General features: G+C 43.7%; 4 protein-coding genes across 15 annotated transcripts; 1 reads left to right on the top strand and 3 right to left on the bottom strand.

The window, feature by feature from the left end:
• Window positions 1-22,272: 22,272 nt before the first annotated feature.
• TWNK (twinkle mtDNA helicase) lies at window positions 22,273-28,777 on the bottom strand. Of its 2 annotated transcripts, none has more exons than XM_035133608.3 (5): window positions 26,982-28,777; window positions 26,129-26,369; window positions 25,808-25,915; window positions 25,073-25,214; window positions 22,273-23,998 (listed from the first exon to the last, which is right to left on the bottom strand). In XM_035133608.3, the coding sequence occupies exons 1-5, from the start codon at window positions 28,186-28,188 to the stop codon at window positions 23,654-23,656; spliced, it is 2,043 nt and encodes a 680-aa protein (XP_034989499.1). In that variant the 5' UTR covers window positions 28,189-28,777; the 3' UTR covers window positions 22,273-23,653. The 2 variants fall into 2 exon arrangements, with proteins under 2 accessions (XP_034989499.1, XP_060130680.1); XM_060274697.2 differs by having other exon boundaries at window positions 22,273-24,104; window positions 26,982-28,772.
• Window positions 28,778-29,078: 301 nt separating this feature from the next.
• Window positions 29,079-32,008, top strand: MRPL43 (mitochondrial ribosomal protein L43). Its single transcript, XM_035133619.3, has 3 exons — window positions 29,079-29,259; window positions 30,741-30,847; window positions 31,360-32,008. Exons 1-3 carry the CDS (start codon window positions 29,129-29,131, stop codon window positions 31,587-31,589), a joined length of 468 nt encoding a protein of 155 aa, XP_034989510.2. The 5' UTR covers window positions 29,079-29,128; the 3' UTR covers window positions 31,590-32,008.
• A 3,622-nt stretch (window positions 32,009-35,630) lies between these two features.
• SEMA4G (semaphorin 4G) lies at window positions 35,631-142,481 on the bottom strand. Of its 9 annotated transcripts, none has more exons than XM_088670647.1 (18): window positions 142,338-142,474; window positions 127,971-128,076; window positions 127,673-127,735; window positions 95,856-95,918; window positions 94,405-94,651; window positions 60,761-60,909; window positions 59,561-59,623; window positions 59,332-59,430; window positions 53,017-53,110; window positions 52,287-52,400; window positions 51,769-51,935; window positions 47,396-47,565; window positions 43,312-43,456; window positions 42,301-42,523; window positions 41,264-41,379; window positions 38,848-39,002; window positions 37,452-37,513; window positions 35,631-36,781 (listed from the first exon to the last, which is right to left on the bottom strand). In XM_088670647.1, exons 5-18 carry the CDS (start codon window positions 94,523-94,525, stop codon window positions 35,928-35,930), a joined length of 2,532 nt encoding a protein of 843 aa, XP_088526773.1. In that variant the 5' UTR covers window positions 94,526-94,651; window positions 95,856-95,918; window positions 127,673-127,735; window positions 127,971-128,076; window positions 142,338-142,474; the 3' UTR covers window positions 35,631-35,927. The 9 variants fall into 9 exon arrangements, with proteins under 9 accessions (XP_088526773.1, XP_034989501.2, XP_034989500.2 ...); XM_035133610.3 differs by lacking the exon at window positions 95,856-95,918 and adding an exon at window positions 140,863-140,951 and having other exon boundaries at window positions 142,338-142,397; XM_035133609.3 differs by lacking the exon at window positions 95,856-95,918.
• Window positions 142,482-177,055: 34,574 nt separating this feature from the next.
• SLF2 (SMC5/6 complex localization factor 2) lies at window positions 177,056-217,509 on the bottom strand. 3 transcript variants are annotated; one of them, XM_035133422.3, is made up of 20 exons: window positions 217,119-217,509; window positions 208,379-208,422; window positions 205,886-206,520; window positions 202,475-202,532; window positions 200,892-201,850; window positions 199,421-199,500; window positions 197,127-197,231; window positions 196,183-196,350; window positions 194,896-194,998; window positions 190,959-191,034; window positions 189,729-189,870; window positions 189,294-189,399; window positions 188,498-188,674; window positions 187,597-187,694; window positions 187,408-187,492; window positions 186,412-186,537; window positions 184,840-184,917; window positions 182,787-182,873; window positions 182,118-182,186; window positions 177,056-178,858 (listed from the first exon to the last, which is right to left on the bottom strand). In XM_035133422.3, exons 1-20 carry the CDS (start codon window positions 217,208-217,210, stop codon window positions 178,814-178,816), a joined length of 3,333 nt encoding a protein of 1,110 aa, XP_034989313.2. In that variant the 5' UTR covers window positions 217,211-217,509; the 3' UTR covers window positions 177,056-178,813. The 3 variants fall into 3 exon arrangements, with proteins under 3 accessions (XP_034989313.2, XP_034989314.2, XP_088526769.1); XM_035133423.3 differs by having other exon boundaries at window positions 217,159-217,284; XM_088670643.1 differs by lacking the exon at window positions 217,119-217,509 and adding an exon at window positions 210,110-210,222.
• Between the last annotated feature and the right edge of the window lie 211 nt (window positions 217,510-217,720).

Here is a 217,720-nt window from a genome sequence, read left to right as displayed (position 1 = left end):
ACCTGAAAGTTGTTGTATGACGAGTGTATGATCTTCCCAACACCTCCTGCACTCCATTTTAAGACCCAAATTGTGGACTGCGAGGCTCCAACATTTTGTCTTCTTTCCCTCCCCTCCCCTCCCCTTTGTTTTGCTCAACATTCAGAGCTCTGAAGAACCCCAAAGCTTGCTCACTACTTTGCTCTAGTTACTCCTCTTCATAAGGGTATTACCATATGGTAACATTTGGGGTTGTTTTCTTCAAGTGGGTCAAGAGAATTAAAAAAATTCCTTCAGTAGCACCTTAAAGACCAACTAAGTTTTTATTTTGGTATGAGCTTTCGTGTGCATCACCCATCCCCCCCCCTCTGTATATACACAAGGGTCTGACACTTCTGTTTCTAGTGTATCTGAAGAAGTGTGCATGCACACGAAAGCTCATACCAAAATAAAAACTTAGTTGGTCTTTAAGGTGCTACTGAAGGATTTTTTTATTTTGCTTCGACTCAGACCAACACGACTACCTACCTGTAACTGGGTCAAGAGAGTTAGTTACCTACATTTTTTTTTTTTACTCCTGTGCACTTCACACATTTTATACACTGGAACTCATTCAATATTTTTCATTATGAGGAAGATCACGTTTATTGAAGCATTGCATATGCTCTGTCTGTTTTATTCTTTTCCGTTCTCACAGTGCAAGCCATACATTCAAATCACATAGCTTCCCCCCAAAGAACTATGGGGACTGTAGTTTTCCCCTCACAGAGCTACAATGCCCAGCACCCTTAACAAACTGCAGTTCATAGGATTATTTGGAGGGAAACATGTACGGTGTGCATGTGACTTGAGTGTCTGGGCCAAAGTGAAGCTGAGCAGCTGTGTATTCTGGTAAAGACTGCAGGAGCAAAATAGTTCTATGGTGGGCGTTATGTACTAAAAAAGCCAAGGGACGGAGGCGTTTCAATAGAGTCATAGCCTAAAATGCCACTGCTAATATTTCTCTGTTTGCCACTTTGCTTTTGTAATAGTAAGATTGTGCTTCCTTTGATAGCATTATGGGAACAGGTTTTATCACTTGCTGTTTACTGTGTACAGTATGTGTAATTTTATGGCTTTAATCATTTGCATTGCATACCGCCCGGAGAACTTCTGCTATTGGACAGTGCAGAAAATCAACTAGTAAAACAAAAAAAGTAAAGCAAGTGCTTGAAGGGAGTGGGGAATGGCATAAGAGAAACTCTAGAGTTGTTGATGATGTTCTTTAGAGTTCTGCCAAGCTACTACAACCTGGAAAAAGGAGACTATCACACTGTAACATCTTAGAAAAAGAAGGGACATCTGGCAAAATGCATGCTGGAACAAGCAAATAAACAAACCTCTGCAAAGCGGGAGACACATGAGTGATCGAACTCAATTAAGTTCCTTGAAAAAGAAAGGCTGGCATAAAAAGACTGTGTGTAGTTAATTAACCATAATTTCCAATGGAATTATCACGTAGGGTTGTCACAGAGCATGCATTATTTGACATTAGCTATGCAGGGATCTCAAGGCAAGTGACTTTTCCTATGTTGCCTGCAAGACAGGAGTTAACTTCCTGTGCTTTTAAGGGCAGGGAGCAGAAGCAGCCTGTTTTTCCACTCCATTACATTCCTTTTAACCACCATGTATCTCCAGTGAATAAAGCATTTGTTCACCTTTTGCAGAAGATGCCTGGAGCCCCTCCCCCCCAACCCCAAAAAAGCAGGGAGTAGAGCACAGACCCCTATTTCCAAACTATAGAAGCACAAAATAATAGGGTGGGAGGGATACAAGGTTCAGAGCAATTTCTACATCGAGGTGGGAACTCCTCCTGAGCTCCTAGGGCCAGAATACCCTGGCAGAGGGGCTGAGAACCCTGATGTACCTTCATATTCATGCAACAAGCACATAAACAGAGGATCTCAGAGGCAGCACTGGAGTAATGGAGTCAGGGAGATGTTTTGTACAGCACATGGACAAACCTCTTCCTGTTTTGCTGACGAAGCTGGGAGTGTTTTGTTTTGTGTGCATGTGTGTGGTCTTTTTTTAGCATCAGGCTGCGACGTACTAAAAGCATTATTCTTTTTTACACCAAGCAGCATCTGTCCGCCTACTCCAAGAAATGTCTCCACCCAAATACGTCAAACGCATCCCTCCGCCCCCGCGCAATATACACACATAGTAGTTTCCATAACCGTGTTATCGATTTTTTTCTTTTCGCTCACATCATTTTTAGCTCAGATAATTAGCCAAGCCAGTACCGAGCGTCGACTTGCTAGGCGCTCACTGTGTTTCATTCCTTACATAAATCACACAGCATTTGGGAGACACTTTGGGCATGAAACATTAAAGATTAAAAAAAAAAACTTGATTAGTACCGTAGCTTATGAAACGTTAAAGAAAAAAGAGTCAGTGTTGCCATTAACTGATGCTCCAAGATTTGCATAACTGCCTTGAGCCCCTGGCATAAGAGCCCTGCTGTTGCAAGGCTTCCAGTGACTGTGTGTGTGTGTGTGTGCCCTTGTATGATGCAGCATTTTGCAATTGTTTCCTGAATCAATGTGTTATACAAGGATTGGGCTCTTAGTCAGGCCAGGGGACAGCAAACTTTTTCAGCAAGGGGCTGGTCCACTGTCCCTCAGACCTTGTAGGGGGCCGGACTATATTTTGAAGGGGGGAAAAATGAACGAATTCCTATGCCCCACAAATAACCCAGAGATGCATTTTAAATAAAAGGACACATTCTACTCATGTAAAAACACGCTGATTCTTGGACTGTACATGGGCCAGATTTAGAAGGTGGTTGGGCCGGATTCAGGCCCCGGGCCTTAGTTTGCCTACCCATGGTCTTAGTTATGTAAGCAGGCAAACACACACACACACACACACACACACACACACACACACACACATGATTGCTGTCAACTCTCTCTACAGGGGCTAATGGAGACTGCTGGAGATTTTCTTTGAAAAGTCAGTGAGCATTAAGCACAGACTACACATTAACAAGCAAACATATGGAGATGAAACCATGTCTAAGTCACATGCAGCCAGGGTGGAAGATCACACACATTTTCCCTGTCCACCTCCATCTCCTCTGACCACTAGTCCCTGTGCATGGTTAGTGTCCCTACTGCTTTTCCGAGACCTTTCCCAGAAGATGCTAGGGATTGAAACTGAGATGTTCTGTATGGGTGGCATGCAACCTACCATCAAGCTGCAACCTCTCCTCCAGAAATGTGTGCTGGTAAGTAATGCTTATACAGAGATAGATAATACTTTAAACAAAAGGATTTGTTTGTTTGTATATACCAGGCATACGGTAGGCAAACTCAGCCCTCCCGATGTTTTGGGACTACAACTCCCATCATCCCTGACCACTGGTCCTGTTAGCTAGGGATGATGGGAGTTGTAGTCCCAAAACATCGGGAGGGCCAAGTTTGCCTATGCCTGGTATATACACACAAGGTAGGTGGGCAGGGAATGCCATGCCTCTTCCAGATAATTGATTTTAAGAATTTGAAATTGCAATGGGGGGTTGGGTTACATGGCTATTTTGTAGGTTCAACTTCAACATTTTTTATTGGGACTCAACAAGATGTCACAAAAGGTGGCAAGCTTTTGACTGCTTCAGAAGTCTTCATCAGACAAGATGTTACACAAAACAGGAGGCAAGAAGAACAAGGAGTAAACAAAACGCAAAAAGTACAAAAATTAGGCTTAAAGTTCATTTGAAGTTTGGGACCAATATGGATAAAAAGGTTCCTCATCCTAGAATCCAAGGAATGGTATCTAACTTAGTACTAATCAAAGTAGACCCACTGAAATTAATGGACCAACTGAAATTACTCATAAACCAACATTGGCTATAACTCTAGGAGTGTAACCCATATGGGGGGGGTGGGGTGTCCTGTCTCTAATGAGCCTGCAAGCTGATCTCATGGAAACAACATTAGCCAAATTTCTGTACTTCTCATGTTTTATTTGTCTTTGTCTCCTTCGTCTTCTGTTTCGTGAAACATCTTGCATAATTACTAGTTCTAGGGAACTCAAAAGTCCCCCCCCCTTGTGGCATTCTGGTTGATCCCAATAAAAGTATTCCTCAATTGTGGATTTCAGAGTTCTTTCTTAGGAACCAACATGGCTGCCTTTTTAGGTGCTTGCCGTTTGTGAAGCGAGACCCTGTCCTTTCCCTAATATTGGAGAAAGATTCAACTACCAGTCTAGTTGGCTTCTGTGCATCTTGTCCTTTACCTCAAGCAGCAAAATGTCTTGAAGAGGCCCTGGTGGCTATGATCAAAGTGGAGCTCAGCACACCACAGGTCTATTGCCATCAACGCAATTAATGTCTCCTAATCAGTCGCAGTTGCCTAATACTGCAGGTACGATGAAAGCATTGTATGCCACTAAGAACAGCAACAATCAGGCTTGACCAAGTAGCACCAGTGTATTCAGTTACACCCGTGTTATTTGGTTGTATATACAGGCCCATGGAGAGCTGCCAATGAAAAGTACAATTTTCATGCTAGAGATAATGATCTTTGTGTGATAATGAAAACCACACAGATTTGAAATTGGAGAACATACTGCAAATGTTGCTTGCTGCAAGAACATGTGGATTAAAAAAAAATACATTCCGAAATTTCATCAGCAAGTTATAGCAAAGCTGTATGCAGAAAGTAGTTACATTTTTAATAAGATATTTTTTCCTCAGACCAACCCTGTCACTGCAAAACTTTTAACTTAATATATCAGGTTTTTTTATTATTATTCTGAAGAGTTCAAACTTCTCAAAACCATGAAGAAACAGATACTTGACTTATTCAGAGGATTAGAACATTTTTCTCTCTCCACAGTTTTGGAGGGGGGGGGTGTTTGTGCTTTGCCAAAATGAAAATACACATTATGCTGTTCAGGGAAGTTCCCCCAGGAAAGGAAACAGAAAAGGGTTTTTTCTATAGTCAATCTGTTTTAGTTTATTGTGATTTAAGAAGACGGGAGTACAATAAAGGCAAGCAAACAAAACAGCTCTGAAGTATATCAAATCCAGGCATACAGAATTGCAGAGAGCAAAAAGATCCACAGGCAACCATTTCCCATTATTTGCTCCCATTCAGACACAGACTTAGGAACTGATGCTACGACAATTGTCTCCTCCTGGGTGTCCAGACAGAATGAACAATTGAGACAGTGGTCAAGTGACGTCAGATAATCAGAAAGAAACAATTAAGAGACCCCAGGAAAACATTTGGTCCAACTCCCAAACTGATCATGTTGGAAATCTGGCATACGCCTGTCAGCTAGCGCAGCAACCAAAACAATCAGCCCATGAGTCAGCAAGTTTGCTCTTTGAGGGTTTATTATTATTATTATGGGAGCATTTCAGGTTACAAAAAGGGCTTTGTGTGTATAAAATTCAACATACACATGAAAGGGGGGAGCAAAAGTGAGAAAAACTATTATTTGAGGTTAAAAGCTTGCACAGAAAAAACAAATTTTTGTCTGGGGAACTCAAAGGCACAGGGTGCAAATAAATAAATCAGGATGAATTTAACCAAGAATGGGACATTTGTACAAGTAAATGGTGTTTTATTTATTAGGCAGGTTAGGATTTGGCTCCACATACAGTGGTACCTCGGTTTAAGTACACAATTGGTTCTGGAAGTCTGTACTTAACCTGAAGCGTACTTAACCTGAAGCGAACTTTCCCATTGAAAGTAATGGAAAGTGGATTAATCCGTTCCAGACGGGTTTGCGGAGTACTTAAACTGAAAGTACTTAAACCGAAGTGTACTTAAAACGAGGTATGACTGTACAAGTTTAAAATATATTGGTCACAAAGTTGTGGGGGTTCAGGCAACACCGAGCCAAAACTTCTTATTGTTTATAGCCACTGGGAGAAGAACAGAGAAATGGATGTACTAAATGCAAAGGAATGGCTTTTCTCCAGTAACAAAATATTGCTGCTGTGAGGACAATGTTGCATTAAACAACATTATGCTGAGCTACTTGCAGGAGATTACTGAAACAAGTAATGTGGTATTTTATTTTTAAAAAATTAGAACATAATAAAAATCCCTTGGATCAGACCAAAGGTCCATCTAGGCCAGAGTCCTGTTCTTATAGTGACCAATCTATGGGAAGCCTGCAAGAAGCAATTCCCAGCAACTGGCATGCTGGTTCTGACAATGGAGGTAGTACATAGCCAACAAGGCTACTAGCCTTTGGTAGCCTTATCATCTGCTGGTGGTCAACAAAAGAGGTTTAAATACTGTCTCAAGGCAAATCTTTAAAAATGTAGTATAAACACTGACAACCTAGAAACACTGGCCTGCGAGCGCTCCAGTTGGAGAACAGCCTTTACCAAAGGTGTCATGGGCTTTGAAGAAACTCGATCTCAGGACGCAAGGGAGAAACGTGCTAAGAGGAAGGCACGCTTGGCAAATCCACACCATGATCAACTCCCGCCTGGAAACCAATGTCCCCACTGTGGAAGGACGTGTGGATCCAGAATTGGCCTCCACAGTCACTTACGGACCCATTGTTAAAACCGTGTTTATGGAAGACAATCTTACTCGGCTACGAGTGATCGCCAAAGAAGAAGAAGACGACATCCATGAATTTGTTCAGAGATCTGAGTTTTAGAACAGATACCCTACACTTAAACAAAAACCAAACCTGTCTACAAAAGTGAAGACTGCTTAAAAAAAACCCTGACAACACACCCTGAAATTCTAAACACCATTTTAAGTGTGTTTTTTATACCAGGCAAATACCATTTTATTCACCCAGACAGTTTCAAATAATTTGCCATCTTGAAATCTGGGCTTGTAATATTGGTATATGACTGGTTTTCTCTCTTTGTGTTGTTGAGAAGGTTTCGTGATGCTATTTATTCTGTTCTCAAATTTTCAATATTATGTTGCATTATTTTATTTCTTCTGAGCCACCTAAATAATATATTTATTGGGTGGCCTGCATAATAAGTATGGTCTGCTCCCACACCAGCAACAATAGTGAGGGGAAACCACCTATGGCCGGGCTTATATGGGTTTCTGAAGGGCTTCCAGATTATCAAAACACGTATTTTCTGCTGCACAAGATTCAGCACTGCTGTTGGGAGAGGGCATGACCTTCATAGGAAGTTGCCTTAGACTAGGACAGACTATTTGTCTGTCATGCCCAGTATGATGTGCTCCGATTAGCAGTGGCTTTCTAGGACAAAGGTGGCTAATCTCTGACCCTCCATATGTTGCTTGCTTTCAATTCCCAGGAGTGCCACACAGCAGGGAAGACATGGTCAGGGAAGACCAAAGTTACAGGTCAGCAACATCTGGAGGCCACATATCCCACATCCATGCTTTAAGATCGCAAACAGATGCCTTTCACATCATCTGTTATCTGATCTTTTGGAGTGGCGAAAGAATTGAATGTGGGGCCTTCCTATGCAAAACGTGTTCTCCGCCATTGAGCTATATATGGTGAGTGTTTGCTACCTTCAAGAGCTGAAAGAGGACATCTATGTTTGAGTTGTACAAGAGGGGACAACACAACATCCCAGTAAACATTTTTTAAAAGAATTAAAATTAACCAGCAGGGGCGGGAGGAGCTTACAGCAATCTGAAGCTGGGATGGGAAGCAGGACAAGAACAATCATGAAGCAGAATGAGACAAGTGCCTCAGGGGATGAAGAAGGTGTCAAACTGCTTCCCTGTCCACTTAATCTTGCTGCTGAATCTGCCACCATCCACATAAGGCAGGGCCCAAGCATAGCTGCCAAGTCTCCCGTATTCCCCGGGAAATCCCCGTTTTTCTAGCTGTTCCTAGCTGGAAAAAACAGATTTTTTTTGTTTCCCCCCGGTTTATTCTGGCATGGCGGCCATTTTGGAACTGGGCAGAGCATGCTCAGAAGCGACTTTTGATGCTGCTCTGCCCAGTTCCAAAATGGCTGCAGTGCGGCTTCTGGCACAGCGGCCATTTTGGAACTGGGCAAAGCAGCATCAAAAGTCACTTCTGAGCGTGCTCCGCCCAGTTCCAAAATGGCGGCAGCACTACTTCCGGTCTGCTACTTCTGCCCGGTCCCTTATTTCTCCGACAGCAACTTGGCAGGTATGGGCCCAAGGTTCTCCTCTTCCCCCCGCCTTGCTCAGAGAAAGGGCCAAATGGTCCTTCCTCAGATAGAGGCCTTCTAGGAAAGATAGCCAGAGGATAGCACCTGTGGCATGGCAGCTAGGAGACCTTTTTAAACTAAGTGTCACATGCCAAGAGCTTCCCCCAGGGGCTAGGGTCCCAGTTACCAAATCTATAAGCCTTCACTAAAAAGTACTCACCAATGGAGGGCAGAGTTTGCGGATGCAGTCCGAACATACTAAGAGGAAGCACAAATAATCAGTCTTAAGTCCAAGCATGATTCAGAGATGAATCATGGAACAACACTCCAAGGTCAACATCACAAAGAGTTCAGGCAAGGTGCAACCCAGCAATGCAGGGAGACTGAAGAAGCTATGAGCTCAAGAGGGATGCCTCATATACTCTGCCCTTCTACGCCACACCTAACCTCAGCTGCTATCAGTGAAGGAGTGCCTAGGATTGTTTACTCATGAGCAGACTCCTTACTCACAAGTTAACCAATGACTGTGGGGCTGCAGACACATGCTGCTGCTGCTGCTGCTGCTCTTGCTACTCTTTGGTCTGAACCTGAAGCTTTTGGCACCAGTGCTCTTGGGTCCCAGGAGATGGCTCCACTTCTTCTGACAGCTCCAGGGGTTCTTCATCAACTTTTAACATGGAGGGCCCCTCAGGGAGATCCTCAGCGTTGGATTCAGATTGCTCTGCTTGCTCCTCGAGGTCCTTGACCTGTGGGGTGCCTGGTTTGTCCTCTAAGGAGACCATGTTTGCTACCAGGTTGGGGCTAGGCATTAAAACATAAAGGACTCCATTGGTCCTGTCACAAAGCAAAAGAGGATAGTTGTTAGAAAGAAAGAAAGAAAGAAAGAAAGAAAGAAAGAAAGAAAGGAAGGAAGGAAGGAAGGAAGGAAGGAAGGAAGGAAGGAAGGAAGGAAGGAAGGAAGAAAGAAAGAAAGAAGAAATAATTATTCATAGTCACAAAATAATCCCCAAAGAGCAAAAGAAATAAACCAGAAATACACCCAGCCAGACCTATCTAAACTGCTTCTCACTTACTAAAATTCAAGCCCTTTCTTCTCCCTCCTGCACATAGCTGCCAAGTTATCCCTTTTTTAAGGGATTTTCCCTTATGCTGAATAGGCTTCCTCGCGAGAAAAGGGAAAACTTGGCAGCTATGCTCCTGCACCAAGCTTGAGTTCTTCAATCAATCTGATCCACCTGATCCCTTGATCTCCACAAGCAACACCCTATTTCAGGCACGTCCAACAGGTAGATTGTGATCTACCAGTAGATCACTGGATTTCTGTGGTAGATCACTGCTAGATCACTGGCACCCCTAAAAAAAGCTCACCCAAAATTTTCCTCCTCCCTAAAAAAAAGCTGAACTATGACCTGAAGCCCTAAACAAAAATGGGCCTCCCTCCCTCCTAAAAGAAGCTTGACCTAAACCCCCCAAAGCAGGGCTTCCCTTCCTTAAAAAAAACTCAACAGCTTTGACTTGAACCGCCCCAAAAGGGGGTAGATCACTCCCAGTTTTTAACTCTGTGAGTAGATCAGAGTCTCTTGGGAGTTGGCCACCCCTGCCCTATTTATATCCCTGAACCACCTTTTCCTTTTTTTCACAGTATCAATTGTCCTGTTTTCACTGGGTAGCTGAGTAACCAAAGGATTTGTCAGCAGCAACACCAAAGGTGAGCAGCAACCAAAGCAACATCCAGTGGCAGGTCGGTTGGAGACCAGGCAAGCAAGCGATGAAGGGTTAGGCGAGAAGCAAAGTCAGAGCAATCCAAGCAGTGCCTGATTGGGGGGGGGGGCAAAGGGGTGTATGTGCCCTGGGCAGTAGGGTTTTTTTGGGGGGAGCAGCAAAAATACCAGCTTGCTTTGGAGAAAATCCATTTAAGTATGTTAAGCACTTATTTTAGCTGTTTTTATTGATAATGTTTCTTGTAAACCACTTAGAGTTTTTATTACAATCAAGGGATATATAATTTTTGTTAAATAAATAAAGAAGTGTTTACCTGCTGGACAAGGTTGGCTAGAGGGAGCAAATTAACCCCATAATTCTCAATCCAAACTTGTTATTTTTTATTTTTATAAAGAGTCCAATTCCTTCACATGCCCTGTGTTTATATTTAAATTGTAAGTTCCTTGAAACAGTGTCCTCTTTCTCCTTTGTAAAGTAGCATAACAATTACATAAATCATACAGAGAAGAAAGGCCATCTAGTTCAATGTCCTGTTCTTAGGCAAAAATTCCTATAACTGCTCTGACAAGTATATGCAGATCCTCTTTCTTTGAAACTCCCAAAGAACAAGATACCAGTCTCCGGAGGCAATTTGGGCCACAGCTGAACTGTCCTTGCACTGAGGGAATAAGAACAGTTTGGTAACAGAACAAGCTGGATAGTTAAACAAGCTGAATTTTGCAAAAGGTCAGCTACAAGTCACTTAAGATTACAAAAAAGAGCTGAACAATAGACAAACTTAGTTGGTCTCTAAGGTGCTACTGGAAGGAATTTTTTTTTATTTTGAATAGACCTTTAGTGTGTGTTTCTTAACTGAGCTCTGGTCAACAAATGTGGGTCATGGGGCAAGGGTAATGTGAGGTAAAACCAAGTTTCAAATTCCAACTCATCAAAAAAAAAGTCTGAGTGTCAAGCCACTTATCTCTCAGCTTACTTAACCTACGTTACAGGGCTGTTGTGTGAAAGTGAAATAATTCATGCATGTTCTCCAGAGCTGCTAAGAGAAACGGTGGGGGACAAATGCAACAAAACATCAGCATCGAGGAACAAATCTAAATATTATCTCCTTAGTAAGAAAAAAAGTTGACAAGTATGTTGTGCACTCATCCACCACCCTAACTTTTTTCTTCCTACCTTTTTATTAGTTTTAAATAACAACCTTATCTGTAAGGCAACAGATTAACTCGCTTATGGTTTAACCAAAGTGTAATTACAAGTTTTACGTATACAGAAAATGTGTCACCTTTGGGGTGGAATATGCTGCTTGCTGGTCTCTCACTAGAACATGTAATGACTATGTCATCATGACTTTAGGATATGAACAAAAGCATCTGGAGAAGGCAGCAGGACAAGGTAAGGAGGCAGCCTATAATAACCTGGAATTTGGCAGTTCTACAAAGGTGGAAATCTAGGCACACTGGCTCTTCAGCGAACCACAAATTAGGCCGCCCTGTTCCATCAACCAGCCTTGACAGATCCAACATCAAGCAACACCCTCCAGAGTCAGATGATTAAATCATGACCACCTTTTCTTGTATCTTTTATTGCTGTGGGGAAAGGCCTGAAAATACAGAATAAAAGCCAGAAGGCAAAACCAAGAGATTCATAAGGACTTATATGCATATGCGCACACACACACACACACACACACACACACCACAAATGCTTGACTACGTGAGATCTTTTAAAAAACAAAAACAAGAAATAGCTATAGGGAAGAAGCTGTTTTTGAGCACTAAAGAAGAGTATGTAAAATGTGTGTTTCTCCCCCAGGACCTGGTAACCACAAGAGGTCTCCAGACCTCTGGACTTTACCAACATCTGAGTCAGGCATCTCATGTAAACAATTTTCACCTGAGACCCAAATCTGAGACATTGCCCCTTCAGTACTGCACTGCAAAATAAGAAAATATGCCACTGAATCTTTTGCTATTGCTCAGAGGATGGCAGAGTGTGCCTATTAAACTTCTTTCTTTCTCTTTCTTTCTTTCTTTCTTTCTTTCTTTCTTTCTTTCTTTCTTTCTTTCTTTCTTTCTTTCTTTCCTCTCTCTCTCTCTCTCTCTCTCTCTCTCTCTCTCTCTCTCTCTCTCTCTCTCTCTCTCTCTCTCTCTCTCTCAGTGGTCACATGAATTGGTGCTTGTCCAAGTGTGCAAGAAGGATAGGCCTTCTGCTTCTAGACTGAGAACATTCAACCTTCCTCCAAGTACTTCAGAACTGCTTTCCTGCCCCTCAGCTAGCCTTCCATATGGGGGACTAAGCCCCTGTGTGTCAAGTTAGTTTGAGCAGAGCCAGACAGTTCCATCAAGAAGACACCGTCTGGCGCAATGCCCTGTCTCCACTTTCGCTGTGTCCAGCCTCCCACTGTGGAAGAAGAGTCAGAATGTTTAATATTTCAACCTAGATGTTGAATATTTAAACAGTGCACTGCTTTTTTGGGAATGCTGAGGCAGCATCAAAGCAGAGAGGGACATGTGTTGTTAGGTTCCCTCCAATGCCTCTGTCACTTCCCTCAGTGACTCCAAAACACAAAACCCACTTTATGCAGGGCCTGATCAATCACAAAGCAAGCAAGGGAGTTGGGCCTAAGACACTATATGGCTGTATCCCCCTACTCTGGACGAGACTCCATCCCGAGAACTCTTTTTTCATTTCTCGCTGCCTTCTGGCATGAGCACAAAAACATCATTGACTAGAATGCACATTCAGTTTTCAACTGGCTGGCTGCCAGCTTCTGCTTTATTTCTGTCACTTTTGTATCTTGCTCTTCTTCTTAGGAACTCAGGATTGCATACACGAGGTTACTCCAGCAGTTCCCAAACGTTTTTCTCTCCATGGACCACTTGAAAAATTGCTGAGGGTCTTGGCGGATGATATAATGATTTTACTTCATGTTGTAGCAATTGCAATGCACTGTGCTAGGCGCTGTATGGTTTTTAATTGTAGGTTTATTGTTCAGTTCATTTCATAGATATTGTATGTTACCATATTGCAGTTTGAATTCCATACAATTAAAATGGGAATGTGTACAATATAAGAAAGAAAAGAGGCAATACAAATACAATTAAAAATCACATGTTTAATGTGATGGAAGTGCTGTCTCCTGTCTTAAAACCACAAATCCATAGATATGCTACATACCATCTGTGTCAAAATCAGCCCATGGACCAGAGTTTGAGGAACCCCTGGGTTATTCCATTTTATTTGTGCCACAATTCTGTGGAGAAAGCCAAGCTGAGACCCACAGCTACTAAAGTGGTTTTCATGGCTGAGTGGTCATTCCCACCCCACCCCCATACTTAAAAAACTGAAGCAATTGTACAATTGTGCTGAGGTGTAAAGGGGACTTTAGACAGACCACTGGATTAAGCCATCAAGTCCAGCATCCCGTTTTCATAATGGTCAGTCAGATGCCTATGGGATGTGCAAGCCCTATTCCTGAACAGGATAAGCTCTTACTTGGAAACTGAAACCAGCTGAGCCAGCTCTTCGTGTGTGGTACGATATCTTCCTTCTTTTATTAAAGGCATTACTTCTTAGTGGTTGACTGATTGATTCAAGCCCACAGTTTGATGCAGGGCAACACAACAAAAACTAGCACCTTCACAGGAATGTAGGAAGCTGCTCTATCCAGTAGCCAACCATCTTGCTTAGTATTGTCTACTACAGGCATCCCCAAACTGCGGCCCTCCAGATGTTTTGGCCTACAACTCCCATGATCCCTAGCTAACAGGACCAGTGGTCGGGGAAGATGGGAATTGTAGGCCAAAACATCTGGAGGGCCGAAGTTTGGGGATGCCTGGTCTACTAGATTGCAGCATCTCTCAATGGTTTGGTTTAAGTCATGAGTGTTTCCAAGCCCTCCCTGGTGTTTGTACACAGGACCCTTTGCAGGCAGCACATGAGCTGTAGCTCTTCCCTTCCCTTAAAGGGAGCAATAATCCAGAGAGGATTAAACCAATGTATGGGAATTCTTAAATATCATGACTAAGCAGCCTTGTCAGAATATTTAAGAAATTCAGAAATTTATACCAGCCTGTTATATGTAATTAAAATAACAAGCAATAAAACTGCCCACCTCAGCGACAATATTCTGGCACAGACACACAGGTCTCCAGAGTTAAGAGCAATGTTCTTTTGTCCCTTGATCATGAGAGATCACTGACACCATGGCTTCCATTAGAACGAGAAAGACACCAGTGGGAGAAAAATGAAAGTTATAATTAATTTCCCAAAGTATTAATAATTTAGCATAATGAGAAGAAGTAATCATAGTTAATTAGGGTAATGAATTAGGATGTCTGGTCTGCACCCAGCTGGAGGTGTAGAATGGGATTCAGAGTTTACAAAGACTTTCATTTCTTCTTTTTTGTGGACTGACTAGCATCCTTTTTTGTTTTGTTTCCAGCTCCAGTTAACACATTCAGGATAATTATTTTGCTTGGTATGCAATATGTTTCTATTTTAAAACACAAAAGGGTAAATCACTCAGGCTCGTGCGTGTTTGCATATTCTAAATACGGCCCCAAATTCCAAACCATAACAGTGAGGCTTGATTAATGCAACAAAATTGGTATGCTGGGAATGTGGATCAGGCAGCTCTTTGCAGAATTCATCACATGCTAAAACAGACATCTTAACATAACATATTTTAATCCTTTATTTCCTCCAAGGTGCTCAGCTCAATGAACACCCTTCACAGTGTCTGCCCACCACAGGGCCAGAGCAACAGTGCTGCAGTCTTCAATACGTTTCTGCCACACACAAGCTGCTTATTTAACAAAAGCGAAATGCCAGAGACACTACAGTGCTTAGCCAGGGGCTCAACTATGTGGCACCTGGGGCAGCTCGAGTGATCAAGGCTTCCAGGTGTCAGTTTGCAATGCAACCTCGCGCTCCCTCCAAAGCAGAGCAGGTGGGAGGCAGGGTAGCAGGAATGTGTGAATATGGTGGGATCTTTGGGGTGCTTAACTGAATGGGTTCTGGTGGGTGTTAGAGGTCTGGGTGGCAATTTACCCAACTGGATGTGCTGGGAGAGAGCAAGGTGGGGAAACTGATGCCTCAGCTGCTCCTTTGTCACTGACTGGCCTTTCTCACACTTGGCAGTTAGACTTTGCTGGCACCGTTCTGTGCCTAGAACAGTGAACAGACTCTATCCAGTTGCCTGCACCACCCATTCATTCACACAGCGCCTTCCTCAATTGCTAAGCACTCTTCCCCTACTTCCACCGACCAGTACATGGGCTTGGCAGGAGAAACTTCTCAATGGCTTTGGAGGGGGGGGGGAGCAGAGAAGGAAGGGTAGCAAGCTGTCCTTTAAGTCAACCCTTCCCTAATAAACCTTTCAATGAGTGATTAAAGAAAGGATGGAGATGAGGGGGGAGGGATAGTGTTTGGAGTGTGGGAATTAGGGATGAGAAGAGGAAAAGTGGCAAGGAGAAAGCCAGGCCCAGCTGCTGGGAATATGATCCCTGTTCCTAAGCCTCCCACCCGCCCACTCTCCTCTTCTTCCACCCGCCTGGAGATGAACTGCTTGGAACTCAGCTGCCAGTTTTCTGTGAGAAAGGTCCCCATCTCTGTGGCTTCGACAACTGGGCAAAGACACAGCTGCTGGTTTTCCCCTGCCCAGCATCTCAGCGTCTCCCTTTCCCTTCTTTTAACCCTCCCTGCAGAGTTTTCTCAGGAAGGAGGGGGACGCAGCAAGCCAAGGATTCTTCCTTTGCCAGAGTAATCACCCAATCTCTTGGGAGGTAAGGGGGGGGGGGGGAAACTCCGGCATCAAATGGTTCTGCCCTGATTATCTCAGAAGTCCATTTCTGAACCAAAACCATGGTGCTATTTCTTTATATGTTGCCATCTGCCTTGGGCAGACCACACCTGGAGTACTGTGTCCAGTTCTGGGAACAGCAATTTAAGAAATATATTGACGAGCTGGAACATGTGCAGGTGACCAAGATGACCAAGGGTCCGGAAACAAAGCCTTATGAGAAAGAGTTGAGGGAATTGGGTCTATTTAGCCTGAAAAAGAGGAGAGTGAGAGGAAATATGGTAGCCATCTTCAATATCTGATGAAGGGCTATCGCATGGGAGATGGAGCAAGCTTGTTTTCGCCTGCTCCAAAGGGTAGGACCCGAACCAATGGCTTCGAGTTACAAGAAAGGAGATTCCAACTAAACATCTGGAAGCACTTTCTGATGGTGTTTACAGCGGAACAGACTCCCTCAGAAGGTGGCGAACTCTCCTTCCTTGGAGGTTTTTAAGCAAAGGTTGGTTGGCTATCTGGCATGAATACTTTAGATGAGATTCCTGCATTGCAGAGGATTGGACCAGATGACCCTTGGGGTCTTTTCCAACTCTATGATTCTGTGATTCTATTATTCAATCCTAAATTCCCAGTAGCCTGACTGCCAAGCATCTAGGCACATGGAAATTCTAAAACTCTAAGGCTGGCAACCATGCACACTTCAGTGGTCAAATTAAGAAACTTCATACAGTATAAAGGGAAAGAGAGAATAGGCAAAAGGTCAAAACAGAATACAAAATAAACCTGAGCACAGTCTGAACTAATCATAGCCTAAAAACAACCCTTCTTTCAACTTTACTCACAATGAATCAGCAAGGCTGGTCAACTTCTTATAAAGATTCTGTCTTGGAACCCTAAAGCTGAAAAGGGAGTGGGATTCTCTGGTGTTGAGGAGAACAAGTTGCAAGAAGCAGCCCAGCTTTTTGAAGGTTTTTCTTTGGTCAGATAGGCCTCTTAAGTACCTTTTTTGCATATGAAAAAGCATAACAGGAGACACCTGACAATTGTTTAGGAAAATGGTGGGCAGCTCAGGCCTTTCTTCACCTTCTCACATACATATTTTATTAAGAACTGGAATTCTACATACATGAGATAATCCGCCCCACATAACTCAGTACTGTTTAAGACTGGACTGCACATTGAGCCATAGGCTTTATAATACTTCAGTTCAAGTTTACATACTAATCAGAACCAAGTCACATCTGGTATCTTGCAAAATTGGTATTGCTTAATAAACGCCTTTAGTAAGGAATTCTGGCTTGATCTAATGCTCGGCTCTTGCAATATCTTGTTTTAAATGCAAAAACAAACAAACCCATGGCTGGGTCAGAATTCTAGAAATGCCTCAACTGGGTAGGTAGCTGTGCTTTACTGAAACAAACCACCTCATTAACAAGCTGGTTAGTGGGGACATTTAACTGTAATCTCCTTGGGATCAAAGGGACTCAAGTACCGGTAGCATTAATGCAAGGACACAAGTTTAACTGGTTTGCAGATTAAGCTGCTAGTAGCTATGTGGCAGATGTGTTTTGGTGTGCTCTTGCTCGTTGTACAGAAATCTTTGCTGAGTTTCTGGAGTCCTTCCCACATATCTCCCTAAAGACAAGATCAAGGGCGTACCCACCACGGGGCAAGTTAGGGCAGCTGCCCTACTCTAGAAGCCAGCTGCCCCCCCCACAAGGGCATACCCACCGCGGGGCAAGTGGGGGCCGCAGGCTGCCCCTCCCTAGAAGCAGGGCTGGTGGGCAGAGGCGGAGCACAGCCCGGCGGAGCGCGAGTTCGCCATTCCCGCCGCGCCGCGCCGCACCCTCCCTCCAGCTCCCCGTCGCGCCCTCAGGCAAGGCCAAGCGCGGCGGGGAACCAGAGAGCGCGGCGCGGCGGGCGGGAACGCCAAACTCGCGCTCCGCTGGGCTGGGCTGGGCTCTGTCTCCAACCACCAGCCCTGCTTCTAGGGAGGGGCACAGCCCAGCGGAGCGCGAGTTCGCCATTCCCGCCCGTCGCGCCGCGCTCTCCCTCCAGCTCCCCGTCACACCCTCAGGCAAAGCCATGCACGGCGGGGAACCAGGGAGCGCGGCAGGGGGGCCTTCCTGCCCTGGCGAACTCCTGCCTTGCTGCCCCCTTTCCTGGTGCAGCGGCGGCTGCACTATTGCCGGCGCCTCCCCAGCTTTCCTCTCTGTGACAAAGGTGCCCGCCTTTGGCCAGGGTCTTTTCGATTGGGCCACCGTGAGGCAGCGGGAGGAGCTTGGCTCCGTCATCTGCCCGCATGCAAAACCATGCAGGGGTCGGCAGTTGCTGAGAACAGGGTCGCAAGGAGAGAGGGGCGTCTGCGCGGTTCCAGATCTCACTTTCTCTCTCTCTCTCTCAATCTCTCACTCAATCTCCCAGCTGGAGGGAGGTCGCGCCACGGTGCGCTCTGTCGGGCTGTTCTCCGCCTCTGCCCATCAGCCCGGCGCCTCTGACTGCACTTTCCCCGCCCACTTTGTGGCCCCTCCCCTTCCGTGCCTTGGCCCCTCCCCTTGCCCCCCTAGTTTTGATCCTGGGTACGCCCATGGACAAGATCTACGAAATACAAACATTGCATCATCTCATCAACCCATTTTGCACACCTTTAACAACCATCATGTTCTGTGACCAGGATAACACCTTTCCTTTCCCCACCATTCTGTGTTCCCAGCAGTTTCTACTGAAGTTAGGTGTTGATAGCCACTGGTGCCTGATCTAAACAGCATGCCTTAAGCTCAGAAGTTGGACTGGAATGAGGTACTTGGGGTGTGTCCACACTTCTGTTTACTGCAGCTCCAGTGCTGGCTTTTTAACTCAAGTTCACACCAGAATGTGTTGTGATCCTGGACTTCTTCATGGAATCCTTCCATTTGATGCATTGCTTCTCAAAGCAGCTTCATGCTGGCTTTCCTCCTCAGCATGTGCCTGATCTGTTTCCTTTAAGGGCATGAACACCTCTGCAAAAGACTAAACCTCAGCCAGGCATCATGCCTAGATGGCACCAAACCAATAAACACACCTGTTTATGGATGAGGTAAGGAATCACACACACTTCCCAATTCGCAGAAATGAATTAGGCACTGACCAGTGGTGGTGTGAACAGACAGCGAGGGAATGTGTTGCGAAAAAGAACCAAAAAAAAAACATTCACTGCGCTTTAAGGTGTGAATGTGAAGATAGGGTTCAAATCCCCACTGAGGCATATAAGCCAAGCCCTGGGTGACCTTGGGTTCTCTCAGCCAAATAAACCTCATAAGGGTACATGGGGAGGGGCTCTTTGAAGGGTGTGAAAAACATGTTGTAATACAGATGGTCCAATGTTGCACAAATCACTTATTTCCTGACAGATGCAAATGTCTGGTCTGCCCACAGCTTTGGGTTAGGGAGGGTGGAAGCCTGTGATTGAATCATGCTTCAAGAGCAGCTAGCCATAGCAAAGGAAATAGCTTCCAGGCACAGCTCAGCTTCCAATGAGCCCCGTTTGAATTCCAGGCTCCAGCCTTGGTTTCAACTCAAACCACAAATCAAGAGGCAGAAGAGTTTTGAAACACGCTTAGAGTCTGGTGTGCCGCTCTGTCCAGACTGTTGCAATGTGTGATGTTTGGATTCAAAATATCCCTTGCTGCCAAGTTGAAGGCTAACTGGGAACCGGGCTATTGGGTCATCCTCTCAGAGGAACAGGCCCTGCCCATGGCTCAGTGTTCAGACCCCATTCTCAGCCAACCCTGGGCCCTTGTTCCTCTGCCTCCTTCCAGTTCCCACCATTCAGTGGCCAAGTTCTTTTCATCCTGCCCTGGTGCTGCCAGAAGCTAATTCTTAAAAGCGGCAGTTGCCCAGGTCCTTTTCCATCCCTCTGACAGAACAGAGGGGAATGCTCTGACTAGAACTAGGTTGGGGTATGTAGTAAAGAGTCCTTCCAGGATCAGCCACTCTCTGCTGTGGGATAAACCTTTGGAGCCTGCAATTGTACAGTGTACTTCACTTCACCAAGATGGCCCCCACCATACATTTTGGCTTACAATTCCCATCAGGCCCGGGCAGCCTCATGTTGGCTGGGGCTGATGGGAGTTGTTGTTAAAAACTGCTGTCAGGTACTAAGTTGATAAAGGCCAGTACCGTGTATGGAGGAAGGGAACAAAACCAGCGCTTAAAGATACAGGGAGGAAGCTGGAACAGTCTCATAATAAAATCCACAAGCCCCCTTCTCCCTGCTGGCCTGTTTTAGACAACCATGTCCTCCCTGTAGCCTTTCTAAGCAGGGGCCATCGCAAAAGATATGGGGCTGGTTCCGTCCTGCAATTCAAACATTGGCATGGAGGGGAAAGGATTGCTGCTAAGCGGAGTGGAGTGGGGGAGAGGAACAGTCTCTAAAATAACCTAGCCACAGAGAAAAACCTATTACTAGAGAAAGGTTTCACCTTCTGCCTTCACCTCACCCTGACCTGATCATACCCCACAGGCATGTAGCTTTCTGACACAAATGAGGGCAAGTGTGAGAAAACAGAGGTCTGTGTCAGACCATGAAAACAGACCCGACACAGCTGTTTGGCAGGGTTTTTGTGCCACCAGACCCTCGCAGAGAGCCCTGAAGGAAGTTAACTTTCCTCTCATAGCAGTTAGGCCTCGTGCCAGACGGTGCTGATAGGGAGAGGTGCAGGACTGTCCGGCTCCAGCAACACTTTCCAGGCTTGGCAAAGCAGAGCAACAAACGGCACAAGAGGCCTTGGGCGCCAGAGACATTCAACAAAACGCCAAGACTTCCTCTCCGGACCCCATGTAGCTCTACACAAGAAGCGACTGCACCCTTCTATATTTCAGCAACCAGATTGACAGGGATGCCGATTAATTCAGAAACTCTTCAGTTTAGTCGGTTTATACTGTAGTTCTCTTTGGGCTTATGCTTCAAGCAGGGGGGTTCACTGCCACTCATGATAGCCCTGGGATGGGAAAATGCATGGCTCTCCTGCTGCTCTTGGACCACAACTTCGACCATCCCTGACCACTGACCAGGCTTGCTAGGGCTGATGGGAGCTGGAGTCCAACATCACCTGGAAGACCACAGGTTAACTGTCCTTTCTGCAGCCTCTTGAGTCTTCTGCTTGACTAGGCTGCCTGCTCCCTTGAGCAAGCAAGTAGTGAGAGGAGCAAGGGGAAAGAACAATGATTTGCACCCTTCTTGTTCTTTCCCTCTGGGTAAAGGTAAAGGTAAAGGGGCCCCTGACCATCAGGTCCAGTCGGGTCCGACTCTGAGGTTGCGGCGCTCATCTCGCTCTATAGGCCAAGGGAGTCGGCGTTTGTCCGCAGACAGCTTCTGGGTCATGTGGCCAGCATGACAAAGCTGCTTCTGGCGAACCAGAGCAGCGCACGGAAACGCCATTTACCTTCCTGCCGGAGCAGTCCCTATTTATGTACTTGCACTTTGATGTGCTTTCGAACTGCTAGGTGGGCAGGAGCTGGGACCGAACAACGGGAGCTCACCCCGTTGCAGGGATTCGAACCGCCGACCTTCTGATCAGCAACTCTGTAGTTTAACCCGAGGCGGTACCAATTGGACCCAAGGGGAAGGGCAAGCAAATAGGCAGTGGCAACCATGCTCATGAATGAGGCACACTGACAGCACTTCGTCCAGGCCAACTCAGCTAGAATTGGCACTGCTTTGACCAATGAGACAGAACTGAGAGGAAGGAGTAGATATCACACATTGCATGCAGAAGGTCTCAGCTTCAGTCCCTGGGCTCTGCAGGGAGGGCTGGGAAATATTCCTGTCTGGAGAGCTGCTGTCAGTCTGTGCAGCAGATCTCTGTTCTCCAGTGAGCTGGGCCCCAGAGGTTGTTGGACTACATCAAAGCCAGTGGTCAGCAATGGTGGGAGTTGTAGTCGAACGCAACATCTGGGGAACTGAAGATTGTAGACCGTACTGAATTATATAGGCTGGAGGTCTGATGCAGTGTAAGGCGGATTCCTAATGTTCCTACAAAGCGCAGGATGGCACTCTTAATTTAACCATGTATTTTGCCAAAATGATGTCCAACTCGGAGTAGGCAAAAGAGATTAAAGATACAACACAGCCACGTTCCTGCGAAAGGAAGTGTACTTTTAAAAGATGATGTCATCCCATTAGTGGGTAATTATGTGTCCAGCATTATAACAAACTGTGTGTGGACCTGCTGCTCTTTTCTATTGGCAATGGCATAAATCATCACCTTCAACTAACCCTTGATTCAACTGGTGTCCTCCAGACATTTTGGGCTACAATTCACATCAGCCACAGTTAGCATAGCCAATGATCAAGGAGTGGTTATAGCCTACAAATTAAGCCCTGAAACCCGAAGATCAGATGAAAAAGGTTGCTCTTGCCACATTGTTGTCTCACAAAAACTATTACTCCCAAACATCTCCTGCATCACTTCTGCTGGTCCTTCTATGCTTTCCAAGGTCTGCTCTTATTCAGTGATTGCGAGATTTCAGAGCTCAAAGAAGCATGCCAGTGCTTGGCACGTGATGGAGGTACTGTGGGTTAGCATGGGAATATCATGTAAATCTTCCATTTGAACAGACTGACCTCTTGTGGACAGTATAAGGAACAGCACACATTAAATACAAACTGTACTGTTTTTAATTTAAATAAATGACACAACATCCAACACAATGTCAATTAACCCGTAATTTCTAGAATGCATAGATAATTTCAAATACCGTTAAAAGACAGAGAGTCCTCCTCCCAGTGTGTGCATGGCCACACCAAATCAGAGTCAGAATTAGTTTGGATTCCTGCCCCTCCGCCCCGCAAGAGTCGTTCAGTTTATTAAAGTCGTAAAGGTTGAGGAAGTAAAACACACTTTTACTTCCATAAGCATTTCAGTTTATGCATTGATCAGAGTCAGTTGTGAGATAGGTATTAAAAAAGCAGCCATTTCTACATGTTTATATCCTAAACAGAGGTATCTCTGGTGCTAAAACTGAAGAGGACAAAACCAAAACCCATCTCCAGCCTCAAAACCAGGAAGATCGATCCAAAAGTTTGATAGAACCATGAATGCTTTAGAAAAGTCTTTTTCAATAAAGTTGCTACTTTTCTTAATGGCAGCATTTCAACAGCCCCCTTTGGAATACATTAATAGTGTGGTTTTTCCTTCAAGTAATCTCCTCTCCTGAACTCACATTAGGCTAGAACAGTAAAGCCCAGAGCCAGTAGGGAACAGGCATATAAGAAATAATTTGAAGGAAGGAAGGGCATTTCAGACTGATTTACCTTTGTGCCAACCGTTTACTCAACCTCCACAGCTAAGTGCTTTGTCAATCCCCTTTGCCGAACCCATGGCTCATTTAAATCTCAGGATTTGCTGACTCCTCCTTGGCTCAATTTAACCATTCTCTCTTTAATTCAAGCCCTGAGATTAGGAGAGAAAGCACAGCTCCTGTTGCAACATTTGCAATTTTAACCAGTGATTTTTGCAATGCATATGGATACAGCAAGTCCCCCCTGATCCCATGCCAGGGATCTAACACTTTACTAGACTGCAGCATACCATTTTTCTGTATACATACTAGTGCAAGAAATACATAACACAACTTGAAGTACTTTCAATGTTCCTTTTGATATAGTCTTCACTCTTTGCAGCTACTGAGTCCAGGCCAAGGCTAAGCCGAAGATGGCAAAACAAAGCCACTTCCTTGCACCAACAGCACAATCTCCTTTGTGTTGCATGAATGGAGCCACCCAATAGTTGCCTCTTGGTTGGAATGAGGCAGATATTAAAGTTTCCTCTCCAGATTATTGCTTGATTAGTAAAAGGATACTGGAAATCCTGTGGAAACCCCACAAATTTGTCATGCAAATTTCCAGCACATTATCCCAACAGAAAACAGGCAACCAAGCAGGAAAGATCCCGCCAGTGCCTTTCTTTGCAGTCCAATGATTATTCCTATGATCAGATGTGAGGCAGTGATTTTGCTGGCTTCCAACCCTTTTCCAAGTCCTACACTCCTCCTCCTCGTCCTCCTGGTTTGATAGGCTCATCAGGAGAGGTCCCTGGGCCAGGGGTTGTGCTGCTGGGGGACTGAGACCTCTGCTTCTTCGAAGCTCCACCGGCACTTGCTGGAGGTTTCTTGGCAGGCGCACCATTGTCATCCTTTACCTTCTTCAGCTTGGCTTTGCCTTTGATGGGGGTAGAAAAGGTGAGAGATGCTTTGCTGAACTCCAGGGGAAAGACTCCCACATCCCCATCAAAGCGATTCTTGGAGACCTGTAGATAGCGCTTTCCTGGGCCTGTCACCAGCTTCCTGTCCTGCAGGATCAGCACGTTGTCAGCTTCCTGGCTGGCCTGCGCAAGAGACGCAGAAGGAAAGTTACTGTTTGAGGGGAGAAGGAGCGGCCATTGTGTACAGCATGGAATGTAGCACAGCAGTATGAGGAGGAGGAGCCTGCAGCTAAAAAAAAGCAGATTTAGAGTACACGCAATATGAATACAATTGTACTGAATATGGTGTGTCTTAGGCCAGACAGGTGATCTTGCTGCAGTTTCCCCAGGTGATCTGCAGTTTCCCCCTCAAGAAACAATTCGCAAGAAGTTGAGACATGCAGTACTTTTCTCAGCGCTTCCAGCCGTCTAAGGATCAAGAACCACAATGTAGGTATCTTCAACGGACCAAAAATAATGGCACTTCTCTTTAAAAGTGAGAACGATACAATCTGATAAACAAGTAAGCACTTTCGTCCCACTGACTGTAACGGGAGGAAATTAAGCACAAGTACATCAAAGGGTGCCAACTGAAGCAGTCCTACTTCTGTCACTAGGAGTTGCTAGGCAGAAGGTTTTTAAGCAAAGGTTGGTTGGCTATCTGGCATGAATACTTTAGATGAGATTCCTGCATTGCAGAGGATTGGACCAGATGACCCTTGGGGTCTTTTCCAACTCTATGATTCTGTGATTCTATTATTCAATCCTAAATTCCCAGTAGCCTGACTGCCAAGCATCTAGGCACATGGGTTATTTAGTTAGACCACCCCAAATATGCAGGGGGGGGAAATGGATTCTTATGGGCCAGACATAGGGAACCTGTGGCTCTCAAGATGTTGTTGGCCGCCAACTCCTATCAGCCCCAACCAGGATAACCAGGGGTGATGGAAGTGGTAGCCCAACAACAACTGAAGGTCCACATGTTATCCATACCCACTATAGCCAGAAGGGATCAAAGGGACAGAGGTCTGCATACCAGACTTAGCAATTCCAGCAATTCCAGCAGCCACTATGTTAGGGATACAGTGGTGCGATGAACTCTTGATTGTTATGTACACACACTTTGAGCTAAGCTGGAAATATAAGCTCTCCAAAGACGAAATTTGCCCACTTCCACACACACACACACACACACACACAACACACACACTCACTCACCTTTGCAGACCCAAAAATCGAGGCCGTCTGCAACTCCCTCTCTTCATCTTCTTTCCGGGGGTGAATGACCACAGTCACGTGGCAGCTGTTTTCTGTGGCAAACTTTCGGAAGGCACCCACAATGTAGTCTTGCACAGCAAGCCTAGAATGGCAACATGGTGGAATAAATATACCTTGTAGCAAAAGTAATTACATTAGACACATGAATAGTGAAGTACAAAGAACACAATTTGAAAAGAAAGGTTAATGTTTACCTGCTAGAGAGGGGTAAAGAATGTTAGCAGAGGATGAAAAGAATTGCAAGACTGACCTCCATTCTCACAGTGAGAGACACTCTATTTTCCTCTTGAACATGTTCCTATTTGTTTCTTATGTTCACTGCTTTTTTATAAAAAGTATCAAGGTGACTTACACGACACTTAAAACACAGTACTGTACAGTACAACTTTTAAAATCCAAATACCATGAAATGACCACAAAAAATAAAACGTAAAAATGACTAGAAGACCTAACTGTGGTTACTTTCACTACCAAAATAAAGCTTATCTATGGTTAAGGAGGAAATTCACACTCAGTCAGGACTACAGTTTGCACTGGCATGATTACAATTATTTTCAGGTCACTGTAAATAAGTGATACACTGAGTCATTTTTTTAAAAAAAAGGTAGAGGAGAAATGCAGTGTTGTAAAAAAAAGAGTCTAGGCCAAATGATGAATGCATGGGGAAGAGCTTACCTGTCCACATTGAGCTGTTCCTGGCCCATCATGAACTGGAGATTGTCAATGATCACATGACTGATATCATACATGTACACAGCATGCAGCATGGTGTCTATCACTGTCCTGCATGGAAGAGACCATCACAATTACACACACATATTTCATCATCAATCCTGAAAAAGCAGGGATTGAAATAAGGGTCACACATGGAAATATGAACAGGAATACCGCCTTAGTATCTCAGCAAATAAAACATCGTTTCATGCCCACCACTGCATCACATCAAGAACATTAACCCATGAAATGCAGGAGGGAAGCTGCCACCCTGAACCTTACTTGATATTCTGATGCCCGTGGAAAGTCATGAAGTAGAGCGGAAGATCCTCAAACTTGTCTGCCCATTCGTCATACTTTTCCAGCTGCTCTTCCAGCCTCCCCATGGCAAACTGGGTAAGCATGATCTTGGCCAAGCGCACATTGTTGATCTCAAAGCTGCCCCACAATGTGTTCACTCCCTGTGTGCAGAGGTCCAGGGCATATTCACTGATGAAGGTTGTCTTCCCACTGCCCGTTGGGCCTGTTCCACAGACAGGATAAAATTAATACGAGGACAGGTTGTTGCAACCTACAGAACAGATGGTTTTCACCTTGAGTTTTCATGTGTAGATCAACATGCCCTTTCTTCTGAAAGACCACCCACTTCAGATGTAAACAAAAAAACCAGTTATTTAGTGGGAGTAACGGCAATCAGAATTCATGGCAAGTAGTGACATGAAGATTGGCCCAAGGCAGAAAATAGCAAAATATAGGTTAGATTCCTTACATTCCTGAAGAAAAAAATGGACAGCTCAAGAGCCACCAGACTGAGGTAGCGCAACTCTGCAACAAGTCATTGAGCTGGCAAGCAGGCAGTACAACAAAAAAGCCAAGAACCACACAGTACTAAAGCATACCGCACCAGTTTCTAATTGAAGGCTCAATAAGCCTTGGTTTGTAAATGACTTGTGAATGTAAAGTCAGTAAGCTACTGGCAGTATCCTTTGGAAAGACCCCAGGGAAGACATCCAGCTGAGATTTACAAGTGAACACACACTCTCTCTCTCTCAAACACACATACACACACACAGAGAGAGTGAATGAATGAATGGAGAATGAGAGTTAAAGTGCCACAAACCACATAGCTACTCACCTGTGAATACAGTGAGCTCCCCATTTCGATGGCCCTTGAGGAGTTTGTTTAGTTCTGGGAAACGAGCCCACTTGACTCCTGCCACCTGCTCCACATTGGCCAGCTCCCCAAACACCTCTTCCCGCAGCTGGCGAAATGAAATGATGGACTTGTGGCCAGCTGGTAGAGCAGAGCGCAGAATCTTGGTGAGGTTCATGCCCTGGGTGAAAGCTTCCAGGGGCTGTAGTTGTTGGTCACTTGGCCGCACCAAAGAACAACGCTTAGGGTTCAGCTTGCGGGCAAAGAGTTTGGCAGCTTCCCAGGAGCGGAGGTCCTCCCCTAACCACAGGGTGATCCGCTTGAACTGCTCTAAGTAGGGGAGAAGGGCTGGCGGGAGGCAGGAAATCCCCCGGGGCAGGGCCAAAGTGGGTAGCCCAGTCACCTGGTGCAGCACCAATGTATCCAGCTCACGGCCAGTCAGTACGACTTCTGTATCTCGTCGGCTGATCAGAGGCAGTCCAAAAAGGTTGTGATAGGCCGCAGGGCGAGGCAGGGTGTTCTCCACGTAGTGCACCATTTCCCCTTGGTGCTCAACTCCCAAAAGCTTTAACCCCTTCAGGCTGGTGCCACGGGGGCTGAACCAAGGGAAGACCAAGGCCCGTGCTGTCCGCAAGTAACGTACCCCAAACCGTTTGAGTGTGGCATTTGAGATATTGGAAATGCCGAACATAGCCTTGGCCTCCTGCGTCTCCTGCTCATCCAGCAGTTCCCAGAGAGGCAGGGCTCGTTCCCATATATGCATGGCATCTTTCCCATCTTGGTCTCTTTGCCCACTGGCCTCTTCCAGGCCACCCACAGCCATCCCTTTATGTCGCAACTCTACACTGGCCTGGAAGTCTTGCCAGTTACCTTCAGCCAATGAGGCTGTGCACACAAACCGGCCAGTGGTCTTGTCGATAAAGAGGCTGTAGCTATGGCGGACCTGCTGCTGCTCCTCCACAAAAATACTGGGCACGTGAAGACAGCTATAGCCATCATGAAAGGGGATGCCCTGCGCCCTCAGATACTGGCGGATCTCTGTGACTGAAACAGGGGGGATTGGCCCTTCTGGAGACGGAAGCGTCTCTTTCTTGTAATATCTGCAGGATTTGCTCCCTGTAAGGATCCACCTGCCCCTAAGGGGCCAGTGGTTTGAAAGACTGCACAAGGAGCGGGTGAAGAACCACATTTTTTCTGTACAGGTGGCAGAAAGATGCCTGCCAAGAGCATCCTCTCAAGATACTAACCTTCCAGAGTGGCACACTAAACATCTCTACTGGGAAACCTTCCCCCAAGAGCAACCCTTCCCATATCGAGACTGCCTTATTTCACCTTGCTATAATACCTCTCCCTCCTAATCACACGAGCGCGCACACCGCCTTCATCAGAGAAGCAACCCCGTCCTCAACCATCCCCTCCTCTGCCTCGCCGCTTCCCTCCCGGCCACGCCAACCACCTCGCAGAGACTCGCCCTCCCACCGCTTCCTCGCTCGCGGCGCAAGTCCCGCCGCATAACCCCCTTTGCCCTGCGATGGGCAAAGAGACGGCAGCCCCAGATTTCAGCCCTCGGCAACCGGCCGCTTTGAATGAAGCCCTGATCCGCGGCAACAAGCAGCACCTGCCCCCAAACTCGACCTCCCCGTCCGCCCTCCCGCCGTCCTGTCACCGCGCGATCGGAGAGCTTCGCGCTTGCCTAGGATCTAGCATCATCCTTCCCCCACGTGCGGCTGCGGGGAGCGCGCGATCGCCGCGCCCCGGAACAACAACACAACGCGGAAACGTCACTTCCGCGCGGGGATCCTGGCCTCAAATGTCGAGCCGGGCATATAGAGATAGGAAAGTATAAAGGCGTCATTCCCATGTTAGCACTTGGCGATTGTATAATAGGGCGGCCGTGGCGCGTTAGGCGCTCCTAAGTGCACAGACTAGCACTGACCTTTGCTATTTCTACCGGGTAGGTAAAGAAAAGACGGGCGTAAAAAGTGTTCGTCAGAGCCTTCGTAGGATTTTCCCGACAGTGTAGCTCTACGGCGCTAGCGCCCTCCGTGCGTCACTTCCTCTGCTGCTTCTTTTTCCGGTGAGGAGGGGAGGGAGGAGGCCAACCTGCTCCCATCCAGCTTTCATCTGCCATGACCGGCCGAGGCACCCCGAGCCGCTTCCTGGCCAGCGTCTTGAGGAACGGGGTGGGCCGCTACGTGGGGCAGCTCCAGCGCCTCACCTTGACGGTCAGCCGGGATGCGCAGAGCTCGCGGGGCGCCAGGTAGGCTGCTTTCCTCCTGCAAAGAGGTGCCGGGGCCCTTTGCTAGTCTCCTCCATAGAAGGACTTCGAGCGGGGCTTGACTCTTCGGCTCTGGGCAACGCGGACGCTGCAGCCTCTCCTTGCAGTCGTGAGATGTTTTCACCGTGCCCTTCACGAGAGGCTCCCAAAAACGTTTTTTTCCTGGGGTGACGTAGGGGCACGCATACCCCTAAATATTTTGTGAATTTTTGTACAGTACTTTTGTCCATTTACTGTATCTATTTTTCCCGATGTGAACTATAAAATGGTGGTTTTCTTGAGTCAAAATGAGAGTACCCCTAAACATTTTTTAAAGAAAAAAAACACTGTGAAGCACTATTGATTTCTTATTGACTGGCTGATAAGTAAAACTTTATATTGCTCATTTATGATAAAGTAAGTTCGGTTCAGTTTAAAAAGAGACAGTCCCTGCCCCCCCCCCAAAAAAAAATCCAAGGGGGCCACTGAATTCTTGCTTTTTAGGGCCTTGAAATTCAGTTTGAAGTTTCCAGATTAGGATGTGTGTGTGTGGAGTTGCAGGATCTTGTTCAGGAGTCACATGTGGTATTGTACAAGAATACATGTCTTGTGTTCAGGTTTGTAATTATAGTAGAGCAGCCACTTGGCTAGGCAGTAGAGAAAGCTAATATTCCATGTATGGGAGCTTTAGCTTTATAGCTCAGAATCAAAATAGGTTCTCAAGGCATATGAGAAAATTGTGTGTTTTGTGGAAGAGGATCATTGTACCCTAGGTGGCTGGTATTCAGGTAGAAATATTACTGACTCATATTAATAAAGTAATGTACAAGGCTTTGGATATTTTTTTCATTCTTTTTGTTTGTGATTCACTTGCTTATTGAGAGCATGTATTTATGAAACTTAAGTCTCTGGCCTTCATGCATCTCTAGAAAGTGCCCCACTTGCTTTCTATTTCTGGCATATTACAATCTGGTCGTTTTCATCTGTTTAGAAAAATGTTTAAACTGCTTAATGAAAAAACAACAACCCTCTAAGCCATGCACATAAAACCATTATCAGTAAAACACAGATAAAATTAGCAAACATTAAAATCACATATCCCAACTGTGTGTTGGGGAAAAGCCTGTTGAAATAATATATTTTTAGCATCCACTTAAAACATTATAACTAGGGTGCCTGCCTAGTACCATATGTTTATGCTACTAATATTTTGAATACTTGAGCTGTTTTAGGTGTGTAGGTGGCTGCCAAAAGGGAATTGCATGTCCTTTCTGTTGTTCTGAATAATTTTGTATAGACTCACAGAAGAAATATTTACCTGGCCTGCAGTTTATATGTAGATTGCAATGCTGCCCACTGGGAAATACTGCAGTTGAAATCCCCCAATTGCAGATGGTGGTGGCAGCTTTTCCTGAGCTCTCCTTCAGTTGTTCATAAGAACAGTTATTTAAATACCTCAGTGACTCTTTTCTTTTTTGTTCTAGACAATACATTGAAGAAAAGGTGGTGGACTTTGCCAGGCAGAACCCTGGGATTGTGTTCTATGTTACTCCAAAGCAGTGCAGGGTCCCTACGTTGACTGCTGAATACTGTAAGTATCGAAAATGCAGCTTTGCATTAGAGCAGGCATCCCCAAACTGCGGCCCTCCAGATGTTTTGGCCTACAACTCCCATGATCCTTAGCTAACAGGCCCAGTGGTCAGGGATGATGGGAATTGTAGTCCAAAACATCTGGAGGGCCGAAGTTTGAGGATGCCTGCATGTTAGAGCCATGTTAACGAGAGATTGGCATTGGCTGTTATTGGCATTTCCTGTGAAACTTGCTCCTAAAAATCAGCGGGGAGGGTGCACCCTGTCTCAACAAGGCTTACAAGGCAACCCTCAGCAGCAATTGATGTGTGCTACCTGCTGAAAGAATTACACACCAAGGAGCTGTAAACCAGGCCTTAGTTTGTAACATTCAGGAGTAAGAGGGTGGATGTGTGGAATTATTGAGGTTCATCAATGGAAAATCCTTGGGGGTTGGGTATAAGTGCCCAGGGAATCTTATCTCTCCAAACATAAAAAGAATTGGTCCACATTTTATCCTAATTTTCTTTCTAGTGAATGGAACCGTAAAGGTAGAGTGTTTAACCAGCAAGACAGTGGATGAGATTGCAAAGATCATCCAGAAGCTGGCAGGCCAGTCTGGCCTGGAGATCATCCGTATCCGAAAGCCTTTCCATACAGATAACCCCAGTATCCAAGGCCAGTGGCACCCATTCACAAATAAGCCCAGCAAGCTCAATGTGGAAGCTGTGGGTCAGCAGCTTCTTCAGCTCCCAGAAAACTAAATCTACAATGGTGCAAACCACTCGGGGCTTTTGTGAGTGGGAATTTCTTGTATCCATGCCAAGATTATAAAGCTACGTTGATATTCATCTGGAGGAAGAATATCATCCCTCTCCTGAAGAAAATGGGATTTGAAAGGATTCCAAACTACTATATGTTGACATGGGACAATTTCCTACCTGTTTTGTTGTGTTTTATCAGCTAAGTCACAGGCCAACCCAGGTCAATGATGAACAAGGCCTAGAACTGGATGGGACTGGTTCCTCCTCCTAAAGAGAGTAGCAGAGACTTTAGAGGAGACTGTACTCTACACCACCAGCTACTTGTTGTTCTGGTAGCTTTTCTTATCCATGTTTTGTGCTGAATGTTACCCTCAGCTAATGCTACTCTTGCTGGAATTGGAAATAAATGGATGGACCTACCTGTAAGGTTCTCTGAGGGCTTTCTTGCTAATGAACATGCTTTGAGTTGCAAATGCTGAAGTCAGTAGAGGACTAATTGTGAATACCTGCCTTCACTGGAAGCTGCGAAGCCAGTGATCATTGTTTCCTAAGCTCTGTTCTAGTGTTCAACTCAAGCATAGGAGGGCTAAATGTTTGTAGAGGGCCAAGCCTGCATGTGGCACCTTAACCCATGGTGTGCCCTGCATGTCAGGCACTCACTCTCCTTCCTCCCCCTGGCTTTTGCATGTTTAGTACAAAGGTCTGGAGAGGGCTTCTGATCCGAGTTATAGAAGATTTTACACAAACAGGGACCCCTGCCTTGTTAGGATTTTTGATCTTGGGGAGGCTTCTAGCTATACTCAGCTGAACATGCCTAGAAGTCCTCTTGAGGTTTTTGAGCTCAGTAAGTGAAGGTCTGAAGGGGTCTTTGAAGGTGGCACTTGCATTTGTTCAACCTTCCCTCCTGCCTCTACATACTCATGAAAATGCCTGTAGAGGATGGTGCTAAGTTGCTCAGCAAGTCTGAGTACCTTGCCCTTGGCTGCTCCAGATAGAAAAAGGCAAGATGATAAAGGTGTTGATTCCCTACTCTGCCAGCTTTCCATGGTGCAACATAGTAAGGTCTGGCTCTTCATGCCTTCAGAGGTAGCATCTACACAACTTTTAAAGGAAAGTCATGTACTGGAAAGAGTCAGTGTTTCCTGTGCATACTGTATAGAAAGGATTCATTTGCACTGAAATAGTGTTACCTTTGACATTCAGCCTGTGGGAACACTACCAAACTTCATTGGCCAGCACAGAAAAAAGCAATGAGGTATCCACCCTTCCTTTGAATTAGCAAATGTATAAAAATCTCCCTATTCACTGGAATTTCATAAGAGTCTGGGCTAGAGGTCTTTTTTGTCGTTGTTCAGATGTAGTGCCAGGTATCATCTTATTTGGAGATGCTAGAAATCAAACATCATTTAGCACTCAGCTGCAGTTTGGCTCGGATATTGGAGTTGGAACTCTCATACATGGTTTCCAAACCATTCCAAACAAACACACACACACACACACAGAGAGAGAGAGAGAGAGAGAGAGAGAGAGAGAGAGAGAGAGAGAGAGAGAGAGAGAGAGAGAGAAAAAATTCAGGCAAGTAGAAATCAGCTGGAACTTTTCTCTAAACAAGTCTACACACCATTGTCTACATTCAGTGGCTGCTTTCCATTGCCTTTATACAAGTTGCCCCATCTCTCCTCCCTTCTATTAAATATAAATTAAAGAGGACTCTTCCTCCTTGTAAAACCCCTGCCATCTCTTAATGGAATGCACTGGGGAATCTGAATCAATTAATTAGCAATATTGGCAGGAAAAGAAAAAAGGCATCCAGCAGCTTGGCAGAAGCAAGTTCTCATCTGGTTCCTTTCAGAGATTTTGTCATATATTATCAACATGCGCAAGATTCTTGGCAGAAGGAACTACATACGTGAAATGGGATTTTTTTACCTTGGTAGAAGGGTCAGAATATGAAGCTGCCTTAAACTGAGTTGGGTCCTTGCTCTGTCTAGCTGAGTTCTGCCTATTGCGATTGCCAGAGGCTTTTGAGAATCCCAGGCAGATATATTTTCTGGCCCCTTCTACCCCAGATCTAGCTGGAGGTGATCAGGATTGAACTCGAGCTTCCCTGCACACAAAGCATTTGATTTGTCGCAGAGCTATGACCTGGCTTCCATAAAGGCCATACCACTATGATAGATGATGACAGTGACAAGAACGTCCTTAAGTGTACCACAAATATATCCTTACAAGACTAAACTGTGTGGTATGTAGACTAGTGGCTTCTTTAGCCTGTATTGCAGGTGGATTGGGCTGACAGATTCTACTCCTGCTTCCCTGTCATTTCTCACCCACAGGTTGCTCAGACACCAGTCCTTGCCCATGGCAGCGCACAGACATTGCTGGTTCTTTTGATTAGTCCTTAGGGCAGTGTTTCTCAACCTTTTTTGGGCCACGGCACACTTGTTCCGTGAAAAAAATCACGAGGCACACCACCATTAAAAAAGTTTAAAAATTTAACTCTGTGCCGCCCTATATTATAATTATGACTGTAAGAAACACTTGCCAAATATTGCTTTCCGGCGGGTAAGTGCTGTGTATTGGCGGCCGCCAGGCTCGTTTGCACTGAGCTTTGGGAAAGAGGAGAAATATTGCTTTCCGGCGGGTTAGTGACAATGCAAATCGCCCTCGCCGCCGCACGTCGCGGCACACCAGCCAGCGTCTCGCGGCACACTAGTGTGCCGCGGAACAGTGGTTGAGAAACGCTGCCTTAGGGTACCATTATGAGCTCTATGAAAGAGATTTCTCTAGTCAGCCATTAGGGATGGTGCTGCCTTACACAACTGTGAATACAGTGGTACCTCGGGTTTTTAATGTAATCCATTCCAGAAGACCGTTTGACCTCAGAAATGTTTGAAAATCAAGGCGTGGTTTCTGACAGCTAGGCCTCCAGATCTTGCACTCAGCGGAAGCCGTGTGGCATGTTCGACTTCTGAGGAGTGTTCAAAAAACGAAGCTTTAATTCCGGGTTTATGGTGTTCGTAAACTGAAATGTTCGTCAACGGAGACGTTTGAAAACTGAGGTACCACTGTATTGGGGGGTGTCACTCTTACCCCTTACCCCAGTTTGACAAAGCAATAATAATTTCAGATGGGAGAAACCATGACCTAGATGTAGCAAGAGACTCGTGCTAGTTTAGACCAGGAGCAAAACAACTATTCTTGTACATTGGAGATGGCAAGACTAAACTTTCTAAAGATTATTAAGGTTGTACTGAAACCTATACCCTCACCCACTACTCTTGCAGAAGGCCCGTTGCCAGACAGGTGAAATGACAGTGAGACAAACACTTTGCTCTCGGGGCAACAGGAGATAGTTTGGACAAATTGTAATTCAACTTCAGCAGAGGGCACTCTTTTCCTGCAGGTTCACATAAGCAAACAGCAAAGTTTGGATGAAACAGCTCAGTTGTTTTGCACCAGCAAGGTGTCATTCAAAAGTTCATGGGCTGTAAGCCATAGTTTAATTAGTTTTTAAAGAAGCTATTGGGCATTAGTTGTGATATACTAAGGTTTCTCCATTCAGCTGCTTAGCCCCTCTAATACCATAGCAGAGAGACCATTTGCTATGGGCCAACCCTGACAAGTTGTGGACTCTGATTGTGCCCCAAAAAAACCCCAAAGGAACTGAAAGCATCTCCTAATGTCATCTAAGGAAAACCCAACCTCTGAAGGATTAACCAGTAGCCATCATTTATATCTGATGCTCAGAAAAAAATACCCCTAGTTCTATTTATATAGATGTATTTGAAATGTGATTTGAATTTGACGTACCGTAATTTGGATGTAACACAGAAGTTTTGTTACCTACCTCTTGAAATGGCAGCTGCACGTCCTGTCCCCTCATTGTGACTGCTGATGCCCTTCTGGCCGTTGCAACTATTGGTAGGAAACCACCCTCTGAACACCCCAATGTCCAGCCCAACAGCATCATTCCCCACACAAGCCAAGGGCACATTCTGATAATACCCCACCCAGACAAACCCAACAGATCGCTGTGGCTCCTGTTTATCGATCATTGTTTTTATATATAAATATAATTCCATTTAAATAAGATTTTTTTTTACAGCAATTGGAAAACAAACCATCAACGCCAACTAAAAAAACAACAACCAAAAAGAGAGAGAGAGAAGGAGGAGGAAATGAGCATGGAGCCTGTGGCTGCTCCGGAGGGCTGGCCGGAGGTAGTTGCTGAGTCGTAACACTGTTTCTCTGCTGGGCTGGGGAGGAGGAATCACAGAGGGCAGTTAGGGGGTTTAGTTCACAGCAAAGTGGGCTCCCTGTGCCCTCCAACCTGCCCTACACGGAGCTCTCGTCCAGCTTTTCTACCAGCTGCGTGTGTTTCCGCTTCTCCAGGATCTTGCTCAGCTCCTCCGTGAAGGAGTTGTAGAGCGGAGAGGTGCACGGCTCCTCATTCTGCCGCAGGAGCATGTAGCTGTTCCCGTTCATCTTGCGCAGCATGCTGGGCAAAGTGGTGATGCCGTTGGTGAACTCGGCAGGGAGCGGAGGAGGGGGCGGTGGTGGGATGGGGAGCGTTTCCTTCGAGGGCGACGGCACGGTGGGGGCTTCCCCAGGGATGATTTGCAGGCAGCCGTCCAGGTAGGTGCCCGGGTCGTCCTCGTCATCCTCCTCCCCTCCTTTGCCCAGGCAATTGGAAGAGACCGTCTGCAGCTCCACGCTGGGCGCCTGGGGGACCCCCAGGCTGTACTTGCCCTTGCGCTTCTGCAGGCAGGAGACATAGAGCAGCACAATGCTAAGCACCAGGCACAGCCCCCCCAGCAGCGTGATGACAGCAATGTAGATGAACCTCACGTCCCCGTAAGTGGCGCTGGCGGCGTGCCAGTACGGGGGCGGCACGGTGGGTGCCTGCTGTGGCGCTCGCTGCTCAGGGAGTACATTCAGGGCGTAAGCAGCCACCAGGGCCTGGAGGCCGTTCTCCTCCGCGTAGCAGCGGTACTCCCCGCTGTGCTCTGGCTGAGTGTCCGTCACCAGCAGCCCGTCCACCCCGAGGCGGAAGCGGCCCTGTCCGTCCTCCGCCAGCACTTTGGTGCCGTTCACCAGCCAGGTCGCCCGGGCCAGGTTGGACATCTGCTCGCAAGGCAAGAGTACGTCATCGCCACACAGCACTGTCCGGTTCTTCTGCATGGGTGTGGCTGCAGGAGACACAAACACACGTAGTAAGCACCGACGTGCTGCCCTACCTGAGCCACAACAATTCAGGTGTCAGACTGGAGTGCCAGTTAATACTCTGGAAGAAGCACTCTGAGCTCTCCAGCTGAAGGGGATGGGACACCCAAAGGGTTTGGGCGGTTGTTTTATTTTTAAAAGCAAAAGCACTCTTTAAAAGTACAGATAATAAAGGGAATCTGAGGGCAGCTCTAGAAAGCTTAGATCCCTTAGATGGGATAGGCACAGCCCCTATAGTGAGTGGTTAGTATTCAAAACATCCGTCATTCATGACTCTCTTCCCCCATTCCCATACTCCACGCTATTGCAAAAACAATGAGTGAAAGAATAATTTTGATAAAAGAAAAACCCACAATGCAAAGAAGTGTATGTTGTCCTACTTAATTTGCACTACTTTGTGTCCATAATCTTGTGGGGGGGGGGTTGTTGTTTTACATAGCCCTGTGCTGGAAATATTCAATTAATTAAGGACAAACTTTGAGTCTGGATGGGAAGAAGGGAAGCAAAGGTTGGAAACAGATGAACAATTACCCTTAGGAAGGAATCATTATCCATTCTCTCAACCCAGAGCACCAGACCAAGGAAGCAGAGGCAAGGCTCCGTTGGCTTCCAGAAGGGGCAGTATCAGAATCTTACCCTGGGCAGAGTCGTTCGAGCAGCCCACATTGCCATGCACAATGTCCTGGATCAGTAGACTCCTAAGCCAATATAAGCAAAACCTTGATCAGCAGGGAAAAGGCAGCAGCGCAAAGATACTCAATCTCACCAGCATGCAGCACACACCTGATGAAATCTGTGGGTATTAATACTCTTGTGGGCAGAATCTTACATACTCCAGCAGGCACCCCTCCCCAGCATAAGCACCCCAATATGCACAGCTGCACAATATCCAATACACAAACTGCAGGCTTTGCTGACACCTGCTGGTTCACCTGCATATGTCACCTCACACAAGGGCACGTGCACAGCCAGCAGACAATTCCAGCGACAAAATACAGAGCTCTTCAGCGTGACCCCTTTAATTAGAGTATGGAGCTATGGCTGCTCAGCTGTAGTCGAGGTCTTAAAGAGAAAGCATTACTAAGGAAGACCCAATCTGAGTCCAAGCTTGCAGGGTTGTTGTTGTTGTTTGGGGGGGGGGAGAACACAATGTAAAGCATGTTTATTTAATTAGGCTTTCAGTGAGTTCCTATGGGATTTAGCAACCTATAGGATTTAGCTACCTGCCCTATCTATACATTCTTGTAATGGATTTATATTTTAGTGTGCACACACTCAAAACTTTCATTGTTGTAAAGCATTTAATTTTCTGGAATATATTCTTATTCCTGTCCACTGACTACAACTTCTTTGATATCCTGCAAAATCAGAATCTACTAAACCTAACCTGATTTGTATGAGATGGAGAGATGCCCTGAGATGTTTAAAGCCAAATAACAGGGGTGTCTTGTCAGATGCCCACTTTCAATAGGGAGGAATAGAGTGAAGGAATGTTAAGTCTCAAACAAGCACAAACTAATACTCCAATAAACCTCAATCTAGGATAGGTCTCAATGCAGAAGCGCATTAGTGGTGCCTTAACAGAGCCATGGCCTCACCAAGGGATGGAGAACATTGGTCTTGGATGCAAACTGTATGCATGCATTACTGATATGTAGGACATGCCTGAGTACAGACCAGAGTGGGGAGCACATGTTTAACCCAGATCAAGTCATCTTTTCTTTAATAGCTGCATTGAGCATGGTCAATGTATGAGTTCCTCCTTGCATGCAGGGCATCTGCCTGACTGGGACATCCAGGCAACTTGGTGTCCCAGTCATGTGGAGTGCCAGCAGGAGCTCACACATTGGCCTTCTTAGTCAGACAAACACACCCAATGGGCAGTTGTTTAAATACAACAACCAAATATCCAAATGGGGGATGAGCAGGGTAGGGCCCTGCTCCAGTTTGTGCACAAGTATACTCCACATGCGAGTAACACGTGCACAGTGTTATATACACTTCCAGGTCTTTGTAGTCAGTTTTCAATTACCTGTCCAGCATCTCGGCTACTTCTCTGCAGGTCTCGCCATCCCAGCCACAGTATGGGTCTCGGGCCAGGATGCAATCGAAGCAGGAAACGTAGCGCTTGCAGGAGGAAAATGGTAACTGCAGGATTCCACTCTGAGCCCCCACATACAGACTCCTCTGCAAAGAGAGAAAAGAGAGGACATGCACTCAGCAGAGATGCAAAGGCAGGGAACGGAAACATCCAATTAACTGTTGAAAGGCAATGTAAGGTGCAATGCTTCAAGGCCCAGGTTAATTACCATATTTTTCCGTGTATAAGACTAGGGTTTTTTTAAACCAAAAATGAGGTTTAAAATTGGGGCTCGTCTTATACATGGGTAGTGCTGAGGCGTGTTTTCTTAATCTGGAGTTCCCAAAAACGTCTTATACATGGAAAAACACAGTAATGTTTTTCTTACATTCATATCTTCCCTTTCTTCTGCCATGGAACCTAAGGTGGCAAATACATTGTTCCCAGGTAGCCACTCTTCCAGGTGCTGACTGGGCCTGCTTCACTTCAGCAAGGTGGTGGCTTTCAGACCATACCTTGGAATGACTTAAAAGGCAGAACTGCAAAAACGGAGCCAAGATTTTTATAGAAGCTGGGTTCAGCGGTAACGTACACACAATATCATGTGTTGGTGACAGGTAGCTTCAGCACCAGTGTTTGACCAGCAGAGGGAAGCAGGGAACCAGAGTAAGTCATGGGGTCACCCTGCAGCCATTTATCCTTCCCAGCTCAAGGCCACCCTGCTGCTGTATGTGTTCATCACCTGGTGCGTAGATTTGCTGCGTCTGCAAAGCCACCCTAACATCAAAAAAAGTCTGAGGGCAGAGTTGCATTCCCTGCTGACCACTCAGAGGGAAATGCTTGAAATGAGAGAGAAAGAACAAAGGCCAGGAAAAGTCCCTCCTTGAGTCCCATTTCCCTTTAACAGCAGCATGACACGCAGGCGTTTGCCTGCCTAACCTTTCCCCACCCTTTTTATCTCCAAGCCAGGAAAAACACAACCAACTAAATATTTGCATGTGTGGCTGATGGTTAATGCAAGGTACAGGGGCAGGGCCAGTAAAAAACAAAAAGTGGCAGCCCTAGAAAAAGAGCCCAAAGAGAAAGCAGGAAGGGTGTTAGCCCCTGTGGTACCCTCCATATGTAGCTGAACTGCAACTCCTATTACCCCCAGCCCACGGTCAGTGGTCAAGGATCATGGGAATTGTAGTCTTAACAAGATCCGGAGGAGCCTGCAGAACCACACATGACAGCACATATTTTAGTACTAAAATATCATCCCACCTGCAGTACATCTCACAAGTTCCCCTGACAGCTGTACCAGGGAGGCATAAACCTTCACTGTCACACTGAGAAAGGAACTAGGGACTGAGCTGCAAATAGGGCTGTTACTGTTTTGCCTGATGGGAACTGAAGAATTCAACAGATGCAGCATTTGCTAGGATGGAGGTTCTTATCTAGTGATTCCCCCCCCCCCTCCTGCCTGTCATAGAGGCACAACACATCTTGGCTGGAAGACCTGCTCCCTGCCTTGCAAGCCTTTTCTCACCTGGCCTGTGAGGGTGGGGTATGGATTGACTCCAGCTACAAAAGCTGAGGCTGCTGAACAGACTCTTGGGCTGGGGTGTTTTGTTGCTATGGGGGGGGGGTGTTGTTGCTGTTGGTTTTTGTGTATCTTTATTTTAGACCTTGTGATTTATGTGAAAATTGTTCAGTTTGGTTGCGTATTTTTTGATGTTTTGTTTATTTATGACTCCTTTTGTTATGCTGAATTTATGTCGCAAGCCGCCTTGAGCATGGTTTCGACGGTGAAAAGGCGGCATGCAAATTATGCATGCAGAATTGAATCTGTTAAGTCACAAAAAAAACGGCAGTCCTTCCTGGGAGCTGGAAAGGGAAGCTTTTAAACTTGGGCAGCTTTGCAAGGAATGTGGAGGAACAAGCTCCAGACTGCTGAGCAAAGGTCTCCAACGAGGTAGGACAGCGCATGACAGGGCCTTTGGACACCCTCGAGGCACAGTTTTATTGAGGGCTGCCTATTGGCAGAGAGAGCACAGAGTCAGAATACATAAGAAAAACACCGCCCATGCTCCACAAGCTTATGATTTTTTTCCCTTCCAAGGCGAAAGGTGCAAAGGGGAACCACACCTTGACAGAGCGTTTGCTAATATGGATAGTTCTTTCCTGTTATAGTGGTGTAAAGAAAAGGGGCCTATCTTACATATTTGGTAGAGGAAAAGAAGTGGCAGGACATAGGTTAGCAATGAAGTCCAGATTATCCTGAATTGATTCTCCAGCTGACCTGTTTCCTACATTTGTTTACTGCACCCTTGTTGGGCATGTGTGCCTTCACCAAAAGCATTTTGGTGGGGTCCAAAGCCACATGTACCTGCTTTTTAGAGATGACAAGGTTCTCCACAGGCTGGGGGACTTTGAAGACCTGGATCTCCTCGATGATGTGGACCATGGAACCAATGACCACAGCCTTGTGAATCCAGCCATTACCTGTTAAACGGGAGTAAACATTTAAAAAAGGCAATTTCCCACACAGTCTCATTCTTGACATCAGTCATGCAGGCAAAATTCAAGGGTCTGGTTGGCAAGTGACAGGATCTGTCTACTTCCAGATTTACAAGAAGCAGAAGTGTGCCTGAACACTGTAGAGCCAGTCTATGCTGCAGGACAACAGTTTTGCCACTTCTTTTCCTGCTCTTTTCCTCTCCTCAGAATAATGGGATTTGTAGTTCTGAGAGGAGTTCAACTGAATTCTAAACAGGCACAAAGTTGCAACTGCCAAAGTTCCATAGTGGAACTTCACCGGCAATCATGAAGCTACCTCTCCCTTTCTCAGAGCAATTTTCCAGAACTGATTTGATGCTGGGGTTTTGTCATCAAAAAAGCATCCCTTGGAGTAGAACTTAGAGGAATATAACCTTTTATGTTTGAGAGAGGCAAAAACCCACAAAGTGAAGTGATGGGAAAGGGGCAAAGAAGAAGAGATAATCAACCTTTGATTCTCTGTGTCCTTTGAAGAGCAAAAGCCAGAAAAAGCAAGGCTCACCTTGAGGGGGGGAGGAAGCAACCATACCTGTTTACAGGTATGCCTGTTTGCAGCTTAGTAGTGTTAAGCACAGCATAGTAGCTGTCAATCGAAATTTAGTGGCACTGAAACAACTTAGGGAAAGGGAGGATCTGTAGCATACAGGAACCCCAACTGTTTCTCCTTTTAAAAAAACACAGATTCATATACACAGGTTTGGAAGGCTTAGAGAGCATAATAGGGTTGCACTCTTTGTCTCCTCTACATTCCGATAAAAGGTTGAGAGGGGTGAGGACAACGAGTAACCTCCCTAGATGTGTGTTCTGTCCTAACAGTTGAGGACACACAGACACTTAGATATGCATGGGGAATGCAAACACACCTACCTGTTCCCAAGAAGAGCATGTCGTACACTCGCCCATCCAGGGCTCGGACTCTGTCTACAGCTATTTGGGTATAAACCGCATTTTTCTTCACCAATAGGGGGACTCCATCTGCAGGCTTCACCTCTTCATACATCAGTGGATGGAGCTTGACAAAATCCAGCACACCGTTGGGCAGGTCCTGGGAGGTGTTGTAGCCATTCTTGCGAGCCCGATTGGTGATGCACTGCAGAGGAGAAATGGGCGTTATTTGCACACCAAACTTCAAGATGCTTCTGGTCTTCAGCTCCTATTATCCCTGACCTTTGGCCATGCTAGCTGAGGCTGATGGAAGCTGGGGTCCAACAACAGCTGCAGGACCACAGGTTCTCCACCCCTGCTCTAACAGCTAAAGCATACAAACACATACCCCTTCTGATACACCAGTTGACAGGCTTGTTGTATTTCACTCTGCAGGTAGGAGACTGAACACAACCTTACATGCAATATACCCTGTTCACTCAAACCTAGAATGCCTGTGAAAAGTCTAATTGGAGCATCTTCTACTTTTCTGCTGGTATGGATTATTTTGGGTAGGGGAGCCCTCAGCCTTCACCCACAGTATGAAATGCTGCATATTAGGGATTCTACTTGTATGTTTTAGTTATGAGCACTCTTGTGTTGCTTGGGAGGAAGAGAGTGCCTCCCGCCTCCTTTATCTGAGACGAGGCAAAATAAGACGTTAGTTATTTATGCTATTCTGTGCATGAGTCACCTAATAAAAAACTGTTCTCTAGGTGACATGCACCCAGACAAATAGATAAAATTAAAATGAACAGTAAAATCATAAATCAGAAAAAACCAACACAGCAGTAGATAAAATCCAGCCATAAAGTCTGACACAGATTAAAACCTACAGCACTAATCCAACAAAACTCAGGTTCAAAAACTAAAAGCCAGCCATTATTCCGAACTGACTTAAATAGAATATTATCAGTGATGTTTAAGGACTATTAAGTTGGGTGTGTAACTTACTGATCCTGGCCGGGGCACTGGCACCTCCCCAGTGTACTGGGACCACTTGCGGGAGGAGTCCTGGTATTCCATGTAAGTCCCTTCGAAGGCTGCCCGCACTTCAGAGATGTTGTATCGGCAGATGGCAGACACCTCCATGCTCCTCCTGAAAGACACGGTGACATGGTCATAGCACAGGACAAGAGCGTTCCACTTCTAGCCAATTCCTCTGGGTCCACAGAAACCAGGCATGGGGAAACCTGTGATGCTCCAGATATTGCTGTGCTCTTTTAACTCCCATCAGCCCCAAGCAGCATGGCCAGTGCGCAGAGAGGATGGGAGTTATAGTCTGGAGAGCCACAGGCTCTGCACCCTCGACATAAAACGATCCTTGTAGCACTATAGGGCTGCAAGGAATCTGAAGATCATCTGGTCTGACCAACAGGGAACAGGTTTCACGAACTAAACCCAGATGCTGCATGTTGGAGGAGAATGTGATAAATCCTGGGTATCATCACCAGCCCACTTGACTTACAGAAAAATTATTCTCCCGTTCCAGATAAACAGATTAGATAGAGCCCAAGATTGGATAAAACCTGGCTCATGAATGAAGCACCCCTGCCCTTCTCTGCAGGAAACATTTCTTGTTTCAGGGATAGACAGTAGCCTTAAAAAAAGAGAAAAGGCCACAAGATCAGCTGCAAAATCTATATTGGCTGTGGAGAGTCATGACTACAGGGTTCTTAAGTCTAGCAGTTTGCAGCAGTTGTTTCTACCAGAAAGGCAGCATTCTAGCAACCTTTTTCTCAAGCAGTTGGCTGCCCAGGCACTGCCCCATTAAAGGGATTATACCTGGAACTCTCTAATGTTTTGGCAGAATGTGGGTAGAGCCAGACACATTTATATTGTGTAATTGAACAAGTTATTTTAGAAAGCAGGAGCAGCTGCTGGTACAAATAGTTCTTATATACCTCACTATAGATCTGGAGTGCCCAGGTGCACAAAAGGATGGAGCTCCTGTAAGTTTAATGGTTGTATGGAAGAGGGAGTTTTAGCAGCCACACCTCCTGAATTTCCCTCTTCTACTCAACAGTTAAAAGCGCAGTTGTTCTGTCCTCCTGTGATCTGGCCAGCTGATATGCAAGGCACTGTCATCAGCTACCCAAGACTCCACTTGCCTCTAAGAACCTTTGCTTGAGGCTGCGAAAACTCATTGAGAAGCTCTGGTGCCATAAACTCTGCAAAAGTCTGAGTGACAGGGCAACACCTTTAATCCCTTTCACTCTCTGCTGCCAGGTGGAGCTTGGAAGAGTAATCAGTCCCTGCACCAAGATGAAATGGCTCACTTGAGTTCCCTATGCAGAAGGCTTGTGCAGCTGCTGGAGTGCCAGCAGAATTTTCCACAGCTATGCTTATACCTCCCACCCCTTCGTTGGGAGGCTGGATCTGAGCCGCTATTTGAATTTTTCTACAATGCCCCCCAGTGCAGTACTGCTCTGAATCATTATGGGCCAGCTGCTCAGCACTGCATTGCAGTGGTGCTGCCTGGTACTTGCTACCCCATTGCCACTGCTGGGTAGGTCTGCTGGGGCCTGCCAGCTGGCACTCTGGCCTTTAAAACATGGAGCCAGTCCTGGTATTCTGCCTAATTCTGCATCTGAACAAGACACTCTCTCAGGGTCCTTGCCCTCTCTCTACAGCTGTATCCCTGGCATTGTTTTACTCTCTCTCTCTCTCTCTCTCTCTCTCTCTCTCTCTCTCTCTCTCTCTCTCTCTCTCTAACCCACTTTGAGTATTTTTTAAACAATCTAGTGATGTACAGTATACATTTTATGAAATAAATAAATAACAAATAATTCACACCTGTCCTTGCTACCACTTACTGGCTATCATTGCCTCTGTCTTCCTGCTATCCCTCCATGAACTTCCAGCCAATCTTTGGATTGCACCTGCGTGGCCTTTCTGCACAAGAGATACTGGACTTGGGGAGTCTGGATTCACCATTAGACAGGAGAAGTCCACCTGCCCCAGGCAACAACAGCAAATTGCTGTCACAGTGACACCATTTATATATTCATTCTCAAACACAAAAATATTTTGGGCCCTCTCCAACTGGACTCCTTTATCCCTGTAGTGCTAATTCATGCTGATGCTTGCAAATGTTTGCTTCTCCTGCTGGACTTTGTGCTGCATGGTGAGTTCTTAGTTTTGCACTCCTCCCTGGATTTGGCAGTGGTCTCCTTTATGCACCCTGCTCTCTGAAATTCTTCTCAGTGCAAAGCCAGATCAAGAGAATAGGTTCCGAATAAGTGGTAGCTTTTGCTTATCTGACAAATGAGTCAAAATGACTTTCTGTCAGGAGCAGGATATTCCTGTGTAATCCTGGAGGTTTCCTCATTTCTTGTCATTCTGTGGGGAAGACTGTCAGCCCTACAAAGCCCCCTGGTTTTCCTTCATCGTCACATAATTATAACAACCAGCTGGCACTTCTGCCCCAGTTCTGTCTCTTTAACCATTCCCCTGACATCCCCGAAAAGGCCATGTGCAAAATACCCTGTGTGTTCTCAATAGCCTTTGAGATGCAACGGCCAGTGCTCATTAATAAATGCCTCTGATGTTGTTCAGCTCCCCTCTCATGAGGACGGTAGCTCAGTGGGTGCCATCTTGCTGCCAGTGTCAACTTTCCACCTTGATTAATGTTACAAGCACAAAGCTACTAATTAGCCAAGGACAACTTGTTAAAATTCATACTACCATTAAAAACTAACAGGAAATGCAAAAGGCTGGCTATGACTTCAGACTGGGCTCAGTCTACAAACAGTGAAGTCGCACAGCAGCTATTGCTGTGGTTAAAATCCATATGGCGAACACTTTGGCCCTTGCTCCCAATTAAGCCAAAATGAGCCCTTCCAGAATGCTAAGCTTTCCATCCCATCCCACACCATCTCCTGCATATGCAGCTATTATTAATCTATTCTACTGATGCTCACCCATAGGACTTTTGTCTCACAAAGTGCTCATAGTGTCCCATCTGTTCCTTGCCCTCAGCAAGAAAGACTCAGGCAAACTGAATCAGTCACAAGTGCCAAAATACTTACAAGGGCAAGGAGGATTTTACTGGCAACCAAACTGAAAGCCTCCATCCACCATCACACCACTGACTAAAGCTCAGGTGGGATGAAAGCATCAGTGGACCCCATCCAGCTTAAAAGCACAGGCAGGCCAGCCTTAGAAACAGAGGGGCAAGCCTCCTGCCTCACTCAGAAGCAGAGGGCAAAAGTATCTGAGAATATAGCAGGTGGTACTGGCAGAGCCAGCGCAGTCTAAGCAGCTGAAAGCCTCTTTACTCTGAGGACCAACTGACAATGGCATTCTTTCCATTCAACGCAAGTTACTTTCTTTTGGTGTCTTTAATGAAGCTTTGAACAGTGTGGCATACATCTGGATTGTGCCACAACAGGCACTGAAAACCTTTCAGGTGTGGGGTGAATCCATACCTGTTGCCTTGGAATACAGAGACTGAACCAATTTGCCCAAGTGAATGCAGATGCTCCCTGGAATGCTTTGTCTGTGTCCTGTACCATACTGCAAGTCAAGTTCTGCAATGCAGCAGGCAGGAGATTGAGAACCACATTTGGTACTCAAGGGTACCGTGACACGTCCTGCGCTCTGTTCTGTACCATTACCTAATAATCCCTAGTACAGTGGTGCCTCGCTTAACGAATGCCCTGCTTAACGAAATTTCCGCTTAACGAAAGGATTTTTCGAGCGGAGGTTGCCTCGCTAGACGAATGCGTTTTCGTCTAGCGAATCGCGGTTTCCCATAGGAATGCATTGAAATTCAATTAATGCGTTCCTATGGGCAAAAAACAATTCAAAAAATTCAATGCATTCCTATGGGACTCGCTAGACGAATTTTTTCATTATAAGAAAAGACCTGTGGAACGAATTAAATTCGTCTAGCGAGGCACCACTGTATTTCATTTGTTTTTGCTGGTGGCAGCACATGGCACTTGTGTAATTCAACAGACTCCATGTACAGTATCTTTTCAGAACAGTTACAGTTATTTGAGTACCCAACACACAGCTAGCATGCTTGGCTTACCACTGTGCTGATAAAGTGAATGTTGCATAGAAAACGGTGCTCCTCCAGTCGCCACCATCCAGACTGAAAACATCCTTCAGTACCTCATAGTAAGGAACATAGCAGGCCAACCTTGCTTTCATGAAGGATGTCCATTTCCTCTGGAGAATCTTCTTGCCACCAATATCATTCTGGAATGCAGAAAAAGAAAGAGAGGCAGAGGCTAAAGCCAAGTTCCAATTCAGTTGATATCTGTTAGGCAAAGCCAAGCACAAGGCCAACTCTGATTCCAACAAAGTGGAAAGGTCCCATTTGAACAGTTTCACCGCATGAAAAGCCCAAGGACAGTGGGGGAGGGGAGAACAAATGAGCAATCAATAGCTTTGTGGCTCCTTGAAGACCAACTATTTTATTATGCCACAAGTTTTCATAAACTACGTTCCGCTTCATATATTTTATGAAGCGGACTGTAAGTCCACAAAAGCTTATGTCATAATAAATGTGTTTGACTTTGATGTGCCTCAAGGCTCTTTGTTGGTTTTGCTGCAAGAGGTCTACCCCTGTGGAAACTGTGACCATAAACAAGGGGCATTCTACTGGTATATGTGAAGAGAACGTTCTGCACTAATGTTGGTTTGGTCCAAGCTGGGACCAAGGTCTTCTAGGATGGCTCCAACTCATCTCCAGTTGGAGCTTTACTGAAACAGATCAGCAGCTTCTAAACATTTAAATCAAAATCATTTAAATGCACATCATTTGGGAAACTACATGGGTCTGCGCTCATGGCGTCTGAAAATAACTGCCTATTAACAAACCAGGATTAACAACTTAGTTCACTCTAGGAAAGGCTCAATACTTTTTCAAAATTACTGTAAAATGAGCCCCCTGAACAACTCTCAGTGCTACAATAGGGTAACTAATCTGGACTGAAAGCAAGTGTTTCTGCCTCCCTGTGAGTCAAACGCAGCAAGACCAGTGTTTGGAGGAGGATTGAGAGAGGCTTGATCGCCCCTCCCCCCTGTAGTGACAAAACCCAGCGATCAGAGCACAATGCCAAGGGGGAACTTGTGTATTCCGGATAAGACCGTTCTTGTTCCAAGATGCAACTGAAACCTCAGGCCCTGGAGAAAACAAGCAACACCTGATGCCAAAGACACAGGGCTCTGGGTGTAATGGCGCACATCCCTTTCACAAACGGTTGGCGCTAATCTCCCTTGTTGCTTTGTTTCTGTTCGTAAGAACCTGGTTTCCAATTTGATTGTACATAGCTTTAACATCCTGCTGCCAACTCTTGTTTCTCCCTCCCTCCCAGCGCTTTCTCCCTGGGAACATACTTATGTGCAGTAATCAAATAGCCTCTTAACCTTGTGATCAGGCACACATCTCAAGCTCCTTAAATCTCTCGTGGCCAAGCTCACTCTCCCATTCCTCTCTCTCTCTCTCTCTCTCTCCCTGCCTGCTCCAATTTGCTGCTGCTGCTGCCCTGGTTACAAGGACTGAGGTACTGTATAACCAGCCAAGGTGACTGATGCATAAATTCAGAGCCACAAGCAGAGTCCTGGATGCTCCCGGGGCCCAGAACCATCTGTCAGAACAGCTGAAAGATGGATCCCATGCAGCCTTGTTGACTCTGCCCTGCCCTCACTTAGATGCACTTGGAATACTCTGGCTCTCAAGCCACGGAGGCTTGCATTCGTAAGAGGTTGGGAGTGGGCAGCATAGCCTCTTTGGGAATGTGGGTTTCACTGCAATGCCCTGAGCAGAGCTGGCAGCACCTGGAGCAGACCCAGTGGAAGGACTTCTGCTTTGACAAGCCTCCCTTCTCGAAAACCTCGTGAGCACCAACTCCAGTGCTAACTGCCGCAGTCACTGGAGTGATAGGGCTCATTCTGGGGCCAAGGGCACCTTGCCATGAGCACAGACAGAAGCCTGTATCACCTCCATCTGAGCTAATTGTGCTCTGGCATCACAGGCAGAAGAGATTCAGTGCCCGTACTTGCAGTATACTGCAGTTGGTTTGGTTAGCCCTTTTCATTTATCACATTTGCATCCTCCCCTCAGCCTGCCACCACCCTCAAGGCAAGGGCAAAACTAGGCTTTCTTTCACCCGGGTGTAAGACCCAGTTTGGCACTCCCCACATGCATTTGCATACAGAGGGGGGGGGGCTGAGATCCTCAATGGTGCCCCTCTGGAGACTTCACCCGGGACAAAAAAAATCTAGCTAGCCTCCCCCACACTGGAACTACAGCTCAAGGAGTGCCAAAGGGATCATTTGACATTATCCTTGCAATAGCCCTGTGAGATAGGCCAGGTTCAGATTTAGGATCTCTAGAATTTTCTGGCTGAGCAGGAAACCTAGGTTTTCTATCCCAAGCACATGTGTTTCCTCCTAAGTCCCACTGAACTTGGTGAGACTTATTTCTGGGTTATGATGTTGGGGTTGCCGTATTTTGAAGGGGGGGGGAGGAGGAAACATTTGCCAACTTCTGCTTTTAACTACAGATCACTATGACCACTACGCATGAAAAAGAGGACGTAAGAGGACATATGGCAACCACAGTTAGGATCATACTGCAAATCTCCCTGGTTCAAACTCAGCCTCTTCCTTTTATTTTGGATGCTTTATGGCACCTAAGCACCAGTAGCTAGTTTTGCTATAGCAGTGAACAACACAAAGGGGCTGTAAAGGGGTTTTAGCCATGGACACTACCCATCTCAAGAGACGCAACAGGGTAATCAGGATAGAACAGTAATAGGCTAACAGGGATAATCATGGTTATATTTGCCAGAGATAAAACTTGTGAATAAGGCTTTGCAATCTAGAACTTGAGCAACAAAGGGCTTGGCAGCGTGCAAATGGAATATACAGGTGGCTGAAGCAAAGTACCAGGTCCATGCAGGGCTAAAGCTGAGGCTCAAGCCTCCACAGCTGCATGCTGGGCTGCATGGCTGACCAAACTGCACTTCGGCCTGCACCTCTCAGGCTGCTTTGCGCACTGCACCCCATCACAACCTGCACCCCATCAGGATCTTGCTTAAGAAGTGGCCCTGCTCCCTTCAGTCAAATATTCAACTCTAGTTTTAACTGAAGATACACACCAGGCCTGAGCATCACCTGCCAGCACATGCAGCATTCAGGTGAAAAAGCAAGCTGCATGTTGAGTCGTGGGAAAGATGGATGAAGACACAGCTCTTAAAACAACCAGCTCTTTATTTCAGCTCTGAGTCCTGGACTGCACAATATCTTAGCCGGCTGGCTTATACAGTACTCAGTAACTTGCAACAGTAACAAACTTCCCCTAGTTACCCAATCCGCGAACAGCAGTCTCAATCCTTCATTTGCATGTTGTAGACCTGAGTAAGAACTGCAGCCACTATGGGCAGGGTAAGAACTGCAGCCATGGTGGCCAGAATGAGTACTGCAGTCAAACTAAATACATAATACATAACACTGCACCTGCTGAATTTCTCTCTTGCGCACAACTATTAAAGATGCAGGAGCCATCTGGTCACCCTACCAGGAAAAAGGGCCTTTAGGTCTTCATTCATTCATTCATTCATTCATTCATTCATTCATAACTTGGATGAGTTACTACTTCTCCCTATAGCCTTTCTTGGGGTGAGTTATTCATATATATGAGTTGCCTGAGCCTCTTTATACATAATGTCAGAGATAGGGGTGTGTGTGTAATTCAGACTCTTAAGTATTTAACATTTGAGGTAGTCTGTCCCATGCAAAGGTTGGCTCTATGCTCAAGATTCTCAGGTGCCATCATCCAATGTTTGGGCACTTGGGCAGCCAAGCACCTGGGATTTTTCTAGTGTTTCTTGATGATACTTATCTGCATAGCCTAGTTCTTTTTCTTTGAATGTAGAAAGTCAGCCATGTGTCTCCAAAGGTCGAGTGTACAAACACCACTTCAAGAGTAATGTTTTTGTTTGACCTTTTCTGAACTGTTATTTTTTTAAAAGACTGGAAATGACTTTATTTTTTTAAAAAATAGATTTCTATATTGCCAATTCATGCGGGAGAAGAAGAAGAAACGACAGAGGGGGAAGGAACCAACATATACTTTTGCAAGGGATAAAGCTATCAAAATAGAACAGGAAGAAACAGCTGGGAAAAACCCTTGCCTAGGACTATATCCTTGATGCAAAGCTTACCCCCACAATTCCTTTTAACCCAAGATATCAGGATGGCCTGCAAGAGATCTTCCATGACACATCTCATTTGATTCCAAGCTCCCTTTTAAATTAATGACTCTGTAACTGTATGGCTTAGAGGGGCATTTTTAAATGACTACCACCAAGCACTCCTAGATAAAATTCTGAATTAATCCTCCTGATGCCCTTCAGCACACTCAAGCTTTTTCCAACACACCAATCTCTTTACCTTGCACACTCGAGCCACCCTGGCTACTCTGGGCACTTGTGCCTTGTCAAATACAGAAGTGCTCTCCTCTCCTGCTCTCTCAGTGAAGAAGTAGTAGATCTTGTCATCATCACCCACAGGGTTGCGCACACTCTCCCTGACCAGCACGGATGCCACAAACTCAGCATCTGAAAACACCAAAGAGAGAGGGAAAGGGTTGGCACAATATTTTGAGGACAGCTACCCAAGGAGGCACTAGATGGGGTTCACACAGCAACTCTAAATGATCTCAAGCCTGGGTGTCATGGCTATGGGATAGGCAACAGAGAGGGAAACCAGGAACAAACTGGGTTCAGATCTGTCCAGGAGTCAGTTAGGCTCCTTTCTGCAGTGGAACGGGACATGCTCTGGCTTCAGAGTTGGGAAATGTACCACCACTACCAGTACTAGGGCCTTACAAAAACAAGACTCCCGCCACCTCCAGTGTGGGAAGAGACAAGAGATCCCAGAGGTACTGCTCTGGGATTAGTGGGGCTTACCATTCAACCAGTGCAAGGGGGATTCTTCGGTCTTCAGAATCCGCTGGTGCCTGTTGCGTCGGATGTCTGGCAGGCTGCGGAATTCGTAGCGCGTCGCCGTATATAAACTGCCATCTGCGAGACAATGGAGCAAAAGTAGTAAGGAAAGGCCAGTTTTCGGAGTGTCTGATCAATATCACTCTAACAAAGCTTGGCCCGAAAGGCTTCTTTCCTTGTTAAGCTAACCCTTCTGCACCTGCTCTAAGCAGGAAAAGCACACCCTTGATAACAACCACACACCCGCTCCCGAGATTTATTGACTTTGTGTGTGCCGGTGCATAATAACTCCCTTACAGAGCTAGGCACCAAGAGAGCATTCGAGGAATAACCAGAGCATCACCTACCCATAACTTCCCTGTCATTTTGTCATGCAGCAGCACCTGGTTGGTTTATGACTCCGGCCACATTTAGAGTGGAAGAGAAGCAGCCGCACCATGTGGCTAGCGAGGCCGAGGTGCTGCACAGGCAGGGAGGTTACAGCTGCTCTGACATTAAAAAGAGCAAGGAAACATAAGTGCTGGAAGGGATGGGGGAGATAGAGATGCAGTGGGCCCTCGGGTGATGGATGACGAGCGAGCATGGCCTTCCTCTGGAGCACCACACACCCACGGCATGGAGGCACTGCCTGCTCTTCCCACTCCAGCTGGATTCCAAGCAGAACTGTTATATGGAGGAGAAAGCATGTACATACCCACAATGAGACCTGTGTAGCCCCGGGCTGGGTCGTAAGGGCATTTTTCCTTCCCTTCCTCAAAGTGAGAGGGCAGTGTGAACTTGTTGGTATCCTGCAGAACACAAAGAGAAGAAACAGATCAACCTCTGGGCAGGGGGTCACAGGGTTTGCTTGCATCCGTTAAAGTAATCAATCCTTCTGATGATCCTGAAGACCAAAGGCCACGGGTTGGAAAGAAACAAGTAGGACAGTTCTTTCAGAGGGGAGAGAAGAGACAGGTCTTCAGGGCCCGTTAGATCCTGAGCTCTCCAAAGGTAACAATGGGATGCTTTTTGTGGCAAAGACTCTCATTCCTTCACAACCCTCACTGCCCAAGAGTCCCCCACTGAGCTAAAGTTCCAGTAGCGCTGATTGCTAGGTCTAGGGCCACACCCACACCGTACATTTAAAAGCACAGTTGTTTTATCTCAGCACTTAGTTGACGATTCTGCAGTAATCTTCAGCAGCTTGTCATATAGGTTGGTGGTATTATACCCAATGTTCAGACGAGAGGTCAAGGTTCAGAGAACAACGGCTTAGCTCAGATGAGCCAACAAACTCAAGGATGAGCTGAGATGTGAATCAGGGACTAACAGCTCGTAACTCATGCTTTGGGCATTACAACTTGTTGCCATTTTTATATCATTATCTTCACAACAATCTCTTGAGATCACCCACTGGGCTGCCACAGGCATGGAAGTTCAAGGCTTAGCACAGATCTAAAACCGACATCTGCCACTTCCAAAACTTAACACTGTGCTCTGCATCACACTGATTTAGAAACCTGCATGAGTACCACCACAATGTACGCAACAGAATCTGGAGGTTTGGTGAAATATTTATTTATATGCCACCTTTCCACAGTGAGCTGTGTCCAAAGTGGCTTACCACAAATACACACTTATCTTAATACAAAACATTGGGGCGGTGATAAACTGTGTCCAGTTACTTCAGTTTCTATTTTGGGCAATTAAACCATCCAATTCTCCACTGAGACTACAAACAGTCCTTTGTTTTATGTGTGCGTATTTCATGTTTGATTCCTCCCTCCACCCCATCCCATTTAAGCTGGTGTCAGTGAAGGAAGTGTGTTTACACTGAAACGCAAACACTGATGGGAATGCATCATAGCTTTATTTCAACTTGATGGAAATGTTTTCACTGATCTCTGCCTTTCCTAACTTTCCTAAAATAACTTCAGTAACTCCCTCTGATTATAACAGGAATCCAAATACCAAGGGCCAAAGAAGAAGCCTGATCCTATGTATGGTTGCTCAGATTTAAAGTCTGAGCAAGTTAAGTGTGCATGCCAGACAACTCCAATTACTGCATCACCAACTGGCTCCCAGGCACAATTCAAGGCGCTGGTTTTGACCATAAAGCCCTAAATAGATGGGACCAAGATAACCTAAGCACTGTCGCCTCCCACCTGAACCTGCTCAATTTCACCAGTCTTTGGAGGAGATTCTGCTCTAATTTTCAATTAGTAGGGTAGCCCTCTGTTGTACAAAACAAGCCATGGATCGGGTCCAAATCTCCTTATTTCATGTTTTAGTGATTCAGGAGCTTCAGCCGGTTGGATCTGAACTTTTAGCTAAAAGAAGCAGGCCCATTTCTTGGATAGGATTCTGATTAAACCATAATTCTTGGCTCTGGGTGTGGTGTGCAGTTCAAAGTACAAACTAGCCTGGGAGTGCAGTTTGTACAAACATGGATCCCAATATATAGATGCTGAACTCTGAGCCTCAGCTTAGTGCTGACCCAAGATAAGGCAGGTGAGCACATAGAACTTCCTGCCTTTCACCAGTCCATGAAGACCTCCAGGTTTTGGCAGACTGTGTTTGTGTGTGTGTTTTAGCATCAGTCTGAATCTAATGTTACTGGGTTTTCTTTCTTTTTGGTCTTCCCACTGGCTTTACATTGTGCTGCTGTTTTGGTTTTCTCTTACGTTGCCGATACCTATTTACTTGTTAGAGTTAATCTTTATTTTATTTTTGCTTCTCTGTTGGTCACCATTTGATTTTTTTTTTTTGAAAAGCAAGGTAGATAGCAAAAGATAAAGAGGATTGCAGTTGATTGTAGCATTCCAACAGCAGAGGAGTAGCAGAACCTGCTGCTGGCTAACAAATGGCACCTTTTCCTGCTGTTCAGAAAATCCATAGATCAGTCAAAAGCAACTTATTTCCAGCAGGAGACTAATGCATTGGAGGGTGCTCAGATGAGAGCACCAGGCACTTGTGGAAGGTTTGTTTGTAAAGAAAAGAGCAGGAATGCAGGGAATTCTTTAACAGCTTTGAGAACAGGTATTATAAAGAAAACCCATCCGGGGAGGGGCAGGGGAAATTTTTAAACCCTCAGTGATGTATGGTAGTGATGGCTTTTTAAAAAAGTGAACAACTCTACTGGCAAAGCAAAGAACAAGAAAGAAGAGGTGGATGAAGGGGCTGCTAAACAGCAAAGTATGTGAGGGTAGCTATCCTTCAGGAGCCTCTTATGACCCAATCAGTATCATAACAGGTAGGCTTGGGGTGTGATTCAGAGATAATGGATATAAAAAGGAGGCAGCCTGTGTGGAAAATGTCTTGGCCAGAGCAGATTTTCAACCCTAACTGATGGATTTAAGCCTTTAGTTAGGCAGAGATGAGGCCAATGCTATCAATGTATTCTCTTCCGAAGGTCCTTGGCTGCCCGGCTTGCCTTGGAAAGGAGATCTCTGGGACAAGCTTCACAAAGCCCAGCTACTTTAAAGAAGCTATTCAAAGGTCACACGTGTATCACAGTTTAAGCTGAGGCTGGGGTAGCGGCATTGTACTGGTTCTAACCAAGTGTATTTTCCACAGAAATGCAAGAAGAGAGGCATACGGGCAGGGAAGCTAAAAATGGCATGCAGAAATGTGGCAAGGCACAAAAATGAACACAAGATAGATGAGACTGTCCAGGGCAAGCTCTGGATTATAGAAAATGTTATTAAAATAGAAGATGATCCATCTAAATGACTGTTTGAACAGGTGGCAGGTATCTAGAGGCTGCAAATTGAGGGGGGAGGGGGAACAGCATCTTTGTTAGCCAATATAGACAATTAGTTCAATGAAAGATGTTACCTCCTTGCTTCTATGACTGCTGGGACTCTGGGGAGCAACATGTTTCAAAGAATGAGGGCTGGTGGGACTCTGACATCCTGCATAAACATGCTGAGGAACTAGTACAGAGAGGTTCTACAGCCAATGTGATCAATCTAAAGGTGGAATGCTCTCTGTAGAACAGCCAAATTAGACTACAGAATCAATCACAATGCTCTTTGTCCAGCATGACCAATAGTTGATGCAAACATAGGAAGAGCTTTTGTCCTAAATGGGATTACTTTATCCCCAAAGCCATTGGTTTTATAATGTCTCTTTCCTGAAAATATGGCCACTCTTTAACTCTGTAAGAGCTAACACTTTATTTTCCAGAGAGATGTTCTTATCATTTGACAAATTTGACAAAGTATCTGGAAAATTCACATTGAAGCTACCTGGATCTCAGCTCTTCCATTATCTGAGTACATTTAAAACACGGGAAGGGAGGCTTTATGAAAACTTGTTTATCCCATGCATGTAGTACATGCATCTAAAATATCATGTACTGGTGTCAGTGACAGAAGACTACATACCTGCTTTCTGATCTTTGACCCTAACACTCAAAACATCCCAATAATAGCTACCTGCTGCATTATTGGAATTCTAAGGTTGCATCCTTAAATAAATTTACTTAGGAGTGAGCAGCATTGATCTGTATGAGACTTTGTTCTGAGTAAACTTACAAAGGATTGCATTGTTAAGTGTGGGATGTGAATCAATAATTAAATAAAAAATAAACTTTGGGTGAAAAACAATCATTGGCAAAGCCAAACCTGGACATTCTCCTATTGGTGGTCCAGCCCTGGAAAGTGAAATTGCACTAGGTTGGCTCCAACAATTAGTTTTGGAACAAAATAGTAAGCCTTAGCTTTTTGAATCTGCTGCTTTAAGCACGATGCAGGAAACACTACTGGGTGGTAGAGGAAAGTTCAAATAAGTCACTTGTAGTATTGACAACAGAGCAGAGGTATGAGTTCTCGATCATCAGAATAAAGTGTTCTGGTGAGTTGCCTAAACTGACAAGGTTCTCCCCACACACATCACTAGTAGGGCAATGTGCCTCAGGTAGGAGGCATTGCCATCACTGAAAGGGTACAGTTTGCCCCTCTGTTCTTTTTTATTGCTCTCCTTTTACTAATGTCTGTCTTCATAATAATAAAACGAGAGGCAAATGCTTGTACACAAATTAACAAACTGCATACACGTTTTACTAAGGTCCCCTCTTGCCCCAAATAAATAAATAAAAAGCGAGGCAGGAGGAGGGGGTCCATCATACAGCTCCAAAGCTGTGTGTGTGTTTGGGTCTGAATGTACATAAAGAACCATTTAAAAAGGTAAAGGACTCCTGACAGTTAAGTCCAGTCACAAACAACTCTGGGTTTGCGGCACTCATCTCGCTTTACAGGCCGAGGGAGCCAGCATTTGTCCGCTCCGCAGACAGTTTTTCTGGGTCATGTGGCCAGCATGACTAAGCTGCTTCTGGCATAATGGAACACTGACACTAGAGCGGCGCATGGAAACGCCATTTACCTTCACGCTGGAACAGTAGCTATTTATCTACTTGCACTTTTGGCGTGCTTTCGAACTGCTAGGTTGGCAGGAGCTGGGACTGAGCAAGGGGAACTCACCGCGTTGCAGGGATTCGAACCACCAACCTTTTAATCTGCAAGCCCAAGGCTCAGTAGTTTAGACCACAGTGCCACCTGCATCCCTAAAGAACCATTACTCTGCAGCAAAAACAAATGCTTCAGGAAATTGGGTTCTGCTAACTGAGAAACAGCTTCATAATAACACCTCCATTATCACCCCAAATTGCCTGCAAAGCTCTTTAAATGGCTTGTTTATCAAAGCTCCTTTGTGTATCCAGCCGCTAGCTTACACTGATGATGATTTTCTATTATATCTCTAGTATGCATGTGTATCTAGTGCAAGTGTGTATTCTTATCCTCCCACCAAGGAGCTCAGGATGGTGTATACAAGGAGCCCAGGGTGACCTTTAACCCCTCACACAAATGCCATGAGGTAGGCCATCTGAGAAAGAGTGACTTCCCAAGATCATTCATGAACCACATGGCTGAGTAGGGATTTTAACCCTGGGGCAGGAGTCACCAAACCAGCACTATTAAGTGGAAGCCCTGCACAAGGACTTCTGCTTGCACAACAGGGCTTTCTCCTCCACCTCCCTCCATGTGCCCCCCCCAATTGACTCTGGGTCTGGAGAACCCCCATAGCAGCACGTGGGGGGCGGGGCAGTTGTCATTGGCAATGCTTGCACAGATGGAACAACTGGAAGAGTGCAATGCAGAATTCCACCCCTGATTTCCCAGGTTCCAGTCCAATATTCTATCCACTATGCCAAACAGCGGGAAAGCGTCCCAAAGTTAACACATTGAATGTGAATTTAAAGGAATGAAAGAAAGGCATGCTTATGCTTCTCAGGGTCTGCCTATGATGGAAAACAAGTTGTCACCACCACCCCCTTCCCATGTAGAGAAGCCAAGTCAAATGACAGTTGAATCTTATTTCTAGACTGGCACAGGGCACACACAGTTCTTCTGTCCTCCAGCAGAGGGGAACACGGGGAAGGGGCTGTTGTCATAAAAATTTGTATGATTATATATTAAAAACTAATATAGAAATTTAATAAATAAATAAATAATCAGTGCCCAGGCCACCTGAGATGGTTGTCTCATTGCCTAATGGTAGGGTTGGCCTTTTCCTTTAGTTCTTTATGCAGACAGTATGTTAGCAAACCCATGGGCAAGGCACCTTAAAGCATCAGTCCAGGTTCTTAGGCTTCCCAGAAATCAGCAGCCAGCCTTGGAGAACAAAACACTTGGAAGGGAGAGCCTCCCCACAGACCTCCCTCCTTCTGGCAGGCAGTAAAAATTAGTTCTGGTCTTCATGACCTTTCCGTTCCTTGGCAGGAATTACTGACGCAGGAGCCAGGATTTGGGGTTGGTTTATTGTCCTGGATACCTGCCTATAGAGTTCATCTGCAACCAGTTCCATGTGCAGAAAAGTTAATCTGAGTGATTTTCAGTTGGTATCTGACTGGCTAATAATATTGCGCTGCTTCTGGAACCAAAGGGCATGGCTGACATCTGCCTGTCAGTCAGTTTCAGTGCAAAGACAGCAAGACAGTGGAGTAGATTCTTTTGCTTCTTTTACTCACAATGTATGTGCAGAGCGGGTGGAAGGCATACGTGCCACAGGCATACAGGTGGGTTGTGTTCAGCCGTTGCAAAAGCTTGACATGGTTGTAACACTCTGTCTGCAAAAGAGGAAGGGAGGGTGTCATTTGCACAAGAGTCCTGACAATGGCCTGTTCATCAGTTACAGGCACAAACAGGTCAGAAGCACAGGCAGAGAGGCAAAAAGGCAGAGACTTGTGGAGCACATACCTTGTTGTTTTTGCCCTTTTTCAGGCAGTCTCCCCGCTTCTCAGGAGGGGCTTCCCAATCAATCTGCAGAGTTAAACACAAAGCAGGATCATTATTCACTGGGGCCTCCCAGCCCAGGAAATAGTGGTAGAGCGTGACATTAAGAAGCAAGCCCCGTGAAAATCACAAGAGCTCTTCAAAGTTCACACTTCGCCTTCCCCCAGAATAAGTGGATTTATTCAAGTGCAAAGCGGGGGAGCGCTGCAGATTTTTGTAGCCCATTTGCTTTTAAAGGTCCTTGACTGAAATGAGAACCAGGCTGTTACAAATACCATAAGGAAGCAGCAGGGAGAAAGGGAGAGGGAAGGAGGCCAAAAAAGCAAGTGGTTTTCAGCAGAGGGTGGCTGCTGTTTTCATTTTTACCTGGCTCAAGAGCTCCCTTCCCATTTTGCATAAAAAATAAGGGTCCAGAAAAGAAACCGTACTGAGATAAAGGGTCTCAAAGGAGAGTGAACAAATGTTATACCTGGTAAGAAGCACCAGAGACTTCCAGGTACTTTAAAGGACCTTTGTGTACTTCAGCAAGGGGAGCCAATATGGTGCCCTCAAGGCGTTGTTAGACTCTAACTCCCAGCAGCCCCAGCCAATATGACCAATGGTCAAGGATGGTGGGAGTTGTAGTTCAGGAACCCATTGGCTACCAGTGAGGATTGGCCCCAGCCCATTTCACAAACATGGGAGGTGGACAAAAGGGTCCATATCTGTCTATATCTGTTGTGGAAACAAGATTTGATGACAGATGCATCCATTTTTAATGAGGAGGCATTTATCATTTTTTTCAGAGCAGATTGTTTTCAGGGTATCTCTTGGTGACTCTAATGTAACAAAGGCTGCATGCAGGCATACATTATTCCAGCAGTGAGTCTGCTATGGAAATGCACTCATCACATATTTTGCACATAGGCAATCAGATTCAGGGTGAAATCTAGTCTTCTACTTTGGAGCAGAAATTTGATATGCACAGCCCTGATTGGCCATTTGCTGACTCAGTCATGAAGCCATGATCCCTCCCCAATCAAAGCAGAGTCTAAAGTTTAAATAAAGAGGAAGCTGTACTCGTTCTTCCTTGAAGGTACAAATGTAGCTCTAAATGGGTTTGGAAACCAAACTTTGCAAAGGGAATTAACTGTGAACATGCCAGTGGGATAAATATGCACTTACTGTCCGATGGGAGCCATCAGAAACGTTGCTGGAATTTAAGGAGAATATGGCCCCCCTGGCCCCAACATAAAGAATTCCCTTCTCATCCTCTAGCAGGAGGGTAGTGTAGTTCTGGGCATGGCTGCTAAAACGTCTTGCAGTGGTCAAATCTGGGGAAAGAAACACAGGCTGTTTAAAAAGCAATACCACAGAGGTTTCTTGGGCACTCCAGATACCCTGGATGAGGCAGCTGAACTGAAGGCTTACTACTGTGCTGTTTGACATTTGAAAGATGGGAACAGAAAAATGCAAAAGTACTGTAAACCAAAATGTGAATCAGGACAGAGTGTGGAAGTTGATCACTTTCAAGGACCTCCAAAAATGATTTTCAAATATCCTATATAATAATGTCCATGTTGTCCCTGCGTCCAGATGTCCCGTGTGTCCCTGGGTCACTGCGCATGTCCCCCAGGGACACAGGGATTGGACGGAGAGACAACCAGGGACACAGGGATTGGACGCGCGCGCTCTCCCCCCCCTCCCGACCTACCTGAGGCCGCCAACCGCAGCTCCCTGTGCGAGCGCGTGCTCTGTCTCCACGCAGGCGCACATGCTTCAAAGCAGCAGCGTGAGGAGGATCAGGTTGCCAGATAGCCCCGTGCGAGCGCGCGCTCTGTCTCCACGCAGGCGCACACGCTTCAAATCAGCAGCTTGAGGAGGATGAGGCTGCAAGATAGCCCCGTGCGAGCGCGCGCTCTGTCTCCACGCAGGCGCACACGCTTCAAAACAGCAGCTTGAGGAGGATGAGGCTGCAAGATAGCCCCGTGCGAGCGCGCGCTCTGTCTCCACGCAGGCGCACTCGCTTCAAAGCACGAGCTCTCCTCACCCCCACCCCTCTGCCTAACGTTTCCGTGCGAGCGCGCGCTCTGTTTCCACGCAGGCGCTCTCCTCACCCCCACCCCTCTGCCTAACGTCTCCTTACACGAGGAGAAGGAGGCTGCTTCTTTTCGCTTCTCCGCACCCCCACCCCTCTGCTAACGTTTCCTTACGGGAGGAGAAGGAGGCTGCTTTTGTTAGGCGACCAGCAGCAAGCGGCACACGTGCGAGCTCTCCCCACACCCACCCATCTGCCTAACATATCCTTACTTTCTCAAAGCAGCTCTGCTTGCCTCCCCCACCACTACCTACTTACAGATTGGGAAATCTTTTCTCCGTCTGAAATACATGTAAATCTCCTGATCAGTATTGGTTTCTGAAGCAAGGGACTGTTGGTAAACTGACACTCATTACGGATCTGGTTGCAACTCAAGCCTGTTCTGAAACTTTTATTGTCCCCATTTACTGTGAGTGGACCAAAAGCTAATCTGAATAAACTGTGCCTCACAAAGGTCAGTACTCTGCACTCCTCTGAAGTCTACACCCTAGGCATGTTAAATGTAAAAAAAGAGAGAAAAAATCTGACTCCTGAAGAACTAAAATCTTTACGACAACTGCAGTACTAAGTGATCCATTCCACTCATTCACTTCAAAACTCTTTCCTATAAGGGCTGTGGGGGGAAGCCTGTCCCAAATCCAAAGTCCTGTCAGTCTGTGTTAGGTAAATACTATATGTGTACATCAAACCAGTCATATGAAAAACCTATAAAAACCCAAGTGAAGCGTCAGTTTAATTGAAAACAACCTGCACAAATATCACTACTATGCACTCCTCTGAGGTATACACCCTAAGCATGTTAAATGTAAAACAAAGAGGGGAAAATCTGACTCCTGAAGAACTACAATCTTTACGACAACAAAAAGCAGAAAGTGAAAGACAAAAACCAGCACAAAAAACAAAAAAAGGAGACGAAAATGAGCTAAATAAAAACACAGAAAGACGCAGAGCTAAGAGAGCAAGTCAAACCCCAGATGAACAACTAAGAATACGTCAACAAAACAGCAAAAGGGAAAGAAAAAGACGAGTAAATAGATCAATTGAAGAAAAGGTAAAAAATCAAAAGAAAGACACTGAAAGAAAAAGATCTAAAAGAGCAACTTTAACTCATAATGACCGACAACCTCTAAATCAGAAACAAAACACAAACAAGAATGACAGTATAACAGATAAAAGACATTTACATGAAGATGCAAAGACACTAACTCGCAGAAAAAACAAAACATTTTATATAGAGAAAAATAGAAATGCTAAAAAAGAAATTCAAAAACGACAGCAAGATGCTGAAAGACAAAAAGCAAGGAGAGCAAATAGAACTCCAGAGGAACGAAAAATACAATGTAAACGACATGCCACACTAGAAAGAGAAAGGTTAACACATCTGCCTCCAGATGAACGCCAATTACGGAAACAACAATTAACACAGAGGAAAAGAGAATTACGACAAAGGAAAAACATAGAGAGAGAAACAATACAAAACCAAGACTCAAGGCCTGCAAAACTAACAATGACACTTATGAATGAATTGGAAAACTTCAATGAGGACATCATTAAAACACACACGTGTGGACATTTAGATCAGATATGCCAGTTTTGTAGTGCTAAACATTTTGAAGCTGAAAGACCTTCTGATCGAAAATTTTCACAATGTTGTTCAAAAGGAAAAGTAAATCTTCCCTCAATCAGTACAAATCCATTAATCCAACAGCTCATGACTGGACAACATTACTACAGCAAAAATTTCTTCAACAATATTAGATCTATAAATAGTGCATTAGCATTTGCCTCCATGGGAGCAAACATTACTCCACCACCTGGCAATGGCCCATATTGTTTCCGGATCCACGGATCAATTTGTCACAGAGCAGGCACACTGCACCCAGAACAGGGACAAAACAGACAGTTTGCTCAATTATATATTTTAGATCCTTCTGAAGCAGCAGAGCAAAGAATGCAAAATTCCGCAAATACTGGAATAAATCCAGAAATTATAAAAAAACTAAGCACACTCATTGCTCAAACAAATCCATTTGCAGAGGCCTGCAAAATGTTGTACCAAGTTGAAAAAGAATATGAGGAGGATGCTGCAACAACTGGAAACATTATTAAGGAAGTGACCATGACAATAGTGCAAGATCGAAGAAATGACCAAAGACGCTATAATGCACCAAAACATAATGAGGTTGCATTCATTTTTCAAAATGATGATGGCGAACCACCACTAGAAAGAGATCTTCTAATACACTGCAAAGCAAGTACAGATGATATAAATAAAAGAACAACACAAAGGATTAGTGTCCTTGACCCCAATCTGGAACCCATGGTTTATCCATTACTCTTCCCTTATGGTGATCAAAGCTGGGGAATTGATATACCTTTGCAACACAGACCTCAAGCGTTACAAAATTTAACAAATCAAACACGAAATCCTAGAATTCGAGTTACACAAATGCAATACTATGGGTATCGTCTTTCCATCAGAGACAACTTTAACCCCTTCTTAAATGCTGGCCGCCTTACACAACAGTATATAGTTGATGCATATGTAAAAACTGAATCCAACAGACTCAACTATGTACGACAAAATCAGCAAAAATTGAGAGTTGAAAAATACTCAGGATTGATGGACCACTTAATTAATGAATCCAATCAGAAAGGCCTGATTCCTGGAAAAACATACATATTACCATCCTCATTTGCAGGTAGCCCAAGAAACATGCTCCAAAATTATCAAGATGCAATGGCAATTGTTAGGAAATATGGCAAACCTGATCTTTTCATCACAATGACGTGCAACCCCAAATGGCAAGAGATTGTTGAAAACCTACAACATGGCCAAACTACTGATGCTCGACCTGATTTAGTTGCAAGAGTATTTCATCTAAAACTGAAAGCTTTAATTGAAGATCTCTGTAAAAAACATATTTTTGGAGTACCAAAAGCAATGGTCTACGTAATAGAATTTCAGAAGAGGGGTTTACCTCATGCTCACATACTACTTATTCTTAAAGATGACTGCAAACCCAAAACCGAAGAACTGATAGACAAAATAGTATCTGCTGAAATTCCAAATATAACCAACACTCCACGCTTACATGCAATTGTTACAAAACATATGATCCATGGACCATGCGGACCACTCAACCCTAATTCACCATGTATGTCAAATGACAAATGCACTAAGGAATTTCCAAAACCATTCCAGGAAAAAACATCAGCAAATACAAATGGTTATCCAAAATATAGAAGACGAAACACAAACCAAACTTCAATTGTGAATGGCAGGACAATAGATAACCATTGGGTTGTACCATATAATCCACATCTTGCCCTAAATTACAATTGCCACATTAATGTTGAAGTCTGCGCATCCATAAAAAGTGTCAAATACCTTTTTAAATATGTGTACAAAGGTCATGATTGTGCAAATGTTGTGATTCAAGAACAAGGCACTTTAAATCATGATGAAATTAAGACCTTCATGGATTCCAGATATGTCAGCGCTCCAGAAGCAGCATGGCGTTTAAATGGGTTTGAAATGCATTACCAATCACATACCATCCATAGGTTAGCAGTGCATCTGCCTGATGAACAATCTGTATTTTTCAATCCGAATGACATCAATACAGCAGCCCAGAGAGCTTCAACAAGAAATACTCAATTGACGGCTTGGTTTAAATTAAATCAAGAGCAAGAGCAAGCAAGGAAAATTTTATATTCAGACATTCCAATACACTATGTATTTGACTCTGAAACCAATACATGGAAATTACGACAGCGGGGTGCAGACAAAATCATTGGACGAATGTATTCTGTCAATTTATCATCAGATCCAGAACGCTACTGCATGCGTCTCCTATTGCTACATGTTCCCGGTGCAATATCATTTGAAGATCTGAGAACTGTCAATGGAAATATCTATCCCAGTTTCCAAGATGCTGCAAAAGAAAGAGGCCTCATCAATGATGATCAAGTGTGGGAGAACACTTTAGAAGATGCTATCCAATACAGCATGCCAAAACAACTAAGAGAGTTATTTGCGTACATTTGTGTATTTGCCTCCCTACAGAACATGAATGATCTTTTTGTAAAATATGAACAGTACCTCACCGAAGATATCGTTCAAAAACATATCCATCACAACGATGAATGCACAATATGCCGTTATATCGCGTTACAGGAAATATGTAACATTCTACAACTCCATGGGAAAAAATGTGAAGATTTTGGGTTACCACCTATACTACCAAATTCAAACTTACTTACTGATAACTACAACCAAGTTTTCAAAAAACAAAAAGCAGAAGAAATGACAATTACATTAAACAAAGAACAAAAAACAGCTTTACAAACAATATTGCAAGCAACTGAAAATGACAACCTTAGTAACCACTGTTTTTTCATAGATGGCCCAGGAGGTAGTGGTAAAACATATCTTTACAAGACCCTGCTCAGCACATTTCGTGGACAAGGAAATATTGCACTACCTGTAGCCTCCACAGGTATAGCAGCCAATCTTCTTGAGGGTGGAAGAACATACCACTCCCAATTCAAGTTACCTGTGCCTATAGTTGAGAATACAACATCAAATATACGACTCAATTCTGTTGATGCTGAACGTTTACGAAATTCAAAAATAATAATTTGGGATGAATGTACTATGGCCCCCTCTGTAGCTCTTGCAGTGGTTAGCAGACTGCTCCAAGAAATAATGGACAACAACAAACCGTTTGGAGGAAAAGTAATCTTACTTGGAGGAGATTTCAGGCAAACACTTCCCGTAGTACCTCACGGTGACCGTACAAAAATTGTTGAGGCCTGTGTTAAGAATAATAGTCTGTGGAGTATTTTCCAAGTCCTTAAACTTAAAAAGAATATACGCTCAGTAGACACTGAATTCAGCAATTGGCTGATCAAAGTGGGCAGTGGTGATACACCACACATTGACGGTTTGCCTGAAGATGTAATTGAAATACCTTCCAAAATTTTATGCACAGGAGATATTATAAAAAACTTTTTTGGAGACAAAAATCCTGTTACAGATGTCCCTAACTTAGCAAAAAAATCTATTCTTTGCCCAAAGAACTGTGATGTAAACTCCATAAATGAAGAGGTACTTAACATTTTAGAAGGAGAGACCGTGACATACCTCAGTTCAAACTCAATTGATGACTCAAGTGAGGAAGATATTCAAAACTATCCAATTGAGTTCCTCAATGAAATAACTCCAACAGGTATGCCTAAGCATAAACTCAACCTTAAAAAGGCCGCTATAATTATGCTCCTTAGAAACCTAAACACTAAAAAAGGATTGTGCAACGGCACCCGTCTCATCGTCAAACAACTTAAGAAAAACATCATAATTGCTCAAGTAATAACAGGTTCAGCGGAAGGAAACATAGTCTTTATTCCCCGTATGGATTTGGCTCCAACAACAACTGATTTACCGTTTATCTTACGAAGAAGACAATTTCCAGTAACATTAGCTTTTGCAATGACAATTAACAAATCTCAGGGGCAAACCTTGGAAAAAGTTGGAATTTACTTGCCGGAACCAGTATTCAGCCATGGTCAGTTATATGTTGCATTATCAAGAGTAAGGAGTTTTAATGATGTCATGGTGAAAGTCATAGAAGGTCCTAACCAAGGCAAACTGTTGGAAAACTGTGACAAAATATTCACAAGGAATGTTGTCTATAAAGAAATTTTATAGAAATTCAACATAACCTACCAAAAACACAAAATCAAAAATTAAAAAACCCCACTAATTTTGCTTATTTACAATTGTTTGACAAGGTTTGCACTTAAGAAACATTTACCATACCTAAATTGTTTTGGTTTATAACATCAAAAAAAGAAAAGAAAAAGAAATTCTTCAAATTATTCTTCTTTAACAATTCTAAAAAAATAAATACAATAAAATACAAATCAACTGCATGGTTGTCCACTTTTTTATTATGCACTATAACCAGTCTGTTCTTACAAATGTTTCACCACATATGTTCTAGCGCCCGTTTATTTAACGGGCTTAATGATACTAGTTCTCCAATATATGCAGCAACTTTGGAAGGGGGGAGAAAGCCTTTAAAGTTTAAACCCTTCCATGGATCAACATTTAACCCAGAGATTCAAAGGATACAGAGCCTGATCTTCAGCTCAATTAAATCAGAGCACTTGGATCTTAAAATGAAGTGCAGACAGACCCTACTGCATGCTTAATTGGTGGAAAGTCTCACTGCATACACTGGGGCTTATTCCCTAGTAATAATGCGAAGGTTTGTAGCCTTAATCCCACTACTGACGTCGAGAGGGATATGTAGACATGGGATCAACCCATGTCTTCTAACTTAACTTGTTTGTGCACCAGGTTGATAATGTTCTTCACTGGGCCAGAAAGGAAAATATATTGTGAAGCCTCTTGTTATGCTGGCAATTCAATTGAAAGCATGGGTGGGGAACACATAATTATTTGAAATAGTGAAGCTCTGTTTGATATGGCTCTGAACTGTTGCTTTAGGAGGACGTAGACCTGCAAGGCACCCCAATAAGCAGTACACTTTAAAAAAAAATCTCTCTAGACAGAATACAGAACCAATCCCCTATTAGCATTGCAAGCTCCCCCAGGAGTTCCTTGTCAGATAAGGCAGTTCTCAGTTTTCCCACAGATCCTGAGGTTGCCATAAGAACATAAGAAAAGCTTGCTGGATCAGGCCAATGGCCCATCTCTAGTACAACATCCCAGTCTCACAGTGGCTGATCAGATGCCTGAAGCATCAGCATTCCACCCTTGGTTTCTAGCAACTGGTATTCAGAAGAATATTGGAAGATAAGGGAGGCATGATCTGCTACTCAGTGTTTCCTCTCCTCTTCATAGAGGGTGAATTTTGTTAGCAGAATGTCACATTTCTCAAACCCAAATAAGCCAAACAGAACTTTTATAATGCAACAGTGAAATTTTAAATGGATTATTACAAAGAATATATATATATTACAAAGAATATATATATATATATACATGATTATGACAAAGGGATATTGTGGGGCCCCCAAAATCTTAAAGTAACATTTAAAGAAACAAACATAACTACCAAAAAGACGTCAGGTTTGAGGTGTTTTTACAGACTTAACAGCTCATTCCTACGCATGTTGACTCAGAAGTCCCATTGTGTTTAATGGTACTTACTCCCCTGGGAGTGTGTTTAGGGTTGAAGCCTTGAGCTTACTTGGGAGTCAGTCCTAATCAATTCCATGAGCCTTACATTAGGATAAGCTTGACTAGGATCATGCCATTAACCACAAAAACAAATTAAACAGAGGTTCTAGCTAGCTGCTTAATATAAATCCCTAATAAGTTTCAAGTTGTAAATCAAGCTGTCCAAAACTGCACAGCTCTATGCGGTAGTCATTCCTTTGGCTGGGTCAAAAATTACTATTCCCTGGATCAACATTATAAATTAATGGATAAAACTACAAATTGGGCAGTAAATATTTTAAGTACGAGTTCACCTTGCTTAAATTGGGAGTATTCCTAACTGGCCCAAACCAATTTACTAGGTTTCTTCTTTAAAAAATAATATTTTTAAAGCTTTTTCATAACACAGTAAGGTAGAAAAAACTAAAGAAAACAAAAACAGAGAAAGAAGGAGAAAGAGAAAAGAAAATGCAGAGTCCTCTCTCAAAGGTAGTTCTTAATCCTTGTCTCACCCAGGAATTGGTGGACCTTCTCACATCTCACCTGGGAGCTTGCCTTTCTTCTCCCAGTCTTTCACCTGAGGAAGTCTTCCCTTCCCTGCCTCTCACTAAGTGCCCTTCCATCAACCATCTACCGTGTGTGTGTGTGTGTGTGTGTGTGCAAAATCTTTGGACACCAATAACAGCCCAGAGCAGAGGACACCGAAGGGGGGGGGAAGGGGGGAAGAAGTTGCACCTTGTAAGTATAGGGACCTTTGCTCAAAAACTAAACTCTAATTTTCTTCCATGTTGATTATGGGCATCCTTACTAGACCTCAATGCCTTTAACATGAATCTTTTTTAAAAAAAAAACAAAACAAACCCACTGCTGGCTTTTTGTCATCATTGATCCAGTATCTGCTGCATCTCAAATTCCCATTAAACCTGTTTTACTGTGAGTGTGATGACATCTGAAACTGCTTTTCATTTGAAAGATTGATTATGCTTATACAGCCAGTTCTTATGAACAGCTTCTACTGGTTTCCCATACGAGGGACTGTAACAATTCTGCAGCCTCAGGTGTTCCCAGGCCACTCACTGGGCCCCTGAAGCTGCTCCCTTTTGCATAAGCTTGTTTTCTCTTAGACTACAAATTCTAAGATCAATCTTGAGAAGTCTCTCTCTAGCCTTCACAACCAAAGTAACCCACAAAATAGCAGCACAGCTATCCCTAAGTGGCGGCATAATCCTATGCCTATCTACACAGAAGTTAAGTCCAATTGAGTTCCGTGGGATTTACTTCCAGGTAAGTAGGTACAGCATTGCAGCCTAGATGTCTTAGCCAACACTATCTGGTCCCTTACTTTAGACCCCAGAAAGCACAGGCATCAAGCTATCTTGTTTGGAATCCCGGGAGCTGGCTGTCCACCCAAATACCCCAAGTGTAGTCTAAAGCAGGCAAGAACCAAAGATAGGGTTGCCATATTTCAAAAAGAGGAAATCCAGAGAGAAACGTCGTTGACATATGGCAACCTTACCAAAGAAGCAACTATATAGTCCAGGTAAGAGAGAGTCTTTACACTAGAGTCAAGTGGCTTAAACTAAGGAGTTAGTTCTGAGGCTAGAGTATTAAAAGATCTAGTGCTCTAAGACTGACCCATAGAGTCAGCTGACTGGATGGCTAGATTAGTGCTGCAGCCTTGAAATCCAGAGTCTGCCAGGCTCATTAAAGGAATTGAGCAATGGGGAGCAGGAGGTAAGCTGGAAACCCTGGTTTGAGACACACACACACACACAACCCTGGACTTCAGCCTTAATGCTTGCACACCATGACCTGTTCTGGTTTTTTGTTTCTCTCTCTGGCTACCTCATGTCCCAAACTCTTCTGTTGTGGATATCAAGAGTTTGAACAGGGCATGCAGAAGAAATGCAGTCCGAAGTTATGCTCTGTGGAACAGTGAAAACTGATTATGGAAGATTCCTTCCAACTTAACAAAGCCCATATTTTTCAAGGGGAATTTCAAGTATACCATGGAAATGCATGTTTTCAGGAGCCGACGTGTGTGGGCGAGTGAATGAAAGGGAAGGTGGATAAACTAAATCAGTATCTGACTGCTTGAGAATGCGAGTCCTCATTCCCTATGGGAGCACTGAAGGAAGCAGAAAACCATAAATAAATATACTGAGGCAAACCGTAATACGCCCAGAGGAATTTAACCCTAGCCTTGTCCAAGCTGCAATGAAAAACCAATTGAATTTCCTCCAGTTGTTATTAGAGCACCACGTTTTCATAGCAAAAGCACCCCTTTCGGACAAGTGCCTAAACTCCTACCGGAAACTGATCAATATTGTGTGACAACCCTTCATATATAGCCTGCTATTAAGTGAAAATGAGAAAGGGGCACACCCACACCATACATTGACAGCACATGGCTCCCCCAAAGCCATCTTGGGAATTTTAGTTTACACCTCACAGAGCTCCAGCCCCCTGCAATACAGTTCTCAGGGAGTCTTTGGAGGAAGCCATGAGCTGTAAATGTCTGGTGTGGACGCAAGCAGAAACTGTGAGCAAATAGTGTTATATACTTTGCCTCATAACAGGGCCGGCCCTACGTGCAGGCTGGGTGGCTCGCGGCACCACCCCGCCAGGAGGGCGCCGCCAGCTGCGCCCCCCCCCCGCTGGCCGGCCGGCCCGCCGCGCTGCGTCTACCCGCCAGCCGCGCTGCTTGCAGCGCCCACCCGCCCACCGCGCTGGGAAACGGGGTGGGAGGGCGCCGGAAGGATCCGGCGCACCACGGCGCCAGGGGCGCTTAAGACGGCACTGCCTCATAACATGTAAGAAAATGCTTCCATACATTCATACAGCCATATCCAGTCATGTCTTCTTCCACACAATCACACTGAGCTAAGGGAGGTAAGACTTGCTTTCCAAACCACAGTCCCTTGAGGGAAGTCAGGGACAAACCAACAATCTTGATTGGGACACAAATGCCTGAGGCAGACAGCTGCCTCGATAGTAAGTGCTATTTATATCCCTTACCTAGGACTGCTCAGGCTGAGTCACCAGAAGGCCAGTTCTGAGCAGGGATGGCAGGCTGGGAGACAGTTTGAGGTCAGGCAGCGAGTCCTGAGCCCTCCCGCTTTCAAAACCATCATTTCCCCTCCCCACTCCTGATCATTTAAATGCCTGTGGCAGAAGAAGGTGAAAGGCACTTCTGGTTTATCAGTGTTTTCTCTCCCTTGCAAAATACCAGTGTTTGCTCCTGATTACTAACTAGGCTGCTGTAAAAAGAAGTCACGGCTGTTTGGAGGTTAGAAGGTACCATGTCAAAATAAGAATAATACCACTCAAAATTCAGCTCAGTTGGAGAGGTGCAGCTGGAAAACTGTTTATTGTTGTTTATAATGCGTGTGTAGTAAAAATCTGAGAGGGATCACAGGAGCGTGACAATGACAATGCTGTTAGAATGCAAGATGTGCGAGAAGTGACAGAAATTGAGCATTTTTTAAAAAAGAAAGAAACCCAATTAACATGTGATAACAAGGAGCCAAAGAATCTTATTTGCTGGTTCACATCTGCATAGACATAATTTAATTCTTTTCCATCACTTGATGTCTTGCAACCAAATATGTGAACTGATTCCCTTTGAAAACTTCCATATTGAAGTACTATCTGGGGTGGCTCATTCACATAGCTTCATCAACAAATGACACATGTACACATGTGAACTGGCCCTTTGATATTGGTTGGTTTATTACACAAACTTTACTTTTTGCGTGATCTGATTCATAACCTAGGAGAAAACAATGTCTTCCAAAAAGTCATCTTCATGCAAAGCATGGGCTTTTGAGCTCCACTTCTTAGCATCATTCTTCTATTTGCCAATATGTTAACAAAGGGCATGCCCCACTCCGCTCCAATACATTTTGCTGAACTATTTCAGCATTGGTAGAAAAAATCCTTAGTATATGCTGGAAACTGAAAGCAACAGGAGGAGAGGATGAGTATTTGAGCAAAAAATAGCAAATTGTAATAGATACCACTGCAATATTTGCATTTTCATTCTATAGACTATATTCTAGTTTCTTCTGTTAGTCAGCAAACTTTGTCAATCTGTGTCTGCAACTATTATCTGGAACCTCTTACTTGAACCCACCCCACCCTTTGGCTTTGGAAGCCTTATCAGAAGCTGCTGCAGGAGAGGGACTGTGAGCAACATTACGAGAGGAGTGCTTCTAGGACTAAGGTGAACCTGTGAAACACCCTTCTTACTTTTTCTATTGGATGCAGCATGTTGTTTAAACAAGCTTGTTATATTTATAGTATTGAAATGTGGTGTTTTGTATGTTTTTGTTTTTGCCATGTTATTCCATCCCATTCCAGGGGTGGAGCTCACTGACCCGCCAGATGTTGTTAGATCTCAACTCCCAACAGCCCCGGTCAGCATGGCCAATAAGCAGGAATGATGGGAGCTGTAGTCCAGCAACAGGTTTGCCACCCCCGGTGTGGACTGAAATGCAACAATGCGTCCAGCTATATTCAAACTGTGTGATGTTTCTGCCATGTAATCCTAAAGCAGTTCAAGGCCATGTAACTGCAGCTGACCCCACTCTTATCTGATGAGTCAGGTGTTTACCACAAAAGGGATTCACAATAGATAAGATTGCACCAGTGTCTTAGTAGTGTTGGTGTGACTCTGGCTTATGTACAGATTTGTACAATTGTGCACTTCCATACTTTTCTCTGTGTATAACTGTACCACCTGAAATTTAGCATTTCACAAATACAAAACAGGGGCTATTGGGAAAGGAAAACATGGCCATAGTTCATCAGATACAGCAGCTTTGAACACTTATTGTTATCAGCATGGGAAGGGCTCAGGGGCAAGATTTATTTATTTATTTTTCTATATTGCCATTCATCTGATGATAATAGGGCAGTTTATAATATAAAAACACAAAAATATATAGCACAACAAAAAATACACCCCTCCAGTTTAAATGACCATACAGACAACCCCCCATTTTTGAGTTCAATATGTGTGTGACTGTGCACACCCACATCGTGCCAAATCCAGAAACGACCCAAAAATTCAGAAAAAGGGGCAGGGTGTTTGCAGGCTTTCTTAATGGTGTTTCAAGTATACATGATTTCACTGACACACACGATGCCTCAGAAGGTAGCCCACACCTGTAATTTATTTAAACCATATAGATCAGGATTGCAAAACCTATGGTTCTGTAGATGTTGTTGGTTGAACTACATCTTCCATGATCACAGATTATGCTGGCTGCGGCTGATGGGAGTTGGAATCCAATAACATCTGGAGGACCACAGATCCCAATTGATAGCTTAGCGCTGCATCATAAACCATACACTGACACTATTTCCCTTATTACAAGTAATACTCAGTAGATGAAGGGATGAATGTGTGTGCAATGTTGACGTGGCCAGCTTGACACGAATCATATACACAGCAAGCAATGACCTCAACTATACAGCAAGTGCAGGCATAACCTAAACTGTTGTAGAAAGTATATTTATAAATACCGTACTTCATCTCTTCTTGGAAAAAGATGATTTTGCAGAAAGAAAAATGGAGCTTGAGATGTATTGACATGTTTCTAGTTTGTCCCCTCAACAGAATGGGCAATTTTTCAAAAAGGTATATGATTGAGGGGGTGGGGAGAGAGATTGGGAACACTCTGAGCTCATCCTGGAACTTTATGCAAACAATCATTTTATTCAAATGGTATACAACTTATGAAAACACCAGCTCTGTTGATGTGCATGAACAATGGCAGTGATATTGTACATGAATGAGGCACAAGACAGGGAAGGCAGACCAATCACTTCAAATTGTAAGGTGTTTGCAGAGTTATAAGCCTTAATGACTAAACCTGCCTACGTAGAGCAAACAAATTCCCTGAGCAAAGCTTAAATGTTGGAGTCACCTTCTTGGTGCTGCAGCAGCCCTACCTTGAGGGGGATCGGATTGGTGACAGATGGCAGGTATCTGCCTTTGAAGTGTCATTGCTGTGCCAAAATGCAGAACTGCAGGGTGAGCCTCAGTGGGGGGAGCCACAGCCTCCCAACCTCTGAGAGAGAGTTAGCTCCAGCTTTGAGGGAGAATGTGATATCCCCACCCCCCCTCCGCCACCTGTGCTGCCATGAGGAAAGGTGACACTCAAATCGCTTTGCAAGTGGGAAGCGTTCTGCTGGATGCCCTTTCCAGCCTGTTTCTCAGTCATTTCACACAGTTCTCCTTTCCAAGGTTGCCTGAACTGATCAAATCTGTAGCTCCGGATCATCACTTCTAGGCCTCTGCAACACACTCAGGTTGTTAATATTCTTTGAAGGACTTCGTATGCACATAAAGAAGCCCCTCGCAAGAATAGCAGGGTTTTCTAGGAAAATAATCTCCCACTTCTAGGGAGGAGAACAGAAAACTGCACAGACTGCATGGGGTCAGTGCCGATTAGAGTTCACACCTGAATGTCAGGATCTGCCCCACAATGAGCATTTGACAGGCAACATTTGTATAGGCATCAGAAAATCTGTACAGAATATACATGCCTGGAAGCATAATGAATAACACTACGCATGTACACAGAGAGAATTGCATTTGCTTTGATAACCTTGATCAATTTGTGGGATTTTGCATATTAGTATCTTTGCTACAGAGAACCAGCAACAGCCACACTGTTGCTGCAACTGCAATATTATGAATGAATAAAGATTTAAATTGCTAATATGAAATTATTTATGAACAGCAGAAGAGCTATGTGTCTTTCTGAAATGTCACTACAGAAGCACTCTTAAAAGATCCAGCTTTATTTTAAGGAGAGAGAAAGAATGAGGAAAGGTAAAGGGTCACATGAAAAGTGGTGGTTTTCCTGTCTCCTGAAGTATCTCCCCAAAAGCTGAACAAACTGGGTTTTTTTTATGTACCCAGTTTTAGGAAAAACTGATCCAATAGCTTTGCCCTGATTCTGAAAGGGCTTTTTTTTTTTTACAAAGGGTCCAGGCTCACACATAAATGACATTACATAACAAAGGACATTGGTAGAGACTTCATGGTGCATCCCAAGTTCAGTTAATTTGGTGTCGTGCCAAAGGTTGAAACATAGGAGACAGAGGGATATCTCTGCCAATACAGATATTTATGGCAAGGTGCTCTCATCCTTGCTGAAATGGGACTTCTAAGGAAAGGCAAAAAAGACATTAGATGTATTGGACTGGATTTTGGAATTAATTGGGTCACAGTGTAACCTCCTCCCTGTTTATACCTCCAGTTTATACCAGCACAGCCTCACACAATAGTGGCTTCCTGTGATGATCACATGGTATTCTCTCATTACTATGTTAGAAATATGCAAAACCATATACACAATTCTGGACATGTGCAGAGCTCCAGTTGAACCAACCTCCTCTGTGAGAAAGGACAGGCAGAAGCAGTAAAGTATGAGAAGTGGCTGGTTGAATCCGTAATTCAGCTGAACGGTCCACTTATCCTAATCAATGTTTATTCCACACTGCACAGCTAACCTATTCATCAGTATGAGGATAGGAAAGGGTGAAACTAATCCAAATGTCAAGCGGATGAGATCTCCTTAAACAGACAAATGCTGGTAAAATTTATGAGCAGAGTGCTCTGTTCTCAGTACTGGCATCAAAACACAAAGGGGAGTCTTGCCTACCATAGACTCTCTCTTTCCCATGCCCTGAATGCAAGCTTACTTTATTCTGCTGCCCAAGATGGCATGGAAGTGGCATGGAATAAGCCAGACCGGTAGTGGGAGTAGCCCTCTAAACAAATGGCTCTCATCCACCTCCTTGGTTCTGGGTGAGATTTGGTGGGGGGGGGGGGGGAGATGGCCGCTAGCAGCTGTAGACTGAAAAAATGCAACAGTGTGTAACAAAACAACACCAAAGCATGCAAGCAGTCCAGTTGTCAGTAAAAGTAAATGTGTATAGGCAAGAGACGTTGAGAAGGGAACCTGTGAATTTTGTGGATTTACAAATGAAAGTATGGCAGGTAAGCACAACATCTCCACTATTCCAAAAAAGGCTACCTCCCTGCCCCCAACCTCTGCATTGTGCTGTTCAAATGATGTCACTCTTGCCAATTTGAGAACTGCTTCAACTCAAATAGGGCTGAGGCCTCTTTTGCATGCATACAGATACAGAGGTATGCCTAGGGGTTGGATAGGTTGGCCGCCACCAAGGGCACAGACCCAGAGGGATGCAAAAATCACACCTCTCCACTCTGGCTCGGAGCGGTTAGGAGACCTCCACCCGCTTGCACACACCAGAGGCCACTTCTCTGCTGTTCTGGGCAGCCAGGTGAGGCACACAGGCTCTTCCGGGCACCTTGGCAGAGGAATCTGGTCACCGGCATGGGTCCTGCAGGGCCCCCTTCACTGTTGACTGGTGGTGCTATTAGAAGTGTGAGTGATGCACCCAGCAGGGCTCAGAGGGAAGAAAGAGGGAGAGAGCAGGCATGAGTTGCAGGAGGAGGAAAAAAAGAAGGAAGGAAGAAGCCAGAAGGGAAAGCAATGAGCCGAGGGAGGCAGGCAAGCAGATGGACGGACGGACGAATGGAGGAAGAGAGGAAGAGCAGAGCAGACCTGATCCCGATGGCTGCAGAGGAAGTCATTGGCAGAGCACGAAAGGCAACAATATTTTTTTCCCCTTTAGTTTCTGGTACATGGTCTCTCCTGGTTCAGAGGTGCTGATACATTTTCTTGCCAAGGGGCAAATTGGAGAGGGGGGAGCCTAGGTACACCTCTGTACAGATAACAAGTAACATGCATCAGATAATGTGTAAATATCAGGAAAACAAGTGCTACCTGTCCTCATATGTGCATATGGACCACGAGAAACAGTTCTTTGCTATTAAAAAGTCGTATTGGTGCAAAAAGCATTCAGCCTGGAGCAGAAGTGAAATCCCAGTTGCTATCCATTTGCGAATAACCTTGAGCAGGCCCAACTTGGTTTTCTCAAGTGTAAACAGGAAAAATGAACTACTACTACTTCATAAGGCAACTTTGCAAATGTGTGGAATAAATATGAAATGTTATTTGTTTCAGGTTCAGTGCTAGGGTTGAACCTTAAAATATTAACTCTGCGAAGCCAAAATTCTGATGTGGGAGTAAGCTCCAAACAGATTTAACTTCCACAGACCACATAAAGTATTTAGCACCATAGTGTAACTATTTGATCAATGAATATTTTTTGGTATTATCTGTCTGATCCAAGAAATCAGATGCTCTGGAAACACAGGGATGGATGGAAAGACACACACACAGAGAGAGAGAGAGAGAGAGAGAGAGAGAGAGAGAGAGAGAGAGAGAGAGAGAGAGAGAGAGAGAGAGAGAGGACCTTCTCTCTGAGGCTCAGTTAAAACTTGCAAAAGAGCAAAATGCTCTGCCCTCTGCCTGCAGCAAAGGAGGAAGATGGCTGCAGGGCAAGTTAAAAGCTCCTGCCATACTGGGGAGCAAGAACAAAGTGAATCAGAAATTACTGAGGATGATGCAGTGCTGTTGGAAAAGGAAGCTTTTAAGAGAACAATCCCAGAATTTGAAAGGAGGTTAAGAGAGCTGCTTTCTCCAGTACAGTAGAACAGAGACTTACCCCTTGATTTAACTGTTTGAACAAAAAATATCACTTATGGAAGTGAGATGCTGAAGCTAAAGCCAGGTTTGATGCAATATTTAAAAAGGTAAAGGGACCCCTGACTATTAGGTCCAGTCATGTCTGACTCTGGTGTAGTGCCGCTCATCTCGCATTATTGGCTGAGGGAGCCGGCGTACTAAGCTGCTTCTGGCGAACCAGAGGAGCACATGGAAATGCCATTTACCTTCCCGCTGTAGCATTCGTGCTTTCGAACTGCTAGGTTGGCAGGAGCTGGGACCGAGCAACGGGAGCTCACCCTGTCGCGGGGATTTGACCCGCCGGCCTTCTGATTGGCAAGCCCTAGGCTCTGTGGTTTAACCCACAGCGCCACCTGGGTCCCTGCAATATTAAGCACCTACAAAATGGCTTGGAGAATGAATCCTATAGGTACATTAATTAATGCAAAGTATTTGTTAGATTTGTGCACATGCACAAGTTGCTGGTAAATAATCCTATGTATTAGAACTATCCACATATCCAACCTCAGCTCATGAGATAACCCAGATGCATGCTGTGTCACTTGGGCAGAATATTTTTTTTACATGCCTGCACACATGGGGTGAGTTTCTGAAGCTTATTGGTAAAGCTGAAATGTCACAGTGGAACTGGCTCAAAGAAAACAGCTTGAAGGCTTTCTTGAAATTTAAATAAGCCCATCAATACCCTTCTGGAATAGAAACTGTATTTTTTAGATACACAGCCAGAGTTATGAGTGGGATCCTGTTACATGTAAGTCACATTGGGTGTAGAGCCCTGCAGAGAGCAGGACTGAACCCCAACTAGATGAACCCCCCCTCTCCCCACTCAATGGATTAACTCTGAGAGATGAGTGATCCTACCTACCTGTCAGTCATCTGATCAGCAAGAGTGACCCTGCCCACCTGCAAACATTGGCCCATGCAGTGGAGGGAAATTAAGTTCTGGTCCTCCAGACCAAAGGGAATCCCTACCCCACATTTACCACAAACATTTTAGCACTGGCACCTATCAAATTTGTTCTGTCTAGATCAGAAATGGGGAACCTTTCTCAGTCCAAAGGCTGCACTAATTCAGGGGCCACCTGCCAGTGACGGGTGGAGCCCAAAACAAAAGTGGGAGGAGCACCAGATCAGACTTTTACCCATGTACAACAAGCACCTTCCATGCTACACTCCCTCTGCCCTCCATCCAGGTAAGTGAGAGAGATTCCATATGGGAACCAGTGACTAAGAGGTGCAGCCTGAATTGTGAATATGACCCAGCTGTGCCAGCGGGATAAGATTCTATTATCAATACTTATCATTGTCCATTTCTGATCCACTGCAGGGTTGCCATATGTCTGGAATTTCCAGGACATACCCGGAATACTGCAGCCAGAAGCAAATCCTGGGCGGAAATCAGTGAAATGTCCAGGAAATTCCCGATGTATGGCAACCAATGTTGGCAGTGTCCAAAAGTTCAACAACTCTTTTGGCAAGGATAATGGGACTTGTAGTCCAGCAACATCCAGAGAACCACCCTCTACTAAATACTTTCCACTATGGAGCCATGTCCAACACTGCATGTTTTTGAGCCAAAATATTTCTAGTACTTCCTCATTTTTGTGTGATTAGAGGAAAGAGCGATTACCCACAGCAATCTCCAGTCAAACTGGTTTCATGGCCTCTCGGCTTCTACAATCACAACAGTAGAGATTGAAAGAAAAATCCGCCTTCTCTGCCAAGAGCTTTCTCCATTGGCAACCTTCAGCTTCAAAGCACCATCCTTGCACCAAATGGGAATCTCACAATGTGTTTTACACATTTTAATGTGAGGAAGTATTCTGATGTGACAGCAATTCTATACACTACGTTCCAGCAGTTCATCTTGGACCAGTTTTTCAATTTATCCTTCTCAGCCTTTGCCTCTCTCCTTGTGAAATAAGATCAGCCTTATATGTGCGTAAGGTCAAAGGTGTCGAACATTTGGCCAATAGAAATTCTCCTGTGCTACACAGTAGAAGAGAACAGCATTTGGATATTATTCTTAGCCACACTGGGTTCTAGCCTCCGTAGACCAGAGAATACCCTTCTGCTCTGGGTTGGTGGGTACAGTTGTTTTGTTTTGCTGTTTGCACAGCTCCATTGCCTTCAGCTCCACTCTCTGTCTCCTTTGGGTTGTGCTGCCTTCCTCCACCCCTTGCCATTTCCAGGAAATACGTGCTACTGAGCCCTCAGGGTGTCAGCTTCTACTTAGCATTTCAGACAATTGTGTGAATCTGTACAAGTTAAAATGCTCAGTGAAGCTAGTGGAAGTCTGCATCTGTAAGAACATGCACTTTGGAGTCCTGTGTGCTTACCTCCATTTGCCAAGTATGTATGTCCCATTGATTTCCACAAACCTTAGAGGCTAGTTTATGCTCTAATAATACAATTACAGTCAGCACCCCTTGTACTACACAAAATAGGAAACTAGAGTGTGGATGACAGACTAGATTCCAGAGCCTTATAAGCCTAGTGTCTACTTCGAAGCAGCTCTGAATGTTGTTTGCTTGCACAGCCTCCTGATGCTTTCATTTCAAGGGAAACAGTTTGGTGTCCAACGAAGGCTGCTTTGAAAGACAGCATAAAAAGATAAATGATTGTGCAATGGAGTAAGTCCCAGCAAAGACCAACTGTTTTTGTTTGTTTTGCAGGGGAAAAAGACTGGGTGCTTTCAAAAGGGAGAAAGTGGCTCTATTTTCTTGAAAAACAATGACAGAGGATGCTTAGGTCCCAAAGAGAGACAATTCCCTTCCTTTTATGGGGATGAGATCAACATTTAGGAGCCAGAAACAACTGCTTCACACTGCTGGACAGTTCTCCCCAATTTGGATTTTATGCACTAGGTTCACTTGGCTTTGGTTTTTATTTGAAGTGCTAAAACAAAATTAGAACAAAAAAATCTACATGTCATTGCAAACCTGCCAGCATGTTTTAGTCCACTACTTATACGTTGTACACAACACCTGCTCTTCTTCTAGATTAAAACCTGTCTATAGATATGGGCATGTTCACACACTCCAGGGGCAAGTGCCAAATACATCATCCCATAGCGGGGTGCATCCATAGCATCTGGGGATTCAAGGCCTTAGGTCAGCCTAGATACATGGACACCAGAGAGACAATGGAACAACAGAACCAGAAGCTCCATTGAGGTATGTCAGAATAAATACACGCACAGAAAGCAGCCTGTCAGCCACTCTTCCTGCTTCTATTTCCCACAGAGATCAAACAACAAAAGATTATGGCAGAATTCACCCTCTGTACTTCTGAGCCAGCTACTTATCTTCCATTCACTGTTTATGTTTATAGGAACATCCCTTTGACAAATGGAAGAGGGATGCATTGAAAAGCGTGGCCTGTGGAGAGATTTTCCTGTTGCCGCTTCTTTAGAAAGAGCATGAAAAAATGTACTCCCTGAAGGAGGAACATCTCAGCACTAATGGTTCAAAACTCACACACTATAACAAGGCTCCCCATCAGCCTTGCTGGCTGTGTTATTTTTATTTATTTATTTCATGAAATTTATACACCGCTTGATTATTTAAAAACCACAAATCAGTTTACAAAAACAAAGCAAAAAAACAGGAGAGGGACTTTTTTGGGCTTGTTTACAATGCTATCATAACTGTTTCCAAAAAGTTCACAAAGAAACCAAAAGAAATCAAGGTCTGCCCTGTACAATGCTCTGTACAATGCTAAATGCTCTGTACAATGACAGCTGTTTCTCAGTTTATCCTCAGCAAGGATGCCGCATTCATCCATCACTCCTGTCGAAAAATGAAACGTTATTTACTAGGTCTGGAGGATGCCTCCGTAGCTATGCCCGGTAATCATGCTGACGAGATTTAAAGCAGCGCAGTATTATATAATATAGGGTTGCAGGGATACATACTTCATGCAAACACTACTCAAGTCACTGAGAGGGAACAAGATTGTATTAACAGCTGCCTCTCCTTACCAGACCACTCAGTAGCACCAACGTGGATTGCCGTAGCTCTCTTAGATGCCCCTTAAGTAATTAAGTCTTATGACCACAAATTCCTCCTCAAATTTCAGCCACACTAGGATAATGTGGTGAGAAGTTTTCTCAGATGTTATTAAGATAAGGCAACCCATTATGGACTGAACTGATATATACGTATCATTCTGTAAAATATGCATGATATCACAGTTTTTAGATGAGCATGCCCCCAGCTGTTTCATCTTTGTTCCAGTGTATGGGTAGACAACATGGTGCCCTCCAAATGTTGTGATCTACAGCTCCTATGATCCTTGCCCATTGGCCATGCTGGCCAGAGGTTAATGGGAGTTGTAGACCACAACATCTGGAGAGCACTATGGCAACTACCTTGATCTGATGCATATCCCAGTTTTCACTGCCAACTGACACTCCCGGGGCAGCTTGTAAAAGCATTAAATCACATTGTACACAAACATCTAAAATGTCAATAATAGTACAACATAGAACTTCACTCACACAGCTTCCTATAAGGCTCAGACTATGCCTTCCATCTCTGGTGTTACAATTCACGGCTCCCTTGAGCAAGCAAAAGCCCCATTGCTCTCAATAATAAAAGAATCAGTTTGCCCGAGACTGAGTGGAAGATAGTTTCTAGAATCCAGAGCAACAGAACTCAATCTCATACCACAATGCAGGGTTGTTTACCACTGAAATCCCACCTGCCAGGGAATAGAGTCCTTGCTGCCTAGTCAAATTGAGCACATATTCACAGATCATTTTCACAAGCTGATGTTAAAGCAAGTTGATTTTTCCAATATATTTGCACATCTTTTGAATGGTTCAACATATGGTCGGAGTCATGTGCTGTTTTTCATCTTTTAATTTTTGTCTGATCCTATCATTGTTTTCTCTGTTTTATATAAATTATAACATGGTATAATAATAATAGTAATAGTAATTTTTTGTTGTTGTTGTTTAGTTGTGTCCGACTCTTCGTGACCCCATGGACTAGAGCACGCCAGGCACTCCAATAAACTTTACCAAAAAATCCAGATGCTCAGACATAAAGTAGCATATCTGAATTCAGCCCATTTAAAAAAAACTTTTCCAGACATAAGACGATGCACTGCAGTGATTTGGCCTTAGGCACTCAGTTATGGAGACTAGGTGGAAGTTTACTTCTGCCAATCTCACAGAAGTGCTGAACTTCTGCTTTTTCCTTTCCTTTCCTTTCTTTTCTTTCTTTCCTTTCTTTCTTTCTTTCTTTTTTTTGAGAAACAAAAACTGTGGGTAAAGGGCAGAATACTGTATAAATGTAATAAAACCTGTCACTATTTGGATTATGTTGAGTCATTAACTAGAGCGATTCAACACGTGTAAATCCACTGCAAGTCTCTCCTCACGAATTAGAATTATTATTTTGAGTAATCAGAGCTGTTTTCTCCTTTGCACCACCATGGTCCTAATCCCTCTTCTGCTGCTGCAGTTTGATTCTCTAGAAACTTAATTTGCAGGTTCTGGGAGATTGAAAAGCAAAACTACCACATTTAAGCTCTGTAATGGGAGGATGTCCTTCAAAGAAAAACATCTCTCATCTCTCTCTCTCTCTCTCTCTCTCTCTCTCTCTCTCTCTCTCTCTCTCTCTCTCTCTCTCTCTCTCCAAAGTAGCAGGGTGGGGGGAAAGGGTGATAAACTCTGGGTTAAGAAACCATAAAACAGGTTGTTTCAGTACATTTTAAAAGCTCCATTAGAAAGATAAGCTCCAGGCAAGAGCTGCCTGCCACAAAGAATTTCTTGAGAGCCCTCCTTCTCTTTACAAGAATGACTGCAATCACTCCAACATGTTTCTACAATTACCTTTTCAGACTGTTCTTATGGCATGGTTACGTACATCACCCAAGGACACGTAATGTTTACAAGCACCTCCCTTCTTCTAGCAAATATCCGGAAGACTTGCCCCTCTGCACATGCCTCTAGTGAATACCTCGTATGCTAAAGGCAATTTGATATTTAAGCCATCATTTTTCTTGATATTGTATTTAATGCTTGTTTTGAATAGAAAATGGATGTGTGCAGATCTGGATGAGCCAAGCAGTGAGTCCTCTGGTAAAGTACATTTATTTTGTCTTCCAATGCTTTCCTCCCAGTCACATACCAACAGACATGCACTACTCAGAGGTGTTACCCCACATATTGCATGCCTGCCGATACCACTGTGAAACAATAACAAAGGCTTTCTGCTGTGGTGACATGCTGTAGCAGATCCGATTGTAATTGCTGCCTGCATTATGAGTTTAACTGAAAGGCCTAAGGAGTTCAATTCAAACAATATTAATTTTCAATCGCTCCTTCTAGCTCTCAGGGGAGTCTGCATCGTGTCTATTTCATGGATGGTTGCAGTTCCAGCTGCTAAAATTCATCATTCAGTGGCCAGCTACAGCCATTTATCCTCCTACGAGATCTGAAAGGCAAAGACCCACAAAGGAGCTGTCAAACCACATCAGACTTGGAAGGGGAACAGGCTCAACTATCCATTGGTTCCAAAAACTCAAATGAAGAGAGCAGCCCTCTTGCCACAGTGGATGTGTAGTCAAAAATAGCAAAACAACAACAACAACAACAACAACAACAACAACAACAACAACAACAACAACAACTGGAAGCAACAAGCTTTGTCAGTATGAGAAGTAAGAAGTCAGAAATCAAAAGTACTACAGCCCTTTCAGGTAATAACTGGAAGAAAAATCATGAAAATCTGGAATAGTATATTGTGATTTGTAGATATACTAATGTTCAATAAGCGACTCCACTGAAATATAACTTACAAATATAGATGCAAGAGGCAACTCTCCCTCACCATCAAGTCCTTAAAAGTTCATGATCTACTATTACCTCAGGAAAATTTTACCTGAATTCATCAAAGCCTCTCTGCACACTCACCATTTATTTTATTTTATTTTATTTTAATCTAAACGCTTCTGAGAACTGAAGTCACTTTAAAATGCCTGAATTCACAGTTGCAAAATGTAGGTTTTGGTGGCCAAAGGAATTTCAGCAACACTGAAATTCAAACATGATGCAATTTATAATTCTTTATAAATCCCAACAAGTACATTGTGAAGTAATTAGCACAGAAAGCTACAGCATGTGCTCCATAAAGCAAGAATTTGAGACTGGGCCTCCACACATCTAAAGCTAACACATCATCCACTGCACCAAACTTTTACAAATCAAGCTGGACCTGAAAAAGGCAAATATTTGAATGCAAGCCCCTACATGAAACATTAATGGGACGCGGGTGGCGCTGTGGGTTAAACCACAGAGACTAGGGCTTGCCGTTCAGAAGGTTGGCAGTTCGAATCCCCGCAATGGGGTGAGCTCCTGTTGCTCGGTCCCTGCTCCTGCCAACCTAGCAGTTCGAAAGCACGTCAAAGTGCAAGTAGATAAATAGGTACCGCTCCAAGCGGGAAGGTAAACAGTGTTTCCGTGCACTGCACTGGTTCTTTAGAAGCGGCTTTGTCATGCTGGCCACATGACCTGGAAGCTGTATGCTGGCTCCCTCAGCCAATAATGCAAGATGAGTGCCGCAACCCCAGAGTCGGTCACGACATGAACCTAATGGTCAGGGGTCCTTTTACCTTTACCTTTACATGAAACATTTAACCTATAGCAGTGTCCACCCCTGTTGGAAGTCAGTCCTTTAGAAAAGGGCTCTTTTCTTTTTGGAGTGGCCATCAGAAACTAGTTAGTTAGATAACAGATGTAAATATCAGCTAACATGAAGTAAGAAAACGGTATACACATACAATCCAAAGTAAAAACACAACTAACTACTGAACAATAGTATTTGCCATGGTCAGTAATCTGTCACACTTCAGGGAATGTCCAAGTGAACAAAAAAAGTTTTGAGCACGTGTTTAAAAGTTGGCATTGTAAATGCTTGCCTCAATAAAATAAGTTTTTGCCAGGGGGCAGGGAGTAAATGCTTGCCTGATACTAATCAGGAGAAAGTTCTACCAAGCAGGTGCTACAGTGCTATACACCCTGCTCCTAACAACTGTGAAGAGTCGCCACCAAGAGTATATCTCCCAATGATCAGAGTGTTCAGGAAGGGACATAAGGAGCAAGACAGTCCTTAACTGGTCCAGAGTCTTTTAGGGCTAAATAAATAAAATAAAATAAAATATAGCATTATCAACTCATACACCCATGTCAACACTGGTGTAAAAAAAAGACACAAACGGCACCATTATGTTACATCATTTCACTTTTTCCCCATTATATTTCTGCCACTTCTAAAGTATGCTAACCCCAAGGCTAACTTCATTACTTGTTCTGCAGTGAGCTGATTTCAGGAACAGCTCTACTCTTTGCTTCTCTAAAGCTCAGCTATGAGGCATTCATATTTTTCGGTGCTGAGCACTTCCAAAATCCCCAGCTCATATGTGCAGATACTGAATTATCAGCTGCAATCCTACCCACACTTACTTGAGAGTAAGCCTCACTCAGAAGACCTGCTTCTGAATATACGCACATAGAATTGTGTCAACAGAAATGCAAAGAGCTGACAGTTTACACAGTGAAGTGAGTGGCAGACTGAAGAACCAAAGCCAAATCTCCAAAGTGATACTTCATTGCTCCATCCGTTATTCTTGACACTGCAAGTAACAAAATCCAGCTCTTTATGCAAATTGGTAACGTATGCAAAGACCCTAATCAGGCTACTTACTGAAAATGTTGTCCAGGCCATCAAAATGTGTTAGAACACTGAAAATTACAGTCTTCAGCTGGGGAAGATGAAGAGGAGAACCTCCTTGTTTTTATGGTTACAGAGCACACTCTCTAACCATGGGAAACTCCAGCAAGATCTCACTCTTTAGATTGGAGTGGAGAATCTGTGGCCTTCCAAATGTTGTTGAACTACAGCTCTCATTATCCGTGACCAATGGCCATGCTGACTGGAGCTGATGGGAGCAGGAATTCAACATAACCTACAGGGCCACAGGTCAATCATCCCTGCTTTAGATGGTATGGTCTATATGCAAGGATTTGATATTAAACTCTCCCTCCATACATGAGTATGAGAGGTTGGTAGAAATCTACTAAAGTTATCAAGATGTCTCAGACAGCTATATGCATGATGGGGCATACAATCCCAGCAAACTAGCTTTAGAAACTAGCAGAATCACACAGCAGCAGCAGCAGCAGCTACGCATTTCTGCCATAACAAGGTGTTTTAGATCAAACCAACTTGTTCTCAACAAAAACTAAGCTGCACCCAAGTTGGTATTTTGATTGTACAAATAATGCCTGTATCAGGCAAGGTTTAGCTGTTTCTACATGTAAAAAAATATTTCCATAAACAGACTCAGTTACTCCTGTTCTATTTGGCATTTAGATAACATTTGCAAAATGTTAAACTCGCTGATCCAAATGCCACCTCTACAAGGTAAGGACTGTGGTCTTCTCAGTTTGGCTGCCAGATAGCCATAATGCAATTAGCGATGCTTTGTGGGAAAAGTCTGAGAAAAGCCTTCAGGCTGAGTGCCAGTTCCTACTCATGGCTCCTGCGCCAGCTGCAAGACCCCCCCCCCCACTGCACCAGGGAATCCACAGAGAAGCTGAGGGGCCCTAGTTACACAAAGGAAGGAAGGCTGAAAATCAGGCAGTGGGTATGACTACACACCACTTAAAATTAGGGCTTGAAATTGCTGGACCTCTATACCAAACAGGCTGCTGAAGACCATCCTTCCAAGGGTGTTTTTCATTACACACACACACACACACACACACACACACAGCTTTGTTATACACATTTGTGTGAAATGTGTAGCTACGTTCTGCTGTTCCCTGAAAGCTCTGGTGCAGTTTACAGCAAAATGACCATTTCCCATTTGAATTATTGGGATAAGGTGGACACTTCAGTGGAAGAGGGTACTTCATTCCACAACTGCCCGTCAAGGTAGGCCAGTCATGCAAGAGAACCTTCACATTTTTGCTCCCAAGACCCCCAACAGCCAAATCTTATGAACTTTGTTAAGAATTAAAAAAACAGAGAAAAGCATAGCAGCATAAAAAACATAGCAGCATAGATGGTAAGCTTGAGGGACTAAGGACTGTTTGGCAATAGTCATCTTTTTAAAAGTTTCTGGCCCAGGTGGGCATTGATTGGCTGATGGCTGTGGCTAACCAATCAAAAGTCAGCCACACTAGTACTTCTGGAAGTTGGGAGGTGGGCTATTGCAGCGTTAACTAGCTACCCTGGCAGACAGAACCCATTCTGTACTTTGTATATTCAAAGGGAGATGTGACTTCTTTGGAGGGAATGGAGAAAAAGATCTTAAATGAGACCTTTGTCATAGGCCCTAATTGAGGTGCAATGTATTATTTGTAGCTTAATTTTTAATCATATTTCAATTGCAGCAACTTCCAGTCAAAGATGTTAATCAACAGTAACCTTGCTATCAATAATCTACAGTCCCATGATTCAGACAATGGGTAGAAGTGAATCAGTGGCTTACACTGAGCACCTCGTTCAGTAGGTCTTGCTCCTCTGACTATAGCTGTCAAGTTTTCCCTTTTCTCACGAGGAAGCCTATTCAGCATAAGGGAATTCCCCTTAAGAAAAGGGAGAACTTGACAGCCATGCCTCTGACACAAACAGTGTCAGTGAAGCAAGACTGCTTGGGAGAGAAGTCTGCTTTAATAGGCTATGCTATTTATTTAATTTGTCTAATAGACTGAATTAAATAAAAACAAAGAACTTAAAAGCCATTAATCAGCTAACACCCTCCCACATGAAATATGTTAACAGGCTTTCAGAGTTGCATTTATCCAAGTACTGGCACAGCATGCCTTGCTGTTCCATTGATAAGTATTTCCTTTGGACAGCACTTCATTTCACAGAAATCCCAAATGCTCTCTGGACACTACGGATAGTAGAACACGGTTCATATTTTAGTTGCCCCAATCTATCAGAGCAGGTAGTAGTGGGGTAAGCAGGCCCATTCTAATACCTTGACCATTATTGAGGGCACCCCTAAGCAAAATATTAACATAGTCACACTACTCCACCCCCATGCTGGCCACTGAGCTCCTAGAGCTATTGGTTCAATCCTGAGCCACAACAGAGTTCCCACCTCCTCTATGCGCTGAGCAAATCAGCCCTACCACTAACACCCCCAGTTGATACTCATCAAATCTTTTGTACCATTCTGTCTTGTCAGGGCTGGGCGAGAAACTAGCAGCTCAGGCCTAATAACAATCAAGAGCCAGAGAACAAGCCAAGAGTCAAGATCAAAGGGAACACATAAGCACAACAGAACTTGGGTCGTCTTGTTATTTAAGCAAAGTGCCACTGAGACAGGAAGCCCTTTTATACTCCTTCCAGTCCAGGAAGAGTCAATGGCCAGCCTGGGTGGAGTCCTTCAAAAAGGTGCTTCCTTGAAAAACTGCACTAATGCAGCTCACTTTCTGGAGCAGTGGTCAGGGCCGGCTCTAGGTATAGTTCCAGTGGCACGGGGTGCCAGGGCGCCAGGCCGGCAGGTGGGGCGCTGCATGGCGAAGCCCCCCTGCGTGCTGCGAGGGGGGTGCCGGAGCGATCTCCGCACCTCAGCGCCAGGGCGCCCGACCTGCCCTGGTCAGCAATTCCCAACAATACAGAACCCAGTGTTCACTGGATTCCTTTTCCATCCATAGCTTATTTGTGGCCTGGTGCTTCCTTCCTTCCATAGAGCTTCAAGCCTTCATTTGCTTCTCCTCTTGTGCAGAAGCACAAGTTTCCAAGCAGTACTAGGATGGATGGACTCCTGTCATCTCCTGGAGTACAATGACTATCCTAAGCAGCCACTTGATGGATGACCAACATTGTGACTACCATTGCCACATGTAGTTACAATAATGACAAAGAAGAATAGCCAATAGCCAGGAACGTGTTAGAGACATCATTACAACTTTAAGAGTCTATTGCTCATCTCTGATGAAGAGTGATAACTGTAAATTGTTTAATATGTAAGGCACAAGACTTACCACACCAGCGGGCTGAAAGTGGAGGGTGGAAGGAAGGAAACTATGGGAAATGGATACTTAATGTTACATTTCCTGTATCACCAACTGTATCATTGGGAAGCGGGATGGGGTGTCTTCTGTTTCAAATATCTTTTTAAATCTCCCCCCCCCAATTATTTTATTAGAAAATTTAACAGGAAAAAGGACTCATTGTTTCCTTAAGTGCCACATCCTCTGAGAAGGGTCAAAGGAACCCTAACAGCTCAGAGGAGGGGTAGGGCAACGTTTTTTCAAAAAAAATATTCAGTGTAGCAATCCTAGATTAATACCATGCTGTTTTGAGGGAAAGTGGCTGTTAATCATCCAGAGCAGCTCCTTAGAGGGGCATCCAATTCCAACTAAAAGCCATTAGGAAATTGAGAACTTGCTAGCAGGATTGCCTGATGGTTCACTGCACTAAATCCATGTTTTTCAATATTCAGATCTCTTCTGGTTTGAACTTCCAGCCATTTGGACCCTGTCGTATGTTTAACTATGTCTTCCCGGACTAATAGCTAACTGAATTCAGTTATAATTTACCCATGGATCTTACGTCAAAACCTTTAAAAAATGTTTCATGGGTAGCAAGCCAACAACTGAAAAGCAGCAATTTCTGAAAACCAGCACTCTCTGAGCTGACAAATTTAATAGTTCAAATCAGGCTACATATTATAGTGCTGCTCTCTCTCTCTCTCTCTCTCTCTCTCTCTCTCTCTCTCTCTCACACACACACACACACACACACACTCAGAATCTGAAATCTTAAGAATAACATTTTGCATTCACTGTTTCTACAAACCAGCATAGATGCAACATAGATGCATGTAAGTGCAGAGGAATAGTATGCTGAATACTCAGAAAGTAGACATCTCAGTGGTCATGGAATAGGTGGAACTCTGTTCTTTCGCTTTTCCTTACCCTTCTCTAGGGACCTTAGAGAAGTTCCTCCACTATTTTAAGCCCTTGCCAATAATTTCAAAGCCCATACATTACCATCCCAACACAACCCGGTTGCCCATCTCTGGCAACAGCATGAAAATGTTTCAAATATCTTGGCATTGTCTAAGCTCTAGGACACTGCATGCCAGTACCATCTTGGAGGTATCAAAGGAGGGGGAGAAGGCTGAAGATAATGAGGACTGCAAGAACCGTGGACAAATGGTCCAAAAATAAGCAGTCCATAAACTAAGTCTCTTATTCAGCACCTATAGGCAGAGCCATCAGCCTGCTTCCTGATCAGGCTTCTGTGACTGTTCACAGAAATCGGAATAAATTACATAACATTTTTATTCAAAGTACATGAATTTATGCTTCCCTTAAATCTGATTCACAAACCCCCTCCCATTAAGGAGGGTGCACAGATTATACAAAGCCTTAGCTTTACTAAGCAACTCTGGTGGTGGGGTAGATGAATACTGCTGTAGAATTGAGAAGCTACCCAAGACAGGAGATCTGAGCGCAAAGTAACAAAGGCAAACAGAAGGAAATTCTTGACCCCCTTCTTCTGCACTCTCAAAAAAGCTTGTGATCATGTGTTCGTAGTGCCTCAGGGTCCCGGGGAAACTGGAGCAGGCAGAGGAGATTGCTCCAAGATGCTGATGTAACCAGACATGCATGTTGAGGCGAAAGACAGCAGTGCTGACAGCGCCAATCTGGCATATAATAATCAGTGGCAGCTCCCACACGGCTTTCAAAACAGGTTTTCCCTCTCTCCCTCTTCCATAATAGGAAGGCAAGGAAAGAAAGGTGGGACGAAAGGGCAGGAGCCCGGCGGAAGCCTCTCAAAAGTGATTATTTCCTTTGTTGTTCCAAGCATACCACAATGTGAAAATTGCCTGTATGCCACTGTCATCATTATGACACCAAGCTGTGCTCTTTCTGCATCAGGTAGCCAAGATGGTTCCCTGCTGGTGTTGTTGGACTACAACTCCCATCATCCCTAACCACTGTCTGTGCTGGCTGAAATTTGATGGAGTTGTACTCCAACAAAATCAAGAGGGCACCACTTTGGCATCCCTTGTTCTACACAGTATCAGCAGTTTTGCCATGGTTTTAATTCTACCTCATGTTACATCTACCCATCTTTGCCTTTCATCTTCAGCCTTCTAGCCAATCATAAAGTAATCGGCTAAACCACAACACAAAGTCATTTCCAATCTCCTCTCTGTTTGCATTGGAGGACTGAACAATTGTAAATGCCATGGAGGTCTGGAGAGAGAGGCATCCAGTGCCAATTCCAGGTTTTGCAGGGTCCTTGAAAAAGAGGCCTTCAGTAAGACTCCACCCTGAGTGGACCTTTCCCTTCTGCACTATAAGTGTCCTCTTCCCTGGGGATCAATTTGCACCACTACCCAGGAGATGGCAATGGCAAATGAAACCTACTGCTCCTTCCCCTTGATCCTGTCATTCTTCTTACACAGAGGACAGGTCAATCGGTATCAAAGAGGAAATGGAGCAAGACCATAGGACAGTAGTGGACCTCATGCTGGGATGTGGGTTTTGGCAGATGCCCAATGATGCCAACTTCTGATTCTAACACTGCAGGCAACCCTAGCAGAAAATCACAATTTTGTCACCTGAATGTAAGATGAGACATCTCAAATCTGATACAAAAAGTAACAGAGAGAGAGCTGTATTATTGCAATATTTGGAAGCAGCTTTAAAAAAAATCAAATGGAAAATAAAAAAGGGAGAGGTAATGCCCTGATTATTACACACAAACAACTTTTTCAAATGAAGTCGAAAGAAGTTTATATAACAGAGCATTCCTTCCTCCTCTCCATCTCTCTTGTAAAGGGTTACATCATCTTCTGCAAGTCTTTAAAGCCAATGGCTTAGCTTCCTACAATCTTCCTTTTGTGACAGCACAACTGACAGAAAAGGTGCAAAACTACAAAGCCCTCATCACTTGAGTATTAAATCATACGTAAGGCAAATATCTCCAACAAGCTCTACCAGCAATTCCCAGTCTGCAACATTCAGAAAGCTGTCAAAGAATCAAGAACCGATCAATAAATTCCCTTTATATGCCCACAACAGGTTTTCTCTGCCTTTTCCCAATTGTGTTTGATTATTGCGCGAGGCAGTAGAAGACAGGAGTGCCTGGCGTGCTCTGGTCCATGGGGTCACGAAGAGTCGGACACGACTAAACGACTAAACAACAACATCAATGGACTAGATAAGCACTGGCCCTGTCAACTCCTAAATGGCCAACTTGCATCCCATTCCCATATAATAAGGATACCAGACAGCAGACTGCAAAACCTTTGCCACAGATTCCTTTGTATGCCACGACCATCCACCCCTAACATGCGTGCACAGTTCAAAGCAATTTTTCCTGCACATTACAGACTGCACCAGCAGTGCAATAGAGGGATCTTTCACAGCAATATTTGAAGGCCTGTTTACGGAGAAAATCTCTGCTAACTTGCTTCATGCTAAGATTTGTTTACTAGATCAAGAGGCTCTGGATTAACAAGGGCTCCCCGTCTCCACTTTCAGTATAACTGGCCATGAAAACAATTTCAAAGAAAAACATTTTGAATAGGTAAAATTATGTGGGCTTTACCATTCATAGCTGGTATAGGTTACCCAAAACAGTCGGTGTAATTGCCTTCTTGTGCAAATATACACCAGAGGAGGTTGTCAATACATACATTAGTAACTGTGGAAAGCTGAAATCATGTAAATAAGCGCTCAAAATCCAAACATAGAGATAACAAAGGGAAAGAGAATGGGATTTGCATACCAAGGTGTATGCAGCTATGAAGCATCACCATTTAGGCACATAGATCTCTCTTCTTCATATACATTGCAAACTTGCCCAGCTAAGTGGTTCATGATAATTCAGGCAAACCTGGAGAGCTTCTTTACCGTTATAGACAATTGTCATTCGGGGTGTGGCATCCAAATCTACAGCAGAGCGTCTGGAGGGATATCCCATTGTAGCAACCACAAAGAGAACCATCTGATAAAGGAGTACATTCCTTCTCATTCTTCCTGGTCGACAAAGGCTGCTGCCCACTGGGCAACACAGCCCTTTTCTACAAGAAAACCTTGAGGTGGTTGGAGAACCTTCCTGCTGAGTTGGTGAGTGTCACTGGAGGCCACAGAGGGATTCCTGAAATGCAAAATAAAAGCTTTTAACAAACAATAATTGTAATAATAAATTGCTTCTTAATAGTGCTAAAGAATTCATAGCTCATAAAATTTATCCCCAGGATTTACCACTAACACAAGCCTTCTTCATGTGTTGCTCACTTGGGAAGTGTGGCAAAAAGGTCTGCAAAGCCACAAGTTTAGCCTTGCCCTCAAAATCACATTGCTCCTCCTGTTTCCACAGTTTCTGGTGCTACGCTGAGATATGGATCTGCCATTTACCAAGCTATATATATATTGCGTATACTTCTTCCTTTAGAAACTACTGTTGTTACATTTAAAAAAAAATAACTTCACCTATCCAAAACGATAAAGACAAACCAAGCATGTAGATGTATCAGAATCTGCTTAACCACAGCAGTCCAGGTTCTCTGGTTTTGGCTTTTAAGCATTCCCAGAACTTGGAAGATGCAAAATAAGACTGGTTGCCTTTGCTTGGTTACCCACCATCTCTACTGCCCACCATTACTGCATGTTGACTTGTGCCCCAAGCCTCTTCCCACTCCTTTCCTATACACCCCAACTTGCTGCTCTGCTCGCCACTCCAGCCCCACTGAACTCTATATCCCCTCTTAATCCTTCCACTCCTTTTTAGCACTACCGTTCCCAATCCTGCACCTTTAATATTCGCCACAGAACTCTGTTGTATTCTTTTTTTTTAGTCTATATTTCAGATTTCCCTTCTGCTTCATTTCAGGCAATCAACTGCCAATTGCCAGCTAATGTGTCACATATGGGAAATTGTCTTGGGCCTCTGCATAGTCATTCACATCAGAGTCGACAAAATCCTTTAAAAGGCAAAGACTGTTTTCCCTTCCCAAGCTTTGAAAGTTGCTCTCATTAAATCCCAGGGCTACTAACAACTGGCTAAACATCCACACAACTGGATTCTCCAGGGATGCGTTCACACTCTAGGAAACTGGACGTTGCTCAGCTACAGCAGGCACAGCATTGCTACTTAGGTTAGCAATTCCTTCTGCATCATTAAATACCATGTATTAAATGTTTCATGGAGAGAACAAGATGCTATTTGTTATTTATTCTCCATCTTCCTACATTTTATGCAAGGCACCAAAAATCCTAAACACAACAAGGAAGGTGCTTAAATGAGAGGATATTTTGCATTTTTTATGCCTTGCAAAATCAGTGGTTTAATTCAAACCCACACAAGTAACAGTTGTTTATTTCATCGAAGATCAATTTCAGGGCAGGGCTTGATCTGCAAACTCCTGTTAAAAATTACCATGTAGCTCAGTATTCTATACTACTGTACAGTAGTTACTAATCCTCTTTTAATAATTGGCATTTTTAGCATTTAGAACTGATATAGCAAAGCTCTTCGCATACATTATCTCAATAAGCTTTACAATCACTTTGTAAGGTAGGTTGATATTATCCTTTGAGACAGGCTTCAATTCTCTACACGCTTAACCTTGGAGGAGAGGACTGCACTCAGAGAGAGCTTATGGCAAATTTTGGATTCTCCATCTTAACTATTATGTCATAGTAGCTGTGGAGACTGGCGATCGTTCTATGGCATAATTCAGCTTAGGCTGCAAAAGAATTCTAAAGCTGTGTTGTACAATGGCTAGAGTGTGTTAGGTTTGAATGCGGTGCTCCCAATATCAAATCTCCACTAGCTGTCAACCTCACTAGTTGGCTTTGGACATGTAACAAGGTTGCTATGGGTGCAAATAATAGTCCCGAGTTCAGAGGAAAGGCAAGATATAACTATAACAAATACATTTCCACTTGCACTCCTTGTCCAACACATATATTCAGTAACACAGCTTCCTCCTCTCAGAAAGAAGTTCAAAAATATAAATTAAAAATTAGCTCCAATCTCAACCTGTACAGTACAATGTACTGGATCTACAGTAGTCACTTATGCAATAAGCTATTGCCTGATCCCCACAGGTACTGACTAACTTACCAGGGCTTAAGTAGGAAACAGCAAGGATTTGCTAAATTAATGTTCTCAGACCCATGCTGGAAACCCTAGCTGCATAGAGGGTGCCTCCTATCCCCACATTAAGACGAAGCTGATCATGAATCATCATAAATGGGATGTTGCTAGCTTCATGAGTTCCTGCGGGTTCTGAACACCCGATTAGAACTCCGGCAAGTAACCATATGCATCCTAACCCATGGTATGTTTACCTGAGGGAGGATTGCAATTAAGATCCATACCCAGAAGAATGAGGATGTACAGTGGTACATCGGGTTACAGATGCTTCAGGTTACAGACTCTGCTAATCCAGAAATAGTACCTCGGGTTAAGAACTTTGCTTCAGGATGAGAACAGAAACCATGCAACAGTGGCACAGTGGCAGCGGGAGCCCCCATTAGCTAAAGTGGCACCTCAGGTTAAGAACAGTTTCAGGTTAAGAACGGACCTCCAGAATGAATTAAGTTCTTAACCCGAGGTACCATTGTAATACTTGTTTCAAGAACATGACTTCCAGTTTAGACAATCCTGGAACAGCTAATCAATTGATATTTATATGCCACTGAAGACCAAAAGGTTGAAGCCTAAGAACTGCAATAGTTATTCCCCATGTTTACTTCTTTGTTTTCTAAGAATTACTTTTTTATTTAAAAAAAGCATTCAAAAGATTTTGGAATTTTAAATATTTTACTTTTGTTTTAAACATGTGATTATGCACAAAAAATAGCAAGCAAGATTTTAATATGCTGTTTCAGAATACTACGTTATTTCTTAAATCAAAATCAACAAAGACATTTTAACCCCAGAAGACTTTTGTAGTGGAGGAAAATAATCTATACTGTCCACATTATCAATACGGCCAACACAATTCTGCCTTCTTTCCATGCAAGCACATTGGAGGAACTATCAAACATGATACCTGCAACATTCAAACGCCAAATGTGTACATCCACTAATGAAATCTGGCCTCTCCAAGGCTAAATGTTGATTCTGTATATAAGAGACAGAAAATTTCCTTACGGAATGTGGCAATAATCCAGAACCAGCCTCGTGTGATCTTTGCAGAGCTTGCCAATAACCCAATATCAGCATGATGTCAGCTAACATAATCAACACATAGGCACGCAAGCACATCATCTCAGGCACACAATCACTAGAATAAATCACACGCAAGAGTGTTTCTCGACAGCAGTGGTTCAGAGACATATGCTGTATTAATTAAAAAGTGTTACAGCAATGTGTTGAAGAACAAGGCAAGCTGTGGAGTAGTCAGCAAATGCCTCCTTTGACTGGTTAAAAAGAAAGCCACAAGTTTAGTAGGTGAACACTCTTGCTAAAAGAGAAAGTGCAAGACAAGGATGTGTTCTGTTCTGTTCATTTCCTTTGTTATTAGTATTCTCAACTCATGTTGATATATCTGTGCAAAAATAAAAAATAAAGTTCTGCATGCAAAAAATATGGAACTTTTGAATAAATGTTACTTGCAGAGTTTTGATGATTTGGATCAGAGGGACTCGTGGGCAGGTAATGGTTATATGGATTTTTTTTTTTTTACCTTGCAGCCTAGGGTTGGGTTACAGAGACTCTGAGTCCCTTCCAATACTATAAATCTGTCTTTTCAGATAGAAACAAACCTCAAATTTCTCATCTACCCTTTCCTCACCAAGGAGCTACAGTGCTAGGACACCAGAAAGATAGACAAAGGCTTCTCTAAAAGTGTATAGCATGCCCCCATATATAAGACGACCCCTATTTTTTTGGACTGCAAAAATAAATAAATTGGGGGTGGGGATTGCCAAAAGTTGTTGAGCTATGGGGGGGGGGGAGTTCACAGGGAGGTGTTGTCATTTTCAAAAGTCTGGAGTGGCATTCTAACATGCAGTGCACTTCCAGGAGTCTGAAAAAGTACCATTTACTACACCATCTCATAAGTCTGCCACCTCTGCCCTGAACATTTTTAGGAGGAAACCAAACAGATCTCCACTGGGAAGAAATCTTCAATACCCATAAGTGAAAAGGGCAACATTTAAAAATGAGTTTCCATAAAAGAAAGAGTTTCCATAAGCTTTTGCAAACTTCCCTTTACTACATACGAAGATCTTTCATTTTGAATCTACACACTGTGGAAAACCTCTGGTATGGAGGGCAGACATGCTAGCTATAATCACACAATGTACAGTGAATATAATAGCATTGTAGCTATCAGCTGTGTTCAGTACTCCTATTCAGCAGAGTTACATTATCATATCCACAGGAAATATGGAGCTTCTTAACAGAGGACCTCAATGTGCTTCTTTATGCAGGTGAATTGGAATGGAGTTGGTTGGAGATAGAAGCAGAGACACTTCAATATGCATAACTGCACAGTCTGTACCAGGGTTTAAATTTCATCAGAAATGGTAATGTTAGGCCAGAATATCCCACTGAACCCATATTGAGGTGGGGTGTAATACTAACTGTGCCGGTTGTGCCATGGAATTAAATGACACATGGAACAAAGTGGAGTTTTTCCAACAATAAAGCATTTATAATTCACAAGCTGAAAGGTGAGAAATTATGAATAGCTCAGAACTGGAAGAATGTGCAAGTTTTACGATTACATAATAGGCTTGCAAATACTATGACATAGCTGTTTTGCAGAATCTAATAAATCTTATGCATGAAGGCAAGGAAACTCACAAGAAAAGCAGATTGCCTTTTTTATTAGTGGGCTTGTTTGCATACATCCATAAGCAAGAAATGGGAACTGTATCATTGCTCTAAAACAAGAAGCACATGATCCATAGCTGTCAACCTTCGGTTTTGGGAATGAGGAATCCTATTGGGCTGTCAACTGTTGAATATGAAAGTAAGGGCGCTGAATAAGGGAATTTCCCACAAAAAAGGGAAAGTTGACAGCACTGCATGATTGTCAACAGCTTGTAAGACTGAGGAATTTAAGGAATTTAAGTGGTTAAGAGTGGTAGACTCGTAATCTGGGGAACCGGGTTCGTGTCTCTGCTCCTCCACATGCAGCTGCTGGTTGACCTTGGGCTAGTCACACTTCTCTGAAGTCTTTCAGCCCCACCCACCTCACAGGGTGTCTGTTGTGGGGGAGGAGGGGAAAGGAGATTGTTAGCCACTTTGAGACTCCTTCGGGTAGTGATAAAGCGGGATATCAAATCCAAACTCCTCTTCTTCTTCTAAGGAGCTAGATAAAATCTGCCATGGACATTGGCCCAAGTCCTGAGCTGAGTCAGAAGAAGAGGACTTATTTATTTTGTAAAATGTATAGACCACTTGATTGTAGAAACTGGTTTATAAAAAAAGTTAAAATAATAAAATTATCACTAAAAAAACTACAACCATAATTTAAAACATACAGAAAGTTAAAACCACACTAGAATAGATTAAAACAAATGAAAACTCACACAAACTTTCTAAACATCTGGGTAGGCTTGACTAAATAAGGTCTTCAGCAGGTGCCAAAAGCAATACAGTGAAAGCACTCAATATCAATAGGCAGGGAGTTCCAAAGTGTTGGTACTGCCACAATAAATGATCATGTTCTTACAGATGCAGGATGGGTATTAAGTGGCACCAATTGACGCAGTTGAGTAGGCATGTATAGGGTAAGGCAATCTCACAGATAAAGTGGTCCCTGGTTCTTAGGAGTGATATATACTAATGGTAGCAGATCAGAAACCAGTGCAGACCTCTGAGCATAGGCATTATATGCTGAGAAGGCCTCACTCCTGTGAGCAACTCACTGCAGCATTCTGTACTAACTGCAGCCTCAGGGAAGCCCCACATAGAGCATATTGCAGTCATCCCATCTTGAAGTAATCAGTGCATGAACTACTGTGGCCAGGCTCTCCCAGTCTAGCAATGGCTGTAGGTGTCAAACCGGTCACAGTTGGTGAAAAGCACATCCAGCCATTGAGGCTACCTGAGCCTTCAGTGACAGAGCAGGGTCAAGAAGCACCCCCAACCTGATCCTTCAGGGGGAGTGCATCCCCATTCAGGGTAGGCAATTGGCCAGTTTCTCAGACACGGGAGACACTTACCCAAACTGCCTTGCCAAGATTCAGGCTCAGCTTGTTCTCCCTTATCCATCTCACCACTGTGCCCAGGCAGTGGCCCAGGGACTGCACAGTCTCTTCTGATTCAGATGTTATGGAGAAGTAGCAATGAGTGTCATCAGCATACAGATAGCAACCAGGCTCTGGATTCTGAACCAGAGGCTAATGGAAAAGAGCATGCAGAACCCAAGTCAGGAGCTTAGCAGGCACTTCTCCCTGAGCCCAATTCACCTGAAGAATGAAACACTTCCTGCTCCACACATGCCTGCCCATTGGCACAAGTATGCCAGGCAGAAAAGACCATCTGTGGGAAGCCATTTAATAATTCACACTCTTCAGACAGAAAAGAATTTGGCAGGAGCAGGCTGATTGGAGGCAACTATAAGGCCTCAGTGCTCCAGACTTTGCCAAAAGCTGTTTGATTGGAGCTTTCCATGGTGCTGCCTTGCATCATGGATACTCGGTATAAATGGATCAGGGAGTGCAAAGTTTCCCCATTTAGGGAAACCACAGGTCAATGGTAGAGCATCTGCTTTGCATGCAGAAGGTTCCATATTCAGTCGCCAGCATCTCCAAGAAGGGCTGGAAGAGAATCTGTTTGGCATATTGGACAGCAGCTGCCAGTTGGTATAGACCAGTGGTTCCCAACAGGTGGTCCGGGGACCCCCAGGGGTCCGCGAGCTATGCCAGAGGGGTCCGCAAGATGCTATTAGAATAAAAAATATATTAAATATATTTCGTATGATAACAGATTTTTTTGTTTTGGCCGCTTCCTGCATGAGCAGAGTCTAGCGCAAAACTAGAATTAGATAGAGGCAGTAGTTCTGCTGTATGCCGTTAGGTGGCGCTTTACAAACACTACTGTTTTGCAAAGAGGCAGCGCGCGCATTCTACTAACGCTCACCTCCCAAAGATGCTTTGCGCGTGTCGGCTTCATTTGTGCGCTACTGCGCAGGTACCCTGTCTTCTCCATTCCCCTCCCTCCTCCCTGGCGCGCGCTGCCTCTTTGCAAAACAGTAGTGTTTGTAAACAAAGCGTTGTTTTTCGCGGAAGCTACCGTTCGCGTAGTTAAAAATGGACCATTGGTTAAAAAGTGGTTCGTTAAAACGACGAAGGCCTACAGATGAAGAGGAAGAACTGTAAAAAACGTTTAAATATAAAATATAAAAAGACTCTTAATTTGGCTCTCACTTTTTAATTTTTGGATTAGGAATTAATGGGGGTCCTTGTCACAATAGCGGCTCAATGAGGGGTCCTCGAGAAAATTTTGTTGGGAACCCCTGGTATAGACAATAAGGAGCTGGATGAGCCAGTAACCTGATTCATTATAAGGCAGCTTTCTATGCTTCTTTGTTCGTATTATGAGTCATTTTGCTCATTGTGTTGTTTGCATTTGTAGCATAAGAAAATAAAACAATATGGTGAAAAACATGTCAGAGACAGGACCGTCATCCAGTAAATAATTGACATGAAAAACAAAATCTGAATTAATCCCTAATACAAATTTTCCTCCTTTCCAGTGGAGCCCATGGGAATACTGGGTTTCTAGCCACCCTGAATCATAGCTCTGGCCAGCTTATCTTTTACTACTTTCCATTTTTGTTCCAAAGTTTACTGAGGAGGGAGCCAAAGTTCACTTCTCTCCCTTTCTACCCACTTCCTAGAACTCCCCATTTGAGAGACTCATTGGCCTTTTGCTAAGCAAAAGTTTCCCCTAAGCTCAGCATCACAATGTCTACTCATAACTGGCTTTTCACAAGCCATTTCTTATACTACCTTTTCAGGACTAATCACCATCCTGGCATCAGCACCACGTGGTACTGATGCATCTGCACCTGGAGTGCCACCACGAACAACACTGGCATCCCTTTTAAAAAGAAATAAAGTTAATGCACCAGTGCTGTGAAGAGAACCACCAGGTGAGACAGCTACTGCCATCTTCATTATCCTCAGCACCTTATCCCAACACAGCTAGGGCCCAGGGCCATGAGAGATAATGAAGGTGCAGTAACTGGTTTCAACAGCCTCGCCCAGCCCCTTTCTTCACAGCACTGTCCCTGGTGCTGCCTGTCTGCCAACACCTGTCCCTTCCAGGGGCTGCCAGAAGGCACCTTGCCCAGGATTCTCTCAAACATGGCAGTTGCCCCAACTGGCTGGTCTACATCACCAGTGGCATGGAGACATTCAGACTTGCCCAACAGTCAATGCTTTTCCAATTAAATGGTGGGACTGAAGTCCCTCAGGCAGTTCAGTTTTCTCTGTGCCTGCTTGACTATCACAAATTCACTGGAAATGGTTGGAAAGCAACTGTTTGCTTTCCAACCATTTCCAGTAAATTCGTGATAGTCAAGAATATGTTCTCTGGGCTGCCTCTTTCTTGATGGGCTTGTAGTTGGGGACAAAAAGTCTGTACTTTAATTCAGTCCTGAACTTACTTTCCAAGTCCCGGACTGCAGAATCCAGGACCGGCAGCCGTGTGACACCGTAAGTTGCGTCGACGTAACTTCCAGTGTCGTTTTGCCCAGCTATGGGCACCAAAAAATGGCCGCCGCCGACACCGGAAGTCGCGTCTATGCACTTCCGGACATACGTAGATGCGACTTTTGAAGCCGGCGGCGGCCATTTTTGGTGCCCATAGAAGGGCAAATCAGAAAGAAACAAAATGGCCGCCGGCAGGAGAATAATGGAGAAAATCGGGAGATGAAGTGATACGGGGGACCACTGGGAAAAGGTAAGTAAAAACGGGGGTTTCCCGGGGAAAACGGGGTACTTGGCAGCTATGGTCCTGAACTACCTTCTCTCCTTGGGTATATAAGGCCTATGGGATTCTGCAGTGCACACACCTACTTTTCTCCTTTATTGCATCCATGTGTCTGTGGATTTAAACCCCCCTCATGCCTACCCATCCTTAGCCACTTCCACGGTGCTACAAATTACCAATACAACACTGTTGTGATTTTATATCTGAAGTAGGAGGTACTCCCAAACACCACTGAAAAGGCTATAAAAGGAAGCCTGTTGGGGTGGCAGCAGATGGCACTGTTTATGGGAGGTTTCTAATTTGAAACGGGTACCTGCCAAAGGCGAAAGGATGAGGACAAAGCTCCCTGCTTGCTCCCTGATTCCACCCCACCCATGCCAATTAGTGCAAGTCACCTTGGCTCAAATTCGGCTCCAGGGGAGAAGGAAAGCTGCGGGTGGCCACCCTCAGAGACAGCAATTTATGAGGTTTAGCTGTTTTCTAAGAGGAGAAACAAAACAAAAAGCAGCAGAGGCTGGGGAAGGAGAAGAATCTATCCACAACCTCATTACTGTTGGTTGGAGGCTACACACACATTTACCTATGAGTTATGCAAGTCCGACAGATGCTGGAAGGAACCCACGCAAAGAAGGAAGAGTCATTTCTATTTGACAACTCAGAATATATTTCAAATCAGATAACAACCATTGCTTTCTGTTTTGCCGTTTTTCGCCAGCTCTAAAAATGCTCTCCCACATGCTAGTTAGCAAAAAATAGCCTTCCTTCACCCCACCAGCTTTCATTAAGTTAGGGTTTGCAGAGTGATGAACATCACTTGTTTATCATTAATCAGCACAGAAACAGAGCCAGGCTTTTGCTTCTCTGCTCTCTGCCATTCACAACAGGAGAACGTCTACAAGGCTAGATATGTGGGCATGGTAAGGTAAACACGTTTGTCTCATGTAAGCTGCTTGTTGTTGTTGTTGTTGTTGTTGTTGTTGTTGTTGTTGTTGTTGTTTTCATTTAAAATCAGAGGTGCTTGGACAGACACTGGTTGAGATCACAGTGTTTGCCATTCCACTGAGCTAGATCAGAAACTTCATTTCCTATCTCAGTCTTTCAGGTACCCTGCTTGCTCCGAGAGACATACATTGTAGGACGGCGGTGAAAAACAATTTTTCTGCTGAGGTTGCTCACTGCAGTCCTACAGCACAGAGGATTCAGGACGGACAAAGAAAGTACTTCTTCGCACAGTGCATAGTTAAATTATGGAATTCGCTCCCACAGTTAGTAGAGTTGGCCACCAACTTTGATTGCTTTAAAAGAGGATGAGACAAATCAATGTAGGGTAAAGCTATCAATGGCCACTAGCCACAATAGCTGTGTTCTGCCTCCACTGTCAGAGACAGTATGTCTCTGAATACCAGCTGCTGGGAATTGCAGGTGGGCAGAGTGCTGTTGCACTCATGTCCTGCTTGGAAGCTATGAGAACAGGATGCTGTACTGGATGGGTCACTGGTCTGATCCAGCAGGTTCTTGCTATGTTCTTAGGATCACATTTGCTCAGGGGAAATCTATCAAGAATAAAAGGCCAGCTATAGGTGTAGCCAGAGCTGCTAATGTGCAGAACTAAAGTCAAGAGTGCTCTGCTTTCACTAAGCTGGAAGAAAGGTTTCCCTGCTTCAACTTTAACCTTGGTACCTCAGATGAGACCTCCGGATCCTTTGCAAGTCTACTCAGCAGTAAGCCACACTGGGATTGATGGGATTACTCTCAGATAAGTAAACCAATGATTATTTTTAGCACAACAGACCAATACACCTACCGGTATTTGTTCTGGAAAGCAAGTGAAAGCAAAGCTAAGAAAAATAAGGAGAAAATAGTAAAAGTGTGTTTGGAGCCACTTAAAATTAAGTCAGGGTCCAGATGTGACCCCTGGGCTACAAGTTGCCCATCTGTGCTGTAAGCAGGAAGCTGTGCATTTTTAGCTATGGGGGTCTTCAAGATGTAATCCTTGACGCCTCCTTTTCTATGGAGGTGCAGGTTACTACAACAGCTAAGGCAACATTTTTTCACCTTCGCCGCATTAAGCAGTTGGTCCCTTACCTTTCCCACTCTGACCTGACCACAGTGATCCATGCGACGGTCACCTCCAGGCTGGACTACTGTAATTCGCTCTACGCGGGGCTGCCCTTGAAGCTGTCCCAGAAACTCCAGTGGGTGCAGAATGCTGCAGCGAGGCTCCTCACGGGGTCCCTGCCATGGGAGCATATTCGTCCAGTGCTTTTCCAGCTGCACTGGCTCCCGGTGGAGTACAGGGTCAGATTTAAGGTGCTGGTTTTGACCTTTAAAGCCCTTTCCGGCCTAGGACCCTTGTACTTACGTGACCGTCTCTCCCAGTGTGCCCCACGGAGGACCTTAAGGTCCATAAATAGTAACACCTTAGAGGTCCCGGGCCCGAAGGAAATCAGATTAGCCTCAACTAGAACCAGGACCTTCTCAACACTGGCCCCAACCTGGTGGAACGCTCTGTCTCCTGAGACCAAGGCCCTGCGGGACCTAATTTCTTTCCGCAGGGCCTGTAAGACAGAGTTGTTCCACCTGGCATTTGGCTTGGAGCCCACCTGATCCCCTCCCCCATTTTCCCTTTCTTTTCCCCCTTTGTATGAGGCTGCATTTTTAATTTTTAATGTATTCAGTCTTCTTGTTGAGTTGTATTTTAACTAGTTGTTTTATATTTGGTGTTAGCCGCTCTGAGCCTGGCCTTGGCTGGGGAGGGCGGGGTATAAAAAATATATATTTTTTCATTATTATTTATTCAAGAGAGGTGCAGAAAACCACAGAGCAAGGAAGAGAAATATACAATATTCATCACTACACTGAAAACAACTACTTGTGCCCTCTTAATTATATTATGACACACTCTACACAGAGCTTCTGCCATCCTCCAGCCTGCATACTAGAAGGGGAGGGTTCAGGAAGTCAGAGACAGCAGAGACTCAAATTAGCCAGTTCATTATTATACTGCAAACAACATCGAAAGACGCTGAAAATTTGTTGACATGCAGGCTTCAATTAGGTTGAAGGTAATTATGAATATTATTGAATATATGGATCACTCTCATGCACCTTTTAATTCTGCTTTATTACAAGTAAAAATGTTACAATGAAAGACAAACAAACCAAACAAACAAACCCAAACACACGCTGCATGAAAAACAACCTCTACAAATATGTTAAGAGATCATAAAGCTACAAAGGTGAAAGCAACGTATGCTAATGCTTATATGGCTAATATAAATCACAGACTCAAGAGAACATCTGAACATGTGTTTCAGTTGTTGCCAATGCAGACACTAGATTTCCCTGTCTGCTTGTTAGGAAATGTGTGGAGGTGCAGGGGATAGAGAGAGATGGAGAAATGGCCGACATTGTGTCTCTTAGGGAGGAAACACCTGAAACCTCTGTGCGACAGCTCTCTGAACTACTGGATTTGGGGTCTCTTCTGTTCTTTACAGGTCCTCAGCTAGAAGAGAGGAAGCAAGTGTAACCACCATAGCTTTATCCTCTACATGTTGTGCAATCAGCGTCACCCAACCATCCAATGCTTCCTTTTGCAAGGGGTGAGACTAGCTTTGTGGTGGTTGCCTCCACCTGTACAGGACCCCCAGACGTTTAACGGTCCGCACAAACCACTAGCCAGTAATAAGTCTGGTAACTATCCACTACGTCAGATAAGGATGATGTTTGAACAAAAGAGGTTTATTGAAAAATGGTATATAAGCGTATGGTTTCAATAGTTAAGTTCCTGAATTCTTATATAACCGTTCCTATACCGGCCTATTACCTCTAACCTTTAATAACTAAACTGCCAAACACTCTATCCTTTCTGATTACCTACCACCTAATGCCTCACCCTCAGTCTCTAAGCCACACCTCCTCCACCTCCCACACAACTCCCTCAACTCAACTCCCCTCTACCTCCCAGGGGTGGGTTTATATAGTCCTCCTAACCCCGCCCCCTAGGGTTCTAACTGTCATTACCTGTTAACCCCTTCTATACCGGGCCTGACTTTAGGGTGATCGTCACAAGCAGCTTGGAGAGCAGTACGGCAGTAGGAGGGAAACAAGCAGGATGGTTGAGCACAGCCCAGCCTGAACCCTGACACTACGCCAGGGGGGAGCAGATTTCAATCTCTGCCAAAAATAAATAAATAAATGCCTCTGTTATATAAAAAGGCCCACTCCAAAGATGAACAGAAAGGCGGCAGCAGTGTACTGCAGGATTCAAAAGTCCATCAAAAGAGACCTCTGAACTCCTTAAAATGCTCTAGCTGGGTGCATTTTAGGAAGAAGAGGAGGAAATAAGGACCAAGGTCCAAAAATGGTATTCCAAGACTGTTGCTGGGATCCTTTCTGCAAAGGGCTCTCATACTCTCTAACCAGAGGTGAGGGAACCTTTTCAGTCCCAGGGCCTCATTCCCACCTGGGCAACCTTCTGGGGACAACCTTCCACATCTCGCCTGTTGGGCAGGGCCAGAAGCAAAAGAGAGTAGAACAACAAAACATATCTTTGTACAGTACAGTAAAAGCCAGAAGTTTCTACATACACCAATACCCTACACACACCTCTCTATTTGCCACCAACACAAACAAGAGACATTATCACAGTTCTATGTTAAATTCCAGCCAGGCAAAAGCACTCATGGGGGGGGCACAAAGCAGAGCCAGAGGGCTGTAGCCTAGGGATAGGGGATGTGGACCAAGAAGAGGCTGAGGGACCCTAGTTCTGATGTTCCCCATCCCTACTCTAAACCCAAAAAGAGAAAGAGGAGCAACAGGAAATATCAGCAAAACCTGGTTTCCTCTCACATGACTTGATTTTCATCCATGTGGATTCTTCTAGTCCCTATAAGCTGATCCATAAGTCTAAGAACAGGATCCATGTAAAAGGGCAGGCTGCGTGCTCTCCATAAGCTTCTGAAGGGAGAATTCAATGCAGTGCTCCATTTCCATTTGAAGCATTTAAACACAGGAGGAGGATGCTCAAGAGCAATTGTGGGGGCTGCCCTCACAGATCCCTCTCCTGGCGTCCCATTTCATCCACTCAAATTCTGCAAAGCAGCAAAACTAGCACTAGAATACTGACAAGCACAATTGTGTGTCGAATGCTCCATACTCCATTCATTTACCTCCCAAATCTTCTCTTTCCACCAGTCAGACACCTGTTTCAAACAAGTCATGTACTAGTTTAAGTTAGCTGATTTCTAAAAGTAGCTGCAGAAAAGATACCTCCGAGTTCATGTACCACTACAACCCCAACTCAAGCTAGGGCTAAAGAAGAACGTTCAGCCTAAAACCACAAATGAATGTTCAAGACTAACCTACTGTATCCAGATGATGGCATCCAAATAACATCATTCAAAGAAACGCTTCCATTTAGGATGCTGCCTTTTCCCCACATTCAACACACAACCTATTATTGTTGAGGAAGTGTTATTCTTTCCCCAGCTAGTTGGGGCTGTAAATTTCAGTGGGCCATCTGAAATGAGGTTGCAGAAGCATCATGAGCATCTACTGAAATGAAGAACGCCCATGGCATTACCAATGACAAACATTGCAATTATTCCAACACGTTATGGACCTTAACACCAGCACATAGTCAGCAAAGATGGCATTTGCAGGAGTAATAATAATAATAATAATAATTTATACCCCGCCCATCTGGCTGGGTGGCTTCCAACAGAAAAATAAAACACAGTAATCTATTAAACATTAAAAGCCTCCCTAAACAGGGCTGCCTTCAGATGTCTTCTAAAAATCTGGTAGCTGTTTTTTTCTTTGACATCTGATGGGAGGGCGTGCCACAGGGCGGGCGCCATCACCGAGAAGGCCCTCTGCCTGGTTCCCTGCAACTTGGCTTCTCGCAACGAGGGAACCGCCAGAAGGCCCTCGGTACTGGACCTCAGTGTCCGGGCAGAACGATGGGATGGAGACGCTCCTTCAGGTATACTGGACCGAGGCCATTTAGGGCTTTAAAGGTCAGCACCAACACTTTGAACTGTGCTCGGAAACGTACTGGGAGCCAATGTAGATCTTTCAAGACCTCTTGGCGGCCGCTCCCAGTCACCAGTCTAGCTGCCGCATTCTGGATTAGTTGTAGTTTCCGGGTCACCTTCAAAGGTAGCCCCACGTAGAGCGCATTGCAGTAGTCCAAGCGGGAGATAACCAGAGCATGCACCACTCTGGCGAGACAGTCTGCAGGCAGGTAGGGTCTCAGCCTGCGTACCAGATGGAGCTGATAGACAGCTGCCCTGGACACAGAATTGACTGAGAGTCAAAACTAAGTATGTCAAGGTAGCCAATGGAGAAGCTCCATCATTTTCACCTATCAAGGCAAGAGACTTGACTGGATGCTAGGATTTGCTACACTTTGCCTTGAGGACAGGCAATTTTCAGATCCTGGGAAATGCTCTCTCCCGCCCCCATCCCTTGTATACTGGAACACACCTTATCCAGACTTATGGGTCTTAAGGACATGAGGACCCCCTGTTGTACCCCTCCAAGGCCACCTCCATTAGGGAACATAGGAAGTCAGCATCTCAGGCTTTTTAGTTTAAAGAAAAGGTGAGTGAGAGGTGAAGTGACAGACAGAGATGTATAAATTTATTCATGGCATGGATAACATGGACAGAGCAAAGGCCGTCTCCCTATTTCTTAACACCAGAATCCAGTGGGCATTCAATGAAGCAGAACATTGTAAATTTCAGGACAGGCAAAATAAAGGCTAAGTCTCTCACATCAATGCATTCAACAGGGCAATCTTAAACTCTGGAGGTGGGGTGATGGCTGGCTTGCTACTCTCCCTCCTCCACTGGGACATTCAGCAGCAGTTGGGTGGGGGTGTTCAGTAGCAGCTGGACAGAGGAGTCTTGCAGCAGACTCTCCAGACCCCTTCCCACCAACAAACTCCATTCCTCCTCCCCTTCTGACAGATCCTGCCAGGACCGCCTCATGGCAACTAACCCTGATGGCTATGTTCTCCCTTCACTGTTGGAGGGTTTGCTTCTGAATACCAGTTGCTAGAAATTGCAGGAGGGGAGAGTGCTGTTGTGCTCAGATCTTGCTTTCAGACTTCTCATAAGCATCTGGCTTGCCACTTTGAGAACAAGATGTTGGACTAAATGGGCCTCTGGCTTGATCCAGCAGCCTCTTCCTATGTTCTTAGCTTATTTTTCCATCTGGAATAGTACTATGACTAGCAGAGGCTTTCTGTGTTCTGAGGCATAGCCCTTTCTCCATTATCTCCTACCTGAACCTTTTAACTGGAGATGCCATGGATTGAACCTAGGACCTTTGAGATGCACAGTGTATGCTCTATCACTGAGCTATGGTCTCTCACCTACATTATGGGTGGACTAAACATTACTCAAAGGCAGCAGCACAGGTGTTTTTAGAACTGTCCTGAAAATGGTAAGGTCCAAGCCTAACCAAATCTTATCTAGATTTGGTTATCTAGAGCTTAGCAGTGCCTAAGCTCTGAAAGAAGGGTATAAACCCACAACACGAGTCAACCAATGCTCTCCACAGACAGACATTAGTGTAAGGTGCTTATTTTATGACCTTCTACAGCAAAAGGCCAATTATCTTTATCTTAAAAGTGTTTAACAAGCCGTAGACTGGAAAGTGAAGCTTTTGTTTTTGACCCTCTACTTGCCTGGTAGCAGCGATTTATTTATCAATAGCCAAACTGAAAACCAAGGGTAGACACCATGGTTATCATCCAGCCAAAGTATGTCCCATTGTCTTCAACAGGAGGAGTTGAAATCATGCTGAAATCACTCTGGTTAGAATCAATGGGGCAGAAAAAGGGCTTCCCCTGAGCTGAATCGTAACCTATGCCTTTCCATTGCAGTTCAGTGAGCGATAAACAGTACCAAGTGATTTCCTGCCTAAAGCAGTTAAGTCGAAGCCTTCCCTTCAGCAAGTCTCCCCATTATCTGCTCTCTCCCTCTCATGGTGTTGACAGGTATTTATTTTATTTATCATAGCACTTCTATGCCACTGTGTTGTCTAAAGGCCCCTGAAGTGGCTTACAGGAAAATTTTAAATGACAAAATAACGAAAACAACAACAAACGATAGAACTCACAAACACCAAGAACTAACGTACACAATCCCAAATTTTTTTTTGGGGGGGTGTCATGAAAAGCCTGCCAAAAGGCAATGGTTTATAAAATGCCAGAAAAACAAACATACATGCAGGGATCCCAAGGAAGTATTGCAGCCTAGTCACCACCAAGAAAACCTGTTCAGCCAAGCTGCTGCCTGAAAGCTCTCTTCTTCTACCATCCATCAACTTACTACTGCTGGCTCAAGACATTTTGCTGCCTTCATCCCCAGTGCTACATTTAGCAGGTTGCTTCAGTCTGTTTCCCAACAGGGTCAGCTCTCAACCTAACACCAAATAGAAGTGGGATGACGAGCAGAACCTCCTCTGAAGATCTTAACAAGTAGGCAGGATCATATGAGAGCAGGCCATCTTCAAACCTCCTTGACCCCAATCAATTTAAGGCTGTATAACATTTTCTGAGCAGTGGTGACTGTTTGAAAGCAAACATGGCACCTGTTACGCACCTTTTTCTCTCCCTGTGCAAGCTCTGGAAGAAAATTGGTTCTGCAAGCTTCCAAGATGGTCAGCTGGCTGTGGAAGGCACCTATTACTGCCTGTCATCACCTTACCCTCCCTCTTTACCCTTGGAGCAGGTTTGCAAGTGGTTTTTAAAACATTATTCCCATTACCTTAATCCCACATGATGACCAATGGCTACCTCTATATATAGCCCAACCCCTGCCCAGCAATTTTCTGTCATTTAGACCTTCTAGGCATTGACCATGAAAATGTGGAGAAACATCAAATTAAACTGAAGGAATGTTCAAGAGACATGCTAAGCCCCTAAGCTGCAAAAGCTCATCTCTGGGGCATCAAGGTCACGATATCGAAATCAAATGCTCTGCAACATAAAGCTTTAGGTGGACTTCTTTGCTTTTCTGCTTTCTTTTGACTTTTAAAAAAAATTATATTATTCCTCCTTCCTCTTTCCCCAGTGGCTGGGGACTCCACCTCTATTTTTGCTTCCTGGAAAAACACAGCTAAATAACCTATGGCCCTCCAGATGTTGCTGGGACTACAACTTCTATTGTCCCTGATGACTGGTCACACTGGCTGGGGCTGATGGGAGTTATAGTCCAACATCATCTGCAGGGCTACAGGTCCCCTGCCCTTTGGTACAAGGGCTCTAAGTCTCCTCCAGTCTGCCTTTCCCATCTTTAGACATGTGAACTTCCCACATGGCCAGCTAGTATTAAGAAGGATGATTTGCATTTGACCATGGGCTTAATCTAGCTAAATACTGCATAGGACCACCACAAGTAGAACAGGATGTTGATGCATAACAGCATCTATGCCATGTACTGGATTTTGAAAGCAGCTGCCTGCATTTCCATTCTGTTCTTTCAGCAGCCAGGTCCCAGTGGTTCCTAAGGTCTTAAAAAGAGGACAGCCAGCCAATTTTTTTTTAAGTGTGAAGGAAGCATGCAAATGAATGAATGTCTTTGCACAGAAACAAAGCTACGCCCACATGGTTTACAGGAAGAGGAAAAGAGCTATCAAATATAAACGCTGCTTTGCGTCTTGTGTGTGGTGTGCTAGAGAGAATGCTCTCACAGGAATTCTGCTTGGTCTAATTTGCTGGTTTGAGGACCGAGGACACCCACGAGGTTTATTCTACCAGCTAGCGTTTAATGAAGTGAGCATTTGGGGATGTGGTTCACAACATGGTTACCGGCTGGCTCCATCTATCAGCTCCCCAAGTCATCCTGGCTTATCATATGGCAGCAGAGAAAGCCACATGCCTGTCAGCAACCACATTACAGGGACAGCATGCTAAGAAGGGTCTAAATATGAGAAGAGCAGCCTGGAAGCTTCTATACCCTTCTTGGGAAGCAAAAGCAGAAGTTGGGAGTTATGGAGAATCACCTTCCTTAATACTCCTGCCATCTTGTTTTGAAATGAGCCTGGTCATCAGGACTAGAAACTTGAAAGTAGCAAGGAATGCAGGAACTCTGGAAACCAATAGGCAGGAAGAGGGATGCTTCTGTCTAGAAAAATTGCTCAAAAGTTTCTACCTTGTTAATAAGTTGCAAACAAGAAACTAAAAAACAGTGTCCAGGAAGAAGAGTGCTGAATAACAACTGATCACAGGATACTGCATTGAATGAGTCATCTCAACAGGCAATTTTATGTAGATGACTGTGCAACCACCGCACCCCCAATATTACATACAATGCAGTACAGTACAAAGAACCCTTTTGCCTTGTTTGCAGCAGTATCACATTACAGTACTGTACTGCTTATAACTCAACTTGAGTACGCAATTGTGAAAACAAGCTGAAGAAAAAGCTGGCTCACCTGTGAATACACTGGGTGCCCTTAGGCAAGCCGCTTGATCTCAGTCTCTCTCATCCTTCTTTCCCATCCCTCTCCCCACCACCAAACACCCATCTGGAAAACAGAAGCTATGTATCAGGCCTAGCACACAGTATTACTACCGGTACTTTGCCAGACTTCAAAACAACAAACATTATAAGGTTCTTAAGAGGAACTGTAAGTTACTGTATCCAACATCCTGTCTTTCAGCATCTTAAAATCATGTCTTCCAACATTTTACAGCTGAACAAAAGAGTGTTGCAAGTATACAACAATGGCACTAAAGATGTCAATGGAGCTAATTTCCAAAACTCCTCCACTATTTTATGTTTCAGAAAGCTCTCCCCTGCCTGCTGTACCTATTTATTCTGCAATAGCCTGTCCCAAATTTAAAAGTTGGAGGGTGGGGGGGGGAGTACTGTTTCTCCATTGGCTAAAAAGCTATTCCAATAATACCACAATTGCCCTATAATCAGCATTTCACATCTTAACAGCTGCAGCATGTAAAATGGCAGGGAGTTTAACACTGCTCCTAAGTGTTGGCATGCGTGCATGTGGCAGTAGTATCAGACTGCAGCTGCCCCATACTGAGATTTAACATCAATGGATGTTACAGAATGGTTATTTTATCAATTCACTCTAGCAAAAAAATTAAAGCAACTCCCTGGGCACAATTGGGATTGCCCCTTATACGTAGGGCCTGCTAGTGCTTCCACTTTAACCTATCCACAACTACACACCTTTGTAACCAAAGCAGGGGAAACCCTGTAATGGATAATCACCCAACTTCCTTGTATATAAAAAGTTTGACACTGGTGAAAACAATAGATAAGGAAGTGGTACAATATGGCTATGCTTGAGTAACAGCATTTCCAGAAAGGTTAACCCAAAAGTCCTTTCACTGCTACCAAAACTCTATGGCATATACAATGAAACTGCCAATTCTTTCTTCCTGTATTCATTTCAATTATCAAATATCAAATAAAAAACGAAAGCATATTTAAAGCACTCCCTTAGGCATGTTCTGCCACACCCCTCATTCTCCTACAACTGAAAGTTCTGAGATTACATTTTAAATGGCTTCTTAGAATATCAAGTCTTGTTCCCACACGGGAGAAGCCATTATACCCAAGCAGAGTGTGTTCGTCATCTGTAACTGAACCATCAACAGGTTAATGGTACATCGTGTGTGAAGCACATAGGGTGCCTGCGTCAGATGATTAGGCAGCAGGAAGCAAGGTGAAAGTCAAATGTAAATGTGGATGCTGTGGTGAGATTTGGCTCAAGACCAGAGAGGAACAGAGAGGAAGTGATATCCAACACACAAACTATAACCAGGAACAGCAGATTGGAACCATGAAGCAGCAAGCCTAGTGGGTTATATACAGCAGATAAATCAGCCTGAACATATTGATATTGAGAATTTTAAAGGTCCATGGACTGAAGATGAAGTAATATGATCTTGTCCAAAAGGGCCTTTGAGCAGGGTTGCCATCCAAAACCACAGTGCTTTTCAGGGCTCAAATGGCTAATATGTCATTAATCAACCATTCCCAGTTGCAGGCTCACTGAAACCCAGAACCTTTAGCATGGATCCAAACAGGAAAATATTGATTCAAGGCAGGCCCAACCACACTCACCAGCATCCGATTTTAAACAGAACAGCCCTTATGCTGGTATAAAGGACCCCTGACCATTAGGTCCAGTCGTGACCGACTCTGGGGTTGCGCGCTCATCTCGCATTATTGGCCGAGGGAGTCGGCGTACAGCTTCCAGGTCATGTGGCCAGCATGACAAAGCCACTTCTGGAGAACCAGAGCAGCACACGGAAACGCCATTTACCTTCCCGCTTGGAGCGGTACCTACTTATCTACTTGCACTTTGAGGTGCTTTTGAACTGCTAGGTTGGCAGGAGCTGGGACTGAGCAACGGGAGCTCACCCCGTTGCAGGGATTCGAACCGCCAACCTTCTGATCAGCAAGCCCTAGGTTCTGTGGTTTGACGCACAGCACCACCCGCATTCCTTACTGGAACATAATGCTGTTGCCTCATTTCCATGTGCTTGGTTTGGCTTTGATAAAAAATATTATCTCCTCCACGTTGCTTAATTCCATTTCCATCAGAAGAACTGCTGGTTAATTTCAAGCAACTAATGAGAAAAGAGATTCTGAACAAGAGATCACGATTTAGCAAACTAAACGTGGTTCTCGCTTACTCTGGGGGGTTGCTACCTTCAACAAACAAAAACAACAATGTGTAAACCAAACACCTACGCCTTGTTCAGACAGGCTTGCTGCAGACAGCCTACCCAGTGGCAAATATTTCTTCTACTATGAAAAGGAACACGGAAACAAGATGCTGAAAGCTTTTAGAAAAGGAACCTACCTCCTATCACTATGTCTTATTTTCGGGGTATGGCTTATATTCCTTGAATGCTTAAAAATCCTGCTATGGCTTATTTTATGTGGATGCCTTAAAATATGAGAAACAGGGTAGGAGGGTGGAGGGTGGGGGAGTTCTGAAATAATGAAATGTCCTGTAGTAAACGTCCTTTCCAGTGGATTTTAGTCAGGCATTACTATATTGCTAAATATGTCATGTCTTTCATAATGGTCCGATGCTTTGTCTCACAATTTAGTTTTGTACTCGCGGTCACTCACTCTATGGGCAAGAGTGCACTACAGGAGTCTATCATATTCATGTATGTTTCGTGAGGCTATCCCAAAGTACTCCTCTGTAGTCTAAGGGCAAACAAGTAACTGTGCAGCAGATCCATCTCAGTAAAAATCATCTGATACACAACATTTTGGATGTGTACTATGGTGGCTAAGAATGCCAGCTGAAAAGTCCACAGGCCAAATCTCCTCTTGGCATGTACTCAGTGTCTCAGGTGTACGCTTGGTGCCAGTGTCTGCCCACACCAGTCTTCACCAACCTGATGTCCTCCAGGTGTTTTGGATTACAGCTTCCCATGGGAATGGCAGTGGAGTGGAGGACACCAAGTTAGCATAGGCTGCTCTACACTGCAGAAACAATACTTTCCCACATTGCTATGTGAGGTGCTTTCAGTCCTTAGAATGTACTATATTGTTGGCATCTGTTTGTCTTGAGAGACAATGGAGTGCACCTCTGAGGGTGAATTCAAACCACTATGTTAAGCTGTGACCTCCCCGAGACACAAGCTTGGGCAGTGTGTATGGATGTCCTGGGCTGCCCAGACAATAAGACCCGCCTCTTGGCCTAGACTGATGTGGTCTAAAGATAAGCAGAACAATAAGTTTGGCACCAGCTTGGCTGCAGGAGTTGCCAGAAGGAGGCATAAAAGACGCCATCCAACCATCTTAGGTACTCCACTCCGATTTACTCATTGGCCTTTTATTTTCCCAAAGATATCCCACAAGGTAGTGAAGGTTTAGGATCAGAGTTTTCCTTCTCTTAGATGGTGTGGCCGCTGTCGTTTCTAGGAGTCACAGCTTCTAAGAGCCACAGGTTCCTGCTGAGTGCAGGATGGGGGTCAAAGGTGGACAAACTGCCCCAGAAGAAGCACAATGTGTCCCCCACCAGAGGTAAAACCCCTCCCTCCTAACACCCCATACACCCTGAAAAATAATATATAAATGCTACTATAATATACTAGTACAAATATTCTTAAAACATCAGGATTTCTGTCTCCAACTTTAGCTCTTTTCCCAAGGACAAAATGCAGAATACCATCTGGCTCAAGGCAGCCATTTCCCCACCTCTCCCTCTGTATGCATATGGTGAAAGCAAAATCCAACCTTCAAGCAAAACCTACAGTCATTGTTCACTGTGCATAGTACATATGGTACATCTGGCCACTCCAGACAGCCACTCCAAGCTGGGTGATAGTATACAGTGGATCCTCGGCAAGGTTTGGTCTCACAATGGCCAGGTTCACTCAACATGCTAAGTCAAACTTTAGCTTACTGAAACTGTGTTGGCATGCAGGCTCCATAAGAGGAGCTCATAGCTGCTTTGCGCTTTCTGGTCCTTTTTGCTTCTGTGCCACATTAAGCCACGTTTTGACTAGGTATGTCATCTGAATCAGGGACTTGTAGTTAAGCTCCCTCCTCACTAATCACACACTGTAACCAAGGTTTGTTTTGGTTACAGCTCATGGTGAGAAGACAGTTTAGCCGTGAGCCCCAATTCAGATGACACACTAAATCAAACCTTGGGGCTTAGGTCAATGTAGGTCAGGATGAAGCAAAGCTGCTATGAGTTCCTCTCTGGGAGCCCACACAGCCTCACTGATTCAAATTTTGTCTGGTTTCTGCAAATCATGCCAATGTTTGCAGAGTGAAAAATGAAAGACTTTTGTGAGGAAACAAAAGGCAATTCTTAAAGCAAGACAGCAACCACCTTCTGAGTTCTTACATGGACAGCTCAACATGAACCAGCTTTCGTTCAACCACTTACGATGCATGAAACAAAATGAACATGTTTATTGGCAGAACAATCTCCTACAAGAGACAATAACAGTCCCTTCTCAAGCACACAACTGCAAAAAAAGGCAACAAAAGTGAACTCGTAACCCACATAGCTCCTGCCTGCAATTTAAATATTTCATATAGAGATGATCACCTGGATGAGTCAGCCAAGCACTTGTTTTAGCAAGAAATCCTCTTTGCATTTCTGAGCCAACGGCACATTAAGCAGATCCAACAGCGTCACCTGAAGCTTCCTCCTGGGCTCATCATTTTTAGTGCAAATGTCATGAAAGAGCAAAGAGAACCTGAAAAACTGTGTAATTATCCTCTCTGACTTGATGTGACATGTGAGGATCCTGACCTGTCAACACCATTATTTCTAAAATAGGGATGTCACATCCGTTTTAAAAGTTCCCAAACTCCATATTGGAACAGTCAAGCTAGCTTTATGTACTTGGTATAGGTATTGTATGAACCCACCTGCTCTCATGGAACGGGGATTCCAAATTCAAATGTTACCTAGGTTGCTATTTGTCAGAACTGTGATTCTGCACAACACTGAACCAAAACGTCTATGCCAGAGGTGGAGAACATTGTTATTATTCAGTCAGGCCATTGCTCCATCTAGCTCAGTATTTTTTCACATCAATCCTTCAGCTTATCGGACTGAGGACACCCCTTTTAACTTAAACCTGCATTTGTGGCCCCACATGTGAATTTTGCATCATATATTAATATTGCTACCGCAACTCTCCATAGGTCAAGCTGTAGCCCACTAAGGGGCCCAACCCACCACTTGAAGACCAATGGCTAGCAGCAGCTTTGCAGAGTTTCAGCCTTACCTACAGATGCCAAAGATTGAACGTGGGACCTTTTAAATGCAAAGCAGATAATATACCACTGAACTACCGCCCTTCCCCTGTGACTCTCCAATATACAGTGGTACTTCAGGTTACAAACTTAATTAGTTCCGGAAGTCCGTTCTTAACCCGAAGCGCCCATTCCTTACATAGGCCTCCCATGGCCCCAGAAGCAGATTACGTTCGTATCCCGGGGCAAAGTTCGCAACCCATGGCACCTACTTCTGGGTTTGCGGAGTTCGTAACCCGAAGTGTTCATAAGTAGGACGGTTTGTAACCTGAGGTACCACTGTACTGTTGGACTAAAAAACCCATCAGCCCCAGGCAGCATAGCCAATATGAGAGGGATGATGTGAGTTGTAGTCCAGCAACATCTGGAGGGCCAGGTTCCCCATTCCTACTCTACATATCTAACTCATTCATCATCTGACACTGAGAAATCCAGTTATTAGAAAAGCTGTAGGCATCTGGCATCCATATGTGCTGCTCACATGATTCCATTGTCTCATACCTTGCACAGAACAAGAGAGAGCAGTCAGGTTCAGCATAAAAGTTTCATGGTGATAAAAGATATAAATGAACAGAACCCCCAAGAATTAAGGCTGTGTTCACACCATCACTTGCTGCATTTCATATCAGTTTAATCCCACAGTGTTTCAAATACTCCTGAATATGGCCTTGCTTTCTGCTTTCAAAATTGTGGGCTTGTGGCAATCTCCTGATCGACAGCAATTTCACCCAAAACCAGAGGTGAGACAGTGAAATAACAGGATAGTGGAGTAGTGAGGGTGAAGGTTCTGTTAAATAACAACAAAACAGCTAGCTGCATATGGTATTAATTTGTTGCATAGAGCTTTTCACTCAGATAAGAAAGTGGAAAGAGGAGACAATTGCCAGCAAAGACAATGCAAGACTATTTGTGCAAGTTGTGTATCTCTTTAATAAGGTGCAAGGATTTGTGTGAACACTCCAGGAATTGAGATACAAAGACTGATAGATCATAGGATATAAATTGCACCATCACCTCACCTCCTTGTGCTATTTTCTATTATGATCACACAAAGTATTATCAGTCAGAATGTGCCCTACATAATTTGGGAAGCAGGGGTTAATTATAAAATGCATCTGTGAAGGGGGGACATACCCCTTAAATCTGGTCTCATTTGTAAATACCCATTCTTTAACTATATGCATAGTTTAACCAATTAAAGAATAGGTATTTACAATGGCATTCACTGCCATTAGGTTGAACATGTGAAGCTGCCTTATACCGAATCAGATCACTGGACCCATCTAGCTCAGTACTGTCAACAGAGATAAGCAGCAGTCTGCACCTATCTGTGTGCTTAAATGTTGTTGTGTTATACCCCTCTGGTAAATAAATATTTGTGTTTTATTAGTTTTTTAAATTGAAACACAAATATACATATGGGATAACCAGCATCATATAACCAGCATGCATGAAGGGGTTAATGCCAGAGTAAGCTGTCCTGTCAAGGTTAGCCACGGAGCAGCTCAGCATATGAGGAGGTTTGAGCTGGTTACCGCAGCTCAGACCACATGGCTGTAACAAGCTTCTATTGAGTTCCTATACTGTACCAATAATTTAAGAACTCCCATTTGTTTTCTTCAAAACTCACAAACTAACCCCTTTTCTCTTCCATGCTAAGAAAGCATAATCTGCTGCTATGCTCCATTATGTCTTTCCCTCATTTATCCACATTTATACTCCAAACAGTGCATATAACCTGAAGTAAGAAGAAATCTGATAACAAACAGGTTCCTAATCTTCACGTTAAAGAGCCCTGAGACAGGTTGGGCAAAGCTTAGCTTCATACATGAAAAAGAAACTAGGATGATGAAAGAATGCACTTCAACCCAGACATTCTATAGTTGGAAATCATGCCACCTTATTGGTTACAAATGAAGCAAAAGCAGCATTGGGTTTCTAAAAAGCAAATAAGCAGTGAACTCTGTTACCTTTCCTATTTACTCCTCTAGAAAGTGATTGGCTGTGGACAGAACAACCAGCCTGCTCTTGCCTGTAGAGGAAAAACCTCAGAGCAGGCCCCCTCCCTTATCGCAAAGCAAACACAAACGTTGACTAAAATTTAACCATCGCAGCAGGGCAGAATCAACAACCTCCTTTTCTGTGAGAGGTATCCAAGAGAAACACAGGCAAGATCAGCAGTGGACAATCTAGCCCTTGTGCTTACCTTTTCCTCATCTAGGGTCTACGAGAAGACAGATGGTGGAATCTGTGTTTTTGTAAAGCTGTAATTACAGCGGTTTCCAAAGTTCTCATTTGCTTGGGATCAGTGCATAGCTTTTGGTCTGGACAACCAAGCAATTGGCTATAAAGGTCTGGTTAATTTTTTACCCAGAACTGTTGCAATCTTGGGAAGTTAACTCATCCTAGGATTGGATTGGATTGGCAGACCAGTCCTTACTCCTTAGAAATCTTTCATTTTAATGCCAGCAGAGGGGAGTGGAGGGGAGATTATCTGACTACGTAAAAGATTAGAATAAGTCATCCATCAAAGTTCAGTCAAGGGAAAAGCTCAGCTTATGATTATAAAATATCGCCCAGGGTGCAGTGACGTTTACAGCCACTGTCCACTCCATCCCCCATTAGTATCACAGTCACAGGAAAGTGGATTTGCTCTGCAGGTTACATATGGGTTGCTTCCTGGTAAGATTTAAGGGGCAGGAAAAAGGATAAGGTTCACATACCAATTTAGCGAACTTTAGTCTTTTCATACTCCAGTTTTTTTACACCTGCAAATCTGCAAACACACATATGCACAAAATTATATTTCTGAGATCTTCCAAAACTGCTCCAAATTTATTTTCCTCACCTACTATCCTGCCTCATCTTTGGGAATCCATGAAAAGCAGAACATCAAGATCTATGCTGGCCAGCTATATTTATTATACTCAGACATAGGTGGAAGAAAATGGATGGAAATAATCTCAATGGCCAACATATTCCAGCCCAAAAGCAGCAGCCACCAACTAATCTGACCTGCACAAAACACCTGCCTGACTTCTGGAATTCAACAACGATCCCAGCAGGCACATAAGCAAAACCTAGGTCAGTCAAGACCCAAAGCAGAATCATAGAATCATATAATTGTAGAGTTGTAAGGATCATCTAGTCCAACCCCCTGCAATGTAGGAATATTTCACCCAATGTGGGGCTCGAAGCCACAACCTGAAGATTAAGAGAATCATGCTCTACCAACTGAGCTATCCCAGCTCATATCCCAAAGGCTTGGTATTACAGGCATAGTGTACAACTTCACTCCAGACATCCCATCTCAAGCTGTAAACCATGAGTTGTAAGCATCCATCTGTCTCAGGAGACAATGGAAGAGTACATCTTTGTGAGTGAAGTCAAACTTCTCTCTGCGCTGCTCCTGACAGTCGTTCCTCCTCTGGTCACTGCTGTGGATGAACAACCTGACTGTCTGTATCCAGGCACTGCAATGGTGCACAAGGGATTCCCATGTTGTTGTTTAGTCGTTTGGTCGTGTCTGACTCTTCATGACCCCATGGACCAGATCACACCAGGCACTCCTGTCTTCCATTGCCTCCCGCAGTTTGGTCAGACTCATGTTGGTAGATTCGAGAACACTGTCCAAACATCTCGTCCTCTGTCGTCCCCTTCTCCTTGTGCCCTCCATCTTTCCCAACATCAGGGTCTTTTCCAGGGAGTCTTCTCTTCTCATGAGGTGGCCAAAGTATTGGAGCCTCAGGCTCAGGATCTGAGGGATTCCCATACAGCAGGGTTAATGTTGCCAGCCTTCATGTCATGTGTGGTCACCAGTGCTGATGCATGGAGTGCTGACAACATCCTGATTCAGGTTGCTGGTCTTGGTTAGGCTGATGGTGAGGCCGAACTCCACAGAGACTTGGGCAAAATGGTTGATGAGTCTCTGTAGGGCTCCCACGGAGTGCACTGTCAAGGCTGCACCAAGTGCAATCAACATCTCACAAATAAGAACACGACACACTTTTGTCTTGGCACAGAGATGTGCCAGTTGAACAGAAGACCATTGCTCCTTGAATGGAAGCAACAGGAAGAATAATATGCCAAAGAGAGTTGGGGTGAGAACACAGCCCTGTTTCATTTCACTCTTTACAGGGAAGGCGTCCAAGGATGAACCATCATATTGGACGGTGACATGCATGTTCTCCTGTAAAGATATGATCATCTTATTGAGCTGTGTGAAGAGTCCTTTTTGGTGGACAAGGTCCACAAAGATGATGTACAATGGGTGTCTCTGCTCTCAGCATTTCTCCTGCAACTGGCTCAGTGAGAAAATCATGTTGACTGACCTCCAAGCTCTAAAGCCACACTGTGACCTGGGACAGACCCTGTCAGCAAGTGAGCACAATCTATTGAGAACTACTTGGGCAAAGGCTTTCCGCACAGAACTCACCAGAGAGATGCATGTCTTGTGGCACAGAGCCTTCTTCCCAATACTATGGAGGTGCATCATGAGGGAGGAAGTGAAGCCGGCTTTCAGCACTGTTGGGATTCTGTCCTGAATCTTTACCACACGTTTGAGAGTTGATGGAGTTTTTCAGCTCATCAAGGGATGCAGGGACATCCAGCTCTTCCAAGACAGGCAGAGTCTGGATGCTGTCAACTGCTGTGTCAAGAGACCATGTTTTCCTGGTGGAGGCTATTTGCTAATTAAACTCTCTATGTTCTTACTCAAGTTGTATCATTTTATACTATTCATGTTTTATACTCCTTTCTTTTTGCAAGCCACTTTGAACACTTGTTGGAAAAGCAGCGTATCAATGCTCAAAAACAAACCAAATAATGCAGTGCAGGCTAGAGACAAAGCAATGCCAAATGCTTTTACTGTTTCAAGTATCTGAAGGGATTTGCTTTTTACACTGTCAGATCTCTTGTGAGTACTGAGAAAAGGTTTTATTGCTGAGCGTACCAGTTGAGCAAAGGAAGAAAAACACAGTAACAAGCAAAGCAAACCAGTACCAGTGCCCCCAAACAACAGCAGTTTTGGGGGCTGCTTAATGTCTACCAGCTACAACCCTTCAGGCTACTATAACTTTCTCTGGTCATTTGCGAGAAGCACAATGGTTTCCTTTAGCTCCACCAAGACAAGTGGGATGCAACACAAATTTCAGTAGCTGGGAGCAGTTGTCAGGCAAAGACCATTAAGTAAATCAAGCAATTCCAAGTCATAAATGGGGGGGGGGGAGACTCTTGCTATGACCAAAGATCATACCAACACCAGTATTAACTATTGACATAATAAGGTTTGGGGGGCTTGATTACACACTAACCAATTTTCCATTCTCAAATAGTATAAGCAACAGGAGCATGCCTGAATAAGTTAAGGCCAGCCTCACACAGCTGCGTTTTAGACACAAATTTAATCTGCAACAGTTTTCTCTCTCTTATGGACAGCTTGGATTAAGCATATGCACGCTGAAAAGTCCAAGCACTGGAGCAGGATAGCAGATCCTGATTTGTACCATGCCAAGTCCAGGTTTCCAGATGGTGCTGTTGTTAAGTTGTGATCTCTGGGGTTGCTATACAAAACTCGTATTGAAACAAGACCAAAAGTGATTTTGCACACCAACCCCAGTATGCAAAAGTGGAAGAACATCTAGGTTAGATATTTATTTTAAAGGGAAGAACTGCCAACCATTCAAAAAAGGAAAATTCTCTATCAAATATTGCCAGGGGGAAAGTTTAACCATGAAATACACAGAATGAGAAAAAGTTCATAAGGAAAGCAGAAACAATAGGAATATTAAGGAAACTGGAATCGAATAAAGTCAACGCAAAACCTGCCTTGGGAGATCATTGATGCACACCCACCCCACAAAGCAGAAGGCACAGAATCTAACATCAAAGAGTTCCAGCTTTCATTTAAAAACACAAAACAAGTTTCTAGTCCTTATGGCTTGAAATATGGGCTTTAAAGTAAATAGGCACTGTGGGGTCAACTTTCCAAAGCTAGAGTGGGGCTCAGTAGAATTTCTAGCTGTCAGACAGCAATATATTAATGGCCTGCTTCACTTGTTTGCCCTATCTTGCAGATACTCTGTATTTTGTGCACATTTCTTAATTTGCTTATTTTATCCTGATTAATGAATTCAGCTCTCTTTTTTTACTGCATAATACCCTGCATATGTGGACAGCCAGAAGACAAGACTGAAACTAGCTGAAATGTTAAATGTATGGTTGCCTTTAACTAGATTTTTTCATTCCAATAAAAGCTGCAGCAGGGGAATGGGGAAAATCAAGATCAGGACTCAGATGCACCCTAATTACAATTATCACAATCAAAACCCCATCTAAAATTAAAACAGAGGGATAAAACCCTGCTTAATGTTAGCTGAAAGAAAAGGGCCACTGAATTCCGGTTCCCAAAGACTAACGTTTCTGTACTTTCATAACCTTTTACTCCTGCTCAATAAAGTCACATGGAAGGTTAATCTGTATGCTTGCCACTGGGAACCATTAGCACTGCCTTTTGTACCAGGATGAAGTATCACAGAGTCTGATAGTTGACATTTCCATGTATCAATGATCTTTGAGTCAGAGTGGAAGCATAAGTATAAAGCAGGCATCCCCAAACTGCGGCCCTCCAGACTTTTTGGCCTACAACTCCCATGATCCCAGTGGTCAGGCATGATGGGAATTGTAGTCCAAAACATCTGGAGGGCCGAAGTTTGGGGATGCCTGGTATAAAGTGTCCAACGATTTCTTTGGGCAGACTTCCGTGCATCCAAAATATGCAATCATAGCTCCTTACAAAGGACCGCATGACAGCAGTTGCTGTCTCTTGGCCACAGACAGCTTTCCCTGAATACTGTATTCCAATATCTGAACCATTTATATCCACCAGCAAATAAGCTGGCATGACAGCCCTGACTGCTGAATTACATATGTGATTCTAAATCAAAAATCACACATTTACTTGGAAGGAAGCCCCAGTGTTTTGACTTCTAACAAACATCAAGTTAGAAATGCATTAGACTTCAAGGCTCATTTAGCCATAAGGACGTTATCATTTTTTTCATCATATAGGCATCCCTCCCTTCCTCCAAGGAGCTCAGTGCAGTAGACATAGGATTATCCCATTTATTGTCACATTATCCCAGAGAGGCAGGGGAGACTGTGATAATGACGAAGAGGAAGGGTGTGAGCGAGGGGAGTAGCATAAGAATGGAGTACAGGTGCTAAGATCCATAGGTGTGTAAGGGAGCTTGGCAATAGAGGTCACAGATTCAAGCCTGGAAGAATCAGTCCTCTGGTCGATTTCCTAGGCTGCCTTTAGACACTACCCGAACACTTTGGGGGCTTAGTTGCTTTTAACCATGAGAACTAGAAAATCATTTTTATTTAAAATATATAAAAGTCAATATCAAGAAAGTTCTGTGCCAGATTCTACACAAAATCCCAAGAGTTCCAGGGGCATAGCTGAAGGGTTTGTTCCAGCCTAGCACATAATGACAAGGTATGGAAGAGAAAAGGATATCATCAAGGCATAGGCTTGTTTAATAATATACATTATTGAGACTTAGGAAGTGGAACCTGCAAGGGCACAATGGCACAGTCATCAGAAAGTAGGTCAACCTTTGGCACTGCGTTAGTGAGGTGAAGCAAAATAAGTCTTACATCTCAGCATGAGCTTGACTATAATAGCAACATTCAGAAGCCATTAGAGCATCTAAAATTGAAGACAAGTAGATTTTTTAAATAAAAAAATCTTACTTCATTTCAGATTCATAATTAATGTTTATATAAGCTACCAAGAGCCAATTATATAAAGTTGACATCAAAGATACTTGTTCTTCTCAATAAAGATACTTTACCATCAGGTTTTTTTTCTCACACCAAATACTTATAAAATACTTTACACCAAGATGCATACTAATGCTCTTTTGGATAATAGGCTCTTTCTGCAATAGGCTGTTATCTCAAGCCACTGAGCAATTCAAGGACTCTTTTACCTCCAAATTTCAATGACAATCTGTTTTAACATACCTAACTATTAAAAATCCTAAATTGTGAATCTAACATTACAGGCAGAGGTTTTCCCAACAAAATGGAAATCAAAGCAGCTAATAGATTCAATTAAAGCACTCTGAGCAGCAGAAATATTACATGCTTATTTTGGATTGGATCGTATCCACTCATAAAACAGTAAATAAACAAATTCCTTGAAGCAATATGAGGTACAGAAAATTCTTAAAAACAAGTGCACTGATCTGGATTGAGAATATTATTTTAAAATGGCATTAGAAATCAGGGAGTTTCTTATCTGCAAAAGTCAATGTTTCATAACATAACCCTGAGTGAGTAAAATGAACATTGGAGATTTGGAAAAAACAGTAACAAACAGTTTGGAGATCTGTTTTCTTGTAGAGGCATTAAAACTTACCAACAGACTAGAGCAGACTTCTGAATGGACAGATGCTAATTTTTCAATACTTCTAAATTGTTCCTGTATAAGGAAACCAGATTATTAGTGCAACTATCAAAGAGGAGAGGTTCTTTTAAGACCTATTAAACCAAAGCACAGAACCTTATTTTTATAATCAACAGACAACACCATCCAATTTAGGGATGAAAACCCCTTTTCAGCCAGAGGGTCACATTCACTTCTGGACCACAGACCTGAAATTCCTCACCCTGTCTTAAATAGAGAATCTCTTTAAAAATGTACTGAAAATATTTACCTTTCACTCCTTTTCCAGTCCAGGCTCAGACTTGTATTATACTCCTTGTTGCTCTGATGTTTTCCTTTGTTGTTACCAATTTGTTTCAGATTGTTATATATATTTCCTATTAAAAGAAATAATGATCTGAGACGACTCTGGCGTTCTGTTTGTGTATACTTTACATGCCAACATGATTTCTCTCTTTTTTTAAAATAAAACCGTTTAGAAATACGAAACAAGGATAAAACAAAAAGAGGCCCAACCACTAATAGCCTAGAAATGCCTGTGTAAACTGATGAAGGCGGGTTTTTTCTTTCTGAAGGCAAGTCACAACCTGACAACATTATGTTTAATGGGCCTCTCTTGGAGAGCATTCTGCAACTGGATTTATTCCACTGAGAAAAGCCCCACTCCACCCTCCAGCAATTCTTAATTCACAGGAACGCTGAATATGGAGAAAATCAGCAGCCTCCAGCACTTGTGAAGGTTCAAATGAAGGGAAAAAAAACAGCAAAAATTCTGGCAAGGGGAGTGAGAGGGAATCCTATCAGCAACAACAGGATCTGTTACTTCCTGGTGCAGAACTTTGACCAGTGAAACTCAGGTGCTTCTTCAACATTTATTAAGGGTGTTTTCCCAATTCTCCCTTAACTCCAAATGCTGTATCTCCACTCAGTCTAACACACAAGCAGGAAGCTGTCAGAAAGTGGGTTAAGTACCGGAAATCGTGACATAATTAAATAAGAACATGGGCTCGCCACAATGAAGTGTACAAAACAGGGTTGCTACCTCCCCTCCCCCATGACTGAGGCTTTGAACAGCAGCCTACAAAACAGAAATTTGAAAGGTGAAGCTCTTCCCAGTGTATTAGGGACATAATGAGAAACACTTCACATGTTGAATTTCTGTCTGCTTATAACAATTAAAAGCTCAGACCTGCAGCAAGGGAGGAGAAAATTAACAATACGCTCTTCAGTTAGTTTAAGGACAGCACACTCCTGGATGGTAAATCCTCTTTTTGAGATCAGCTACATACTAATGGCCCCAATTTAGTCCAAGTAAGGCATGGCACCTGTAAGCAGAGAACTTATGTCACCCATCCCTTCCAACTATCCATGGGCACATGCACATGTGTCAGCCTGTTGCTGTTCATGGCCCAACGCACAGATGACTCAGGAGCCATGAGACGAGTCAGTGGTCAGAACCAATGAGTGAGTCAGGGTCAGAGGAGACGCCAGAATAAAGGAGCCCAACTTCCAGAACATGCACTCAGAGAACTGGGTCTTCCCAATAGGACGCCTGGTGCAAACTAATGACTTCCTAAAAATCACTGCAACCCCCCTCCCCGCCCACAAGGTCTGGGTTGCTGTGCGTAAGAGAAACCTGGTGGACAAGCAGCAGCTAAAACAGGCTCATCTGCCTCATCCAACCAAGTCTCTGTCACACATGCCAGGTCAAGTCCTCCATCCACGATCAAGTCATGGGTGGCAGTGGTCTTATGAATCATTGACCTGGCATTGCACAGCAGTACCTTCAGGTTGTGTGGGTATCCCTTGCTGATTCCAGTATCCATTCGGTGAAGACCAGACCCGGAGGCAGGGATAGTCCTCAAACAACGACACTAAGCCTGCCTCCTCGGTAATGACATGGTCTAGTCTTAGCGTAACTCCTCCTCCTACCCGTGATCACTGAGATCGGTTGTCCCAGTGCCGCCACCCCTGTGGAACCTACCCCAGCCATTTTATCGGCTGGGACCCACTCCCAGGCAGCCCTGACCCCTCCCCCAAAGAACAAATTAAAACCTGTATAAAACACACAATAAAACAATACTAACCAAGAAACAAAAAATTACAGAAGTAACAAAATTAAACAAATTCCCAAACCCAAGTAAATAACCACAAAAAAAACCCCACACACACCATAACGTGTTTAAAATGATAAAAAGAAAATTTAAAACGTTTTAAAAAGAACTCTGCACAGTTCAGAGCCCTCCTGGACAGCAACAGTGCTGGGGGCAGCAGTCCCCAGGAGGCCCGCCAGGCCCCGCCCTGGGCCAGGTGGTGAGTGGCAGGGACAGGACCTGAAGGCACTCACGCAGGGGAGTCCTCCTGGAGTCCTAAAAACTCCTGGAGTCCTAAAAACTTAGTTGGTCTTTAAGGTGCTACTGAAGGAATTTTTAAATTTTGTTTCGACTCAGACCAACACGGCTACCTACCTGTAACATGGACAGATTAGCTACATATGAACGAATTGCATGTCGATGCAAAAGAAAAATGGATAAATATGAAGAAATCTGGAATGAATATTTAAGTGATGAGGCGGATAGTGGTGGGAAGTAGAGGGAGGAGAGAGAGGTGGGAAAATATTGTTTTAAAAAAGGTGTAGTCATACCGGTAGGTATATCAGTGTATTCAAATCTGAATTGTCAAATTGTGTTATTACTGTTATTATGGTTTTTGTTATATGTGTCTTTTATGGTTGATGTCTGTATCGAAAAATCGATTAAATATTTTTTTTTTAAAAAAAAAAAACACCGGTTGGCTTTAGTATACATGTCAGGGCTTATTCTGGACAAGCAGATACCAAAGTCTGAGAGAATAAGTGGAATGGATCCATTAATCATGGGATCAAGAAGGATATAGCCACTGTTATGTATGGTGCAGAGGTGATAGAACGGTAAATACACCATTACACAAAAGCAAACAACCATGTGATGACTGCAGTTATTACATGACAAACAGAGTTGCAGTAAGAGCTATACCGTGGGCTTCATTTAAGCTACACAGTGGACTTCATTCAGGTCCAGAGTTCAGAGAATATCAAACACTATTTCATTTTGTGAAAACTCACCCAGAAAGATGTATATATTATGTTTTCTCTTCTATTTATCAAGAGGTTACCCTTGGAAACCCTAGCAAGGCAACACTGTGGTCAAAGGACTACCAGTAATCTGTACCACTAGCTGAAGTCACTGCTGTGATCAACCACTCAGAGAATTGAACATTGATAGGACGCTGGGAGGTGGGGAGACTTGCACATAAAAGCTTCTCTTTTTCAGAGAGGGCTACAGAGAGACCAACACTGCTGTTGGCACTGAAGTCTCAGAAACCGAAGCGTATGAAAGACAGTGAGGAAATAACATAAGAGAGAGTGTAATAGCGTAATCAGGATCTCATTTATAGTCTGACTTCAAATGGAATCACTCCCAATTACAATAGATACTCAGTTTTCATAAGCAGTTGTTTGCAATTCCAGAACACAAATACTGTGATTTGCATCTCAAGTGATTTGTACTTTGTGGAATCCACAATTTTGGACCTGCAGGCACATTTGGAAATCTAAGGAACTGATGTGGGCACCATGAAATACCCATGACAGAAAAGAAAATTGGGCAATGCTCAGAACCTGTTTCTCCACCCTACCCCATAACAAATGAAAACCAGACCAATTTTTTTTAGAAAACCAGGCAACTCCCTCACAGCAACATAAATAAAAAACACAAATGAATACTTCAGACAGAGTTTATCTAGGCCTCTTTCTGACTGTGCGTTTGCAACAGACCTAACGGTGCTTAACAGCTGCTAAACTGTGGATCTGAATGGGGTCAACTGACTAGCTAGAGCTGTAGTGAGGAATTTGTGGCCCTCTAGACGCTTTTGGACTCCAGCTCTCATCAGCCAAAATTGCCAATAGTCAGAACTGGGGGGGAGCACTGGTCCACTACTTCTGAACTAGAAGATCAGCTCACCACCCCGCCAATATTCTTTCGACTTTTAACATGTGGGCTTGTGATGGTGGTGAACTGTGAATTGACCCTGCATTCCCCATAAAAGTGTAACTCTAAAAGTTTGGCTAAGCAGATGGGGGTGGGGGCATTTCTCTACTGAGAGAAGCCACAGTTCAAAAAAGTAGTACCTAAGCTGTACAGATGAATATCACCATCACAGGTGATGTGGTTGGGAAATATCTCTACCTGAGACCCTGAACAGCTGCTACCAAATCAGGTCAACAGTACTGGGCTAAACAGACTGATGGTCTGATTCCTAACTTCAGGAGATTTGGAGTGAAGTGCCGTGAACATCCAAGGATGACACCCAGCTCTTTCTCTCTATTCCAACAGAATCAGGAGAGGAAGCTGAGGTGTTAGACCAGTGCAATGGAGGCAATGATGGGCTGGATGTGGGCCAATAAAACTGAGATGTAATTCTGGAAAGACAGAGGTATTATGTGTTCTAAATCTGGGAGGTGGGAAGATGGCCTATGCTGGTCCGGGTTGCACTCCCCTGGAAGGAGCAGGTTTGCAGCTTAGGGGTGCTCCCTAAGTTGTTTAAATCTGTTTTTAATATTGTTTTAATTGTTGTAGCCCACCCTGGGACTTTAGGATGAAGGGCAATTAATAATAAATAAAAATATAATACAGTTCACTTGGTATTGAAGTGTAGATGGGTTCAGGCATGACCCAAGGCAGAGATTCAGCTCAAAATGGATTTATTGGAACATCAGGAATAAGAAGAACAAGAATGACAAACATGGACACTTGGCCCAGTATATATACCTTAAGCCGGCCCAGGCAAAACACACACCACCTGTGATGGTCGCTTTAATGCTGCAATTAGCGAATCACAACACTGGCCCTATCTCAGCAGGGATTGGCAGCCCGCCAGCTAGAAACAATGTCATTGGAGGGTTTTTTAATCCTCTCTGTCTTTCGTTATGCAGATGAAGCTCCTGAGCTACAGGAGGCCTGAAGGCCCAGGTCTGCAACTACATGCCTACAATGCCTTCATACGTAACAGGTATATATATCATTACTATGTTTGTCCAAAGCTCAACAACTTATTCCTGTTTGTTTAGATACAATTTAGTAGAACTGTCACCTAATTTAGAAAATTGTAAACACTGAGCTGCACTAGTTGCAGTTAATTAATCGATTAAATTTACAACACAGGCACACTTTCTTTGCTTGTAGCTGCAGGCATTCTCTTAGAAAAGGTGTTCTATGTGAGAGAAAGTGGAGAATGACCCTTTAAGATTGCAATTGTGCCCTGCAGTTTTTATAAATACTTGCATTAAAAGTATTTTTTAATAATAATAAAAAAGAGTCTGCTGCCCAATCAACCAAAGGCATGTTTCCAATTGATTAAAATGTTTGATCAGTTAACCTATCCAATTAAATCGAATAAAGGTTAAAGCCCTACAATGGCATGCATTTGTCAATTATTTCCATCACCTTTGTAATAGGTTTGAACTATAAACTCCAATCACTTTCCAATATAGATTTAACACTTGCAGAATACTGGATACATTAGACAATCTTAGTCTTCAATCCAAAAAGGAGGGAACAGGTTTTAACAAAAGTGATCCTGAAGAAGCAGAGACTATTTGGGCCTTAATCAATCCTTTGTGCAATGTTTTAAGCTTGCAAGGATCCCAGCAGCAGCCCTGTTAAGATTCAGTACAATCAGGTACATGGCTGCAAGAGGCCAAGAACACAGTGAATCAAGTTAGCCCCATGGAGACTTGGCATTTTGGAAGGTGGCAGCCAAATGCACAGACCACTCATTGAGATTTGTGCTACTGTGTACACTTTTGCAGAATACCTAATGGCACATCTTGCTCAGCCATATGGCCTCCTGCTTACTGTACATGTAGCCATGATTCTACTGCCTCCCTAACAAAAAGATCAGGAGAGCTGTGTTAGATATAGGCAAGCGGATAGCACTCTGTCAGGTGTTCAGGCAGCATGTATGGATGGATGCTAAGCCAAAAGTGCAGGATATCAAATTATGGCTCGCAAACCAGGTATATTTTCCGCTGGCTGTACTGTATACACATCTCTCTCCCTTCCAAACAATTGTGTGGATCAGTTTAAAGTAGGACTCCAGGGTTTAACATTGGTTTGCTTAGTAGATCAACTGACATTTAGTTGATTACTTGGTAGAGATCCATTTTAAGATACAGGGCAAATTTTAATCAATAGAAGCTAAAATTATGGGAACACTTTATTTCTGGAAGTTAATTTTTGATTTGTTGAGTTACTGTTTACAGTCAGAGAATGAAAAATGATGTATTGGAGATGGCCTCTTCTTTGAACTATAATTGGCAGCTTTTGTTTACTAAAGGGTACATTATCATAGTTTCTTCAATAATGCACAAATACTATTATATTGATCCTCCTATAGTATGCTAATTTAGTTGGATGATTAATCAATGAAAAAGTATTTAATTAGTTGACAGCTCTAGTTCTAAGGCAATCAGCACCCAGTCCTTCCTGCTAGGAGCATCCTTTTCCACTCAAGGCCATCCTGAGCACCTTGATGCCAACACATTCCAGAAGGAGAAAAACAGATGCTTGAAAGCCTCTCTTGCAATCAGAGTTTGCAGGGCTATATTTGACAATGCAGAACCTTCAACTCTTTGTGGCAGAAGTGGCTAAGGTTCTCCACGAAGGAGTTGGCTCAATGCCCTGCAGTGTAAAGGCAGCCCTCTCTGCCTTCCAAGTATGGCAACACATGACACTCTCTACAGTGTTTGAGCCATACAGCCTTTGTGACTGCAGCACTCCACACAATATGTTGAAGCAGTGAGATTACTTTGAAGTTCCCAGCGACATTTCAGAAAAAAGCACTATGCTTGAGAAGTCTTATGCAATAACTTGACTGTAGCAGCATGCAATACAGTCCCGTAGGTTTTAACTGTCACTGTCTCTTTTAAAGTCGGGTCACTTATTCCTATTACCTCCCTCCAAGACTAAAGCAGTGCCTAAAGCTTCAAAGGTAAGCATTGTTCCATCAAGGCTAGCTTCATATGCTTATAAAAGCCAGATTCCAACAATCATTTGGTTCAAAGCAGATACAAACGCCTACAGTTCCTTACCCTGTTGGTAAGAATGCATGTGAAGCATCTGAACTTGGTCCAAGGCCATATTCATAGAGAACTTACGAGCATCCTTCCCCAACCTGGTACCCTCCTAATGTTTTGGAATAAAACGCCCATCAGTCCCAGGCAGCAGAGCCATGTTGGAGAAGGTTGGCATGAAGGATTCTGCATCCCCAAATAGGAAGGGGAATAATACATTACCCCTCTATTTTCAGTAATATTAAAATCTGGACTGTGGGCTAAGGTCTCTGTTCAGTTCAGCTTAACACTGGGTCTGGGGGCATTTTCAATGTACATATTGAAGTTCTCAGACGGGGAGTGCAGAAGAGACCCTATCATTCTTTCCCTGATTGATGCACTCTCTCATTAATTTTACCTACGATATACAAAAAAAAAAAACCAAGCAAACGGAATCTACACTTGGAAATCAAGCTCTGCTCCATTTGGCTCACACCACCAGTAATCCCATTAAGCCAAACCCTTATTCTTAAAATGCGCATATCTTTTTCCCCACAATTCCCTCCCCACACTTCTACTGAAACCACTTCCCCTACATGTGCACATTTAAGATTTCTGCAGAGCGACCACTTCAAAAATCATTCCCTCCATTGATTCACCATTTTGATTTTGATTTGTTCATGGTTAGCAACCCGCAGCACAGTTCCACACATATATGCACTCGGAAATGTGTTCCACTAAGTTCAATGGGACTTACACATAGGTAAGAGGAATACAGGAACTGTATATAGGAATACAGTTTAAATGTGAGATACACCTGGTACCATATTACTTGTGTAAGGGGCTTGCCACCAAAGCTCAAAGAACCTAATTTGGCAACCAGATCCAAAAACACATTTGGAGGTATTAAGGGGCCTTCTAATCTGGTTTTTAAAAATCCAGTTTTATCTGCAGTGTTATGCCAGCACAGCTCAGCACTCCATACGTACACACAGAACAGGGTAGATTATGTTCAGGCTGAAGGTTTACAACAAGGGGAGCCAGCAAGGACATAATATCATCGTTACAACTACTGTGGATAAAAACACACATTTTGAAGTATCCAAGCACTTTACATATACAGTGGTACCTCGACAGTGAGTTGAAGGCCTCATTAAAATGCATATCAGAATTCTACATATCTGAGTAAAGGTAAAGGGGCCCCTAACTATTAGGTCCAGTCATGACCGACACTGGGGTTGTGGCACTCATCTCGCATTATTGGCCGAGGGAGCCAGCGTACAGCTTCCGGGTCATGTGGCCAGCATGACAAAGCCGCTTCTGTCAAAACCAGAGCAGCGCACGGAAATGCCATTTACCTTCCCACCGGAGCAGTACCTATTTATCTACTTGCACTTTGACGTGCTTTCAAACTGCTAGGTTGGCAGGAGCTGGGACTGAGCAACGGGAGCTTACCCCATCACGGGGATTCGAACCACCGACCTTCCGATCGGCAAGCCCTAGGCTCTGTGGTTTAGACCACAGCACCACCCGCGCCCCACGTGTATTCTATAGTACAGTACATTAATTATTGTTTTTATTTTATGGATCAGTGGTCTCGTTAGATTGTAAAATCCGTGTTAAATTGCAGTTTTAGTGGTTGTTTTTAATAATCTGGAATGGATTAATCCATTTTGCATTACTTTCTATGGGAAAGCATGCCTTGGTTTTAGAACGCTTTGGTTTTGGAACAGACTTCTGGAACGGATTAAGTTTGGGAACCAAGGACCCACTGTACTAGCTTGCAATACTCCATACAACACTGTATTTATTTATGTTTATTTATTAATTAAATTTGTATACTGCCCCTATACCCATAGATCTCAGGGCAGTTCACAACATAAAGTCACAATATGAAAAACATAAAATACATAATAAAAGCAAAAACAAAGGCTACCCAATACTCCTCATTTCCACGACACATTTCAAAAGGGCATCAGATGTCAATCAGCCAAAGGCCTGGTTAAAGAGAAACCAGGTTGCTCAATATTATTACACACACACACATAGCATAATACAAATACAATAAGGGTTTGAAGTTGAAAAAGCAGCTTGCCTAATGCCACTGGGCAAGTTTATAACATAATTAGCAGGGAATGAATTGCATTTTCCCAGTATCTAAATACTGGTATTTGCCATTTTCTCCAATATTCACTCAATCCACAACAAAGACAGTACCTTGAAAGACAAGGAATCCAGCACAACAGTTGAATATCAGTTGCACATTTACAATTATGCATTTATTGTGCTATATAAGCCAATTTTGTCTGGAAAGACATGCCATAGTGCCAGTGGAACTTAATTCCATGTGGACTTAAGAGAGAGGTGGTAGAAAGGAAGAGGGGTGAGCAGTAACAAGAACTCAGCATATTTAGGCTGGAGAAAGAGGGGATGACAAAAAGATGAAGGGGTGTGAGAGGAAGGGTAAAGCAATAGAACAGCAGTTTAAGATAAAAATAGGTGCTTTAAGCACCTTGAAAACCAGTTGGTCTCCACAGCAACTGCAGGTAACCAGAATTAATGGGCTTAAATTACAGGAAGATAGATTTAGGTTAAATATAATAAAGAAACAAAATAATTGATGGGCAATTGCACAAATTGGATGCAGACTGACTTATCCATCTCATTAGAGGTTTCTAAACACAGGTTGGGTAAACCTCTATTATGTGTCGAAATCCTTTAGGTGCTACCAACCTTCTTCAAAAAGAAACCTTCTAGTCTGACACAGGGATTTTCAGACTGCAATACTATGTACACTTATAAGTCTCATTAAACTTAAGTGTGTCTGAGTATAAAGGACTGTGCTGTTATAAAAAGAGCCTCAGGGCCAAACCAGACAAGATAAAAGAGACCCATCTTTGGCTCACCTATCTGTATTTAAGCCCAAAGCAGCCATGGGGGGAGCCCCATCTCAGCTGAGACAATGTATTCCCCCCCCCCGTCCAATTTAACCGTGAAAATTACTCCCTCACTCCCACCCAGTTACTATTTATCAATGAAAATTCACCACTCATTGGTTCTCCTACAGCTTCTCTCTTATTCTGTTGTTTGTGTGAAAAGGTTAGTCAATGATATTAGAGTGAGACAACTGTGCAGTGCTTTTGTCCCAGTATCAGTCTAGCCAAATAATAAGAGGATATTATTGATATTGAGGGGGTTGGGTATGTTTACCCTACGAAAGAGGACACTTGAGAAGAGATATGATAGCCATCTTTAAATATCTAAAGTACTGTCACATGGAAGATGGAAGAAGCTTGTTTTCTTCTGCTCCAGAGGATAGGACCCAAACCAATGTCTTCAAGTTACAGTAAGTGAGATTCTGGCTAAACATCGGGAAGAACTTTCTGGTGGTAACAGCTGTTTGACAGTGGAACAGACTCCTTCGGGAGGTTGTGGACTCTCCTTCATTGGAGGTTTCTAAGCAGAGGTTGGGTGGCCTGAGATTTCTGTAATGCAGGGGGTTGGGCTAGATTACTCTTGGAGTCCCTTCCAACTCTACAATTCTATGATTCTATGATTAGCATTTCCCCAAATGGGCAAGATGGCTCTTCCAAATCTGTTGTTACAGATGTGTTAGGGCAGGCATCCCCAAACTTCGGCCCTCCAGATGTCTTGGACTACAATTCCCAGCTTCCCCGACCACTGGTCCTGTTAGCTAGGGATCATGGGAGTTGTAGGCCAAAACATCTGGAGGGCCGCAGTTTGGGGGTGCCTGTGTTAGGGGCATGGCTGGTAGACCACTGGTTCAAATAGCCACTCAGTCCCCAGGAAGTAAGCCATTGTCTCTCAGTTTCACCCTCTCCATTTCAGTAATAGAGGGATAGAACAACACTTTACAGCTTGGATGTGGCCCCTTTTTCAGTCTTAGGGCCACAGTCCTTCTGGCTGGCCTTTTTGGGGGCGATGTACCACAGATGAGTGGTGCCTGAGCTAGAGGTTGACAGAGCAGTTTTACCTTTGTATTCTAAGCTAATTTCTTCACTCACTTCTCTCTCTAACCTCCATCCATATAAGCAGAAAGCACAACCAGTTCATTACACCTTCTAGCCAGGCAAAAACACACAAGGAGGTTGCAAAGAGTGGGGTAGTTCAGAAGAGTCCCAGGGACCTAGGAGGAGTCCCAGGGGCCCAATAGAGAAACCTGGAGGGCTGCATTTGGCCCCTGGGCCTGAGGGCTCCCTATCCTGCTTTCCACAGTTGTTGCAAGGATTCCCTTGTCAAAGGATGTGACCTATTTGGCATGGCTCCAATTGCAAAGCAGGTCCTGCAACGCCAGGATTGTCAACCTTTTCTTCTTTGCAACTATCAATCTGAAGTCACCTTTTCAAAATGGCACTTTTATCCCAACAGGACAAAGCCAAACCATACCTTGCTACTATAAAATCATCAGACATCACACACAGAACTGTCCATTTTCAGGCAGATCTCTTAGAAGCAGGATTTTAAAGATCGCATTAAAGCCATTCCTGCAGCTGCCAGAAGTCTTACTTGCTGAGATGCTAAGACAGACTTGCAGTGCCTGGTTCCCAAAGAAAGCCCTGTGAGTTTCATAGCTATTCACTTCCATAGCCCAGAGTAGATGGGCATCAATTATTTTGAGTGCTTCTGGTGGTTTCTTCTTACTGCAGCCAGCCTTCCAGCCAAAAGCCACTAAATAAATCACACTACTACTAGAACCCATTACATTTCCAAAAGGGAACATTCAGGTGGATTTGTAAGAAGAAATAATATAAAAATTAAATAGTGCAGCACAAGGGAATTGCTGTGCATTTTGCAAGCTGTTAAGACAAACAGATTCTGCAATGAAAAGGGGTGCTTTCATCCCTCCCCATACTAAAGAAATTAAAAAGAAAAGAGATATACTGCATTTTTAAAAATCTACACAGGCCAGAACCTGCAGTGAACTTGGCAAAATGCAGGATCTATTTAACAATGCATTTGGGTAAAAAAAAGAAAGAAATCAGCATAAAGTTCAAATCCTAATTTAATACATCAGTTCTAGAGACCTTACATTAAAAATAGGAACAGGCTGAGGAAGGAGGGAATCAGCACACATGTAGTGTAGCAGCCCTTCATACTGTTCACCATAATAGAGTAGCTTCCTTAAATATTATTATCTCTCAATCTTTCAGAGAAATCTACACTTTTCCTTCCTCCTGGGCTACTGTGCAAGTTTTATGCTGGTGTTGGTGAAATGACTGCAGCACTCTGAATGTCTAGTTCACTACCCCCTCCTCAAAAGCAGCAATAGCATACAAAACCTTCTGAGCTAAGACAAAAAAACAACTTTGAAGACCCAATTGATAGAACTAAAGAACTGGCTAAGTCTAGCTCACCAAGCTACAGTATTTAAACTAACAAAAACCTCCTGGAACCCAGCAGATCAAAGGCTACAAATACAGGGAAAGACACAGACTTCTAGCTGTCATTCAAAATAAATCTTTATCCACCTTAAACACATTTAACCTGGGAGTAAGTCCCATTGAATTTAATAGAACTCACAATTGAGCAGACATGCCTAAGGTGGTGCTGAAGAAGATTTCATAGAAATCATAGAATTGTAGAGTTGGAAGTGACCATGAGGGTAATCTAGTCCAACTCCCTGCAATGCAGGAATCTTTTGCCAATGTGTGGCTCAAACCCACAACCTTGAGATTGAGTCTCATGCTCGACCAACTGAGCTAGTGAGAAGGACAATTCGATTCTGTGAACTTCATTGCAAACTGAGAAGCTGGTGACTTCAATATCAGAGTCTTCATAAGATATTTTGCACATACAAAACAACTTGTTCCACTCTTAAGGTACCAGAGAGCCAGTTCAGTATTTTCCTTATTACATTATACCAGTGTGGCAGAAAGAGAAATGTGACAATTACACACTAGTTGGCTTTCACTGGGAATCCACTGCGGCTTCCTACTTAAATTACACACATGATTTTTTTACACATGTTCAGCTTTATAGGGGAAATTACATTTATCAAGTTGCCCTCACAGCCATTCCATTTATTGACACACAGTCCCTTTGGCTGACATACCTTCTATCACCTGAACAAGTTGGTCAGACTTCCAGATCCCTTGTATTCCAATGGGGCACAAGACTGTGACTTATTCCACAGGATGACAGCTGCACAGAACACCATTAGGGACATCATTGATTTTGCAAGACCACTTCACAACAGACACCCTACGCTGCTCCTTGTATTTGACATTTGGGTCATCTGGTCCCTCTGCCCATTGCTATGCACACTCCACTCCCCACCATATATTCCCCAGCCCTTAATCGAGGCTTAATAGGCGTCTTCCACAGCCCATCCCTCCCATATATCCAGTAGTCGGGAACCTCCATCGAAATGGCAGCTCAGCACCCCGCTTCACTCCAGAATAGCCTTCTCAGTCTAGTATTCCTACCCACTATTCCATAGTTGTTCCTTTAAATCCCACCCCTATGACACAAAAGATTGCCCCAGAGATTGCATAATGTCCCCCCACCCCACCCCGCATCTCCACACACACACAAACAGTTGCGCTCTCAGGGCAGGACTTTGGTGCCCCACTCAGCAGATGAGCAGGAGGGCCAGAAATGCAGCAGGGTTGACTTGCCACAAGGATTTTTAGTCACATCTTAAGGTGAGGAGGAGTGTAAGTCCATTAAGTCTAGAAGAGTATGGCTGCAGACCCCCAAGACCTCTTCAGCCTACCCTGCACCATTCCCAGTGCCTGTCCTCACCCAGATGAGCCCCTGGGTGGGCGCTGAAGCCAGCATCGCACATCCTGCCGCACGGATTGCTCCACCACGATGGGCCACTTACTTTACCCCTCTAGCCCAGCCTCCGAGTCCGTATTCTACAACGCACCACCCCCGCTCCCGATTTCCTTACCAGATGCTTCCGCAACTAAACAATCCCGCCCCCCTAAAGCCCCAGCCGATGTGGCAAGCCCGCAGCATGCAGCACACCTCTTGCAGATTGCCCTCGAGGAGCACACCTCGCAGCTTCCCTCTCCAGCAGCAGGTCCCACCGCCCCAGGCTGGCCCAGATCCTATCGTCCGCTCTCCACACCTGAGCCTGCTCCCCTCCACGTCCCTATCCTCTCCCCCCCATGCCCTGACCTCCAGAATGCCCCAATTACCCGCCATAGCCTAACTCCCCAGAACGCCCCCCACGTACCCCAAAGCCTGGTCCAGATACGTGACCAGCATAGAGCTCCCCCCCAATACACATTATATTCTGCCTCGCCGTATGCCCGAGCTCTCACACACACACCCCTCCTGCGCTTGCAGGCAGCAACGCGCCCTCCCTCAGCCTTCAGAAGACCGTAGCCCCCCAAGCCTCCCGCAGCCGCATATTCCGAGGAGCCCTCTTTGTCCACCTCCTCCTACCCTAGAATGCCCCCCCCCCCAATTAGACTCCCATTCTCACGCGCACTCTGTCACACACATACACACATATACTGTATATACCACACGGCCTCGTCGCCCCCTCCACGCGCAGCCGCCCCCTCCGTGTCTCACCTGCGCTCCGGCCGCAGCCCGCGGGTCCCCCACGGCTCGCGCGCCCGCCAGACACCCCCGGCCCGGATTCGCCTTCCCGCTCGCGGTCCGAGCCGGTGCCGAATGAGCGGCCGCCGCCACCGAGGCGAGAAGCCGCAGCTGGGCAGCGAGCGAGGAAACCCGCGCGAGGCTCTCTCTGCGCCGCCATCTAGCGGGCTCCCTCAGCACGGCCAGCGCGGCTTCCCAAGCCCAGCACGGGTCCCTGAAACCCTCAGCCAGCCAGGCCAGGGGAAAGGAGGGGGCTTGCGGGGTTGGGGGCAGCAGGGGTTGGGTTCAAAAATAATTGGAATTTTAAAAAGTAACACCGCAACTGGTCTTGAGGGGTAAGATTTGGCTCGGAAAGGTGGGAAGTAATTGAAAACAAAAATAAGAAGGCAGCCCTCTGGGCACGTGCAGAGTACACATAATCCATAACCCGCAAAAAGTCTCCTGTCCAGGTTGGGGAGTGGGCAGTAATGCCAACCCTGGGTAACCAGGATCCCAAGAGAAAAGGATTTGTGACCCCATAACAGGTACTAGAGTGGCTTCAGGAGAAGCTTACAAGAGGCATGTCTTGTGTGAACAATTACCAGTATATATTATCTAATCCAGCCAATGATTCAGAGTTGCAGATCTAAAATCACTTAAAGCAGATTAGTTCCTCCACTTAGCATATTTTAACACATTTTGTGTTAAGATGATGAAGCGATGATAGAAGAAGGGCAATTTCCATCCGCCCACGTCTTTGCAGCAGAGCATCTTTGCATGGGAGAGGAATTTGTCGACTTTGCCCCTGGAGGCTAGAGGATATGCCTAGATATAGACTCCATATGACCCCACTGAGGGGTCTCTCCTCCAGGTTGTGAATCTGAACAGAAACATGTCCTTCCATTATCTCCCTCAAATACTTAACCCTCAAACAGGATGATCCCATGGGTCCGCTTAGGATCTGTTCACATCTCAATTAATTGTGGATTGTCTACCCCTTGTGTGCCAATTAATTCCCCTGTGTCCCACAGTTCTTCACTGTATACAGCTTCTACCTCACACTTTCCCCCCTCTGTAAACCCCAAATTACCTAGTGCTCAGAAAATCCAAAAATAAATTTGCACCTCTTATAAAAACCACATTTTGAACCATTCCAGGACACCTTTCTCTGAATTTTTATATGTGGGCAGTTCTGATCCATCTCTTCCCTCTCTTCCCACTTCAACAAATTTTAATAAAGCAGCTTTATAAATGTTTATTTTTACTATTATTAACAATTGCTGTATGTTACACCCACCCAAAAATCAATGTGGTATGATCCAGAATGAGCGATAGAAGCAGGTGAGCACCAACATCAAAACTTAATCAGACTGCTCTTGGGGGATTTGGGAAAGGTGCCAAACAATTTATATTGATTTTAATAGAATGAGCTCCAAAAAGCAATGGAACAATCAGCTAGGGGGCTTAAATGATCTAACTCAGAGGACTGTGCTGAACAATTTGAGAGCTAGGAAGTAAGGATATAAGATGGTAGTGAAAATTAAGAAATGCCATTTTCAGAAACAATTTTGTGAAGAAGTCAAGCACCCAGCTCGATGAAATGACGCTTAAGCATCTTGGAAGCTAGTTGATCACAATTGTGATAACAAGAATTGACTCGTGGCAAACACTTCTAATTTGGCCTGGGAAAATGGTTTCTATACAGCTTTTAACCCTTTTAACAGCTAGTGCCACCGATAACCACGACATTATAAAGGATTCAAGTTGCAATCCAAATCCCAATTACCAGAGGGTAACACCTATTGAATTCAATATGACTTCCTTCTGAGTTGACACAATTAGGACTGCACTACCTATAATGAAGAGGTGTTTAAACCCTTAATTTTAATTTACCATATTTTTCCGTGTATAAGACACCCCCATGTATAAGACACCCCCTATTTGGGGGGACTCCAAATTAAGAAAACACCCCTAAGCACTACCTGTGTATAAGACGAGCCCCCATTTTAAACCTAATTTTTTGGTTAAAAAAACCTAGTCTTATACACGGAAAAGTACGGTATTTATTTTATTAAATTTATAAACTGACCTATACCTGGAGGTCTCAGGGCGGTTCACAGAATAAAATAATTTCCCTTGCCTGGGGAAGATGGCATTCCCATAAAACTCTCAACTACACGAGAGACTTCCGGTCTGCCGCCATCAGCCGCCGGCGGGGTTCGTCTCGGCTCCCGAGACACCCACCGCTACCGAGGGGGGGGAGTCGCGTGGGCGCCGCGACCCCCCGGAGAAGCCTCAGATTGTGCGTTCTGAGGGCTGGGATACCCAGCGGGCTCCAGAAAGCCATGGAAACTGCCCGGAGAGCCCCCGTCGGAGCCTCCGAGAGCAGGCTGTACATGGCGGAGCCTTGGGTCCATTGCTACCTCGGTAGCGGAAAGCTCCGAGCCGGAGACAGAGGAGCAGCAGATACCTTCAAATTAAGATTCGGACTGTGAGTAAGACAATTTTATTGGATTTAAAAATAAGAATTTGGACCTGGGAGGGGAATAAAAAACGGAGGTCGTTCCCCCCCCCTACCCGGAAGGCTGCGACACAACTAACTTGCCTGCAGCCGATCGAAGAGAAGGGGTGAGGATCCCCCTGAAAAATTGAACTTGTGTACCCCCTTAGAAGGCAGAACTAAGGGGGGGAATATATGCTTTAGACTGCATCGATAATCATATTATTGTGACAAAGAACCCCCCCCCCCGGAAACCGGGGGCAGGAACCTAAAGCCGCGACCAGCTGACAAATATAAGGATTTACAAAGAGTAACTGCTGTGACTCTGTGATATTTTTTGGATTATATCTAAGTTGACCGATGTAATAAAGAGGAGAACTGGAAAAGTTGGACTAAGAATTTAAATTATAAAGGATAAATATGGTTGGAAATAAACAAAGGAACTAGTCTGGACATTATAGCACCATCGCTGGCGGATCAAGTTATAATTCCCACGGGAACACAGAAGGACAAAGAAGGCTGCCAGCCAAAACAACCCTCTTACAAATGGAGGAGGTCGAACTGCAGTATATTCTAGACTTTATTAAAGAAATGACAGAGGAAATACGTCATGGTAAAGGAAATATTCAGACTTTAAAAGAAGACCAGCAACAGATATATCCAATGGAGACTTTAGAATTGCAACAAGAAGAAATCATTGAACAACAGGCAGAAAATAAGGAGCAATGGACTGAGAAATCAATGCAACCTGTGAGAGAGGAAGCATTGATCACCTATGTGACTTTGGACACTAAGGACCAAGATGGACCCTGGGATCTGGTCTGCTCAGTGAGAGAGGGCGACCAGATCCCAGAAGGAAACAAACAAGTTGAGGAGGGAGTAAAGAGTCTGGCCTTTGCCCCCCCCCCCCAGTGAGAGTGAGGGGACGCAGGCCAGACAGAAGATTGGAAATAGGGGACAGTGGAAATAAATATGAGGGTGGGAGGCTGGTGGAAGAATTAAAACAATGGAAGGGGAAGAAGGAGGAATGGGATGGTTTAGATTGGTTAAAAGTGGGAGTGGGGTAAAGAAGGAATATAAGGTAGAGGAATGGATGGATTAAAATGTTTGAAATTGGATGATATGAAGACGCTGGCCGGGGAAAAAGGGAAACTGCTACCTGGGGAGGGAGGGGGTGGGTTTGGAGGTTTAGTTAAAAGATTGGATAGAATCTGAATTAGGCAAAGGTATATCTTTTTAGGGGGAAATTATAGGCTAAAGGAAATTATTAGAAATAGTTAAGAGTAATATAGTTCAAAACCTAATAGAATTTATTGTGTGGGGTATAAAAAAGAAGTTGTGAAGTTGGATATGGAATTGACCCGGGAGGGGAGGGACGGGGAAGTCGGGGACAAGATATTGTTAGAGATACTATTTTTCTTTCTTTTTTCCTTTTCCCCCCTTTTTTTCTTAATTTTTTCTTCTTTTATTTTTCAAGCTTTTGTATTTTTGTGCTGTATTTTTTTTATTGTTAAAAACCTCAATAAATATAATTTTAAAAAAAACTCTCAACTACACAAAAGTATTTTTAAAAATTGTATATTTGTGATGTACTGTACTCTATTTTATTTTTTATTTGTAAGAGATGTACTGTGTTTTTTTTGTTCTGTTTCCTTCCTTTTTTCTTTTTCTTTTCCTTTTTCTAAGTTTTCCTTGTGTGTCTATGTTGATTTTAAACCAATAAATGTTGAATTACAACAACAACAACAACAACAACTTCTGAACTACACAGAAACATAGGGAGCTGCCATACTTGCTCAAGCCATTGCTGCATCCAGCACAGCACTGTTGACACTAGCACCATCTCAAAGGTTTCAGGCAGAAGTCTTTCCAGAACCTGGAGATTCTTGAGATTGACCCTGGGACCCTCTACATGAAGAACATATTGTGCGGGGGGGGGGGATCCAAATGCTCTATCAATTTAGTGTTTTCATTTTATTTGCATTTAGTAACAGCTAAAAATACGCGGGTGGCGCTGTGGGTTAAACCACACAACCTAGTGCTTGCTGATCAGAAGGTTGGCGGTTCAAATCCCCGCAACGGTGTGAGCTCCAGTTGCTCGATCCCAGTTCCTGCCCACCTGGCATGTCAAAGTGCAAGTAGATAAATAGGTACCGCTACAGCGGGAAGGTAAACAGCATTTCCGTGTGCTGCTCTGGTTCGCCAGAAGCAGCTTAGTCATGCTGGCCACATGACCTGGAAGCTGTACGCCAACTCCCTCGACCAATAATGTGAGATGAGCGCCACAACCCCAGAGTCAGGGGTCCCTTTACCTTAAAAATACTGAAACTTCAAAGCTTGACTAATATTGTATTTGCAGTTTGCAGCCATTCATTGGTACTAATGAACATATTATGCAGAAAATGTCTTGTGAAAAATGTACCATTTCAGAAAATTTTCTGCCCCCACATCACCCCAAAGCATGTTCTCTACCACTGAGCTGCAGCAATGTTCTATCTGAATAGTAACTGTTTGTTTCTATATACTTTACAAGATATATTCCTTAGGGATGACATGAATTCAACTTTCATTTGCCCAGGCAATTTTGACGAGGCACTATCTGACAGCTTTGGGAAATTATTGCAGGAAAGATCAGTTATCTATACATTATAGTAAGACCAAGGTTATTTGTTGTCTTTGGTACATCAAGAAATTACTTGTGGAAGACTGATTACTGGACCATTGAACAAGTTAGATGTTTTTTACTTGGAGATTCATTTTTCAGGATTTAACTAGATCAGGGGTGTCAAACTCAAATTCATCGGGGGCCGCATCAGCAGTATGGTCACCCTCAGAGGGCCGGTTGTATCTGTAGGACTATGTGTCCACTCTTTATTATCATAAATTATTGTCACTGCATTCAATTATTACTGTTTTTTGTAATAATGTAAGTAATAACTAGCTCTGAAAGCAGAAACATAGTCAGAATAATGGCAAGTAGATATTCAAATGTACAATTATTGTACAATTTATTGAAAAATGATTTTTGGTAACTGCACTGGGTGGTGGAGTCTCGCTAGGATTTCATGCAGGACCTTTGCAGAGCTACTAGTACCTGGAGATGCTGGGGTCCTTCTGCATGCAGGACAGATGTTCTGCCAGTGAGCCACCACCCTTCACCAAAGGGACTGGCTGAGGTTGACTCACTGGAGCTGCTCTCCTGGTTCCAGGGTTTAAGGGCCAGAAGTATAAAGCAGCATCCTATGTTTCTGAGGAGAGGGAGAGGGAGAGGGAGGGGAGGGGAGGGAGGAAGGAAGGGAGGAAGGAAGGAAGAAAAGAGGGAGTGGGAGGGAGAGAGGAAGGAAGAAAAGAGGGGAGAGAAAGAAGAGTAGGAAATAAGGAAGGGAATAAAGAAGGAAAGAAAAAGAAAGAGGGAGAGAAGACGGAAAGGGAGAAAGAAGGAAGGAAGTAGAGGGAAAGAAAGAATAAGAATGAGGGAGAGGAAGAAAGATGGGAAGGACGGAAGGAAGAAAGGAAGGAAGTAAAGAAGAAAGAAAGAAAGAAAAGAGGGAGCAGGAGGGAGAGAGGAAGGAAAGAGGTGAGAGAAAGAAGAGTAGGAAAGAAGGAATAAAGAAGGCAAGAAAAAGAAAGAGGGAGAGAAGACAAAGATAAAGAAGGAAGGAAGGAGAGGGAAAGAAAGAATAAGAACGAGAGAGAGGAAGAAAGAAAGGGAAGGGGGGGTCGCCGCCTTGATTCAGCGGGTGTCCGTTTTAGGAGAAGTGCGTAAAGCCTCAGAGTTGCACATTCGTGAGGCTGAGCCGCTGCTGAGCTCACGTTCAGGAGGAGGAGGAGGTGAGGCAAGAAGAGGAGGAGGATTCAGCGGCTTGCCGGGTCGGTGCCCGGCAGCGCCGTGTGGAGAGTCCCGAGCCTCTGGGACGCAGCAGTGCTCTGTAGCACTTTGAATCCTCCTCCTCCTCCACGCGGCGCTGCTGGGTGCTTTGTCTGTGCTACAGCAGCAGCAGCCGTTTCCAAGCGCCGAGCCGTGGCAGGAGGAGGAGGATTCAAAGTGCTACAGAGCACTGCTGCGTCCCAGAGGCTCGGGACTCTCCACACGGCACTGCTGGGCACCGACCCGGCAAGCTGCCTCCTCCTTCTTCTGCTGTGGCTCGGGGCGCTCCACGCAGTGCTGCTCCGGCCACCTTTCTACCCCCCCAGGCCCCAGCTGTTTTTCGGCGCTTTGTCGGCGCGGCACTTCAGTAGCAAGGTCCCGCTGGCTGGGGTGCTCGGCGGGCCACATGACGAGGTCTGGCGGGCCGGATTTGGCCCCCGGGCCTTGTGTTTGACACCCATGAACTAGATCATATCTGTACTATTAAACTCGATGCCATTAATAATAACACTTAACACTGGTATATTGCTTTCAAGTGTTCAAAACACTGTGCATGCATTATCTAGTTGCAATTCTTTCAACCTTTATATTAAATCAGTATTTTTATCCCCCATATTGAAGAAGGTACTGGTTGTGGAGAGAAAAACAAGTTGAGAAAGAGAGAGTGATATGCCTAAGGCATAGGTGGAAAGTCTGTGGTCTTCCAGATGTTGCTGGACTTCTTCTTCTTTGGCGATCACTCGTAGCTGAGTGTCTTCCATAAATACGATTTTGACAATGGGTCCGTAAGTGACTGTGGAGGCCAATTCTGGATCCACACGTCCTTCCACAGTGGGGACATTGGTTTCCATGTGTGAGTTGATCATGGTGTCGATTTGCCAAGCATGCCTTCCTCTTAGCACGTTTCTCCCTTGTGTCCTGAGATCAAGTTTCTTCAAGGCCCATGACACCTTTGGTAAAGGCTGTTCTCCAACTGGAGCGCTCGCAGGCCAGTGTTTCCCAGTTGCCAGTGTTTATACTACATTTTAAAATATTTGCCTTGAGACAGTCTTTAAACCTCTTTTGTTGACCACCAGCATTTCCATTTTTAAGTTCGGAATAGAGTAGTTGCTTTGGAAAACGATCATCAGGCATCTGCACAACATGACCAGTCCAACGAAGTTGATGTTGAATCATTGCTTCAACACTGGTGATCTTTGCTTCTTCCAGTACACTGATATTAGTTCGCCTGTCTTCCCAAGTGATGTGTAAAAATTTGCGGAGACACCGTTGATGAAATCTTTCGAGGAGTTGGAGATGGCATTTATAAGTGGTCCATGTTTCACAAGCATAACCTAAGGCATAGGTGGAAAGTCTGTGGTCTTCCAGATGTTGCTGGACTACAGCTCCAACATCCCTTACCATTGGACATGCTAGCTGGAGCTGATGAGAGTTGGAGTCCATCAACATCTGGAGGGAACCATGTTGATTACCCTGACTTAGAGCACCTAGTGAGTTAACGGTAGAGACAAGACTAAAACAAAGACTCCTTGATTCATAGCTCCCTCTCTTAGTTATACATAACTTAATGGGATTCTCAAACTTTGGAAACACAGTGTGGGCAACCCAATCCTACTAATCCTTTAAAAACCAAATAGTAGTTGAGGGTACAACACTGAGCTGAAGCAGAGTTCACCACAGTTCTTCTAACCTGGAATTTCCTCAGAATAGCATACTGAGATCAATTTGGGGATTTCCCAGAACTACCTTTTCCGGTGGCATGCTGAGACAGGGCTATATCTATGCAACATTAACTATTGGCTCAGAATCTACCTCCAGGAACAACTTATGAGAGAGTCACAGAAGACAGAATCTTCATTTCAGAAGACAGAATTTCTCTAATAGAAACATGTGGATTTCCCATTGCATATTTTCCTGGCATTACACCAGCTGAATGCCTTGCATGAGGATGCTGCGATGAAGTGCAGGGTTAATCAAAATCCTTGTAGCTGTGGAAGTGAAGAAAGGTGTTGTTAAGGCTGGGACTACTCCCATTAATTTCAATGGAACGTGAAAACTTCCATCATCTCATTTGTAAACAGAAGGTTATCCCATTGCAAGAGACAGGAGTGGGCGTAGGGTTTTTCACATCTCCCTTCCACTCTTCATCTTTTGCACTGCTGGTGTTCTGCCAGTGATAGTCTCACCCCAAATACAAGGTTACCACTACTGCACCAATAGTTTTTTTTCCACTATTCCCTCCCCCACAACCGACGTCATGTTGTGCTCCGTGTAGTGTGAGTGAGTGTTTAACATTGGTCCTATCCTGCCCAGGTGGCATAACTCAAGATAGATTCCCTCTCAAAATTAACTTTCCAACTAACTTTTCTAGGCAACAAATTTAAAACAAAACTTTTTACATGGGGCACCGCTCAGTTGGGAAAGGAAAGACTGATGTCATAACTAATCTGAGCAACTCTCAGTCCATTTCAACCTCACGTTTGTTTACACTCAAGCCAAGAGATAAATCACAAGTTGAAGCAAATTAAAGACAAGGAAAAGAAGTCTAAACGGATTTGGGTGGTCCTTAACAGTTGTTGTTGTTGTTGTTGTTGTTGTTAACAGTTAGGGGCTGGCTTAACTCATAAGAACATTAAGGAAAGCCCTGCTGGATCGGGCAGGCATGCTGTTCTCACAGGGGTCAACCAGATATCTGCAGGAAGTGCACAAACAGGACCTGAGCACTCTCCCCACTTGTGATTCCCAGCAACTAATATTCAGAGGCTTACTGAACAGTGGCAATGGAACAAAGCCATTGTGCCTAGTAGCCATGCTAGCACCCGAGCACCATACAAAGGAAGGAAAAGAGAACCCGTCTCCCAGAGGGGGGGGGGGATACTGGTGTGACTACTTCAACCTGATATGGTGGATTTGCTTCAGGATGTAAGTATTAGATTCTAAGACAATAGCATCAGTGAACACAGCACATGTAAGACAAGGCTGCCTATTCAGAGTTGCTATTCCAAACCAAGCCTCTAAAAATCTTTGTCAGCCAAGACTTGTAAACAAGACCTTAATGACAAAGAAAGGCCAGTATAACTAGATTCAAAGGCAATTAGATAAATGCAAGGCGGGTAAACACAACGGCTCATCAAAGGCTGTTTGTCAAGATTGTCAAAGGAAGATGCACCACGTGTTCTTCTCAACCTTTGACTGACAGTAACAAAATCAAGTCCACTGGACTTGTCAGACCAAAAGCACAGCACCGACAGCCCCCGTGTCATAGTCTCATATCACTCCCCAAGTGCTTCCTTGGGTTACTAGTTTCCGATTCTCCAATTCCTTGTTTGCACAGAAGATCCAAACACAGCTTAATCAAAAAACTTTAAAAAGAGCTAAAGTTGATGTGTCCATGAACCCCAGAATAAGCTTGAGTATATCCCATATCATTTATCTCCATGACTGGAGGATTACCTCCTTCAAAATCCACAATCATTTTATAAAAAATGTGTGATAATCTCAGGTGGCAATAGCAAATATGGAATTGTGGGTTCACACCCCACAATGGCCTTTGGGCTTCCACAAATCAAACATTCACCATTCACACATGCAGAAAAATGTCCACTATAGGAGATGGCACTGAATTGTATCTGGGCTAATTGTAGCTGCACCACTGTGGCTGCAAGACACTTCAGCATCCTCTCTGCTGCAAGCTGGTATTATGCACTGGTCCTTCTGATGATTCACAACGTGGTATGTGAAAGAGTGTGGGGGAAAGGACAATCAGTGGCCCAGTTTACCCATCACATTAACCCATAGCTAAAATCCATAGTTTATTATTTAATGTGAACACACAGTTTCCTGGAAAAAAATCTTCCTTTGCTCCTCCCTGATGCCTGCTGCTGCTACACAGAGGGCTCTGCCAGACAACCTATTTATTAAGCATTCCTGCAGATTTGCTTATGCAGAGGTTAGATTATATCTGGCCTTTATTGTTGTACATTCATTCTGATTTGTTTTGTAAGACAGTAAGCATTAATCCTGATTTGCTTGTTTGGTATTTATATGCCTTCCCAAGCCACAAAAGGTTTGTTGTTGCTGTCTTTAAGTGGATTTGTTGGGCTTGAGTGACAAAGCACTTTAATCCACTTTAATTACGCAAACCTAAAGTTTGTACTTGAATCTTTCCCACAGCATGCTGAAATTCTGGAGGTGACCCCAGCCTGGCTTGTTGTGACATCTGAACCCAAGCTCATGGTTTGTTTTTCTCCAAAACAAACCATGTGCAGTAGCCAAGGTTTGGTCTTGTAACAATATGAAAGAGCCACTAGTTATAGCTTGAGTAGATTGTGGGTTGAGGGAAACAAACCAGGTCTCTGAGTTTGGATATAGTGACAAGTCAGACTCTGGCTTTACTTCCCAGCAGGAGTAGAAATTGCACCCGCATGCTCCACATTGACATTAAAGCAGTGCTTGTTTTCAACTATGATTCCATGAGTCATGCAAACTGGGCTACTATTTCACATGAAGGAATCCAGACAAATTGTGCCACATGACAAAGAACTTTTAAGAGAAAACAAAGAAACTTGTTCAGACACTCCTATACATTCCCATACACGTCAGAAATAAGATCAGTGAGTTCATTGTGACTTGCAGCTTCAATTTTATTAAATCATTTAAAACAGTTAGCCAGGTCCTCTTTTCCACTCCAGGGCAACATTTTGAATATAAACTCTTCTTTGGGAGAAGGGGATTATGTTGCTTTTTAAAAGTGTTCTGTGTACAAATAGAGTGTCTCTGTGTATGTCTTCCTATACACATACCGGTATGTAAGGCTGCCATCAGGCTGCATTTCACATGGCCATCAATAAGTGACCATGCCAACTCCACTGTGACAACAGGATTTCAGCCCAGGCAAGTTGATTAACCAAGGAGGGGAGGCGTTTCAGAGAATGGTTTGGCAAACCACTCTCTGAAGTGCCTCCCTGCTCCAATAAGTGCAGCTGCAGTGAGGTTTAATGGAGGGGGTGAGCCACTTCAGAACTCTGAAGAACCTCCCCTCCTTGAAAAAGGGTGAGGCTTGGGGCAATCTGTGATGGGAAAGGTGAGCAGGTGGATGAGGTGTAAAGGTGGGGTTGCCTAAGAGAAAGATTGGTGGATAGGTCAGTTGGCTAGCGGAGTGAGCCTTTTGTGTGTTTGTTGTGTGTATATAACTGTTAAGCATGCCATACACACACACACACACACACACACACACACACACACAGGTTTTATAGAATACAGGTAAGTGTAACATACAATATTATTACTTCCCCACCACCACCAAGTTAAGATGCTTCTTCTTTTGGGACAGAAAGCACTGGAGACTTGTGACATTTCACATACATTCAGTGGTCATGAAAAGCATGTGCATTTCTACAAGGCAGCGAATCTGGTAACCAAAATCAGATCACCAGAGAGATTCTGCACCCACAAGGCACCTTTCACCCCACAGCTCTCTGCTTCCTGCTTCTGTCACTGCTTTGCCCCCAATCTTCTTCCTGAGCTCTGATTCAGCTCTCTCAGTGCCTGGCTCTTGCTAGTGCCATGTTTGTCAGGCACTGCAGAGTCTCAAGAAAATGGCCCATTTTGCTTCCCCATTATTCCTATTGCATGCTTCTTAGATTCCTTTACAAACATACATCAAACACACATCTTCTCCAAACTCTGACAACTCTTGTATTTCAAACATTCCAGAGATCTCTCTGTCTCAGTAAAGTAAACCATCTTCTAACAATTAGCTCCTGTAAAAAGACATTCAGCCACCCTGGACCATTAACATTCTTTTGTCAGATTTCAGCTGTGATCAGGCGCCACCAAAACAGGAAAAATTCAAACTGATGGTTCCATCCACAGTAATCAAGCAGCCCTATCACAAGAACAACACGGCATATTATGATTCTTGCTAGAAAAGGAAAGCAGAATTTGATCGGCTCTTGTTAATCTCTAAATATGGGCAGCATTAAGACTGGTGCACTGAGCATTAAGCTCTGAACACAGCTATTTCCTAGACTGAAAGGAAATGGGAGATGGCAAAAGGAATGACACAAGGGGGGGTGCATGTGCCTATGAGCCTGTGAGCCCTCATGGTCAAAGAGGGGAAGCAAATACAGCGGTACCTTGGAACTTGAATATAATCCGTTCCGGAAGACTGTCCAACTTCCGAAACATTCAAGTTCTGAGACACAGCTTCCGAATGGCCAACAGCTAGGTTTTTGCACAGCGGAAGTCGCGTCAGACATTTGTGTTCCGAGGAATGTTTGAAAACCGGAGCACTTCCAGGTTTTCGGCGTTCGGGAGCCGAAACCTTCGAGAACGGAGCCATTCAAGTTCTGAGGTACACTGTACAGTGGGACCTCGACTTACTAATTTAATCCGTTCCGAATGCACACTCGTAGGTCAAAAACTTCATAAGTCGAGTTTCCCATAGGAAAAGCGGTTTCCTGTAGAAATGCATTGGAAATGGAAAAATTCATAAGTCAAGGAAACCACATCTAAAAATTCGTAAGTCAAGGAAACCGCATCTAGTTGCGAACGGGTTTTCCATTTGGATGTCGAAAAAATTGTAAGGTCGCTGCCACTTTTTCCGCTTGTAAGTCGAAAACGTCGGATGTCGAGTAGTTCGTAAGTTGAGGTCCCACTGTATTAAGATCCTAGCAGGATGGCCACACACTTTCTTTGGAGCAACAGATGGCAAGGCCTCAGTTGGGCCTAAAAGACAGTATGCAGAGCTGTAAAATAGACATGAGTCGCTGTCCAGTAACAGTTTATCCTAGGTCCATGTGTACACATTTGATGATCTTAAAGTGACCATCCTAAAAGACCCATGTTGTTCAACATCTTTACAAGTGACGTGGATGAAGGAATTGAAGTCTACACTCCTGTCTCCCAGACCTGAACCTGAGATCTTTTGAATGCAAAGCACACGCTGAGCCACGACCCTTCCCCCAAAGACTGTCTCAAGTGTTTGATACAACCTCATCCAAGAATACAGAAAGCTTTACACAAATCCAGCTACACCACTGTCTGGTCCCTATCTTCCTCAGGTCCAGCAGATTACATCAGGAGGGATCCAGCTTGTCCAAAGTGCTCCAAATAAACCCTCTAAACTCATATCTTAGTTTTTTCCACCTCTCTTTCTCCTCCCATTGCTCAGTAATTGCTTTCCAGGTGTGATACAAAGGTAGATGCATGGGAAAGGATCAGAATTTTATTTGTTCAGACCCGCTGCACTGCTTGAAGACAATACATAGAAAGCCTTTCATCCTGGCTGCCTCCTGAGTTTGGAACAATGCAACAACAGCTTGGTCCCAAATCCCTCGGCTTGTCAACAGTACCTGCCCCAGAGGGATGATCCACGTTTGCCCTGTGATATCAGACTTACAACATGCTCTTATTTAGAATCAGAGGAGGAGCTCTCTCGCTCTCCCTGCATTGGCAGCAATTAAGTTCAGCAGACACCTTTTGTACCGTAGGAAACACTTAGCTAGGCTCATTCATTTTTTCTCTAAGTCACCTCTACAACTAAAGTACAGTCACCAACCACCCGTTTTTCAGCTGTACTGTAAAACAAGTGGAGGAGAGAACTTTGTTCTGGAATGGCTCCATGGTCTGGCCTATCTCTATTCTGTGTGCTCTTTTGTATGCTGCCGGGGAATGGAATTTGGGGTTTCAAAACGAAATATTGTGAGTGAACTTAACTGTTTGGAACGCATCACCCTGCAAAAGGTAAAGAAACCCCAACATTCCCAATTCAAAAGAACAAGAAAGGCATCCTGGTAAGCCAGTTTCTAGTAACCCTGTGGAGGACTTAACACACAATGAACCACACAAGGAACCACTGAAAAGTATTTTCTCACAACTGTATTCCACATGGCAGGTGTAATATTTTGAAAGCCTTTTACCCCGTCTGCATAAGTCCAGCCAAGTGCAGCATCTTTAAGGCAGCGTGACACACATCCCTGGTGACAGACGGCACTGATGTGGATACATGGCACATATTGCACAGGGTCTTCCCAGTGGTGATTGTCCGTTGTTATGAAAAATGTACCCCAAAATGCGTTGCCTTTTAAGAAGGACAGACGCGGGTCGGAAGCTCCAAAATTTGCACTAAGTTCAGCTCCGCCAGGAAAATGACAGAGACCACACGATGCTGTCAGGAAAAGCAAACTGATCCCTTTATTGCAGAATGCAAAGCTACAGCTGTAGGGTCCCTGCCTCTGGAAAGAAGGAAGGAACCCCGGGAAATGATTGTTATAAGAATTTTGAGGTTATATATATATATATATAATTGTTCATAAAACATGTACATGAATGTACAGGCACATGTCTGAAGCAGCACAGGAAGACAGGCCTGACTGACACCATTTTGACTCTCTCTCTGACCCGGTGTTCCTCTGCAAGGAAGAAGGGGGGTGGGGGGAACCTTCTCATTGTCTCAGGAATTAAAGTGATAATCCCTGGCATCCTGATACCTGGGTGCCAGACAAAAGGGTGTGATTAACTTGGCTGGGAAACAGGGAAATGTAAATATCTCTCAATTTTGTTGATTAGGTTTTGGGGGCAGGGGGCAGGGTCCAGGATGCTCAGATTACTGCCACCAGACCTCCCCTTTCATGATGTACCTATGATGAATCTAGGGAGAGGGGTCTTGGGCTACACCCCTTCTGTGACACATGGATGATGCTTCTGGGGGGTGGGCTGAAACCAATTTCAAATTTCTTTTTAAGGGCAAGACATCTTTGTTTGGGGTTCCTTCCTTGTTCTCCTGTGTGAGAGGAAGGACCCTGTTGCAACAGCGAAAATAAAAGTGCCTTGCTTCGTACGTCCTGGTTTGGTCTCTGTTATTTGGTGGGCAGGAGACGCTTAAATTCGTCTGCTTGCCTGGATCCTCGGGCTCTCCCTGGGTCAAGATCCATTTCTCTGGGTTCATAGGAACCAGTCTAAATTTTACTTCATGGTAAAGTCCCCTTATATACCCTCCTGTCCCTGCATGGAAATCTCTGGACTGGGAGGGAGGGGGAGACAAGGGCGACAAGGGCGACGGGTGGGGGATCGGATTAGCTGGGTGCGGAGATGACTTTTCCTTTCAGATGGAGAGATGTCAATCGCTCTTCTCCTGTCGCTGATGGTGCTCCCTGTTGTTTGGCAGGAAGGGCAATCAGTCGAGATGGGTGCAGAGGTGGGGCAGTTCCTGGCGATTTCCGTGGGGTGGAAGTCTGCCCGGCAGGTGTTTTCCTCCAGGCCATGGAAGGGTGGGCTACGTTGAGGATGGCAATTTATTTGAATAAAGTTGTTCCAGCTAATCCCTCCATTGTCCGTGTGTCCCTGAATGGGCACAGGGTGGTAGCAGGGCAAGGCTCAGGTGGGTTGGGATCATACAGGGTTCATACAGAAAATATACCTGGAAAACATACCTAATACAGGGATTTCTAATTAAAAGGTAGCAGTCCTGACATATACAGTTCTAAGATATAAAACAGCAATTCTAATACAGAGGCAGCGGATAGAGATTTCATGGTAAGAGAACATATAATAGGCTGTATCATTAACTTGAGTAGAAAAGTGTCACTTTGGATTTGGGCGGTTCCCCCCCCTTCTTCTGGAACACTGTTTTGTTCTGGGCGGAGGGGAGGTGGAGAGGGGAAATGTGTGAGTTTATGCTAACTGTTGTGCATATGCAGATCCTTAAGCCTTCCTTCAGGCAGGGTCGTGTCCTAGCGGGAGGGGTGGGGAGACAGGGAAGATGGCATTGAACAGGATTCTGGGTATTGCAGCTGTCAAATTCTGTCACCCCTCTCTGTTCATTAATAATGGTGTCCTGCAACACCCCCCCCCCCAATATGATCTTATAACACCGTTTAGGAGCAATTTATTTGACTTCTTATCTATCATCTATCTATCTATCTATCTATCTATCTATCTATCTATCTATCCATCCATCCATCCATCTAGCTATTCATCTATCTGTCTGTCTGTCTATCTATCTATCTATCTATCTATCTATCTATCTATCTATCTATCTATCTATCTATCATGGGGAGCCACTACAGAAAAGGCCCATTCTCGTGTTGCCACCCTCCAAACCTCTTGTGAAGGAGACGCATGAAGAAGGGCCTCAGATGATGATCGCAGTGCAGGTCAGTTTATAGGGGGAGAGGCAGTCCTTGAAGTAAAACCATTTGTTCTGTTTTACCCAGGCATCTGATGGCTGAAATATGCCATTTCCGGCAACCTTTAAATGATTAACTGTGGGAGTATGTGATTGTTCTTAGATCATTTTAATAAGTTTGTAGGTGTTTAATATATATTAATATTAGTTTTAACATGTTTTTATTTGTATTGTTTTATTGTTGTTGTATTTTTGCTGCCCTGGGCTCCTTTGGGAGGAATGATGAAATAGATATTTGACAAATGAATACAAATCAACAACATACTAAAACAGGTGCAAAATTTAATAAGTTTTAAAATACACTGCGGTGTGGACAGTGCTGCTACAGGGAAGATTTTTTGGCAGCCTCCATATGAAAGCTATAATGTTCCAATATAGTCTCCAGAAATCCCTGAAATCCTGTGTGAACTTAATCTTCTTTTGAGAGATTGCCTTGGGCACTTGAAAAGGCCCAGCTCGCATGGCACATCATTTCCTTCAATTTCTTTCACCATCCTAAATTGTACCACGTTTTTGTTAATGCTGGCTCCCCCAGCATGCGAGAAAGCCTGCCAGGGTTATACCTTCTGCTGTAGTTTGTTTCTGGAATGTAAATTGCTGAAACGGGTATTCGCCTACTTCTTAATCTGCTGTTTCTGCCTGATATTTGTCTAATATTGTTAATGAGAGTCTGATCCACACAGGAGTCAGCAGAGGTGTGACAGAACCGTGCAGCAAACTGTGATCAAAGAACTGTTTTGTCAGGTATGTTAGCCTCTATTCTGTCGTGCTAAAAGGGATGCATGAGAATCAGCCCTTGTCCCATTTTGAGCCAAGCAAGGAGCTGGCAGACCCTCCAAATGTTCCTATTTTCCAGGGACAGTTCCAGATTTACAGAAACTGTCCTAATTTCTGATTTGATGCTGGGATGTCCCGCTTTCCAGTCAGATGGGCAGGCGAATAATAATAATAATGGAATAGGACATCCCTATTTCCAACAAACAAATGTTGGAGGGCATGCTCTGGAACTCAGAGACCAAGGAGCTAAATCATGGAGCTATTATATCAGCACTTAGTAGCTAGGAACTGTTTTTTAAATGTATATAAAAGACCTAACAGTTCCACCTTTGCCTAGAGCTGCTCAAAGCTGAGATCCAGAGCATGCCTCTTCTGCCATGTTGGCCCGAGAGATGGGAGACCTCAAGCTCTGTATCGACAGGCCTGAGCGTTGCTGGCATTCCTGTAGTCCCAGATGGTGGGTGGGAGTGTTCAGAGATGGGATGGATGTTGCAACAAGGAACAATGGGATCCCAGTATTGGAGCCTCTTTCTGGGAATGCAGCCCCTGCTCGTGAGTATGCAGGTTTCCCATAGGATCCTGCTCTCCCTTCCTCAATAGAGAAGGCTTCATTGGGGCTGAGGTCTGAATCCTGATGGGCCCCGACAGTCTTGCCTAGTCTGCCAATTGCCAAATCAGCATCTTGTCATTCTGTGGTTCTTGCTTTCCATTATCTTTTCAAATCATTATTCATTATCTCAGTAATAGAAGGGCCATAGCTCAGTGACAGAGCACATGCTTTGCATACAGAAATCTCCAACTCCGCTTCCTGGCATCTCTAGAGAAAATAAATAGGATACCAGGTATGGAGATGGTTAGCGGGTAGCCTGCAGGGCCTGAGCCCCTGATCTTTTGCACCAGGGCTTGATCTCCTGCTCCTTTCCCCAAACTGCAGTGCTGGTGAGAACCCATCCACCCACCATCTTAATTTGCCCAGAAGCATCTATACATATAAATAAGTACATGCTAATTTTATGCAAATTTCTGCCCATGCCTTGAATTGGACACATTTAGTACAAGCAAATTTTGTCATGTGTCACAGAGCGTTTGTGTGGAGAGAGAGAGAGAGAAGAGAACACAACACAGCACAGCACAACACAGCACAACACAGCACAACACATACACACAGCATCAGCCTCAGAAGAAGAAGAAGAAGAAGAAGAAGAAGAAGAAGAAGAAGAAGAAGAAGAAGAAGAAGAAGAAGAAGAAGAAGAAGAAGAATTTATTATTTATACCCCGCCCATTTGGCTGGGTTTCCCCAGCCACTCTGGGCGGCTTCCAACAGAAGAATAAAATAATCTATTAAAGATTAAAAGCCTTCAGATACACCACTCTAACATGGACAGAAGGGAGATTCCTTTCTCAAGCCTAACATAGTGACCAATAGATAGAGCCAGGAACCTCATTTCATTTTCTTAGCCTCCTCCTGTTTTCTTAGTGTGCGTCAGCACAAGCCTACCTTATGCAATATACTGTCTCCAATAAATTAACTTTTCAGAGGTGGGAGAATTCTTTTCCACAGCTGAACCTCCGGTTTGATTAACTGTATCTCCCTCCCTTTATTTCTCAAGAGGTAAAGTTAAGCATTTCTGAGCCAAAATATCCTGTTCCTTCCACCCACTTCACTTAAGGAAACAAAACAAGAAAAAACCCATCAAACTGGGAGCCACACAGCATTTAGCCAAGGTCAGAGTGAACAGATTTTTAAAAAATGGTAGCCATAAAAGCACCAGCTGTGCCATGCGGTGCCAGAGATTAGCAAAAGCCACCATTTTCCCTATCAAAGCCAATGCTCAAATAAAAAGAAGTGCAACTTGTTCATTGTAAATCTCATTCACTTATTCCACGTCCAGTGTGCTCCCACAGCTGGTTTGGGAAGCAGTGTACACATGGCATTAGCCACAATCCATATCTTTACTATATATATCCTGTCATTTCTTAGGCAACCCTGTTTCGATGTGTTTTTCAAAAGACGAGCTCCAGTCCACATTGAGAAAAAGAATGACCTAGCTAGTAATGTGTACACAGCCCAAGTCACATAACTCCCACCACTTCTGTGTGTACAATCTGAGCAATCCTTTGATATAATCTATCAGGAGCAGATCAGTCAGTCTCCTTGTTATTTAACACCTCGGCCACCCATTGTTCTGGCTCCCAAATGGCGTGAAGAGTGCTTTATTTGTTATAAGCAACTCAGCCCATTGGCCAGGCCAAGCAGCGTGTCAGCCAGGGCCAACTGGGTGCAGACCCATAAAGATGAAATATCATGCCCATATTCCTTTGTTTATCCAAGGATGCTGTTTGCAAAATCTCCAGCAGAGGATCCAATCTGTGCAGTTGGGACTACAACCAATAGTCTTTATAGGTTAGCCATTTCTTTGGTGTCTCATTTATTTTAAAGTATTGTCCCGCTCTTCCCTCCTCTCCTCGTCTTATTCTTAATAAAATCTATCTTTAATTTGGCTTTGAGGCTGAGACTGTATTGGTAACAAGAAAATGTGTGCCTCGGCTCACTGGCTCCATATGGACTTGTGCCTAAGGAGGAATGCAATTTTCCCTGGTCCTGTGGAGGCAGGAGTGTGTTAATAGCAGGCCACCTCACCCAGGTAGAGAACTGGCTCATAGCTCTGGCCTCCTTTCCTGGCCAGAATCAGTGGAAAGAAGGAAGGTGGTGTGGCAGACAAATGGACAATGTTGGCATGACTGGTCTCCCTCACAGGGCATTTGTGGTGAGATGGGCACTACAACTGCCATAGCCAGAACAAAACAGAACCCCTTATATTCCCACAGACTCTGGTGTCACTGCCTCCGAGACAAATCATTCCTCCCAAAAGTGCAAAGTAAACATATGGCTCCATTTCTTACCCTTCTCATACTTGATCTCAGCCCAAAGGCCTTCTGCTTGTTAGGCTGCTCCCAGACCTGAGGCAAGGATGAGCTGGTTGGCATCCGCCTGTCTCGGCAGACAATGGAGGTCTGTGAGTAAGATCCACCTCCAGCCAAAGAGGGCCCATGGCACAAAGCAAGGATAAGTACCTCCAACTCAAATAATCAAGTCTTTTTTTCATTTGGCTGGATTGCAAGTTTACCCCACTCAAGAGGGCAAACCAATCTCAAGCTGCTTTGAGTACAATCAAAATACAAGTGATGCTACTGAGCGCCACCAACATTTGGGTTGTGCTTACCCACTAAGAGGCATTTGAGGGGTGTTTACTTGATGCTTCCCACACTGTGTACCATCTCCCCAAATTGCCTGTGTGTTCACCAAGACAGATTTGAGAGGCGTAAAATTGAAAGTGCTCACAGGCAAAGATACTCAAACACACACATGGGAACAGCAATCCACACATGCATTAGTGCCCTGGGGTGGATACAGCCATAGTAAATGTCATCACGAAATAGGAAATCCATGTGGTGCCGTCTCTTCTGACTGACTGAATTCCCTTAATGTTTAAGGTGCATTTCTTCTGCTCTCTCCTAGGCCTGCCTGTCCATGACATGTCATTGGAGCTTGACACAAAAAGGGATTGTACTCAGTCAGTCAGCAAAGAACCGAAATGCAATACTAATGCCGTTTCCGTAAGCTCTTTCGCCATCTCAGAGGTGGCTGCATTTCAGTGGTTAGTAGATAAATGTGGGCTTATAAATCACAGTGCAAACAAGGCCAAGAAGAGTCTTGAATACGGGACAGCACTTCTGAATCGATAAACCTTTGGACAATAGGATCTCTGAGTCAATTGCCTTGGAAGGTTCTCTTGCTGTTCCCTCTGGAGTCAGCATTCTGGCTCCGTCTCTGGGTCAAACTCCACTGTGCAAAACTGCCTGACACAGCTTTGCTCACACCAGCCACGTGGGCATTTTGGTCAATTCCCTCCTGCACTGCAGCAGGCTTGTGTTTGGCTCAGATGCTCCTGGCCTCATTAGAGGCCTGGATGGTAATTGGGAACAGCCTGTTTTGCTGCCCAAGACCTTCCACACTGCAAAAGCCCTGCGGGAGGCAGGGAATGTGTTTCCCTCTGATGTAGCCCACACCTCTGCACTTCCATTCCTCAGTAAGGTGTGCATTTTGCTTCAGTCGCCAAAGCGTTCCACATCCTGCAGCGCTGGGGGAGCTTTCGCCTGCTTCCCAACCAAGCTTATTAATTTAATGAGGAGGAAGGCTCCCTCTCAGCAATTACTGCGGCAGCAAACTCCCCCTGCAACCTTAGCCTAGCTAGAGAGATTTTGAAGTGACCCGGTGACCACACAATATGCTTGAGGCAAAAGAAAATACGTACGTACAAAACATCAGCTGCCTTGGCAGGGCAGGTGCCGTGTTTGAAACAAATACGGCCCTATACTGGGTAAGCAAGTGTTCAAGGAATAAGTTTTGCAATCAGATCAGCAGTGGAATTTCAGTGGTGGAATGGATTCTGGGTGCAGGGAGCAGGCAGGTATTGCAGTTTTTCACACAGCAGTTTCTACCTTTGCTCCATGATGGCAAGGCAATTGCTACAGAAGTAGTGCTCTAATGAGAGACTCCACAGCACAGCATATCCAATGCTTTAACAAGCCGTATGTCCAACAGCAAATAAAACAGGAGCCTACACCACCTAGCACCTCGCTGAAATCTGCTAGTGATCCTTACTTACATGCCAAATACAGTATCTGCTGAAATGTCAAAGGATTTGGAGACTAGAGCATTTGAATGTATAGCGGTATGAACCTTTCATCATGCGAACACAGGACCATCCAGGCAGGTGTATTCTGCAACGTGCTCTTGACATGATAATACAGTGGTACCTTGGTTTATGAACACAATTGGTTCTGGAAGTCTGTTCATAAACTGAAGCGTTCATAAACTGAAGCGAACTTTCCCATTGAAAGTAATGGAAAGTGGATTAATCCGTTCCAGACGGGTCCGCGGAGTACTCAACCTGAAGCGTACTTAACCCAAAGCATGGGTGTAATTGGTTCTGGAAGTCTGTTCATAAACTGAAGCGAACTTTCCCATTGAAAGTAATGGAAAGTGAATTAATCCGTTCCAGATGGGTCCGCGGTGTTCGTAAACCGAAAATTCGTAAACCGAGGTGTTCGTAAACCGAGGTTCCACTGTAGTGCATTAGTTGTGAGTTTATTCTGCTTTATTAGTTGCTCTGCGATGCTTCCTCCATCTGCCACATTATTGCTGTCTAGAGTGGCTATAGCATAACAAAGGCAGGGCAGAAAGAAAAGAAAAAAGAAAAAGAAACCAGAACATATGTGGCATGAAAAGTTCCCGGCTTCCCCTATTTTAAGACGTAGTCATAAAATAAGCCATAGCGGGATTTTAAAGCATTCAAGGAATATAAGCCATACCCCGAAAATAAGACATAGTGATAGGTGCAGCAGCAATGCCGGCCGCGGCAGGAGAAAAAAATAAGACATCCCCTGAAAATAAGCCATAGTGCGTTTTTTGAGGAAAAATAAAGACAGTGTCTTATTTTTGGAGAAACACGGTTACAGGATTTCAACAGGAAGGTACAGGATATACACTGATTGGAAATGAAGCAGCATGGTTGCCTCAAAACCTTTGAAGGCACGAATTACTGAAAACGGGTTGCATATGACCACAGCAGGAGCACAGATCATCATAAGGAAGGGCTCAAGGGTAGGACATCTGCTTTGTGTGCAGAAGGTCCAAGTTTCAATCACCAGCATCTCAAAGTAAGGCTGGGTGTGTACCAGTATACAACAGCTTCCTGTGTTCCTCCAAATGCCCTTAGGTAAGACTTGATGGTTTGGTGTATGTGCAAAAGTCAGAATTTTCCATATTTGGAAAGTGCCATATTTGTTGCCAGCATTAGGGGATTTCTCCATGCTTGAACGGCAGTGATCCTGGCTGCAGATTACCAGTACATACTCTGTGTTGTTCTGCTGCATAGGTGTCTGGACTCCTGGCTCAAAGATTAGCCCTGACAGCACCATTGCTTCCCAATTCAGTAATAATGTAGGCCCTAATTACAGATCTTGGTGTACAGAGCAAGGAGCAGTTCCAAATGCAGCCATTAAAGGATGGTGCTTTATTTACATCTATTTCCTGTTTCTACTATTCCTAATGTTGTTTTTATATAAAAGAACACAAGCCACAGTTAATAGGGTATGCTTCCCTTTTAGTGGCATACCTTATTCTCAATTTAAATCATTGGAAAATAAGACATGCAGCATGATTCCGTTCATTTTTACTCAGAACTAAATCCTGCTGAGTTAAATTGGACATTTCCAAGGAGGCCTGTTGTCACCATGCCAGCTCTTAGTTGCAAGCTCTTCTAATGACCGGCTGGGATGGAAACAGTTGAACGAATGAAGGTGCCAAATGCTGCTGGTTTCTCTGCTGTGCAAGTGGGAGGGCCTTGCATCCCTTCTCTTCCCAGCTGCTATATCCTGAAGGAATGACTGCTGCCTAGTGACAATGGAGGGAGGGAGGAGCCTGGCTTCTCAGCTGAGCAGGTGATGGTCCAGCATCTCTTCTCTTCCTCCCTCTGCTGCAACCAATGTGGTGTCATTATGAAGCATTCTGGGAAATTCAAATGACACCCAGTTCCCAGACCAAGTGCCTGAGTGCCCTAAGAGTACATTCAAACCTGGAGCAAGCTCTGTGTCTTAGGCAGTACCGGAGTAGAAAAGGTTGGTTCAAGGAAAAAATAGATATATAAAAAAGAGAATTCCAGGATGCCAAGATCCAAGTTTGGGGCAAGTACTCTTTGGTGAGAGAACCACAGCAGAGATCTAAAGTCACAAAATGTGCAGCTGTAAAACCTTAAAAATGCCCTTTAAAGTGAGCTCCAAAGTTTCCTTCTTCCTCTTAGCATAGAAAATAACACCCACATATTTGGTAAGCAGGGACGTAGCGAGGTGCTGTGACGCCCGGGGCGGCAAATTTTCTATATTAAATTGTCTGCCACATTTCTATATCATGATGTCCAGCTTCTTCAGGATGAAAGTCAGCAGAAACAGTGGTGCATTTCAGATATATGGTTTTATTTATGCATATTATACAACCTGAGCATAGGATGTGAGGGCTCACAGCATTTACACTCCCAGAGACCTTATCTCCCCTTCAGGTTTTCAGTTGCATAGAGCAACACATGTATCTGTCTGCAGCTTCCAGCTTCCAGCATCCAGCTTTCAGTTCATACACCCAACAACTGTCATTATTGTTCTCCTAGAAGACTGGGGTAGGGAAACAGTCTACCCATTTGTTCTATGGCACAGAACAACTTCTTTGGAGATACTAAATCAGGGGTCAGCAACCTTTTTCAGCTGTGGGCCGGTCCACTGTCCCTCAGACCATGTGGTGGGCCGGGCTATATTTTTTGGGGGGGAATAAATGAATGAATTCCTATACCCCACAAATAACCCAGAGATGCATTTTAAATAAAAGCACATATTCAACCCATGTAAAAACACCAGGCAGGCCGCACAAATAACCCAGAGGTGCATTTTAAATAAAAGGACACATTCTACTCATGTAAAAACATGCTGATTCTTAGACTGTCTGCGGGCCGGATTGAATCATAGAATCATAGAATCATAGAGTTGGAAGAGACCACAAGGGCCATCCAGTCCAACCCCCTGCCAAGCAGGAAACACCATCAAAGCATTCCTGACAGATGGCTGTCAAGCCTCTGCTTAAAGACCTCCAAAGAAGGAGACTCCACCACACTCCTTGGCAGCAAATTCCACTGCCGAACAGCTCTTACTGTCAGGAAGTTCTTCCTAATGTTTAGGTGGAATTTTCTTTCTTGTAGTTTGAATCCGTTGCTCCGTGTCCGCTTCTCTGGAGCAGCAGAAAACAACCTTTCTCCCTCCTTTATATGACATCCTTTTATATATTTGAACATGGTTATCATATCACCCCTTAACCTTCTCTTCTCCAGGCTAAACATACCCAGCTCCCTAAGCCGTTCCTCATAAGGCATTGTTTCCAGGCCTTTGACCATTTTGGTTGCCCTCTTCTGGACACGTTCCAGCTTATCAGTATCCTTCTTGAACTGTGGTGCCCAGAACTGGACACAATACTCCAGGTGAGGTCTGACCAGAGCAGAATACAGTGGTACTATTACTTCCCTTGATCTAGATGCTATTGAGAAGGCGATTGGGCCGCATCCGGCCCACAGGCCTTAGGTTGCCTACCCCTGTACTAAGTCATGGTACAGTACTTAAGCTCGCCAAAGCCATTCTCCTCAAAAAGGAACAGGTTTGACCAGCTTCCTCTTATGCATTTTACCCTCAGATACAGGATCCCAAGAATTGGAAGGGACCCCCCCTCCCCCACAAACTCATAACAATGCATTTTTGCAGTTTCCCCTCATATAATGCATTTGTTATTATTTCTGCAAATAAATGCATGTTTATGCTTACGTCCTCCAGTACACACATTTCTGTATACATTTTCTGGTTGAAGAACAGCACCTCAAAACTCAAAGGTGTGCATTTTGAAGGCTAACTGCATCACATCTTGTTTGGGGAAGCGCAAATGAGGTGATTTCATATTGAAATTTTAACTGAACCAAACTTATCCTGAATCTGCACTCTGGACCACTCCACAGTGGTAGTCAAAGGGCCATGAACATTTATCACTAGGCAACAGCTGCTGGGCACAGTTTGGAGACAATAGGAGGGTTCTCAGCATAGCATCTGCTCAGCAGACAAAGCTGGACTCCCCCCCCCCCCCGGATTGTTGCCAGGTGTACAATAATTCTCATAGATATAGCAGAGCCAAAGGTTTCTTTACAAGGTACAAGAATCACAGAATTGTAGAGCAGGAGAATTCAGACTTAGCCAGCCAGCACTAATTTTGATGCCAACTGTTTTAGGTAGGCATCATTAACATAGAAATCTGGGTGGGGCAGATTTTGGCTTCGGATTGTTTAAGGCAAGTGGCTTCTATGAAAGTGAATGTAAACCGGCCTTCTCCCTGTTGAGGTTGCTTCCTGCTTGATGTTTGTGTCTCTCTCTGTTTAATACCTGGCTGAGGATCAACTGTTTTACAGATGTCTCCACCCCACCAAGATAAGGATTGTTGAAATAGTTCTCTAGGCAGTATTTGGGGAAAGGAGAAGGGGAATCTGGTTCAAACGTTTTCCAGTCACTAACATCTCCATGTTAGAAAAGGGAATCTGTCCTCCATGAACTTAATCCTTTTTAAGAATAATTCAAAAAGTATTATCATGGGAATCAGCACCATTGCTTAGTGCAGCTTGCTTATTAAATACAGTATGTGCTTTTGCAAAAATACCGAGACATTCCCCCCCTCCCCTCCCGGTGCGTAGGAGCTGCATGTGTTCATTTCACTGCAGGCAGTTGTGCTGCCATATCTAACACAGGTGAGAAGGGAAGGAAGCCAAGGAGAACTCTGACTACCAATACAGGAATCCTTTAAATATTTTTCAGTCAAAGCATTCAGACACTTTGGTTCCTCCTGTCCTTGTGTTGAAGGCAAAATGCAGGCGCTTGCTTCGTTTTGTGGAGTAACAATGTAGAATTTGGGCATACCGAGACTGTAATAAGGTCAGAGGGATAAGGTCTGTTTCTTCAAAGCAAAGACAGCACTCAACTACCTGGCCTGCCTTTCCTTTTTGTCCCTCCTATATAGTGCCTAGGACTGCCATCCTATACCCACTTACTTGGGAACAGGCTCCACACTAACCCCATTGTGATTTATTTCCTAGTGGCATAGCTGCCAAGTTATCCCTTTTTTAAAGGGATTTTCCATTATGCTGAATAGGCTTCCTCGCGAGAAAAGGGAAAACTTGGCAGCTATGCCTAGTGGCCACAATATAGGAAAGTATTGAAAGAGTCCAATTGAAAGCAAAGGAAAGTTGGTTTTGCAGCAGTGGGGGATGGGGGGTTTAGAGGAATTTTGTAGTTTTATGCTAAGCTATATTTTCTTGCAGAACATTATGATCTGAAGCTATTTTTTTCTTGGGGCAATTTTGTTGATTGTTAATAATTGCCAGATGGTTAGATAAAAAATACTGAATAAAGAAAATAGATAAAAAAAGAGCATACAAAGGAGTCCTGTTAACAAAAACATCCTCTGCACCTGAATGTAAAGTGAGATGACAGAGCCACAGCCCTTGTTTTCAAATGAAGCAGTAAACAAAAAAGGAGATGCATCTCAAATACACTGGGAAATATAATTGTTTACTGTATTATTAAATGAGCTCAACTGGCTTTTCAAAGTTTCCTTACAATCTGCTCAAAAACAACCCATTTCAGAGAATGTGCAGGGGAAAGCTCTTAATAAGGCATACTCACTCATGTTTTCTCTGGGATAAATCAGCTCTTCTCCAATCCAAGCCAATAGAAAGGCTAGCCGGGCTCTTTTTCTCAGGACAGCACTTACTGATTTAGCTGGGATGGGATTCATTCACCAAGGAGTGGATCCAAACACATTAATAGGTTCGGGAAAATAGGATTCTGTTAATCTTATTGAGTACCACAATGGAAGGGAAGCTCAAATGCTGGCAACTTATTAAAGCTTATGAGATTCCCAGTTCCTTCTACCAGCACTTCAGCTTTAAATAGTAAACTCTTCATCCACAACCTTTTGAAGGTACTGATGCTTTATGAGTGCCCTTTAAGCTCCTGATTGTTCCTTTGCAGCATCTTTACCTGCCTGGGCCCATCATCACATATGATGTCAGCTGAGAGACCTGTAGGTTGCTGCCCATAACTGGTGTTCAAGTTCTTGTGCTCTGCATTTATTTACATTGTTTATCACATTGTAAATTGCCCTGTGGCCTTTTGGTGAAGGGTGGTCAATACATAGAGAAGGCAGGAGAGAATTCTGAATGAAAAAGGAATGGCCCAGCTCATGTGTTATACATTCACAGCAGGAATCAGAAGTCCGACCAGCTTTAGCCTCCTGTGTAAAAACAGCCTTGGTCTACAGCGAGCCTTTCTTGTTCATGAGAGCTGCTTGAGAGGCCCAATTCCTCTTGGCTCCAACTGCATTATCTACTCACCCTATAATGAGATAATTAGCAGCTATGCAGAGTGGAGTCAGAACCTCACTCAGCTATTGGGTACTTCATTTTTTTTTTCATACACTTGATTTCGAAGAGCACTGGCTGGCTGACATGGGGAGACAATAGCTTCCTTCTTCACAGAAAGCCATTTAAATATGCAGTTCGGTGCTGTTAAAAAGCCACATTATTTATAAAAGCAGAGATGTAGGCTCTGAGCAGGTTTTGCAAACCTGCAACAAAGGTTACAAGAAGGCACTTCGGAAAGCAAAACACACCGTTTCAGAGTGATGCTTTCAAGAAGTATCGGCTACCAAGAGATTGCCAAGGGATATGCTTTCTCTGGTGATAAAGGTTTGGATTAATGGATGTTCAGAGGGTTTGGATTAATGAAACAGATCTAAAATGCATGAGTATATGATGCGGTAGTAGTTTAGATTTATTACATTTAATATCTCACTGCCTGTTGCCTATCGCAGGTGTGCATATATGTGTCTATAAATATCACGTGTAAACAAAAAGTTCACATATATAGACAACACAGGAAATGGAAGTGATTGGGAAGTCAGGATGGTGGTACACAGGAAGTATTTTGGTCTTTGTTTTCCTACTCACCCAGTAATAAGACGACCATGAGCTAAAGATAATAGGGTCTTTGTGCTCTTAACACCTGCAGGTATAGGGTGGTATAAAAATCATCCTAATCATCATCATCAAAGAGGGAATGATAGCAGGTGCACATTTTCCTAGTTCTGCTGAAAATCAGTTTGTTTCACAGCTGTTAAAATATAGGGCCCCATCATCATAGGAAGCTGATCTGTACCAGGTTAGACTATTTGCCCATTTAGGGTAGAATTGTCTGCTGCAACTTGCAGCAGTCACAGGCAAAGGCCTTTCCCTGTTACTTGCTTACTGATCCTTGCAATTGGCAATGCCAAGGACCGAACCTCCTGGAACTTTTTCCATGCAGAGCACATGCTCTCTCACTGACCTGGTGCCTGCTTCACCATTTGCACTGGCAATGCCACCCATTTCCTCATTATGTGCCTTCCGACTGCATTCTATTAACATCAGGCAGGCGTATTCGCTGTACTCTTTTCAGCACTTGCTAACAACATTTTGAAGCAAGCCTACTCAGATATGTAACACACGCGGGTGGCGCTGTGGGTAAAACCACAGAGCCTAGGGCTTGCCGATCAGGTCGGCGGTTCAAATCCCCGCGACGGGGTGAGCTCCCATTGCTCAGTCCCAGCTCCTTCCAACCTAGCAGTTCAAAAGCATGTCAAAGTGCAAGTAGATAAATAGGTACTGCTCCGGTGGGAAGGTAAACGGCATTTCCGTGTGCTGCTCTGTTCCACCAGAAGCGGCTTTGTCATGCTGGCCACATGACCTGGAAGCTGTACACTGGCTCCCTCGGCCAATAACGCGAGATGAGCGCCGCAACCCCAGAGTCGGTCACGACTGGACCTAATGGTCAGGGGTCCCTTTACCTTTACTCAGATATGTAGAATTCTGATATGCATTTTAATGAGGTCTTCAACTCACTGTCGATATTATTTTTAAAAAATTAAACCCTTTTTATTGGTAATGTCATTGTTTTATTCTTTTTGTAAACCACTTTGTTTTTTGTGCTTACAATCAAGCAGTATATAAACTGGATGAAGCAAATAATGCATTGCTTGCCCTGCCTTTCATGTATACCAGGCATGTCCAACAGGTAGATCATGATCTACCGGTAGATCACTGGACGTCTGAGGTAGATCACTGGTAGATCATTGGCTCCCCCCAAAGAAGCTGAACAACTGTGGCTCCCCTAAAAAAAGCTCAACATTTTACCTCCTCCCTGAAAAAACTCAACAACTTTGACCCGAACCCCAAAAAAGGGGTTAGATCACTGCCAGTTTTTAACTCTGTGAGTAGATCGCAGTCTCTTGGGAGTTGGCCACCCCTCAGTTCTATACCATATTATCAGTAACTTCTGTGTAGCTAAGTATTACTAGCAGGAACATACTCTGGACAGCATCCTCCAGTTTGTTCCAGTTTACAACCACAATGGGCTCTCGTTTCAGAAAACAAGACACCTTGTTTCAAATATCGAGCACAGGGATAGAGATAAGACAAACATCTTTACCCTGCCTAAATGCTCTTTCTTCCGCATAAAATGAAAGAAAACTGAGTAGTTTTTAATTCAACCTTGATTCTTCCTTATACTATAGGAGGGAAGCAAATTTGAGATCATGAGCAACAGCACCACCTGGTGCTGAGACAAGTAATAAGGTACATAGGAAATACTTTTCAAGGGTGACAGGTCTTTTGAGTCAGCACCCACAAAGCTACATAAGCATGGTGTGCGAAACTGCTAGAAATCTAGAACTGAGTTGTTGCTTCTCTAAAGGGGTCTGATGGCCATTTTGTCTTCAGCATTAGATGAAGCCATTTGTCTTCACATTCCCCACAGATGTATCATGTGTGTGGCAACGCATTCTCCAACGTTCACACCAAAGCCAGAAAGAGGTCTGTGCAAAGCTTAGCGAATCACTATTTGGCCATCGTATTCCTGTCCTATGAAGATCTGCTCAGTGAGGTTTCGCCCTTGCAAGCTTGTCACCTTTACAAATACAATCTCTTGGCGTCATTTCTTTGCTAGAGTAATCTCTCAGAATTAGAGAAAGCTCTGCCACCAAGTTTAAACAATGGAGCAACTCATCAACATACAGGATAATGGAAAGGAGAGCTATTTATAGAAAATCTGATACTACTTTTAATCCCATTAATCATTCTCTGTCTGGCATCACTAATTGCCTTGATGAGGCTTAACTGCCTCTGCAATTCTGAATAGCAGCAGTCTTTGCTGAGCTACTGGAACCCTAATAAATTACCACATTTCATCTTCAAATCCAGCAGGGGGGTGGGGTGGGGGACGGCGGCAGGGAAATACCATGTTGATTAACATGTTTTTAAAGCAAAGACTAATTCTGGGGTGGGGGGGTGGCGGCTGAGAAGCCAACTAATGACATTTCTGTGCTTTGTAGAACCAAGCCACCTGGAGTTTCTTGTGCATGGATCTCTCTCACTGTATAAAATCTTGGTACCATAGATACCCAAGAACCATGCAAATGAAGAGCCAGATCAAGCAATCCAATGATGGCAGGGGTGGGAGACTGTCTGACAGCAGAACCATCATATCTCACTGGTCTTTCACTGGCTTCCTGCCTCAGGGCCATCCTGGGGCAGGGAGTTTTGGATCCAGCAGATCCACAGCATCCTACTTTTGCCCTCTCTATTAACGCACCAAAGGCAGAGGGGTACACCAGCAGTACCTTCTCCAAACATCCAGAAGGAGACTTCCGAGCATGAACCTCCCTCTCCAAGGAAGTCCTGCTCCAGTGATTTGGCAATATTGTATAGGTGATAGGCAATAATGTCTGGTGTATAAGACATACAGTGTTGGAACTCTGACAAAAGACTGTAAAGAAGTCAAATGTAATTAGAAGCTGCTATATTTATATACACTCAAAACCCAAATAAGGAAACAGTGAAGGCTGCACACCAAGAAGCAGAAGGGTGTCACTATGGTAAAATCACAGATACAGCTAGAAATGTGACAGGAAGCCCTGTGAAAAAACTGAGTGGGAAAACTAACTAGTGTGTCTTTTTCAAGCTTATCTGAGCATTTTCCCAAACTCTTCTGACCAGCTTTCATATTTGTTGTTGCTTTGTGGCAGAGAGTACCTTGTTAATTGGCTTCTTTCTCCCTGACTTCTTTGGTTTTCTGTGAGAACAGAAATTCCCAAGAGAGGCAATGTTAACAGAGCACTTAATATATCAAACACCACCTTTTATACAAAAGACAATGTAACAATTGGTCTATGTCTGGGATAGCCAATGTAGTACCCCCCAACTCCCATCAGCTTAGCCTGGTAACATATGGGTTGCTAGCTCCCTGGCAATCAGCAGTGGAGGTGGGAAGATGCAGAACAGTCCACCGGGTCATATACAGCAGTGTTTCTCAACCTTTTTTGGGCCAAGGCACACTTGTTCCGTGAAAAAAATCACGAGGCACACCACCATTTAAAAAGTTACAAAATTTAACTCTGTGCCGCCCTATATTGACTATATAATTATGACTGTAAGAAACACTTGCCAATTGCTGTGTTGGTTGCAATCTCCTGTAATAAGGCTTCACAAGCCGCTGATTTCTCTGCCAGCACAATCCTTTGCTCAGCAAGTTTCAGGTTGAGCTCATCCAGCCAGCTTCTTTAAGTTTGTCTAAAACCACCCTCCCGTGGTGGTGGCTGTTGAGAGCTGCGCTCGCCCCGCGTCGTGACCCGGCCGGCTTCCTTTCCGGCGGGTCAGCGTTGCTTATTGACGGCCGCCAGGCACGTGACAATGCAAATCGCCCTTCTTGTCGCCGCACGTCGCGGCACACCAGCCAGCGTCTCGCGGCACACTAGTGTGCCGTGGAACAGCGGTTGAGAAACGCTGATGTACAGTACAAGTTCCATGGAGTGGAGCTTGGAAAAGAACTTGGGAACCTGTACATTTAAAGCAGCAAACAGACTGGCCACCGAGAGCCTGAACACCCTTATCACTTGATGGAACACCTCTGAATTCAGCTCCTGTTCTGCCTGAGCCAGATGCTCCAGCTAAGCCAATCTGCTCTTCTGTTTGCTGTCCTGCTCAGATGATATGGGTGCATACCTGCCAAGTCTCCCGCTGAAAAATGCGGGATCAGCAGCAGCGCGGCACCGGAAGTCACTTCTACACATGCCCGGCGGCCATCTTGGTGACAGCCACCGCCATGCAACCACCACCAAGATGGCTGCTGCCATGCTGCCACCACCAAGATGGCTGCCGGGCATGCGTAGAAGCGATTTCCGGTGCCCACACATGGGCAGAGCGGCACCCAAAATGGAGGCTCCCTGGCAGGTAGGAAATCCGGGGGATTTCCGGGATTTTTCTCCATTCAGGAGAACAGCGGGAAACGGATTAAAATCCGGGGGTTTCCCGCGAAAAATGGGATACTTGGCAGCTAAGTATGGGTGCAAGATTCTCCTCTGCCCAGTAGATGAACTTCCTTCAACAGGGTTTGGCAGCTTCTTCCCCTTGGTGGTTTACACATGCCTTCAGAGTCATGTTGTTGACCCAAGCTAAGCTGTGGTCTTGGAGCAAGCCACTCTCAGCTCCAGCCAGCAGATGGAACAACTGGCCTCCTGCACAGACCACTTGCATTAGGCTAGATCAGGCATCCCCAAACTGCGGCCCTCCAGATATTTTGGCCTACACCTCCCATGATCCCTAGCTAACAGGACCAGTGGTCAGGGGTGGTGGGAATTGTAGTCCAAAACATCTGAAGGGCCGAAGTTTGGGGATGCCTGGGCTAGATCAAATACAAACAAGCTCCCCAACCCCAGTGGCTTCCATGTGTGGTCATTTGCACCATCCTAGTAAGGTCAGTCACCTCTGCTGTCGTACCCCCCGAAAGGACTGTGTCAATCTATCACATACATGAACAAGAGACCGAAAGAGAGAACTGAAGTGGAGATGTGCCTGAGCCTACCTTCATGGAGCAGGCTGGACAATAAACTGGGGGAGGTTGCTGTCCCCCACAGAGGACATAAATAAGCCTATTTTGCATTTCCCTACCTTCTGGAGCACGTGGGGAAAGCAACCCAACTGAGGATATCAACCTCCATTGTAGGAAAAAAACCATGACACCAACTCCAAATATCTGCTGGTACATAACAAGTCATAACAAATTCAAGAGAGCATTTGCAGCCCTCCAGTAGTATGCCTGTGTTGCAAACTGTATTGTCTGGGGGGGGGAATGAAATTATTAAGCTAGGTACATGTTCAATGGGAAACTACTGCAAGGTAGCATTTCTGGATTTAATCATGCTGTACAGGAGAGGTTAAGGGACCCAGGTGGCGCTGTGGTTAAACCACTGAGCCTAGGGCTTGCTGATCAGAAGGTCGGCGGTTCGAATCCCTGTGACGAGCTCCCGTTGCTTGGTCCCAGCTCCTGCCAACCTAGCAGTTCAAAAGCATGTCAAAATGCAAGTAGATAAATAGGAACTGCTACAGCGGGAAGGTAAACGGCGTTTCCATGTGCTGCTCTGGTTTGCCAGAAGCGGCTTTGTCATGCTGGCCACATGACCTGGAAGCTATACGCCGGCTCCCTCGGCCAATAATGCGAGATGAGCGCGCAACCCCAGAGTCGGTCACGACTGGACTTAATGGTCAGGGGTCCCCTTACAGGAGAGGTATGGTGCTAAGGATCTCATTTGCTTGAGTGTAAGGAATAATGCCTGAATTCATATTCACATATAAATTTTAGAGATACACATGGTTATTTCATACTTTATTCTTATTCTTTTGTCTCATTAAAAAAAGTGGTTAAACTGTGACCTGGATAATTCCAAGTGTGTTTGAAAAGTAATACAAATAGTATCTCTTCATATAATACACAAGATACAGTAAAGTGGCAAAGGGAGAGCAGGCATATTCTGTACTTTATAAAGTTAATGTGAAATGTTTAAAAAAAGTTATACATGAGTATATTCAAAAGTACAAATGAACAACAAAGGAGGCTTCTAACTATAGGACAGGATCCAGAGAGGGATGCACAGTGTGCAGGCACATTAGGGCTTTCCCCATTTCTCTTCTCACTGTAGCCCCTGGCTGGAAAAGCTGCTCCTTTAGGTCACAAGGTGCTGCAGGTCAAAGAAAAAACATCAGTGACGCCCCCACCTGCAATCTCCTTGCACACTCCCTGCAATCTCTGGACACTGGCTGTGGAATGCAGGGTCTGTAAAATATTCCCCATTACAAAAAAGAAATAAAAGAAACTAGTCCCTTTTGAGGTAGCATTTCCCACTCAACCTGTGGGATGTTGGGGTCCAACAAATTCTGAGCAGCACTGAAAGTGTGAAATGATAAATTGGGCACAAACTTTCTCCCACTAAAATCAATGACAAAACTCCCATGGATATAACAGTGCTGAACTGCCCCTTGACTAGTAGTCCATCTTGCTTTATCAATCTATTTTGCATACTTCTGCTTAAAATGGATAAATAGGATTAAACACAATGCCAAAAGGGTCTCCTCATAAAAATCAATGATCTTAGACTTATATTATCTCTACTTCTTTATATTAACATTTTAATTCCTGTTATGATCTCTAACAATTTGTTTATTCACATTTATAGCAGTGCAAGCATTCAGAAAATCTCTCTCCTCCTTATATTTATTGGCATTAAGGCTGAGATGTCCGTGAAATATTCAGATCTACACATAACTCACATATAGTATCTATAGTGGCATGACCAGGAGAATAAACTCTTCTTTGAATTTATATACATTGACTCCCCTAGACTATTGACTAACATATATTTTGTACCGGTATTAGCATGTAATTTTTATGCATAGTCTAAAACCAAGTATGAACTGTAATTAATCTCTTTAACTTCCTTGAAAACTTAAAACTGGGCTCACTAGGTCGAGCTTACAGACACGCAATTGCTTAGGCAGCTGAATGTGTCTACAGGTGAAAGGCTGCAACACTTGGTACACTCATTTTGAAATAAGCTCCAAAGGAACCAATGAGATTTGCTTCCAATTGCATAGAGGACTGTAGCTCAAGTGTCTCCCCCATCACTTTCTAAACACAAGGCTCACTTTAGCACTTCCTGCCCATTCCAAAACAAATACAGTGGTTTCTAAATTTTGCTTCACGGAAGGAATTACACAGTCCTGTCCTTTGGAAAAATGCAACAGAGATATTAGAATAGTTCTATTTTATAGTAACAAGCACGACAAAAAATAAAAACTACCCTTACTTTTAAAAATATTAACTCTTTATCAACTCCATCTAAACAGGATAAGACATTCTTCTTTCAAGCAGTAAAAAGCTGCCTTCCCAATGTTAAAAAGATTCTTAATTACAAACATTGTTCAGTTAAGTTATTAGGGAAGAACAAAGTAAGAATCATATAAAATATGTGGAGGTGATATCCAGATTACTGCCATTTTTCTTCTTAGGCCACACTGTAGTCTTCATCCTTTTATTTTCTTGGCCATACTGTCCATTTTGAAATTCTCTTCAATCTATCCATTTGAAGACTCTGGGACCCAAAAATCATGAATCTGCCCCTAAGATAAAAATAAATTGAACTTCAAAATTGGTTTAGACCAAATAACAAAACTTTAGTTAATTCAATAGCAGCCCTATGTAAGACCAAAGACCTGTATGTACAGATAACTTGCAACTTACGGACATTTAACTTGTGCACATTCAGCTTTAAGTGCTTGGCAAAAATACTAAAAATAAATAAAACAGAGGTAGAAAGGGGGTGGGTGTCCAGGAAAAAAACTTTGGCACTCCCACTTGCCACTGAACTCAATGTTTTAACTATACAGTGGTACCTCGACTTACGAAGGTGATCTGTTCCGCAGCGCTCTTCGTAAGTCGAAACCTTTGGATGTCGAAGCATCCATTTCGCACATGCGCAAACCGCACGCACCGCTTCTGCGCAGGTGCAGAATGCCCGCACAGCAAAAATACTTCCGGGTTAGCAGACTTCGTAAGTCGAAACCTTCGGAAGTCGAGGCATTCGTAAGTCGAGGTACCACTGTACGTGATTTTGGCTTTACATACTATCCCCAGAACGTATCTCCAGCGTAAGTTGAAAGTCAGCTGTATGTGTAGTATGTATATGTATCTATATATTCCAGCACCAGTTTCCACACAGTGGCCAATCAGATGCCTCTAGAAAGCACATGATGGGGACATGAAAACAATACAATAGTCAATAGTCCTCTTCTGTTTATGCTCTCTCTCTCTCTTTGGCATGCTACCTCTGAATCTAGAGGTTTCACATAGCCATCATTGACTAACAGCCAATGGCAGCTTTCTTCCCCTTGAATCAGTCCAATCCTCTTTTAATGACCACTACGAATGACACATTTTAATTCATACCATAGAAATACTTCATTTTGCTTGTCCTAAACCTAATGCAAGGCCACCTCTCCTGCCCTCGGCTTCTCCGCTCAAAGCGCAGCTGGAGCTGCCATGCGAAGGAAGCGCCCTCCGCCCCTCGCCGCCGCCCCGGCCTAGGCGCCCGCCCGGTACTGCTGGTCCCGCCGGGAGAGGCTCCGCATCGCTGCCGCCGCCCGCACCGTGTCCATGTGAGCCCAAGTCCCACACGGCCGCCCACGGGTGCCCTGGCTTGGCCTCCGACGTCGGCAGGACTGCAACTCCCATCACCCCGCCTATGATCGCCACCACCTCTCCCGGCAGGGTGATGGGAGCTGCAGTCCTGGCGACGTCGGAGGCCGAGCCAGGGCACCCATGGCGGCTCTGGCTGCGCTCTGAGCGGAGAAGCCGAAGGCAGGAGAGCCGGCCTTGTAGCAGCAGCAGCGGCGAGGGCCCGATCCAGCAGCAGCGGCGAGCGCAGGGCAGGGCAGCGAGGGAGGTGAGCGTCCAGAACAAATTAATCCTTTCCCAATGCATTCCTATGGGAAACCGCGTTTCAACTTACGAATGTTTCTACATACGAATGTGCATTCGGAACAGATTAAATTCGTAAGTAGAGGTTCCACTGTAATGGTATTGTGACACTGAAACTTTTCAGTTCCTTTCCTAATTATCCCCAGCATGGAATTCACCTTTTTCACAACAGCCACACACTGGGTTAAACCACCTCCCTTAGCTAGTCTCAAGCTTCTAATAAAAATAAATAACTTTTTGTTGCTCATATTTGTTTATAGCAATATGCTTCTCCGATGCATCTAGTGTTTGCTTCCATTTCTTTTGCCAAAGTTTGTGTTGCCTTTTGTTCTCCTCGTTTGTACAAGGCTTCCATTTTCCGAAGGAAGCCTTTTAGCTCCCAGCAGCTTCCTTGACTCTGATCTTTAACTATGCTGACATCTTCTTGCCCTAGTGGCACCTTTCTTGGTCTGTGGTATTCATTGTAGTTGAACTTCTATTAAATGTGGTTTTAAAGAACCCAAGCACCTGGAGAGATTTGGCCTTGTTGACTTTCCCTTTCAGCTTCCTTTTTACCAAACTTCTTATTTGAGGGAAGTTTCTGCTTTTGAAGTAAAATGTGACTATATTGGACTTCCTTGGCAATTGTCCACTTACATATATGTTGAATTTGGTAGCACTATGGCCACAGTTACCAACTGGTTCAACAACACATATCTCACAGCAGGTCCTGGGTGCCACTTTAAGATTAAGTCCAGGGTTGTCACCAATCTGGCTAGTTACATGTCCTAGGACACAGTCATTTAGGATACCTCCTTGTCATGACTGGAATACAGATGCACTCAGTCTATGTGAAGATAACTGAAGCCACACATTACTGCAGCACTTTTTCCTTTGGATGCCCCATTGATCTCCTTCTACATCACAAGATCAGCCTGGGCATTTTGGTCAGGGGAATGATAGTATGTCCCCAGTTCTAAACTAGTGGAGTTCTAGCTTGTTGGAATTTATGTCCTCTTTGACATACAGATCAACACAACTTCCAGTTTAAAGGCTTAACTAACTAAGCATTGTAATCTAACTAACCATTATATTTCTTTTTAGTAAGGCAATTTCTGTCCCTTTGCACTTTTATATTTTCAGCATGCGTGAGTGATGCATTCATCTTTCCAGGCACATTTGCACTAATTTGTTTCTGTAGCCAATGTGTTACACTTCATTCTCGAATAATTCCAGGCTGTTACAGAATGGTTTTTTAAAAATATATAATGCATGCAGGGCCTGTAAGACAGAGCTATTCCACCTGGCCTTCAATTTGAATTAGCCTGATCCTCCCTTTTCCTTTTTCTGTGAAGAAACCCTTTTGGGACCCCATATTTAAACTCTTCCCTGGTCTCCTTGCTGGCCCTAGCAGGACCAAACTTGGCCAGTTAGCCCTGGTGATTACTTGACCTTTACTAAACTGGGTTCCCCCCAAAAAAATGACCCTGAATTTTTTGAATTTTATTGACATGGATGCTATACTTATGCTGTATTTTATGCTGTTTCTAAGCTGTTTTTTAAGCCGCTTTTAATTAATGTTTCATATTCGCTTTTAATTAATGTTTCATATTCGCTTTTAATTAATGTTTCATATTTGCTGCCCGATTTTCAAATCGGGAAGGGTGGGGTATAAATATTACTACTACTACTACTACTACTACTACTACTACTACTACATACCCCTCAAGCATTATTTTGACATCCAAACTTCTATTAGCTAATCTATAGAGTTACTCACCTCTTAGAAGAGCAAACTTATTCATTATAACATGCCACAAAGACACCCTTCCAGAAGTCTGTGTCATTACCATTACATTGAAGACTTACAATATTTCTGTAAATCACATAGCAATGTGAAAAGCTGTTTTAACTGCATAGTACCTGAGTAAGCCGAGAACTGTGAATCATTTGTTGCCATTTGCTGTATGTTCTGGCAACTAAGTCTTTTACCTAGAAAGAGAAAACAAACTGATTGAAACCAATTGGGGGAAAGGATGCTTAAGGGTGCAATCCTACATACTCTTACCTGGGAGTAGGCATCAATGAACACAGTGGGCTTACTGTATATTCCTGCGTATAAGACTACTTTTTAACCCAAGAAAATCTTCTCAAAAGTCGGGGGTCGTCTAATACGCCGGGTCGTATTTCTTATACGGCGAGTATATCCCAAACTCTATATTTTAACTGGAAAAGTTGGGGGTCGTCTTATATGCCCAGTCGTCTTATACACCAGAATATACAGGTACACAGACGAATCAGATACCTAGGGCTTACATCATCCTCTATTTCAACCTTATTCTCATCAGACCTAAAAATGCAGGACTGAAGTGCACTCTTGCAATTTAATAAAAGTGTGAGAAGCAGCCCTGAAATCAGAAGTCCACAAAAGAAAACCTATGCCCTGGCCAAGTTAGGGTGTTGGAGTAATGGAAGCAAACTCCTCAAATGTGCAAGGTTACTCATATTTGCCTGCATATGAGGAAGGGGGAGCAGAGTGTCCTCACAATGACTCTTACCTTCTGAGGATTAAAAAAGTACAAGACTACTCACCTTAGTTTTATAGAACAGTCTAACATCTTCTCTAATATCACATTTTACATGTTTTTCCAAAGCAGTGCAGAGTTTCACCAGCCATTCCTAAATGTGAGATTAAAAGAGTTAATTTTCTCCTGATCAAATGTGCAAATACTGGGGAAAGCATTTCAAAGTGACATCTTCCCTGAAACTCAAGTTGTTATCTACATTTTCAGTAACAGTATGATTTAAAAAATATTAGGTGTTACTTATAGTTACGGTATATCCTGTCTTTCCAATTATAAAAATCCGTAAGGTGATGAGGAAACTAACGATTTGAACAATAAACACCCCCAAAATAGGCTGTGTATTGGGAGAGGTAATTCCTACACTGTAAGCTGCTACACTCAATATGCCAGCAAGTTTGGAAAACTCAGAAGTGGAAGGATTGGAGAAGATCAGTCTACATCCCAATCCCAAAGAAAGGCAGTGCCAAAGAATGCTCCAACTACCGCACAATTGCGCTCCTTTCACATGCTAGCAATGTTATGCTTAAAATTCTACAAGGCAGGCTTAAGCAGTATGTGGACCGAGAACTCCTAGAAGTGCAAGCTGGATTTTGAAGGGGCAGAGGAACCAGAGACCAAATTGCAAACATGCGCTGGATTATAGAGAAAGCTAGAGAGTTCCAGAAAAAATCTACTTCTGCTTCATTGACTATGCAAAAGCATTTGACTGTATCGACCACAGCAAACTATGGCAAGTTCTTAAAGAAATGGGAGTGCCTGATCACCTCATCTGTCTCCTGAGAAATCTCTATGTGGGACAAGAAGCTACAGTTAGACCTGGATATGGAACAACTGATTGGTTCAAAATTGGGAAAGGAGTACGACAAGGCTGTATATTGTCTCCCTGCTTATTTAACTTATATGCAGAATTCATCATGCGAAAGGCTGGACTAGATGAATCCCAAGCCGGAATTAAGATTGCCGGAAGAAATATCAACAATCTCAGATATGCTGATGACACAACCTTGATGGCAGAAAGTGAGGAGGAATTAAAGAACCTTTTAATGAGGGTGAAAGAGGAGAGCGCAAAATGTGCTCTGAAGCTCAACATCAAAAAAACTAAGATCATGGCCACTGGTCCCATCACCTCCTGGCAAATAGAAGGGGAAGAAATGGAGCCAGTGAGAGATTTTACTTTCTTGGGTTCCATGATCACTGCAGATGGTGACAGCAGTCACGAAATTAAAAGACGCCTGCTTCTTGGGAGAAAAGGAATGACAAACCTAGACAGCATCTTAAAAAGCAGAGGCATCACCTTGCTGACAAAGGTCCGTATAGTTAAAGCTATGATTTTCCCAGTAGTGATGTATGGAAGTGAGAGCTGGAGCATAAAGAAGGCTGATTGCCGAAGAATTGATGCTTTTGAATTATGGTGCTAGAGGAGACTCTTGAGAGTCCCATGAAGAAGATCAAACCTATCCATTCTGAAGGAAATCAGCCCTGAGTGCTCACTGGAAGGACAGATCCTGAAGCTGAAGCTCCAATACTTTGGCCACCTCATGAGAAGAGAAAAATCCCTGGAAAAGACCCTGATGCTGGGAAAGATTGAGGGCACAAGGAGAAGGGGACGACAGAGGATGAGATGGTTGGACAGTGTTCTCGAAGTTACGAACATGAGTTTGACCAAACTGTGGGAGGCATTGGAAGACAGGAGTGCCTGGCGTGCTCTGGTCCATATGCTCATGAAGAGTCGGACACAACTAAACAACTAAACAACAACAACAACATCCTACACTATATAGGGCTTTACTGTACCTAGAAAGAAACTAGGAACCCATGTAGCTAAAATCATTAAAATGTTTACAGAAGATATTTGAACCTTCATGAACACAGTTCAATCTAAAAGCAAACCTTTTACCTTGATGAGGAATGTAACCCCAGCCAAAACCAGTAGACCACCATTTCCATGAATTTGTAGTATAAAGCACATACACACTAACTTTAAAAAAATTTCACACCATTTAAATATCACTTGATTGTATTACAATCTCTAAGTGGTTTACAAAATATCAATTACTTACCCTGTGATTAGAATTTGTAACCTCAGAATTGCTAGCTTCCCTGACCAAGTGAAGAAGAACATAGGCCAGATAGTATGCCTAGAAAATGAACAGAAAGTATTAAGCCTAGCTCTTAGTAGTAAGGATGTTGCCAACTTCAAGGGGGAAAACAATCAGTTTTCACAAAGAAGGCAGTTCAACTTTTACAGATGCTCAGTGAAAACTGAAAATCCTATACATCTTAGTGTGTTTACCACTGCTTTAAAAATAGCACTGAGATTCAACAATTACCAAAGTATACCAACAATGCAAGATTACAGCAGATTTACACATTCTGCTCTTAGTAGTCCAATACTTGTGTCTTACCCCTTTCAACTACCCACATATCAATATAAATTGATTAAGAACTGGTTCTTAAGCAGCAGGTAAAGGAACAAAAATCAACAAAGCCTCAATAAACCAGGAGTTAGGTGCAAATATGCCCAGACAAGTAAATCAGTTCATTCACCATTTTTTGAGCAAACAAATAGCACAAATATGGGGCATTTACATAGGTATTTGCATCTATAATACCAGCTTGCAATAAAGAGTCTATGTGCAGTGTGAAAGGTATGTATTCCTGGAATGAGAGCAATCCGTCTTTGCTGAAGCCAGAAGTTATATAGAACGCATATACAACAAAATCTAAGTGGAAGGGTCTATTATAACAAAAAGTTGTATCACACATACTGCCAATTCCCCCCCCCCCAAACACACAAACTGACATCCAGTGTACCACCTACATGGTGGTCACATGTGAACCAGCCCTTGGTAGTATTAAGGACAATTTCCAGAATACAGTGGTGTTTAATGTGACTTTGGTGAAAAAATGAGTAGGCAATAATAAGCCTTTTATTTATTGTGGCTTTAGGGCTTGCTGTAATACAAGCAAGCTTATTAACACAGCCCAGTCTATACCTCTTGATAGGTTACAGTCCAAAAGCAGGCTTACAAGGCAATATTGTATAGTGCAACATAGCTGAGCTCTCGTCCTGGACTGTTCCACAAGCTGCAGAGGAATCAGCACCTATGTAAATCTAGATATCTGGGCACTCATTTTAGCAGGAGAAGACATTGCTGGGGAGAGTGACTGACGCATTGTTGTTATCTGGTATTCACTTTTGGCTCTAAATGTGAATCAGTTTGATCTTGAGAGAGACACGTTTTTAGGTAGAGTCTAAAACATGGACAAACTCTGTCCTAATTAATTTCTAAAATGAGATGGGCTAAGATAAGCAGTATGTTCTCTGCTGATCTGCTCAGGAGCTTTGTTGATCTGCTGTGCAAAGAACTTCAAGCATATTATACTATTCTACCCGAAAGGATAATCAATACAATAAAAAAGTAGTAACTCCCCTGCACACACACACAAAACTTAGCCCTTTCTCTTTTCTTATCCATTCACTTCATCCCACCTTGCCAATGCTTGCCTTCTGAGATATGAGCATCTCTTATACACAAATAACCAACACACTCAATGCCCATCTGGTTCCCAGCCTGCCTTAAGTTTGACCCTGGGACCCTGCTTTTCCAGGAATGGTGTCTGGAGATTACCTCTGGTTCATATTGACGAAGAAAAGACTCTTCTTTAAGACCATCATGGTGTTCCACTGTCTCAGATATTCTCTTTAACAGATTTGAAGGTTTCATATTCACTAGTTCTTTACACAGGAGTGACATCTATGTAATCCCAAGAAGAGGGGGGGGACACACAGATTAGAGAGGAGCACAGTTTACTAATACTTCCTGGCTTTTGGCACCATTAAGAAGAGCAAGCCTAAATCATTTGTAAAGACAAAAGTCTGGAGGATAATTAATGTATGTGATCTCTCCCAAATTTTTATTCATGCTCATGAATCCTGAGAATTCTTGGGTTCTAGTTTACTTTGAAGTTACATGAATCAGGGCAAACATCTTATTGGGAGTCATCGAGAATGAGAAAGAGAGGAGGGATAGTAATAGCAAGCAGAGTCAAGTTGTACTGATGAGCAGCAGCTCTGGGTGGTAATCCAAACAAGATGGGCGCACAGAATTTGAGTTTATTTTATCAAGAAAAGTGACGGCATACATTTTAAAAATAGAATAAAAATACCAAGACAGCACTGAAGCAACTCAAAAGCTTGCAGAGGAACAGCAGCAGTATGTTCCAAATAGATTAGAGAGGATTTCCTTTAGAACTGATGGATGCTGAAGTCAGCCTCTAAAGCGCAGGAGGAGCTGGACACCATTTGGAACAAACACCTCTTTTAGTCTGCGACTTCAAGAAGGCAGCCCTAGGATTGGCAAGAGCTAATATACTCAGACCCTGAATGAGGGAAGCCTAGTTATCTCTATGTAAATAGCAAAAACTAAGTTTCCCTTGCTCACAAAAGGAATATAAAAGGAAAAAGGGGTTGAAAGAAAGAAGAGTTCTTCTGGGATTTTATGCCCTCCCAAGGAAAGTCATGCAAGCTGCTTGGAGAGTTAAATAGTCAATGAAGATCATGGATTAGTGTAATAAAGATAACTCTTAAGAACTCAATATTTTAATAAAGCGAGTTTGTACAGTACCTGCTGGTCATGGCTGCTGGGTATTTTCACATGGGTTTTAAGAAGCTTCAAGATTACTACCAAGCTAAGATGCCTTCTTACTTGTCTGAAACGATAACATTTAAGTAAAGATTATTTTCTACAATGTAGTGGTTTCTCTGTGTGTTTTGAAGCAACATGCAGATTGAACTGTATTGCAGTGAGGCTTACCTTCCTCGTGTCATCCAGTTTGGGACAAACTGAACCAGCCATAAGAGATCATGATGGTGGCTGGACAGGTAACTTATTGCGAGGCATAACTCAGGCATCTTACAAGAAAGACAAGAGAAACATTCCTTAGTAGAAATTAAGAGCAAATGCAAAAACATCTAAAAGTTCCAATACAATGCACACAAGAGTCAGTGGCTTTCCTTTAATTCAATACAATACGGTATGATATGATAATCTTTACTGTCATTGTCCCATGCAGAACAACAAAATTGAGAATCTACATCAAACTTACAACCACCTGCCTATTATCCAAAAATGCATATAGACTCACTTCCCATCCCACCTATACATAATTAACCCCCTAAAAACTCTTATGCCCCTCCTGATTTGCCCCCTAAAACTCTGATACCCCACAACTGAATACAGACCCTCCCTCAGACTACCTTTCGCTGCATTCAAAACTGAAATCGCTTGGATAGAAGCTATTTCTCAGGTGGCTTGTTCTGGTCTTTACGACCCTATACCTCCTTCCAGAGGGAATTGGTATTCCAATTAATAAGTATTCCATAACATGTTATGGGATACAATAGTGTGCTCTTGTAATATCTATGCTTACTTTTGAGATAAAAATTGGTTACCGTGTTATCTTCACTGCCACTGTAGCTGCAGTTTAACACATCTACTACTTCTTAGACAAAAAAGAATATTTCCAATCAGTGTCTCCAATACAAGTAGTATTTATCAGCAAATGATTGGAATTTTAAAGTATTATATTTCTTTTGGAGCTCAACCAAAGCAGCGATTCCCTCAAGGCATGGTTAAACACACTAATTCTGAAGGTTTTTGCAAAATTAAGCTCAATTTTACACAGATTACACTAAACATTTATTGATGCAGTTACCTTGGTATCCCACTCTCTGATATTTTCCAGCAGTTTTATAACAAGGCATTCCAAGTCCACTAGGGGAAATTGTTTCAGCTCTTTTGCCAAACTTAGTTTAAGCAGCAGCAACAGCAACATAAATATTTCTTTGTCCGTGTAACCTTCTGGGAATATGCTTATACAGAGCCGCAGAAACTTAAGGGGAGAAATGAGATGATAATGACTTGAACCTATCAGGGATCAATTTCTGCTAACTACCAATAAGAAACAGACTGCTCATTGAAAGAAAGTTCTTTTTTAAAAGCTTTAACAGTCAAGATCTACCAGCTACTTATTTTGTTTACAGCTGGATTGACAGTTGCTGGTCAGAGGGTATCATCAGTGTCATCTTAAGTTCTCTCTCTCTCTCTCTCTCTCTCTCTCTCTCTCTCTCTCTCTCACACACACACACACACACACACACACACACACACACACACACACATGCACCATATTACAAAGAGTAAACACTTTGGACAGCTAAATTTGGTACTTTTCAGCCCCACTGATATCAAAAGAATTAAGTGGATGACTAAATTTCTCATCCTTAAACAATGAGCTGCAAGAAATGCTTAAGCAGATTGTACTTCCTATTTTAAGTACCTTAGAAGGATATATTGCCCATAACTGTATTTTATCACTACACAAATATTTTGCTTCACAACTGGAACTACTTGCACAAGTGAATCGTGACTATCACCAGCAATCATCACATATGGTTCTCTTACACAAGAGAACTTTCAAAAACAGGAAAAGGTGGGGGGGTCTATCTCACCTTGGACATATTGCAAAGGTTAGTGTCTATTAGATGAAAAATAGGAACCGAGTTTCCAAAGATGTCTCCACTTGGTTTTTTCCGTATAGTCTCATGCATTTCAGATCTAACAAAAAAAAAAGAATTTCCCCCATTAAATTTATTACACTTTGACAAAATGAACTACTCTAGAAAGATCTGCCTTGACACATTTGTAGGACGTTATAGAACATAAAACTTAGAATGTTATTTAATTTGAGTCTACATCTTGAGGTCTCAGGACAGAGGAAAATATGTATCGGGGGAGGGGGAAGAGATAATAAAAGCATAGCATGAAATCCCTACTTAAATGCAAACCACAGAAACATGCTAATCTGATCCCTACAGAAGTGGCAAATATTTCTATGGTTCCCTAATGAATCCACTGAAAAAACTGATATGATGCTAAACACTTACATTATATCATCCTCAGAAAAGGTAGGTTGAAAATCTTGCAGAGGAAACAGTGCACTGAAAGGAACACCCATATTCAGCAGCACAGTTGCTATATCAAATATTGATGGAATCCATGGCCTTGGCTGGTCGTTGCTAGCTGAAGCTGCAGAGAGATAACACTTGGCCATTTATTCCCAAACCAGAGGAACAGAAAGCACAATGAGCATACCAGTGCTAATGTATGGAGTTCCCTCAGACATGAGCTCTGCTTTAAGTAGTTAATTTATGAAGATAGCGGAGGAGACTCATTAGCATTAAGTAAATAGCAGAATGCAACTTGAGCATGGTATGTTCTTTGGGACACTGTAGTGTTTTCTAAGGCAAAGGGTACTATTTTAATATTTTCCCACCACTCTTGTACACCTGTGCTACAAAGCAGCATCTTCAAAGCAGCAAATAAGCTGTCAGTGTGATTAACCTGGGAAAGATGGCAGAAAATATATAAGCATATAAACACAAGAAAGATACAGAAATATTTATATAGTCGGTACCGGTCATGGTCTCATTATATAGTTCTTTTTTAATCTCAACTTATCAAGACAAACAACATGTGATTTCCTTGTAAATGCACATCCTCATGGACTAATAACTCTGCTACTTCAATGGTAAGTATTTTGTACCAGAAGGGTGTGTGAACAAGGCTTAGGGTGAGATTCTACAACTGACATTTGGTGGCTGAGGAGGCCTTATGTGGCAGTTTAGATGCTGCTTAATTGGTGAAGAGGAAGGCTCCCCAGCATGCCTGTAGAAAATACAGCCTGAAACAAGGTATTCCAGGAACATCTGAGGATTTGCAGAATCCTAAGGTCCCTCATTCCCAATACTCTCCCAAAAGCTATCCAAGCCTAGAGCTGGTAAGTTAATTCTTTCCCATCTATCACAACTGGAAGGGGAATGGCAGAAGAAAAATTAAGAAAAGCAGGCCTTCCCACCATTCCCGTGAGCCAGAACAGCTTAGGAAGTGGCAGAATCTTCATCACCAGATTGTTGTGCCTAACAAGGAACCTTGTGAGCCACATTAAACTAAAAATAATTCTATTAGATGGTAAAACAACCAAATTACATTTGAATGAATTATGTGAAAAGGGAGAAGACTGTTGCAAGACTTTGTGTCAATTTGTAAAAACTACAAGTTATTCCCAATGTGTAAAAACTACAAGTTCTTCCTGAAGTTTAGCTTCAAATACTCACCATTTTTAATTGTTAATGACATCAACATATCCAAAATCTTTCTTGACATTGAAATGTCTGGATGAATTGACATCATCTGTTTAATTGAAACAAAACTGAAGGTCATCTAAGACAATTAGAACTTTTGCATATTCTGTATTCTTGCATTGTGTTGAAGAATTACTGAAATACAGTACAAATGCCATCTGATGTGCCAGAAATGTGAATCAGTCTTAGTAGTTAAGAATACTGTAGTGTTGATTAATGCAAATAAGAATAACCATTGCTGCTCTAAGTTTTGGTCTTTTAAATATTCTTCCAATTTGCTGTACAAGGGGGAAAGTGAAGGCAGCACTCTTAAATCCTTGACTTCCAAACTGAAAGATATCCTGGGTATTTCCTGGGGACAAGTATTCAGGCCCGTAAAGTGTATACATAACGAACTAAAGAAGTTAAGTGTAAGCTTGAGAGAAAGGACAAGAGAGTGGGAGAGAATAATATGCTAACTTTTTAAGAAGGAAAATACATGCTCACAGAGTAAAGCTAGATGGAATCATTTGACAATTTTCAGATATACATTAGCTAAAAGTGCATTTGATAGCATATTAAAAAGTCAAACACTTTTAGAAGAACTTATTTTAATACAAGAACTGAAAGGTAATGGTGCTCTAGTGTCTGTCACTGGCTGGGAGATCATTGGGAGGTTGCATCTCCTCTTGCACAGGAAGGGTATGATAGCAATGGGAAGACCAGCCTCGCAACAGAGTGAGCAGCTGATGGGAGCTTTCTTTACTTTCCCAGCCAAATAGAACTCTGTTCCAGCCACCCGTTTCTCTGGGATTACAAAAGGAAAGGAAAGGATGCTCTGGATTCTGCTACAAATTGGCATATAATCAAAAAGTGGGGCATATATCTTTAAACAAAGCTGCACAGATGCAATTCTGCCAAATCTGCAAGTGTTAAGAGAGCCATCCTAAAAAGACTCCAGCCAAACAAAATATTCTCCATTTTTACCTTCCTATTTAGCTCAAGTACCTCCAATCTATCTACTGTGAAGGCTCAGGAAGTTCAAATCGCAAAACTTTGTTTTGCAAAAGGAGTTAAGGTTTGGCTTTTTTAGGGATGTCTGAAGTCAACCATATAATAATCTATTTCATCCCATGGTTTCCCTTGTGTAAACTATTTTGGTATGGCAGTAAAGATACAATAGGCTTTCAAATCTGATCCCCTTTCATGAGGAGAATACAGCTTTGGTGTACAGAGTCAAACCTCAGCTCCCGAATGCCTCCATTTTGGAACGTTTCAACTCCCGAACACCGAAAACCCAGAAGTAAATGCTCCGGTTTTAGAACGTTTCTCAGAAGCTGAACATCTGATGCGGCTTCTGCTTGAGTGCAGAACGCTCCTCCAACCAATCGGAAGCTGCGCCTCGGTTGTCGAACATTTCTGAAGCCGAACGGGCTTCCGGAACGGATTAGGTTCGACAACTGAGGTTTGACTGTACTTATGGCATCCTTCCTATGACTCGTGAAACAGTGCCAGTATGGAGAGAAATAATAGCCAAGAGTTTGGGTGTAACCTTTGACGCCTCCCTTTCCATGGAGGCGCAGGTTGCATCCACAGCAAAGGTGGCATTTTTCCATCTCCGCCGCATCAAGCAGTTGGTCCCTTACCTCTCTCGCCCCGATCTGGCCACAGTGATCCATGCGACGATCACCTCCAGGCTTGACTATTGTAACTCGCTCTACGCAGGGTTGCCCTTAAAGCTGACCCAGAAACTCCAGCGGGTGCAGAATGCCGCGGCGAGGCTCCTTACAGGGTCCCGGCCGCGGGATCACATTCATCCAGTGCTTTACCAGCTGCACTGGCTCCCGGTGGAGTACAGGATCAGGTTTAAGGTGCTGGTTTTGACCTTTAAAGCCCTATGCGACTTGGGACCCTCGTACCTACGGGACCGCCTCTCCTGGTATGCCCCACGGAGGACCTTAAGGTCCACAAATAATAATATTCTGGAGATCCCGAGTCATAAGATGGCTAGATTGGCCTCTACTAGAGCCAGGGCCTTTTCAGTACTGGCCCCAACCTGGTGGAACGCTCTTTCCCAGGAGACCAGGGCCCTGCGGGATTTGTCATCTTTCCGCAGGGCCTGCAAGACAGAGCTGTTCCGCCTGGCCTTAGGGCTGGACTCAGCCTGACCCGTGTTTTCCTCCCTCATGGCTTGGATTTATGGCCTACTTGAAATGAGGCTGCACTTTAAATTTTAATACTGTATTTTAATCTGTATTTTAATTAATTGTTTTTATGTTTTATCGTAATTCTGTTGGTGTCAGCCGCCCTGAGCCCGGTTTTTGACTGGGGAGGGCGGGGTATAAATAAAAATTTATTATTTATTATTATTATATAGCCTGGAGGTTGCTGGCAGTGCAGAGAGAAGAGGTAAGCAAGTGATCAACATGAAATGCAAGGCATTACACATTTCTGACATTATGTGACTAGTTTAAAAGTGTGCTCACACTTCCTAAATTAGATAGGAGTTAATGCAGAATGAATTGTAACTGAAGAATTATTTTATATACCCGCTCTCTAATTCTCAGGATTTACCAACAGCTCATGCTCCAGGAACCAGGGAGTGTGTGCATGCAGAACATTAGCAATCTACCGTAGAAAAGCTAAACTGGAAGGTATAAACTACTGTATATTCTGGCGTATAAGACGACTTTTGAACCCAGGAAAATCTTTTCAAAAGTTGGGGGGCCATCTTATACGCCGGGTATAAGATTCTGCGGTCGCCGCATACGGTGGGGGAGCTCAAAAACGGCCGCAGCCGCATCCCCGCCATATGCAGCGACCGTGTAAGCGAGAGGGGACGCGGCATGGGGCTTTCCTTCCTCCTCCTCCCTGTAGGGAAAGCAGCAGCAGCTTACTCGCATGCAAGCAGGCACCGCTTTCTTTCGCGGGGCTTTCCTCCCTCCAGGGAAAGAAAGCAGGAGCAGCTTACTCGCATGTAAGCGGCTGCCGCTTGCTTTCCGTGCAGGAAGAGGGGACACGCGGGGCTTTCCTCCCTGCAGGGAAAGAAAGCAGGAGCAGCTTACTCGCATGTAAGCGGCTGCCGCTTGCTTTCCGTGCAGGAAGAGGGGACACGCGGGGCTTTCCTCCCTGCAGGGAAAGAAAGCAGGAGCAGCTTACTCGCATGTAAGCAGCTGCCGCTTGCTTTCTGTGCAGGAAGAGGGGATGCACGGGGCTTTCCTCCCTCACGGAGCTTTCCTCTCTCCTCCGTGCAGGGAAAGAAAGCGGCACCCGTTTACGCGCATGTAAGCAACTGCCGCTTGATTTCCCTGCAGGAAGAGGGGAAAGAAAAGCACCGAAATCAGCTGCTTTCTTTCTCTCTCCCCCTCCCTCCTCCCTGCAGAGAAAGAAAGCGGCACCCGTTTACGCGCGTGTAAGCAACTGCTGCTTTATTTCCCTGCAGGAAGAGGGGAAAGAAAAGCACGGAAATAAAGCGTGCACAGAAGGAAAGCAGCTTCTTTCTTTCTCTCTCTCTCCCCCCCCCCACTCGCCTCCGTGCCTGGAACCGGCTCTGGGCTGCGCTCCCTCCCCTTCTCCCTCTCTCCACCTCTCCTCCCCTCCCTCCGAATGAAATCTACGGTAGTTCAAAATGCTACCTGTAGTTCTTAGCATGCCTGCAAGTAAGTGCATTTAAACATCTGTGCATTTAAGCACTGATGTCTCTCTTTTGGCTTCATTTACTGGTATTTAAAAAGCGGGGAGAGGAATAGATACAGAAAATTTTTATTTGGTGTGTGTTGGAAGTTTGGGATAAACTCTATATTTTGACTGGAAAAGTAGGGAGTCGTCTTATACGCCCAGTCGCCTTATACGCCGGAATATACGGTAATTGAAGTTCAGTCTAATAAGGCTTCCAGATATCCAATGCAACATCAAATAAGATGCATCTTACCTGAAACATCCATTTTAAAATGGGAACAGGACATGGAGAATTGTGGTAAGCCGACAGAAGCAAGCCTTCAGAGATTACAAAAAGCTGCTGTGTTATTCCAGATCTGCAGAAAGAACCACCAAGAATCACTTTCATGTTTTCAAAGTTAACATGGGCATTAAAACTCAGATTTAAAGAACCACACCTGAAACAAAAAAAACTATCAGATATAAGGAAACAGGGTGGGATCACCTAATCAGCCCCTCCAGTGGCAGCCCTGCACAAGGATTTCTGCTTGTTCAGTGGTGCTTCCCCCTCCTTCCCCACAAATTGGTTCAGAGGGGTCAGGAAAACCCCCCCCCAAAAAAAAGCATTTGGGGGAGGAAAGGATTGTTCCATCTGGCAAACTGCAATGCTTGCGCAGACTGAACCACAAGAGAAAAATGTTGAATTCTACCCAATAACAGAGGCTTTAACAGGAGAACTGCAGCCTCATTTGACAGACTCGTAGGAAATTCTTGCACAAGCATATGATGCCAACTACTGGTGCTTTTGCTAACAGATTGACGTATGATGCAGGTGATGCTTAAGCCAAATCAGATGCAAGAATAACTAGGCTTGTTGAAAAGTGGTACACAATATTTTTCATGACTAAAAGGTAAACTGATCACTTTTTTTAAAAGGTTTTTCTCAGTTTTTGAAAGAAATATATACATATAAAACATAGTGATTTCAAACATTAAAATACAGAGTTCTTTAGACCAGGCACCCCCAAACTTTGGCCCTCCAGATGTTTTGGACTACAATTCCCATCATCCCTGACCACTGGTCCTGTTAGCTAGGGATCTTGGGAGTTGTAGGCCAAAACATCTGGAGGGCCGCAGTTTGGGGATGCCTGCCTTAGACCTCCTTCCCTCCCTACATAGGTTCCATCTTTAAGATTAGATTTACTGCATCTTTACTCTTATCTAACTATTATATAACCATAATTACCATTAAAACCATTATTACCATTGCACATTACAAGTGTCTTTACATCCCTGCCAAAGATTTTAACTGTTTACAGTGGTCTTTTAAGTAAATTACAAACTGATCACTTAAAACAGGCACCACAAAGTTGACTGACACATTTCAATAAACACAACCTCTAATTCCAATTTGAAGATTAATAAGGGTAGCAATCATACATTAGGGACAGAAGACTCTTTGATTTTGGCAAACTACCAACTAGCATGCATACATAGCTATCCACACATTTTGCTAGTATGATACTTTAAGAAAATGGACATTACTAAAAACCATCCTTACCCGAGAATATATTTTTCAATGGGATTTTGAGGATGAAACCCAGAGTTCCTCAAATCAAGGTTAAGATGACTGAAGATTTTCCCAGTATGTACTACATGAAATATATTTTCTCCTGGGTGCTGGTCAGGAATAGCATCACTGATTAATGCAAATCTTTCTAAAAATTCTCTGTAACACAAAATTACACCAGTAATGTATAACCCTTAAAGTCTGTTTAATGAACTGTTATCCCACACATTTATCCACTTAGAGCAAGAGCAGCCAACATCATGTCCAACAGTTGCTGTTAGATTCCAACTTCCATCCGAGCCAGCCAGCATAGCCAATGGTTAGACATGATGGGATTTGCAATACACGGGCCCCCTATCCTTGACCTAAGTCATGGTTAAGTGATTGGGGGGGGGACATGGAAAGTCTTGGACATGATCTGACTCCCCTCTCCTCCACTGCGCAGGAGTGCAAAGTCCATTTTTACTTTAGAATAATCCACAGTTCTAGGTTACTTCTGAACTCACGGAACTGAGATTTGTTCTAACCAAAGTTAGATAAACCAGGATATGAGATTTGATTTGTTTTAAACAAACCACTATCTTTTAAAGTCTTTATCAAATGCAGAACTATGGTTTGAACTAAAGTGAAAGTTTTCACTCATCATCTCACACACAAAGGAGGAGGAGGGGAGCAGATTTGCTTTGATGGTTCCTGATAACCACCCTGAAACATAATTTATGACAGTACTGTAAATCATCTAAACCAGGCCATGGCCTAACACTACAACTGCCAATCATGTATACAGGATATAAATGATGAATAAGAGTGGACCCCAGAGAGACATTAAAGGAAATTTTTGGAAAGCCAGTAGGAGGGTAGATTACAGTGGTCAATGAGACAAACAATATTTCATTGAGTATGATCACAAGAAAAGGATTAATTAGAAGGAAGACCTGTGTTCTGCAGACAGTTCACCATCATCAGAGTCTTCTTCATGTTGACAATTTATTGGAACTTCCCAATTGACTTGCTGTAGCTGCTTCTCTAGTTCATCTATCCTGTAATGCAGAGACGGGTGTTTAAAAAGAACCTTGGCCTCTAACTATAACAGCACATCTTAGAGCAAGTTTAAATATTGGCATGTTTCCTCTCTTATAAACAGGCACCTGGTATTTCTGTTTGTTACTGGAGTTAGAAAAAGCAACATAGAGCAGATTGCTAAAATTCATTGATGTCATTTTTTCTATTAAAATGTTATTTCACAAGAAATCAATAGATTCATATGTATTCTTTGTACAAACTCTGCAGTAAGCCAGTGTAGACAGCGCAGTACTCTCCTGATGTTCTGGACTACAGAACTCCCATCAACCACAGCAAAGCATGATCAGTGGTCAGGATTCAACTAAGCAAGCAATTACAATGAATGCCAATTGCCCCAGGACCAGTTAAATGGCATGCTAGTTCCCTCTCTCCCCGCTGCCAATGATTTGTTGATATACCTTAGATACCTTTCCTGATCCTATAAACTTCAGATCAGTTCTCATTAGGGTGATGACTTTTTTACAACCTCATTTCCCTGTATCATAAATTGATGAGCTTTCATTAAAGATTAGATAAAATATTACTTTCAAAGAGATTTGATTAAAAAAAACCTCACACACAAAATGATTTTAAAAAAATTATTTATCAGTTTTTTGACCATTTTTGAAGTCACTGTAAGCAGATATAAAATTGAACCCAAGCTTTAGAGTCACATATATACAACATTATATAGGGTCATCAAACACACAAGGAAGCTTTTTTTAGCTGCAGTAACAGTACAGACGCCGCTAGAGGACGATGTTTTTCTACCTCTCCTGTAGGTTCTTTTCCCAGCATGTCTGGCAGGGTCTGCTGGCTGAATTTTGAGGTCCCAAAAAGGGGCTTTTACCTTGCACAGGTGTGACATTTGTATACCCTATGTTGCTAAGAACACTCCCCATTGTGGAATGTGGTGTTGTGCCCAAATTTGATACGAAATATATATAGAATTGTTAATACAATTTTATGAAATGGTAAAACGGCATACAAAAAAATTAAAAACTGTTTGTGTGTAACCTTTTTAAATATTTCAATGGAATATGCCTCATTTTGGTCATTCATAGGCAAAAGTTCATCCATTTGTGCTACAGGAAATAATTTTTGAGGGGGAAAATGAAAGTCATCACCCAATTTTCATATAACTCCATACTACCATAAAAAAGCAACATAGCACTATGGCAGCTGCAGCACAGTTCTCTTCTGGTCATAAAAGTGTAGCCTTTTAAAACCAGAAAAGATCCACATGCACTGATACTTGAGCACTGAATTTTCCCTATAGGAAACAGCAAATTTAAGCTGTCCAGGTTTTAAAGGTCAGGACAGTCAATCGGATCTCTACTACAATGACAAGGAGGGGAGAATGGTGGGTGGAAATAGTAGATGGCATGTGAGGAACTAACTTCAAATATTACCGCTTTTTAAGGCTGATAGATTTATTCTTCAAACCTAGTAACCACTAGAAACCCTGTAACATTAAGCAGGCTTTCTAGAACAAGTGTTTTCATGACTTTCATCAAATTACAGTGGTACCTCGGTTTAAGTACACATTTGGTTCCCGAAGTCTGTACTTAACCTGAAGCGTACATAACCTCAAGTGAACTTTCCCATTGAAAGTAATGGAAAGTGGATTAATCAGTTCCAGACGGTCCGCGGAGTACTTAAACAGAAGCGTACTTAATCTGAAGCAAACTATCCCATTGAAAGTAATGGAAAGTGGATTAATCCATTCCAGGCGGGTCCGCGGAGTACAACTGAAAGTACTCAAACTGAAGCGTACTTAAACCGAGGTATGACTGTATTGATACATTGAAAACCATCTCATATTTTAAATTCAACAAGTTCAAAATGAAGACTACTACAAAAAAAGACTATAACTTAAGGTAGAAATGGGGACCCTTGCAGACAGGAAGATACTTATCCATTAATATCCGATGGATTAGTAGAAGATTTTCATAGTGCAAAACTAAACAAACAATGCTAATTTTATGCCCTTCCACTCTTTTCTCATGCCATATATGGGGGAAAATAGCCTGCTACTAAGTGAAAGGTGAGTATATTCATTGCGGGCAATACCAACAAGGGTGTCGTATCATTCTTCAACATAATGTTTATGGAGGGTGATCCTAAATTGCATTACTAGGGATAGGAGACACACAGGCATACATACCTTCTGAATGCTTCCTTCTCCTTCAAGATATCCTCCAGGTGATTCATGTAATCGACATTTTTAACAGAAGCTGTGAAAAGCTGAAACAAAGAGTGAAAATTTAAAATACAAGTATTTTTGTTCTATTAGTATATTCCGGCGTATAAGACGACTGGGTGTATAAGACGACTCCCAACTTTTCCAGTTAAAATACAGTTTGGGATATACTTGACGTATAAGAGATACGACCCGGCGTATAAGACGACCCCCGACTTTTGAGAATATTTTCCTGGGTTAAAAAGTAGTCTTATACGCAGGAATATACTGTAGCTACCACTACTTTGCATGTTCTCAATCACCATTTAGATTAAGGAAAATCTTGAAACTAGGAAAAATACAAAAAGTGTGCAAGTTGTACATCCTCTATTGCAAAGACTGCACTGCTTCTTTTTAGCTAGGAAACCACCACAGGTTCCCAAAATGTATAGGTGCAATAAAACAGATAGATGCCATCTTCACATGGGCAATACAAACTCTCTCAAGTAATACAGGTTTTCTGGGATATTTTGAAATGGCAATTTTCCTGGGATATTTTCTATTCCCTGAAAATTGATGGAGATCTGAGCTAATTTGACTTATTTACTTTTTTCCAGAAATGTCCACTTAACTCAGCTTAAAAAAGAAGAAGTCTGGGTTCCCTGTTGGCCTTCGGCCGTCCAAAATCCTACTGCTTCTACCCATCTGCCTATGGCTCTGATTAGGAGCTAAGGTACCAAAACACATGAACCGAGCCTGGATGCAGACTTGAGAAAATATAAGATAGCCTTTCTGTTTGGACAGAGGAAGGGCATACACTCAGGTACCAGAAACAGCAGCTGTGACTTCTCAGCATGTCATAATACCTATTTAACAAGGTTTCTGCATGACTGCTATATTCCTGCGTGTACCCATCCTAACTGTACATACCAACACCACTGTAGTTATCAAAGTAAAAGTAGCCCCTTGGAACAGTACTCCTTCTGAAATGGAAACATTAAACCAGAATGAGCTTGTGTTTACTTGTGTCACTTCTGGCAAAAACTCTGGAAACCTGCCCAGGACTTTTCCCACCCGTGCTATAAAATACTGGTCTTCAAGAGAAATTCACATTTGACACAGACAGAACAGTCCAGTTCATCAGTTACCCCAGCCCATGGCTCTCCAACCTGAGAACAAGACTTGTGCCTGCAGGCTCACTTCTTGCCTCTCTCCTCTTGGGTTTCATAGCCTGGTTTATAAGAGTTTAGATCAGTTTCCCCAGCTGGACGCAACAGGAAATTGTAGTTTTTTGTTTTAAAAAGAATAAAATTGCTGAAGCCCAGTGCACAAGGAGAAATATGGAGTAAGCACAGAAGCACATGATACAGCATGGCTTATTAGCCTCAGATAATTACCGTACATCTGAACCATTCAAATGGTATCCTAAACTAAGATGAGCTTTTTAACCACTTACAGGAATCTTCTGTGACGGACTCATGGTGTCTGTTTTACCACTTTCATCCTTTCTCTGTTCTGGGTTTTCTGCAGATGGTCTGGCACCCTGGGCTAGTATTTTCTCAAGTGGCAAGAGAATCTCTTCATCACTGCTGTCCATATTGCTGCCAGAGGTCTCAACATTATCACAAAGGTGACTTGGTTTTCTGTTCAAAATACACGCCCTTAGGTTGGAACCTTCATTTAAATCGTCTGAAGAGCTAGAGATGGTGCCAAGATCCAAATCTTCTGATGACAGAACATTATCTCCCAATAATACAGGATGCTCAGAATTATTTTCTGAAGGCAAAGTAGAAGTGAGAGGTGGATGAACCATCATTTTCAGTGCTTCACATGAACTATTATGCAGAATGTGTGATTCAGATTCTGCTGACTGTTTGGAAAATAATTTTTCTTGAGATTTAATGGATTTAAGGTCTATTTTTTGAAACAAAGGAATCACCTTTTCTAAACAAATTTTTGGGAATGTCTGTAACAGACTCTCTTTGGCATCTGTAATTTGGATTTGGCAATCTTTTTTTGTTGTAGCCATACTGTTATATCCATTTTCTTCAGCATCAATATATTCTACGGGAAGAGGCAAATCACTGTCAGGTGGAATCATAACCTCTACCTGCAAGTCAACATGAGGAAACATTCTGTTTTTTGAGCAGTCAGAATTATGTTTTTCCAGTGAACTACTAAAATTGTGTTCATCAAACCTCTGTACAATGGACCTCTTTGATTTTTTCATATCTGTTTCTAAAGATTTCCTTTTTCGTTTTCTGGAATATTCTTTATGTTTTGATATTCCCAACAAAGGTATTGAGTCAGGGTATACTGATGGGCAGGCCTGGCTTTTTCTCATGTTAATCATTTCATCAGAGGCCCATCCTGAAGGAAATTCTGCTTCTGAAGCTTGCATTGAAGAGGACTCAGCTGTGAAATGAAAATGAACTAAAATTATTATATAATGCAAGGCCTCTAAAATAGTGATACATCATTGAAAAAGTTCTGTTTGATTAGAATGTCAATGACAGTGGTACCTCGGAAGTTGAACAGAATCCGTTCCGGAAATCCATTCGACTTCCAAAACGTTCAGAAACGCCAAAACGTACGTTCGGGTTCCAAAGAACATTCACAAACCAAACACTCGCTTCCAGGTTTGCAGCGTTCAGGAGCCAAAATTTCAACCCGCAAGGTGTTCGGGATCCAAGGTATACGACTGTATTAATCTAGACTGCCAACTGGGCCCATGATGTTGGTGGGTACTGCTGACCAGAATTGTTTGTTGGCCTTGTCCAACAACATCTGGAGGGCACCACCACATTGTCTACCCGATTTAGAACATCTTAAGAAAATAGAGTTATTCAGGTTGTAGTCCTATGCACAATTACCTAACAGCAAGCTCCACTGAACATAATGGAACTTACTTTCATGTAAATATGCACTGGATTACTCTATGTAAATTAGTTACAACTGGAGCCATCAATCGGGGAGTTACTACAGTGCAGTAAGCTACTTGTTCCAATTCTTCTACATCATTAGCTGCTGTGCTCATACCTGAGAAGGATTCCCGCGAAGTAGAGTCTGATCTTTTTGTTAAGAGACCTCTGGTATCCTACAAATAAGCAGATGCAAAAAAGATTTGACAATGCCTTGTATGGTATTGTTGCTTTATGGGTACAGCAAATTTATTTGGGACAATGAAAATTTTCATTTGCAGTCATAGGACCCTAAAGTATATTCCACGTATTTTTCTTTTAAAATGTGTAAATGAAGCTCAAAAGGACAGGCATAGGTCACCTGAAAACCCTCATGGCCTTTTATGTTGCTGAACTACAACTCCCATCAGATCTAGCAAGCATGGCCAAGGGCCAAGGATGATTGGAGCTGTAGTTCAGCAACAGCTGGAGGGCCAATAGTTCCTCACATCTGATGAAGGCAGGAGCTACAGGTTGAATCTCTAGTTAGTACTTACTTTTCAGCTATAACTACTATTGCTTGCCTTTGCATGCTCTTACTTTTAGGCAGCCCAAGCAAGCACACTGATAACTGAGGATCGGTTTCAGAGCTCAATCCATTATTTCATACCCATCAAACTTGTATTGTGGAATCAAAAAAGCCTGATATCTGCTTCTAGTGATAGTTGCGATTCCACACATGGACCTGAAGGAAATGTGCGAGACTGCTGAACAGAAGACTAAAATACGTAAAAATGGCCACATTTTTTAAAACAAAAAGCCTAAACTTTAAATATTTATTTTGCCTTTGTGCTGAAAATGAACGCTCTTATCAGGCCCTGCAAAAAACTACCTGGCAGTAATCATACACCATGCTATGTTTCCCTCTCATGTGGCCAGGGCTCTCTCATATGCCTACCTGGTTCCAAATAAATAGGATGTAGGCACACATATGATCCTCATATGTTTAATGCAAGACAATACTATGGGGTTCATATGCCTCTTCATCCCCAGAGCAGGCAGGTTAAATGGCAGAGATAAGGCAAATGCTTCACGATTATGGCTGCATATAGTCACAACTATTTTCTTTATAACTTTTATACAGATAGCTTTAAAACCTCAGAGGAAAAAGCTGTTTTGTCCAGCTTGGCAGAGATTACTATGAACAAAGCACACACACGAAGTGGAGAGATAATTTTCCAAGTCACAAGGAACTCTCTCAAATATTTTAACTTATCATTAATAATGGATTCATTGATACAGACTTCAACCTGGATGTTGACGCAGGAAAGGGAAATTGCATATTCAGGGTCTTTTTACGGGAGGGTGTTCTCACAGGGTATTCAGATCAATTTTTTCCCGTGTGTGTGACTGACATACAATGTATACATGTACACACACGTTTTCCCTTTTAAAAATCCCCAAGGAAAAACCCAAGAGCAAATGTTCCCAGCATGTGTCACAGTAGACAAAACTGGAAGTATTGGTGTGAGGGAGTTATTTGCTCGCAGGAAGGGGCTTGATCCTGTAGCACAAATATATTCATTTCTACCATACTCTGTGCCATGCATTCTACTGCTTTTGATTTCCTATAGATCATCCAACCCAGAAACATTTTGAACACTAAAACCAGCTGGTTAAGGGACCTCCTTGCAGGGCACCTTCCAAACAGGCTGCCACCACCCCGACCTGGCTACAGCCACCATCATTCTTTCAGCTGCTCAGTAAGGTATCTGTGAGCCACATCCTGTCAGCTCCTTCCTCACATTGCTTAGCAATAATTGCCAACTTTTGACCCTGTTTATATCCTCTTGGGGCACGTGCACACACATAATTTTGTGCAAGAGCAGTCATACTTAAATCTTTCATACTAAAAATTAAAGAGAGGCTGATATAGGTACCATGTATGTGCCTTCAACATGGAGCGATCAGCGAATTGCTTTATTTGTGCTGCTAAAAACAAAATGGCAGAGTGACATCATCACACTCATGAAAAACTGCCCACCCCCAAAAAAGTGCTAAGGTGCTTTCACACCAGCACTGACTTCAAATGCAGGCCATTCATTTTACGTAACTCATGGAATTTCTCAAAGGGAAATTCCAACTTAAACAAAGATTAAGTATGGACTGACATTTTGATGACATCATGTGGACCACAAAAAGCTTCCTAGCATGAAAAACACTGCGTTTACAGTAAACTATCATGTGGAAGCATCCACAGGTCATTTTAGCAATAACCGGCCAAGTTTGCTGTGATGATTGACCATTAAGTTTCTGACAGCTCATATTGCGTTTAAGGAAAAATGTGAACTTATGCACATTTTCACATGCAAATGATATCAGCTGAGACAGTTACAACCTTTCAACCAGTAAGGTAGCCAAGGTAACTAGATTCTTTGTACACTTTGTACACTATTCCTTCCTAATCTCCATAATTTCTATGGCAAATAAATAGTAGTAGGCAGAAATGTGATTCTATTTGGGGAGGTGTGTTTAATAATATCTGAGTAAATCATTAATGCTTTGTTTGCCCTGTCTAGTTTTCTGACCAATCCACAAAGCTTTCCTAAATTCTGGAAATTATGCTTGATGTAATGTAAAAGTAGGGTTGCCAGACTCAATAGAGGACAAGACTTCTGTGCCTTTAATTGCCCTGCTCTCTTTTGAGTCTGGAAACCTTAAAGAGAAACCAGCAGACCCTTTGCTTGGAAATTAAACAAAGGGTCTGCTGGTTTCTCTTTAAGGTTTCCAGACTCAAAAGAGAGCAGGGCAATTAAAGGCACAGAAGTCCTGTCCTCTATTGAGTCTGGCAACCTTATGTAAAAGGCAAGTACTGGGTTGGAAAGCCACCAGTATGTAGTAAAGTATGCTTGTGTCAGTATATTTTTGATTCTTTATGGATACCCAGAACTGACACTCACTTAGATGTAAATGATGAATGAGTTGGTGGTAGCTACAGTCTCTCCACCGCCCCACCCCCACCCCAGACTGGCACTTGTGTAAGTGCTAAGTCATCCCAGAATAGTTCCAAGAGCAACCACCAAGTACAGCCTTGGGCTTACCTAAGCACACATGTACTAAATAAGATTGTTTTTAAAGGGGATTCCTGGTCTGTCCACAGTTAATAGCCATAACAGACTTTAACTGTCTATGTGTGTAATCAATTTGTGTGGCAATACTTCCTGACAACTTTCTGGAGAGTACAGCAGCTTTGATAATACAGAGGCTGGTCATACTTAAACTAGCATGAAACTGAAATAAAAGAGGCAGCATCCTTGCTAAAATAAAGGCAATGCCATATCAAGGCCCATTACTTTCCAAATCTTAAGACTGCAAATAGCTTAAAGGAGCCCCAAAGTTCATATTATTTAAAAATCCCCAAACGGTAACTTAAATATTAAGTGACCAGAGCAGCAAGGTATACTTACTATTTCATAACTGGATAATACTGTGAATGCTACATCATTAAAGAACTTCATTGCTTTGGTATTTATTACCCCTTTTAACATACCTGGTTAGAAAAGCTAGCTTCCAAGGATTTATTTACAGGGCCAAAAGGTTGTTGCTTAGATAGCATCTTTTTCTCCTTCACTTGTATCTCCCTGCAAACAACTTCCGACAACAACTGGGATGAAGACCTAATTGGGCTAAACTGTGGTATCTTCAAACAACCCATTTTTTGGTGGCATGTGTGGTTATCCTTTTTCAAACTGTCATTTTCTGCTGTTGAAGCCCATTTAGTCAAGCCTGAACCAGCTGTGTCTAGTTCCATGTAGTCCATTTTACATTCTCTACTATTTTCTACTAATGGTGTCCTTGTTCGAACAGGAGATATTTCATTCTTTTCATGGTTTTTTGTGCATATATTATCTTTTAATATGAAAGAACAGTCTGAGGACCCATCTGTTGTGAAGAGTTGCCGAGCAACAGCTTTGGGATGCATAACCTTTGATGTCATAAAAATTCCATTATCTGGACAGTCCTTTTTCTCAGATTTAGCACCTCTGAGAAAGGCCTCAATTATAGGACTCCGATTGGGTGGTGGAATTGACAACTTCTTCCTTCTCTTCTGTTTTGGAGATAATATGCTTTTTCTAGGATGCTCCGTATATGAGACTGAAAGCCCAGCTTTCCCATTTCTTTTTTCTGAAAAACAATAACAGAGTTCTATGTTAATCAACAAATGCTGAACAAAGAAAGCAGAAAGTTAGTACAGTCAAACCTCAGTTGTCGAACATAATCTGTTCCAGAAGCCCATTCAGCTTCCGAAATGTTCACCAACTGAGGTGTGGCATCCGATTGGCTGCAAGAGCTTCCTGCACTCAAGCAGAAGCCACGTCGGATGTTCGGCTTCCGGAAAACGTTTGAAAACCGGAGCATTTACTTCCGGGTTTACGATATTCAGGAGCCGAAACGTTCCAAAATGGAACTATTTGGGAACCAAGGTTCGACTCTAATAAAAAAAAATACCAGAATCTCAAAACTGGTTCACACAACAAATTAAACCAGGCTTCCTCAAACTCGGCCCTTCATATGTTTTGAGACTACAATTCCCATCATCCCTACTGGTCCTGCTAGCTAGGGATCATGGGAGCTGTAGGCCAAAAAACATCTGGAGGGCTGAGTTTGAAGAAGCCTGCATTAAACCATGGTTTATTTTAAACTATGAGCACAGTGCTATTGCATGCTGCTCAAAAGTTCCAAAGTCGCTCCTGCTGTTGCCACGCTGGGAAGAAAACAAACTAGCGCTGGCTTCACATTATGTGCAAACCAAGGGTTGTGGCTAGCTTGACCCCCCTCCCATCATGTCATGATTGGGAAGCAAAGAATAAACCTGAAGAGATTCTACCAGATAGCACAGATCAACTTCCCCACCCTAGAACCCTCCAAATGTTTTATTTTTTTTTTTTAAATATTTTTATTAATTTTCCAATTAAAACCAATTATATCACATTCAATATTTCAAATTATACACATATATATATCAATCAGACCGAATGTTATGCCAAATCATCTAAAGAATTTTTTATTTGGGTTCCCATGCTTCAAGAAATTGGGAATTCCTCGCAACTGTCCACTGCCGTCTTTTTTCTAAAGTTCAAATCGTCCTTCAAGTTCATAATAATCCAGATCTTCCCCTTACAGTCACATAGATGTTTTCCACTTTCACGATTGTTTCCCAGCTGCTGATATAAATATCAAACAAAGTCTCACAGATGTTCTTTCTCCTGTGTGAGTTAATCAGTCCAGCCTCCCTGAACCCTCCAAATGTTTTAGACTCCAGTTCCCATCAGCCGCAGCCAGCATGGCAAATAATCAAGGATGGAGGGAACTATAGTTCAAAAACATTTGGAAGGAACCACAATGGAGATGGCTGGTTTAGGTCAAACTTTTAAAAATAAAATTCAAGTTTCCAACCATTAAAATCAAATTCTTAAATAAACATTAATAAATAGCAATCAAGATTGGTAACACCATAATCATCCTCATCCAAATACTGCAGTGGCTCTCATAGTAATCTTGACCTAAACAATCAAATGACTCCAAAAATCTGTTGGATTTTTGAAAAGTAATGCCAGTTTAAATGCAATTCAAATGTCTGATACTTCATTTTCAAGTTTAATAAGCTTCACATTGGTTACACTTCCTGATGTGAACAAGATTTCTTTATAGACATGCCCAGTGCTTAGAGGTCTGCTGTGAAACTACTGCCTGGGATTAACCAAGGTATCCAAATCAAGGGGATCTCATCCCCAGTACTGTGGGAGACTTGTCACCAGCTATGAAACTTGCCCCTTCCTCTGCCTGGTAAACAGGGAGCCTGGCAGAATGTGATGCAAGCATGAGCAGTTGCTTCCAGACATGCAATAAATCAGAACTGTGCAATTTTCACCTATACTGTACAGGAATTCATGCTTTTCACAGTAAAGAGTACTGTAATATGAGATGAGCTCCAAATCTCAATACTGTACTAGACATTTTATAAACAGAAAGATTTGCTTACCTTGATTTGGAGCTGGTTTGAAGAAGTCAGTAATAGAGTGGTTCCTATAAGAGAAAAAACAAGTTCATGAAACATACTGCTATACAAACATACTGCTTAACTTATATAGCAAATGGGAGGTCAAGTCAAAAGGATAGATTCTAAACATGTTTGGGCAGATAGCATTTTGTACTGACAATCTGATGTCATGCAATGGCAAACCTTTTTGGCAAATGTGTCATAACTTGTGGAATATATGAGAAAGTGGAACCACAATCAGACTATTGAAACCACAGCTTCTATTCACAGAACCATTCCTGCTACTCATGTCACAATCTGAACATCCACAATGGGATCAGATACACCCCCCCCCACCCAAAAAAAAAAAGTTCATTGCAACCCAACTTCAATGCATAGTGATGTGGATACAGAACAGGGTCTCTGCAGCCACACCTGCAGAGTCTAGCCTACGTAGTATTTCTCAGACTTCCAATAGTGGAGGTACACTTTACTATTACACCTGAAAAACAATGCACAAGTAATAACTTGTAAGAGGTTTGTAAGAGTAACAACTTGTAAGAGGTTTGTAAGAGTAAGAAAAGTACATTGCATGCTTTGTATGTGTGTAGGAGGCAAACCTAGTGTGTGCATCAAAGCAGAATTAGTTTACATTTATAAGAGGCTGCTCTGTGTCTTTGCATAGTTCACTCTCCTGGCCTTGGTTCCTTCCTGTCAGCCTCCTCTATGCTCTGACCTTGGTTACTTTCTATCAGCCTCCTCCAGAGCCATGTAATCTGTGGTTTGTCTGAATGTCAGGAATTGACTGATTGAGCCAAACACACACAATACAGAGACGTGGCATAATTACCTAGCCCGACAAGAAGGCCCGAGCAGTGAATCAGGCAAATGGAAGCATCATCAATAGGCAGATACTTTGACCCCAAGGTCCAATTAATTGTCTTGTGGTACAGTTGCAATTCTGTTTGACATACTCTTTGGGAATTGTCTCAACGCTTTCAAGATAAATTCAAAACAGTTATTGCACGCACTGTACTTTTACTTAGCTCCTGAAGTTACATTTGTTTTCTAACACCACATCTTCACTTAAGACCCACAGGTTGTCATTGCAGCTCAGAACCCCAGCTCCTTTTTTCTTTCCAGTGCCCTAAACATTCAGAACTAGGCATGACTTGCTAGTAATTATTAGAATTTTGAATCTGCTTTTGCCTCGTGGCACTTTTTTGGGGCTCAGCATTCAGATTAAAGCAAGTTATGTGGATTGAATCCTAGAAAATTAGCAATTTTTAGGTTTGCACTAGAAAATTTCCTGATGTCTGGGAGAGTGATCTAATCTAGCATATATTTAGTGCAAACAGTAAAAACTATGAACTAAATCTGTATTTGCTTCCATATCCTGCAAGTGTATAAAGTGTTATTGATTAATTAATTGTTAAATTTATATACCGTCCTTTATCAAAAGATCCCAGGGCAGTGTATAGCATTACAAACACATTTTACGGCACATCAAAAATAAAAACATAATACAAAGCATAACAGGCAAAATAATAATAATAATAATAATAATAATAATAATAATAATAATAATAATTTAATCCAGCTTTATCAATAGTAAGAATGGAACCTTTAAATCATACTTCTCCAAAAAAAACTCTAACCAACATTAATTCTGGCAGAATTCCTATGCCCTCTTGACACGTCTTATGAGTGTCAAAAAACTCACAAGAAACTCACCAACTTCATTATGACTGCCTTTGATAATCTGATGGTTTAGAATTCATAGTTTTTGATTCAGCTTTCTTTGGGACTCTTTGCAGCAGTCATCCTCTATGTGCAAGATTAGTTTCACTTTCCAGGAAGGGAGTGGTGTGCCTATGTACAGTAAACCAGATCACTCCTCCGCATTAGCCTTCACCTCATTTGACAAGGACCTCCCTCCTTCCTGATGCAGCCAGCCAGCTGCTCTGAGAAATTCAAAATCTACACTCTTAACTAGTTTTCCAGAAATTAAAATCACATTGTCTACATTGTTTTTCCTCTTTCAAGCAGCGTTCAAAATTAGTCAGGTACCAGTCACATTTCACAACAGGCAACGGCTGTTTGTGAGGCAGTAGAGATGTCTAGGAACCAGGTTTGACACCAACATCTCCATCTGTCTGCCTGGTGTGGCTGCAATGCGGGGCAGCACAGCACCAAGAGACACACCTCTTTGGGTGCTGTGCTGCTCCACAAATCAGCTGATTCACACAGCAGCGTGGCACCAAAACATATGCGTCTTTTGGTGCCACTGCAGCCAGTGCGAGCTATTTGCCCTCCTCATTTTCCTAAAAAGTAGCCAGAAATCAATCTATGGCTTTGAGTAAAACATTGACACACACACTTCATATATTCTTGCCTTGATTAAAAGTTTCACGGTCTGTCCATATGATCTGCAAGCCTGGGGCAACCCAGTCAGATGACCAGGGAACAAATAAATCATCATCATCATCATCATCATGAGCCTCCTGTCCTCTAGTACTTTTTTGCAGGAAAGAGGCACTTTTTTATTGTCAATCAGAAAAATTTAGAATAGCTAAATGAAATATATTTTGGAATGGAAAAGAACTTTAGCACAAGTAAACTGTCATTGAATACAGTATCATTTTTTCCTCAGCTGGTCACTGATACAATACTATCCTAGGCCTTCCATGCCTATTTGCCTTGGCTCCCTGCTCTGCCCCACAATGAGACTGCTGCTAGATCACTGGATGCTGCCTTCTGTGCCACTTTGCCTCCCCAAGCCAAGCATGTAAGTTCAAACGTAGCACAATACTTTACTTAGTGCATACACAACCACCCAGTGGTATTTGTAAATATTAATTATTCAAATGACTTATGATTTTGGCCACAACCGCAGGGGCTGAGATCCATTTATATTTGTGGTGTCAACTTAAGAATTGCTATTAAAAATATGATATTAACCATTTGTCACTGCTGTGAAGTTTTGATTCATGAATTTTGGAAAAAATTAAATAGAAAGTGCTGCTGTACTGGCAAGTAGCCATTCTGTTTTTATGCCTGTAGCCCAGGTTCCAGGAGCTATGTGGTGAATAACTTTTCTAACTCTGCTTTCAAGACTGCCTTAAAAAAAAAGGAATTGCACACATAAAATGTAATATTGCATGCCGGAACCTAGAGTGGTCTCCATTATAAAAGAGATTGTGGTTGTAGTTTTAATCAGTGCTAAGACTTCTCTGAGCAACAGATCCTCTTGGGGTTCAAGACACGATAGCACAGAATTTGACACTGAGATTTTGCTGACAGGCCAAACCAGAACTTCAAAGATATCAAGAACAAAAAAACACCATGCATTTCTTGCTGTTAAGTCATTGTAAAGAGATGAAGATTCTTCTAGAAAATGAGATTTGATATTTAGCTTATAAAAATTACTCAGAAGAGAATTTAAACACAGTACAAAGGACTGCATGGGGGGGGAATCAAGCAGCCCACACACCTGTGAAACCTTTTTTCACTTACACACAAAGGTTGTTATGTATGCAACCTTCCTTCCTAGGTAGGCCTTCTTGTGTGATCTACCCTAGAGGTTCACTGCTATTCTGGTCCCAATCCTACCAACCCTGTGGGTACCATGCTGTCCATGGCCTAGTATTAGTCACCTTGTACTGCATTACCTTGTACCCCGCTGTGGTTAAACCACTGAGCCTAGGGCTGGCTGATCAGAAGGTCGGCGGTTCGAATCCCTGTGACGGGGTGAGCTCCCGTTGCTTGGTCCCAGCTCCTGCCAACCTAGCAGTTCGAAAGCACGTCAAAGTGCAAGTAGATAAATAGGAACCGCTACAGCGGGAAGGTAAACGGCGTTTCCATGTGCTGCTCTGGTTTGGCAGAAGCGGCTTTGTCATGCTGGCCACATGACCTGGAAGCTATACGCCGGCTCCCTCGGCCAATAATGCGAGATGAGCGTGCAACCCCAGAGTCAGTCACGACTGGACCTAATGGTCAGGGGTCCCCTTTACCTTTACTGTATTAGGATGGAACATTTGCAGAGATACTATCAGAATGGAGAGCAGTAAAAACCAAGACAGCAGTCTGCTTCATTTCTCCCCAGACTGGTTCACTGTCCTCCTAGTAAGAAAGCCAGGTAGGATAGAAATACCATGGACATTGATTCTGCAAAAGTAAGAATGAGGACTCCAATAGCAAAAGGAAAAGGAAATAAAGAAAAAGTCTCACCTGCTCATAGAGGAGCCCTGCTATCCTATCCAGTATCCTATTTCCCACAGTTGCCAACCTGATGCCTATGGGAAGCCCAAAAGCAGCACCTGCGCAGAGCAGCTGTCTTTCACTGCTGTTCCCAGAACTGGTATTCAAAGGCATGCTGCCTCTGATCCTAGAGGTAGCATATGCTCATAGTCCTTTATACCATGAATGTGCCCAATAATACAGTACTCTTTTAAAGCTGTGTCAATTGATAGTATTCATCACGACCTCTTGCAAATTTCATAATTTAACCACACTGGGATTCCAACATAATTTTCTGGGCCTACCAGTAGTACACAGTATGTGGATTGGACCCTCTGCAAAAAAACACATACAAATGATGCGCCATATGAAAATTTATGTCTTCTTTTGCAGGTGGGGAAGGAGACTTAAAATGTATCAGGGACCACACATACATTAGAAATAAGAGAAATAAGATGTCTGGCAGATACAACAACAGGTGACACTTTCTCCACACAGTAAATGAAATACCATACTAGAAATGGTTTAACAACCATCTGCCTGTCACACAGCTGGAAAGGCACATAAGGTATAAATTATTTATGTCATTGTTAATTAATCTTAGGCTAGCAATGCTACAGTACATTCAGTACAAAAACAGGTGTAGTATTTCAGATGGAAGAGAGGAGGTCAAAAAAGATTTTAGATTTATAGCAAACAAAGTTCAGATGTCCATGCTTGAATAAATTCAAGATTAAAAACTTGGCGGGGGGGGGGGGGAGGACAATAAGCAATGTATTCCAAGAATATTTGTTGTGGTTATCTCATAATAACCACAGCAATGTTAGCAGCCCAGGTTAAAACATCGTTTTTCTTAGCAAGCAGGATTTGAACCTTTGATATGAATATTCCCATCTAAGCATTTATACTAGCAGCAACTCATCCCCGATAATTGTTTATTTTTTCTACAGGTGGGAAAGCAATTAATCACCTCCTCCCCACAAACTGCTGCCACCATCAGAAACATTATACCCAATTGTATTAGCCTACCCAAAGTAATTCCCCCCCCCCAAAAAAGCATCAACACATCAAGAAATTGGGTAGCCAGGACTAAACTGCTGGGATCTCATACACTACTCTCTCTCAGATGCCTCTAGTAATTTCAACACAAAGCGCTACCCTCAGTGAAAAGAACCAAAATGCTCACCGACTGGTCTCAAGTCCTTAAGAAAACAGGCAAGACCAAGGCAAAACGTAAAGCAAAGTGGCTGAGAAGCCTGACCTTAATTTGAGTAAGCAAAACTGCTATAGCAGGGTCCGCACTCCTCTTGCAAAGAGATGAGTCAAACCTCGAGCAGAAGGTGCTCCCAACTTTTATTAGTTCCCCAATTTTCCAGTCCCTTCCACCTTTCATCATCAGTACATCATTTCTACATCATCAAAGGGAAGGTACATGGGTGTCAAGTAGCTATCCTTCCCGCCCTTTACCCATCCCTGACACCCGATAACACAAGACAATAAAATTATTTACACTTCCTGACCCAACTGGTCAAGTTGTTCATGATCTTCTTTGTTCTCCAAGTCAGAATCCATTCCTGGGTTACCTCTTGTTGTGATCTTGATGGCTACCTGTCTGAGACTTGGATTAGGTGTCACCCCTGGGCCGAGGCTTATTGCCTACATACTTTCTTTTGTCTGTCTTTAATCTTCCAACATTCAGTTGCATTGGTATTATGTGAAGTGTCTGGTATTATGTGAGAGAAACTTCCCTCTATCCCTCTTTCTTCACACCATACTTAATTCTAATAACATTCTTCAGCTTTTTGAAAAAAAGCCCATGCAAATTAATGTGCTTGATTTCCATAATTATCAAACAATTTCATAGGTTTTGAAGAGAAATTTTCTTGTGTCTGTTAGAAGATTAATTGCTTGTGTACTCTCTCTGTCATATAACAGCGCTCAGGGTCACACAGTGAAAGTGCACAAACCATAGCTGGGCAAGACATAACAAAAAATCCAAAATCCACATTAGGACAGTACCCAATCAGTGAAGGTGATTTGTCCATCTTAAAACAGATCAGGAAAGAGTGTACTTTACACAATGCATAATTATGGAATCTTTTTCTCTAAGAACTGCCTAACTTGGATGGCTTTCTAAAAGATGCACTGAATTCTATTAGGTATTGCAGTAAACAGCTACTAAGCAACAACGGTTAGGAACACACTTCTAATAAAGAAAACCAGGGCTTATGAACACACAGTAAAGCAGTCACCCTTACAGTGTCATGCTTGCAAGTACACAAAATATCTGGCTGTCCCCTTGTTAACATACAATTTGCCTTAGAATATTTCACTAAGTTCCACCTGGTTTGTTTCTATCTGTCACTATGCCCATATTCCAGTTCATGACTAGGGGCTTCCAGATTTCACGATCCTGCCCCCGTTACCATTTGCCGATCACCATGGGCCTTTTGGGGTTTGGGTTGGGTTTTTGGAAGACGCCTGTGCGTGAATTTGTTTTATGTGTGTAGATCAGTGCGCGCTGACCAACGCTGTCTTCGCAGTAGGGCTCTGTTCCGATGGCATGAAGTAGTCATGACAAACCGGTAGATTCCTATCTGCTGCAGCCTTCATCTGCCTTCACAGCCGTTGTAACATACCGCTTGTTATCATCCGTCTGTTCTGCCGTTGAGGACTTCTTAGATCATTCTTTGTCTAGCTCCTTCCCTTTGACCTTACCGCCTTGGGTGACCCTGCTGGGAGTACGAGATTCCCAACGGCTTCACTCACAAGGGTCATAGGAACATGCAAGCCCACTCACCACGACAAGGTGATGATCCAGCAACAAGGTGATGACCCATCCTAAAAATGCTGTGACTGAGTGACAGGAGTTGTCTGGAGCTGTAGAACTTAAGAATAACTGGTCCCAAAGGACAGTTGTGGATCTGTGTGCACATTCAGTATGAGCTGGGAAGAAGGATCCTGAGGCGGTAGATGAGTCGCACCTCTTCAGATTACAGGTAGGAAATGCTGTTTTTAATGTTTTCCCATGGAGAGTGGGGTAGTACTGTACAGCAGATGCCAAGGCCTCAGCATCTTGGGATGGTCAATCAGTGCCATTCTCCTATCAGCTACCAGAAGGAAAGGTCCCCTGGAGCTTTGCCTGTAGTAACAGCAGCACCTGCTCCTCCTCCCCAACCCAGGTACACAAACAGCAGTTCAAAAGAGCAGCTCCCTTCATTCCTTAGTCTCCTCTCTCCCTCTGGGCAGAGGAGAGGGGTGGGAATCAGACCCAGAACTACTACCTAGAGTAGGCAGCCAAGCAGAAGTGGCTGCCCCCACCCCGGAAATCATGTGGCGAATTGACAGTGGCAAGGCGCTTGCCTACCTGCCTTCTCTCTTTTGGCAACCTAGCAATGAGAAACAGTGTCCGAAATTAGCCAGGCGCGTTTTATAACTGGCACGGGTCCAATTGCAACCCTGTGGAGATCTCTGGATTGCCAGGTTGGTGACATCTCCATCTGTCTGGCCCCTCCAGCTTTCTTAAGCAGGTAAGCAGACGGCCATATTTACTGCATTTATATCCCACATTTTTCTCCAAAGAGTACATGGTTCACCTCCCCATCTCAGTTAATCCCTACAACGACCCTGTGAGGTTGGTTAAGAGGTTGTGACTGCCCAAGATCATCCAGTGAGCTCTATGAATGAGTGTGGATTTGAACTCTGATCTCCGGGTCCTGGTCTGACATCACTACAGCATACTGACTTCCTACAGTACTTCTGCTATGGGGCAGCTATATAAATTAAGTAGTTAAATAATTATGGGGAAAGCAAAATATCACTTAGAGAAGGATCTGAAATATTTTCTTTGAAGCTTAAATTTGTTTTATTCTGGGTTGTTTCAATTGATGTTTTAATGTGTTGTAAACCGCTTTGATTTTTTTTCTTTAATATATAAAGTGGTATAGAAATGAAAAATAATGAAAACAATAAGGCGGCTCATTGTTTAAAAAAGATTGGCACCTAGACATTCTGTCGTGGCAGTCATAACCTAGGTTTAAGGTGCCATTTGGTGATTAGCTTATATATCTGAGTTTAGGATAGCAAGAGGAATCTTAATCATTCTATTGCTCACACAGAAGCAGAAAGTGGAACAATTCACCACCACCACCGAATGGCATATTGTGAAGTGCCCCCTCCAAAATAACATGGCTCCACCCTGCTGACCCTCAAAAAGAAAAGTCCTTGCAAGGAAAAATCTAGCGCCTGAGGGTGTGAAGGTTCTAGCCCAGACAGTCTTCCACTTAACGGCAATTTTTATTTGCAGGCTATTTCCTTTACAAAGAGCAGAGTTCGCAAGCGAGACGCTACCCCCCCCGCCTACCCCCGCCACATAACTACCCACCCCAACCCACGTCAGGCACGTGCGTGGGACAGGCCGCTTGGCGGCACCCAGGGAGCTTCGCCCCCGCGTCCGGCACGCTGCCTGGTGGGAGTTGTTGTGGCCGCCGCCGCCCTACAGTACCTGCCACCCCCGGCGCCGTCTCCCCGGCCCGCCGCTTTACTGTGGCTCTTGGGGGTGCCCGCGGCGGAGCTGCTACTGAAGTTCTGGGTCATGTCTCCGCCGGACGCCGCAGCCCGCCTCGATGTGTGGGTTCTGTCAGGCAACAACGTTGCTCTCCGAGCGCTCCATTCTCCATAGCACGGCACTACCGGGGTCAGGAGGCAAGGCCGGGCGGAGAATTATCGAGGCGGCACTAGGATTGGCGGAGCTCAGGGAAGGGCGCTCCCCTCCATAGGCTGCCAGACTGCCGTGGCAGAACGGGGCGGGATGGAGAGCCAGGAGCTACCTCGGATTGGCTGCCGGGACGGACGGCGTTCAAAAACCAGCCACTGGTTTCCTCATCCGATTATGCAATTTGCTTCTGGCTCCTTCCCGCGGGAGTGAGGGGGGGGGGAAAGCGTTGCCTTTTGCTGTGATAGGCCAGCGGGAAGGCGCGCGCGCGGGCCGCTTGTTCTCGCCTGCCGATGGTGGGATGAACCCCGAAGCTCAGTTGAGGAGAGGATGCTGTCGCGCGCGGGTGGAAGCAACGCAGGGCGGGCAGCCGGTTTTGGTTATGGCCCTGC

This window comes from Zootoca vivipara, chromosome 5, assembly GCF_965207765.1.
Source record: "Zootoca vivipara chromosome 5, rZooViv2.hap1.1, whole genome shotgun sequence".
NCBI classification, from domain to species: domain Eukaryota; kingdom Metazoa; phylum Chordata; class Lepidosauria; order Squamata; family Lacertidae; genus Zootoca; species Zootoca vivipara.
Note: the sequence above shows the minus strand (reverse complement) of the source record. Positions and strands in the feature narration are given on the sequence as shown.

What these genes read in the sequence shown, in the direction of transcription:
- TWNK (XM_035133608.3), bottom strand. Translation starts at nt 28,188, where the DNA reads ATGTGGTTCTTCACCCGCTCCTTGTGCAGTCTTTCAAACCACTGGCCC. An exon ending in GAACAGCTCAATGTGGACAG is followed by an intron (nt 25,215 to 25,807) that starts GTAAGCTCTTCC and finishes TTGCCATTCTAG; the next exon opens with GCTTGCTGTGCAAGACTACA. An exon ending in CGATTTTTGGGTCTGCAAAG is followed by an intron (nt 23,999 to 25,072) that starts GTGAGTGAGTGT and finishes TCTCTTGCGCAG; the next exon opens with GCCAGCCAGGAAGCTGACAA.
- MRPL43 (XM_035133619.3), top strand. Translation starts at nt 29,129, where the DNA reads ATGACCGGCCGAGGCACCCCGAGCCGCTTCCTGGCCAGCGTCTTGAGG. An exon ending in CAGAGCTCGCGGGGCGCCAG is followed by an intron (nt 29,260 to 30,740) that starts GTAGGCTGCTTT and finishes TTTTTGTTCTAG; the next exon opens with ACAATACATTGAAGAAAAGG. An exon ending in TACGTTGACTGCTGAATACT is followed by an intron (nt 30,848 to 31,359) that starts GTAAGTATCGAA and finishes TTTTCTTTCTAG; the next exon opens with TGAATGGAACCGTAAAGGTA.
- SEMA4G (XM_035133615.3), bottom strand. Translation starts at nt 94,525, where the DNA reads ATGAGAAGGAATGTACTCCTTTATCAGATGGTTCTCTTTGTGGTTGCT. An exon ending in CTGATGGCTCCCATCGGACA is followed by an intron (nt 59,624 to 60,760) that starts GTAAGTGCATAT and finishes TTAACTCTGCAG; the next exon opens with ATTGATTGGGAAGCCCCTCC. An exon ending in TTGTCATCTCTAAAAAGCAG is followed by an intron (nt 39,003 to 41,263) that starts GTACATGTGGCT and finishes CTCTCTTTGCAG; the next exon opens with AGGAGTCTGTATGTGGGGGC.
- SLF2 (XM_035133422.3), bottom strand. Translation starts at nt 217,210, where the DNA reads ATGACCCAGAACTTCAGTAGCAGCTCCGCCGCGGGCACCCCCAAGAGC. An exon ending in GAGAAGGAAGCATTCAGAAG is followed by an intron (nt 197,232 to 199,420) that starts GTATGTATGCCT and finishes TCTGCATTACAG; the next exon opens with GATAGATGAACTAGAGAAGC. An exon ending in GAACTGTCTGCAGAACACAG is followed by an intron (nt 196,351 to 197,126) that starts GTCTTCCTTCTA and finishes TTTGTGTTACAG; the next exon opens with AGAATTTTTAGAAAGATTTG.